This window comes from Chaetodon trifascialis, chromosome 22, assembly GCF_039877785.1.
Source record: "Chaetodon trifascialis isolate fChaTrf1 chromosome 22, fChaTrf1.hap1, whole genome shotgun sequence".
NCBI classification, from domain to species: domain Eukaryota; kingdom Metazoa; phylum Chordata; class Actinopteri; order Chaetodontiformes; family Chaetodontidae; genus Chaetodon; species Chaetodon trifascialis.
In genome coordinates this window covers 17,688,141-17,974,919 of record NC_092077.1, presented here as the reverse complement: position 1 = coordinate 17,974,919, position 286,779 = coordinate 17,688,141, and the positions used below count along the sequence as shown (strand labels likewise).

Here is a 286,779-nt window from a genome sequence, read left to right as displayed (position 1 = left end):
TTGGTTTTGGTGTGATCGATGATTGGTATCTTCAGGTCCAGGACCCTTCCCCGGGCTGCTGGATTTGTGGGGAGACGGCGGAGGGCTGTTGGAGTATCGTTCGTCCCTGATTGCGTCTCACGGTTTTGCTTCTTTGGCGCTGGATTATTCATCCAGTGATGATCAGTATCCACTGTTCAGCAGTATTGAGGTTTGTGTTACTTAGCAGCTGCTCAACGTTCGCTGTCAACTCCCAAATATGTGAGTCCAAACTTGATGTACTCTGTCTTGAGAAAGGCCTCTGAAAAGCGCAGGAAGAGGGATTTTCAAAAAGCTGGTACAATGACAACCCTACAAAGACGGATATTTGGATATTTACAACTTGTAGATTTTTTCCTTGTTTTTGTTCCCTAATTTCCTGTTATCTACTTCTGCGCAGGCAGCCTTTTCCATTCTCAAAGACCACCCTCAAGTGATCCCAGAGAGAGTCGGAATTTATGGCCTTTCCCTTGGCTCGATTTTGACCATATTTTTCACAGCTGAGAGCGCCGTTATCAAGGCAAGTAGCACATGCACAACATCTCGGGGTTGCGTTTTCTCTCGCAGTCAACATGTGCATCTCCTCTTCTTTGCCGGAGAAGGAGCTAATCAGTGAGATGGATTGAAAACCTGCAGAAATTTGAGCCCTGATAGCACATAGTGGAGAACCAAATGCCGACCTGTATTGAGGGTGTGTCACTGTGTTGTGTTTCAGCCTTTTTGTTGCGTTTGCATTAGTGGGAGCCACATTTATCCATCTGGAAAGAGCCGCAAAGGAATGAATCACTTGCTGCTCACGTAGGTATTCTCTTGCGTCAGTAACATTAAGACGTTACTCAGAGTTTCACAGTGTTACTGATGTGTGCGGTTACTTGTGATGGCAGGAAATTGAACAAGGTCCGTCTGGATGAGAACAACCATCATATATGGCGAGATGTGGGTCGAGCAATTTTCCACACTCCCTCAAACCAAGTGGATGTAAGTACAAGCTACACTGATGACACACACGGATGAGACTGCTGGTTTGCTACGAGCCCAGTGATGTGACTGGCTGAGAGGGATGAGTTAAACACGACACCTTTCGATCTATATTCCACCTCTCCCGGCGCTTTTGGACTTAACGTTGCCGCACGTGCGTGAATCAAACATGTTGTTCGTTCTGCTTGTGTGATTCAAATCAGACCTTAAAAGAAGAAATGAAAACACTCGTGTTGTTTCGCTCTAACAAACACAAACTGAAGTCGTGTCTTCTGGTTCGTTCTCGGTGAGGTGGGGAAAGTAAACTGTCCCATGCTGTTGGTCAACGGCCTTGATGATCAAAACTGGCCCACAGTGGAGAGTGCTGAAGACGTGAGTGTACACACAAACACACACACACACACACACACACACACACACACACACACACACACACACCTGAAAGAGAAATCAGATAATCGCACTGTAACATTGTTTTGATCATCTGTTAATTTGCTGATTATTGTCTTGATTATTCGATTGTTTTGTGTATAAGATGTTGGATAAACACCCTGAGCTGAAGGTGACCTATTCAGATTCCATCTACTTCATAAATAACATAGAAAAGCAGCAAATACTCACAATCTGAGCCACATTTTTTTTTTACCTTTGACCCCAGATGGCCGAGAAGATGAATGCAGTGGGGAAGGGCCACCTGCTGACCCGACTGGAGTACCCCGATACTGGGCATCTGATTGAGCCGCCATTCTCACCTCACTTCAGGGCTACAAATTTCATAGTGGAGGCCACAAAAGAGAAAGGTGAGTTCTGCTCGTTCGGGGTCACAAGGGCTTCGTTCTCGTCGGTTCAGGGTTCTGTCATGTTTTCCTTCGCGTCCTACCAGGGAGCCCCGTCTTTACTCGAGTGCTTGAACTGAGCACGTTTCAGCTGACGGTGAAAGCAGACACATTTGGGATGATCGTCTTATCCATTCAGATCCTCCAGCTGTGTTCAGGTTAGATTCTCATAGCTACAGACTATGTCTTCTCTGATGTAAATGTAATTGTGTGTTTCAGTAATAATGCTGTGGGGAGGACAAACCAAACCCCACTCAGACGCTCAGGAAGACTCCTGGAGGAAGATCTTAGCATTTCTACAGCATCACCTGTACTCCAGCCTGACTCCCAAAGTCAAGCTGTGAATGATTACCTGCACAGAAAAATCCCATGAGTCACTGCTGGAGGACAGATTGTTGTCTGATGGTGGTGTGTTATCTGGCATTGGGTCCTCATTGTATTAACCAGGAGTCTCTGCTGTAATGAACAGAAGTGCACAAAATACGTACGTCTGCGTTTGGTTGTTTTATGTCAGTAAAGCCATTGTTCAGTTTTTAAGTATCTGCAAGCCTCGGCCTTTAAGGTGTCACTAAACGTGATGGTAATATTAAAGGAAGACATCAGGGAATGGTGGACAGGAAGCTCAGAAAAATGCCAAAAAACGAGAGATTGTGTTGAAGTTATTAGTAGAAATAGTAATTTAGAGAAAGCTAGCATTGTAATCTGGGTTTATTTTTGTAATTTCAATCAAAAGTTGGCTAATTTTTGACTATTATACTTAGAAAAAGTTCTTTGTATTAGCAGAATTTAACATTCAGAAGTTTGGCTTCTTTTGTTTTCTGAAACAGGGGCTTTTTGTAGAAATATAGTTTTGTTGTAGGAACCAAAATGATCATAAATAGTGCAGTGCAATTTGCAGGCTAACTAGTGTGCAAGCTAAAGGCAGCTAACTTGTTAGCCATTATTGAATGAACACTGTTATAGTTTAAGGATGAATATAGCCGTAGATTTGTTAGCTAACATAGCTAATGCTATCGCTTATCTGAGTCGCTTGCCACATTTGACATGTGGGCACTGATTCTGAGCTCAGGTAATGCTGACAGGTGTTCCTGAAGGAGAGAAAGTGTTGTGAAAGCCGTTTTGTGCCTGATCGGTCGCATTGTTCTGTTGTCAGCATGCAAAGAGCAGATGTGGTAACTTTAACTTGACAAAAGATTCCTCAGACTCTGATCGAATGATGGAGGGAACAAAGTCTGACTGTTTTCTTTACCAACAACTGTGCTGACCATCCAGACTGGTGGGGGTTGTACTTGTGCTATATTGTGCCTTTGTCAAATATTCAGTAAACACAACACCTGGCAACTCAATCGAAAGCTGAGTTACTGTTTGAACTTGAATAAATCTACAGGAATCAGAACATTAACCGAGCTCTCTCCGGTGCTAATCATGCTAGCGGCTCCAGAATGGAAACGTTGGTCCACCGCTTTCATCCAAACTGAAATATCTCAGCAACCATTTGATGGATTGTCATGAATTTTTGTGCAGACATTCATCTTCCCTTCAGGGTGATTTTTGATAACTTGTGACATCAAAATACCAGCAAAACCAATGCCAATCCATCTGCCTTAGCTGTACTCTGTTTACTGCTAGTAAGTGTGCTGATATGCTAAAGTTAGCTGGTGAACACGGGAAACGCCACACGTGTTTAACATCAGCATGTTAGTATTGTCGTGAACATGTTGGCATGCTGATTTTGATCCAGTGTCTCCACTCTGGGGCCAAACAGCACCAACACAAACAAAAACCGCACCGGTTCATTCAGACGAGAGCTGGTTTTATTCACACGCACAGTTCCCTCCTTTATTACAATAACCTGGCAAGCTAACGCTCATGAAGTATGCAGCTCAAAGCACTACAGCACTCAGACCTCACTAAAGGCACAACTCAGTCCTTTTTCCAGGTAGAAGTGCACATGTGCGATCATCTGTGCAGGGTCAGGATCTGCTCCACCAGTCGCACGGTGGGCTGGCTGATCGGGTAGTGAGGCGGCAGCTTCTGCTCAGCACACGACAGCTTCACAAAGTACCTGAAGGGAACACACAACGATCCTTCAAATACTTAACAAGCCTGTTGTCACCGTCCTGAGACTTGCAGCAGCACAAACCTGAACTCCTCCCTGAAGTGGGCCCGGAGGTGCTGTGCCAGCTGGGTGCTGTACTGCAGGCAGGCCAGCAGGAGGCGACAGCGCTGGAACAGCAGAACAGACTGAAGGGGACTCAGGAAGGGCTCCTGCAGGTCTGACAAAACCAGCACCACCTGCTGGGCCTGGTAACCAACAAAGGATGTCTGCAGAGAGACGAGGAGAGCAAAGTGCTGTTTAAACTCAACACACGGCTCTTTTCTTTTGACTTTTTAGACGCTGGAGACTTTAAAGTGCTTTCCCTGCAGCGTAGTACGTTAAAGCGCTGCTCCCTGAATGTTTTGTACAGCAGTTAAATGCTCACACTGTCATAAAGGAGAGTAGAGGTGAACAAAACAGCAGAGGGCAATAAAGAAAGGATTGGAATTCGACCAGGATTATGTCAGCCAATGGCTGGATTGGACCTGCCACTGATCCTGGAGGAGATCTCAACCGAACAGGTGACAGGGAGGAAGTTTACCAGGTGAGGATGAGGCTGCAGGACACGGAGGATCCAGCCAACAGACAGGAAGTTGTCAGCAGGGGAACATCTGCTGGCCTGAAACACAGAAAACGTTCAACAAAGTGTGACGGCACAGGCTTTATCCAAATGTTCACACACCTGCAAACTCAAATTTTCATGCATTTGCAGAACAGAAAACTAAAATAAACATCTAAATGTGCATTTTGTATGTTTTCTTTGCACAGGTCTAAAAGAAGACACGTTATTAAGCAAAACAGCCCAAAACACATGAAATCTCCCCTGAATGTCGACATCAACCATCATCCACAGTTTGAATATTCACACCCTGCTAAGATTCAGCCCCAAAATCCACCTTTATTACGAACACATTTATTAGGAATCATCTCTCAGTTTGCGTTTGTTTTTGTCATAACTCACATTGTGGCCTAAAAGCAGCAGCTCGAAGAGCAGAGAGCAGGCAGCGTCCAGATACTCAGCCAGTAAGGCCTGATCGCAGAGACAGAGAGGGACGAGTGTCACCTTAAGAACAGGTTTGAAAATGATCGTCTTTGTGAGAAGGCAGCGGCTCACCTCGCGGTCAGTCTGGGATCCTTGGTTTTGTGTCTGTAGCTCTGGGTCGCATATCAAGGCGAGCAGCATTCTGGAGGCCAGGGCACCTCTGCAGGGAGACAAATGCAGAAAATCACCTTTAAAAGACAGAAACGAGCTTTTAAAAGACAAAGTATTCAGACAGACAGAGGACAGGCGGGGGGGTTTTACCTTTTGGTAGATAGCAGGTCCAGTCTGGCTGGTTCCACCTCGGTCTCTCTGAACATGACGGCGAGCGTCTGGACGATGATGGTGCTCAGTCTGAACAGAAGGATGGAGCCGCTGTTACAGTCAGAGCCTTCCAGAACAAACTCATCAAATTCTGATTGACAGCCCCTCTGATGTTTGCACTTGGGTTTACTTTTTTTTTTTTTTTTTTTTTAATTGACTTTTTATTGATGAATTTTTAACAATTTATACAGAACAAAGAACAGGAACAGTCAGGGTGGGGTACCTCTAACACACAGCATCATCTTTTTCACATAACATCATTCGCAGCAGTCATCGTTAGTTAACAGTTTTACGTAAAATCAGATCTTATAGGCTTGACATATTCTGTCCATTTTGACCAGGTTTTATAAAATGAGTCCATCTGCAATTTTAGTTGAAAAGTAACTTTTTCCATTGTATAGATTTCTTGTATAATGTTGATCCAGTCACCAGCATGTCAGTTCTTGGTTGCTCAGGCTTGAGCCATCTTCGGGTAATGGCCTTTCCCAGATAGCAAAATACAGTGATTCAAAAGAAGTGACAAAAGAAGACAAACTGGTAAGTCCTAATGAGAACACAATGTATTTTCACCAGCATGTCAACTTTGTGAATTATTACCGTGAGGTTGTAGCTTATTAGCGTCGTTAGCATTAGCTAGTGCTAGCATTCTAGATAACGCTAGCTAATGCTAGTGTGTCCGTGTGCAGAGGCTACGCTGAGGGTTCAGGGTTTCCCCCAGTGTATTATAAGCCTGGCGGGCCACCAGGCTTTACTTGCCCCCTGCCAGGCTAAGGCTACGTTCCCACCAAACGCGATGAAACAAGATCGCGCCGCAAGATTACATACAAAGTCAATGCAAAGACGCGATGTGAAGCGTCATTTTGCTGGGCGACGCGATGGCCGCAATTGCGTGGCGCGATGGACGCGTTGGCCGCGAAAATCGTTCTCATCACGTCGCCCCATCGCGCCATCGCTTCATCGCTGGAGTTGAAATTATTGAACTTTTGCGGCGGATTCGCGTGAAGACGCGCCGCGACAGCCTATCAGCGTTGAGATCGTCATCGACGTGCTGACGTACGGACGTGGTCGATGAGAGAATGAAATGGCGGAAGAAATGTTGTTGTTGGGCGGGCTTGTCGCGCAACGCGATGACGCTGCAAGGGGTTTTTGTACCAGCGTCACAACTGGAGCGTCTGGCGCGACGCAATTTCATTTGAGGCGTTTGGTGGGAACGTAGCCTTAGGCTACGTAGGCCTTAGGCTACGTTCCCACCAAACGCTACGTTCCCACCAAACGCGATGAAAATTATTTAATCGCGCTCCAAATGAAATCGCGTCGCGCCAGACGCTCCAGTTTTGACGCTGGTACAAAAACCCCTTGCGGCGTCATCGCGTCATGCGACAAGCCCGCCCAACAACAACATTTCTTCCACCATTTCATTCTCTCGTCGACCACGTCCGTACGTCAGCACGTCGATGACGATCTCAACGCTGATAGGCTGCGGCGCGTCTTCACGCGAATCCGCCGCAAAAGTTCAATTATTTCAACTCGAGCGATGAAGCGATAACGCGATGAGAGCGATTTTCGCGGCCAACGCGTCCATCGCGCCACACATCGCGTCCATCGCGTCACCCGGCAAAATGACGCTTCAAATCGCGTATGCTTCATGCAATTTGCCTTGCATGAAGCATATTTAAAACCTACAGATGAAGACTGAAAAGTGCTGTAATGGTCCTTTAATTAATAACATTGTTGCAATGTAGAATCAATGTAATTTCAATGCATTTATAAATGAATCAATATTGATTCTATGTTCAGATTAATTGACAATTCTACATTGTTTCAATGTTGAAAATGATGTAGTTGAATAAATATTGAATCAATGTTTAGACTGATTGAAAATTCAACATTATTTCAATGTTGATCATAACGAGCGCTTTCAATGTTACTTTCAATGTCTGACATCAATGTTGATTCAATTTTAAGCCATGACCATATCTCAATGTTGATTCAATGGATTTTTGCTTTCTGGGTTTTGCTTGCTGCTAAAAGAATATAAAGCAGTTTCTTTCTTCATTGCTTAGGCCGTCTAGTATTATGTTACCAAGGTAGACAGTTTCGAATACAAAGGGGAAACCAACTGAAAACACATTTTGTACATGATGATGAATCTCAACCCAATACCCTTGAATATTTTGACAGTTCCAAAAAACATGGAAATGATTAGCTCCTTCTAAACCACATCTCCAGCAGGCATCTCCAATTCCACAGTATCTTTTTTGAGCTGGTGTAATGAAAAAACGCATAATATTTTTCCAACAAAATTCACGCCAGATATTTGACCTTGTTGAGACCCACTGGATTTCACAGATGCACTCCCAGTTTTCCTCAGTTATCATAAAACTTCCTTCTCTTTCCCATTTTTCTTTCACATAATATGTGCCCCCCCCCCCACTCTGCAGCATGTTGTTGTACAACTTAGAGATAATTTTGGAGGGAAATGTTGATTTTGTAAGTGACATAAATGTTTGAATCGGCCCTTGGTCAGTTGAAGGTATTTTACTTTGGTTTACTTTTACCGAATAAAGTAACAACGAGACATTTTCCAACAAATCACTATTGCAGGACATTTTGGAAGCATGCTGCAGTGTTTCAGATCCCAGTATCCTCCTGCCAGCCCATAATAAGGGCCGTGCAGTACACTGCCTGCAGAGATCATTGAAGCTAACTGGCTAAAAGAAAGCACACACACCCAAAGTGTCCTTCTAAACAGCCGTAAGTGTGTTGTGTAAAAACAGCAATCAGCTTACAACCTCAGTGAGTAATCTGCACGAACGCGCACACACACACACACACACACACACACACACACACACACACACACACACACACACACACACACACACACACACACACACACACACACACACACACACACACACACACACACACACACACACACACACACACACACACACACACGCCACACACGCTGTGGAGCTTACAGTAGCTGATCTGCTGTGTGGACTCCACTGAGGCTCTGACAGCCCTGGAGAGATTCCTCCAGAGTCTGAACCAGGAAGACACAAACCTCGCTGGACTGAAACACGCAGAGCAGAGAAAGCAGATTATTAATGTATTTTTGCAGTATTTACAGTAACTTCACTGATAAATATTTTACATACAAAACATGAAGAGCCTCTAAAATTTGACGCGTTACTGTAAATTAAAGTACCAAAACTTCGCTCCACCTCAAGCAGCCACAACATTAAAATGAAGCCGACACCTGAATGCATCACAAGGAGGAAAATCCCAAATGTGCAGAGGTGCAGGGCTGCAACTAACGATTATTTTCCTTATTGATTAATCTGTTGATATTTATCAATTAATCATTGAAATGTCTTGTCTTCTCTGACCAACAGTCAGAGACTGTTGAAGATACCTGAAGATATTCAGTGGATGATCACTGGACTAAGAAAGCCTGAAAATATTCACATTTGAGACGCAGGAACCAGAGAATTTCCTTCAAAAATGACTCAAAATGATGAATTGATTATTAGAATAGATTCCGCTGCACTCTGATTAAACACCAGGAGCTATCAACTGATGATTTAGCTTTTTATTTAGCATTTAATTTATCTGCGCTCACACACAGACATCTGTTTAAAGATTAGCTGAAATGCTGCATGTCCAGTTTGATATAGACAATGACATGAAAGAGGAAGTCTTGGCCCGTTACTCAGATATAACAAAGCCTCCAAACATTGGCTGGTCCTCACAAATACAGCAGCACAAATTGGTCTTTGAACGCCTCACCCTCCAGAAGAGTCTGCGCAGCGCCACATTACGGTGAGCAGCGGTCCTCAGCTCCTGCAGCAGCAGGTACAGACTCTCCACACTGATGCCTTCCTGCAGCAGCTCTGAGCTCAGCTGAGCGAACAGGTGAGCCGTCCGCTCCCAGCTGCACACATGCACGCGCACACACACACACGCAGCAGGTCATCATTAATGAGTCTGCCTCTGTCCTGAACTGTGTTACAATAGAGCTCAGTTACCTGATGGCAGGAAGTCTCTTTCCAGGAGGGGACTCAGACGAAGCTCTGCACCGGCCTCTGTGGAGCGGGTCTAACAGCAGAGTGGACCTCTGGACACATATACGGGAGTGAAATGCTAAATTGGTGCATTAAACAGGCAAGACACATTTTTTCATTCACATCTTCACACAGAACCAATGAGCTTGCAGCTGAGTGCCACAGACAGGAAGTCAGAAAGCGTGGAGAGTCACGTGTTTTCGTGTGTCTCGCCGTCATCACTCACAATAATGAAACTGCTCCATGAGCTCTGCAGGTGGAGGTAAATTCTGGAGGCGTGTGAAACAGCGTAAAGATGCAGCTCAGCCTCCCTCTCCTCTCTCCTGTTCACACAGTCTCTTCTTAGCAGGCGAGACAGAACTGAACCGATCGTCTTCGGCACCTGAACAAAAAAACACCACAACCACACACAGAGGGCCGTCATCCTCGGCGCCATTTATACCCAACTAAAGCAAATACAGAGAGGGCGTCCAGGAGGCGCAACGCTTGAGTTTGGAAAGATAAACATCTTTTAACGCCTCAGTAGATCATGATGTGAGGAAGTCTCAAACAGTCCCAGTGCTGAGATTCACATGACACAAATCTCACATCTAAAACACGAACTTTTACAACTCATTTTGTTAGTTTTTATTCACAGTTTGCCCAAAGCCATTCATCTGGATTACAGAATGACGTAAAACAGACATAATTTAATCATTTACTGTATTAAAGTTGGTAGATGATAATACTGAATCACTGCTCGGCCCGAATGTCTGTCGTTTCCTTAAACGAAAGCATCTTCTGCCTAAAACAAGACAAAGTAACTGACACTGAATGCAACGCAGCTTCTACACTGTGACACACTGTGGTTTTTCTCCAGACTTTCATTAAACACAACAAACATGGACGTCACGTTGAAAATAAAGCTACGTGCTAAAAAATATCCATCCATCCATCCATCCATCCATCCATCCATCCATCCATCCATCCATCCATCCGTACCTGGCCGGGCTCAGGGGAGTTCAGTCTTTGATTGGAGGGTGACAGAGGAGAGGTGGGGGAGCTAATGGTGGAGTAGAGGGAGGGCGGTGTGGTGGGAGGGTGTGGGACCCTCAGGAGGCCCAGAGTCTCTGGGTTTGGACAGGAGGCAGAACGTGGGGGCTCTGACAGGTGGAGCTCCTCTGCCCCCCTTTCACTGTGGGTCCTGGAGAACAAGATGAGTGTTGAACATCATGTTGCTGACAGCGAACCAGCTCAGTCATTTCAACGCAATGATTCAACGGCTGCGAACTGCTTTCACGTCCCTGAAGATCCGTCTTTGAGAGTGTGTGCGTGTGTGTGTGCGTGTGTGCGCGTAATGGCCTCCCAGGGGTGAACTACACTGGAGCAGCAGGACAGATGAGCATGAGACGGCGTTTGCATCGCGCTCATCAGTTTTACAGCAGCGTGGCATGTGCTGTAACCAGGCAACGACTCAGCGTTCAGCGACAGTAAATCTGTCCTCCTCTTCCTGCCGTCTCTTCAGTCAACAAACCGCCTCCTGATAGACGCACAGGGGAATATAATCCCAGCAGACGCGCCCGAATGAAAAGCAGGACGACAGGAATGACGCAGTGACACACACGCGACCTTCAGTCTATCAGTCAGAGCGCAGTCCTTCCCTCTGCGCTGCTGCCGAGACGCATACGAGGCTTTTTGTCCGTCTGCGTCCACTCTGTGCGTCCTCCTCATCGCACGTCTGACTGTGGGGCTGCAAATACATAACGATTATTTTCATTATCGATTAATCGCTTGGTCCTTGAAATGTTAAAACAATGTGAAAAAATGCCATTCACGCTTTCTCAGAGCTGCAGTGACGCTTTAAATTTGCTGTTTTTGTCTCACCAACGGTCCAGAATCTAAACATATTTAACTGACCGCGACAAATGTTGAAATATCCTCATATTTAAGAGGCTGGAGCCAGAGGATATGAGGGGTTTTTGCTTGAAAATGTCCGGTTTATAGATTTTTAAATCCATATTTAGGCGAGTGTAACGCAGCCTGGAGGGATGATTTCCTTTAGAGGGTCACACAGAAAGTTCCTACGAAGTGTATCTGCTCCATTAATACTCACATACTGTATACGGACTGAGCCACGCTGACACTGGTTTGACTCCAAACTTTACGATTAATTGGAGAATAATGATGAATATTTCTTCCTTAATTTACACATATTATGTAAAGTCTTTTTCACACAGAAAATAGAAACATCCTTTTGACAACGAGGGCTCTGGGAATAATAATCTGCAGATTAATCCGTAATGAAAATAGCCATTGATCGCAGCCTTAAATGTGTTTTATGTTCTGTAATGCTCATCTGCTTTTGCACTTTTGAAGTTTTAGGTCAGGACAAATAAATACGTCTGGATCTCAAACATGAAACCTTCTTTAAACCCCCTCAGCGACAAAGAGCAGCAGGTAACATGAGGTGAAACGAGCGTCTCTGTCTTCAATAAGTCATGAGCGAGCGGAGGATCATCACAGAGCGAGGCAGCTTTCACTTCACGCATCAATCAGCTGTTTCCAAACTGAAAGTGGAAAATGAGACTGACCTTTTTGTCCAATATTTGGACTCTCAGTGAGGACTAAAACACATAAAATGCAGGTATGTGAGGTTGAACCCTCCACCGTCTCTCTCTTGCAGCTCTGCAGACAACAACAGCTGTAAAGGCTTTACAGCTCAGAGTTCGTCTGTCTCCCTGACTCCCAGACAGAATGTCCACAGCACGCTTTGGACACACCGCAGGGCAGAAAACGCAGAACCAGACACGTAAAGTCACGCCTGCGGGAGGTTTTTTGGTTTAAGACAGTTAAAAAACAAAAGCAACCAAAGTGTGTGTGTGAGTATGTGTGAGTGTGTGTAATGCTCACCTCTGTGCAGGATATCCTGTTGGGGAAATAAAGACACAGGATGGTTAAAGTTACTGTCCGAGGTCTCAGGGGGAATAAATCAGGACATTTAGGGACACATGAGCTTCAGGAGTCACACTGCAGCTGCTTTTTTCAACTGACATTTCAGCAGCCAAACGAGACTCCAAAACGGATGAGACGCTGGGAAAAACATAAACATAAACATAAACATGTGATAGCTCTGCTCTGAGACGCGCCCAGTCGATTCTCAGGGATAAACCTTAAATGACACAAAATCCTTTCAATGCAGCACGTCGACGGCTTTCGGCACTGACGCGCCGTTTCTAGCCATCGTTTCTTTTTCTGTCTTTACCCTGTGAGGTGTGTGTTATGACTGGCCAGTGGCTGGTTCTGCGAGTGGGCCGGACTGCAGGAGGAAGTCCCGCCCCGCGCTCTCTCCTCAGCCAATCACGCCCCCTCCTGGCAGGCTTTTCGGTGACGTAGGTGATTCGTATGTGCTGGCAGAGCTCCCTGTCCTTCCCGCGGAGGAAGTCTGGGAGATCGTTGACCTGAAACAGAGAAGAAGATAAAAACTCTGATGGATTTTAAGGAGCTGTGACTGATGTACGACAGACTGGCATCAACGTACACTCAACACACAAATGTCGGATGTACAAGTAAATAAATAAATAACATTTTGCTAAAATAAATTCGAACAAATAACTAATTACATTGTTTTTGTTTCTTTAGATTATTTAGATTATCTCTGTATTCATTTAGACTTTGTCTTATTTATTATATTTTCTGTACTTTTTGTCTCATTAAGTTTCTTCATTACCTTTTTCTTTAGATGTATTTTACATTTATTTACATTTTCTCTTTATGACAGTCTACTTTTCTGTATTTCTTTATATATTTATCTACTTCCTCACTTATCTATTTCGATTTTTATCATCTTACCATTTATTCAGATATTTATTCATGATTTTTTTTATTAGATTTTCATATATTTCTCTATTTTCTCTTCATTCATTTCTAAATTTACCTTTCACTGTCTTTATCTTTTTGATTTTTTGACCGTTTCCACTGACTCCTTGTGTCAATATAAAAGCTCAACACCTGCTGATGCAGCGAGGACAACACAGTTCAACACAGGTCATAATCTGACGGGTTAACGCAGACGGGATTAAATCTGTGAGGAAGAAGTTAAACTTCTGACCTCACATCTACGTGACATAACAAGATAACAGAAGGTAATTAAAGGCTTCTGCTGCGACACACAGCTTTCTTTTTTGACACCGCGTGTTATGCAGGGTTACATCATTGAGTTTGAATCTATTTCAAATCCCCGCTGGTCGAGACCAACTCATTCAGTTACAGGTATAATCTGAGGAAAATGGTCTCCCGATTAGTATGTATTAGCCGTAAGCAACGTGTCTTAAAGTCACATCAACTGAGCAACTGTCAGATATTTAGACTTCATGTCACTTTAGGTCTTTAACAGGCAAAATACAAACTTACTGAAAGAAAGGGCGAGTCATCAGAACCATCAGTGATTGTAGTACAGATGAAACTGATTTGCCGATTAATCCATTAGCTGATCTGCAGAACACTGCAAGAGCCGAGTCCAGTCACTCTGGAACTCATGATGGGCATTTTCAACTATCTGCTTATGTTTTATGGACTAAAGTCATGAAAAATAACCAACAGATTAATCGATAATGGAAAGAACCGTGTATGCAGCCCTGAGATTCTGTGTGGTTCGTCAAAGAAGTAAACAGATCGATCATCACTGGAGATAATTATTAAGATAATCACTGCTCTGTGTAAAAAACATGAGAATAAAGCAGAGGAGGCCGTCTGTATGACTGTCTGTGAAGTGAAGCAGTATCAGGCCCGACCATGGAGAGACTCCCTGTGTCAAAATCTAATCTTAATCTCCTCATTGTTTCACTTTTATGGGAAATATTCACATATAATGTGTTGAATCAAATGGGAAAATATGGAGTCAGGTATTCTAACATGAATAAACTGTGCAGAGAAAAGGGTCGATCAACAGGTTAATTCAGTCCGAGATGGAAAATCGAATCATCTGATGCCACCGAGAGCCAGAAAAGGTGTGAAGTGACTCCCGTAAGTCAAAGTGACCGATGTGTCGTCTAAAGAGTTTAACAGGGGATCAAAGCAGCAGGGGACTGTTACTCAGGCAGCTCTAAACAGCAATCAATTCAAGCGATCGTGACTTTCTTGATTAATGGTTTAGTCAATAAAATTGATTCCAGGGTAGCATCATTACACTGTTCACGAAAGAATAAGACAAAGAGAGACAGGATATCTGCAGAGATGAGAAGCTGGACCTGGAGAATGTCTTCAAAAGATAATCAGTGATCAATATAGCTGCTGATAATTACTTTGGCTGATCTCAGAAAGATTAAAGGCAACTGTTTTGATTATTGATTCAACTCATGGCTCGTTTTTTAAACAAATCGTCCATGTTTTTCACCTTGGAAACGGCAGTAAAGACAAAGTAGAATGTCTCTTTGTGACTCCATCTGCTGAAGGCCAATAAGTGGCTGAAAGCTCCGGAAACACCAGCTCAGTGGACCATGAACATGTCCATCAAGAACACATTCAGGCAGATTAACTGACACTGATCAGTCAAAGGATTAATCGCTTTAACGTCTCCGGTAAACTCACCAGCTCGATGTCCCGCACGCGCCTGAAGCTGAAGGCTGCGGTGAGCGTGCGCGGCGGGTACTCGGTCAGGTACACGCGGTCGTCGCTCAGCACCACGTGCATGTACACCTTATTGATGGTCTCCGATATCACCACACAAGGCTCGCACGCGCGGATCCGCTCATACACCGTCCGCTCCGTGTTCCGCTTCAGGAAGGAGTCCAGCTTGATGTCTCGGCGGCTGAGGAGAGAACCAGAGGCGGTCCGAGCCATGCCGGTACCGGCGGAGGAGTTACCGACAAGTTTGGGGCGTTAACCTCCGCTTTGGCGAGAGGCGGGTGATCCGCGGCGGCTCCCCATCCGTCAGGTTTGGACTTCACGTCGAGGGAAAGGCAGCTGGACAGGTGGCGGTGCGCGTCCGGTCCCGCTGCCGTTCACACTGAGCAGGTACAAAGCTCTCTGATTGGTCCGCGCAGGGAGGAGGAACGCTGCTGATGGGCTGTTGTGTCAGAATTTAACAGCAGCTCTGAGATCAGAGTTTCAGAGCCATTCAAAGGATTTCAGGACAGGGTCAGAACCAGGACCTGATCCTGAGACCATGTGCGCAAGTCCACGAAAATGTGCATCAGCCACCAAAAATGTTCCGGATTTTAATTGATTTGTCTTAGTGAGACTTCTTCACACTGTCAGGTATAACATTAAGCATGTAAAGACTATTTTTAAGCTTTCTTTTGTCGGGTTAAACGTACTCTGATTTAAAGAGCAACTTGCAGGGAGAATTCTTGCTGAGTTTACATTTAGGTTAAATCACAGTTTTATTGGTTTCACAAGACATTAAGGTAGAAATTCACAGGATAATCCGTTATGAATCTAAAAACATAGGAATCAACCAGTCCAAAAAAAAAAAAAGTCTGAGGAAATATTTAACTAATTTATTTATTTGATTGGCCAAAAAATGTCAAATATACTGCTGTCACCCTCTCGAGTTGCTCAAACATGACACCAGTGATTAAAAAAAAAAAAGTCATTCAGTTGTGCTTTAAAGAACGACTCAATATCACAACATTACTGACCTAAACTATTTTTAAAATAATCCTGCCATTTTCAATTTAATCCCATCAACAGCACAAAAATGTATTCATGTAAACGGTCTGTGATCAAAGCTCATTGGTGTATTTGCAAGTCCAGGATCTGCAGCCTTAAAGGGAAAGCAAGGAAACTGGCTGAAATGGTTTGGTCAACAAGCTTCCTGAAAGAACAAAGAAAAGTTAGTCTCAGATTTCATCTGAATTCCTACAGATGTGATTTGATTCCATCAGCAATGGTTCTGCATGGACATTCAGTTGACTGGGACGTTTTGAATGGGCCAAACAATTATATTATCTGTCAATAAAATAACAACAGCGTTATGCTCAGTCCTGAAATTCAATGTGGAGTCATGGAAATGTTGAGGAACTTATATTTAAAATGCATGCACATGTGTGAGATCATGTATATTTATATTTCCACCCCCTTTAGATTTAAGAGGCTGGAGGAGAGCTGTTGGGAAATTATGTGAACAGACTTGAATGAATTGATAAGATCAGTGTTGTTGCAGCTTCCAGAGAATATCACTAGAGGGCGGTAGCCTCTTGATTACGAATATGCCCACAGGTGTGCTGGTGAAAAGGCTTCAATTACCTTCAGAGGTTCTCTCATATGTTAGACACGGCAACTTTCATTCAAAAGCTTGTGTTGTTGAAAAAGACTTTTGTATTACTGCTGAATGATTAATTCAATAAATCATGATGAAAATGCGACGTCTCCTTCATCCTCCTACTCTGTCTCATCATCTTCTCTGAGACGCGTCTGACACATACACACACGCACACGCGCGGCCGCACACACACGCCTGACGGAATTAAATAATGAAAAAGCAATGTAAGGACATTTAAGGAAAAAAAACAACGCCCAAACAAACAAAAAAACAAACAAACAAAACATTAATTTTCCTTTCCTTTCTTTTGGTTTCCGGCACTGCGGAGCTATTGACTGCGGATGGTTATTGTATTGATCATTATAATGACAAATGAAATCGCAAACACGTCCACACACGTTCAGAAGAGTGAATTTCATTAGTCAGTCATCGTATAATTGCAGCTTGTCTGTGTCGTTGTGTTCATATTTGAAACTCTGCACATAACAGAGAACGGCACGTTTTCTCAGAGGAAATCTCAAACTGAGGATTTCCACGCTGTCGGTCCGTCACGACGGCGACAGTCCTGTTTTTATACGGGATGAAAGAAGTCGATGTGGTCCTGATTGTCACAGCCTCTAACGCATCCACCCGACGCACGTGGCTGGCTGCGCCGCTGGGTTCACCAAAGCAGGAGCCATCCTGCGCGCACAGAGCAGCGGCTAACCCATTATCAGCACGAGGAGGAAAAGACAAACGAGCTAATGCACTGCACGCAGAAAGATAGATGCTGATTCTGAGGACAGACAGGAAGGACATCTACAGCACGTGAAACACCAGCCATCAGTAATAACACATTCAATAAAACACCGCCACGTAAGCGGCAATGAGCCTACACATGTTCCGCCCGGCTGATTACATTCAAAAGACAACAAACCTAAATCATTTTGGTTTGTTTTCTTTTGAAAGTTCGTAGAAGGTCCCGCTGCCATATGATATCATGACGTCATCGGTCATCAATGGCGTGCCTATTATGCATCAAAGGCACTTGTGACATTACCAGTGCCTTTGATTCAAAGGCACCGGTGCCTTTGAATCAAAGGCTGTATTTTGCTATATATGTAGTCTCACAAGGTGAATAATTTTCATATCAAACACAAACTACAATTTTCGGATCTGAGATAAAGTGCAACATATCTACGAATAATTTCACAAAATGCCAATGACAGACCATAATTTGAACAATCCCCTGGGGGACCCGGAGAGCACGGAGGAAGAGGCGGGGCACAACCCCCGCAACGAGGCCCCCCATGGCGCTGTGCTGCGCCTCCACGAACTTGTCCTGCTGAGCATTGTGCAGAGCCTCATCATCGCCCCCCTCCGGGGGCCCATGGAGGGCGTGGCGCGGCGCATCCTCCTCCTCCTCCCCCCCCACGCCTGGGGGACCCACCAGGGCACCCTGCCGCGCGCCACCCTCTACGTTCTCAGTGAGGCTCTGTTGGCCGCTATGCAGTTCGTCCTCACCAGGGTTCTCCTGGTGGACGTGCCGGGCCTCCTCCATGGGGGCTTCGCTGCTGTCCGTCGGCACGTGACACGCCTCCTCTCTAGGGCCCCGGAGCAGAGCGCGCAGAGAGAGGAGAGCGTCCTGGAGACTCCCGCTGCAGAACCCCAGCCAGAGAGCGACCAGCGCCCCCAGGAGAGCGAGGAGCAGAGTGATGAGAGCCTCCCGCAGAGCGAGGAGCAGAGCGATGAGAGCCTCCCGCAGAGCGAGGAGCAGAGTGAGGAGAGCCTCCCGCAGAGCGAGGAGCAGAGGGATGAGAGCCTCCCGCAGAGCGAGGAGCAGAGTGAGGAGAGCCTCCCGCAGAGCGAGGAGCAGAGCGATGAGAGCCTCCCGCAGAGCGAGGAGCAGAGTGAGGAGAGCCTCCCGCAGAGCGAGGAGCAGAGCGATGAGAGCCTCCCGCAGAGCGAGGAGCAGAGCGAGGAGAGCCTCCCGCAGAGCGAGGAGAGCCTCCCGCAGAGCGAGGAGCAGAGTGAGGAGAGCCTCCCGCAGAGCGAGGAGCAGAGCGATGAGAGTCTCCCTGAGTGCGAGGAGCAGAGTGAGGAGAGCCTCCTGGAGAACGAAGAGCCCACTGCAGAGACCAGTGCTGCCAAAGTCAAGTCCAGAAATTCGTTGCGTCGCCAGGCTGACCGTCTACTGACATTTGGTAAGCGTGTTGGAAGGAGAGCGAGGACCGGCCTCCAGCGTGTTGGAAAGAGAGCGAGGACCGGCCTCCGGCGTGTTGGAAGGAGAGCGAGGACCGGCCTCCGTCGTGCTGGTAGGACAGCGAGGACCGGCCTCCTGCGTGCTGGTAGGACAGCGAGGACCGGCCTCCGTCGTGCTGGTAGGACAGCGAGGACCGGCCTCCTGCGTGCTGGTAGGACAGCGAGGACCGGCCTCCGTCGTGCTGGTAGGACAGCGAGGACCGGCCTCCTGCGTGCTGGTAGGACAGCGAGGACCGGCCTCCTGCGTGCTGGTAGGACAGCGAGGACCGGCCTCCGGCGTGTTGGTAGGACAGCGAGGACCGGCCTCCTGCGTGCTGGTAGGACAGCGAGGACCGGCCTCCGTCGTGCTGGAAGGACAGCGAGGACCGGCCTCCGTCGTGCTGGAAGGACAGCGAGGACCGGCCTCCGGCGTGTTGTAAGGACAGTGAGGACCGGCCTTCGGCGTGTTGTAAGGACAGTGAGGACCGGCCCCCGGCGTGTTGAAAGGACAGCGAGGACAGTAGAGACCCCTGCTGCCAAAGTCAAGTCTAGGAAAGCAAGGACCGGCCACCGGCGTGTTAGAAGGACAGCGAGGACAGCAGAGACCAACGCTGCCAAAGTCAAGTCCAGGACAGCAAGGACCGGCCTCCGGCGTGTTGGAAGAACAACGAGGACCGGCCTCCGGCGTATTGGAAGGACAGCGAGGACAGCAGAGACACCTGCTGCTAAAGTGAAGTCCAGGACAGCGAGGACCGGCCTCCGGCGTGTTAGAAGGACAGCGAGGACAGCAGAGACCCCTGCTGCCAAAGTCAAGTCCAGGACAGCGAGGACCGGCCTCCGGCGTGTTGGAAGGACAGCGAGGACAGCAGAGACACCTGCTGCTAAAGTGAAGTCCAGGACAGCGAGGACCGGCCTCCGGCGTGTTAGAAGGACAGCGAGGACAGCAGAGACCCCTGCTGCCAAAGTCAAGTCCAGGACAGCGAGGACCGGCCTCCGGCGTGTTGGAAGGACAGCGAGGACAGCAGAGACCCCTGCTGCCAAAGTCAAGTCCAGGAAAGTGAGGACCGGCCACCGGCGTGTTGGAAGGAAAGCGAGGACAGCAGAGACCCCTGCTGCCAAGGTCAAGTGCAGGACAGTGAGGACCGGCCTCAGGCGTGTTAGAAGGACAGCAAGGACCGGCCTCCGGCGTGTTGGAAGGACAGCGAGGACAGCAGAGACCCCTGCTGCCAAAGTCAAGTCCAGGAAAGTGAGGACCGGCCACCGGCGTGTTGGAAGGAAAGCAAGGACAGCAGAGACCCCTGCTGCCAAGGTCAAGTGCAGGACAGTGAGGACCGGCCTCCGGCGTGTTAGAAGGACAGCGAGGACCAGCCTCCGGCGTGTTGGAAGGACAGCGAGGACAGCAGAGACCCCTGCTGCCAAAGTCAAGTCCAGAAATCCATTGCGTCGCCAGGCTGACCGTCTACTGATTTTTGGTAGGCGTGTTGGAAGGACAGCGAGGACCGGCCTCCGGCGTGCTGGAAGCACAGCGAGGACCGGCCTCCTGCGTGCTGGTAGGACAGCGAGGACCGGCCTCCTGCGTGCTGGTAGGACAGCGAGGACCGGCCTCCGTCGTGCTGGTAGGACAGCGAGGACCGGCCTCCGTCGTGCTGGTAGGACAGCGAGGACCGGCCTCCGGCGTGTTAGAAGGACAGCGAGGACCGGCCTCCTGCGTGCTGGAAGGACAGCGAGGACCGGCCTCCGTCGTGCTGGAAGGACAGCGAGGACCGGCCTCCGGCGTGTTGTAAGGACAGTGAGGACCGGCCCCCGGCGTGTTGAAAGGACAGCGAGGACAGTAGAGACCCCTGCTGCCAAAGTCAAGTCTAGGAAAGCGAGGACCGGCCACCGGCGTGTTAGAAGGACAGCGAGGACAGCAGAGACCAACGCTGCCAAAGTCAAGTCCAGGACAGCAAGGACCGGCCTCCGGCGTGTTGGAAGAACAACGAGGACCGGCCTCCGGCGTATTGGAAGGACAGCGAGGACAGCAGAGACCCCTGCTGCTAAAGTGAAGTCCAGGACAGCGAGGACCGGCCTCCGGCGTGTTAGAAGGACAGCGAGGACAGCAGAGACCCCTGCTGCCAAAGTCAAGTCCAGGACAGCGAGGACCGGCCTCCGGCGTGTTGGAAGGACAGCGAGGACAGCAGAGACCCCTGCTGCCAAAGTCAAGTCCAGGAAAGTGAGGACCGGCCACCGGCGTGTTGGAAGGAAAGCGAGGACAGCAGAGACCCCTGCTGCCAAGGTCAAGTGCAGGACAGTGAGGACCGGCCACCGGCGTGTTGGAAGGAAAGCGAGGACAGCAGAGACCCCTGCTGCCAAGGTCAAGTGCAGGACAGTGAGGACCGGCCTCCGGCGTGTTAGAAGGACAGCAAGGACCGGCCTCCGGCGTGTTGGAAGGAAAGCGAGGACAGCAGAGACCCCTGCTGCCAAGGTCAAGTGCAGGACAGTGAGGACCGGCCTCCGGCATGTTAGAAGGACAGCGAGGACCAGCCTCCGGCGTGTTGGAAGGACAGCGAGGACAGCAGAGACAACTGCTGCCAAAGTCAAGTCCAGAAATCCATTGCGTCGCCAGGCTGACCGTCTACTGATTTTTGGTAGGCGTGTTGGAAGGACAGTGAGGACCGGCCTCCGGCGTGCTGGAAGCACAGCGAGGACCGGCCTCCGGCGTGTTGGAAGGACAGCGAGGACCGGCCTCCGACGTGTTGGAAGGACCGTGAGGACAGGCCTCCGGCGTGCTGGTAGGACAGCGAGGACCGGCCTCCTGCGTGCTGGTAGGACAGCGAGGACCGGCCTCCGTCGTGCTGGTAGGACAGCGAGGACCGGCCTCCGTCGTGCTGGTACGACAGCGAGGACAGGCCTCCGGCGTGTTGGAATAACAGCAAGTACAGCAGAGACCCCTGCTGCCAAAGTCAAGTCCAGAAATCCGTTGCATCACCAGGCTGACAGTCTACTGACATTTGGTAGGCGTGTTGGAAGGACAGCGAGGACCGGTCTCCGGCGTGTTGTAAGGACAGTGACATCCTTCTTCCGTCCAGAACCTGACCACCAACAGGAATAAAACCCTGTCAGCCTGCACCGACCACCTGATGGAGTACCTCACGTCAGGGCGAGCTGAGCAATTTTCAACTCTAGTTTCAACCCTAAAGACGGATTCTAGAGTCAAAGATCAGCTATTCTTTTTGGAAAAAAAAAATAAAACGACTAAAAATCTGAATTATAAATTTATTGATAACGATTATCATAACTTTATAATTTGTATTTTTAAGCGATTGGGCAGCACGTGGTGCAGTGCTCAGCACTGTCACCTCACAGGAGGCGGGCCTTCCTGTGTGGAGTCTGTATGGTCTCCTCGTGTCTGCGTGGGTTTTCTCCGGGTGCTCCGGTTTCCTCCCACACGTACAAACACACATCTTTTATGCAGCTCAGGAAGAAGACTGAGACGCTTGAGACACACAAACCAGGCCCCAAATCATCTGAGTTTGTGGATTGAGGTTGCTGTTATTGTTAATATACTAAAAGTTTCTCTTCTTAAAGCAGAACAAATAACAGCATTTTCAACAGGGACAGTTAAATATGAAATTCGACAAAAAGGTTCAGCTGAGGATGAAAAAGGAAAAGAATAAAAAAAAACGAGAGGGAATCGGAATCATCATCAATCTTCATCATCCATTTAATTCAGTCACAAAAATATACTGACTGATCTTAAATGTTCTCGAAACAAAACTGTCTGACAAAAAACAGACAGTTGCTGAGTTATGAATAAATAAAAAAAACAAATATAATTACTAAATATCATAATTAATTTGACTGAAATCAAATCAATCTATAAATAAAAAATAATAATTTGGAAATGGAACAGCACCTTGGCTTCTTCAGACTGTCAGGTATAACATTAAGCATGTAAAGACTATTTTTATGCTTTCTTTTGTCGGGTTAAACGTACTCAGATTTAAAGAGCAACTTGCAGGGAGAATTCTTGCTGAGTTTACATTTAGGTTAAATCACAGTTTTACTGGTTTCACAAGACATTAAGGTAGAAATCCACAGGATAATCCGTTATGAGTCTAAAAACATAGGAATCAACCAGTCCAAAATAAAATAAAATAAAAAAAATGTCCGAGGAAATATTTAACTAATTTATTTATTTGATTGGCCAAAAAATGTCAAATATACTGCTGTCACCCTCTCGAGTTGCTCAAACATGACACCAGTGATAAAAAAAAAAAAAATGTCATTCAGTTGTGCTTTAAAGAACGACTCAATATCACAACATTACTGACCTAAACTATTTTTAAAATAATCCTGCCATTTTCAGTTTAATCCCATCAACAGCACAAAAATGTATTCATGTAAACGGTCTGTGATCAAAGCTCATTGGTGTATTTGCAAGTCCAGGATCTGCAGCCTTAAAGGGAAAGCAAGGAAACTGGCTGAAATGGTTTGGTCAACAAGCTTCCTGAAAGAACAAAGAAAAGTTAGTCTCAGATTTCATCTGAATTCCTACAGATGTGATTTGATTCCATCAGCAATGGTTCTGCATGGACATTCAGTTGACTGGGACGTTTTGAATGGGCCAAACAATTATATTATCTGTCAATAAAATAACAACAGCGTTATGCTCAGTCCTGAAATTCAATGTGGAGTCATGGAAATGTTGAGGAACTTATATTTAAAATGCATGCACATGTGTGAGATCATGTATATTTATATTTCCACCCCCTTTAGATTTAAGAGGCTGGAGGAGAGCTGTTGGGAAATTATGTGAACAGACTTGAATGAATTGATAAGATCAGTGTTGTTGCAGCTTCCAGAGAATATCACTAGAGGGCGGTAGCCTCTTGATTACGAATATGCCCACAGGTGTGCTGGTGAAAAGGCTTCAATTACCTTCAGAGGTTCTCTCATATGTTAGACACGGCAACTTTCATTCAAAAGTTTGTGTTGTTGAAAAAGACTTTTGTATTACTGCTGAATGATTAATTCAATAAATCATGATGAAAATGCGACGTCTCCTTCATCCTCCTACTCTGTCTCATCATCTTCTCTGAGACGCGTCTGACACATACACACACGCACACGCGCGGCCGCACACACACGCCTGACGGAATTAAATAATGAAAAAGCAATGTAAGGACATTTAAGGAAAAAAAACAACGCCCAAACAAACAAAAAAACAAACAAACAAACAAAACATTAATTTTCCTTTCCTTTCTTTTGGTTTCCGGCACTGCGGAGCTATTGACTGCGGATGGTTATTGTATTGATCATTATAATGACAAATGAAATCGCAAACACGTCCACACACGTTCAGAAGAGTGAATTTCATTAGTCAGTCATCGTATAATTGCAGCTTGTCTGTGTCGTTGTGTTCATATTTGAAACTCTGCACATAACAGAGAACGGCACGTTTTCTCAGAGGAAATCTCAAACTGAGGATTTCCACGCTGTCGGTCCGTCACGACGGCGACAGTCCTGTTTTTATACGGGATGAAAGTAGTCGATGTGGTCCTGATTGTCACAGCCTCTAACGCATCCACCCGACGCACGTGGCTGGCTGCGCCGCTGGGTTCACCAAAGCAGGAGCCATCCTGCGCGCACAGAGCAGCGGCTAACCCATTATCAGCACGAGGAGGAAAAGACAAACGAGCTAATGCACTGCACGCAGAAAGATAGATGCTGATTCTGAGGACAGACAGGAAGGACATCTACAGCACGTGAAACACCAGCCATCAGTAATAACACATTCAATAAAACACCGCCACGTAAGCGGCAATGAGCCTACACATGTTCCGCCCGGCTGATTGCATTCAAAAGACAACAAACCTAAATCATTTTGGTTTGTTTTCTTTTGAAAGTTCGTAGAAGGTCCCGCTGCCATATGATATCATGACGTCATCGGTCATCAATGGCGTGCCTATTATGCGCATCAAAGGCACTTGTGACATCACCATTGCCTTTGAATCAAAGGCACCGGTGACGTCACCAGTGCCTTTGATTCAAAGGCACCGGTGCCTTTGAATCAAAGGCTGTATTTTGCTATATATGTAGTCTCACAAGGTGAATAATTTTCATATCAAACACAAACTACAATTTTCGGATCTGAGATAAAGTGCAACATATCTACGAATAATTTCACAAAATGCCAATGACAGACCATAATTTGAACAATCCCCTGGGGGACCCGGAGAGCGTGGAGGAAGAGGCGGGGCACAACCCCCGCAACGAGGCCCCCCATGGCGCTGTGCTGCGCCTCCACGAACTTGTCCTGCTGAGCATTGTGCAGAGCCTCATCATCGCCCCCCTCCGGGGGCCCATGGAGGGCGTGGCGCGGCGCATCCTCCTCTTCCTCCCCCCCCACGCCTGGGGGACCCACCAGGGCACCGTGCCGCGCGCCACCCTCTACGTTCTCCGTGAGGCTCTGTTGGCCGCTATGCAGTTCGTCCTCACCAGGGTTCTCCTGGTGGACGTGCCGGGCCTCCTCCATGGGGGCTTCGCTGCTGTCCGTCGGCACGTGACACGCCTCCTCCCTAGGGCCCCGGAGCAGAGCGCGCAGAGAGAGGAGAGCGTCCTGGAGACTCCCGCTGCAGAACCCCAGCCAGAGAGCGACCTGCGCCCCCAGGAGAGCGAGGAGCAGAGAGAGGAGAGCCTCCCGCAGAGCGAGGAGCAGAGTGAGGAGAGCCTCCCGCAGAGCGAGGAGCAGAGTGAGGAGAGCCTCCCGCAGAGCGAGGAGCAGAGTGATGAGAGCCTCCCGCAGAGCGAGGAGAGCCTCCCGCAGAGCGAGGAGCAGAGTGATGAGAGCCTCCCGCAGAGCGAGGAGCAGAGCGATGAGAGCCTCCCGCAGAGCGAGGAGCAGAGCGATGAGAGCCTCCCGCAGAGCGAGGAGCAGAGCGAGGAGAGCCTCCCGCAGAGCGAGGAGAGCCTCCCGCAGAGCGAGGAGCAGAGTGATGAGACCCTCCCTGAGTGCGAGGAGCAGAGTGAGGAGAGCCTCGTGGAGAACGAAGAGCCCACTGCAGAGACCCCTGCTGCCAAAGTCAAGTCCAGAAATTCGTTGCGTCGCCAGGCTGACCGTCTACTGACATTTGGTAAGCGTGTTGGAAGGAGAGCGAGGACCGGCCTCCGGCGTGTTGGAAAGAGAGCGAGGACCGGCCTCCGGCGTGTTGGAAGGAGAGCGAGGACCGGCCTCCGTCGTGCTGGTAGGACAGCGAGGACCGGCCTCCTGCGTGCTGGTAGGACAGCGAGGACCGGCCTCCTGCGTGCTGGTAGGACAGCGAGGACCGGCCTCCGTCGTGCTGGTAGGACAGCGAGGACCGGCCTCCTGCGTGCTGGTAGGACAGCGAGGACCGGCCTCCGGCGTGTTGGTAGGACAGCGAGGACCGGCCTCCTGCGTGCTGGTAGGACAGCGAGGACCGGCCTCCGTCGTGCTGGAAGGACAGCGAGGACCGGCCTCCGTCGTGCTGGAAGCACAGCGAGGACCGGCCTCCGGCGTGTTGTAAGGACAGTGAGGACCGGCCTCCGGCGTGTTGTAAGGACAGTGAGGACCGGCCCCCGGCGTGTTGAAAGGACAGCGAGGACAGTAGAGACCCCTGCTGCCAAAGTCAAGTCTAGGAAAGCAAGGACCGGCCACCGGCGTGTTAGAAGGACAGCGAGGACAGCAGAGACCAACGCTGCCAAAGTGAAGTCCAGGACAGCAAGGACCGGCCTCCGGCGTGTTGGAAGAACAACGAGGACCGGCCTCCGGCGTATTGGAAGGACAGCGAGGACAGCAGAGACACCTGCTGCTAAAGTGAAGTCCAGGACAGCGAGGACCGGCCTCCGGCGTGTTAGAAGGACAGCGAGGACAGCAGAGACCCCTGCTGCCAAAGTCAAGTCCAGGACAGCGAGGACCGGCCTCCGGCGTGTTGGAAGGACAGCGAGGACAGCAGAGACCCCTGCTGCCAAAGTGAAGTCCAGGACAGCGAGGACCGGCCTCCGGCGTGTTAGAAGGACAGCGAGGACAGCAGAGACCCCTGCTGCCAAAGTCAAGTCCAGGACAGCGAGGACCGGCCTCCGGCGTGTTGGAAGGACAGCGAGGACAGCAGAGACCCCTGCTGCCAAAGTCAAGTCCAGGAAAGTGAGGACCGGCCACCGGCGTGTTGGAAGGAAAGTGAGGACAGCAGAGACCCCTGCTGCCAAGGTCAAGTGCAGGACAGTGAGGACCGGCCTCCGGCGTGTTAGAAGGACAGCAAGGACCGGCCTCCAGCGTGTTGGAAGGACAGCGAGGACAGCAGAGACCCCTGCTGCCAAAGTCAAGTCCAGGAAAGTGAGGACCGGCCACCGGCGTGTTGGAAGGAAAGCAAGGACAGCAGAGACCCCTGCTGCCAAGGTCAAGTGCAGGACAGTGAGGACCGGCCTCCGGCGTGTTAGAAGGACAGCGAGGACCAGCCTCCGGCGTGTTGGAAGGACAGCGAGGACAGCAGAGACCCCTGCTGCCAAAGTCAAGTCCAGAAATCCATTGCGTCGCCAGGCTGACCGTCTACTGATTTTTGGTAGGCGTGTTGGAAGGACAGCGAGGACCGGCCTCCGGCGTGCTGGAAGCACAGCGAGGACCGGCCTCCTGCGTGCTGGTAGGACAGCGAGGACCGGCCTCCTGCGTGCTGGTAGGACAGCGAGGACCGGCCTCCTGCGTGCTGGTAGGACAGCGAGGACCGGCCTCCGTCGTGCTGGTAGGACAGCGAGGACCGGCCTCCGGCGTGTTGGAAGGACAGCGAGGACCGGCCTCCGTCGTGCTGGAAGGACAGCGAGGACCGGCCTCCGTCGTGCTGGAAGGACAGCGAGGACCGGCCTCCGTCGTGCTGGTAGGACAGCGAGGACCGGCCTCCGTCGTGCTGGAAGGACAGCAAGGACCGGCCTCCGGCGTGTTGTAAGGACAGTGAGGACCGGCCCCCGGAGTGTTGAAAGGACAGCGAGGACAGTAGAGACCCCTGCTGCCAAAGTCAAGTCTAGGAAAGCGAGGACCGGCCACCGGCGTGTTAGAAGGACAGCGAGGACAGCAGAGACCAACGCTGCCAAAGTCAAGTCCAGGACAGCAAGGACCGGCCTCCGGCGTGTTGGAAGAACAACGAGGACCGGCCTCCGGCGTATTGGAAGGACAGCGAGGACAGCAGAGACCCCTGCTGCTAAAGTGAAGTCCAGGACAGCGAGGACCGGCCTCCGGCGTGTTAGAAGGACAGCGAGGACAGCAGAGACCCCTGCTGCCAAAGTCAAGTCCAGGACAGCGAGGACCGGCCTCCGGCGTGTTGGAAGGACAGCGAGGACAGCAGAGACCCCTGCTGCCAAAGTCAAGTCCAGGAAAGTGAGGACCGGCCACCGGCGTGTTGGAAGGAAAGCGAGGACAGCAGAGACCCCTGCTGCCAAGGTCAAGTGCAGGACAGTGAGGACCGGCCTCCGGCGTGTTAGAAGGACAGCAAGGACCGGCCTCCGGCGTGTTGGAAGGACAGCGAGGACAGCAGAGACCCCTGCTGCCAAAGTCAAGTCCAGGAAAGTGAGGACCGGCCACCGGCGTGTTGGAAGGAAAGCGAGGACAGCAGAGACCCCTGCTGCCAAGGTCAAGTGCAGGACAGTGAGGACCGGCCTCCGGCGTGTTAGAAGGACAGCGAGGACCGGCCTCCGGCGTGTTGGAAGGACAGCGAGGACAGCAGAGACCCCTGCTGCCAAAGTCAAGTCCAGAAATCCATTGCGTCGCCAGGCTGACCGTCTACTGATTTTTGGTAGGCGTGTTGGAAGGACAGTGAGGACCGGCCTCCGGCGTGCTGGAAGCACAGCGAGGACCGGCCTCCGGCGTGTTGGAAGGACAGCGAGGACCGGCCTCCGACGTGTTGGAAGGACCGTGAGGACAGGCCTCCGGCGTGCTGGTAGGACAGCGAGGACCGGCCTCCTGCGTGCTGGTAGGACAGCGAGGACCGGCCTCCGTCGTGTTAGAAGGACAGCGAGGACCAGCCTCCGGCGTGTTGGAATAACAGCAAGTACAGCAGAGACCCCTGCTGCCAAAGTCAAGTCCAGAAATCCGTTGCATCACCAGGCTGACAGTCTACTGACATTTGGTAGGCGTGTTGGAAGGACAGCGAGGACCGGTCTCCGGCGTGTTGTAAGGACAGTGACATCCTTCTTCCGTCCAGAACCTGACCACCAACAGGAATAAAACCCTGTCAGCCTGCACCGACCACCTGATGGAGTACCTCACGTCAGGGCGAGCTGAGCAATTTTCAACTCTAGTTTCAACCCTAAAGACGGATTCTAGAGTCAAAGATCAGCTATTCTTTTTGGAAAAAAAAAATAAAACGACTAAAAATCTGAATTATAAATTTATTGATAACGATTATCATAACTTTATAATTTGTATTTTTAAGCGATTGGGCAGCACGTGGTGCAGTGCTCAGCACTGTCACCTCACAGGAGGCGGGCCTTCCTGTGTGGAGTCTGTATGGTCTCCTCGTGTCTGCGTGGGTTTTCTCCGGGTGCTCCGGTTTCCTCCCACACGTACAAACACACATCTTTTATGCAGCTCAGGAAGAAGACTGAGACGCTTGAGACACACAAACCAGGCCCCAAATCATCTGAGTTTGTGGATTGAGGTTGCTGTTATTGTTAATATACTAAAAGTTTCTCTTCTTAAAGCAGAACAAATAACAGCATTTTCAACAGGGACAGTTAAATATGAAATTCGACACAAAGGTTCAGCTGAGGATGAAAAAGGAAAAGAATTAAAAAAAACGAGGGGGAATCGGAATCATCATCAATCTTCATCATCCATTTAATTCAGTCACAAAAATATACTGACTGATCTTAAATGTTCTCGAAACAAAACTGTCTGACAAAAAACAGACAGTTGCTGAGTTATGAATAAATAAAAAAAATGTGGCCATGAGAGCTCACTGTCCACAACGTAAAGGCAAAGGCAAATTTATTTGTTTTGTACAATTCATACACCAGGCAATTCAAAGTGCTTTACAGAAGCACAGAAATACATTAAAATCATTAGTAGTAAATATATTTCAAAGAAAGAAAGGCAAAGAAAATAGAACAGAGTAGAAAAATAAAAATAAAATAAAATACATTTCAAGGAAAATTAAAAACAGAAGCCAGTCAAAGCATTAAGAATGATTAAAATCATTGAGCAGATATATTTACTTTAAGTAAAAGCTGTAGCAAATAATAATGTTTTCAACCCTGATTTAAATGAGCTGACAGTTGGTGTAAACCTCAGGTGTGCAGGGAGAGTGCTCCACATCCATCACCTGTTGATGATTTATTATTACAAACATGACAAAATCACTCTATTATTAACTAGAGGACAACTTTTCTGTTTACCTCCTTTGTGTACAGTTTCCAAGGCTATTTTATCAATTCTTAAACTTATCCAAACATTCTAATTGTTATTGTCTCTTGTGCTCGACCATTATTGATTTTTTATTGTTTTACTGCTTTTTTTTTTTTTTTTTTTTTAAATAAAATCTGCTTGGTTGATTCATTTCTAAATTTACGATCTAATCAATGAACTGAAGGCAACAACTGATTTTCTCTGCAGTTGCTTATGTTGTAAACTCTTCATACTGTACCTAAACAACATTTGCAATGTTTCCTGTAAATTTAATTGTGTACTATTTGCGGATGATACAAACCTGTTCTGCTCTGGCAAAGATCTTGAACATCTTCTGAATACAGTGGTAACAGAACTCAAAAAAATAAAACGATGGTTTGATGTGAATAAGTTATCTTTAAATGTAAGCAAAACTAAATTTATTGTCTTTGGAAACCGTACAATAAATCAAAGAGTGCAAATTACTACAGATAATGTGGAAGTGGAAAGAGTGTTTGAAAACAAATTTCTCTGAGTTGTTATCAATCACAAACTGTGCTGGAAGCCACATATAAACTTCTTAAAGAACAAAATATAAAAAACCATTGCAATTGCAAGGTATAAATGTAAAAACATCCTTACAATAAATTCTCTAAAAATTCTGTATCAATCTCTAGTCAGACCATATATAACTTATTGTATTGAAGTGTGGGGACACACATTTAAAACAATCATAAAACCAATCCTTTTACTCAAAAAAAAAAGAAAAAAAAAGCAATACGGATCATAAACAAAGCAGATTATAAGCAACCAACCAATTATTTATAAATACATATGAACTTAAATTCAAAGAACTGGTGGACTTTAAAACTGCACAGCTTATGTTCAAAATTAATAACAACATGCTGCAGAAAATATTATTACAGTTATTACAACTTCAGAGGGGTATGTATGTTTACAAAGACTAAAATCAGAACCAACATAAAACAAAGATGTACAACTGTAACAGCAGTCAACGTGTGGAATAATCTTGAAAATGATCTAAAAATGTGTAGGACAATTTATACATTTGAAAAAATACTTAAAAGTAGGATGATCAACTTATATAAATTAGAACTATGAGCTGTGGTGCCTTCTATGTTGAAGAGCTTTTCCTTTCTTTTTTTTTTTGACTTTGTTTCTTTGTTAATGTAAATGAAACAGTAGATTACAATATAGCCTGTTTTGTAAAAGGGTAGGCAAAATAAGCTATGCTTCAGCCTACACCTTTTTGGTCTTGAACATTTATTGAATGCCTTCTTTATTTATTTATTTGTTATTTTGATTTGCTTAATCTTGTTTTGTTTTCCTTTCTTGGACCTTGACCAGCTGCTGTATTTATGCTGTCAAGTCTATTCCGCAATGAGTTGTTGTGTCAAACCAAAGACCAAACTTAACACTGCTCTGAGGTTATTTCCTTGCATTTGACAGGTAATTTACTGCACACCGTTTCTATTCTGACTCATTCTGACAGGGATGTTTTTCGGGCCGGGAGGGAGGGATTTCCCCTCCTATTTTGTCCAATTGACCAGCGCCCCTTTCAACCACGTCATGCTGCTCAGAAAGTTTGGTGCGCTTTAGAAATCACAGTGTGAAAGCAGAACTGAAACTAGTGATAAATGCAACAATGTTGCGACTTTCAGCTCTCCAACTCTCCAACTGTCATGTCAGCCGTGCAGACACCGCAAGGAGGAGGGGCTTGGAGGCGGGGCATGAGCGCATCAGAGAGGGAGGGGGAGTGACCAAGTCTGCTCTCTTCTCCATCTTCCGTCCTGCAGCTTTAACACCGTACAGTTTGCTACATGAAGCAGTGGTTTGTGGATGTTCCTCACTGTTTTCTTATCTTGTGCAGAAACCTGATTAAACACAAAAATGACCAAATGGTAACGAGAGGATGAAGATCATCCTAAGCAGCAGTGTTTGTTCTTAGGCGAGGATCATATTCATCCTTGGAGGCATCGCTGCTGGAATCCTCCTGTTGGGCCTCTGCTGCATCGTGATGAGGAGGAGAGTACGGGCATTTATTAAACCTTTGATTTCTTTAGTTTTGCTTGTCCACCTTTGACAAATTCAAAAATAAAACATCACAGGGGGAAGTTGTCTGTTTCCACTTCCTGCAGGAATCTCCTTCATCCAGTTATGTACTCCTCCCTTTCCTACTTTGTTTTACTTTCAGCATTATTTTTACCATATTGTATACTTTTTATCTATACAGTTAAGTTATTGTTGTTTTTGTCGAGGCTAAGCCAATACTTTAAGCCACTGAGGCATTTTGACTTGAAATTAAATTGATTTTTGATTTTGATTGCTTTTCACTACTGTCATGAATGAAAATCCACCTGAATTTCCGTTGTAATGCACAATCTTGTTATTTTTCTTTTATATGTCCAGAAGTCACATATTTCCATATAGCATAATAGCGTGCAGAGCATACATATAGAACGGTAGACAGACAGCGATATACAGCGGTCAAAACTGTTTCTCTTCCTGGTCGGAAAATGCCTACATAGTCACAGAATTTCCTGGTTTAAATAGTGTCAACCACCAATCACCATGAAGACAAGCAGCCTTTTAAATGTTCTGTGATGTTTGTTAAACCTCCTTTGGTGGCTGAATGCTCACTTTAAGAGAGATCAGCCTAATGCACAGGAGGCTGAGCTATGCTGGAAGTGAGAGGGCTCACTATGTGTGAAGAAGAAAGTTATAAGGAGGTGCACCACAGCTGTTTGAAACAGCTCCAGGAGAAACCGTGGGCTTGGCAGCAGTTTAGACATTAGGTGCTATCTAACTTTACGTCAGCAGATGACAGTGTTGGCTCATAAAGAGCTCTGAAACGCAGCCTGAGCTGGTTTTAGCATGAACGTTTTGGACATGACTTCTCATGTCAGGACCAGGCCTGAACTGTAAAGCTCTTTGAATCAGCCGTGTTGCGTTCAAAGTGCTTTTACAAATCACGTAAAGAAAGACAACAAAATAGAAACTAAAGGAAAACAGATCATCACAGCTGGATACTGACTGCAACTCCGTCACATGCTACCACTAGAGTGAAAACACCGCCAGCATTCAAAAGTGACCAAAACATCAGCCAGAAAGCATAGGAACTGAGAAATGTGCTGTGGTCACCACCTGCAGAATATATATATATATATGTGTGTGTGTGTGTGTGTGTGTGTGTGTGTGTGTGTGTGTGTGTGTGTGTGTGTGTGTGTACACCGCTCTCACAGCGCCGCCTACTCATTGAGAAGAGTGAATTTCATTAGTCAGTCATCGTATAATTGCAGCTTGTCTGTGTCGTTGTGTTCATATTTGAAACTCTGCACATAACAGAGAACAGCACGTTTTCTCAGAGGAAATCTCAAACTGAGGATTTCCACGCTGTCGGTCCGTCACGACGGCGACAGTCCTGTTTTTATACGGGATGAAAGCAGTCGATGTGGCCCTGATTGTCACAGCCTCTAACGCATCCACCCACAGTGTTGGGTCATGTCTTCTTTCCGAGCCGCGCCAGGCCAAAGTGCGTTTGGCACGCTCCCAACGCGCAGGGCGGGGCGCACGTGGCTGGCAGCGCCGCTGGCTTCCCCAAAGCAGGAGCCATCCTGCGCGCGCAGTGCAGCGGCTAACACCGCCATTATCAGCACGAGGAGGAAAAGACAAACAAGCTGATGCACTGCACGCAGAAAGACAGGTGCTGATTCTGAGGACAGACAGGACATCGACAGCACCTGAAACACCAGCCATCAGTAATAACACGTTCAATAAAACGCCGCCACGTAAGCGGCAATGAGCCTACACATGTTCCGCCCGGCTGATTACATTCAAAAGACAACAAACCTAAATCATTTTGGTTTGTTGTCTTTTGAATGTTCATAGGCATCAAAGGCACCGGTGACGTCAAGACCCATGACTTCACCATTGCATTTGATGACGTCAAGATCCTTGCACATCAAAGGCACACATATCTATAAACAGCACAGGTGAATAATTTCCACATCAAACACTAACTACAATTTACAGAGATAGTCGAATAATTTTACAGATTGTGAGGGACTACTAACAAAATGGCAATGACAGACGATCATTTAAAAACTGAAGAAGGCTGAGCAGCTCATCTGCAGTCAAGAAGTGTCGATACAAAAGCTAAAGCAAGAACTTGACTCGAAGCAGAAAATAATGGATGATATTTCCAGCGTCTCAAACAGCATGTTAGAATTCATTCACGAGGAGAGAAGCCGGCTGAATGGGCAGATCGAGAGAAAAGCCAGAGAGAAACGAAGGACTTTGGCTGAAACCACAAGACAACTGCTCTCACCTGAGAAACAGAGAGAGGAGAGCCTCTCTGAGAGCGAGGAGCAGAGGGGGGAGAGCCTCACGGGCATCGAGGGGACCCCCCCGGAGAGCGAGGAGCAGAGGGAGGAGACCCCTGCTGCTCCCCAAGCTGACCGTCCACTGACATTTGGTGGGCGCGTTGTAAGAGCAGTGAGGACCGGTCTCCGGCGTGTTGGGAGGACAGTGTCCAGAGCCCTGTCAGCCTGCGTGGACCACGTGACGGAGACCTGCCCCGACTCTGAAGACTCGCGGTCCATATACGCAGTCATATCACCAGGGCGGGATGGGCAATTTTCAATTCTGGTTCCACTCCCAAAGACGGATCCCAGAGTCAAAGCTCAGAAATCGGCCGAGGCATTTTGGAACAGACTGTCCCAGCACCTTTGAGGACGCGTACCTTTCGGTCTTTTCAGTCTCTTGGATGTGTATACGAACTGTGCACTGTGCCATGCAATGAGTTAACGGGAATCAGTGAGAGTGGACACATTAAATACTTCCAAAAAGTGTAATTTATTAACACTACAAACAGCAGAAGTTTGTGTGCATTTTGCAGCGCTGGCTTGAAGAGACAGCTTCTTTTTCTCTCGCAGTTTCTCTGCACCTCCGTTTCGTTTTCTCTCCATTCTCGCAGATCCTAACACATTACGTCCCTCAGCTCAGCTATTGTTTTAGAAAAACGACTAAAAAATCTGAATTTTCTCCGGGTGCTCGGGTTTCCTCCCACACGTACAAACATACATCTTTTATGCAGCTCAGGAAGAAGACTGAGACGCTTGAGACACACAAACCAGGCCCCAAATCATCTGAGTTTGTGGATTGAGGTTGCTGTTATTGTTAATATACTAAAAGTTTCTCTTCTTAAAGCAGAACAAATAACAGCTTTTTCAACAGGGACAAATATGAAATTCGACACAAAGGTTCAGCTGAGGATGAAAAAGGAAAAGAATAAGAAAAAACGAGAGGGAATCAGAATCATCATCAATCTTCATCATCCATTTAATTCAGTCTTAATTCAGTAGAGTGAGCGGACGGTTTGGAAACAGTCCTGTGGACTTCAATTATAATATAAAAAATAAAATTATAATATAATAAAGTTTGATTTGATAATTGTCTGTGTTGAGATTCTGTAGCAGCATCAGTGAAGAGACCAGGTGATCGATCACAGATACAGTAGGAGTGTCCATTTGACAAACTGATCGATGAACTACTGAAGAAAAATCCATCTGCTAAGCAGTAAGCCTGTGCTGTCATGTTTTGTATTGAATTTTATTTCATGGAAGAAGTTCTATTTTAGCAGGAACAAATAATCTGACTGCCAAATAATGCAAATAAACATGTTCTCCGGTTTTTATAAATGAGGTTTGTCTAATCTTAACAGGTACAAGAGCTCCGCTGGGAGGTCTCTCTAATGCTACACGTGGCTGGAAAAGGCATAAAGTCAAATATTTGAATTGATAAATCCTAATTCATAAAGATTAAAGATGGCAGGTTTCTTGGTTTGCTGGATTGAGCCCAAACAGCCACACTGCAGTGTTTGTGCTGCCGAGACATCTCATTCAACAACAGAAAAATGTCTCCCTGAACTGTAAAGCTCTTTGAATCAGCCGTGTTGCGTTCAAAGTGCTTTTACAAGTCATGTAAAGAAAGACAACAAAATAGAAACTAAAGGAAAACAGATCATCACAGCTGGATACTGACTGCATCTTTGACACTGATATTTAGTTTAATGATGACTTTTAGTCAATTACCACGTGTATATAAAATGTAGCAGATCATTTCTTTAGATTTTGGGACTTTTTTGGATCATGTGATCTTCCAAATGTAGCTGGAGCTGTTTTTCAGTCACCTCGATGTTTGCCTGATGAAAACTTTGATAGCAGAAACGTTACCTAATGAAACTTTGTGTTTCCATAACATGCAGTAAGTTTGAGTACATACTGCTCATCATAACTAGAAGCAGGCACAGGCTGAGGCGACTGAGGTCAGATCATGCAACACCTCCACACCTTTGATGACATGTGCTCAGGTGGCTCCTGCAGTGTTTCTCCCATGGTGGCAGGACTGTATGTATCGAAGAGGGACAGCTCAAGATGTGACCAACAAACATAAATAAAGGAGAGCACAGCACCAAGGCAACCATCCACAGTGCCATCTTGGATTATCCTTTGTGATTAAGTGTAAGTTTAGTTTAATTAAGATCACCAAAAATCTGACCAATATGGTGAGTTGTGTTTTGTGGTTTTTCAACTGTTGTTGACTTGACAAACGACAATGGTGGAAGATGTACTCAGATCTTTTACTGAAGTAGAATTTCTTTATTACTGATGTAAAAAAGCATATTTAGACACGCAGTCTATGAGGCGGACATATGCCTGTATACCTGTCAGATGCTTGCTGCAGCGGTCAATTGTTTTGCTTTCACTTGGTTCAAATCAGCCGGGTCACACTACTCCTTCATCATCACCATCAGCATCATCATCATCATCAGTGTGTATTTGCGGGCAGCTGCAAATGACAGTCGTGGGCTGACTGGTCACACTGTCCTCTTTGTTCTGCAGAAGAAGAAAAACAGTCACATTTCTGCCGGAGAGAGAGAGAATATAGCCCTGTGCCACACACACACACACACACACACACACACACACACACACACACACACACACACACACACACACACAAAGGGGTTATTGCATTTTGAAGGCTGATAATGAGGTTTAAAGTTCAAACTCTAAAAATATGACCATGCGCATTGTGCTAAATTCATCATTTTGGTGTTTTTCCAGAAAAGCCTCGAAACAATCAACTCTTCAAAACTCTTCAACTTCAAAATAAACCGCAAGAAACATTTGTTTTAACTGGACAATGATCTTGTTTTTCCCCGCGTAAGATTTGTTCCCTGGGAGTCTCAGTGGCTGTTTGATTTGAGTTTGTTGTAGCTTCTTTATTTTTGTTATTTTTTATTATGAGTTTGGAGGACAAACCACCACTACGCTGACCTCATCCCACATGGGAAACATGCATCTTCAGTAACATATACATATATTATGTATCTGAACCAAAAACCTAAACATGTTTTAAAAGAAGCTTTTCATCAATGCTCGTGTACATTTTATGCAACTGTTCACTTTTAATCCAGTGCATTTACCAATTACTTTGAAATACATTATAGCCACACAGCCTATACCTATTTTTTATTGTCATAACTTCAGGGTGTAATCTCTACTTCCTTCCTCTTCTGCGTTTCTTTCTTTCACCATAGCCCACAATTTAGACATTTTTCTTAATCAAAGGACGTGTTCTTAGCTGTAAGAAGGACAAAAGAAGCAAAGACGGGAAAGAAAGACAGAAATCTTTCTATCTCTTTGGGTGTTGAGCAGCTGATCTTTGTTTCCTCCCGGCAGTTGAGGCGCGCGGACACACAGAGCAGCATCTGCTGAGCGCGCGCTCTGTCCGTTCGGCTCCATTCAGCCGACAACTGACGGAACTGCTCGAACCGAACCGAACCGAACCGACCGCGGCACGCTCGAGCGAGTAAAAAACTGACAAAGGGCGGGAGACGTACAGGCATTCGACAGTTTAATAACCGACTAACGCCGGTGAAAGACGCAGCAGGGATGACGGCTCTAAGCAGCTGGGAGTTGTGCGTCAAATACGCCCTCTTCATCTTTAATTTTGTCTTCTGGGTAAGTTACAGAATTCTATATTATTGGTTTTAGTTTAACTTAAAAACTTGATCATTTGCCATAAAAATAACCGTTCGTGTCTTACTTTCAACCACACTTTTCTTTATTACTGTAGTCTGACACGATTTGAACAGTTGGCGATTTGTTATTGGTTGTAAAGTTGACATTTTCCTGACGATTTGTGCAATTTCATCTATTTAATCCATGCCGAAATGAAGAGCACCCTCCTTGTTGTTGATGATGAATGTAGGCTACTTTCGGCTGCTGACATTAACACCGCCTTAAGCAAAGACCTGTTAACTGTACAGATTTCCGGATGGAGTTTGGTGTTTGCGACCTATTTAGTATGATTTTCTCCAGATAAACTCAAAATGTGCAGTTTAAGTAAGATAAACTAGACATACTGACACAGCATGTCTATTTATATTATTAGTTTCTTTTTTTATCCAGTTCATATATATATATATATATATACCGATTATGGCCGCTCTGACAGTTTGTAACATCTTACTTGGTTGGTGTTTTCTGGTAATCTGTTCATCCATCTATTGTTGACCCTTGCAGATGAAGGATCCAACAGGAAATAGCAGTTATGATCAAGCTGGGCTGCATGACCCACCGTGACTGACAACATGCACGCTGTACAGTCATTTTCATTAACTGAGTGGTTGAAGGTTAACAATCTTTTTAGTTAGTTGACCAACACCAGCAAGTCATGCTGCCACCTTATTGAGAGGCCCAATTGTACTGCAGCAAAGAAGCTCAACGCGCTGTGACTTAAAGATCCCCCGAGACATGTTTTAATGCATATTAATGAAAAAGAAAGAGTGACGCTCAGACATCTGACTGATGTAACAAAAAGGAAAAATAGACTGGAGGAAAACACATTTCAAACAGACAAAACAAGCCAATGAAAAGAGCTTCACTGCTTTGACCAGTTTGTAGAAAATTAAAGCCAGTTTGTCGACACTTGGACACACAGAAAGCACAAGCAAATGATAGTGTGATTTTGATATTATTGGAGGTAATGGCTATACGGCGTTTGACTGAACAGTCCATCCATTCCACATCAAGATGATAGTTATAACACCAACTGAAAGTGGAAAAAGAGATTCACAGTTTTCTTATTGTTGTTGTTTTACAGGATGAATGGCAAAATTTTAGAAAACGATCTGAAAACTTTAATTTCTTGAACCATTTTTGACATGTAAACATCTTTTTTATAAAAACAAAGACAGAATACTGAAGGGGGGGCGTGATTGAGGCCAATCTGTCATGAAAAGACATAAACTGTGTGATCGGTGCTTCTTTATCCTTATTTCCTTTTCTTGTGTGTTCGTCTCATGTTCTTCGTTATTACTTTGTTCAAACAAATTCGCTTTTCACTGGTGGCAGAGAGAGAGGAAGAGGGGAGGAAGCAAAGAAAGAGTGAGAGATGGGGGTGGCTTCAGCAGCTGGGAAACAAAGCTAGTGTTGTTGGTTTCACTGGGTCTACTGGGAGAGGAGGGCAGCTCGAGTTACCTCAGCCAACACTGAACCCCAGGCCTGGGGGGGGGGGGTTAATATCACCTGAGAAGTTTCTCTGTGTCGTCCTGTTTTCTGCTCCTTGTTTGGTCTGCAATGATTCAAAACAAGGCAGAATGATTATACTAAACCAAGTGGACTAGATTTCTAATCTTATTGATTATTCATTCGGTAATCCATACCCTCTCTGTCTTTGTCTCTGGCTGTCTCTTTCTGTTATCTGTCAGTCTCTTTTTCTCACAGACTTCTCAGACGCTGAGTCATCGTCATCAATTTAGATTACTGAGTCATTGTTAATGTCACTCATTACAGAAAAACTGCCTTCCTGCCTAGCGCTGATTAGCTGTTGAGTTTTGAGATGTTGGCCAGACGGAAGCTGAAGACGTTGAAAGACGGACACTCGATTATACGGCCTATGTCCTGCTTGTTAATTGCATTCACCTGCTCTGATTTGCGCCTCATGGTCTTCTGTTTGAAATGCACTGGAACAGATACTCACCTCCCTCCTCCACCACCTCGTCCCTCCCCCTACAGGTGAGCCACACAAGGGTGTGGTTCACAGAAAAACCCCCCGGTTCCACCTCTCTTCTTTTCACTCTGTCCTCGTCTTCTTCCCACGGGGACAAAGAAACCGTTTGACTCTTGAGCAGAGAACGCTTGCGTTGGATTTTCTCCTAAAAACCATCTACAACGTGAGCTTGGAGCCATGGGGGCACTGCAGTGCATCAAATACCTGGTGTTTGTGTTCAACTTCCTCTTCTGGGTATGTAGCGCTGCAGCACACAGTGCTGGCTGCTGTTTGAGGGATTTGGTTCATCCTTTTTTTAGGTTAAACAGGCGTCAGTGATTGTCAAAGAGATGAGTTCAGTGAAAATCATCTTTAAATCTTTCAGGTTTCATTTGTGGAGTTTGTTGTGTGTTGTTTGATTGGACTTAGAGGCTGGATTGCTGCGTACCTTTTCTTTGGAGGATAGCTTCAGGTAAAGTGGCAGAAAGTTGTTGCCTCAGTCTTACAGAATAGAATAAATGGAATCAATCAATCCCTGATTAATGTTCCCCTTTACATGTATCCTGAGTGAAAACAATAGGGTGATTGAATTCACCTGTGTGTGTGTGTGTGTGTGTGTGTGTGTGTGTGTGTGTGTGTGTGTGTGTGTGTGTGTGTGTGTGTGTGTGTGTGTGTGTGTGTGTGTGTGTGTGTGTGTGTGTGTGTGTGTGTGTGTGTGTGTGTGTGTGTGTGTGTGTGTGTGTGTGTGTGTGTGCATGTGTGCAGTCACATGGTGCCTTAAGCAAATCACTGGCAAAATTAATGTTCCCAGACGAAACGATTCCTGCCATGAAATTAAAACAATGTTCCTGCTGCAGTTCGTCTGCAGCTGCAACACATTTTCCTCCAAAGTATTTATACTGAATGTGGAACCGGCTGCTCATCGATCAATAGATGCGAATATTATAGAGAATATTTCAGAAATACGTAACATTTTGATTTGGTAGTCTCAAGAACAGTTTTTGACCGTAGGGAAAAAACATGATGCACAAGTTGATTGTTGAAAGATTAATGACATCATGATTGACTAAACAACTGATCGTCACATAAATCTTCCAGTTTGTTCATGACAGAAACTGTCAGTTACTTCCTTAATTTGATCAGCTGATACAAAATTCGGCATGTCTGCCTGCTCCTAAGTAAACATGACAACAAGCCGACCTGTACGTCGTAAAACATGACCTGATGATAGGTCTGAACATTCAGGCTTCACAGGTGTTGGGATGATATTATAATGAAACATTGCGTTAGTTTAGCTGCACCGTCATTCATGCTTCACCATCGCTCTCACTCATCAGTGGTTTGGCTACCAGCTGACTATTAACATCCAATCACATTTAAATGTTGAGACACACATGGCGACGCTCCCTCCACCGTCCAGCCTCCTCCTTATGCACTCAGTTTTTGGTATTGTTGATTTAACTTTATTTACATTAACATCAACTCTAATGTTAATGTGTTTTTGTTAAGGGGGCTTTAGTTCTTGCATTAGTTCTTGCAGCAGACTCCTCACTGAAGCTTTGAGAGCTCCCTCAAAGAGCAAGAGCGAGCGTCAGAGAGACAAGCTAGCTAATCTCAGGGGCCCATGTGGTTTGTTGCCTGTTTCAAAGACACACCTAGCTGGCCTGAATATCCAACCCAGTCACACAGGACTAACTGGAGCCACTTTGCTGTTTCCACATTCCAGACTTTTACTTTCCAGTTGGTTATTGACTGAGCATCTCTTCAAAGTCTGTCTTGTAAAAGGTACAAACTTGACATCCACTGCAGGAAATTCTTGTTTGACAGCCCTGAGGAGGCATTTGCCACTAGATGACAGTGTGTTTTGTGTGAAATAACTAAAAGTTATTCAGCTGTTGGTGTATTTTCACAATGATTTACTTCTAAATGTCCACACTGCCTGCTGTGGTATCACTATGATCACCTGTTTAGTGTCAGAAGAGCACACACTGACTGTTAGTCTGAGCTAAATGACTGTTTTGACTATCTGAGTCTGCAGTTTAGGTGTGTAATGGTGGCACAGACAAATGAGATGACAGCAGTCTGAGTTTAGAGAGAGGCCCCACCTCCAAAAACACAAACATCAGATTAGATTGGTTTATTTATTCCGAGTTTTAATGACTGAGCTGCTGGTAAAGGGGCTCACAGCAGACTCGACTAAGACTCGTTACTGTAAGGAAGTTGGGCTCCATTGTGACAAAGTTCCTGTTTCTAGAAATCAAGGCTGCATTTTCCACATTGCGTCCTGTCTTAGGGGTTTTTCCTTTACCTGAAACTATAACGGCTTTCGCTTTATTTGTCTGGTGCAGTTTTGCTATCTTGTGCTTCGGGCAGTGTTTCTGGTTGTCATGCCAATTCCAACGCCGCCTCACACCGTTGTGCAAACAGCGTTGAGGCTTGTAAGAAGCTGCCGTGTCTCTCAGCAGTAATTCATTTCTTTGTTGCAGTTGCCTTTGCTCTGCTAATGGCGCTGCAGAGTGGCTTTGTGCTTAATGAGAGCTAATGCCAGCCTCGAGGGAAAGGGCTGTTTCGTACAGGATACTTAAAACATCTCATTGCTGCCACGACACAAACACCACAACTCCCCTGAGTGCATTTACTGTACATTAACAACAATATCCATCTATCATTCTGGACACTCCAGTTTGGCTGTTATTTTTAATTTAGAGCATCGAAACAAACACATGTCAACCGAACTAAAGAAAGTTTCATCACTGTGTTAAAAATCATCTGTTAACTTCTCACAGGATCTCATATATTACTTCCTCCTTTTCCATTAAACATTCACAAGTCAGCTTTACCCGAATACTGCACCATGTGAAATGTCATTTCTCCAATGTCTTACTGCCAACTGAGTGTACTCTAAATATGCCCTCACATTTATCAGGAAACTAGTAACTCTCACTCTGAAATATGTGACCCTGAGTTGAGCCACAGTGTAAGCCTGAGGCTACATCTGAGGGTTTTGATGGATGATGAGGTGTGTCTGTAACACGACTCACTCTACCCATCACACTGACTAATCAGTCCTGAGGCGACTCATAGTTTATGCCATCATGCCATTAGATGACAGATCGTTAGGTGTGCTGCTTTGTAGCTTTTCTTTAGACTTGGGCAATAAAGATTTTGTTGAGTCTTCTTGCCTGTAAAGCTCAGAGTTCTTCATAATTTCCTGCAGCCTTTCCCCAGAGGCAGTACTTTGTATCTGGATGTTTCATCACACGCAAGCATAGTCGTTGCAAATTGGGTGTGTTTTCTGCCATTCTCTATTCACATCTTAGAGTTTTTGTTAATCAGTATTGTCACTTGGAAACATGTGACGACCACCAGTTTTGATAATGTCAAGTTAGTTTGTGAGAGATCATGATGGCTGTACATACAATAGCCATGATCCTTAGATGCTCTGGAGAAGAAACCAATCAGAAGAGCGTATTGGAGCTCAAAAACGTCAGTAAACAGCCAGTTTTAGCCCTCGTATGTGACTGAACTCAGACACAAAAATCCAGTCACAGACCAGAATTTCAAGTTTTTTTGCCCATGTAGGCTGAGGTGGGCGCACATTGTTGTGTTCATGTGTGTGTGTCCACTGATTCAGAGTCAGCAGACCGAAGCAGAGAGGAGTCTGAGGACGTGTTGGGGCATAATCCTGCCTGTTAGCATGGACGCTTTGTGTCATTCTTATCTCCTGTTGCACAACAACACAGATGTCAGCGTTACGCTGCGAGACATTAGGGAAGTTATTTGGGTGGCAACAAAGAGTTGATGTAAACTTGTGTTGTGTGGTTGCTGAGGAGATATTGAGTCATTGTGGTGGGTTATTACTGTGGTGAACACCATTGGAGACACACACACACACACACACACACAAAATGACTATCTGTTGTCTGCCCTCATGTTTCTCTTGCGAGGTCTAATTTGTTTATGTCAAAGTGTTCATTTGTTCTGCATTAATATCGATTCATCAGGTGAATTGAAGCCTTTATGTCTTGGGCGATGCTGGCACTTTTAGTTGTACTAAAATGTAAATTTTGACTGTTTTCTGTCACAGATTGAATTAAACATGGGAAAAGTCTTAATATTCTGTTTAAGAATTGTTGATCAGGTTTTTCTGAACGGGTATTCACGAGAAGGTCTCTGGGAGCGTTGGGCCGACTTAATTTTTCAGCTGTTAGCTCTCTGTTCATCACATTGTTTTTGTACCTTAACCTGCCTGTTTAAGCCACATGGCTTTCAGGGTTGCTATAAATGTCAGTCAGTCCGTCACTTTGGTGCCAACTGAAATATGTCTATTGGACGCCATGAAACCTGGTTCATACGTTCATGTCCCCCTCAGGATGAGCTGTAATAACTTTGGTGATCCCCTTTCTTCATCGAGCACGGCATCATCAGCCTGCAATATGATTCATCCAATAGTTTTATTTTACAATTAAATATCTGCAAAGTAATGACATTCCCATCAGCCCGCAGTTATTATGTGGACAACGACACAGTGATGTGTGAATCATGTTCACACATCACTGTGTGCTGATCAGCTCGTTTTCTCTGAAAGATTTTCTTTATGCGCGAGGAAACGTCCTCATGAACTCCATGTTCTCAGCACTGGATGTGATTTAAAGGTGACAGCAAAGAGTTTAATCACGCTGACTCTTTCATGTGTGTTTTGTTTCTTCTTCATGTAGCTGGCAGGCACCGCCGTGCTGGCTGTGGGCCTGTGGCTGCGTTTTGACAGCAGGACAGTAGGACTGTTTGAAGGAGAGGAGTCACCGACGGTCTTCTTCACTGGTAAGACCTCTGACGTTACTCTGCTGTCTCTACAGCTGCATCCACAGAACAGGCAAAGTTCTCCTCTGGCTGTTTTTTAAGCAGCTACATCATAACTTAACCTTTGTTGCCACCCAGAATCCAGATTTTCTAAATTTCACACGTTAATGGAAGAAGAATCATTTACTTGCTGATTAATCTGCGCATCATTGTTGGATAAATAGTTGTATAACAGTTGTTTTAAGTGACCAACAAAGATATTCAGTTTGACTTTTAAAAGCCATAAAACACAGACAGGAAGTTCCCCTGAGGGGTCCTTAAAGTTTCATGTCATTCTGTGTTCGTTTGAAGCAGAGTTCAGTGTTAAGTGCCTGTCAGTCCATTAGCACTGATGATGGAGCTGTTGCTGTGTGGGCTCAAAAGAAGTGGGAAATGGCCAGCAAAACATTTTGTGGTTGGGTGCGCTGGACGTTTATGTAATGTGATGCACATTCACGCTGCTCTGGTGTTTTGGAGCGGAGGGAAGCAATCACGTCTGAAGATAAAGATCTGTAAACAGTGAGCCTGTATCACAAGTCAGACTTCATTGCATCCTCTGAGCGTTTGAACGCTCTGCCACCCACCATGAAGTCATCTGTTAGTCACAAGAAGAAGAACCAACTGAGGCCGTTCACTCACCGCAGGGCTCGTGTTGGATTATTGTCACCAATGCGGCTTCACAGAAGCAGCCTTTGGATGTTTCGTGCTTACAGTCCCAGGTGTCATCTCTGAAAAGCAGCCTTTAAAGGTATTTGTCCACTCTCCGGTTAATCAGGAATGAGATTAGCACTCTGAGGCGAATGTGTGACCGGAGCGCTGTTGTTTAATGTGTTTGGCAGATATGACCTGATGGATGTTGCCTCATCATCAGGGGCAGCTGTAGTGACCTGATGTGAGAAACAGGCTGCAGGCTGTGCAGAGGCCAGCTGAGGCCAGAGTGAGTCCACAGCGAGGCGGCTCCTCCAGCCCGGCAGAGCCTCCACACATAGCTTTCATTCTTCGCTGGCTGACAGGGACGTCTTTGTTTCTCCACACAGAAAGACGGACTCGCGCCCTCCCCCCTCTTTGTGTTTCGCTTCCATCAAACTGATGAGTGAAGTGGGCAGTCAGGCGACAGAGGATTGTTTTGAAATGACAAACATCTTAATAACAGCATGGGAGAAAGAATTGCTGGAGGAGGAATATTTGTGTGGCTGCTGTACCCGTGACATCAGTGCTGCGGTTATTGCAGCCCAGTATTCATATGTTGTTTCTGATTATCATTACGGACGCCACATCAAAGGATGATGAAGATGTTGGGTGTTTATTGGCAGCTGTGAAATCACTTTTCTAAGCGTTTTTTACAGTTTGTTTGTTTGGAAATTCACATAGCAGCGTTTCCACAGTCTTATTTATGACTTGTTGTTGAGATGTTTGGCTGAATATGATTCAAATCCACATCCAGAACACAACTTCTGGGCTCTCGTGTAGTGTCTGCCTGGAGTTTCATTAGTTGTAGTAGGGGAGACATGTCAGTACCCTGAATGAGACTAGCTTTGATGCTCATGCAAAGCAGATGAGGACAAACCGTAACGCATCTGTGTTAGTGGTGTCGTGTTGTTCACGATGACATAACAAAAGCCCACATTCACTGAGATCTTTGTAACTCAACTGACAAAAAGATTTTCACAATAAAACCTGAGTTTTTATGAGTTGGGAAAAGTTTGCTTTAATCGGTAGGTCAGGTCGGGGCGCGTGAAGGAAACCCTGATGTGTGCCGTGTTACTCTGCAGGTGTGTACATCCTGATCGCGGCGGGGGCTCTGATGATGGTCGTGGGCTTCCTAGGCTGCTGTGGAGCCATTAAAGAGTCGCCGTGCATGCTGGGATTGGTGAGTCTTAAAGTTCAGCACCAGAAGAGGTTAAATTATGGAATGTCGCAATTGGAGAAAAAAGTAAAAATAAAAGCCAAAACAAACAAAAATGATGACAAAAAGGAACAGCGATCACAAGCTTATGTTTCCAACCACAAACTGACACGATCCTGATGGACGGGAACATGAGCGCCGTGTTCACCTCTCTGCCTGTCACAGGTGGAACCTTCCAGAGGTGCACACTCCTCTGAGTGTTAGAAATGTGTGTGCAGTGTTTTGGCCACTGGTTAACCTTCAAAACATGGATCTGTTGGTCAAACCTGCCGCCCTACATTGAATTTCCAGTTCGGACCTGAAACAACAAACACTGTAAATCCAGAAACCCGTTGAGAAAACTGACTCTTGTTTTCTGGTTTAGTTCTTCTTCTTCCTGCTCCTCATCTTCGCTGTGGAGGTTGCTGCCGGGATCTGGGGCCTCTCCAACAAAGACAGGGTACACACACGCACACACAGGTTTTGTTGTTGGCCGGCAGAGTCGGTATTCAGTCGGTAAGTTTAGCTGTTTTCTCGTTGTGTCTTCAGGTAGTGGAGGACGTCACTGAGTTCTATAAGCAGACCTACACCAACTACAAAGACACCCGACAGGAAGCGCTGAAGGAGACCCTGCGACTCATCCACTTTGGAGTGAGAACACACACACAGACACACACACACACACACACACAGGAATGAACACCTATTTTTATCTTTTTATTCGCTGTCTTTTGCTGCTGCTGCTTCCATTTTGCTGTGATCCTGAACTATAGCTGAAACTGGAGCATCATGTCTGTTAGTCACGTGAGGCGAGAGGCGTCGGTACCTTTAGCGCAGCGCTAATCAGTGCGTTCTGGCTTCCTGAATGTCTCCGTGTCTGTTGGCTCAGATCATTGGACAACTGCTGAGTTGTAGCCATGCTAGTGGCTAATCAGCTATCAGTGGACCACCATGAAATTCTCTACACACGTTCACGCTCCACTCATAATCTGTTTTAGTCTCTTTGGTGCTTCTGTGACCTTAACTGTAGCGCCATCATCGGGTCAAACTTTTAATTTGTCCAATACTTCAGTGTATCTGACCAAATGACTGCAATGCTCATCAGCCTCAGCTGTAATTGTGTTTAGTGGTAATTAGCAAATGTTAGCATGCTAAAACGCTAAACTAGGGCTAAATGAAGATGGTGAACGTAACACAGCATGCCGACATTAGCGTTTAGCTCACAGTGCTGCTGTGCTGTACTCATCTGATGACTATCAAATAAAGAGCTAATTATTTCTTCCTGGAGGAACTAAAGTTGTGGCTTTGTTTCCTCTTGGCAGCTGAACTGCTGTGGACCCACGGGGACGGTGATCGATGCGGCCAAAGACATCTGCCCCAAGAAGGAGGGTCTGGAGAACCTCATCACCACGGTAACCGACAGGGTTTCTACCTGACGCATACAGGGTCTAAGATCAGTGGAGACACACTATTGGCCAGGGAGCCTCACTCACATTGAATTATTCATAATGATCAAAGAAATTTTTTGGTTAATCTGATTTGTACCCGTTTCTTACTCTTCAAAATAAATGCCGGTGTCGTTGTAGTGAGCTGTCAGCGCTCTGTGGTGTAAAATCCCTCTTTCTGCTGTTCCGTCAGAGCTGTCCGACTGCCATCGATGAGATGTTCAACAACAAACTGCACATCATCGGCGGAGTCGGCATCGGCATCGGTATCATCATGGTGAGAGCAGAACTCTGCAGGAGTCCAGACAGTACCTTACACCTACTTTATCTTCCTTAATCCATCGTATAAATGAGACGAGTCGGTCTTGTTTGGTGAGGTTTCTTAAGTTGTCGCTGCAGTGGTTTATAATAATTTGACCTTTTTCCAGAGTAAATGCATTTGTTTCAAGCTCTTGGATGAATGACTCTGCTGCCCTCTGGAGGACCCTGAAGGCTGTGTTTCCTTTTGTCAGTCAGCTGTTGGTTTGTTCAGCGCTCCTTTGAGACTGACGTGGTTTTAACGCTGTTTTCTTGCCTCCTCCTCTCCACAGATCTTCGGGATGATCTTCAGCATGATGCTCTGCTGTGCCATTAAGAGGTCCAGAGACTTTGTCTGAACAAACGCCGCCACAAAAACGCACAAATCCCCTCCCATCTTTAACCTGTCCTCACTTTCACAACCTCTGCTTTAGAGTTTATGTCAGTTTAATAATGGTAACAGCCGTTCCTGAGTTTGGATCCATGCTGGATGGCCACGTCGACCCGTGAGAGCATGGAACCTGGACAATGAGCCTCCTTCATTTTGGGCTCTTTTCCACTCTGGGTACAAATGTTACGTCCAGTCAGATCCTACAAAGTAAAGTGAACAAAGGGACGTTTTTATTCTGGTACCCATGTAATAAATTTCTATTCTACTTTTCATCCCAAAGCAGAACAGGTTGATGACTGGCAGGAGAAAGAGACATTAAAGTCTCTGCTGCCCTCTGGAGGACCTTGAAGGTCCTCTGAACGGTTTCTTTTGTTAGCTCCTCACTGTTGAATAACATCGAGTTCAGTTTATGTAAAAACGTGTTCAAGGTTTGCCTGTGCTCCATTATAATTTAACAGGCTTTTTGCAGCTAACTGAATTTTATTGTGTGACTCACTTTTTTTTAAATTTTGCTTGTTCCTGAAGTTTAATTTTTTATAAAAGCAGAACTTTGGAGTTTTATTTGGGTGTTTTGAAGAATGCGCTTCGAATACACCTTTAAAATGGCAAATAAATGAACTAATGAATCATTATTTGTGTTATGAGCCTTTTTAAAAATGGTCAACTATTTTTTTTTTTTTTTTTTGGCATGTTGAACATGGTTTTCTAAAATGTCTGCAGAGACTTTTCAGCACAAATGAACTGATGTCTTCACTCAAGACGGATTATTTTCACCAACTGTTGACTCATCATCATCATCCAATCAAAAATCACCGGTTATTCTCAGAGGGCTTTGATCTGTGGACACAGTCAGTGTGAAGACTTCAGTTTACATCCACAGTTTATTTTAGCCTTGCTAGCAGAATTAAACAAAAACTAAGCTTCAAACTTCATTTATTGATTGAATCCACAGGTCATGTAGATGAAGGTCAAACTGTTTTTTCTACCATGTCTTATTTTTCTTATTTTACAGCTAACAAGTGTTAAAACGTGTATTTGAGTTTGTGTTTTTTTCCGGTTGTGTACGTCTCGACAGAACAGCAGAACCGTTGACGGTGTCCCTCCCGCCAAAATCACTTAGCGTTTATACACAAAGTATCACTGAATAAATGCTACAAATATATGATTTAGTAAGTGTGTGTGATGATTTTTAAAATCAAATTAACATGATTTAATTATTTAAATGTTTAACGTGAAAGATTTCAGAGCAGGCAGAGTGGTTGCCAGGTTTGACTCTTACATGCAGATTCAATTGTTCTGGATTCAAGACGAATACAATCTTAAAGCAAGGACAATGAAACCACACGCATCATTTGTTCCTCTGATTCCATTTAACATCTGCTGCTGGAGACTTGAGTCACCCAGTGAAGCAGAGAGGCAGTCAGACTTAATGGTTATATCAACTTGTTCAAGAAACATGTTCACAACAGGTTAAATGTAATAAAGGACATGTGATGTAAGCATTAGCATTCTTAAATGGCGTCAATCGTACCTTTAGCAACAAAAAACAAGCTTTTTAAATTGAGCTAGTTCGGTCACGTGTGTTAACCCGGCACACAGACATCTTGGAAATGTTGTTATGGGAACACAAAATCACATGACCTGTCACATGACCAATCAGGATGTTCGGTATGTGTCACTTAGGGACTTCATGAGCTAAAGCCAAGGATAAAGCTGTATGAGGAACTTTCCAGGACATTTAAAGGACTTGTGACACCGCGGCTTCTTTTGGGTTAAAGCACATCAATGAGCCGCACTGAGTGACACGTTCCCTCATTGCTGTCCTGCTGCCACTCACTGGAGCACCAAGTGTGGATTAATCCGCGGCTGAAAATAGTCCCAGACGCCTTGAGGTAATTTCATCAAACTTGGCACAAACATCCACTTGGACACAAAGATGAACTGATTAGAATTTGGTGGTCAAAGGTCACTGTGACCTTACAGAACACATTTTTGACTACATTTTTTTTATTTCACATAAACGTCTCACAGGATAAAATGATGGAGATGATGTTTTCTGTCCAAAAGGTCAAAGGTCAGCTTCACTGTTGCATCATAATGCTGTGCAGAAACACTTTTCTGGCCATTATTCAACACCGTCCCTCAGGAGCAGAAGGTAGACTGTGGCCATGCTTCACATTTGCTCAGATGTTGAACTGGTGGCTCTAATCTTGGGCGTCCATCTTGACTCTGTGCTGCCGGGTTGAACGTGTGTGAAGCGCCCATGCTTTACAGCAGCATCATAGTCCAACACAAGCTAACTGGTTCTGCTGATATTGATGTGGTGACGCTCTCTGTCAGTCCTCTGTGAAGACAGCATGTTTCTCACTGGAAACTTCCATTTCACCAAAACACTTCAGAACTTTTATTGAATTCCTTCAAAGTCTTCACTGCATGTATTACACAGAAGTGGATGTAAAAGAGCCACAGACAGGAAGTGAGAAAGAACTGACAAACACATATGAAAATCTTTGAGAAACTGCGTTGAGTATTATTATTATTTTTTACTATTTTCAAACATTTCTGAACCAAACAATCAAGAAAATAATCATTAGATTCCAGAACAATTCCAGATTAAAAAGCTAAGTTGTCCTGTAGACCCACCCGGCTTTGGTGCGAAGGTGCACGTGGAAAGCAGCTACAGAGACATCAGTCTCAGCACCCAGCAACATCCCGACCAAACCTGTTTTAACACAGCGAGCTGAGCAGACCGGACACACGACGCCTTGTCACCGTCATCACTCTCATTCTCCATGTAAAAACACACTGCAAGCTGCTTCGTGCTGCAGACACGGGACCAGTCCAGCTCAGGTTGTAAATGGCAGATTAGTGCAAAATTCAGATGGCAGACAATGTGATACAGAAAACACGTACAGATCCATGTAAACATCTGCTGTGCTGTGCAGCTTCAGTGGAAAGCCACGTGGATTGTTCCCATTCATGTTCATTGGTGCTACAGCTGGCCTGAGTGTGTGTGTGTGTGTGTGTGTGTGTGTGTGTGTGTGCATGTATGGCTTAGACAAAAGTATAAGTGGAAGTGGAAGAATTGGCAGTCAGTGTCCTTCAACTTTTCAACGAGTTTCACCAAAAAAAACAAAAAGCCTCTTAGTAAGACTTGATTTGGAACATTTATGAAATCAAACCGAGAAGCTGAGAGAGCAGAAAAGAAGCAAAGAACGCAAACTGTTGCATATATTCGTCACAGGACCCTGAAGCTGCTTGTGCTATTGCTGTGTTAGCTAGTTTGTGCTACAGTACTGAAGGGGAGCGGGGGGTCCATCGGCCCCTCCTGCTTCACTCGGTGTGTTTACATGCTCATCATCTCCATCCAGGCTAAAGCAAAAATCTGAGCACCTCGAAACAACAACTGGCTCTGAAGAAAAGGTTTTCATGAGTCTCGCAGCTGCGAATTCACAAAAGCGTTCTCAGAAAACTAAAAAGATTCAGAGGTCCAACGAGAAACCCGTCACAGTCTCAAGAATCCAGCTGTCCATGTGGTTTTTGGGGACTGACGGCTGCAGGGAACCTCCTGCCTGAGTCAGATGGCGTACAGTCACTGCAGCGCCTTCACCATTTCACACAGATCTGATGGTGCATTCAGGGGCCCTCCGTCAACGCAAAGCCTGACAACTTCCAGGTGGTGCATTTAACTTCAGTTTTAGTCAGAATGAGCTGCAGCGATCAGTCAACTGACGGTAGATTCATCTGCACCTGTTCCGATAATTAACTCATCATTTAAGCAAAGACTCCAAATCATTCCCTGGTTCCAGATAATGAAATTTACAGCTTTTGTTTTCATTTGTCTGTGGTCAAAAAAGCAGCTACGACCTCTGATCTCCTGTCACCAGTGTGCCAAGTTATCACACGTGGAGCTTTAACTTCACCGCATGATGGAAAACAGGAAATGTAGCAGCTTAATGCGTCCAAACACGACACATTTCCACCGGCCAGGGTGCAAACAGGAACAAACTGTCAGTGTCCCAGTTCTGTACTATGCTGAGTAAACAAAAACATCTTGGTTTGTGAGTGTGCTGTTGATGTACAATGCTGTCCACAAAGCAACACACAACGGAAGTGAAGGCGAAACTGCAGCGTTCAAAATAAATATTTCATCTCTGGAAAAACACTTTACTTACATGTTGAGAAGTTTGATGTGCTGCATCAAATCCTGCCTTTACAAAACGTTAAATTACACAGTTCTCTTTCCCAACTGACAATTAGAAGTACATACTCTACAGTACTGTAGTAGTACAGAACTGGGACATTATTTTCACCCTGCTGTGGCTTCTTCATCAGTCCACTTCCTATATTTTCTGACCCTGAATGTACCACTAAATGCACACAGAGTAAATCTGTCGATTTACCAGCTGGAGTTTGGTGGAACGTTTGTGAAGTCGTCATCGCAGATTTAAAAAACAAACTCTGCTTGAAACAAGACACAGCAAGACCCTCTCCTGCAGCAACTGAAAGCAACATTTGGCCCCGTTTTTCTGACAGTTGTTTCAAGATATAAATATATCTGCAACCTGAGGGCAAAGAAAAGGACTTAAAAAGACAGAATTCAGACAGAAGACAGACCAGATGAGACCTACGGGAACAGGATTAAAGGCAACTGCTGCATCATCGTATCAGAGCCTCTGCTTTCTGTCGTAAGTGCTTGTTGTTGTGAGGAGTGAGACTGTCCATCACGTTCATGTGCATGTAAACACACCCGATTCAACTCAGAGTTCATCCTCCAGCTGTGTGTCTCCAGGCAGATTTATGGCCTTCTACACTGTGTGTGTGTGTGTGTGCGTGTGTGTGTGTGTGCGTGCGTGCGCAGTGCATTATATTTCAGCACCAACAAGTCTGACAGTTTTCATCCCACTGGAACCATTAAGTTTGACTGGTTTTGGTCCGAGGAGCTTCAGATTGCTGCAGCTCAGCGTGGGACGAGTCTTCTGTTGATTCATGTCAGTCCGTCCGTTTGTCCATGCAGTCCTTCCACATGTGTTCCTGTCCGTCAAGGCCATGTCTTCCCTTCTTCCTCCTCCTCTTCCTCGTCCCTGCCTTTACCTGACATCGTGGAAGTAGAGGTTGGCACATAGACACAGCAGCACGATGGACACCAGCATGTAGTAGATCAGATTCCTGAATTTGGGCTCCAGATCGCCCTGCCGGTACCAGAATATCTGAGGGCGAGAAACATGAAGAAAAGTCCATGTTCTTGTTTTCTTAACATAAATTTCACAGGAAAACAAAAGAAATCTGTAAGGAGAAGTTTGGCTTGAACTGCTTTCACCACCGAGTGATTTATTCCACTGTTTGTTTCAGGAAGTCATCTGTCGGCGAGGAGAGCTCAGAAAAAGCTTCCATCAACAAAATAAACGGCTAAAAGTTCTTATTTTTACAATTAATCATTTAATCTAATACCTGAAAACAGTGAAATGTCTTCAGATTGCTTCTTTCTGCGATTAATTAACATCAGCTCACAGTCTGTCACTCTGAAGCACTCCTGCTTCCTTCCTTACTGTAATTTGTAGGATTTCTGCAGAAAATAAAGAGGCTTAAAGAGGAAAAACAAGTGCAGTATTGTGTCACTGCAGTTACCAGCACGATGGTGGATCCACAGGCGAGCAGGATGCACACGGCGAAGAAGACGTTGAGCGGCCGCGGAGGCAACGAGGGAAACACGAAGGAACTGATGACGGTCACCTGGAAGACATGAGACAGCTGTCACACTGCTGCCTCCTGCTGTCCGTTAGTCCAACTCTGACAAGGGTTTCTGCACCTGAGGAGCAGCTCTGTTTTACAGTTACGAGCAGTCACTGTCTTTAACGTGTCACGACTTTAACGTGAGAGCGAGTCATTCAGCAGGCGTGGTTTATGCGTGGTTTAACCCCGGAAAAAGACAGAAAGCATGAGTGCTGTCACACTTTTCACTTTGGAGAAGTAAAAACAGATGAGTCATTGTTTTTACTGAAAACTCCCTTTTCCTCTTCACTGAGCAGCCAAAGTAAATCGTCCAGATGTTTTACAAACCTCCCCATCGGAGGCTCAGCGCCACAGTTAAACCTCTGTAAGAGCCTTTACTGCTGACTAATCAATGAGTAAGACTCTCAAACATCAGAAAATTAATTAGTTAAAGGGAATTGTTACACAATGAAACTCCAAGCAACGACATGCAGCGTTCGGAGTTCCTGCGCTGAGCCGCACTGAAGCGTAATATCACCGTGTTTGACGTCTAATCGCTCTTCACATCAGATCAATTACGACCATTGTAGACTTAAAAGGAGCCCGACAGCCTGTCTAATGGTGGTAGTAGAAAAAACCTAAATGCATGTTAAAGTCACGTATACATGTTATGTTGAGGAAAAAGTCTGCTCATTCAAGAAAGTTTCAAATATGAAAGAAATACGAATCAGTTGAGGACGCTGCTGTGAGAGCTGATGGTGATTCCCTCGACTTAAAACTGTCACAACATCATGATCACGGACCTCTGACAGGAAAGTGGAGACACAGTGCTTTCATACATACACACAGAAGATTTGTACTTACTAAAACAACCACAGACGTAAATCCCCCCACTGCCAGGTTGATGATTCGATCCTGCCAAAAGACAGTTTAACACATCAGTTCATTCAAATGAACGCCGATATTCTCATCAAATCCCAGAAAAAGACCAAAACCAAAGATGAGTGTATCCTGCGAACAAGTGTCCATCCGAAGCCTGATGCTTATTGTCCCTCTGCACCACAGACAGGTCAGAGAGGTGAGACAGACAGTGCTGACAGACAGACTAACACACTGACGTTTTGGCCTTTCTGTGCGATTTGTCGACAAAAAGAGAAAGACAGAACAGGATAAACTGATAACATCTGTGATAAATGGGAGCCAATGACACCCTGAGGAATTCACATGTGCTGATATGAACAGCTGAATATTTACAAAGGTGTATTATCAACATAAGATTGATCCCACTCTGATGAAATTAAGTTGTTACAGTCAGCAAACTATTAAAGCAAACTACTATTGCACAGTTGATTTCTGGATGCATGAAGCGTCCTGTTACCTTTCTTTGTCTTCATATCAAACACATTTCCATTGATTTTATGTCATAAGCTTCAGATTTTCTCTACTTTTATTATTTGGTTTTACTCTAAAGCAACTTTGTTTTGAAAGCTGCTATTTATTATTTTTCACATTTTTGCTGTGAACTGGTGAAATCTAAACTGGATAAAGGCACAGAAGCCATTCTGGCCAGCAGCAGTCGAGTCACACCACAAAACACACTTCCTCCGGGTTCCTACCCGAGCCGAGGTCTCCCCGAACAGAGGTCTGTTGTCCAGGCCGCTGGTGCCGTACGTCCTGGTGGTGAAGTCGTCCATGGCCGGTTCGACGGACTCGAGCTCAGCACCGACCGCTTGCCTCTCAGCAGCGCCGCCTCCTGGAAGCACCGGGCCAGTGCTGCATGCTAGCTAGCTTCCAGCTGCCTCCCTCTGAAGCTGTCAGTGTCAACAGACTGAGGGGGACATTATGATGGGCGACGCTGACGGCCAGGTGGGTTCGTTAGTTTACCTGTGAGACAAAGAAACACAAGCTGTAAGACAGGAAATGCTCACGAGGGGTCAACCTCACCATCAAAGCACAAAGGCTCCTCCATCATCAGGGTTTCCTGCAACAAAATCCTAAAAAAACAAAACAAAAACCCTAAGTTTATTATTTCTCCAATGAATTTGACTTTATTTAAATGAATCTGAGAGAGACAAGAGTTTTGGTTTAGTTTTTGATGTTTTTAACTCATTTTCTGCTGTTAGTGTTTGGCTTGTTCTGCCCTTCCTAGTTTCATTGATACTGTCTGATTTTTAAATGTTTATTACAGCTGAAACAATCAGTTTTAAAAAAAATCTATTTATCTATTACTTTATAAAGCAAAAATGGCAATCATTTGTTGTTTCTGGCTTCTCAAAATGTGAACGTGCTGTCTTTCTCTGTTTTATATCACTGTAAACTGAATATCTTTATGTTTTGGACTGCTGGCTGGATAAAACTGTGAATTGTGATGGTATTTTTTCTTTTTATTTCGTGTGGACCGCTGGAAGGAAAATTCAGGAACAACAATTCTGGTTTGTGTTTTACTACAACGAGGATAAAACCTTTTTAATTTCAATAAGTCATTCATAATATCAAGCATAAAGACAGTCACTGTGTTCTTACAGTTTCTCTCACAGACGAAGGCGGTGGTTTTATTTCAGTGGAAGTCAACCGCTGCTGATCAAAACACAACAGAGAACAGATTCATATTGTGGCCCGTTAGGCTTCACTTCCTCTATTTTCAGGTGTGATAACAACCACAAGTCAGTTCCATCTCTCAAAGACGAGTAGTGAAGATAACGATAGTCATCTGAAAGAGGAAACTGAGATCAAGTCAAACTGATTCAGCCACACAAAACATTGAAGCTCATCTTCAAATCCTTTCATTTCCTTTAACGGATAGAGACCTTCTATTTTACAATAACGTGCTTACAAAGAGAAGCGTCCTTCACCACCTTATCTTGGATTAATGTTCAATTGAAATGTTTTTTTAGGATAATACTGAATGTGAATAAGAAGAGATGCTTCTGGCCCACACTCACACACTGGGTAAAAACCCTCAGCTCATGCTGCGTACAGCCACAGCCTCCACTGATCAGGTAGGCAAGACCGCATGTGGCCTGACAAGCGAAACTCAGGGCATTTACACCCACGATCACTTTCTGCAGCATTTCACACTGTATGTATAGTTGAGATTTTGTGATTATTTATTTACAAAAACCCAAAAGAGGTCAATCTAGGATGTGCTCCTTAACTTCCCTGGAGAAACCAGACCGCAGCCAGCATTACAGCTGAGGGCATTAGCTCATGTGTTATGCTCAATGAGCATAACACAAACAAAAGCAAAGTTTCAGAATCAAGCTTTTTGCAAAGAGGACTGTGAAGTAAATGACTGCTGGGGCAACGTCACCGGAGATGCGGATGACAACACCTCTCCAAAGGTTAAAATGCACTTCTGTAATATCACAGTTTCACACCACATCTGTTCACGCAAAGATAAACAACCATTTTCACAAAGACGGCAGCTGCGCTCGCTGCTTCCTTTCTGGGTCAGAAGGCGGCAGGAAAGGAAATCAAACCCTCGCCGAGCTTCCTCAGCAGAAAACACACCGTGGAAAACAACAGCTTCATTATAAACTGGCATAAAACTGGCCTTGAGCTACATTCCTCCAGAGCCTTGTGATTCACAAGGCTCCTTGAAGAGAGACCCCACGACTTAACTGAGCTAAGAAGAAAGATATGTGGTTCACGTGCGAGCCGACAGCACAATCCACAGTGTAACGACGCCTCAATAAAACCATGAGACTGGATGTAAGGAAGCAAATGAAGGACACAAAGCTCAGTGAATTCAAGCGTAGCAGGTGAATAGAAAGGAAAACACATGCAGCTCAAGAAATCTAGACTACATCTGCAGCTGTGATGTTGGTTATTAAGGTGGTGATTCTTTTGTCAATTCATCATCATTTAGCCCCAAAGATATGAAATATTACACAACAGTAACAAAACCAATATATCATTGTAAGTTATTAATCAATTACATGTTTCAGCTCAACAACGGCTTGTTAAAAAAGTCAGATCAGATGAAAGATTTGTGCTGAAAGTGAATTAAAATTTTAAACCATTCAATGGCTTTTGTGGCTTGACGGTTGTAAAGACTACAAGTCAGACATTTCAAATCATTTTAAGGACCTGCGGACAGCCTGGTTTAAGGTGGATTTCCCCCACCTGCGTGCTACGTCGGTTGGTAACGAGCACTGCAAATACACCCAGAGGTAAGAAAAGGCGGATCTTCATGTTACAGGTAAACATCGATGAGCAAATTCACATTAAACCTCAGACACCCCCTAACATTAATCTACAGTATCACAGCGCTCCAGTCAAACCATCATCATGTCCTGGTGGGGAAGTTAGGAGATAAAATCCAGTAAAACACCTGAATACCAACAACCAACATGACAAGGAGCCAACCGAGACTACCAACATTTCTGTGACAGCTGACAGGACGTGACATCTCACAACAACCTCACCAATTATCTTGATTAGTAAATAGCTTACCTTGCTAGCAATAGCTAAGCAGGTACCTTTAACTTAACCCAAACAGCTTGTTAGCCGTGTAAGTTACTGCCAGGGCTAAACGCGACCAAACCAACCATATGCTACAGTTAAGTGGAGAAATAAGCCGAAAACACACATCATATATTGTTACCAATACTTCTTGTCGGGTATAAAATGACGACTATAAACAGTAACACTAAAGCTATCTTTCCTGCTGTTAGCTAGCCTGAGCTTTAACCGTTACAAGGCCAACTCTACGGCAGGTTTAACTGCTAACGAAGCTAAGCTAACCGTCCACACAGCTCCTGGACTGTAAGAGAAGAATCAATACATTGATAAGACCTAATAAACAGGCTGATAAGCCAATGTTTCTACCATCTCAACCCCCGAGTTGAGTGGCACACTTGCCTCACAGCCTCTGTGTTGACTCCACCGGACGCATAACTTCAGGAGAGCCGAGCAGCAGTCGCGTATGAATTAAAGGGAATAAGCCCGGTAGCTTCAGTTCAAGCTGTTAAAGGCAAGTTCAATTACTGCTGCGCCGACCACGGTGCGGCCTCACGAGCACGTTCACAGACGTGCACGCAGTCCGCCAAACTTCGTTCAAAAATCAGGCCATTTAACAGTGGACGCTGATCGGTAGCACTGCGTATCATTTGTTTTTTTAAGTCACTCAAGTCCCGTTTTTTGGCCCAAGAATAATATACGATCACCAGGGGGATTTATTCTTTACTTATTGACACAATTGCACTGCAATAGGCGCACGAACTGTTTAAAAGCTTCGATATATTTGCAGAAGGAAGTTTGGTAGTTCATTAAAACCCATGTCCAATCACACAATTGTTCATTCTACTTCTAGTTTTCAGTGTGCTGCTTTTTCCATCAGCAAGTCCAGTACCTTTCTAAATTTGCACGAGTCCATTAAATCGTCAACATTTTGAACGAAGTTTGGTGAAAGGAAATCTGGCAGCGCTTTTCTATGAAAGGCACACTAACATAGACTGTGTGCTTTAGTTACCAAAAGCTGTTTGGTAGATTTTTTTGGTTTTTAAAAAAGGACATTACATACATTAAAATAGACATTTTTTCTTTGACAATTGCAGTAGCTATAAAAACCTGCAGTAGTACATTAAAGCGTCATAATTCTGAATGGAGTTTGGTTTGAGTGTCTGCTGTTGTACATCCTTTGAGAACGGCACAACTAACAGCCTGTGAACCACATTATACATCTGATTTAATTATCAACAGCAATTTCTCAGTCAGAAAAATGGCCTGACGAGTATTAAAAGGGTCTAGTAATAATTATTACCTTATTTAGCGATGAATATAATGTTATAATGTAACTTGGCAACACTCACCTGCCTCGCTGTGTGTGGTGCAGCAGGGTGCAGTCACATCAGCTTGCAAGAGAGGTCAACTTTATTTCTAATTACAAGTTAATAAACCTTAAAAATCTCATTCCCCAGGCAGCTAAAGAAAGCGATAGGTGCTTGATCTGGTGAAAAAGGCTCAGATCTGAGAGGCAGTGGGGTAAATATGTAATCTCACCCCCATCTTACCATCACATGAGGAGAGTGTGACAGCCTCAGTAAGTAATCCCCCCCCCAGAATGCTTCAGGGAGCGGGCTTGAAACCTCTCCTCATTAAACCCTGTAGCTCCACACAGTAGACAAAAAGAAAAAAAAAAGATAAGGTTACTATTGCAATGATGTCATTTAAACTGAATTATTACTTTATTACTTAACTCATGAAAATGAAAATGCATCTCAGTAAAACTTGTTCAGTGCTGCAATGACATTACACACAAGTTCAACTCAGGCAGCATGTTGCTGGACTAAGTCTGGACCTGTTCTTTGATTTATTAAAGTTCATGGTGGAGAATGTGCTTCTTGAAATGCACATGGTCCTCTTGGATATCCTGGAAAGCTCTGGGAAGGACAGCCCTGTCTTTAGCTGTGCAACTTGCTGTGTCTCGGGTACTTTGCATACTGCTCTGCATGTTTAGTTGAACAATGCCGCTTGAGGTTATACTCCTTAAGCTCGGCAAATTTCTCTTTGCAGATGAGACGGGTGGCATTCCCCTTAAACTTGACAAAGAAATACTCATGTGCATCAACCTTCCTTTTGGCCTTTCTTGACTAAACGACGTTTGAGATTAACAGACTGCCGAAGGTTTGCTTATTTAAGAACTAAGCCTATCCTCGTTTTGTTATCATCTGTTCCCCTCCAGTGTAGTTAAGTCGTATCATTTTGAAATTAATGACAGCTGATTTATAAAATGCTATGTTGTTGAACTCATTTCCCATCTCCCCCAAAACTTCCAGCTTGTCGTTCAGAAGGTCACACTGTATCCCCCGCCCTGTCTGATCCTAGTGTTTCCTTGTTCCCTTTTCCCAGTGTTTGGTGCTGCCTGTCTGTTTTCCCCTGTCTGTCTAGCTGGGTGTGTCTCTACACCTGGCCAGCTCCGCCTCCTCAGGTACACACCTGATGTGCATGACCATGATTAGGCACAGGATAAAAGGGGAGAGCTCTCTCCTACCTGTTGCTGGATTGTCCTGGATCCCTTTATAGCAGATCAAAAAGAAATTATCTGTTGTATCAGCGTATATAAATTCAAGCTGGTACTGGTACTTTAAAACACCGCTTTCTTAAAGGTGGTCTCATGCGTGTCGGCCGACAGACAAGTACCATCTGCTTTTCTTGTAAATAAGCACAGTTGAGAACAGCCCACTGTCACATATATTCGCACTTGCAGACATTAATTACATTAATGACAACACTTGACTTACATTAGTTTTGCAAGTATCTGCTTTCCAGTTAGTAATTTGCTTCTCGGCTGCCTGGTTACCGTGAACTTTCTTCTTCTATGTTGGAGGACAGAGGCCAGAAGTTTCCGGAACATGGCGCCAAAGGACATGGCAAAATGTGGGTAGTAACAGACTATTCTGAGGCAGTGCTGCTCTGTTTCTTAAAGAAAGAAAGCCCGTAAACTATGATTTGTTGTTTTTCACACGCTGAAGGACAGGAGTATTTCAAAAACAGAATGCCGAAGCGTAAGTAGACTGTAGATGGCGGCAATATCAACTAAACACGGCTGAACCACCGTAAAAAGAAACACAGAAGAAGAGGAACTGCATTTGGTGGGCGGGATAAACAAACACCGGCGTTCCCGGAGATGCTGTCGGTAGAATAGTCTCTCTCCACCGGAAAAAAAGGCTAATTATTTCAGACAGTACATCCAAAGGGTTCGGTGTAAAGATGAGTTCGTTTGCAGGTCGAATGAAGGAGTATCCCACGATTTCTCTGGACCGGTTCGACCGGGAGAACTTACATGCCCGGGCATATTTCCTCTCCCACTGCCACAAAGGTGAGCCTGGTAGTTAGCCAAGTTAGCATCATCACCCCGTGTATATTAGACTTAAAATGACTATAATAAGTAAAACTGATAACATGTATAACTCACTTGGGCTTGGAACAACAGACACTGGTCATCAACCTTGCCTCTCTAATCGCTTTTTACAGACCACATGAAAGGACTGAAAGGACCAATACTGAAGAGAAAGCTACAGTCCAGGTGAGGACAGTTTGTGTCTGTGAGCAGAGTTTAACTGACAAAGAAGGAAAACCGTTATTCACCGTTCGTGACGTTTGTGCTGCAAAATAACGCAACTAGCCGTTTAAGAAATCAGCCGCAGTTTTTACTCCTGACACGTTTGCATTGAAGTCATTAAAATAGTCTGTAGGTTTTAAATATTTTCTGTCCTGCAGGTGGAATCACCCCCCCCCCCCCCCCCCCGTCTGCACAGTCAAACACATATCTCACAGAACTGCTGACCCAAGCAAAGATTATGAGAGTAAACAGTCAAATGAGTAGCTGTCACTTCTGGTTAAAGCAATGATTTCATGAGAGGCATAAACACACATACACATACTTTAATAAAGGCAGCTCTGTAAGGGCAGTAATACTCATGTACTAAGTGTGTGTGTGTGTGTGTGTGTGTGTGTGTGTGTGTGTGTGTGTGTGTGTGTGTGTGTGTGTGTGTCATCCTCATACCGTTGTTTTCTGTTTCGGTTGCAGTCGTACAGTCCGGCTGTACTGTTCCTTCGTGACCAAAGAGCTCCTGCTGAACAATCCCAAGTACGCTTTCTGGGAGGAGTACATTGTAAGTCCCCGCTCGCGGATCTGGAGACGGCGTTGAATGCTGGCGATAATAAGGGTCAAGAGTAGACATAAAAGAAATATCTGCTTATTTACACAAACCCCTTGCATACTTCAGTTAACTTTCTGTCTTTCTGAGAGCGATTTTTGGCTCTAACACAGAACCTGTCATGTCTTCTGGTTGCTTCGCGTTCTTGTATTTCGAGGCCAGTGAGGTCATGGTTTGTGGAATTGTCTCTTCTTTCATGGATCATATTCTCTTCCTCTCTTGATGAATGATCTGTTGTAGGTTCCCTTAGAGCTGGAGAGCCCAACACAGATTTCTCTGGTTGACGAAGCGTCTGGAGAGGTAAAAACTGAACGTTTCCTAACTGCAGATTTGGCAGTTGCTTAATTGTCCCTCTGGCTGATTTCTTTTAATGACATTTCTGGTGTTTGTTTGACAGAAAGAAGATCTTGTGGTCACGTTGCTTCCTGCGGGCCACTGTCCCGGCTCTGTTATGCAAGTCAAACCATTTGAAAACTCTGAACTCTAAATTTTCCTTATCCTGTCTGAAAAATAATCATTGAGACGTCCTGTCCGCAGGTTCCTGTTTGAAGGTTCCCAGGGAAACGTGTTGTATACAGGAGACTTCAGGCTGGCTGCTGGAGACGCCTCCAGAATAGAACATCTGCACTCCGGCAGCAGGTTGGTCCTGATGAACATCTTCACTGTTTTCTGTCTAATCGAGTCTCAACAGTCGCAGAAGTTTTGGAGAACCAGACAGTGAATGTTTTGTCAGTCACAGATTAACTTAAGCAATACGTTAAACCTGCCAAGAATTGACTCACAAGGCACAAAATAAATCTTTATACAAATCTACCAGGAGCCCGCCGGGTGCTACCAGGCTTTGACCTTTGCAGATCACGTCAAACAAACTGGTTTGTCTTCTTCCTTGAAGTCTTCACTCCTGAAAAACGAAAAATACTGTTTGGAAAAAAAAGTGATCTCTGTGTTGCTTGTCCAAGTATGTTTGGGAGAACAGGGCTCATTACTGCCCCCCTCAGGCCAGAAGGTTGAAACACCCGCTGGTTCTCGTCGGCTGGTGAAAACAGTCGCAGTCGGTGTTTTCCGCCACATTTGGCCGTTCCCTCCAGCAGTTCACACACTCAAAAACAAACTTGGACGTGCGGCACAAACATGTGATTTGAACTTTGTCAGGAGTGTTTTCAAACAGTATTTTTCAGTTTCACAAATAGAGAAGACTTCAAGGATGAAGACTAACACTTTGGTTTGGGAGATATGTGTGTGGTGAACTTGCACACAGCTGCTTCTCTGAACGTCTCTGGAAACCTTTGGAGACCAGGGTCACGTATTACACAGCCCCCCGTAAAGGCTGCTTTTTGCCTTCAGCTGCTTTTCTGCCTTTACGGAGAAATAAACCTCATGGAACGAGTCATCTGCTTGTCACATTGAACGAAGGAACAAAAAGGTCAGACTGAGGTGTTTCCTCTGTGTTTGGCCCTGATGAAGACTTCCATACAAGCCATGTACCTAACAAAGCTTTTTCATTGCACACACAGGTTTATCAAGATGAACTGACAGTTAACACGAACTCCATGTCCTCGGAGGTCCAGTGGAGCTTTCATGTTGCGATGTGCTTCATCTCATTTGCTCCATCTGCTTCATCATCACTCGTGTAGCTGACGCTGTTTTTTTCCTGTTTCACGTACAGAGTGAAGGATATTCAGAGTGTCTATGTGGACTCCACTTTCTACGACCCACGATTCTACCAAATTCCTTCTCGGGTAAGTTTTCAGATGGGAACAGGATTCAGTGGCTGTGGAACTGCAGGAGTGTTTACAGGTGAAGCCCAGACAGGAAGCAGATTCATGTAGCAGCACAGTTCAGACACTCTGTGCTCAAACTGAGAGTGGAAGGCCAGGGAAGTCTTATTGAAAGCAGAGCTGCAACAGTTAATCAGTTAATCAACAGAAGATTATACAGCAGCAATTACGTTAACCGATCGAGTCATTCTCTCAAGAAAAGATGACAAAATTTCTGGTTCCAGCTTTTGGCTACTGCAGTAAAGGGACATCTATATATCGTATAATGTGTGTGTGTGTGTGTGTGTGTGTGTGTGTGTGTGTGTGTGTGTGTGTGTGTGTGTGTGTGTGTGTGTGTGTGTGTGTGTGTGTGTGTGTGTGTGTGTGTGTGTGTGTGTGTAGGAGGTCTGTCTGAATGGTATCTTAGAGCTTATTGGAAACTGGATCAGTCAGAGTTCATATCATGTTGTGTGGCTTAACTGCAAAGCTGCATATGGATATGAATACCTGTTTACCAACCTGGGAGAGGAGTTCAACACACAGGTAACACACACACACACACACACACACACACACACGCACACACGTTTCCTCCTGCTGAAGCACAGATTCATGTTTACATATCCTTCTGTTCGATCGGACTCTCAGATCCACGTCAAGAGTCTGGCGATGTTCAAGAAGATGCCGGAGATTCTGAGCTACGTGACGACTGACCGCAGGACGCAGATCCACGCCTGTAGACACCCTAAGGTACACTCCATGTCACTGCGACACACACACACACACAGTGGGAAGCGTGGATGCGTTTGGATTTTTAACTTGTCAAAGTCTTGCTTCTTCTGGCCCCTCCTCGTTCTTCTAGCGGTAGATTTTAGATTCGTTTCAGCATTAGTTAAAGTCTTCTCTGTTGTAAACTTTGCTGCCTCGGCTACAGAAATACATGTTGTTAGTTTTGCAAACTTTTTGAAAAAACTCTCCCGTCATTGTAGTGCTGATAAATCCTAACTGTACTCATCCCTGTGGGATGTCATGGCGTTCATTTTATTTGGGTCTAAGAAACTTCAGTATGTCTTGGAATTTTTTTTGGAGGTTGAGTTAAATTTATATTAACAAATTCCTAATTATAAACCTAAACTAAGACAGTATTTGTTTATTTTGTTAGTTCTTTTGTTAAGTCTGTCAGTGATTAGAGCAGTCATCGGTTTTGATGGACACGTAACTCTGGCCTTCACTGAGCCGTGGTGTGTGTGTGTGTGTGTGTGTGTGTGTGTGTGTGTGTGTGTGTGTGTGTGTGTGTGTGTGTGTGCGTGCGTGCGTGTGCTCAGGATGAGGAGTTTTTCCAGGGCAGCAGGCTGCCGTGTGGCTGCACGGCCTCTGACGGGACTCCTCTTCGTATCATGAGCATCAAACCGTCCACCATGTGGTTCGGAGAGAGAATGAAGAAAACCAACGTTATAATAAAGTGAGAGCAGGTTCAGATGACTCCGACTCTCATCACATTTATGTGTTGTCGTTTACACGCATGTTTTACAGAGGAAGAAGAATTCTTTATCGATCACATTACATCTGGTTTATCAGAGCTGAACATGCATTTTTATCCGTCTTCCAGAACAGGAGCCAGTTCCTTCAGAGCCTGCTTCAGTTTCCACTCGTCCTACTCAGAGGTGCCTCAATCTCTTTTTTAAACCATTAAACCAGAGTTTAGACTGTGATTAGACATCAACATCACATCAGTTTGTTACCAACACGAGTATAATCAAAGCTTTTATCCAGAGTCACGTCTGCTGCTGTTCTCATTCTCCACCTCTGATTTTATTCATGATAGTCATGTGGCTCAGTCTCAGCTGTTTGCGTTTCTTTCCTTATTTCTATACTTTAATCATGTTTTGGGTTCCTCTATAATTTCAGCTTAAAGACTTCCTCTCCTACCTCCGGCCAGTCAACATCTACCCCAATGTCATCCCCATCGGTCGGACGCTGACTGAGGTCACGCAGATGTGAGTCAAGTTTCATTTATTGGCACTGACCTGTAAAACTGACATTTTCAGTGAGAGATGTTAAAGTTTTCGTTCTGTTTGCTGTATTTAGTCCTTTATCAGAGCATCTTATGATGTTAACCAGGTGACTATTCTGGCATAGTTAAGTGAATATCTTTGGGTTTGGACTGTTGGTTGGACAAAATGAGCGATTTAAGGACATCAGGAAATCAAATTCTGACATTGTATAGACCAAATAATTGACCAACTAACTGAGAAAACAATCAGTGGATTAATCAGTCATTAAATGTAAGATGTGAGAAATTGGATGTTTGAACAGGTTGAAGCTGATGTGCAGGAACCAGACTGAACAAGTGTTCATATACAGACCTCTGGGAGTCCTCAAACGCAGCATGGCGGAGAGGCCTACATATGGTGAGACACGCACACGCACGTGCACATTACCACAACAGGTGTCTGCACTTTAACACATGTGTATCTGCCTCCATAGCGATGGTGCTTGTTTACAGGTCACCATGTGGAGGAGGAAATCTAAAGCGTGCTTCAGACAAAGCAGCCGAATGTTCTGTTTGTTCATCGTTTGGACCAGAAAATGAATCTCAGCAAACACCCAGAGGTTGAGAGGTCGTCCCAGGGGAAAAATGTGATGCTGATCCTCTTTCTTTGAGTGCGCAACAGTCATTGTTTGTCGCCAGTAGTTTGAATAAACACAAGAAGCACTGTGTGCATCGTGTGTAGGGACTGGTGGGCCTGCACTGAAAGAAGGATGAATTAATTCACTTTACAAATGAATTATTAGCTCCAGCAGAGGGCGCACACACAGCAGCTCTCTGGAAGTTGTGCTGTAAAAAGATTATCGGTTATTGATTAAACTGACTAATTTGTGGAAAAGCAAACAGTCCGCAACCTCCTCCTGGTGAGACAGATCTCTAGTTCAGAGACGGACAAACCAGGCTGCTGAGCTGAAGACGCCTCACCAGCGTCCCTCGATGCTCTGAGGCAGGATCCAGCCCCGGCGATGGATATCCTCTCACTCTGCTGTAGGTCAGTAGTCGTAGTCTGGCCCCCGTGTTTGAGGAGTTATTGCACGAGTTGACGCTGCTGCAGAAGGCTTGGCGTTTGCAGTTTTGGTCCATGCTGGTGTTCCTGTTTCTGAGGCTCTTTGTGTAGAACTATCTTTGCCTGCTGCACCGTGTTGTGTTATACATCCCCCGGGCGCCGGTCGGCTGGCAGCCCACCGCTCCCGGTCTGCTGCGGAGGAACGACATTCCAGGATGGGTTAAAGCGGAGCTTGCATGGCGTGTGCAGTCTCCTGTAACTCTGTGTGCTGTGACAATAATGGGATTTCTTCTGCATTTGCCTCCATTATCAGGGTTTTGTTGTAAATGATTAACGGGACGTAGCCTCTGCCAGGCTCATTTCAGATGCTGCAGGTTTGCATGTGCAGCGATAACGAGCACAACCAAACCACGAAACAACAGGCGACATCCTACAACACACATTCCTGATTAACATTGTAAACATACTGTACAAACCTGAGCTGCCATAGCAATAAACTTCCTTTCAGCGCTTTCCAACAAGCTAGGTTGACTCGTCCAGACAATGCAGAGTGAACAGCGAATGACAAGAATACGTTGATGTACAGCCTTAAACGCGCTGGAGGTCTCTCAATCTGAACAATAACAAAAGAGTTTGAGTAGTTTGATGCTGTTGTGAAGTAGCAAGGGATCATGGGAGTTGTTGTCTTCGTTGTTAAACAGTTAGCATTGCTGATGAAACTCTGATGTGATTCGGGCAGAAATGCTCGTGAACAAGATCATTTATTAAAGTGTACTTCACATTACGCTGAGTCACCATCGCTGACGTCCTTCTTCTCTCTCTGACCAATCATCTGGTGTTTCCTGTGTTTCCCACACTGTTGAAACTACAGATTATCTGGTTTCAGCATTGTTAAAAACGTTTGGGATCATGTAAGCTCAGAACTGTGGAATTTCTTCCATATTGTACATTTTGAAACCAGCTGCAAACGAACTCATGAAATGGCAATAAAAGGAAATGCGATTGATTTCAGTTCAAGAATATATTTAAGAATTGACAGAAGATATTTGACTTTTCACCGTCTTGGATTTGCATATTGACAAACTTGATCACTTGTCTGATTAAAGTATTAACTGTCTGTTGTTCTCTGCTCAGACTCGGACAGTGATGACGAGCTGTTTGACGGCCTGGACTTGGCACCAGTGAGGAAGAAGATGGTCCTGAGCAAAGAAATAACAAATGGTGCTTAGATATTTAAATTTCTTATCTATTTATCATCATTATTGTTATTTACTTAATTCTTAATTCGCTTTTTTAATCTGGTGGTGTTAGTGGAGACAACGGCGCCCCCTGTGTGTGTGGAGGAGCTTTTACCTCCGACGGTCACGGACATGCAGCCTGCTGCAAGCAACTATGTGGACTGCACCGAGTCCAATGATGAAGAGGGAGACGATGAGGATCAGGAGGAGGAGGACGAGGGAAAGGAGGATACAAAACTGGCAAAGGAGCTGGTGAACAGAGCACTAAAGGAAAGTGAGAGCAATAAAGAAAGTGAGGTAAAGGAGATGGAGGTAGACGGACGCAGTTCCTCTCATCCTCCAAAATGGGAGGATTTCTTCACAGCAGAGACGCTGACTGACAGCCAGAACAGCCACAACAGCCAATCCTGCTGCTCTGTCCTGAGCCCCTCCCCCTCCAGAATGACTGATTCGCAGACCCCAGAACTGTTCAGTGAAGAAGAAGAAACTCCTGCCATTGATGAAAGCTTCAGTCTGACCCTGTCCGCCTCACTGTCCAACCATTCCTCCCAGAACCAGGACTTGTGTTTACCTGACACCTTGATTCTCCAGCCAGAGCAGCGGGGGTGGGAACAAGGACACTCGAGGACCAATACTTTGCCTCAGGAGACGGAGAGCAACGACCAAAAGGTCCAATCGGAGCTGGAGGAGCTGGAGGAGTCTCAGGTGTCGTCAGACTTTGACATTCCCTGCTCACCAGAGTCTAAAATGCCACGGCCTGATGAACTGTCGCAGTTATACAGGAAGCTGGCGGCAGGAGAGGAAATGGTCATCAGAAAGCGAGACTGAAAGGAATTCACTTCTGTCCTTGTGTGCTCAGACTGTGAGCATGACGGGTTTAGCTTGCAGCTGTCTGCAGCTACAAGGCTAAAAGGTAAAAGATTAAACATGAATGAACTCATTTTTTTGGCCAGTTCGAGGAAGTCTGGCAAGCTTCTCTGGCATTTGATGAGCCTCCATCAGGGTCCAAAGTAAAATCTTGGAGGCGTCACATACTGTTGACGTTTGTCGGCACAGATATCAAAGGGTCACGTCTGTTTTTGTTTGCCGCGTTCATGCACCTCAACAGCTCGTACAGCTCTCCAGCTTCAGTCGAAGCCTCAAACCACACAAACCTCAGCACGCAGAGCAGCACACGAACAGTTCATTCACTGCACTTTAAGCTCACCTGTGGCCTTCATGCATCAGCGCACCTGTGTGCTTCAACGCTCACTTTCCCTTCCTGTTAACAGTTTGTGGTTGGTTCTGTAAACTCATCATGTCTTGATGTAATGTCATGTAGTTTTGTATGAAGGCAAAATTATTGTTTCAAATTAAAAGTGTTAAATTTTTAAGCATTGAAATTTAAGCTCAAACATTAGTTTTGCTTTATTATTATTATTATTATTATTATTTAATATTCAGCCTTGTGAGAATTAACACTTAATCGGGATCTATTCTGTAACATGACTGTGAGAACATTTCATAAAAGCATCGTTGAGGTGAGAAAACTTGAAACATCAAAGCAGCTTTTGGGGGAAGAAGATTTACTTTTAATTCTTGCAAACATTTACAGGCACTATGAATCCACCTGAGCGAGGGCGTTCCTTAAAGACACACGAAGGTCTGTTAACAGGCGCTGGTCCTGCTGCACGTGTGAAAAACAAAGTTATATAAAACCTTTTATGCCTCCAGATGTAGCTGCACGCAATCTTATAAATTGCCTCAAGTGATGTCACACGAGTCAGCGTCAGCTGAAGTGAAGCTGCTGCTCATCTCTGCTGCTGGCTGGAGGCTCCACGCTACATGAGCCCATACTAACATAACACCTGGATCTGTGCAGTTGAGCGAATGCGAGTCAGCTTGCATTGTGGGTAATGTAGGCGCCAGGATTTTTCTTTCTTTTTTTTTTTTAAATCAAGTAAACCTTATTGATTACAATGATCTTCCTTCAGCCTCAGTTAAGATATTGTTCCACTGGCAGTCATGAAGCACTTTGACTGATTTCACAGTTCAGGTTTCCATCTTTCACTTCCACCTTCAATCACTTACAAATGAGCAAAAATACACAGTGTCCAGGTAGTGAAGTCAGGCGCCACTGTTTGTGGAGAAATGTCCTGTGCTGCATCATGAAACATGATTTTTATGTCCAGTGTTTTTCTTACAGCAGAGTGATTGTATGTAAATGGTTGTTGAATCTGTAGAGCAGCAGAGGGTTTGTGTGATGAGTGTAAACCTTTAATGAGCTCTGATCTCTCAGCTTGTTTTGCATTTTGCATCATTTGCAGTGAAGTTTTCGATGCTGAATCAAACGATTGTGTCTTGGCGTTGCTACAACCTCAACACTTTCGAGTTTAATGGAACAACATACGAAACATTAGAGCCTGTGTAAAACCAGCCATGCAACTTGTGCATATGCGTGTGTGCAACATAATTTGGCTGCTTTTCCATGTAAATGCCTTCAGGAGGAGACGATTCACAGACGTCATCTCACAGCAGGAGCCACTTAGTGTCCTGGAGGGCCAAGAGTCTGCAGGTTTTCATTACAACCAACCAAACAGGTGAGTACTGAAACCTGCCGTCATTACTTTTAGACTGTAAAGCACTTTGCAAACCTTCTACATGTTGCAGCTGTTTTATTTGAGTGATCGCTGCAAATACCCTAAAACACAAAGCTGGCTATATTCTATAATTTTCTTACTGTCAACAAATCTGATGAAAATACCAAAACCAACTCCGAAGTGAACATGGCAGCCTGTCTCTCAGTGCTTTTCCTTGTCTGTAGCTCTGCAGCCCGTTGGTTCTGACTGGAGATGTGAGGTGACAAACATATTGTTTATTAAAACAGCTGCTCAGTGTAGTTTTAAGCAAACATTACACGAAAAGGAAGAAGCAATGTGTTTGTTTGGGACTATTTTCAGCGGCGGATTAACCCACATGTGATTCTATAGTGAGTATTTGAGTGGCAGCATGGTGAGATTAGACAAAATCCACTGCAGTGTGTGATGAAGGAACATGTCAGCGCGGCTCGTTGATGTGTTTTCATCACAGTAATCAGATAGATCAAGCTCTGGGTGCACAAACTGAATGTGCTGTTTGATCAATTTATTGATGGTTTTGCTATTTTCGTTGCATATGTTAGCTGAATATCACTAGAGCCTTTAATGTGTTTTAAAGATAGTCCTGCTTGATCCTCCAAGGAGAGCTGCAGCACAGCTTCAGCCTCTGCATCTGCCATTGAGTGCTAATCAGCTGATGGACATTCACTGTAGCACCTGCTGCTGGCACTTCATTAAGCAGCTACACAACACGCAGGAAAACCTGCAGCCTCTTCATGCAACGATGGAAGTCCAGGTCGACACCTGCTGCAGGAGGCTCCACGCTCAGTGAAACCAGGCGGAGCTGATCCTGGTTCAGTCTTCACAGGGGGGGCCGAGAGAGAGGAGCAGATCCGCTGGGTGCTGCCGATTCCCATTTGAGACCTGGTGGGATCCTGATGACAACACTGAGGACCTGAGAGCGCCTGGTGGCTTTCTTCTTCCTCTTCTTCCTCTCTTTCCTGCCGTATCATCCTTCTGCAGCACCTTTCAGTTCACAGAGAGGCATGAATGACAGCAGGAGTTAGACTGTCGTTCAAACGTAAGATAAAACTTTATTGATCTCGCTGGGGAAATGATGAGTGCGTGACAAGTGTTAGAATGACTGTGCAGTGATCAAAAGAGCCAGGGCTTTGGCGCAGCACTGACTTACTCTCTTAGATTATGAGAAGATGCTCTTCTGCTTGAAATCCACAAAAATACAAAATAAGCCGTGAAATTTTTAAACTATTCAGAACTGAAATGATTGATTTTGAGAAACAAACTAAATCACTGGTACGCTCCTTTAAACGCTGACATGACATCATAGCTCTCATTAATGGATGGAAAGGCGGAGAGAAACTGGAGGAGGCTGTCACACACACACACACACACACACACACACACACACACACACACACACACACACACACACACACACACACACACACACAGAAACAAGCACAGACCTGGCTCTTCATTAAAATCAGAGTCCGTTCCCCCACAGCGGCTTCCTGAGGGACAACGAGTTACTTTCAATCTCTGTGGAGGACAGTTTCATTAATTAACACACACACACACACACACACATCATATGTAATAATTAAATGCACTTGTAGCACTTACAAAATCTAAAACACACATGCAGTATTTAGTTCGACACGCACGCGTGGATGTGAGGGTCAGTGAGATTAAAAAAACACACACATGCAGTGATTGTCTGTTTTCTCTCTCTCATGCTCTCATGACCCTGGAGACTCAACAGGAAATTGAGGCTGTGTGTGTGTGTGTGTGTGTGTGTGTGTGTGTGTGTGTGTGTGTGTGTGTGTGTGTGTGTGTGTGTGTGTGTGTCTGCCTCACACCAAATACAAGAGTGAACCAGAACGTTTGTTTGCTGGTTTTCTGTCATTAAAACACCTCGTGATCTATTTGGATGCAGTGCAGCTAATGTGTGTGTTCTACTCGTTAACAGCCAGCAAGTGTTTTTACAGACGATGTCAGAGTCACAATATTGATTAAAATACTAGAAGTTGAATGTTGAGTCCGCCCCCGCCTGTAACAACATGTAATAGCTTCATATAAGCGCCAAAGACCGCGATAAAAGATCAGTATGATCATCACAGAAATACAAACATCTCATCAATAAGCAGTGTTCAGAGTTTTATCTCCATTAAAGACATTTCAGCTGATTGATTGATTGACCTGAGATGGATTAAGATGTCTCACTCTGTCCTCTCTGTGTCACAGTTTTCATCTGCAGAGAATGTGCAGATTCACACACCAACGAAGAAGATGAGGAAGGTGGTTACACAGTCGTACTGGGCCCACGCTGTCTGGGACACACTTGTCTCCTTTTGGCAAAGTGACCTACGTACGTAAGTTTGTGTGTGTGTGTGTGTGTGTGTGTGTGTGTGTGTGTGTGTGTGTGTGTGTGTGTGTGTGTGTGTGTGTGTGTGTGTGTGTGTATGTATTCCTCACATTGTGGGGACATAAATCTGTTTACACAGTCACATTGTGGGGGCCTTATGGGGACAGTGCAGGTCCTCGTAATGTAAATCATTCAATATTAAGATGAAGACTGGGGTTGAGGTTAGGGTAGGTGTGTGTGTGTGTGTGTGTGTGTGTGTGTGTGTGTGTGTGTGTGTGTGTGTGTGTGTGTGTGTGTGTGTTACCTCTAAGTGATCCTATCTGTACTTGAGGAATGTTGCTCAGGTCTGCAGGAAAACCCACATACACACCTCCATAGTTTCTACACACACAAAAACACACACACGTTCAACAAGTTCACATCAGCTGACACACAAATGTTATTCATGTTGTATTAATTTATATGTGAGTGTGTGTGTGCGCACTAACTCACTTCCATTTGTCATCTTCTGGCACAGCCTCCCCTGATCTGTCCACACACACACACACACACACACACATTAAAACCCACGCTGTGTGTATGAAGTCAGTACATTAACAGAAAACATCAGAGAAAGGTCAGACAGCACTGACATGTTTTAACATCAGAATGTGTTTGCACATGCTCTTTTATATATGTGTGTGCGTGTGTGTGTGTGCATGTGTGTGTTGAGTTTTTAATGAAAGAAGTAAACGGTGTAAAATTCACTTACACCTTTGATGAAGAGTCAGCGCGACCTGGAGCCACAAACAGAGGGAGGAGTGAGCTCAATCTCTTTCTCATTGATTCGGTTAATGTTTACATCAACGTCTGGCGACAGCTTTAGTCACTAGTTACTCTACAAAAGAGGATTTTTGTCAACAAAACCTGTGAAAATGTACAAGTACAGCCAATCGATTCATAGATTTACAGAAAATTACTTTAACTACTTTGATCTTTTTGCTATTTTTCATACATAAATGTTATTTTATGTCATTAATTTTGAGGTTTGGACTGTTGGTTGGACTAAACAAACATTGTGAAGGTGATTAATACAGAAAATAATCAGTAGCTGCAGTCCTATAGTTGAATCTGAGCCCCCCTCTCTGCCAACTACAACAGTCAAATCCTGCTTTCACATGAACGCATGAGTCAGAATTATCCAGTGAGATCATCGATAATAGTTTAACAGGTTCATGAATACCCACAGAAGATTTTAGGGAAGCAGGGACTGATTCATTTTCAGGATATCTTGTATTATAAGAATTGTCAGAGAAACCTGATGGTTGTGCCACATGAAAGGTCACAGTGATGATTCAGACCATTAAAACAAGTAACAGCAGGATAACGTAAAATCCTAAAGTACAGTGTCATATCTGGACAAACAGAGAAAAGTCATGAAATCAGTGAAGTGCCTCAATGTCTGCCTACCCAAAGTTTGCTAACATTAGCCACCGTTAGCTGCTGGTCACACCAGACCGAATACAGCTGCAGCAACAAAGGCCCAGAGTGTGTTCAGCTGACGGCATCATTTATTTCTGCCTTCAAATATTGTCCCTTTAATGTACGAACCAAACTTCATCTCAGTCTGACGGGTGGATAATCTCCTGATGTCTCACTGTGGACCTGAGATTTAGGGTTCTGATGTTGGAAACGGTCACAAACGTTTTACCAGCTGCTGCTCCACCTGCACCTCCTGGTCGGAGAAGTGCAGTATGAGCTTACTTATGTGAAAGTATCAGCAAAATGGAAGAAAAGTCTGAAAAGTAAAAGCACTCATCGTGCAGTAATAGTGTTTTTCTCTTCTGTCTGCTGTTTGTGGATTAATATTTCTGCTGCATTCATGTGTTTGCTGCTTTTTGCTGCTGTGGATGTTTGTATCTCTGTATCCTGTTGGCTGCTTTAATCTGCAGCGGTGCATCGTATTCTAAAAAGTTTGACGAGCTCAGAAAAACAGGCTGTTTTCAGCTTTGTGACGATGCTTTTTAAATTATTAGGCTGAAGAATTTTCAGTTTAGCACCAACAGTCAACATCAACACATCTGGAGATACGTGCTTTTCACTGAAGAGGAAGGGTGTGAGCAATAACACTCTGAGTAAGTAACTAGTAACTAAAGCTGCCAGACAAATGTAATGGAGTAAAGTTATTTTAGCCTCTATGAGTCCAAGTATAACGCTGCATAAAATGGAAAGACTCGAGTAAAATAAAACCACTTCAAAATTGTGCTTAGCTAGAGAACTTGAGTTAGAGACACTGGAGCGATGAGAGGCTACATTAACATCAGTATGCAATACATGTATGTGGATGTTTGACTCAAAGTACAAAGTACCACAGAGTACACAACTGAGTACACATAACACCTCCCTGTTTTTCAAGTCGTCTGCCAGGCCGGCAGTCCGACGGACACTTAAATATTTCATGTTGAAAATGTATTTTAAGGGTGTAGCAGTCAAAAATTGTCCTTTTTGTTTTCATTTAGGTGGCCCGTCTCCTAAAAGGTGAACGGCGTGAACGAACGAAACGCTGCACACAAGGTGAAACAACAGGTATGAGTGAAACAGTTCCTAAAATGACTGAGATAAGCCTAAAGGAGAGAAGAGACTTTACATGAGTCATATTATCTGCTGGTTTCTCTTAGAAGCTTCCAGCGACTCACATTAACGAGCATTTCATGCAAAAACATCCTCTCAGCGTTTCTCACCTGCACTGCTGCTGCTTTTGGTGGCGGCTGGTGAGGAATTTCCACATCCCATCGCTCATCTGAGTCTGAAAGCTCCGAGCAAGAGAGAGACCGAACGAACGAAAGAGAGGAAGAAGGAGCGAGGAGTGACGGGTCGGAGGAAACGAGGAGTCTGAAACAGAGATGACAGACGACGTCTTATTTGTCCTCTGTCTGCTGCACCTCAGCACGGAGGAAAGATTAAAATGACGGCAAGAGAAGAGGGGAGGGGAGGGAGGGTGGGGGGGGGGGGGGGGGAGGGGGGGGGAGAGAAAAGTGCAAGAAGGAGAGAGAGGAGCAAAGTGTGTTTCACCCTGCTGTTGATGAAGCAGAGCCTTTTTGGAGTGCGTGTGTGTGTGTGTGTGTGTGTGTGTGTGTGTGTGTGTGTGTGTGTGTGTGTGTGTGTGTGTGTGTGTGTGTGTGTGTGTGTGTGTGTGTGTGTGTGTGTGTGAGAGAGACACTTTGAAATCTCTGCACAATTTGAAGGAAGTAGATCAAAGTCAGCTGGAATCGATTTAATTGTTGCTTTTCCGCCCGGATACAGCAGACGTGGACTTGAATGGGATCAGGACCGAGGGGGCCACAGAGGGACCTTTTTCTTTTGGGGGGGGTTAGATTTTTATTTATTTTTTAAAAGCTGCAGTAGAGCTGAAGAAGAACCAGAATCAGCTTTAAGCGTGTGTGTGTGCACCTAAAAGGAATCTGACTCTCTGAAGAGCTTTCTCTTGTTTCTTGTGTGCGCTGCCTCCACCTCGTAGCTTGATAAGGGCACTCGACGGTCCTTACTCCTCATGTGACAGCCGTGTGTACTGATGTGCTTCAAATGTTCCCTTTTCCAACCTATAATTATCATTTTAATCTAGAGTTTATTGTTTGGCATTTCTAAAATATCACATACTGTCTGCTGACTTTCCAAGAGGAACGTGAATAAGTCTCTGTTTGCTTTAGACAGGACACGTGAAAAAATACTTTATGCTGAAAATGAAGCTTCTTTTCTTACTGGTGTCACGTTCAATAGGAGCCTGAACGCATCAGCAGAATGAGAATCTGAGATGACCACCTCTCACTGATACCTCACACCAGCTATAGGTTGACTACAATTAAAGCTGTGTCACCAGGCAACTTCTCAAACCCTGTGAGAACGCAAATTCCCGTGTGTGACCTCAGCAGAACAGAGACGATATCCAGCAATAAGCAATTATCTCATCCAAGCTGCAGTCTGAGGCGTAAAGAGGAGACACTTCTGGAGGAAACGGTGGACGAGCACAGATGAGCAGTTCCAGTTTGCACTGGATAAATAAATCTGCATGCCGTTTGTGTCAGTACGTTTTTTTAATCAGCACACAACTTAAACACGTGCTGTTAAACATTCTGCATGTGTTTTTGAATATTCTAGTATAATACAGTATTTGCCAGAATGTCCTGAAGCATCTGAGGTGAAACACTGACGCCTCACCTTCCTCTCATCGAGCAGCGCCCGGGTCCGGCCCTCACTGATGTCCGGCCCTCACTGATGTCCGGCCGCTCCACCGAGGAGCCGCTGATATTCAGGGAGTTGCTTCCTGCTGTCAGCTCCTTCGTCTTCAGCAGGTCCGGTCCTGTACTCCCCTCAGGTGGGTCTTCTCACTGTTAACTGGGATCAGTCTCACCACAGTCGTGTGAGTGCAGTGCAAACCAAAAACACTGGACAAGTTCAAATATTGACCTGATGGTGGCGCCAGAGGAAAGGTCAGGGGCTCCACGAAGCTTATTAGGATTCATCGTCTGGTTGCCTTGAATGCCTGAGTGTCCTTTCATCCAGTGGGTGTTGAGTTTAGGGCAGACTGACTGATGTTAGCTTCCACAGAGCCGTACCGCCAAGAACCTGTTTCCTGTGATGAGACGAATTCAATTTAAGTTTAAATGTACGCTTTTGTATTGTGTTGTAGCACCCGTAGTGTTCTGGGTTGCCTGTATCACAATCCAAGAGTTTGTAACGGAAGAACATCTGGTAGTCACTACAGCGCATCAGTTAGAGTAATTAACATTATTTGATTAATATAATTGAATTTTGCAGAAGACCATTATCAGCAGATTGTCGTCATCGGTGAAGTGTTTCCGTCCGACTGCAGAGGAAGAAAAACCAGCGTCAGAGCAGCGAAAGTACTTTTTATTTTTCACAGCCCTCCTTCCTCTGTGCTCCTTTTGTGCTGAACTTACATGAGTCATGCCACCCACACACACACACACACACACACGCTCAAGGCTAACAGAAGCTACCCTCTCTGCTAAATTCACCTCAATTACAGGGTAAAGCAAAGTGGCTTCCAGGATATAATGGATTGTTCTCAGCATGTCCAGCAGGAAGCCAGAATGACTTCCGGCCGCATGCTGAGGGTTTTTCATCAAGCACAGTTTCAGCGTGCTGAGCCGTCGCAGAGCAGCTCTTTGTTCTAGGACTGCAAATCCAAACACCCCAAACCACGTAAATATCTCTAATTCTGTTTATCTAAAGCCTTCTCACTTAAAATCACCAGGTTTGGAGATTCTTGGTTTTCACCGGACAGGCAGAGTGAAAATGTGCAATCTGAGAGGTAACTAGTAACTAAAGCAGATAAAAGTACTCGAGTAAAAAGTACAATATTTGAGTTGTGGCTGTTGAAGCTGTAGTTCCTCATTAAGAGCACAGAGGGGCGCTGTTGTCATGTATTTTTCTCTACATGCTGTTTAATTCACAAGCTGTAAATCAGAGCATAAAAGCTATAGATTAATTAAATATTGTTGAGTCAAGATACACGGGAGTAAAAACTGCAGTTTTAAGTTTTTCCCGGTCGCTTAAAGCACATTTTCACTGAAAGTCACATCATCTGATCACCTGCAGTCAAAAAACTTGATTAATGATTTTATTTTCAGGTCATATTTGGAGCAAACATGTCAAACATTTGTTGGTGCTGCTGAATCAAATGGGAATTTTTGCTGCTTTTGTCTTCTTTATATCCACAATTCAATGTTCTTTTTTATGCAACAGTATTTCTCAAGTGCAGTTCAACATATGGCATTGGCAGCTTTTCATAAGAATAATGGCAGTAGTATTTTTATGGGCAGTATTTTAGAATGTGTACTGTATGTACATATACACCGTTGATTTGATCCTTTATCCTCTTTATCTTGACCCTTCGATGTCACTTTTTTTTGTCCGTCTTTTAATACTTTGCTGGCTGTAACAACTTAATTTCCCTATGGTTAGATCGATAAAGTTTTATCTGATCTGATCTTATCTTATATCATACATAAGTGCTGGACCAATACATCAGTCTGGCCCTCAGTATGAAGTGTGGACAGTGCCACTGACGAGCCAAACAAGGAGCTGGCATGACCCTTCCCTGTTACTTCAGGTTATACAAGTCGCTTTTATAATGTGTGATAGGCCTGAATGCACCGTCACTAAGTATGATGTCTCGGTAGCGTGTGACAATCCAAAAATCTAAATCCACGCAGCCTGTGCCCAGTTAATGCAAAGTACTGTACAGAGAACCAGTATCTGTAATCAGGACATTTTAAAACACGCATCTACTAAAAACTGTTCATCTGAACTCAAAGGAAGCAGAAAGTTGCTGTTTACGTAAACATGTAACTCATTGGTGATGATATTGATCGCATTACTGATTTGATATTCTGTTCCGACTTACCTGACGATATCACCTGTTTCATGTTCTCACACGGTACCATTTGTTTTGACACACAGCTTTTCAGACTTCTCTCTACCTAAACTTTTTCTACATGCGCATTAAAAATCGTCTTACGGCACCTGCTGTAAATAAAAATATACATGTATTCTAACACTTAGAAACAGAATAATGACGTATCATTATGCTCTGTTTTCATTTTTGGTTTTATGCATTGTCTTTATTTTATTTTCATCCTTTATTCCTTTTTATTGTATTCATTTTTAAACATTTTGCAACTGCTGTTTGAAAGGTGCTATACAAATAAAGGTTATTATTATTTTTTTATAGAAACATAATCTTAGCACAGACCACGTGTAATACTTACGTCACATAAACGCCTCAGGTTTCGTCAGTGGCACTATGCACACTCCATACCGGGCCATCCTTCCCTCGGCACTCTCCACCCTCCATACAGAGATCCGTACAGGATCGCTGCTATCTGCCCTCCAGTTTACTCCGCTCACACACTCTCTGAGCTGCTGGACCACTGACACCACCGACTGGACGCGCTGTCAGTGTTCTGCACTTGGACATGTCGCTCATAATCCAGATTATAACAGTTTTGGGTGAGTCTATGTTTTTATCTGATGTTTTCTTTTTTAACCCGAAAGCTCACTGGAGGAACTTCATCGTCTGCAGCTGCCAAACTGTCTCACATCTCCAACTACAGCACATGTAATGAAAGCCACATGCAAACCATCATTCCCTGCCTTCTCAGAGGGTTTAAAAGAGGGGAAAATGTGAGGTCTGACCGCAAAATGCGACTTCAAGCGCTGCTTGAAAATGTGATTTTCATTTGCCTTTCTGGATTTTAGAGATCAGATCAGAAGCTGAGCTGTTTCGGGAGAGGATGGCGTGTTTTTTATCAGATCATGCTCACTGACAGTCTTCCTCCTTGCAGCCGTGTGGCGGTCCGCTGGGGCTCAGCTGCCGGAGTTTGCAGATGTTTGCACGGAGGGCAGCTGCTACCCCGCCACCGGCGACCTGTTGATCGGCCGGGCGCACAAACTCACCGCCTCCTCCACCTGCGGCCTGAAGCAGCCGGAGCGCTTCTGCATCGTCGGACACCTGGAGGTAAGAAATAAACGAGCTGCTGGTCTGAACCTGGAGCGCCAAGCTGAGCAGGGTCCATCTGTGAAGTCACTCAAGTGGGAGCTGCTGATTTTTACCAGATAAATGAGCCAAAGTCTCGATCTTTATTGCCTGACTTCAGAGGTTTTGTCAGCAGCATATAGTTATTAAAATACGTTTTCTGTTTGCACTCCAAACCTTTATTTCAAGCCCAAAATTTAAAGAACGTGAATGAGTTATTTCTGGTGAGAAAGTGCTGATGTTGCACTGAGGAGGTGATTTTCACTATCTGAACATTTCCGTGAGCTGGAAGGATAATCTCATAGTTTGACACAGGAGCTGATTTGAAAGTGAAACTTTCTTCAGGTTCTTTGGTTTTTGCCTCTTTTGTGGCTGCAAACAACCAAACTTTAGTTAAAACAGGAGCTGCGAAGGGAGGAGGAAGATGGAAGAGATAGAAATCAGTTTGTAGCAGAAGAAAGTTGTGTAAAACCCGCGAAGTCAAAGTTAGAAATGGTGGTTAAGCGGACAAATGAGTGCATATATCACTGATAGTAGACCAGCTAACTCCTGTCACTGCAGAGGAAGACTCTAACAGGCCTCAGTGACGAGCAGGGAGCAGCTGATGATGATGATGATGATGAGATGAGAAACAAAAACTTCAACTAACATTAATCAACTGCAGAATTTCAAACTGACATGAAACTTTTGAAAGCTTTCCTTCCACACTCATTGCATTTAAATCCATCATGAGAGGACAAAAACAAGCTAATCATGTGAATTAACTCTGCAGTGTTAAATCATCTTCCTCTGCTGTCTGTTACAGTGCAGCACTCATTGTGCAATAGCATTCACCGTGAGCCCGGCAGACTGCACATAAAGCCGTGTTTGTGTCTGCACCGCAGCCCTGCACACACTGCATCATCGCAGTCTGACCTCACTCAGACACGTCTGCTGTCCTGCTTCGGTTTGCTGACATTCGTTTAGATGTACGTCTGCATCTGCTCCCTCCTGTAAACATGTTCTCTGTACTCTCAGAGACGAATGACGTTTTGAATTAATTCTGTTAAATGTCAACATTATCAGCCAGCCTTGAAGCAGAACAGTGCGCGATCATCACCCAGCAGTTCAGACGTGCTCCTGCCGCCAAGAGCGTTCATGCTGCGGTTATCCTGAACACAACAAAGGCTTTTCATGCCACGATCAGCGCTGCAACTTTGTTTTCAGTAAATAAACATGCTAAACATTAGCTTTGATTAATTTTCTTGTCACTCGGTTGGAGTAATGAGCGCAGAGTGGCTCAGTTCTCTGTTTATTAAAGAATTCATTAAAGTGTAGCAGCACTTTGTACACTGTATGTCATTTTTATGGCAGCAAATTATTGCTTATGAATTCTTGAAAGAGAAAGAGGGCAGTTAATGTCAGCTCTGAATCCTTCATTACATCTGAGAGTTCATCATGTCCATTAGGATGGAAACTGATTTAAAATGTCTGGAAAATTAATGTAACCCCTTCAGTTCTGCTCTTGTAACCTTGTTAACCTTTGGCAGTGCATTATTTTCTCAATGAATTGCTCTTAGTATGTCATAAATCATAAACGACGAAAGACCCATCGTGAGCTCCAAGACCCTTCAAGCAGTTTGTTTGTCTGATTCGCAGCCAGACACTCGAAGATATTTAGTGAACTGTCCAGTAAGATGAAGAGAAGCAGCTCATCATCATCAAAGTAACTGCACATTAATCGTGTCTAAAGCAGCTATTCAGTCAGCTGACTGATAGTTTCAGCTCCACATCAGAACTAGTCAGATAACAGTGTGTGTGTGTGTGTGTGTGTGTGTGTGTGTGTGTGTGTGTGTGTGTGTGTGTGTGTGTGTGTGTGTGTGTGTGTGTGTGTGTGTGTGTCTTGTCGAGTGGGAGTTCAGACATTCCTCTCTACAATAAAAGCGCTGTGTGCTTCACAGCCCCTTTCCTGTGTGCATGTGGTCCGGGGGCGAAGTCGGGGATATTCTCTCTTTATCAAACACCCTTCGGCCAGTTTGTGGCATGAATGCTGCTCTTATGAAATCAGGGACACACTGCGAGGCCTGTCTGAGCTTCCTGAGGATGAGCACAGTCCTGAAGTATGAGCTGCAGATGAGGCGGCGGGGGTGGGGGTGGGGGGGGGGGGTGAGTGAGCCTGAAGTAGCAGACATTTTTTCCCAAACGCTGCTAAGTGGAAGCACTTAGCCAGACTCTGCTCACGTTTCAACGCAGGCAGAGTTGGCAGGAGCTCTGCGAAACTGAGAACCTTTGCGTTGTTTGTTCACACGCTGCAAAAACTGTGAGATTTAAGAGTGTGTTTGTGTGTGTGTGAACCAGAGTTTAGCTTGCATGCACGCCAAGCCATGTGGCATGCAGCCGAGGCCTCTGCTGCAAACATAGTGAGCACATCATTAAACAGACACGGCACAAACTGGCAACGCCATGTACGCTGGACATCGTTAATTTGACGTTTCTCTCTCAGTTGCTGTGTGGACACCTCAAGCTTACACACATACAGCTGCTGATTTAACATTCATCAACTGATCTGCATGTCACATGTTCACATCACATGTTCTGGAACCTGGCTGCAGTCATTCGCTCCCACATTAGTGAGGTTGGACATGGATGTTGGGTGTTAAAGGTCTGACTCACAGATGATATTCCAGTTTCCCAAAGGTGTTGTCTGGGGTTGAGGTCAGTCTCTGTGCAGGCCACTCCGAACTGGCTGCTATTTGTGCACAGTGCATCGCCATGCTGAAACTGGACAAGATCCTCCCCAAGCTGTCGCTAAGCTGCAAGCGCTCTGTTGTCAAAAATAGCTTTGTGCACTGTTGCATTTTTTCCTGAATTGAAGCTAATTGGCCAACTTAAATCAGGAAAACAAACCAACTATTATCACTCAGTTGGTTCTAGACCTGCAAGTATGATTCCATTCGTGGATCAACAGAAAATTCATCATTTAAGTCATTTTTCAAGCACAAATCCGCATTTCCATCATCTCACATGTGACGATTTGCTCCTTCTCTTAAAAACTGACAGAAAAACTGAATGTCTTTAGAAATAACATGCAGTTTGAAGACCTCACCTTGTAATGTGCAATATATAATAATAATAATAATAATAATAATAATAATAATAATAATAATAGAATATTGATATATAATAATATTTAGTTGCAGCCCTAGTTGGTGCTCTGAGGGAGAGGAGAGAAAACTGTATGTTTGATCTGTAACATGAGTGAAGTGACTCTTTAACACTCTCTGTCCATCAGGAGGAGAAGAAATGTTTTGTGTGCGACTCCCGGCAGATGTACGACGAGGACAGCAACCCCGTCAGCCACACCATCGAGAACGTGGTCACCACATTCGCCCCCAACCGCCTCAAGACCTGGTGGCAGTCGGAGAACGGTGAGAAGCAGAAAACGTCCGTTAGGACTGAATGAAAGAGAGCGAACTCCTTTAAAGTGCTGGTTTAAAATGAACGAAGGGCGGCACAGCGTGTGAGCTCTCGCTGAGGCTGTTCTCATGGCAGCTGAGCTCAGTAATGACTAGACAGGAGATCACAGAGCCTCTCACTGCAGCCAATCACAGCAGCCCCAGGAGGCAGGGTTTACAGGTGTGCTGAGGAGAACAGGTGTGCAGATGGGAAACAGATGTGTGTCATCACTTGAACACGTGAGACTTTAAAGTGGAGAAAAGGGAAGAGTGTGATGAGGCAGCAGGGTAAATTCACCTTGAAGCCAGGTGGGTAAATATAAGCATACGAGTCTCAGGTAAGTCAAGAAAAGGACAAATTCTTTCCATACAGGAGCTTCTGCAAAGTTTCTAAGAGGTTAAATTAATGCCATTTTAATGTCATTTGCCACCATTTTCATTTGAATTCTCTGATCCACAAGAAAACATCACATGCATTTGATTGGTGATCAGTTAAAGGACTTTTTTTCAAACAGTTCCTGGACGGAGACATTGTGCATGAAAACACCAACATTTAAGAGATGGTAGTGCAACTTTGAGCTCAGTACGCACATAGACGGAGGACACACATGAAGCTCGTATGCATCCACATACATAAATATGGATGAGTAAGTTGGGTAAGTGTACTCTGTAATAGCTGCTTAAAGACTAGAGAGCTTTGTTGAGACTTCAGAGGCACTAACACCATCGCTGCATCCTCAATCTGAGTCCTGGAAGAAATCACATTCCAGTGAGTTTCCACACCAGCACTCCTGAGCTCTGCGGTCCCACATTCATGCTGCACATGGACTCGCTGTTCCTGGTGCATGGTGGGAAACTCTCAGAGGTGTGAGTCATAGAGGGGGCAGCAGCCAGCAGTGCAGATGGCTTTGAAAGAGCAGGAAGCTGCAGACACACAATGGCTTTGCATGGGATTTCCTAATTCCCTCGCACTAGTCCTCCAGTTACATCTTAGCTTTCCAGCTGTTTGCAGCAGCTGTTGTTCAGTGCAGATTTATCCGTTTTAAGTGTTTCATAAGTGGAGTTTGGGAACCATTTCTTTCAAAGATAGTAGTTAGTTGCTGTCTACACTCAGTTATCAGCAAAGACAGCTCGCTAACGGACGACTTGTTTAGATCAAGAAGTAGCTGTAATGAGATATGACCGACACTGGATGACTTAACACTTGATCAAAATGCTGTTTGATAATCATTAAATCTGTGAAGGCTTTAAATTATGTTTCAAAAAAAATAAACACACGTAAATGATTTTAAAGACCAAACAACGTCGCTTAGAGTAGCTTACTCTCTTAATGACTGACAATCACAGTGCTGATTTTTAGCAGATATAGTGTTTACCATGTTCACCGCCTTACTTTAGATCAACAGTGAGGAGATCACCAAAGTTAGCAACTGTCAGCTGTTAGCTTTGAACTGTCATAAACTGCATGGGATAGCTTAAACCAAAGAATGCACAAATCGTATGCGGGACGTGAACACAACATGGCTAACAATGAATTAAGAGGTTTTATTTGTCTTTGTCATGGCTGACAAAGACCAGCCGATTCACAAAGCGTTAGCGGTTAAGTCTGATATCATGTTCGGCCTTCTGTAGCTGTTATTTCTGAAGTTTTTTCACTAACTCTGCGACAGTGACTTCTTATTTGCAGTTGAATGGACGGCGCTACAAGTATATCCTAGCAGCAATTAACACATCACTGACTGAGACATTTAATGGGTTTTAATTGTGCAAAGTAGCAAGTAGTTAAGACTTCAGCTGGCGCAACACAATCCAGAAGCGGATCTTAGATTAGATTCGTATGCGGGCATGACAGAGAGCCAGCTCACTCACACGTAAACATGCCGAAAGAGTCTGTAAATATTTAAAGGGAAGTGTGTAGCAGTGTGTAGGAAGTCTGTCAGCGGTGTGTTGACGCTGCAACGGTGAGTTTTCATGAATGCAGTCAAGAAAGAGATTTAATTGTTAATTATGTGCAGGTGCGGAGAACGTGACCATCCAGCTGGACCTGGAGGCTGAGTTTCATTTCACACACCTCATCATGACCTTCAAGGTGCCTGTTGTCTCTCTCTCACACACACACACACACACGCAAAAACACACACACATACATCATACAAATACTCCCGAGCTCACGGCACGGAGATAAACACAACGTCGAACAGCTGCGGTGCAGGAATGTGGAAAATGGGTTTGTTCCCTGGAGAACGGTGGGAAGAGAGGAAGGAGAGACGGGAGGACGAGTTCGGAGCTGTGCAGTAAAAATCAGTACCGGCACATGTCGGCCATGACGGCGGCCAGCTGTGTCCGTGCCTTTCATTCACGTCGTGTCTCTACATCATAGTCAAAGCAGTGTGTCCCGTCCCTCTGATACATACATAGAAGAAAAGAGGGATAATTCAAAAGAAGCTGGATGAATAATGAAATAAAAACAGACTTTAAAATCAACTTCAGGAGAATAAAATGAGTTATTTTGACATCTGCAAGCACACAAAGATGCAGATTTTACTGCAGAAAAACAAAATGACTTAAATACAAGCAGTAATAATACACAGGTGTACAGTATATTAAGCACATTAGAGCCATTGTTGCAGGTGATTTAGTGATTTTCTGTCCGTCCACAGACGTTTCGGCCGGCCGCCATGGTGATCGAGCGATCGATGGACTTTGGGAAGACGTGGCAGGTTTATCGCTACTTTGCCTACGACTGCGAGTCGTCCTTCCGCGGCGTGTCCTCCGGGCCGATGGTCAAAGTGGATGAAATCATCTGTGACTCCCACTACTCAGACATCGAACCATCCACAGAGGGAGAGGTGAGCTCGTTCAGCTCTTCTGTTGATAACAGTGCTCAGGGATTTTAGGGAAAATAGCCTATTGTTCCCAAACAGTCGCTTCAGGACAAGCCCGCCTTTCTCTCTTTCTCTTTTAGGTGATATTTCGGGTGCTGGACCCCGCATTCAGGATTGAAGACCCCTACAGCCTGAGGATCCAGAGTGAGCTGCTCCTAAATTCAATTGATAAATAAGAGGTTACCATAAAGAAAGCTGCTCTTTGGCAGCTTTAAAAGCTGTTATTGCTGTGTTGTTGGCATTGTACAGCACTGCATGTTTCTAAGAGGCGTGAACCGATGGCCAAAGATAAAATTCAGAGAAGATTGAGCCAGTAGTGAAAGAATAGAGGCTTTTGTGTTGTGGAAGGATTTGCTTCTGCTGTCTGATCCTGTCAATCCTCGTCCATCGCCCATCTGAGGCAGTCAAGAGGCAATAGAAACGACTTTTAGGATGTTCAAGGCACAGCAGAAGCTCACATTCATACAGCTGGCACGTACAGTATAGTTATGTAGTGCAGAATACTGTTTAACATCCAGTAATTCACCAATAATTAGCAGAGAAACATTTCTAGAATAAAAAAGGTAACACTTTATTTAACAGGTCTGTAATTTACTAATTATATCTAAGTGTCCTGGAAGGAACTATGTGATTTTCTATTAATCATAGAGAAGATATGACTGGACCTGTAGCTCCATTTAAATCTAGTAAATGCTAATTAATTAATCCGTGTTTAATTGTAAGTCTTCCTGATGTCTGTATGTGACCTGCTGTGCAGTGAATTTAAAACTGCCTGTTCAGTTATTATTGGTGCCAGATTACATGGTGATATCCAGTAAATTTACTGGAAATTATTTAGAAATTACAGACCCGTTAATCAAGAGACAGAAGCGAGTAAACAAGAACCGTAGCACCTGATTGACCTGAGCCTGACCTCTGACCTCTCGCCAAAGACAAACAGGTGAACTCGTTACAGCATTTAGATGATTTCTAGTAACTGTTAGTCTGCAGTCCAGCTAACAGCTACCTGCAGCAGACTTTCAGGGGTCAGAGGTCAGACAGGAAGAGCACCGCATGGAATTTCGCATGTGGAAGGGACCCGGCCTTTGAATGCACGCCTGCATCCAGCCTGCGACACACACACACACACACACACACACACACACACACACACACACACACATGCAGAGGCCTCATGTTACGCGTGTGGGGAATGCTGCAGGTGTGTGAGGAACAGCGGCGGCGTCTTTGAGGTCCAAAACTCAGAAGAGAGGTTTGCCTTGTGGAAATGAGCGAGAAAGATTAGCTAAGACGGGTTAAAGGAGGCTGCTCAAAGATGTGCGTGATAAACACTCTGATCTCCTGTGTGTGTGTGTGTGTGTGTGTGTGTGTGTGTGTGTGTGTGTGTGTGTGTGTGTGTGTGTGCAGACATGCTGAAGATCACTAACCTCCGGATGAACTTCATCAAGCTCCACACGCTGGGCGACAACCTGCTCGACTCCCGCGACGAGGTGACGGAGAAGTACTACTACTCCCTCTATGACATGGTCGTCCGCGGCAACTGCTTCTGCTACGGCCACGCCTCCGAGTGCGCCCCCATCGAAGGAGCGCCGACTGGGGTCGAGGGCATGGTAAATCAAACGCACCCACAGTTGGCTAGTGGAAGAAGGAAATACAGAATAGAAAATATGCAAGATTCAGCATGTAGGAGAGGCTGGACTGACTGTTAGATCCCAGTCCTACAGTACGGGACCAGTGCCGCAGCTGGCGCTCATTATTTTGTGTGTGCGTGTGTGTGTGCGTGTGTGTGTAGGTCCATGGCCGCTGTGTTTGTAATCACAACACCGAGGGGCTGAACTGTGAGCGCTGTCGAGACTTTTACCATGACTCCCCTTGGAGACCTGCAGAGGGAAGAAACAGCCATTCCTGCAAGAGTAAGAACAAAAAACTGAACCAGGATGAGACGATTGACACCACTCGCATGCTGCTACAGCTAGCAGGCGGCTATCTTAGCTTAGCATAATACCTGAAAATGGGAACACACAGCCAGCTAGGCTCTGTCCAAAGGTGACAGAATCCACCTTCTCACCAATCAACACAAATCCATCTGATTGTGTAGAAAAGTTAATCAAACTGCCAGCTGTTTGTCCTGCTGTCGGTTTTCATGCTAAGCTAACATAGCTTCATATTTAGCGTACAGACAGGACAGTGTGATCAGACTCAAACTGTCAACCAAACCAGGACACTTCAAGAAAGTGCTTTACAGACATGACACTCGACTGCAACCATTAGCTGATTTATTGATTAGTCGATATGCAACTGTTCTGGTAAATGATTGATCCTTTCAGACATTTATGCAGCATTTTCTAAACTATAAACCATTAATCGGCAACATGATCAGCATGAATTGATAATGAAAATTATACTTTTTTGCAGCCTTGTGTACAGTAACAGATTAAAGTAATGAGATAATCAGGTATGCAAAATACATGAAAAATACATCGTTTACAAGAGGAAAGTCTTTGTACAAATGAAATAAAATGTGGATTTTTAAAAGCGCCAGTGAATCCCGCTCTCTCGCCTCCTTTCCCAGAGTGCGAGTGTAACAACCACTCCACATCGTGTCACTTCGACCTGGCCGTGTACATGACGACCGGCAACGTGAGCGGAGGCGTGTGCGACGACTGCCAGCACAACACGGTGGGCCGGCAGTGCGAGCAGTGCGCACCCTTCTACTACCAGCACCCAAACCGGGACCTGAGGGACCCCAACATCTGTGAACGTCAGTGGCCTCTGCGTAACCTCTGACCCCTGAGTGTTTCCCACCGCGATGCTCCTCTTTATGGCCCGCTGCACTCAAACAGTCTGTTAAAATGCATGTTGTGTCCTCGTCCTTAGACCAGCACCACCTGGAGCTGGACTTTGAAGCGAACAGCAGAAAGTAGCTGTTGTTACATCGTGATTGTAATTGCTGCTAAGTGCTGGGTGCGAGTGGAAATGGTGCTGTGAAATGACAAACAGCCGCCCCCTCTCTTCTCCACTTCACAGCACTCATCTTTTAAATTACACACAGCTTTGGCACGACTCTGCTTTTCGTTCTCTTGTCCACTCCTGCATAGAAATATTTTTTTAGCACCATGTGAGGAAATCCTATCCTCATTCATTCATTCATTCATGTACCAGTTTTTAGCTGCGCTGTGTCTTCTGTTATGAAAGATATTTTTCTGAGCTCATGACCTGAAATGATAAGCTGTCCTCTCTCTGCAGCGTGCAACTGTGACCCGGCGGGGTCTCTGCAGGGCGGACTGTGTGACGCTCGGACCGACGTGGCAGCCGGGCTGATCTCAGGCCAGTGTCGGTGCAAAGCCAACGTGGAGGGCGAGCGCTGCGACACCTGCAGACAGGGACACTTCGCTCTGGGACAGGGGCCTCAAGGCTGCCAGCGTGAGGGCCCCCAAGTTTCTAAATTGTGTTATCTGTTAAATATCTCAGCTCACACAAAATACAGAATTTGTTGTTGTTGTTATTAGTTATTCACATTGTTCATGACTAAAAATAAGGAAAACTAGCCATTGGACGGAGGTTGGACATTGTTCATGAATAGTTTCATTTACCATGAAACATTTGCTGTATTGTAATTTGCTCCTGGAGATATAACAGTGTTTATCATGGTAGTCAGCGCTCCTTTGATTTGTCCCTTAGTTAAAAAAGCAAAACTTTAATCCCTAAAAAGCTGTTCATTAACAATTTAAACATTTCCACTTAAAACTGAACAATGCTTATAATCCATTATAAATACCATAAAATCCCAGTAAAATACCTTTTACGGGATAATTTTAAGGTGGAACATTAAGGGATTTGGTTTGGTAGTGACTTCAAGGAGCAAACACAGGCGCAGTGTCGATGCACTGCAGTGAGACACACTGATGTGTCGCTTCATTGTTTTGCTGTGTGTGTTTTGGCAGCGTGTACCTGTAACCCGCTGGGCACTCTGCCTGGAGGAAGCTGCGATTCGGACACAGGAAGTTGCTTCTGCAAGCGCCTCGTCGATGGACATAACTGCGATGAGTGTCTGGTGTGGATCTAAACTTAACTGTCAGCCTCAGTTTGGATGTTCCACCTCTGTGTGTGTGTGCGCTGTGTATAAACAGTGTGTGTATAAACAGTCTCTTCTCGACTCTTTCCCTCGTAGCCGCAGCACTGGGGACTGTCCAATGACATGGACGGCTGCAGACCATGTGACTGCGACCAGGGCGGGGCTGTCAACAACAAGTACGAGAGCATGCAGTGTGTTTTTACATGAAGTGTGTAACAGCTGGAGTGTGAACGTCCAGGAGTCAGATCAAAGCTCAGTGCAGTTTCAGAGGCGTTCATCTTTTCTTTTCACATCAACAAGGACGGAGAATAAGGAATTATTTGTGTACAGAATGTAAATGTATGTGGACACCGTCTGTCTGTCTGTCCACAGCTGTGACCCTCACTCGGGACAGTGTGTGTGCAGGGAGCACATGTTTGGGCGCCGCTGTGATCAGGTCGAGTCCGGCTTCTACTTCATCGCTCTGGATCACTACACCTACGAGGCCGAGGACGCCAAGCACGGACCTGTGAGTGTGTTTATTTTACCTTCACATCTATTCAGTAGTGCTTTTCCCCACATATGTCCAGCTTCGTTGATCTCTGTCAGGGTGTGACGCTGGTGCCGAGGCCTTATCCTCTGGGTCGCAGTCCTACGTGGACCGGCATGGGCTTTGTTAACGTGCCAGAAGGAGCCTACTTGGAGTTCGCCATCAACAACATCCCCGAGTCCATGGACTATGACATCCTTATCCGCTACGAGCCGCAGGTAACGCACACTCACACGCAGACATAAGGATGATTTGTATTTCTACATTTAGCAAGTGGAAGAGTTTGAGGGTCAGGGGTGAAAGCAGGGTCGAGAACAAACCGGTGAACTGCGGATCTGACGGACACGCAGCTCCATCGTTCACCCGCACAATGATGAACAACGATGTCTTCAAATCTGCGTTTGGTCGGAGCAGACACACGCAGAGGTGATGACCTCGGGTTCGTTTCTCGGAATTTGGAGTTTTTGCTCCGCGAGGAGTTTTTCTTCCACAGTTACACACAAGTGACACATGGTGGGTTTAAAAGGCTGTTTCTGATGCTTTCCAAGAGGCCGTGCTCTTGAATTTGACTGTTTTTAGGCCACAAAAAATAATATGGAGCGCCATTATCACTGGAAAAATCTATGAAATTCTATGAAAAGGCTGAAACATGAGACTGTGCCTTTGAGCATCTCTCATTTCACATCGTTAGCATTGAACAACTGTAGTTCCTTAAGACTGTGAGAGCATGCTAATGGCTCAGAATGCTAACACAATGATTATTGTTTTATGTTGGTGAAAATCTCACAGTTTAAACACTTCATTGTCCAGAATGATAGTTAATAACACATATGTGTGTGTGTCTGCTGGCAGCTGCCGGAGCAGTGGGAGCAGGTAAACATCCGAGTGCAGCGTCCCGTCTTCAACCCTCCAACCTACTCCGATCACTGCAGCAACTCCATCCAGAGCGGAGACGCGCAGTCCGTCTCTCTTCCACCTGGATCCAGGTAAAAAGATGAGTGTAGCTCACCGTGTGTGTGCGGCAACACGCCCGCTGCGCACACTGACTGCGTGTTGTCTTTCAGACACGTGCTGCTGGTGATGCCGGCGTGTTTCGAGAAAGGACTGAACTACACGATCCGCCTCAGTCTGCCTCTCTACTCGTCAGTCAGCGACGTCCAGAGCCCGTACACGCTCATTGACTCCGTACGTTGAAATTTAGTTATGCGTTCTTTTACCCCTGACTTGTCTTCATGGAGCCGTCCCACACAGAGACTGTCCTGTTGGTCTTCTTAACTGTTGAGTGCTGCTCTGTTTCTTCTAATCTGTGTTTGTTTTCCTGCCGTCATAGTTGGTGCTGATACCTCGGGTCAGGGAGATGGACATGTTCCATGGGATCGACGGTGAGGGGGCGTGGGATACGTTCCAACGCTACCGCTGTCTGGAGAGCAGCAAGAGCGTCGTGAAGAGCCCCATGACCGACATCTGCAACGACTACATCTTCAGCGTCTCTGCTCTGCTGCACCAGGGAGCCATGGGTGTGTGGTTTTACATGTGTGTCTGTGTCTAATGTGTGTTTGTGCAGTGGCAGACACGACATCATAAGTTTTAATTATTGTACAAGTGATTTTTCATGACGTTCTAAATAAATCTGCTCTTCTTTCACGTCGTCCTTTCAGCGTGTCAGTGTGACCCTCAGGGTTCGCTCAGCGCTGTGTGTGAGTCCAATGGAGGTCAGTGCCACTGTCGACCCAACGTCGTCGGCAGGAACTGCGACCGCTGTGCCCCGGCGACGTTCCTGTTTAGCCCTGCCGGCTGCAGACGTGAGTGCTGTGTGTATGTTAGTGTGCTTAGTCAGCCCAGGAACAGGAAGTGGAATGATTCAGATCTCGCCCTCAGCTTGCGAGTGCGACCTCGGAGGCTCGATCACCGCCTTCTGCCATGAGGCGACGGGCCAGTGCGAGTGTGTCCCAGGGGCGTCGGGGCGCCGGTGTTCCCACTGCCTGCCGGGCTTCTGGGGCTTCCCTCAGTGCAAACCCTGCCAGTGTAACGGCCACAGCGAGCACTGCCACCCTCAGACTGGAGAGTGTCAGGACTGCAGAGACTTCACCACTGGACACCACTGTGAGAGGTGGGCTGATACGATGTGTGAGGGTGCTGACAAGTCCGTGTCCAGCATCAAGTCTTCATAGACTCAGTCAGTCAGTGTAGCTGAAACTCCCTTCATTGTGTTGCCTTGATAACAACACTCAAGTCTTCAGTGAAGTCAAGTTATGCAGGATTTAAATCCAAGTCCTCATTTTTGTAACTTAAGCCTGAGTGGAGTCTCAGGTCTTCCAGATGTGCTGTGAACCCTCGTTGATTCAAACTCTGAACCCAGTGCGACGGCTCTGCAAGCAGCAAAATCCTCAGTGTGATGTTTGTCCATCCAACGCTGTCAGGGCTTGTAACGCTTACAGTTGTAGGCTGGCGGCCCACAGAATCATGTGACCACACATGACAACACAGAACGTCACTGGGAAATCACTGAGTCCGCCTTTTCGCTCCAGGCAGCCCCAGAGAGCTAAATCAAAGGGATCAGAACTGGTTTCTCTGCTTCACCTTTTCCTTTACCTCCAGGTGTCTGGACGGTTACCACGGTGACCCAGAGCTGGGCTCAGGTGGCCACTGTCGCCCCTGCATGTGTCCCGACGGCCCCCGCAGTGGGCGCCAGTTTTCAGACAGCTGTTACCTTCTGGCTGACACCACCCAGCTGGTGTGTGTGTGCAGCTCTGGCTACAAAGGTACAGAAACACACACGCTGAGCATCGCACACTAAAGCCCCGACTGAGGTTGAAAACTCACTTCCTGTTTCCCCTCCTCGCCCAGGTGCCAGGTGTGATGAGTGTGCTTCCGGTTATTTTGGGAACCCTCTGGTGCCCGGCGGGCGCTGCTTGCCCTGCCAGTGTCACGGCAACATCGACATGCACGACCCGGAGTCATGTGACGCTCGGACAGGCGCCTGCCTCAAGTGCCTGTACCACACTGACGGCTACGGGTGTCAGCACTGCAAACTGGGTTACTACGGCAACGCCGGCACTCAGAGCTGCAGGAGTGAGTACGGCTGTTAATATGACCTCTGACTGACTGTACGCATGTCGATGAATGACCGAGATGCGAACTGAGCAGGATGTTCCAGAGTTAAAAAATGAGCTCGTATGCAGGTGATGCATTATCTATTAAATATGTGATGATCTGCTTACATTTGCACAACAGAAATCTGAACTAAAGCAAACACGTAAATGTGTATTTTGGACATTTTCTTTCCTCTTGTCTGGAAGAAGACTTAAAACGATGTTTTGCATTTATGTTACTTGTCAGGAAACATTTACTAATATATCTGCAAAAGGCTAATTTAGTTTTCTTTATAAATACAAGTTCAACACTTTTATGTCTTTTTACAGAGGAAAAAAGCATCAAACACCGACTCGTATGTGTTTTCTTATAGTTGCTCACAGTAGCTGCTGAGGCGCATGCGTAGCTCCTAATTTTGATGCTGATATGTGAAGTTAGAAGGTCGTATCTTAAAATTCTTTCACACAACTTAAATATTTTCTACTTTAATGGAGTGGTTTCAGCAGACCTACTTACCAAAATGAAGACACTGTGGATGAGTGCATAGCGAAGGCTGTATTTTACTGTTTGTACATAATATGACGTCCAGAAAACAAATTCTCCAATAACTGACGCACATCTTAATGGAATCTGATCACAACGTGTGATAAGAACCAATCTAGGCTTTAAAAGAGATCATCATCAAAGCTGTTTGTGTCTGTTAACCTTCAAATGCAGTCGATGCTAACACGTGCTACTGTCAGCAGTTTTAACACCAGGTGAGCCTTGACTGATCCCCTCTGTGCAGAGTGCATGTGTTCCCCGGTGGGCACGTCACCTGAGGCCTGTTCATCCCCTGACGAGTGCGAGTGCGATCAGCACAGCGGTCAGTGTCCCTGCCAGCCCAACGTGGTCGGTCAGAACTGCGACCGCTGCGCCGTCGACACGTGGAACATCGCCAGCGGGACCGGCTGCCAGCGCTGCGACTGCGACCCCGTCCACTCCTTCGGATCCTCCTGCAACGAGGTGAGACGCGATGATGAACATCAGCATCGTTTCCTGCATTAGCGACGCAGCAGCTGCTCCGGTCCCTCATCGTGATGCGTAGCTGAACCGAATCCCAGCGCTGCACCGCAAAATCTTGTCTGTCATTGCTGCTGCTGCCAGAGTTTTCCTGACACGATTTTCCAAACTGTTCCCATTGAGAGCAAAAGCTGCTGCGCGGCAATAAGTAACCGTGACCGAGCCGTCCAATCACAGAGGCCTGTTTGTGTAGGGCTTTATATGTGGACTCCAGCTGTTTGGGACAAGCTCCTCTCTCTGTTTTACTTCTGCATGTGTATACACAGAAACATGTGTAACCCCCGGTTACCAGAGCACTGTGAAATAGATCATTAATTCAAGAAATACTATGTTAAATAAAGTATGATAATATAGTCCCCACTTAAGTCAAAGGAAAAAGTAGAATAAATGTGATAATATGAGTGTTTTGTGAACGCAGAGCTACCATTAGCAACTAGAGAGGCCCAGTATAGCTAATATTTTTCTTCACACTCAGTTCCTGACTTTTTACACATATTTTACTTACTCGCGCCAACTCTCTGCTCCGACACGTCTGCTTCCGTTGCCGGTCAGTTAAGTCGTGCAGTAGCGCGCTCTCGGCTACGTAAAGAGTGGGTGTGACCCTTTGATGGGTGATGTCAACTTAAGTATTGACTGACAGTCAGGTTGTCCAACCAGATTAAACATAGTTTTAAATTATTATTTCACCCTTTATTCTGTTAATAAGAACTCTATTCATTATTTCCAGCTTAGATTATTTTCCAATAACCTTATTACATTCATAAAACACTCATATTATCACATTTATTCTACTTTTTCCTTTGACTTAGGTGGGGACTATATTGTCATGGTTTATTTAACATAGTATTTCTTGTATGACCTATTTCACAGGGCTGTGGTAACCGGGGGCTACACGTGCACATACAGGACAGAGTAGTGTGCAACCACACACGCACACACACAGTCATTTGGGTTTCTGTGTTTACTGGCTGCTCTCCATCAGAGGAAGGAAGTCTCAGAATACGCTGTGGAATAACTGAATACACGTTTCAGCCTCTTGTATCAGACTATAAAGGTTCATTGTGTCTGCTGCATTAAATCTGTCTGATAATGTTCTGTTGGCCTGACGTTCTGTGTTTGTGCTGCTCCTGCAGGTCACAGGACAGTGCTCGTGCAAACCCGGGTTCAGTGGCAGGACATGTCGGGAGTGCAGAGAGCTCTTCTGGGGGGATCCAGAGGTCAAATGTCACGGTAAGTCATCGCCATCAGGACAGAGTGCAGGGTGGGCTTCCCGTGCCCAGACATCCTTCGTACCTTCTAGTAAAACTGTCTTTATGTCTTTTCTGTCGTGGTGGTGACGAGAGACAATCCTGAGCCTGCTCCGACATGTTTCCACCCCTCAGAGTTTATGTCATTTATTTTATGTCAACACAAAGTAAATGTGTATTGAAATGTATGAAGACATTTGACACCTTTGGAGCCTGTAAGGCATCAAAGAAAGACCATTCCCAAAACAACGTCCTGTCGCCTGTGACAGAAACATCGCCCGACCCTGTGGTTCCCCTCAACTGTTTGGAGCTTTTCAGCATCGTTCAGCTCATTGTTTTGGCTTTCTTGCCCACAGCTTTGTCTTGGTTCACTTTCATTCGCTCGAGTCGGTGGAGAGAAAATCCTAAACTGAAACAGAGTGAATGTGATTGGAGTCGCACAGTGGGCAGAAACATGATTCTTAATCAGTGCTAACGTAGCTCTGTAACTGCTGCATGCTGCTGTAGTGGTGTGTTTACGGCTTGTTTCCACCGAGTGGCCCAAAAAAATCAGTTCAGGAAGGTTTAAATTCTCTTTTTCCCCGACAATGTTCTGCCTGGCCCGCACTGCAGCTTCACTCACTTCCTGCTTTAATGGAGAGCTTTCTGACGTTCCCTCTGGTCCTCAGTATGTGAAGCGTATGAACAGTTTGAGCGAGGCCAGCCGAGCTTGTTTATATGTTTAGGCATGTGGATAAAAAAAGACACGAGTCCTTCAGTGTTCGCCCAATAAGGATGTAACTCTGGAAGAAATGTCAGCGTGCAGAGCCAAACAATGGAAAACATCCTGCCTGTGCCGTGTTTGTTCTCCCTTCTCATGGGATATGATTCCCCCAGTCACCACGTTGGAGGATGTGAGCTTTATATTGTTTTTCCATGGTTTTCTGCTCCTTTTGTGTCTCTGTGTGCACCTCATTATGTATGAGAAAGCATTCCAGTGGCGGCTTTGGAGCGAGTTGGTTTTGTTAGACAGCTCAGTATCCGTCTCTGATCCCGCAAAGTTTTATTGTCTGCTCGACAAACTGCTGGAGAGCCCATCTGCAGAGATGCGCAGCTGACAGTAGCTGGCTCACCCTCTGAGAAACAGAGTGGGAGTCCGAAGGAAAAAGAGGCCAAGAGAGGGAGAGGATCTGGGAATGACCTCTCCTTCCCTGCTCATGAGAACCAGATGTTCTCCAGAACTCCCAGGCATCCCATTTTCGTCATTCGCCAACGCCCACAGGGCGCAGGAATCCTGAATTATTCCCGCTGTATTCCCCAAAGGTCTCTTAAGCTGTTAAACCAGCTGGAGCTTACTTTCGATGTGCACAGATGATAGACTGATGTGCAAATTCATGGGAAATCTGAGCACTGTGGGCAGATGTGTGGGAGAGGAGCGAGTGTTGATAGTAAACCCTTTTAAAGGCCACCACAGCTGAGAGGTTGTTCTCATGGCCAGATTTTGGTGTCAGAGGTTAAAATGTTTGTCTCATCTCCATCTTTGTGTGTGAGTTGCCCAAACCGGGCGACTGTTACGAGTCTGTGGCTGATGTGTGGCACATCGCTATAAACGGCCCATAATCAGCATTTATGACAAAAACAAAGCTTCAAACCAAACTTTCTTCTCCATAAATCACACCAATGGAAACACTGCATTCCTTCATTCTGATTCACAACAAGCCTCCTCTTCGTCCTCTTCTCCTCCTCTGGGGAGGGAGGCTCAGCTCTGCGGAGTGCCTCGACACTTGGGCGGGGGCTGGGGGGGGGTGCTGGAGGTTGAGTAAACTTTCCCTGTGGAGACTATCACACATCTCCTTTAACTGTTTCATGGTTGATTGTTATTGGTCCATTAAGCCTCACAGAACTCTAGATGGAAAACAAGTTTCATTAGAAAGTTATATTTAGTGCATCCGCTAAATATACAGGACAAGTGCTTACGAACTTGACAGAAGTGATAGCCAATAAAATCAGCTGTTTGGATTGCAATTCAAAACGCTCCATTAATGAGCAGATATTTTATTCCCCCTCCATGACAAATTAAACGGAAGGCCAGCAGTAAAATACAGTAAAATAAATTGCATGGTTTTACATTAATTTCCTGAAGATATGCACATGTATTGTTTTGTTTGTTGTGCTTTATTTCACCTTATTTCTTTGTTGGATTTCTGTTTTAAATAGTCATAGCTGGAGCTGGAGTGACCATTGAGCTCACAGTATCTGATAAAGTTTATCAGATATACTGATTAATTTAATTCATGCCCCAGTGTGTAGGATTTAGTGACATCTAGTGGTGCGGCTCGAGATTGCAAGCAACTGAATACACCTCCCCTCAACATCCCCTTCGCTCACGGCTAAAAACATGAGAGATCCTCTCTAGAGTCAGTGTTTGGTTTGTCCATTCTGGGCTACTGTAAAAACATGGCAGTGCAACATGGTGGAAGAGGTGTGGCTCCCTCTGTAGATTTAAAGACTTTATTCTACGCTAACGAAAACACAGCAGTCCTTATTTTCAGGTGATTAAACACTAATGAAAACATAACCCCCGATATCCTACACAGTGGACCTTTCAAGTTATATAATGTGGGTTTTAAAATGGCAAAAACTGCTAAGTTTTAGATGCAGGGTACTGAGATTTTACAAGAGAAATTAAGAAATACATGAATGAATGCGACAAGGTAACACATTTTCCCAGCAGAAGTTAATGCTGACAGACGTACAACTAATTTAACTGTATAAAAATGTTTGTGACTACAATGTAGTAAAACATTTGAATGAATTAAACAAGGAAAATAATTCAAATTTAACCACATTTCACAGTATTTCTCTGCCTCTTCAGAACTTGGGTTATGTGAACACATGTGTAGCACGTAGTCATTCGTCTGTAAGGCTAAAGCCTCTTCCTGGATTATTTTGCGTTCCTGACTTTCCTCTCTGCGTCTCCAGCCTGTGACTGCGACCCTCGGGGCATCTCCAGCGAGCAGTGCCATCGCGCCACAGGTCAGTGCACCTGTGTGGAGGGCGTGTCCGGCCCACGCTGTGACAAGTGCGCCAGGGGCTACCAGGGCGAGTTCCCCGACTGTCAACCCTGCCACCAGTGCTTTGCCGTGTGGGACGCCGTGGTCGGCGAGCTGACCAATCAAACTCGACGTCTGGAGGCCCAAGTTACAGAGCTCCAGAGCACTGGAGTGACGGCGCCGTATAAAGAATTAGTCAGCAGGCTGGAGAGAAACGCCAAGGCGGTCAGAGAAATAGTAGAGAGCAACCCTGCAGCAGTGAAGCTGGAGCAGATTCAGGATCTGACGCATCAGATTGCGTACGTACACAAACAGATTTTTAAAAAGATGCAGCCGACACCTTTTCGCGTGAGTTCATGACTGCCTTGTTTCTTCAGCGGCGTGATGTCATACCTAAACGGAAAGCTGAACACGACAGAGGAGGCCTTGACCCTCCTCCGCAGCGACGCCAATGCCACCGACGCAAACTTGGACGCACTGACTGCGGAGGTCAACGAGCTGGAGCTGAGGGTCCAGGAGCTGAGACAGCAGGTGTACGACGCCAAGAACGCCAACATCCAGGGTGAGAAACCAGAGTGCAGGAGAGAAAGTGTGTGTTTCTTAAACCTTTAAATCTTTCTCCGTGTTGTTTTTCCATATCAAAAGTCATGTTAAACCTGCCAGAAAGCCACCAATAATTGAGTAGAAATTACACACTTCTGTAGCCCAGTTTCACTCAGCGTACTCGTGCTGACGTTCCCTGACTCCCAGAAATAAATCATTTAATTAGCTAATTTTACTGTAATTTTGTCAGCCCATAAAGGAAAACTTCATCCTGCAGTTTATCAGTAACATTACAAATCAGCACATCTGGAGATACGTGGTTTTCACTGGACAGGAAGGGTGTGAAAAATAATCTGAATGGAAATACTCAAGTAAGAATACAAGAACATCAAATGTGTACTACATACTGTACTTGAGTAATAGTACTCAGTTACATTAAACTGCTGCGTGTGTGTTTTCAGGTGCCATGGACACCATTGGAGCTGCACACGTGCAGTCCACGATGGCGGAGCTCCGCGCCAACGCCTCCACCAGTCACCCGAGAAACACAGTGGAGCAGTCAGCCTCAGTACGGAAAGCCACGGAGGACAAACTGAGCAGCGGTCAGAAGGAGTTCAATCGCAAGCACCAGAGAAACTCGCAGAAGCTGGACAAACTGTCCACTGAGCTGGACAGCTTTGACCTGTCACCTCTCAGTGAGCAGGTGAGAAACTGAAGGACTGGATGCTTCTAAAAATCTGTCACGTCTCTATTATAAAGAGGCAACGTCTGAAAATGGTCCATTCAGAATGAGGCCGCATTCGGAAAATCACACGAGCGGCCTGAAATTCAGAATCTTGCCATATTCGGAATAACAGTAGTGTGCATGTAAATGTACTCAGTGTTGACAAAAGAAGACAACAATCCAACCTGACTGACTTATGCTCACTTTGTGTTTGCCGTCGCTCTGCAGATGTGTGGTGGTGCAGCTGAAGGCGACGGCTGCTCCGGCGCCCCCTGCGGCGGTTTGGGTTGTGTCGGTGAAGACGGGGCGCCTCAGTGCGGCGGAGAAGGCTGTGAAGGCATTGTCGTGACTTCCAAAACTGCTCTCAAGTCAGCCAAAGACCTGGACGAGGAGATCCAGGCAGCAATGCAGGAGGTGGACAAGCTGTCCAGGATGGTGAGTGAACATCGGAATTTCTTCAGAATAATTCAAGATGGGTGAGAGCGAGCCGCTGATTTTGTGTGCGGTCAGGTGTGGGAGGCCAACAACCGGGCAAACGACGCCAAGATGAACGCGATGGAGGTGCTGGTGAAATCCAACCGGAGCAAAGAGAGAGTGGAGCAGAGCAACGAGCAGCTTCGCAACCTCATCAAAGAGATCCGAGACCTGCTCAGCAGTGAGTCCACCACAAACACAGTCCCTGCAGAGCAGCTGCATTTGTCCATCGGCTTCTACGGGGCCGTGTTACCTCTCAGAGCCAGTTATAGCTTTAAAATCATGCATTTATGACATATTCACAGCCATAACTATCAGTTTACGTTAGTTTAATTGTTTTATAGGGAATAGGGATTTTTCTGAATATTGATGTTAGTGCTGTGCGATATCACGATATATGTCGTAGTGCGACAGAAAAATGTCTACCGTACGATATAATCCTCTATTGTTTATATCGTGATTTTAACGTGTGGGCCGTGGTTAGCTCGGCTAATGTAACTGCAGCAACACTACTGCTTTGTGGTAGCAGTTTACGTCACCTGCAAGAACTCCGTTATGGCGCTGCTAATGTTTTCAGCCATGCGTGCGAGAGCTAGTGGGAGCATGGACGTAAACAACGTAGCAGAGATGGAGAGCACAGTGGACGCTGAACCAACAGAACCCAAAGAGGAACTGGTGCTGAAAAGAGGGAACAGGAACTCCATCGTTTGGCACTGGTTTGGATTTAAAAAGGCAGACACCGACCAAAAAACAGTAATCTGCAAAACATGCCGCCAACAAATCGTTACTAGCGACTCGAACACGTCTAATCTTTTCTATCACTTAAAGACACGGCATGAAGAACAGTAGAGACAGCGTTAAAATGCGACAAACTACTAAAGTTAAATCATGAAGTGATGAAAAGAAAAACACACACCAAACGAGCCTGAAAGAGTCAATGTCCGAAGACGTCAAAAATATATCTTTTATTTTTAATTGTTTTTTAATTGTCTAGTAACAAAACAGAAAGTAGTAACAAAAAGAGGGACTATGGCACTAAAAAAGACTTTTCATTGTTTTTTGTCTTGTCCCTTTATATATAAAATATGTGTTTTATAAATAAAAGGAGAAAAGATCAGAGGCATTCATTTCATTTGTGTATATATATAATTTTAAGTAAAAATACTATATCGGGATATATATCGTTATCGGGATATAAAATTACCTATATCGGGATATAAATTTTTGTCCATATCGCACAGCACTAATTGATGTAAATGGAGACAAGAAACGGCTGCAGGCAAACCTTTCAAGAAAGGACAATGGACTCCAGCTATCAATGAAATGAACTGTATGGAGAAGTTGACTTTTATCTAAAGGCCACAATACAATCAACATGGAAAAAATACTGGAAGAAATAGTCCACACATATGGGCCGAAATCTATTTTAAGTCATTTTTGGTAAGTTACTCCTAATGGGAGTTTGGTTTAAAAAAAATGGTAAAATATTGAGAACAGGCAAAATTATAGTCCAGGATTTTTATCTAATAATTGATTTTTAGATTTCTAATATTTAGGAAGAGGTCTAAAATAAACAGTCCATTGTTGATTACTCGGCGCCATAAAGGATCAGCTGTGTTTCGTTTGTGGTCATCCAGATGAGAAGGCGGACGTTTCAGTGATTGAGGCGGTGGCCAACGAGGTGCTGGCTCTGGAGATGCCGACCTCGACGGAAAAGCTGCAGGAGCTGACGAAGGAGATCAGGGAGAAGGTCGGCACTCTGACCAGCGTGGAGTCGATCCTCATTCAGAGCGCTGAGGACATCCGGGCTGCAGAGACGCTGCTGAAAGAGGCCAAGGCTGCCAGGTGACACGCACGCTTCAGTCTGGAGCAAAAACACACTGTTCATATCCGAAAGATGGAAACTCTCACTTCTGCCAAATCACAGTATCGTGGGTTTTTTTGTAGCCAGCAGAGGCTTTGTGAGATCTTCAGATGTTCAGTCACACATGCCATACTTATGCACACACACTCACATGCACGATACTCACCAATACTTGAAGTAGGTGTATTTGTAGGTGTAGTACACCACCTCTCTATTTTAAAAGAGCGGCAAGTCAGCCTGCCACTGGAAGACAAACCCCCTTCAGAGCCTTAACATTCACACTGCGTCCCTCAGCGAGCAGGCGTCTACCATGAAGGAGACAGCAGATGTGGTGAAGGCAGCCCTGGATGAGACTGAGCGTGCTCAGAGCATCGCCATGGACGCCATCCAGCTGGCCCAGAACAACACCAAGGGCACCCTGGACCTGCTGATCTCTGTGAGTCTGACCTCTGACCTCCAAGATCACAGTACAGTGAGGTTACAAAAGTGGCTGTCATGGGAATAAAACCACTATCAGTCTGAAAATGGTGGAGTTGTATTAGAAATCAGGCCTGTTTGAGTCTCTGAAGTGATGGATGTCAACTGTGAGAACTGAGAGATGAGTGATTTTTCATGTGTTTGTCTGCGAAATGTCAAAAATCCTGATGTCCAGCACAATGTAGCTGAACTCAAACTGATGTGTTAAAGTCAAAGGAACAATCATAAAGCATGAAGAGACTCAGTTTCCAAGGAAATCTTCAAAGCAGTGGACGAATGAACAGACAATGTGCTGTTTATTTGACCATTAACAATACGTCCATTTACTACAAGTGTTATCAACATTGGACCAAAAACTGGGGCTCCACATGTTAGAGACAAAGTTCAGTCAACTTTTGGCTGAACTGCTGTCAGGTGACTGCTGGTCTGGCCGGCTGTGACGTCCAGAGGGTTATATATATATATATATATGTGTGTGTGTGTGTGTGTGTGTGTGTCAGGTGGAGTCGGAGACGGCCACGTCGGAGCTGAAGCTCAGTAACACCACGGGTCGTCTGGTTCAGCTGGAGAGGGAGGTCGGGCTGCTGAGACAGAACAAGCTGGAGGTGAACCGCATGGCGGAGACGGCCGACTGGATCACCAACCAGGCCAACCAGAACGCAGAGGAGGCCCAGCAGGTCTCACACACTCACACACTCGCACACACACACGCACACACGCACACACACACACACACACACACACACACACACACACACACACACACACACACACACACACATCTTTACCTTTAAATTTGAATTTTCAGGAGTTTGACGTGGAGGTGAGAGATAAATTCGAGGAGGTGGAGGACCTGGTGGAGGATAAAGGGGAGTCGGTGCTGCAGGCGAGGAGGAGAGCCGACGAACTGCAGCAGGAGGCCAAAGAGCTGCTCGCCCACAGCAGCAGCAAGCTGCAGAGACTCGGAGGTGATTGGTCACAGCATTTGTTGTATTTTCACGGCTTCCCTAATAACTGCTGTCATTTCCACGTTTCCATTCATGTATTTCTGATGTATTAGAGGCGTCACGATGAAGATCGTCCACACACTGAATACTGCAGCCACTCAAAAGTTTCATTAGGTAACATTTCTGCCATCAAAGGTTTCATCAGGCAAACATTGATGTGACAGAAAAACAGCTCCACCTACATTTGGGAGATCACATGATCCAAAAAAGTCATCATGAAACTAAATATCAGTCTCAAAGATGCAGTCAGTATCCAGCTGTGATGATCTGTTTTCCTTTAGTTTCTAATTTGTTGTCTTTCTTTACTTGATTTGTAAAAGCACTTTGAATGCAACACGGCTGATTCAAAGAGCTTTACAGTTCAGGGAGACAATAACGAAAGACATGAGAGAAGAAAGCAAAATCAGAAGAATCAGTGTGCTGTAGCTCAGGGCCCAAAATCAGCTACTGGAACTGCAGAAAACCAGCAAATATTCACATTTAAGAAACATCTGGATTGAAAAATGACATTAACTGTCAGTCAGTCATCAAAATTGATGCAGATTACTCTTACGTAAGTGTTTCAAGTCACACTGGAAAGATGTTAAAAACACAATCAGATGAGTTCAAGAAAAATGCAAATAAATAGAGATAAATGTAAAAATACAACAGATAGATGATCGAATCATTTCTCTCTTCTCTCTCTTCTCTGTGTTTTCAGAGTTGGAGAGCTCCTACGAGTCAAACCAGCTCATCCTGGAGGCCAAAGCTGCAGAGCTGGCCGAGCTGGAGCAAACCGTCCGGCGGATCCTGGAGGAGATCAGCCACAAAGTGACGCTGTACAGCACCTGTCTGTGATGATCACCTGGACGCTCCCTGATCGGCCCCTGCATGCGGCGTTTGATAGCTGTTAGGACCAAACACTGTAATATGTTTGACACCGTCAGCGCCCAAAGTCTGGATTGTGTGTGAGCCAAAAACTTAAGGTCCAAATATTTTGGACAGCTGAGCTGAAAATGATTTTAACAAAGGAAACGAGCTTTAAAGCTGCCAAAGATCATGAAAGTGCTGAAATAGTTGCAAAGGAAACCACTAAAAGCCAATGTGACCTCAGCGCTCCACAGCAGGAACGTGTAGAGATAAATTCAGCTGTCAGACACCACAATCTGTCTATTTCAATATATGAGTCAACATTTTTGATAGAAGCATTAAAGCTCTGTATGTACTCAATAAGCCCAAAGCTATGAAAACATTACCTGGACCAAAACAAACTGTTGTGACTGTCTGTGTGACTACAGATAAATATTACATTTTGATTAGAAATGAAGTTACTGAAGCATCTACGTGGTCTTTTTCTTCCTTTTCAGTGAATGACAGAACACCTCCAAGACATGTTTGTTTATTTCTTTTTTAAGAAACACGACTTTCCCCAAGTTATGATTAGAATTTAAAGTTACACCTGCATTAATGAATATTTTTCGCTTTGAATCCAATGACTGGATTGTGACTGATTTCCAGCCAACAGACATTACAACAAAGTTTACTGTATTATAATTATTATTTATGTCACCGTCTTGGCTTAAAGCCTTAAAAAGCTAATAGAGACACTGTGCTTAGGAATGACTCAGGGAAGATGCAGTTATTCACACAAAACTCTTTACTAGTTTTAATTGAACACATTTAAATATGTCATTTTAAGGTGACTCAGCAGCTAACTGATCTTACTTTTCTCTGTGATAAGATTTTACTTAATGCTGCATTTTTGTTGAATAACAAAAGCACCACGAAGACGTTGGAGAGTCCAAACAGATTCTTCAATCACAGTAAAAAAGTAGGAAAAAGTGAGCAAACGAGCTGAATAATTAAATTTAACTTACCGCTTATCATTATTTCTTAACAGTGCAGACATTTTTCTGTTGTTGAATGAGACGTCTCAGCAGCACAAACACTCAATCCAGCAAACCAAGAAACCTTCCATCTTTAATCTTTATGAATTAGGATTTATCAATTCAAATATTTGACTTTATTACTTTTCCAGCCACGTGTAGCATTAGAGAGACCTCCCAGCGGAGCTCTTGTACCTGTTAAGCTTAGACAAAGACGACAAACCTCATTTACAAAAACAGGAGAACATGTTTATTTGCATTATTTGGCAGTCAGATTATTTGTTCCTGCTAAAATAGAACTTCTTCCATGAAATAAAATTCAATACAAAACATGACAGCACAGGCTTCGCAAATGGGCTTCCGGTCTGCACGTGCCTCAGTTTGTGGGTCTAGTCCCGGCTGCGGGGGTTATGTGGTGGAGGAGCTCCCCCCACAGGAGCCGAGCTGGGAACAGAGAGCAGCTGGCCGGCGTGCATGCGCTCATTGACGCGCAGCTGACAGCCGTCCTGCAGCATGCGGATGGCGATCCTGGCGATGTTGCGTGAATCATCCAGGCCAGAGTGAGGACCAGAGTGAGGTGCTCAGCTTCGTCTGCGTGCGGGGGACCTGGCGGGCGCAAACAGCCGGTTGGTGGGTTGCTGGTGTTTCTAAAGGGGCTTACATCCTCAAACAGCAGCTGTGTAGTTAGCTTTAACCACCAGCAGCTCCAAACTGCTAAATGAACTGAGGTATGGGGCTCCCATGATCTTCAACGTTACAAAATATTTTGCAATAACATAAAAAGATAAAAAATAATAAATTAATAAATATTCTGTATGCTCAATTTGTGGAACAATTCAAAGCGTTGTGGCCAAAAAACAAGATATCACATACTGTGTTTACCTTGCTGTTGATGAAACTGTCAGTATGGATGTCTCCCACCAAAAACATCCTTCATGATGATGGTTATCATATTTAAAGCTCAATCGTGGCGACATCTGCACAGAATATTCTACATTTCCAGTAAACCTCAGCCTTAAAATACTGATCATCAGGATTTCTAAGAACAGATTCAAATTAACCTTCAGTGTCACAATGATGTTGCTTAAGACCAGTTTGTTTTGTGTCTTTTTGCTTCGTACAGAACAAATGTGTGTCTGACAGAATGGCTTCTTCATTTAGGTGCTAATCATTTTCTTCTTTATCGTACTTCATTTGAATAACTCCATTTACTTTATTTCAGATCTAGTTTTTTGAGAAATGCAACCATTTCAAAGTCCAAATGTAGGACTTTTAATGTGAAATTTCTCAATAATGATACAGTAAAAATGAATAATTCTCAGTTTGATAGTAGTCAGAGATGTCTTCTACTCAGATACATCAAGCATTGCCAGAAATTATGGGTCAGTCACGTGTATTGTCATAACATGTGGATATCGCAAATTCTTCAATTACTGTTTCTAGCATCTTATTTTGAAAAGCGGAAGTCCTAATGGCGCCCGTTCGCCCCTTCGGGATCGATAGCATCTTATTTTGAAAACCGGAAGTCCTAATGGTGCCTGCTCGCTCGTTCGGGATAGTTTGATTTCGTTACCCTAAAGGTAAGAATACGCGGGTACGCTAATTTTCCGCTGATTTGACCACGGAAAAACGAACGTCCGCTGGCTTGACCGCAGTTTGTTTTTGACCCTGCTCTTATGGCTGCTGGAGAATAAATAAAAGTCTAAAACAGATGTTTTCATTCAGTCTCTCATCTTAAAACTATTCAAAATCCAAACCTTGTAGAAATTTCTGTGTTGTCTTACTTAAACTTATAATAAGCAAACGAGGCGTGATAGCTGGTCTTTACTTATCAGCTTAGCAACATTTAAGCATGGCGACGTACAACTACCAACCGGCGGAGCTCCTGCGCATGCTCCTCACTACTGCGGCATGCTGGGTAATGGAGTTCTTATCTTGCAATACTCGTAACATCAAAGTTTCCGTAGGATTTCCCTATGTTTATCCACTTCTTTGCAAACAGACGACACACAGAAGCAGTGCAACAGTCTGAGGATGTCACTAAACTGACGTAAAGAGACACAAATTCAGTTCAAGCTCGGTAGTGAATTCAAACATAGCCATCGGTGAGAATGGCGTATTTGTACTTTGTCCCGGGCTCCCTCTCCTGCTTCATCCACCATTCATTCATTCATTCATTCATTCATTCATTCACCATTTGCTCAACAAAACAACGTTTTATTCACGTACACAAACACTCCTGATCATTTACACGGCACGTGGCAGCAGCCGTAAATGGTCAGGTAGGCGTGCCTGGATGTGAAGCACCGCCCCTCCGCAGGCCGCAGGCAGTCACGTGCTCCTCATGCGCTTCGGCTCCACCCAGCTGCTCCGCCCATGTTACGAAAGCAGAACTGGAGGTGCCCTCCGACTACAAGGTCTGTAACCGGTAAAATAACCTGATTTATTGTTCATTTTACTTAACCAGGCGATCGCTGTGCGCTTTCTCGATGCTCTTCGTGTGATTTTCATGTGATTTTAACGTGTCGTGCGTCGTCGCTGCTCCTTCACAGCCTGTGTTACACCGAACATACAGCACATGTAACATGACGGTGCGAGCCGTCAGCACACGGTGTTCCTTCTGTTTGATCCAGCTGAGGAAAACAGTGATTCATGGGTTTGACAAAAACATCCCTTTATGACCTGCAGTGCTGGAATGGACCTGAGTGCAGTTAATACTACTCAGAGTCCAAACTTTGTCTTTCTGTGCCACTAAATCACGGGCAAATGTTGTAGTCCTTGCTTTGCTTTTCTCCAGATTTGGTTATTTGATGAACTCTTGAAAAGCCTCTTGCATCAGCTGTAAATTGCATCACCACGAAGCTGAAAACTTTCAGTCAGACAGTGTGGTGACGGCACGCCTGAGGTTCCTGAAGCTGAGCTCAGAGCTTTTCAATATTTCTGAGATTTTATAGACTAAAGTTTGCTAGGTGTACCTAACAAACTGGCAACTGCATGAATAACCTGTGACGAGGGATCATAAGACGTCACTCTTCTGTAGGCTGACACACTCATTCCTTTCATGCTCTTTGCTGTTCATCCAGATCCACCGCAGTTGTCAGCGATGCTCCGCGTCACCTCCGCCTCCCTGTGCACCTACTGCCAGAGGATGAGGCTCCTGCTGCCTTCCTGTGCCTCCACATCCACGGGGACTTCTCCCAGCAAAAGACCGGAGAACCAGCAGACGGTGAACTCCCTCTACGAGCTGTCGGTGGACATCCGAAAGGTACGCAAGTTGAAGGGCTGGGTTCTGTTGGAGAGCACTGCGTACGTGTCTGAAACAGCTGACCTGCTGAGGGACATGGGCGCGGACACGCCGGCGATCGCCCGCATCCTGGAGACTCACCCTGAAGCCGTCCTGTGTCGGCCGGAGGACGTGGCCGCCCAGCGGGACCTCTGGGTGTCTGTGTGCCCCAACAAGCGCGAACTGATGAGCATCGTTGAGAAGTTCCCGAGTTCTTTCTTCACGTTATCTCACCATAGCAACCAGCAGGCCAACATCCTTTACCTCCAGAGCCTTCGCCTGAACAACAGGATCATCGGCAAGCTGATGGCCAGCGCCCCGCAGAGCTTCAGTCGACCTGTGGTGCAGAACCAGGAGGTCATCCACACTCTGAGGGAGACCTACCTGGACCTGGGCGGGGATGAGGGGAACCTGCGCATCTGGCTGCAGAAGCTCCTTACCCAGAACCCCAACATCCTGCTGCGGCCGGCCGGGGCCTGGAGGGACAGCGTGGGCTTCCTGAGGGAGCAGGGCTTCACCACAGAGGAGCTCCTCGTCCTGGTCTCAAGCCTCAGGGCGTCCATCGCAGAGCTGCAGCCCGAGGCCATGCAGCAGACGCTGGCCTACGTCGAGGGCGCTTTCGCCTGCTCCAAAGACGAACTCAAACAAATCGTGATTTGCTGCCCGTCTATTTTGTACTTCTCCTTGCCCACCCTGATGGGCCGGTTCCAAGGACTGATGGATGCCGGAGTGAGCATGGAGCAGGTGAAGGACTCCCCAACTGTCCTGGAGCTCACCACGCAGATCGTGCTCTACCGCATCCAGAAGCTGGCCTCCTACGGATACGACGTGCGCCGCGGCAGCCTGGACGTCATCGTGGGAACGAAGAAGGACTTTGAGATGAGTTACGGGAAGCTGCGCCTCAGGCAGCAGCGGCCGCTCTTCAACCCTGTCGCTCCCCTCAGAACTGCTGAGGACTGAGAGTCAGAATGGAAAAAATGTTTTATGAGTTCACATCTTTCATGGGAGATGCATGATGGGGGCAGTTTGAAATACCTCTAAGAATACACTACTTTATTATGACGCTAATACACTTCTTCCCGTGGCCTTGATTTGATGCTGAGGCACAGCTGAAGGAGCTTTTGAACATACGACGCCATGACTGTTTGAACTCTTACTCAATTTTCCGAAATGCAGACTGTAATGGTGAGGAATGGAAATGAGTCGCCTGTTTGTCTTGAAGTTACAACGTACATAAAACGATTGTGGTACCTGAACATGACACAAGAGACAATTTCTGCATTAACTAATGTCAAAAAGCTGCTTTTCTTCTCAGTGCAAACTGCCATTCCAGGTACATTTAATGTGTTAGAGTAAAACCAGAGCACCAGCCGGGCTCGCTTCACTGGACTGTTTCCAGCGCTTCAGCTTCAAAGAATACACCGAAACATTTGCAATATTTAAGCCAGTTTTAATTAAACAAGCACAATAAGAAGCAAGTGAAGCAGATCTCTCCAGTGATACATTTATTGGGGGATTATACAGGGGGGCAGCATGATATGCAGATTCTGTATTCCTGTTGCCTTTTTGCAATGACTTGACAGCTAACGTCAGAGGATACTGCCTCGACAGTGGTACAGAATGCAACGAGTCAACTAGTACTGAGATAGAAAGGAAATCATAAAAACACTTCTGTCGATAAATACATTGGATGGCTCAAAAGGGAAAACTGGGAATCAGAATAAATGAGAGCACAGGCAGCGGTTTCAGAACAGATACAGGATTTCTCACCTTTTTTTTAATTATTTTTGAATGGACGGTCTATAAATGTTTTCATTTTTATTGAAAAGTTTCCAAAAAGAAAGATCCATCCACGATGATTTCTCATATCAAAAATATATCAATGGGTCTATGGCTACACAAAGAGAGAAAACACACATACAATATCCAAATATGTACAAGTTGTATGTGAGCTGAAATTAGCAAATTCATTATATACACAAGGACGTTCATCCCAGTAATATCGACTCAGACGTAAGCACAGTGTAACAGCTGCTCCAGTGACGTCGCTGGAGCGAGCCGTGCAGTCCACGTGATAATGTACAGTCCCGTTAGGTGAGAACCTTTGAATGTGTCGAGTGGTGGCTTCGCTTGCTCCTCCTGAAGGTGTGCTCATGCAGCAGTGTAGTGCTGTGACTAAAGTCAGTCTTAGCGTCCATTTAGTGTCGGGCCGTGTGTGACTGACAGCAGGTCTGCACACACTCCTGCAAGGACACACACACTGATGATGAGAAACGTGATACTTGATATATGTTGATATTTACAAGCATTTTCACGGGACCTAAACCAACATTTCCTGTCACTATGACGGCAATTACACAAGTTTTACAAGCACAGCACTGTGTTTCTACAAGCCACCAGCTGTAATCTACAACCTCACCACTAGATGTCACCATAGTCTTTAAATCTAGCTAATTTTGCAGCCAGGAGACAAACATGATAATAACAACAAGCCTTACTAGTGGCTGCTCTGGACCCTCTGGAGTTTTGAGCCTTTGCCGTTTCCAGAGTCCTCGCTGTGCCGTTTGCCGCTGGTCTGAGTGGTGCCGTGGTGTTCAGGTCCTATGAAATAAGAGAGAGAACAGGGCCTTAAAATACAGTTTTATCATCTCTATCTCTGTAAAGACAAAGAGGGGCTCAGCTTAGGATAAGTGCGCCGTCAGCTCTCACCTTTCTGCACGGCAGGACCGGGTATCTGCTGTGCGCCCTGGGTGTAACACATCACACTGGAACTGGTGCCTGCGTAACCTGGAATTCAAGGAAGATTCAAGGATTAGCAGAGAGGTAGGACTCCACACGGGTGACAAAAGCGAGGACATAAATGAGACGGATGAATGAAACGTGTCCCCACCCTGCTGGTGAATGCTGGTTTGTGGATCGCCCTGCATGTACATCATGACGCCGCTCTGCCATTCGTCCTGAGAGTGAACCGGCATCTGATAGCCTGTAAAAACACAATGAAACATCACTGCCAGAGACTGAAGAGGAAGTCTTGAAGAAGTCAGAACGGCTGCAGGTTTTCTGGCACTTACCAGATGGAGCAGCAGCATCCTGTGGACCGTCGACGGCGAATCCCGTCTCGCTGTTACCGTTTCTGTTCCCGTGAGAGTTGGACGGGACTGTAGCCAGAAGGCCTAAGACACAGACAGTCAGCGGCTTTAAGGAAAGCAACTTTAATCACACCATCACATCGATGCAAATCACAGGAAATCTGAATATTTACTAGAATCAGCAGTTTATAGTTGAAGACTCTCCTGAGCTTCTGACGAGTCTGGTACTAAATGAAATGAAAGGTCCTCGGGCAGGTCCTTGTTAGACGTTTTCTTGATATTTTTGGCACTTTGCCTTTGTCATAAAGCTGGAAAGCCTCACACTGAACGCTTCCTTAGCTCACTTTTATGTGACAGTCTTTTAAGAACATTAGGAAACGATCACTTCAGGTGCTCATTGGTCAGCGCTGCCTCACGTTAACGTTAAAGACGTCTGTGAGGAATGACTCCCTCTGTGTCTGGTGTCCTTACCGAGGCCTCTGTAACAGGAGAGCTGCTGGTAGATCTGTTTCATTCTCTCGATGTTGAGGCGGCTGGCCTCCGCATGGTGCACCATGGGTTTGGGGTAATGCACTCCAATGATACACTTGGCTGCCTTCTGCACGTTCTCCGGAGCGTTCCAGGGATCATAAATATACTTGGCTGGAAAGCCTCTCAGAATGGGCAGGTAGCGCCTGGGCGAGGAGATGGAGAGGTTTAGTGAGCATGTCAGGTGTAATTATTGCTGAGGCGAGCAAAAACACCTCAAGGTCGTTATCTGCAGAGGAGGATTCAGCCAATAACTTATCAGCAGGTCAGAGGAAATGCTTCAGAGTATTGACTTCGGTTTAACATGCTATCAATCAATATCCATCAGTATCTGAGCCACACTTTCAATTAAAAGGTTCCAACATGGGACCACATGCAGGACTCAGCTGTTACCGTATGTAATCTCCGTTGGGGTCTGTGCGTCGGCCGAAACCCACGGGGCAGTAGCAGTGGAAGAACTGCTGGAAGAAAGAGCTGCAGGAGAGCCACATCCAGCTGCCGGCATTCACGCTCCAGTCTGCATCCAGCAGCAGCTCCTCGAACACCTGAGGACGCACAAACAGGCCTCATTTGTGACGTGCAGTGAAAAGTCGTCTGGAGGCAGAAATGATGGCGTCCTTTGGATGAACAGGGGCTTAAAATCTAGGGCGTGGTACTTCTGAAGTATTAAAGAACTGTATTTTTCAGTGAGGTCTGTTCAGAACCAAACTGATGACTCATGAGACTAAATTAGCTCAAACTTAGTCACCGCTGTGGGAAAAAGGCCACTGCAGTAAACAGGAGCAAGATATAAATAAGTTTTCAAAGCGATGTGAAAGATAAATCTGAGTAAGACATGTTTACCTTCATGCCCTCCTCCCAGCCGATCCACAGGTCTCCTCGGGTCAGGAAACAGGCCACGGCGTGTCTGGCCAGGTGGTGGATCCAGCCCTCCTGCCTCAGCTGGGTCATGATGGCGTCGATCCAGGGGAAGCCGGTGCGGCCCTCCGCCCACTTGGCCAGCGCCTCGGGGTTGCGGTCCCACGGGATCTGGACGCAGATGGGGTTGCTCTCCATCTTGTCGAAGCAGGGGTTGTTGGTGGCTGCCGTGTAGAAGAACTCGCGCCACAGCAGCTGACCGTAGAGCGACAGAGGAGGGGAGCTGTTCTTCTTCACCTGGGGGAGGCAGCGAGATGCACGTTATTGTCCCCAGGAATCATTATTACTTAAAAATAGGACGACATCTTGGCACTTCAGCGTTCAGGTGGTCAAAGTCCTGTTTATTCACGACTTTGTTTTTCAGGATCAAGCATTTGTACAAACATGAGTGAAAAGACTGATTTTAAGAAAGCTGGTCTCCTCGCTGCGAGGCAGGCCAGTTCCTCCCTGCGCTTCACCGTGTCGTCATTTAACTTCCACATGACCACGACATCACAGTAAGAACAATCAGCTTAGCAAGCAAAGACCACAGACATTTCCCTCAACAACACTTCTTGACTGTTGCACTGGAGTGTGAAAATACAACATCTCGCCTGAAGAGGGCGCCAACACAACAAGGCTGCTGTGGCTAACTGACCTCACTGCAGGCAGACACTGCAAACAGGAGCTGTCACACACATGTAGAAGATGCTATCCTGACTGACTGAGCAGAGATACAGAACATAGAACAGAATATCTATTGGTCCTCTTCCTGGAAGCTTTTTCTAAATACTTTCATCACAGTACCAGCTGGGGCTGGGCCATACGACCGACTTACCTTCCTGTAGAGGTCGGTGAGTTTGAAGTAGAAGAGGCGGCAGGAGAGGCAGCCGAAGCGCAGGTACGGGCTGAGGCCTGTCGGGCTGGCGAGCAGCGAGCTGGCGTTCATTCTGGGACGCTCAAAGTTGGCCACCCACGCCTGACGGCGACAGAGACATTTAGGAAACGGTTGTAGTCACTGGTTAAAAATTTGTTGGTTTCTCTGTTTTGACTGACCTTCCTCTCCAAATGCCTCTCAAGTCGTGTGAGAGCTTCGGTTTCTCCCCCCGGCCACACGGCGGAGGACAGACCCTCAGTATCAAAGCCTGCAGGGATCACATGAAGCGAACATGTTAAATTCAGTTTATAGCGCGTGCGCCTGGTCATGTTTCCAGGCTTTGTTTGAAGCTAAAGCGCTCCTCTGTGTCGTTACTGATGTGGACCCTCACCCAGCTCCTCCAAGGACGGGACCCCAAACTTGTCGTCATGGTCTTCGGACAGTGGCGTCGTGCATTTCCCCATGATTTCCGCCGTGATGGACTCCGCAGGCACCTCCACTGCATCCATACGACTGATGAGGGTCTGGAACCGCTTGTAGGTGAGAGGGGACTGACCCCCATTCAGCTCTATGATCCTGCAGGAGCACAGAGAGCGTCAGAGACCTGATGGACATACGTTTCACAGCTGGCCTCACAGCAGATGTGCCGGGTGACGCTGACTCACTTGTCCAGGTCATAGAGTGTGTGGGAGATGCGAACTGTCACCTCCACTCCAGCCTCGAAGGCCAGTTTCTTAATAGCTTCATCTCGCTCTTTCCCAAAAGGCTCAGAATCATACTCGTATGACAAACGAGAGATATTCCACTCCTGGAGGACGGAGGCGAACAAACAGGGTTAGCACAACAAGATCGAAGCAGCCTTCAGCTTTATCTTTCAACGAGAGGACCACGTCACCTTGAAAAGTCTGGGAAAGACATCAGTGGGCTGGCCCCGTATCACGAACAGTCGAGAGTTGAGCTTACGGAGGCTGGAGTCCAAGTCCTCAAGACTCTGCAGTAAGAACCTGGAGGAGGACGGGAATTAAGGCAGAGTGATTAAAACACTGACAGTCACAGTTTACAGTTAAATATCCAAAAACACGCCAGCAACGAATGCTGATGCTGCATTAAGTTTCAGGGAGAGAGAACTCCTCTGGATGCTGAGATTATTTCAGGTTGTTCTGGGTTTGACATGAAGCAGCACTTTCACTACAATTCGCTCTTTGATATGCTAATTTTATGCAGCAAGGTACAGCACAATCTGTTCAGACAACGACCGCGAGAAGCCGTTTTCTAAAATAACACAGTGGTGCGTTCACAGCATGGTGCCGAGACCCAGTTTAACGAATTGTCCTTTTCAGTGGATCTGAAAGAAGGGAAACAGACAGTGACTTTGGATTTAAATGACACTGTTTCATTCAGTTTGGTAAAAACAAACCAAGAAGAGGCTGAAACAGAAAATTAACAGGCAACTGTTTTGATGATCGATTACAGTCCATTAACTGAGAATATAATCGGAAGATGAATTGATATTAGAAATATTGATAATGATGTTGGAATCGTGCAAATGCCACATTACAAAAACCTCTTGACATCAGTTTCACCACCTCATAAGACAATTATTCCTAATGGCTCAAAAGCAAGAGCGCCACAGTGGAACACAAACAAACTGATTATCCGCGTTTCTTCTTCGTAATCCTGGCAGCGAAACGGCCAAATTAAACATCCTTTTTTATTTCCACGCACTCTTCTGACAGAACTGATCCGTTTGAAGGACATACACCTTGAACGCATCATGCAGACAGCAGATGAGTCAAACAACCTGCATCCACATGATTTAATCACCGCCGTGCGTGACGTCAGACCAAACATGCCGACCCCTCAGACACAGATATGACCGTCAGGCACCTTTCTGATTTTACAACACAGGCTTTATCTTCTCAGGAGAATTTGTTTTTCTGTCCTTAAGAAACACCAGCTGTAAACATCAGCGGCGACACACACGTTCGGATCCACACATGCGTGCAGACGGAGCGGCAGTAATGTGCTGCTTCCCGTGCTGTTGCTATAGGTACCAAAGTTCGTAGGTGGAGGCTTCCTGTATGGTCCAGGTCTAATCCTGTCCTTCACTGACATGAAAGCCAAGTGGGTGTTTCGAGCGCGCTGTAAAAACTGATTAAAGATGGTGAAGCTCAAATACCCGACGGACACTCTCCAATGAATAAACAAAAACATGCAGAGGCCATTAGTGTGCAGCTGTGCATTCATTTCAATGGATTCTGCGCTGGACTGTTGTTTGGAGGCTGGATGGCTGCTGCTCCATCATTTATCATGACGAGCCTGTCAGTCACAGCCGAAACAATGGCTGCTGTTACGGAGGCTTTGGCGAATGTGGAGACTGATGAATTATTATTCAAATTCTAATTCAATTATTCATTCGTTGGTCATGGATTTGAGTGTAGGTCCACATTCAAAAGCAAATCAAGAGGATGAATGCATAAAAGCCTTGTAAGTGGATTACAGAGCATGTGGACTGCTGGGTTTGGGATGGAAACAGCCCTGAGCAGCTATATGGATTGAGGTTTTATGCAGTTTAACAGCCCCAAATTGAAGTATGAGGTAACTGTAAATATGTTAACTTCAATACTCGGCAAGCGACATGAGTGACAGCAGTGTTTTCTCTGTGAGCTGCACAGGAGAGCAACGGGGAAAACGTTCAGCACTGCTTTCCCATTTTGAACCTTTGGGAAGTGGTGAAGTGGAGTTTTCTTAAACTCAACATTCACTGAGTAATGTTTTTTTTCCAGGAACAGTCCTCTCCACTTTGTACACTGTGTACATTCACATCTGGAAGCAGTTACGACCACAGTCTTATCTGATGAGCACTGAACAGCCCTCTAGCGCTGCAGTCCAGATTTATCCGTCCAGTCCAGGAATTGAGTCAGGGGTCACACGCTATTCTAGCTGCCTTCCTCTCCTGACCTTTAAAATCAAAGTGATGCTGCAAAGACAGACTCAAAGCATCAGAAGAAAAGCAATGAGCTTAATCCATGTTTGGAAAAAGACAAAAGAAATGCATGCATCTCTCCTACGTATAAACACTTCAATGAAACAACCCACACTAATTGGCACCCAGGCCAGCCAGCATAACCGCTGACTGTCTTCAACAGTTTCAGCACACAGCGGTCACAGTTATCAGATGGATTAGTGCTCAGCGCTGCACTGCTCAGCAGAGATAGCTGGGGTGTCCTGCAGGAGCAGGAACTCAGAAGTAGGTCAGCGAAATGAAAAGGGTGCAAGGTTTACTACTAACACACTGACCTACTTCAGCCACGCGTGGAGACGTTGGGGGTAGGGAGAGGTATCGTGATTATGTCCTCTGGCAGTGACCCCCCCTCTTTCACCCACGTGGGATTACCCCCCTAACGCCAGGGATTTCTGCACAAGCAATGAAAATGATAACCTGAGCTAGCTGCTAGCGTATAAACAAGTGCTAATTACAGAGGCTGCAGGTTATAGCATGTAATTCTGACAATTACTTTTCCTGTGATTAGTAATTCAACAGAAGCTGTGTTTTCTTATTCCAAACAGTCGCATGTTACACGCTTCAGGCAAATATGTCATGCCTCTTCCATTCAATCACACCCTCTGCATTAAGGTTATAAAGCTCAGCTTTTGTGTGCTGATTCCACTTTCTGACACTGTTGAACTGCGCTGACATCTCTGTGTATAACACTGTTTGCTTTCGGATCAAAGCAGCTTGCACTTGCTCTATAAAGCTCAGCGGACCTTTTCTGCAGACTTCCACGTGAAATTAAGCAAATTTTAATTTCATTATGTTGATGTTCAAATTCTGAATCAGCATTCAAAAGGTGCAAAGCTTTTTATTTCTATATTTTTGCATGTCTGTGCACTCTGTGTAAACCCGGTGTTTCAGCTGCAGACGAGGATTAGCCAACGCTAGTATTACTAGGAGTAACTCATTTAATCTGATGAACCACTTTGTTCAAATTGAGGATTTTGTTCGAAGGTGATGTCATAAAATATGACAACAGCTTGATTTGAAGACCTCAACAGAAGCTTTGAATGTAAAAAAAGGACATTCAGTACGGCTCAGAGACCAGCACAGTCAGACTTATCGATGCTCTAAATACTTTTTCTCTGTGCACTGCGACTGCCTCTGCAAACACAGGGTTTTATGTCATGTCCATGTCTTATATGTGCATGAAAGAAGAAATAACAGGATGAAGCGGGACACAGCGAGTGATCTGCATGTGAGCTCTGCGTCACCGCAGGCCGCTGTTGCATAACAGTGGAAGCATAACATGCATGCTTCATAACAGGCGCGCCTTTGCTGCTGCTGCCCTACTCTTCCAGTGACGGCGTGGGACTGCGATACGAACCCGAGCGCACAGCAGGAAACAAGCATCCAGCGAGAGACGCCTACTGTATTGTAAATCTCAGCATCTGCATGTGTAGACTGTTGAATGTACCAGTTTCCATGCAGAGGCTCTTCCCTGACTGCAGCCTTCAGGTTGTGATGAATAAACGTCCGGGTCACAGACCAGGCCGGGTGAAAAAGACGCCGGCTGTTTGTTTGACAGGGGAAACTTCCCATGTGGCACTGCAGGTTAACTCAGACTGCCTCCTGGGTGGGTTATCAGGTCCAGGTTCAGCTGTCAAAGCCAGTGGGTCACAGGTTAGCAAACTCTCCACTCACCCAACCGCTCCTCGCTCTTATCTCTCATCACGTGAGCCTTACTTATACTGATTTGTGTCACCAGACTCAAACAGCTCGTTCCTATCTTGCCTTCACGCGAGCACGCACACACGCTGGCTGACAGCGTCCTCCGGAAATGGCAGTTGTGTAAAACGTCAAACGACGCGTTGCCTCTTCAGCAATTAAACGCCGGGATGCAGGTCAAAGTCATGTGTCATCTGAGAAAAGCTGAGAAACGGGCCAAAGAAGAACAGACATGCCAGTCAAGCGCCAAACATCCAGACCCTCTTTTGGACGTCCTGTCCAAACAGTTGAGACTAAAAGACCCGACAACCCTCCGCTGAATGCAGAGAGATTAAAACAAAGCTTGTCAATTTGCTCTGGAAACTGTGGAGGACTGATGAAGTCTGGAGACGTAGACGTTTCCCTGTTTCTGACTCAGGGCTGCACTTTCAATGGCAGTGGTCGCTTAGGACACCAGAGAGGGACGTCTCAGACATGTCTCTTATCCCTACACTTCTACAATCCAGTAAGACACACCGCAGAGCGTTTTAGGATTACAAACGTTAAATTTACATCTCATGATGTAAATGAGGAATCAGTCATCTGATCGGCAGGAATACCAATAACTGTTCATTATGTGTCCAGATCAATATCACAATGAAACCTTTATCAGTGTAAAACGTCAGTCACGCTCCAGATAAACAGCCAAACTGTTTAATAATGCTGATTTAATTTAGCAGTTCCTCTCCTTTTAGCAACATTTTTAAACCTTTATTATTATTATAACAACCAAAACGATCAAGCTGTCCTTGAGTGACATGACAAACAGTCAAGTGAACGCGAAAATGCGAGAAATGCAAGCTGTGTCAAACGTTTCTGGCAACTTCTTTCTATATTTGACATGAAGTGTGCTCATTTCCTTTAAGTGACTGCAGAAACTTCAAACCAAAGCAGTGTTTTCAGACGAATGGACAGCAGGGAGAGACACCCGCACCAACAAGCAGCCAAAATACGATGCATTAAAGAGTGAAACACGATGGAAAGCAGCCTGAAGGTTTGGGGGAAATAGGTCTGAAAGCAACGCTTTGCACAAAAATGTCCAAGAAATCTTACGAGTTACAATCCCAAACACAAAAACACTGTTTTCCATCATGTAAGAAAAAGAAAGGAAGCTGGAAGCAGCAATTGATTTTGCTGAAAAAGACTCCAACATTCATTGATTATCAATAATTGCACATAACCAACCTGCCGATTGACTAAGCAACGTATAGGCTGAAACACTTCACTGCTCAGTGCACACAAACGAACCGCAGCGACCAGTGAACACATCACATTCATCATCCAGGTCCCCAAAAACTCATGGGGAGGAATTCAAAGCGTCCAGGTGCGCGTGGGTCACAGTGAGCTGCTGTGTGTGTGTGTGAGGTGCCTAGTGGCTCTGTGCTTTCACGTGGTCGCTTTGCTCACCTCCACCTGTTGATCCCAACGTTGGAAGATCCCGCGAACCAGGGGTCGAGGATGTACACGCAGCGGACAGTATCCGCTCCCAGCAGAGATTCCTTGAGCGACGGATTGTCGTGGAGCCGCAAGCCCTTCCTGAACCAGTGGATCGTATTAATGACCATTACTCAACTGGACGAGTCCTTTTAGTTTCCTTTCTGAATGATAAGAAGTCTTTTTGTGCTCGCTCCACTCTTAATCCGACTCACTGGCAGTGTTTTTTTTTTTTTTTTAAAGAAAAATCAGATGACAGACGAAAACCAGGAGAATCGAGACCACTGGAAATCCAAGCGTACGAAAAAAAAAGCGTTTGTATGCTATTTCAGCATACAACTCGTTGTCTTCAATAATCCAATTGTGCGATTAGCCTTGCTCTAACAGCACCTTTTCCATAATGTCGAAGAATTTAGAAACCGTTGGCTGCTGAACCATTTGGGCACGAGACGGCGCGCGCTCTCCGGCAACGTGACAGCCGCTGAGCGGGCGGGCTTTAGGACCTGGACGGACGACTAGCGTGGCTTGTTGTATAACTTGTTTTTCTGAATAGTGAAAAATACGCGTAAAAATATACATGTACTAAACCGCTCTGGTGGGCACGTACTCCAAAGACATTATTTACGTTAAAGTGAATAACAGAGTACTTAACTGGCCTGTAATTTGAAGCAGTTGGAGCCGCTAACGACCCACAAGAGACACGGTGGCAAGACCGGCTGCCGCGAACGCCGAGAAAGCTGGTTATGTAAATATAAATTCTGACAATTACGTCGTATTCGTCGTCCTAATGTCACCTGGGTGAACACTTAGCTGTTTAAAATCCTTCTCGGTTGCGTCTGTCTCGTCTCTCCGACTGCCGAGCGCTTGTTTTGAGTGTTTTTATCAGAAATTTTCCCCCAGCGTCGACGAATAGCCGCTCAACGTCTACACCGCACCTACTCCCCAGCTCCGCCCACATGCGACGCACACAGTTCTGAGCTCTCTGATTGGTCGACGGGGCTGAGCGCGTTTCCCAGCGTGGTCACGTTTCTGCAGCGTGCTTTCTCAGTCGTATAAGAGACTAGCCAGCAAATATATTCAGATAACACACTTATGGTAATATTACTTAACCGTGACCTCTTACAGTGGCCCTCAGCGTGTTACAAGGCTAATTCACGAATTAAGTCAATAAATATGAAAGAGGCGAATTTAAAAGGAGGTGAAATCGAAGGTAAACTAGTATTTTTCCGGTTTACTACAAGTACAGAAGCAAGTTATGACAAATAAATTAACTATCAATTGCTGTAAAAGATGTGCACATGGGCTGAGAAGACAGAACTTTAGCGTGACGATGCAAAACTTTAAACATGATCAAGTAAAACCAAGAGTCCGTTCGCCTACAGTTCCCACAGGCTTGTTTACCAGAGAAGGACCCGGATGAGCACATGAAGTCTGGCATGAGCGCGCGGCCCTCACCCGTCCGCGCGTGTCATTGTAGTACTGTAATACTACTGTCGTAGTACCGCCGCTGACGCACTTGATATTTGAAAACGATATTAGTCGTGCAGTTTGGTAAAAACTCAAACTCAAGTAGTTTCCAATGACGCAGCAGCGCCTTGAGAGCTGACTGCAGATCAGCTGCACTGTGTATTCAGAGGGCTGTGCTGTGATTAAAGTCAACATTACAGCGTTAATTTTGCACTTCAGATCAGCTTCGCCGCATTTCACTCTCACTCCGACGCGTTTAACGCTTCTTTCATCGAGGCTCAAAACTTTTCTGTTTGCCACCGCCTTCTGTTAAATTAATTGTTCATCTTGCAGCGATTGCATAATTGGATTAGCATCTTTGTATTTCGCTGATATCACCTTATGTTTCTTTTACATACTGTCTAAATGCCGTTTTGTGTCTCACGTAAATAATGCAAATTAACTTGCCTTGCTGTAAGAGTCATATTTATACGTATGTGCATGTAAATTTGAAGCACGTATGTCAAATTTATATTATTATCATTATTATTAAAAGTACTTGTAGTACTTGTAGCAGTAGTAGTACGACCATATACCATTTTCTTTACATTTAATAGTCTCCATTGTCTAAGTAGGAAATGCGTCACAATATTCTCTTACATAAAATGGTTTGTAATTATGCAAGACCCAAAATGCAGCCAAGCAGTGGAGCAGTAGTACCACGTTTTGGCCACTGAGCGGCAGTATAACATCACGCCACCTCCATGTGTGATGACAACTTTATGTAATTCATCCCTACATGATAATAAGCAGTTGTCATAGTGGATGCTGAGCCTTTTCTCTTATGTTTTCTGCATTTAATGGGTCAATATTTCAACATAATCATGGTATTATGCTCAGAAAATATTATTCTTATCATAATTGTATATTATAATGATAAATAATACAAATTTGAATTTAAGTCATAGTCTAGAAGTACCAAAAATGTTTTAATCAACTGTCATTTAAGAATTAAATACATATAGTGTATAGAAAGTTAAAACAAGCAAAAGAAAAAGGCTGTACAATATATTGGTAACACACTGTGAAGCAATATACTGCCAACATAACTACACCAAGCACTTCAAACAAAGGAAAATCTCAAAACACAAGATGTAATAAACTGCCAATTAAAAGGCAGCACAGCACGGTTTAGGAAGCATGTTCACTCATTCTGCTGGCAAAACACTTACAATCTACAATCTTTGCCGGGAAAATCATGATCATTTTGCTGTTACCAGGCAACCAACGCTTAATACGTGAGGACAGCTTTGGAGGACCACAGTGCATGTAGAGAAGCAGCTGACAGCTGCCCACCTCCACCGCTCTCACCTTAGTTAGTCAGCAAGATATGCTGCATTGCATCAAGAGCTCACGGCAGACTGCTAGAGATGAGCTCAGTCAGTGTCACAGACTGAGAGATGGGATGTGCTGAGGGTGACATCTGCTTATAGAGACAACTGAAAAGCTCTTTCTGTGTACAAAGAGTTCTTTATGCAACGTGCATTTCATCAAAATTGAAAATTATCATTAACTGTCTCTAAGGAGTTCATGTGAGAACGGTTTCCCGTCATCGTCGGTCAGACTCTTCCTCATGTTGACAGTTAAATAATTCAGCATTCAGTCAACAAAAATCTCCCCAAACTGTTCTGTCCAGTGGCATTCAGAGGCCCAGTGTGTTTCCAGGCGGAGGGTCTTGGAATATATATAACCTGATGCATCATGCAGTACAGTAATGCTTTTGTTTGTAATTTGTCAGCCAAACAATAACACTAACATATTGGCATGATTTGTTTCACACTTTTCCCTGTCAGTCACCGTGCGAGAGTGGGCGCCACATTATTGCTCCACAAATTCCAATGTAGTAAGTTTTTCAGCTCTGGCATGCTCTGCGCAGTGTCATGCAAAGAAAATATGAAAGGGCCTCTGGCATGGCAGGCGGCGCGGACAGATGGTTGGTCCAGCTCAGCCGTACAAGGAGAAGCCCCAGCAGAGTGGGTGAATCACCGTGCCACCAACTGTTCCTCCCAGCATGTCTGCAGCATCCGACTCACTCGCTCTTTGTTTTCATGGCCCTGCAAAAATGTTGTATGATGGCGAATAAGTCGTTCCACGGCATCACGATGCAGTGATGCCAGAGCTCGAAGCAGGACTGCAGGTCCCTATTATGTCTGAAGGAGCTCTGATCTTAAAACGCTTGGACCAATGTGCTTTGGACAGTAAAATATTTATAGGGATCTGGCGTTAAAGCTTATGGCGGTGTTGCTCCGGAAAGCTACTTTTGCTGCAGACTCACTTTCACTCCTCACTTGAAATGAACAGGACAGCATGCCAAAAGCAACACCTCTCCACGGCAGGACCCGGCCTTTCAGGAAAAAGACATTTTTCACAACAGAGGTTCATTCACAAAGGCTGTATTTTATCCAGATTCCAAAGACATTATTATTATTTTTATTATCATTATTAGCTGAGCAGCAGATTTAAGCGGGGAAATTTATTAAAAGAAAGGTAAGCGACAATACTGTGGCTAAAATATCTGTGTTTCATTCAAACTGTGGGTATAAACCGCACAGCAAGCTGCTTCTGAAGGACCTTAACCTTAGCTTTCTATAACAGAGCTGCTATGATTATGTGATAAGTCATGTGGCTATAAATAAAAGGGGAGTAAACAGCCTCCAGCTGACCTGTAGTTGCTGAGAAAAATTAAGTGCATTAAACAAAATTGCACTGTTTATGCGCCTGTGCCCTCTCACACGTTTCTTCTCTCTGACACTGTGCTCTATTTTCTGACTTTCCGGTGATGAAGTTAGAATTAAAGGGTCATTTTTTTCCCTCTCTGTTGTCATAAGTCATTGCTCCATACTTCTTCCACACTATCATGAGTGTTTTTCCACCATGTGTTTTCTCAGTGGGAACTCAGCTACACACACTGCAGCTTCCTGACTACAAACAACAGATTGGTTGGCACAGCGCGGCCTGTGTGTGCGTGCGTGCGCGCGCGCGCGTGTGTGTCTCTCTCTCTCTGATTCTGCAGTTATGTCTCACCAGCATCAGGTATCCTTTGCTGAAAGGTAGCAGGCAGGTTGTCCGTGTCAGTCAAAGCTGGTGGAGACGCGGATTGGCTTGTTTGAGGCCGCGGGGCTCCAGGCTCCACCTCTCCAGCGGAGCCCTGCCTGCGCTGCGCTTGTTGCAGTGAGCGCGGAGGGTTTGTGCGCTCTCAGGTTACGCGTATGAAGTTGTGGAGAGGAGGACATCGGAGACATCCAGCTGCACGGAGAGGGAGGGAAGTAGAGGCTCACTTCTTATCGTTTCACTCTCGAGGCTGGGGAGTACATGTAAGTCCTCGGAATCCGGCGGAGAGAAAGCAAGGGGACGAGTTTGTGGCGTTTAATTGGAGACCAAGCATACCTAACAGTATGCGGTGCAGTTATGGCCGGCAAGGGTAAGACTGTCGTGAGGACGCTGGAGGATTTAACGCTTGATTCTGGTTATGGTGGAGCCGCGGACTCGGTCAGGTCGTCCAGCGTGTCGCTGTGCTGCTCCGACACGCATCAGTCCTTCTCGCATGGGGGCAACTGCTGGCATCTGACCGAATCCATGCACAGCCGACAGAACAGTTTGGACACAGTCAACACCGTCCTGGCGGAGGACACGGAGATACTGGAGTGCTCGGGTCAGTGCGCCAAGCTGCCCGAGCTGGAGGACGTGCCATGGAGCCTCGGCGAGGTGGAGGGCGCACTGAGGAAAGACGAGGAGCTGATGGTGGGCAACCCGCCACCGGAGGTCTTGGCGCGACTGTCGGCTCTCGTCAGCCGCGCTCTGGTGAGAGTGGCCCGGGAGGCACAGCGACTCAGCCTGCGCTACGCCAAGTGCACCAAGCACGAGATCCAGAGCGCCATCAAGGTGGTGCTCTCATGGACCATCTCCGTCAACTGCATCACGGCAGCTCTCAGCGCCCTGTCCCTCTACAACATGAGCACCGGGGACAAGTTCAGCCGTGGCAAGTCGGAGCGCTGCGGGCTGGTGTTCTCCGTGGGGAAGTTCTTCAGGTGGATGGTGGATAGTCGGGTGGCCCTCAGGATCCACGAACACGCTGCCATATACCTCACCGCCTGCATGGAGAGTCTGTTCCGGGAGGTGTTCAGCCGCGTCCTGCGCAGCGCGCTGGTGGAGAGGGACAACGGGATCCCCAAGTTTACGCTGGAGTCACTGGAGCAAGCCATCAGCAACGACTCGGAGGTCTGGGGTCTGCTGCAGCACTACCAGCACCTCATTTGTGGCAAGAATTCAAGTGGTAAGAAACGTGAAAGCAAAAGCAAGATAACTGATGCCAATCTGTGATTATTTGTTGGAATATGATCTGCTGAAACATGATTGGACACTCTGTCACCTTGGTGGTCCTTACCTGGGGCTTATACGCCTTCTGTGTATTCGTCATCCACTGTAAAACCCACCATTTAAGCCAAATATCCAGTCTTCCCCTGAAACAAGTGCCACTCAATTCAAACGGCTGTCCACATGTTCCAAGAAATATCTGGAAACAAGTGGCTGCATCTTTAAACAAAGCAGAGCAGTGATTCAGCAGTAAGTCCTGATCGAAGAAAATTGAATTTACTTTCAAACACAAATACAAATACCCCCCCCCCCAAGTTTTAAGGTTTTTGTGTGAGGACAATATGATCTTAAATCATATTTGATTGAAAAGATACTTTCCTCAGTGCACAAAGTGATAATCTGCTTAGTGTGCTGCAGTTGGAGAAGTAATACGAGCATAAACTGTGTGATTATGGTGGGGAATAACCAGCTCGTCTAACTGCGCTCCAAACAAAAGGATGTGGCAGTTTTGTGAATATTTCCATCAGCTTAGAGCTCAAAGCCCACCTCTGAAACAGGAACTGTCTTGCTTGTCGCCGTTCTGGAGGAACAATAGTCAGAATGGGTATTTATGGTTGAAAAGGATCAAACAAGCTGCTTTCCTTTGGACCCGCCGTGTCCTCAGACTTTCATTAGAGACGAGAATGCTGTCGTTAATGATTGTTTATGACGGAGTGAGACTGTGGGCAGCCTACATGTGAGTCGTGATTTTGCAGGATTTGTGTTTATATTGTGCGCTGGCCTTGTTGGTAATGCTATTACTGTCTCACTCCAGAAGGTGTAAGCTGTCAGTGTGGGCTGGCCCTCTCATCCAAAGCCCTGAATGAGTTGGCTGAAACTACAAAGCAGAAGGGACTCGAAATGCTATTCTTTAACTGAGAGCCAAAGCGAAACAAGAAAATCATATTGCAGCTCTTTTTGCTAATTGTTGCAGCGTGATTGTTTTCCTCCAGCACTTATAAGAGACCTCCATAGAGGTGAAAAACAAAGATGCTCGGGTTGAGAGAGATTTTGTGCAGCCTGTGTTGTGGATGAGCTTGTCCTCTATGCTAGCACCAGGAAGGATTGTTCCAGAAGCAGCGTGAAGAGAAACTGATCTGAAACCGCTCAAAACCCGTGGTTTGAAATTCAGTGTCATGGCTGCAGACACAGAACAGGTTCTTTTCTTTAATCCTGACCTTTTAACCTCTGTCCTGTACGACGATGACCCAATCAGTCCATTCATTAGTCCGTTAATCGATGACTTACAGATGGACAGAAGTCAACATGTCAAACACTTTGATGCCTCAAGCTTCTCAGATGTGATATTTTGCTTACATCATCATAAACTGAAAATCTCTCAGATTGGACTGTACAAAAAAAGATGTCACCTTGAATTAAAGATGTCAACCCCAAAATTATCATTACAAACTGTGAAGGTGGACATTTTTCCACTAAAACTCATCGTTTTAACTGTAATATATTTCAAAAAATTGAGAAAAACGCTGATCACGGTCTCCCAAAGCCCAAGGTGACTTCTTCCTTTGTCTGACCAACATTTTGATATTCAATCTACAGTTATGTGAAACAGTGAAAAGCAGCAAATTGTCACATTTCAGAAGCTGGAACAGAAAATGTTTGTCATTTCTGCCTGGAAAAATACTTGAACTGATTAATTATTTATCAAAATATTTGCTGATTAATTGGAGGTAACTGATTTATGGACTAATTGTTGCAGCTTTAAACTGGATGTGGGCGTTTCTTCTCGCCCCTCAATCCCTTCATCCATCTTCTTAACCTCTTCGTTCGACGCCGGTGTTTGGCCTGGGTGAAGAGGCTGCACACAACGGCTTTGCCTTGAAATTGCAGCAGAGAAACAGGTAGTTTGTCTGGAGACAGGATGCAGAGCCAAGCATGCATCCCCCTCCACTCCCACCCGTGGAACGCATCATTTCCTGCTGGTGCAGAGGAGGCTGCAATTTGCACTCACACAAAACAGCACGATGTCACTCTGTCGCAGTTAGGAAGGCGAAAATATGAGGATTAAAACATGCTGGTTGTACGACAGCCCTGACCACACTGAAAGAATAAGTCTCATGTGTCTCATTTTAAATGAAATTGCGACACCTGGGGCGAAATTATTACCCATCCTTAATCACATATCAGACAGACACTCATGTCTGTAATTTCTGCTTTCGTGTATGTTGTTTTGAGCCTTTGCAAACACAGCTAGGAATAGGAAAGACACCATGGGGGGGGGGGGGGGCAGCCCCCCGGTAAGAGCCGTGGTCTTCACCTGGGGAACAAAAGCACCGCAGCACATAATGACTGAATCCACGGCGAGCTGCACTCCCACTGACCATACGTGACAGCCTCTTTGCTCTGACTAACAAGCTGAGCTAAATGGAGGCTGTTCTTCTCTTCCTTTGTTTTCAGCGGCACACGCTGCTGTCCAGCCTGTGCACTCTGATTATTTTCAGGAGTTCTAACCTTCCCGCGTGTTTCCATTCAAGACGCACATGTGCTGCAGGCAATTCGTGGATTTTTAATGTTTTTTTTTAATATCCTCATTAATAATCTCACCAACACCAATTCTAATACCAGTATGCCCATAATACGGCTAACTGTCTGCAGGTGGAGGCAGTGGCAGTTAAGGATGGGCGGATATGTTTCGATCCCCTGAATGATGTGACTAAACTGTTTGCCTTTCAAAACAACTCACACGAGGGTTTTTTGGTCTGACGCCCATCAGCGGGATGCTGCTGTTTTTCAGCGCCTTCCAAAATCACCTAAATTACAAATACAGAAAAGATTCATGTGAGTGTTTTTTGATTTGCTACCTCAATGGTGAAGGTCTGGTTAGGTGCAGGCACTAAAACAGCTTGTTTAAGTGAACAAATGTGGCCTGTTACAGTCTCCAACAGTCCATGCTGACTTCCTTTATTTGAAGTTTTACGGCAGCAATGCTGCGTTACTTCCGCCTTCGATTCTGTCATTCATTCATGGGAGCAGAATCGCTCACATGTCAGGAAAATGTGGTCATTTTATGAGTTTGAACAAACAGATGGTTTAGTTTTTCTGAGGGGGAATGACCCACTGATCAATTCCCAACTAATGCAGGAGTCTCCTGCTATGACTCTCCATAACTTATTTGATGTGGTGCTCATTCAACAATGACTAAAGCCAACCACATCTCAGATGCATGCGAGACGGACGACTGAAAAACGTGCATGAAGCGTCTGCGCTGCAGACAGGTCTGTAAGAGCAACGCGTGACAGTGGTGCAACATGCTTACCAAAAGCCTTTGTTTTCTTTGCAAGCTCGCACGCCGCGCTCGATTGTCTCCTCATAACAAATTGACGTGCATCAACTCGCCAAAGCGGCAGTTCTGCCGTGTGCTACGGTTGAAGCGTGAGGATCAGCTGATGTATGACGTACATGTGGTCAGTCAGAGCTTAACTTCTGCTGAGATGTTGCACCAAAGCGTCGCAGCTGGATATCTGCTCTCGTCTCAGTCACGTTCGACCGCCTAATGGCGAGTGACGTCAGACACAAACAGCTTGGTCATCAGCTTCCAAACCTGCCCGGCCGGCGTTTAAATTTGGGATCTCGAATGACTTGATTGTATCTGATTATGTCTGTCATTTGCCGTGACCTTCCCCGAGGTACTGATCCAACCTCCGCAGGACAGATGACACAACATAATGGAAGTGCATAGCCAGCTATAGTCAGTTTATTAAATTAGCAGCGGGGTGTGTGTTCTCCCTCCTTCTTCACTCTCTGTCTTTCACACCATATTTTATTGTGTTTTCTGCTAGAGGGCGGGCTCCATGTTTGCATATTTATTTTCCACTGTGGTTTTTAATAAGCTCAACTCATAACCACATGGTTCTGGCAAAGCCTTTTGTTGTCCGTTCTGTTATTATTTTCCGCCTGTCCTTCCCCTCCTTGGGGTGGATTCGCAGATGAGCTGACAGATTGCTGCCATTCTGGTGGAGATACGAGCACCCGGGCGGGCAAGCTGGTTGTGATGGATTTTTATGTCATGGTAATTTCATAAGACCAAAGGCTGCGCCCACACCCCTCCACCACGCTTCATTTTAAGCACCAATCACTGACTGGGAAGTTACATGAAGTTGTTTTCGAGGCCGAGATGTATTTTATGAGCCGCATCCTTTTCCAGTTTTCCTCCATCTTAGCGGCTTGTGAAAATATTGACTTTCATTTCATATGTTTCTCTGTGATTTCACTGGAAGAGATTTTAAAAACACATATAACTCTACTCTGGGCAAGTGGGACCAGCCCAAAATGTTGTGGTTTTATTACTTCCATGTCATTGGAGCGTGGATCCCCTTCCATTTTCAGAAACTAGGTGAAAGCTCTGTGTCAGGATGAGATAATGAGACGAGTGCGAGAGCACTGAATGCCTAATGTTGTGAGGGAGTACAGTACAGGAAGAGAAACGAGGCTGGAGTGTCAGCTGGAGGAGATGCTGGTGAGGGGGCATTGGCGCAGGTCCCTCTGAGATATAATTATGCAGCTCTCTTTAATTAACACTTGTGCTTATCTGGTAGTCATTAAGATTAGGAATTAGCAACGGGAAACACCAGGGAGCTGGAGAGAACAAAGATGATAATTCCTCTCATTCAATTTTAATACCGTTTACGCATGTCTGTGCCGGCATGTTTGATTTGATCGGTCTGGGTGGCTGAGATAAAATGTCGTCTGGACATTCAGACCTGTGGTCTCTCTTTGCCACGGTTCCTTACAGAACAGTGGGAGGGAAAAAACCTGTTGCGTCACTTGTTCTCGGTGTGGACACCCTCATCATAGATGTCTGCATCTGGAAAGTGACATAAAACACTGAACATAGATTCCCATGCTTCTGAATGCAAGTCAGCATTTGCCATATTGGCTGACTTACAGTACATCTGGCTGCTCATCACATCAATAAAGGGCAAAAGTCAGTATGAATTATATCCCGGCTGATGCTGGATTTATGTGTCTAAGAATTTAAGTAGTCTGTTTATAAGTAATCGCCTTTTTGAATATAAAAAAACAACATGAACAAATGTTTTTTGACAAGAATCCCTTAAACTATGAACTAAATATGCACAAATGGAACATTTCAAACATGAAAAGATCTGTGACCTCGCCAGCACAGGTGTGAAAAACTGATTACAGTGTGGTAAAATACTCATATTCAAACTTAAAATACTACAGAGCCAGTGTATCTGTGATAACATCGCTCGATCTGTTAGCCTGGTCAGATCAATAGCAGGGCTCTACTGTGAATGCTGATTCTTTTTATTTAAATAAAATGTGTTAATCATCTGGAGACAAACTATGTCCCTGAAGCCCATCATCAATTTCTGTGGCCGGCCAAAGATAATGAGCTCATAAGAGGAAAAATGTGACCTTTAAGCATCATTAGCATGCAAAAATCTAATTAATGTACATTTTAGATACAAAAATAAGCATATACATAGGTGAAAAAGGAAGTTAAAAAGTAATACTGTATATATATATACAAGACAAAGATAACCACTAATGACTGTATATTTACAGGAAGTCACAGGAAGTTACAGGAAGTCAGTACGAGGATGCAAGGCCCCAAAATTCAGTCAGCTAGCTAGCTAGTTAGCATGATAAATTGACATTAGAAAACAGTTTTCATGTGACTCAGTCTGTTCAACAGGAAGACACGATGTTACGGAAATATTTTGAGTGGAAACAAGTTCAACAAGAGAGGAAATCACCGATGTTCAGAGCCAGCCGGCCTTCAGCAGCAGCCAAGCTAACACCTTAGCGGCTAACGTTAGCGTTCATGGTTCAACAAAGACATCTGCCGCCCTCAGCTAGCTGTTTTAATGGTGAGTCAAGGCATAATGCTTTTTCTTAACCACTGGAATCGTGTGTCGGCTGTGCTGTAATGTGCTGTGTTAATTTGTATGCTGTACACACACACATTCGCTCCAGTTTGTGCCTCTGTATGCATCGTATTAGCATTGCACTTGAAGCACAGAGCTAAGCATCAGTCAGGGATAAGGTGATTTTCCATAATCCTCAAAGACTCTTCTGACCGTTTGGATCAAAGAACATTATTTCCGCTGCACAATAACAAGAAAATTGAACCAATTTTCTCAAAGTGTGACTCTATTTCCTGTGTGTTTGCCAAACTTGGACTTTAAAGACCCCCCCTCATACATAATGATAATAATTTGTGTCTGGTATGGTTTTTGCACAAACAAGTTCTGCTGTTAAAATAATTAAAATGACATCCTGTTTCCTCATTTAAAATTCTCAAATCTGATTCTTTTCCATTGAAACATCCATTCTCTGTATGTATACGGGAGGCTTTCCATATTCCAGCTGTGTCAGTTGAATATCGGACCACGACGCTCGGAGGCCTCCCCAAGGATCGTACGTCGTTGAGCACAGTGAAGCTCAAACATACAACCAGGAAGTGAAATACATGTTTGAATGGAGGGGGGCTTAAACAGGCTCAACAGGAGACATTGTGCTGGCTAATTTTATAGAACAGAAATATAAAAGCATGTAATGGTAAATGGCATTATGGGATATACCTGGAAACAGTGGCTGTTGAATCATGGCTGAGTCAAAGCTGCAGTTAGACCCCATGCACTGTAAACACACAGGCTGCAGTTATGCTGCTCTTAGTCTTCTCTGGTAGGAAAACAGGAGAGTTTCTTTACCCTTTCCTCCATTTTCATCCTTCACACCCCGATCATGGCCATGTTGAAAGACGTTCTGGCGCCTCTGTGAGTGCTCGGCTCTGTCTGCTGACCCTTGACCCCGTGCTTCGGGTGTGGAGTTGGTGCAACAGGTGGCCGTTTGGGATCGGAGTTAGCTGTTTGATGTCACCTCAGCGGGAGAGGGAGGAATCAATGGAAACAATGCTGCAATGTCAAAATGACCTACTTTATGGTCCAAGTTCGGAAAATACATCCAACTGATGCCACGGTGAGATTATATGGCACACTTCCTGGAAGTCTGGAGATTCACTGTGCGTCTTTGATGTCGACACAATTTGTGTGACAGTGGCTGTCAGAAGATACTGCGCTGTTTGATGTTATCTGTCAGCAGTACACAAGCTTAATTCAACAGCTCTGTACCAGAGGGAGTCATGAAGCACCAGCACGTCTGATGCTGCTTCTGCTTTAATTTGAGCTCAGATCGAGTTTCTTTTTTGGACTATATTTCTTAAGAAATGACTTTTTTTCTGTCATGAGAGTCGCAGTAATGCCAGAGGATGATGTGCCTCAAAGGGTCAGTTCACCCAAATTATGAAAAACCCCACATTTTCTGATAGAGGCCAGATGGCGTAGGGCCATTTAGACTGTTCGGTTTCGCTTTTGATTTGAGGCCACAGAGGGTATTTTGTGTGTTTCACTTCTGCTGTGCTTTAAGACTAAATGAGTCACGGTTGAATCTGAAATCAGGTCATTGAATGGTCTGTTCATGGGTCTTTGCTTTATCACTAGATCATTGATTCTTTAGGAAGACCAGATTTAATTTCAAAATGCCTTTAAAATGACAAATTCACCTTCATCTCAGAATCTTGGCACATGAAACCAAAACCATCTGTGATGCCAGTAGACCAACACATAAAAAAATAGGCCTTAGTCATGCAGCTCTGAAACACTTCTGCAGAAGTGAAAACAAAGCGTTTTAAAATCAAAAGGCGAGACTTTATTCAGCTGCTGTGATGTTGTAACGCGTCGTCTGCGATGCTGTGAGCATTTGCGGTGAAAACCACATCGTGTCTCGTCAGCTCCACTGTATGTTTTCCTCCTTGTTAGGCGTCTCCAGCTTTCCGTTATCACAGCGTGCACTGGTGTTGCACCCAGCCTGTGGTTGGTCTTTGAACAACGTGATGATGCTTTTGATCACACTTTAAGGAAAAACAGTTTTGGGGCCGTTTTCACTCACTTTCATGGACTTATTCGTGCTTTACAAAACAACCCTACTGTGATGTTCTGGATGTGATTTCTTAGAAATCAGCAACGCTCGTGTGACTGAAGCTGATGACCGGTTTTGAAACTCACATTATTATGAGTCAAGCTGTTGACCGGTTGTGAAATGTTTGGTTTTCTGTAAAAGTGATGTCATTGTTGGATGAGGAATGAGGATGTTAGCCTACAAAAAACATCCTCTGACACTCAATTACTGAGTCGGGGATTGTTCTCAGCCTCTCTGGGACTTTTCATGATTGCTTTCTGAACTGTTGGCCAACCTATTTGTGTTGCTCTGTGGTTAGTGCTCTCATGCTGTGGAAGAGGGGAATTTCTAGCGAGAATCAACCAAAATAAAAAAAAATGGCATTACAAAAGATTTACAGTACGTGGGCACCCCTCAACACATTTGGTCAGAAGAAGAATAAAACTGACTGATTGCCCTCTCGAGCTTAATGTTTCATTAAATCAATTGTTAGAAAACGAATGTGCGATGTCGGACGCCATCATATCGCTTCAGCAGTATGTTCAAGTTGGGTTTGGTTACTCATTACTTCTCAGCCCTCGTGCCGTTGAATTATGCAATGGGGTGGATGGCTTACATTGTTCCAGCAGCATGCGAGTTGTTTTTAAAAGCAGCAGGCATCAATCAGAACTCCCCCCCGTGCTTATTATCCTCCCCCTGCTATTATTTCATGCCCTTACTACAAACTCCCCGAGTTTAAGTTGTTTATACAAAGAAAAATGCATTTAAATCAGAAACAAGCTATATTGTGTTTCTTTCCTGCAGTTGAAAGCTTGCTCTGAATGCTCCTCACGCTCTGTTTATGGGACTGTTGACGTCTGCTGACTGTACTTCAAAAATGAATGAAAGTGACAGACGCTTATCTCTCCACTGACTTCTTTCCTCCAGACGATTTTTCAGCTTATCCCTCCTCACACTTCCCTTCAAGCTGAGCTGAAATTTGACACTTCCTCTGTGTACTTTGGTGTATATTTCTGAAGACAACATCTAAGTTTCAGGCCTCTGGGTGGGTATTTACTCAAATACGGTACAGTACCAAGGCAAGGTGCTTTATTTTTTAAGTATACTTCGATTCCACATCTCAGAGGCACATATTGTACTTTTTACTCCACTACATTTGCCAACAGCTAAATAAATTATTCAATAGGGCTCTTGGATTAGCTGGAAAATGCATTGACTTTTTAGAGAGATGAGCTTCACATGACAGTGACGCAACAAGCACAGTGATCTTTAGGATATAGCTGTAGAGGAAAGCACCTAATAAAGAAATGAAAATTAGCACAACCGTAAACATCGACAGCAGTAAGATGCCGCATACGCATTCATGCAGCAGTAATATTAATCCACAAACATCACATTTTATAATAAAACACTGACAGGGAACATTTTAAAGTGGAAGGCTAACTAGCCTAGCCTCCTAACTGGCTAGCTCATTAGCCTAGCTTGCTAATGTTAGCGCAGATTCCTGCTTGATGTTACTTTCATGTTATTTTAACAGCTGCTGAGTCACTGGGAGCTCGCACACGCTCAGTTTTGTGTTTTGTCCACCGTTATACGAAGGAAGAGGACGAGCTAACGTCCAGGCAACAGGCAGTCCTGCAGCAGTAGTACTTTGTACTTGTACTCAGTGATTCATGGAGTAAGTAACGTGAGGTGTAACCAACAGGAACAAAAGAGTAATGAATGAAAATATGAATGTTTCATTTCACTTTAACATAATGTTTATTCTCCAGACCGTTTCTGTATAATTACAGATATTACATCCAAACATATGAAGACTTTCATAAGAGAAACATAACCCCCCCACATTTTATCCCCCCCCCCGCCCATCTTCTGCTGCTGCATCTCCGTCCTTTCTGCAAACTGACATTTCTTCTTTGCTCCAGTTTCCTGTAAATTTTAATCGAACTTCCTGCAGACACAGGAAGTCTTTCATGTCTCTCTGCCTCACCCTGTGTGTACAAAGTCTTTTATGTTTTTTGCTGGTGGGGGCTCAGAGCGTCTTCAGTTGACCTCAGCTTGTTTGCAGCTTTGTGGTGACGCCTTCTCGTGCGGCTGCATGTTGGCGGGTCACATTTTTGCTCAATGTGAACACAGATAGTTAGCTAACGTCTCCCAGCAGCCTCGATAAGCACAGATTACTGCAAACTATAACATGATTGCTTGGCTTCCACTCGTCTGTCCCTCGTGTTCTAGCAGGAGCGATTAAAGGCTTTGCAAGAATCAACAAGAAAGGTTTTTCACAGTTCTTTCCATGCTTGTCCATATTTAGACAGGATCCGACTCACAGAAGAAATGTACTTTTCCTGTCATGTGCTTTATTTTTACTCTCACACTGACTTCTGATTGAAAAACAATCCGACCAAAGGCCACTAACTTTCTTCACTCATTCTTATTTGGCTGTAATTTAAGTGTAGAGAAGCTGCAGTAAGTTGGTTTTAAAGGATCAAAAAGAGATTTAGAGCATTTCTGCCCCTTGGATGATTTCATAAAAACACCTCACGTGTGATTTCCTCCAGCTGGTGGCCGGTTGTGGTGCATCTCCGTCAGTTTTATCTGGAAGCTTAGTAAGAACGCATAATTCGTCAGCCTGCGTTGAATTGTGTAATGCTTGTGTAATACTTGTAAGTTATGTACCAAGTAGAGTCTCTAAATACTGCATACAAGCTTGCAGTCTAAAAGCAGCGATTGCAGCTGTTTGGATGGTGCACTGTTACCATTTTCTACTGTTTTACTCTGCCTCTGGTTTGCTGATCCCCTTCAAATCAACTTAAGTGTCTGTTGATGTGACTGAAATCACAACAGTTTATAGGCAGTCATGCTTAGTCATGCTAAAACTGTTATCTGATTACTCCTTCGACGGCGAGTTAAATGGCACTTTTTGATATCTGGTTCATTCAGATATCATTTGATGGGATCCAGCCAGAAATGCTGCGTTCAAGGGCCGTCACTTGTGCTAGAGGTCCAGACCAGGACCTCCAGGACAGGAAGCTGAAATCTGGACACCATTATACTCGATCAGCAATTCGTTTTAATTGTCTTATTGTTTGTTTTTAGTGTGTGTACCCAACACTCTGGAAAGCAGCGTTGATAGTGAGTGGTGCAATAAAGTCAATTAAACTGCACTGAACTGCAACTTTCAACTGCATCTCACTGTCTTCATTCACCAAATGGGAGATTTGCTTGAGTCTGTTGTCTGAATGAAGACTGAGAAGCTGCTGAAGCGTTGAGCGAAATATATTTAGCTAAATATAAAGATCTATGTTTTTAACTGTTGTCAGTGCTGTTTTCCACTGTTTTGGACATTGCTTATCCGACTGGGCTGAATATCTTTGACTTTCTGTGCAATTGTATTAGGACAAAGTGATTGCATTGTGTTATTGTTCTGCAAAATCATGCTGTTTAATTAAGAAAACAAACGTAATTGTAATTAAAAAGTAACAAAATGAGTTTTTATAGGGAAAGGCTAATCTCTTATGTTGAATAGTTTAAATGATGACTGGATTATTAATGAAAACAACAATGGACAGATGAACTGATACTGGAAATAATCATGTTGTGCGTTCCCTGATGGAAAGGGTCTTTTCACGGTCACTCAGCACTGAACACTGGATGTAATTGTGGATTATAAGAGGAAGAGGAGGGCAGGGGGAAACGTTGCACTGGTCAGTACAGTGGACACGGATAAGCAGAGCCTCCACGTCGTCGTGTTCGCCGAGCTGCAGGGCGTCAGTGTTGTGTTACATCCCGACAGGACAGCAGCTTCGACTGCATGCCATTACAGCATTTAATTAACGAGGGCTGAGTGCCGCATCAGTTTCTGGCTGTTCCCAGGTGGCGATGGGAAATTAGGCTCCTCGCTCTGGGGAGAACCATCTGGTGCCACAGTGACACAAATGGGCCAGTGATAGGGATACTGAGCATTCTGGGTAACGGAGTTCAGGGGAATACCCTTTGTGATTAAGATCCTCATTTCTACTAAACTTGGACGTCCTCCCTCCCCTGTTCTCCTTTGTTTGTTGACTCCACCACTTAATCCTGACTTGACAAGTGCAAACGCCAACTCGCAGAGCCCACACCAACAGAAGCAACTCCATTTATTTTCTGCTGTTTTTAAAGCCCACAGTTGCACTTGATGTTTCTCAATGGCTGCCCATTGAGAAGCGCTGACAGCGACATGGTCCCACTAGAGCGTTTCTGACATTCTGAGTTGCTCACAACTTGACTCATATTAAGATGCAGCAATTTTGTTCAGTGGTATTGTGTAGGCAGGAACACGTCCTCCCACTGACATGAAGCATTTCATAACGATTACAAGATAGACATGGAATGGAAAGCTACACGAGAACATGGCGGCTGCTCGGTGGCTCTGCTCCTCAAACCTTTGCCTGTGCCTCATGCTGAGAGCGTTTAATGAGATGTTTGATGCCACCTCAGCCTGAACTCTTGTCCTCTCCACTGATAGCTGTTTTCCTCCCTGAATATCGCAGCTTAAAACAAGAGCATGTAGCAGCCGTATGGAGAAATAATTTTAAAGGTGTGCAGCTAAATTTGTCATTTCTGAGTGGGAGATTGATTTGAACTGTTTTCACATAAAGTGACACTGTGGGTGAGTGGGGGGTCTTCGTACAGCTAAAAATCACTGTGCTTCATATGAATAAGTCACATAGAAGAGCTCCAAAAATATAGCTGGCTGCATTAGCTGCCCTGAGGCAGTGACATTTTTTAATGTATGAATCTACAGGGCATGTCAAGAGAAGCCATAAAGCCAGGCTTTGAATAGAGCTGCTGACCTACTAACACTCAACACACTGTGCTGGCACGCAAGAGGTAATAATATATAACATCGGTGCTTTATGTGCAGGTTATTAACCAGATAAACTGTTGTGTACAAAGGAAGAAGGAGAATTTATGAGGGAAAGAAAGAGGATTACGAAATCAATAAGCGGCAGGATTCTCTGAGAGAAAATGCAAACAAGAAGTGCCACTCCACCCCCACCGAGTCCTCCAAAGCAGCTCCAAGGACACCAAGTGAGCATTTTGTTAGTGAAGCAGAAAGTGAAACCGAACAATTGATTGGATAGAGCAGTAATTCATGTGGAACAAATATTTTCCCAGTGATCCTTCAGTTTGTTTAGACAGAGCCTCCTGCTACATGAGTACACCTGCAGCTTTAACGTGTTATTCCGCACATAGTAAGAAATAACGAGCGCTCTCTGTGGTTTCTATTTATTTTGCTCTGCTCTGCCACCTGTCTGGTTGAACCTGCTTTGCGTCATCCTATGGTTTTTCGGCCAACACGACAGACAAGTAGAGGCACAGCGAGGTGTCGACAGGCTGCCTCACAGCTCCTGTTTACCAAATCCTGATTCATAGCCAATAACCAGCTTACTGTGTGCACGCAGGCCGACACACAAACAGGTGTCTGGACACACACTGGCACTCGTGCATGTTTGTATTGCTGCATCTGTGCAAGTGTTTGGATACAGTGATAAACCTCACGGCTACATGAATATTTTAGCTCTTTTCTGAACCTGAAATCAGTCTTCATCAAATCAAGTCTGAACTCCCTTTAAAGGAGTGATGGTGAGCAGAATTTCTTCATTTTGCAAAAAACATTCCTCCCTCTGAAAGCTTCCAGCACGATGTGGTTCACATTAAAAAACCTGTTTTTCCCCTTCTGCTGACGTTTCTGATGCAACAGCGAGAGACAACGTGAAGCAAATAACATTCTTCTTCTTCTTCTTCTTCTCCCTTCTGCTCACCAGCTCTCTTTGACAGTGAATGAATTACATACGATGAGTATTGCCACTGCATACATTAGCCCTATATCCAGTAATGAAACACGGCAGACCTTTCCACCGCTGCTTGATATCAAAAAAATGAATGAAAAGGTGTGATCACAGTCAATGCAGGCAATCTAATTAAAGCCTGATACAGCCAGATCATGTAGGACACATCAGTCGGAGCAAATGTCAATCTGCACTATTTATATCAACGGCAGGACTCCAGTTAACCCTTTGCATCAACACTAAATCCAGCTGTAACCTGATTCTCACTTTAACCTTAAGGCCAAGAGGCGACCCGTACGCACTCCTTTGAATTACTGAGAACCAAAATTTCTACCAGTGTGGAGATTTAAAGGCCCAGCACAGCCATGCAGGTATGTTCCCTGTGGTCAGGTTGAAGGTGGTGGATGTCCAACAGGTCAATGAAGCACATGGCACAGGCTGCAGAGGCGAGGACGCCTTTGTGGTGGGCTGTGTGTCTGTAGGGCCTTTAATAAATGGATTTAAGGGAGCATTATCAAACACATGGACAACAGAGATTTCTTAAACTTCTCCTCACTTTCCACTTTGAATTTCCATCCATTCATCCTCCTTCCATCTATTTTCTCCCTCGTATCCGCCGCCAGGTCGCGGTGGCAGCAGACTCAGGTGGTCCAGACGTTCCTCTCCACAGCAGCGTTTTTCAGTTAATCCTCGGAGGTCCTGAGGCATTCCTAAAACAGATGTATAATCTCTCCGGCGTGTTCTGGGTCTACCCCTGGGTGTCCTGCCAGTTGGACGTGCCCAGAAAACCTCCAAAGGAAGGCACCCGGGAGGCATCCTGATCCCCTTCCCAAATCACCTCCGTTGGCTGCTTTGAATGCGAAGGAGCAGCGGCTCTATGAGCTCCCTCCAGGTGTCGCAGCCCCTCGCTCTATCTGTAAGGCTGAGCCCAGCCACCCTTAGTGTCCGCGGTCTCACTCTTTTGGTCACTAATCAAAGCACGTGCCCATCAGTGAGGGTTAGAACGCAGATCGACTGGTAAATCGACAGCTCAGCTCCCTCTTCAACAGCGGTCCGGTTACTGCTGATGCCGGTAGATCTCACGCTCCATTTTACCCTGAAACCCCGAGATGCTAGAGCGCCGTCACGTGGAGCAATCCACCATTTTCTGGCAGAGGACTCTTGAAGCTTAAACTGGTCCTCACAAAGACAGAAGTACAAGAGCACACACAGAGGCTATGAGTGCCGGTGAACAATGCTGCATTGTCGCTCACCTGTTGTTGCTGCTGCACCCATGTGGAACAAAGACGGCTTGTGTGACTTACAGTATCTGGTCTGTTTCTGTGGGATGCAGCAGCAGACTTTCACAAAGCAGTCTCACAGCGCTGCCGTCATAAAACTCTTAACGTGTCAGACAGCTTTCATTTCAGAACGCAGCCATTAAGTGCAGAGAAAGGTGTTCATGCATATCATGCAACGGCAAGTTTATTCACCCAGGAACTCATTCACCTATGCTAATGCACACCTACACGAGGCAGCATGATGCCGTTCCTGCGTCCGCACATTCAGAGTAGATAATCCTCAGGCTTCACGGCAGCAGATTTTTCCCACACTCCCAAAACAGGCACTCAATCTCATCAGTACCCACAATCCATCATAATGTCCCAGGGGCTGCCTGGTACAGTCATCAGAATACAGTTCGTTTTTGGCTTGTTTTGCGCCCATGAATGCATCATCGGGGGGGTGGCAGCATCTCTCTCCCTGACCTGCATTTTGCTCTGTGAAAGCTAGGTTTAAATGTATGACTCAGACTGAGTCAATGTGTGCATGCATAAAATCTACACTGAGCTATAAAATATCAAGGACGTTTTTCTGTCTTTAAAAAAAGCAGCAGAAGTTTGTGAAAAATCCTGAGGGCGGTGTCTTCAAATGACTTGTTTTGTCTGACTAATGGGCTGAAGAGCAGAGATATTCCTCTCACGGTGATGTAAAACAGAGAATTTCAGACACATTTGTTGCTCCGTATTTGGTATTTTTGAATCGACTGATGAATCAGTGCAGTAATGGTTTCAGCCATAGAACGGATCCTGATATTGAGTCGAAGCTCCTTTTTCTAATCTCTAATCTCTTCATCCCACAAATCTTTAGAAACGCTTCTCTTGCTTCTTTTTATCTCCATTAGCTCTTCTGTGGTGATTGTCAATGAAATTAAGGAGGCATAATGGCTTATGGTTCAATAGATCAGCGTATTTAATATTTTGTCTGGAGCCTTAATGCATCATACCCGTCGTCCTGCGTCTTTATCAAACCACGCAGCCGAGAAGTGTTCTTTGATTCAACTGAAAATGTGCAAAGTGATGATGTGCAAGATGTAATGTGAGATTATTTACAAAATGAAGGGCTCTAACACTACAACTCAAGCAAGTTTGAGGAGCCTGCTAAGTGGTTTTTACAGCGTACAGAAATGAATGGAAACCAATGGATGCTAGCTAGCCAAGGAGCTAAAACAGACTGGTATCATCCTGTCAAGACAACATTTCACGACCACTGCAAGTCACGTTAAAGCACAAACAATAATAAGAGCAGACAAAAGAATTCAGAGGAGGCCAAACGGTCGAAGTCTCGCGAGACGATTTAAAGGAGGGCGACGTTGGAGTGATGGAGCTGAAACTGGAAATGTTATTCATTAAACCGGTTAGCTCCCACTGTTAGCTGTTCCATCTTATTCTCAGGTAGTCGCTGCAGACTTTCCCATCTTACGGTGACTCATGCTCACTTCCTTTAAGAGTTTCTTCAGTCGGAAAGGTTCACACTCGTCCTCTGTCTTTCTGGCTCTCTCTCGCCGTCTCTGCTGGAAGTCGAGGGCTGTGAAATTGCCCAGGAAACATCAATCATGCCTTCATTTCCCAGGCTACCCCCCCACCCCCACCCCCACCCCACCCGCTACCCGGCCGGCTCTATCATTGCGAGTGCCTTCTCTGTTGCATAAATCCCAGCATCCTCATGGGGGGAGACGAGGCTGATAGAGTGCCCTGATATCAGCTCTCCTCACAATGGATTGGGCTCATCCACGTTTTAGTGCACCACGCTGCTGATGTATTTATGTGTTTAGAGACCTCATCCCAGAGGTTAGTCAGTGTTACAGAGGAGAGAAATGTGGCACATCAGAGAGATTTCTCCTGCTGGATGGATTGGACGTCAGCATTTATTCGTTTATTTATTCCTAAAGTCCGCTTGGGGAAAGCCATTAGAAACTATGTCAGGCTGTGAATATTATAGCGTGTGGTGAATGTCCTGCGCTTAGCCCTGAGAATATAAACATTCAAAATGAACCATTAAAAGCACAATAAATAAACATACAGTAGAACACAAGCAATTCAAATAATAAACAACAGCAGCAAGGAATATGTTGTATGACATTAATGCAAAAAATTCTAAAAATAACCAGAAAAAATAAACATTGCCATGTTTAACAAAATAAGAAATGTCCAAGTGCCAATAAATATTTGACTACATACAGTATATAGTCATATAGTAACATAAAAAAATGATGATAAATTCTAGGATAAATCATGCAATAAATAACACATTTTTGAGTTAAATAAAGGTTTTAAATGATGTAAGAACAATACACAAAATGTAAATTATTTAATAAATAATCAAGACAATTAAAGACAAATAAACAGTTAACATTTGCTGAAAATAAAGAATCGCCTGTTTGCGTTTGATCCTCCTCTGGCAGAACAGATCGAGAGGACGCCATCCGTCTGCCGCCTTCATCGCTGCGGAGACACAACGGCGAGCCGGCCAGCCCCAAATAATTCCTCTGTTTACAGTGAGCTGTCAGAAAGGTGACGCGCGAGACAAATGATGTGACCCGACGGAGTAAATTTCATGCAGAGGAGAGTTCACCGTGTGATCGATGGAGGGAAATGATGCTCCCTGCAGCCTCCACCTGTGTCTGCTCACATCTCTGCTCAGCTTCTAAAACTTTCATGTCTGTCATCGTCTTATTGTGCGCGTGACGCCTCTTTAGCGTGACAATAAGCCTCTGCGACCACATGCACTTCCTGCCTCTGCTGTCAGACCGTCCCAAGTGTCTTTGTTGTTGTTGTTGTTGTGTGTGTTCATCTGTGCGTGAGCCCCTACGCCTTACAGATGCTGCTCTGTCAGACATTTTCTGGCTGACACCATTAATCACTGAAGTATACACGCAGACGCACAAACGGCCTGATGTGCATTCACGCAACGAGGGAAATAAACAAGTTTTCCTCGGTGCGGGAAATGACAAAGACGCTCTGATCACCTTTCTTAGGAAAAACCAAACGTGGAGTTTCTCGTCTTTTTGTCTGCGGAGAAATCTGCAGGATTAATTGAGAGTGTGCCGCTGTCACGTTCAAAGATGGCTCACACGCTGCATTCGAGATGACAGACGAAGGTTTCTGTTGTGAAAATGGAGCCCCCCCCGCCCCGCCCCATCCCCCCCGAAGGCTCATCAGACGCACAAACGCTCCTTTTGATCCCACACAGAAAAGAGTCGTCGTGCTGGTGTGACTGTTTGAGGTGTTGTGTTGGATTAATTTAGGCGTTTAACATTTGTTTGAGAGTGCAGAGGATTAGACTTGATGTGTGTGTTTTTACTGTTTTACTTGTGTTCTGTGACTGCGGGTTTGTGTGTGTGTGCGTGTGCGTGTGAGCCAAACATTTGATGGTTTTGGCTCCTGGGGATTGGCGACTTCCCCGTTTTAAATTTGACTGAGTTTGGCCTGTTTTGACGTCACGCCGGCCGTGGGAGGTTGTGATGGACAGTTTGCACAGTTTTTAAGATCTATAGGGGAGAAGGGAAGGCAGTCTTCATCAGTGGTGGAGGAAGCATTCAGACCAATCAGTGAGGTGCAGTAAAGGCAGAAATACCACACTAAACTTGTTTGAAACCTGTTGCTGCATCAGATCCAGAATAAGCAGATTTTTACAAAAATCACTGAAGCTGATGAGGAAAAACATTAAATACATTGTCTTTGCAAACAGGATTAGCAAGTTATCACATTCTGTCTTATGAAATATCAGCAGCTTGAACAGGAAGTCAGACCTGTCCTCTGTTGTCCTCTTTGATCTCAGAAGCACCTGATTCTGATTTTTAAGACGTTTCTGAGCGTCGTTTCGCTCTGATCTGATCTGATCACCGCTTCACGTGGAAGCACAGAATTGAGCTGCCAGGCTGACACGACGTCCCGTGATTTATTCCCGTGGTGACGCCCGACCACATGGTAGTCACTGGTGTGTCTTGTGGGTGCGGCGACGGATGTTTGCTGAGCTGTTTCAGATGGCTGCAGTTTTGTTATCATGCCGGGAATCTCCGAGTATCACTGAACACTCGTGGAGAGGTCAGCGAGCGTTATGTGACGTCATACACGGAGCCTGATCAGAAAACTTTTCAGTGTTACATTATTGGGTTTGTGCTCTCCCTGTGGTTGAACCTGATCATGCAACAGATTTGTGAGACATAACCGCAGGCTTACAGCGTCATTTGCAGGGATGCAACCATCCAACTTCTTGATATTGATTGACCACCAGGGCTCCTTTCCCTTTTTAAAATATTTATAATATGTGCAGCTTTTCACTCTGATCTTCTTGAAGCTTCAGTAGTTTTAGTTGTAATGTCCCTGTTTTATAACACATTCTGTGTTTCTAAATTGGTTAATAGGTTCATGTTCAGGTGAAGAAAGGAAGCTGGTCCAGACTGAAATATCTTCACATCCACTGAATGCATTGACGTTCAGAGTCCCCAGAGCATCTTTTAGTATCCTAATGACCCCCGACGTCCCCTCACAGGACAAATTGTAATAAATTTGGTGATCAAGTTGATTGAGTGGACAGCGTGCACAGTGTTGTATAGCGCCGCCGTGCTGTCTTCTCCTGTTTTCCTGGGTTTATGTGGGTTTTCTCTTGGTGCTCCAGTTTCCTCCCACAGTTGAACGACACGCTGCCGAACTAAAAGCTTGAAGCTGTTTTTCATGAGAGTGTGTTTGTGTTTGTCCTGTAGTAGACTGGCAACCTGTCCACTTTCCCTTTGCCCAGTGCATAGTGGGATAAAGCTCCCCTGTGGTCCAGTTAAGCACTGGCAGAGGAATAGATGGGTTCAGATCACACTAAATTAGATATCCAGTATATTTCTTCTTATAATGGTGAAGCAATTCTTTGAAATAGCCTCCAGATTGTACTGACAGAAGATCTGCTCTGGAGGACAGAAACACCACATCTCGAATTTACTTTTTCACATCACTCGTTTCCTCAGAGTCCCTCTTTGAAAATCTTAAGTCTTCAATATAATTACGCCCAATGGCGGAAAACGTCAACCAAATGCACAAATTGACGGGCTCAGAAGTAATCACCTCGCTGTCAAGTGAGGTAATTTGTCATGGTGTGTGTGATGATCTGCAACCGTTAGCCGGCGTTCATGAGTCAGCGTCGTGGAGAACGGTAATTGGGACCGGGCTAATGGGGAAGGACTATTCTGAGGTCTAGTTAAGCAGTTTGTGGGACGGCGAGGACATGAGCATGTCAGTGTGTTCCTGTGTCAGTTCAGGGAGCTCACGACCCAGCTGCTTATAATTGGAATAACTTAAAAGCCAGAAAGAGGTGCATCGAGGCACATTGTTTTCCCACTCATTTGGGGCATGTCAAAACATTCCCTGTCTGGTCAACATCACCATGTGCAGGTTTCATCGTTTGTGAGTGTTATGTTGACATTGGAGCGCATGCTGTCAAAGCAAGTGGCACATGGTGCTGTATGGCAAACAGAAGCATTGATTTGGAATAATGTGGCAGAATATCAATGTCTTTCTAGCTCTGTTTTTGGTCTCCACCACCTCCTGAGGGAAATATCTGCCTCTTTAGCGGCTAAATGCGCCGCTGTCTGCTGTCTGAGGCTGAGCAGGTAGTGCACAGTCGGGTTTTTATAGTTTCTTTTGCTCAAAACTGTGACTGAAAACAGATGAGAGCGGTGAGAGTCAACCAAGTCGAGCTGGCAGGAAATACAGAGTCTGGTGAAGATTCTGTCTCTGAAGCAGTCAGTTGTTTTTAGGATTACTAAAAACAGGAAAAAGATTACGCAAACCAGTGAATGCTGCATTTCTTGAGTGGCGCAGCAGGTAGTGCGTGTGCCTCACAGCAAGAAGGTCGCAGGTTCGATTCCCGGGTCGGGCCTTTCTGTGTGAAGTTTGCATGTTCTTCCCGTGCATGGATGGGTTCTCTCCGGGCACTCCGGCTTCTTCCCACAGACCAAAAACATGCTCATTAGGTTGATTGGTGACTCTAAATTGCCCCTAGGTGTGAGTGTGAATGGTTGTGTGTATGTGCCCTGCGATCGGCTGGCGACCGGTCCAGGGTGTACCCCGTGTACCCTGATGGATGTTTTCGGCTGCGGATTAATACACGTTTGGTGCTCTCATCAGTATTTAGACTCCAAATTAACCTGCAGTGTGTCATCCAGGGCAACAGCGTGTTGTTGATAGGTTTTTGGACAACAATGGGACTCTGTGGCGCAGAGGAATAAGACATATCAGCTGCTTCAGCTGCACAGGCAGTGCTTGTTAGGAGGAGTCATTGTTCATTGTTGGTTTTGGTGTGTTGACAAAAGGAAAATATAGAGTATCACCAGACTGTTTGCAGCTAACAGTCAGTTCCTGATCTGCAGCCTCTCTGTTATGATTTGTATGCTCAACCTTTGGGTTTTATAGATTCAGGGCGATTATGTCAGACCTTCAGTTGAGATAGATAATCATCACGCAGCCGTTACCTCCTGTTCTTGCTCCACCACACTCAAACGCTTTCACTTTATTTGTTTTCTTTAACGTCATTCATTTTTCATTCACCTTTTGTCGACCAGAGACAATCTGCCCCTTGCAGCACAGCTGCAGATATAACATTTCATAAAACAAATATCAATTTAATTTCCTCCTCGTAGCAGCTGGACCCTGACAAGAAGGAGCACATTTCAGCATTTTCTGATTGTGCCACGGGCCTACACAGGAGGCTTTGGAAACAATAACAGTGCTGAGGAGCACCGACTTTGCTGTCATACGCCCACATAGTCACCCTCATCAAACCCACATGTCGTAGCTGCAGATGAACAAGCTTGCTGCAGTTGCTATGCTCCTGAAGTTTTGTTGCATTGTGTCTCGTCTTGAGCGAGACAGCGCTTGTCAAAGGTTCATAAGCAACCTTGGCTTTGTGAACATTTCTTTAATATCTACTCTTATGTGTCTGTGAGTCCATTAGAGCCCATCCATCCATTCTGCCACTCTGGTGACAGCAAACTAAGCACCTGAAAGTCCAACTCTTCCACCTTTTACTGAGGTATCTTGAGACAGCCCTGATGCCTGATGGGAAAAATAATGTCAGCAGTGTGTTTTGGGTCTGGCCCAGCATGTCCTCTCAGCTGGAGGTGCCCAAAAACCCTCCGACAGGCAGGCATCGAGAGGCATAGTAATGAGATACCCGGACCACCTCAGCTGGCTTCTGTTGATGTGGAAGAAGCAGCAGCTTTAGACCCTGAGAGGGAAACTCCACTCGTAAAACTTTTCTTTTGATTTTATACTCAGTCTTTGTTGGTGAGAGTTGGATAATAGATCATAAAATAAAAAGCATTGCCTCTCCCCGTGCAAGAAGTCTGGGTATTGTTTGAAGTTTATTGATTCTGGAGTTTCTGCGCTGACGCCAAAACTTTTATTTTTTGATAAAACTGTGAGGAATATTTCAGAGAAAATGCTTTAATGTGCAATTAGCAAAATAAGATGTGCTTGCCAAATATATCAGTGTGTCCTGTTGTTTTAATACAAGCATCCATGCAAGTGATGTGTCCTCTGCATTCATCTACATTCACCTAGTTGGTTGCTTTTTCCACATAATGTGGTTTTTCTATATTTTCTGTAGCTGTTTGGGTTGGATGATGGAGGACGTGTGGTCAGACTGGCAACGCTCTGAAAAATGTTGTGTTCAAACAAGACAAAGAGTAAAAATACAAGACGTAAACTGCAGATATAACTTGAGGTTTGAGCTCTCTTTTAGCCTTTCGCAAATAATTTTTCCTGCGTGATATGAGGTCGGGTAATTTACTGGATGTCTGTTTTACAGCTGAAAATCTGTCTGCAGACAGTAATTTAATGCACTGATGCGTGTTTCCCCTCAATGCCTATTTGGGCCACAGACAAGCTACCGCCATCCAAGTGCCCCAAATGACCACTGTCGCCTGCTGTGCCCATGTGCGCGTTTGGAAGGCTGCGATTCGGAGACAGATGGGGTCATGACTTCAGCTGAGTGGAAATGCACCAGCAGACCGCGAGGAAATGCTTTAGATGACGCAGCCCCTCAGTGGATCTTCCCAACCTCGTCTGGGGGCTCAAGATATGGTGGCCAGCAGGACGGGGAGGTGAAGGAAGGCCAGACTAGTTCAGCCTGTTGGTTGTGCAGACTGGGCTTTAAAGTAGGCCAGCTCATGCCTGCGAGCAGCCGTGCCAAATGAACTTCCTTGGTTGCTGTGTGAGGCGGCGTTTTGGAGGAGCCTCCGGGGAGCCGGGGCTGTCAAGGCGATGTGAAGCACTCGAAGTGCAGCAAAAAGGAAGCTCGCTCGGATTGCTTCACCAGAGGTCCTGTTTGCAGAGCAGAAAGCTTCACATTTCTGTCTGGGCCTGCAAATGATTTTTATTTTGCACTTTGATCAACTGTACAGCCGATAAAACCGTGCGTCGGTTCAATCAGGAGAGACAAAGCATGTGCAGACCAGTATTTATTAATGGAAGCAACAGAGACAGACAAGTAAACCCAGCAGATAGATAGACAAATCCCTGGAGTCTAGATGCTGCTGCTGCTGCTGGTGGTGGTGCTGGTGGAGTAAAGCTGGCAGGTGATTGATGGAAACTCTCGCTTGTCATGGTGTTGACAGAGACGTGTTATTGCAGTGATGTTTTTGAAGAGCAGCGTCCAAGAGCTGATTGGCTGGAGGAACCAGGGCAGAAAGATCATTGGTCAGATACGGCGACGTGAGGATTGTGATTGTAGAGACGTGTGGGAAAGTGGATGTGACAGCAAAGATTAAAACTGGAAGAAATAGCAGAAACTCACCCGTAGAGGAATAAAGGCAAAACGTAAGAGAGAAGATCTTCATTTGACTTTGACTAGAGCTTCATAAAATAAGAGAAAGAGCTTATTAGAAGTTCCCAGAGCTCAAGTTGTCTTCTTCCATTTTGTCCGGTTATAAAACCTAAAGGAATTTAGTTTGAAAGAAGCTGAAACCTACACATTTTTATATATTAAATTCTAATAATTGTTGCCCTTTCATTATATATCAGTCAACTGATGACCTGCAACAACTCATTTTTTGGCCACTTTGGGGCAACGGAAAGCTTGCTAGCTTGAACTTGGTCCAGTCCAGCATTCACTCTCCTTGTAGCTCAGGTTTGGTCACCACCAGCTCCTCAGAGGATTATGTGGCTCTTTGCTTTGCTTTGCTGCCTGCAGGGAAGTTGCTGGCTGGAGGAGATCTGCAGAATAACAATCATCTGTGGGTTCACTCCTATAATCGACCCCTTTCATGCACAAGCTCTTGTGTGACCTGTTGTTCATCTAGAAATATTGATCATAGCTGTGTTAATAAACAAACTCAGTAACAGCTCTTCTCATAAACATCGGCTGTAGACCTGTGTGCTGGGAATAGAAAGAAACTGTAATGCACAAGTGGATGGTTTAGGTAATTTTACATGAGTGTTCACCAAACCAGCCATTCTTTGCCTGACCTCTGCAACTAGGTCTAAAAAAACTGTTCCAAGCCAGCTGATGGTGAAATACTTCCACAATAAGAGCCGCCACACCTTTAATCTTACGTTTGTAAAGTAAAGCAGAAAGTATCAAACACTATTTCCATCTCCCCTTTCGCATAAATAAGGGATTGGCGCACGTTTTTCTCTGCCGCTCGCAGCAGGACCTGGCCACCACACTTATTTAACTGTCAAAATCCACCAGGAGAGTCTTTTAACAGTTTCCATGATGAAATGGCAATAGCTGTTAAACAGTCAGGGAATCCCGTTCTGCCAGACAAAGCTCCTCTAATGAATGTTCTTCTCAGCTCCTGTGAAACCCCGGCTTTCCTGAAGCCTGGGGGGACACTCGGAGAGGCTGAGCGTTCATGCATTCACGCATCGGCAAACTGCGGACGTCACACGTGCTGATCCATACGCTGTGTAGGAGAACAGGAAGTGGAAAGGTGATGAGATCGGTAGGAAATGGGGGTGTGCGATAATTTGTCTGACTGAAGGGGGAACGAATAGAGGAAGACAGAGAAGAAGCGAGAAGATGAGGAAGGTGAAGAGGAGGAGGTGGAAGAGGGGGCTCGTTCCCGCTGAGCAGGCCGGGATAATCAGAGCAGGGAAATGAGCCGAGTCCCACGCAGTCCTCGCCAGCCGCCCCGGAGCGACCGATGACAAGCCTGATGGATGGCAGCGCACAGTGAGCACACTCCTCCGGGAGCGAGGGAGGAGAAGGGAGGCGAGGGAGGACTGTGGAGAGGAAGAGGAGGGAGCCGCAGGTGGTTAGAGAGGTAGACGAGGGTACACTGAAGCAAAAGAGAGGAGGTGAACAGAGCGGAAGTATGTTAATGACCACTGAGAGCGCAGGAACACGAGAGACACGTCTGAGATGAAGTTATACAAATATGTCTTCGAGGCAGAGCTGCTCTCCAGGTAGAAACACTCTTATTGGCTGAGCTAAGCTTCTGTAGCCTGGCTACAGACCTCTGAATCACCGCCCACGTATCTGTGTCTGGTGTTCTGCTTTTCAGCAGTCGTTTACCTGGTTGGAAAAACATCCAAACCAATCAAGTGAGATTAAGAATAGGGACATCGTATTCCTGTACCAGAGCCAGGACGGCAGACAGAAGAAGCTTGGATGGGACTGACGCAGCGTTGTTGGTCATTTTACAGAAATGATGATGTTTGATCAACACGACAAGTTATTTCAGCTTCCCTGAACAACTACCACTGCTGCCTCTGAGCTGATGAGGCGGCATCACCGGGGCTGGATGTGTCAGTATGCATGAAGGCAAAATAACAACAAAAAAAGGTCTTTAAGAGTAGAATTTGGCCCATTATGTAGTGACTTATTATCATATTATCATAATCAGGACCATGAAATTGCAAGGTCAGCGCAGTAATTAAAAGGGCTCAGGTACAGCACGTAGCCACGGCTAGTATGGCTAACGTGAATGCGAATGGCCAGTAGGGCAGCTAGCTTACTGTACGTGTATAACTTGGACTACCAGGCTGTATTTTGAGCTTGACTTCCTATTTTGACTGTAGTTCTTTGGTCCATCCATGAAAGGATAGTCCACCGAGCGTCAGTGCTTTGAATATCAAACGCTCGCCCCTTCAGAAGTGACTTGAAAGGTAGCTCGCAAAAGTTTGAAGTTTGGTCAGCGTTGGCTCAGAATAGCAGATTCACTGCAACAAGTGCTTTTGAACTTACATCTAATACCCGTTTCTAAACTGAACGTGTTACCTGCACATTATTTTTGTCAATATGTTTTGAAATATGGCTGAATTCATAGCATGCTAGCAAACATAGTGCACACAGCTGACCATGCTAGCCACAAACTAGTGAGTGTAAAGCCTGTCTTATAATATTATATGTGGGTGAAAATATGAGTATTCTTTTTGAAACTTACTGTATGTACAAGTGGGAGCAGGAACGAAGAACATTTGGACGTTTTAACACTTTTTCCCCAATGACTCGCGGTCGTCACTGCATGCATTGTAACTGCCGCGAATCCAAGTCAACTAGAGCCGCCGTCCTCGGAGGAAAAGTAAGATACAAACTTTTCTGAGACGTCTTTCAAGCCAACACAAGTTTTTGATATTCAATACATGGCTTTTCAATGAAGTATTACTTTAAGATTTACATCAACCAGGACTGGGGCTGCCTCCAGGGCAGCTCTGCCTCAAAGACATGTATGGTCTTGGGACTGTCGCAGGGTTTCCAACTAAATGAATATTGGCCTATAATACAGTTGACTAGAAATCATCCTTATTATAAAATGTGGATTGTTTCTTTCTCGACTCTTCTCTGTACATGCGAGTGTTTCTGCTGATGCTCTTAACTTAAACCACCGTTGATCTATCGTACTGCGCCTCTATAACCTGAACTCTGTCCGGCTGCCAAAAAGTTTGTTCAACTGTCTGGAAAATAGTCACAGTATACCTCCTTGTCTTTTTGGCTCTTACACATGTTCCCATGCAGCACCGCTGGGTCACACTCTGTGAAACACCATGTAAGAGAAGACAGGCCGGGCTATCAGGGAGTCTGAGCTCGAGTTTCCAATTGGCTGGACTGTGTCCCGGCCTGAAGTGCACCTTGTGGGCCCATTGCTGGGAGATCAGCAGCCAAGAGAAATAAACAAGGCAGTAAACACTAACTGCCAGGGGGACGACCACAAGGGAGAGCTTATTTTTCACTCTCCATGAGAGGTCTGCCCAATCAAAATGAGTCCAATCAGTTCGCTTGAGAGCTTAAAGGGATGGGTGAGAGTTATAGCTACTCACAATGACATAAATGTCACCAACATAACAGGGCAGTAAGGAGGGTTTTTATGTAAATATACTGCAATCTCATCACCTAAATCAATAAACCGGGGCTCATAGAGTCCCAGCGCTCTAACTTATTCATCACAGTTATGTTGTTTTTTCAGAAAGACAGCTCTGATGGTGCAAGCAACTGGGGGCCGCTGTCAAACAGCGGAAAATGAATGAGTATTAATTATTGTTCCTCCAGCAATAGCGAGAAATAGTCATTGTAGCATCTTTCAAAAGTGCAAAATTACCATTTTTAAGATGTCACCATGGGCTGTTGGGGCTTGTGATGGACATGTTGAGGCTTGAACGTGGCTGCAGTTGGTATTTTTATATTCATGGCGCATCAAATGAGTGTGGAAAGAGATCGTTTGTGGTGATGAACCCAGAGAGAATCATCATCTGACCCTGCTTTAGCATCTTTCAGTGTTTTGATTTTCTGGACCAAAGCTTCATTGTTTTTCTTCACTCTCTCTGGTCCCATCAGAGTTGCTTTTTGCAGCTGTTTTGCAATCAATTCAGGCTGGGTGATTTCTTTTTTTTTTTTTTTACATTACATTTTATTTTACTGAAAAGAAATATAACAGAAACAGGGAGAGTGAATGTTAATGCTGCTCTGTATCTGTTGGATGTGGCAGTAGTTTGCTCGATGTTTGCTTTGACATTTAAAGCTCAATCAATTACTTTGAAACATAATCAATAGACTAGCCAATAATGAAAACAATAATTAGCTGCAGCTCAGCACTGAACTCCTCAATGTGACACAGCAGCTGTAAGATGTCCCATTATTTAGACTCGTATGTATGTTTTCATGCTCGAATGTGCATGAGGTTTGAAATCAGACAGCAGCACGTGTGTGTGTGTGCGTGTGTGTGTGTGTGTGTGTGTGTGTGTGTGTGTGTGTGTGTGTGTGTGTGTGTGTGTGTGTGTGTTAGCATGTGTGTGGGAGGCTGGAGTCGTTAAATGCAGCTCATATTGGGTGTGAAGTGTGTTGACTCATTAGAGAGTGTGATGCAGATTGCAGATGGAGAGACGACGCCACCGGTGAGCGTAGAGGAGTGTGTGTCACACTGTAGTCAGGACCACGGGGCTGCACCTCATCTGAAATGCATGGCGGACGCGCATCGACGGGCGCCGCTCTGCCATGTCAAAGACGACATGTCAGGGCTGATGGAAGGTGACTGATGAGCATATCAGCGTCCAATTTAAATCCAGCGTATAATAGACGCTGATGAATAAAGCCATCAAAAGTTTGAGCAGGAGCCGGCACACAGGGAGAGGAACATTAGCTCATGTCACATATCTGATAAATAAAATAGTATCTGACAAAGGAAACTCGAAGAGACGCTTTGTCTCCAGGCAGATTGACAATGAGGTGAAGCTCTGTCTCCTGATGAAATAAGACTCTCTGCTTCAGTTATTTTATTATTACTGGCACAGATTGATAGCTTTAATTGTTACTTCACTGGCTAAATCTCCATCTTGTCGAGTCACATTTGTTAATTACTGAGTGCTAAAAGCTTTAATTTGAGGGAGAGTTAACCTGCTTCAATAATTGCTTCAAGAATTTCCAAGCTGCCACTTTCTGTCTTCTTTCAGGACACACTAATGTCCTGGAAATATCTTGAAACTTGAAAAATTCTTGACTTGTACCAATAACAGGTTGAAAATCTCCAATATGAATTGGACCAGTCTATGTCACCTACTGTGTCCCACAATGCAATGCGCTGGAGCATCACAACAGCCAGCCAGGCCAACAGCAGGAAGTTTTTTACAGTTTACATGTGCTGTGTCATGCTCTTTGAAAGGTAACACTGACACACAGACTGTTATTGGCTGCTCTGGTTGCTAGGGTTCATGTGGCAGATTGTGATTGGTCACATGAGTAACTACGTTTCCAGAAGTTGTAACGGGTAAAACACAGGAGACAAGCAGAGGAAGAGCACCTCCCTGCTAATTTAAAAGGTGAAAACCTCTAAATATTTGACTGCAGTGGATCGTCTGGACCTTTGTCGATGTTAGCAGACAATTTTCATTCAGCGGTGAATTTCCTCAGTCTTGCGTCAATTTTAAAAACAGTTATTTGTCTGCTGTTGGCGTTTTTTGGGCCTCTTGCTGTGATTGTATCTTGAAATGATTTGCATAAATCAATTCATGTAAATCAGCCAACAGACAATGATAAATTCTACGGCCCGCAGGCGGACCGTTGGAATGTTGTGGGTTTCTAGCTTTAAAGTTAGTTAAAGCAGGCTAATTTAAATAACTTTATCTGCATGTATTCCGTTGAATATGTCTATGATAGGACTATGCCATTACAACTGAGAGGGAAAAGTGCTCAACTTACCTTCATTGTGTTGCTTTGAGACGTTGGCTGACTGGAGATAATTTGTCAGTTATTACATTTACTGTGCGACTGGATGTGGAGCGCTGTGGCTGAGTGACAGGTTACATGGACTTTCCAAATGAGAATACCATTGTTTTGCTGTGTGTGTGTGTGTGTGTGTGTGTGTGTGTGTGTGTGTGTGTGTGTGTGTGTGCGCGCGTGTGTGTGTGAGATGCATGGCTGGTGAGTGGTTGCATGTGTCGTTGCCATTGTCATTGTCCCTGTGACATTGCCTCAGAGCTCCTTGTTCTGCACTACAAACACATGTCACGCATGTACGTTCAGTTGGCAACCCCCTTATTCAAAACATCTTCCTTTGTGCCTGCCAGAGTCAGTATAATTAATTTCTTTTGCAATCCATTCAATAATAGCTGAGATGTTTCCGTCTGGACAAACGCTGTCGACCAACCAACAGAACGACTGGCACCTCCGTTACTAGAGCCATGAAGCTAGAGTTGTTAAAATCAGTGTACTCTTACACGTCTTATTAAATTTGTCAGACGGGCATTGCAGCCAGTTCACGCTGCTCACATTACTGTATTCGATAAGATGTCATATGTTAGTTCAGACACATGAAGCACATGAAAGGAGCCATATGAGAGTTCTCCCTTGTGTATTTTCTTTCCCCCGTCGCTGCATCTTTGTCGTCTGTTCTGAAGCTGCTGCGACAATCACAGAAAGTGTGTGTGAGTGTGTTTGTGCATCCCTGTGTGCCACTTCTTAAAGTGAGGTCTTGAATTATGGAGAGATGAGGCTGCTTTCCTTTAGGGAATGCACCAGAAATAGTTTGTGGAGATGCTAAAACTCCAGGGTACCTTATCTTTTTCAAGTTAAAACAAAGACTGTTTTAAGTTGCCTATCAGAGAAAGTCAAGGATTGCATGCAAGGCTGTTTTAGGCCAGACATCCACTAAGGGGTTCATTTTTTATCTCTAAATTACTGTACTTTCTTTCAACTGTGTTCACCTGAACTCAACATTTGTGACATTTCCCAACATGAACACAAGTGCACCGTTATTATTCTGATTTGGTTATTAATATTCCTGTATTTCTGATTTGACTGCAGCTTTGAGTTAAAGAGTCAGAGATATGCCAGAAGTATCAGAGTCCAGTGTGGGAAGTGTAGTAAAATGTTATCTTGAAAACAAAATAATAACTGAATGCAACAATAAATTATATTCTTAGTTAGATAGCTAACCTTGTTAGCGTGAACATGTCAGCTAAAACGCTTTAAACACGAGACATAGTATACAGTGATGCTACAGGAGTACTAGATAAAAAATAAAATAGAATGAAAAATGGATTAGAGGTCAGATATCATAGAGCTCTCACAGCGTGAATTAAAGTTCAATGTGCAAAGTCCTTCAGAGGATAAATCTCCTGGCCTTGCACAGCATTATTACAGCCGATAGGAATGACTTTCTGTAGTGGTCCTTACTGCAGCGGAGTTGAAGAAGCCCCCGTCTGAAAACACTCAGTTCAGTAGGTCATGCAGGGGATGTGAAGTGTTGTCCATTATGTTGAGCAGTTTGAGCTCGAGGGGCTCCAGAGCCAGTTTATTCAGTTTCTTCTCATGGCTATTATCATCTGTTACATACTTTTTACAGTTCATTTTATTATTTGAGTAGCAGTCTTAGCTTTGATGTATTCAGATATTTTGGACTTGATGATGAGGATGTAGTGAAGGTGAAGAGGTGGGCTCACTGGTGTGAGGGTATTTTCAAAGCCGAGCGTGGTGGTCATTGTGTCCTCAGAGTACAACCAGATCAAGATGACTGCCTTTCTGCAGGATAAATGAGCGAAGGAGATATAAAATTCAACAACAGCCATCGCCAACGGCCTCATCGTCCGGGCCCATGGGCTCCAGAGAGCTTTATGAATAAATGAGCGGAGCAAAACGACCCTGCCTGACACTTCCAATTCTCTAATTGACCAGAACATGGGCCCCAAGGCCAGTTCTTGAGATGATGTTGCCTTTGTTCGGTGATACTCACACCTGATTAAGCATGCATGTGATCTTTACCGTGAATGGCAAGCGCAGCCCTTAGCGGGGTCACTGCGAGCCGATCTTGACATTTTCGTTTGTTAAACAAAATCACCAAGTGGTTTTGAAATAACATGGATGACATATTTACTTGGGTAGGTCACAGGGACGGGATCATTTTTACGCTTGTTCCGGTTTGTCTGACATAAATGGAGATGATCACGGAGGTAGAAAGCAAATGCAGGCAGAGAGGCTGAAACTGCACAAAACACATGAACATGGATTGCATACATTATGAAAATAGTACCAAGTCACCAGTGGCACCCATGCATATTATTACCCTGTACCTGGCGAGTAGCTCCAGTACATGATGACCCTAAAGGTGTGTGAAGAGTACAGATGGTATTTTGTATGCTGCGTGCAGGAAACTCTGCTTCCAGCTGCTTCTACCCTCTATCAAACATGAGACCAACCCTGTCTGTACGTACTATACGATGCCCTTGTGTGTGTCTGTCTAAAATGTGCTGCTTTTTATTCCTTCCTCTTACCACCAAATCCAGCTTTCACTTTTACTTTGTCTGTCACCACGTGAAAGTTCCACCACACTGACATAAATCAGGACCTAATGAGGCTATCTGTATGCTGGACATGTCATCTGTGAGATTTACTGCAGAGGGCATTGACACTGTGGCATCTTCAGCATTGCTTGGTGCAACAGTTAAACTCTTCCAGACATAACAAGCGGATGAAAGGTCATTTGCATGGCTGTTTTTTCCTGTCTGGGAGTTGTTCCTCAAGCATGTGATTAGACCACTCAACCACGTTCCTTTAGAAGCTCCACTGACTGATTTGCCGCCTCCAGGTGGGTTAGATTTATGTTAATGTTACTAAAATCAGCCAACCATCGCATTCACTCACCCTTCAGCAGGTACAGTGGTGTCAGGCTGAGGACTCAGAGAAGATGAAAGCAACAACTTGTTGAAGTGGATTAGTTAAGGTTTGAACTCTTTGGTTTTGGAGTCTCTTTGCGTTTTTGTCTGTGAAGTTCTCTTTGAAAAGTTGGCCTGAAGAGGAGCAAATGTAGAGGCTGCAGCAAGCCTCAAACCAGAAAACAGGCCTGGTTATGAGAGTTATTTGAGCACTGTGCATTGAATATATTTTGTATATTTCTCAGGTACACTGGAAAATGTTTGTACCTCTGACATAATCTGAAAGTATTGTACGTCAAGTGGCCACGATGAAGCTGCCATCGAGCACGGGCAGAAAACATTTGCTTTAGCTTCTCAAATGTAAGGATTTGAAATCATTAGTTAATTAACTGATTAATCAGCTGACACAAACTTGATAGAAAATCAACTGCCAATCGGTTAATTGTTTGTTCACCAAGCAGCAAGACCAGAACCAGGAATTAGCCATGGACGTGGCTGTGTGAGACTGTTTGACACGGTGGTGTTTTTGGCTAAATGCTAATGCTAGCATGGCAGCATGTTCACAGTGACCATGCTACATTGTTTGTGTACCATGTTCACCGTATTTTTATGGAGAGTTAGCATGCTAACATTTGCTAATTAGCTAAATATACAAAGTACAGTACAGGCTGATGGGAATGCCATTGGTATTGCATGTATTTGGTTGTAAACCAAACGACCAAAGTCATGAAAGTTGCTGCTACTCATTCTCAATGTGTGCACCAGGTTTTATGGCATCCAGGGACCATGAACGTCTGCACTAAATTCAATGGCAATCCATCTGATAGTTGCATGGACCAAAGTGGTAGACCGATCGCCCAACCGCCAGAAATTAGACCATAAAGTTTCTCCACTAGCATGCCTGGAAATGAATAAAAAAGAAGAAATGATCATGAAAATAATCACTAGCTGCGGTCCTGATCTGAACGCTGTCTCTCACAGTGCATCATATATGAAATTCATTTTATTTTCACTCTGGGACATGAAGATATTTTTCTTCTCGCTCACAGAAACAGAACTTGGAAAGAAAATATGATAATTCTGCAGCCTCTGTACGTTCCTTCTCATTTCCAGATCCACAGGCCTTAAACAGGAGCCGTGTGCCAGATTATCCTCCATCCTCCCCCTGCGCTTCCAGATCCCTCTTGCTTTCTCCACACAAACTAAGCCACGCAGAGGCTTTTGTACCTTGGGGACTGACATCGGCGTGTAGGCACGCTGCCAAGCTGGTACAGTAAGATAGGCACGCAACGCTGTGCTACTCCCAGTAGATAAGCCCACTGAAAGAAAGCAGAGAGGAAGCAGGCAAGTGGTTGAGTCTAACATACTACAGGGGTCAGTGGCTCGATTATCTACCCTCTCTGAGGCCCTCCATTGTTGCCGAGGGCCAATCTTATCTCCAGGCACTAGATCTCTGACACAAATGAATAATCACACCCCTTATCGCCACGTGGGCTCAATCCATCCCAGGGATGCGGCGCTTCATGGGAACGCAGAGAGCAGCTTTTTATCTGTAGTGGTGGAGTATGAAAGTGTGCATCAGCGTGTGAATGTGTGTAGAAAAGCATACAGAGGAGGAAAAGGGCTTTCAGTGGGTTAGAGAGAAAGATGAGCAAGCGCTGGACATTTGTTAAGGTAATGGTAATGGACCTCGGTGCCCTGAGCAGTACCCCGCTGTAATTTCACTGCTGGTCTGTTATTGACTGACTGCCATTGTGCTCTGCAGCCCTAAAGGACCCCATCTGTCATAAATCTAGTTGTACAGGACTTGCCATAGCAAACCCCGGCCAATTGAGTCATCTGCACTCACTTAAGCAGCCTTAGATGTTTGCCGGCTGTGCAGGAGCTAAACTGTTACATAAATATCGCTCACACTTTTACTTCCATGGCGTTCTCTGTATTTCTGATTGCTGCTGTTGTACAGCAGCACGCATCATATTGTTTGAGAGTGAAAATGCACTGGAGGCCATGCTGGGACACCAGCACCTAATTATTCCAGCACAAACGTTCGGTCCAACAGCTGTTTTGAACGCCGCGCACGACGCCGCCTATTAACTGGACTGCTTAGACGAGGAGCATGGAAAAAAAGGGAAGTAATTGTGTTTACTCCCGCAATTGTTCCTCTTCAAGGATGCAAAAAAACACAGCAAACAGGAAAAAGATTAATGTGACGATGGAGAGTCCCAATCACTCCAAACAGCAAAGCAATCAGCAGCTTCTGATTAGGTGAGTCGTTTCAAAAAGGGAAATCACAGCTTTTACCAAATAGAAAACTTGATGCTGAAGTGTCAACAAGATCCGTTTCTCGGCTCGTTTGCAAGCAGGCTTTCTGCAGACTTTGCATGTCCTCCTCATGTTGCATCGGTTCCTGCGGGAGCTCCAGTTTCCTCCCGCGTGAGGAGACGTCCCTGCTCGGGCGGCCCAGGAGTTCTCCTCCCATCGCCCTTGACCAGAGCACCGGATGCTGCTCTGCGGCTGCCCACCGAGCTTAAAGCTGAAAACTGATCTCCCCATGAGGATTATTGAAGCATAACCTGATCGTGAACACAGCAAAGCATCCAATGTCGATTTGGGTACAAAACTAATGATATACTTTTAATCTTAGGAGTGAGAAAAAGATCACGAGAAAAAGCCTGAACCTGCCTTTGTTCGAATCATATCTCTTGTCTCTTGAGAAGAAAGGTGGAAGTAGCTTGAAGTTGAATAACAATACCTCAAAACCTGACAGTGAGTTTGGACTCAAACTATTAGCGAGGACTTCAGGTCAAACACAGAGAAAAAGAGGTTTTACTTATAAAGGTCTGCGTGTTCCTCAATGACGCCTGCTTCACAATAAACCATCATTCACCAACAAAATTGAATCCAAATGTATGACCAGTCCATGTTTCTCTGTCTCATACTGGCAAAGCTGCCAAAGACGCTGAAACAATTACAAGAAACGCACGACAAGAGTCTCAGAAAAAGCTCTGGCTTGACGTTTCTGCTCAGCATCTTTTTTTTTCCTTCATATTTTTATAATAGTTTGGCCTTTGTAGACTGAAAGAGGAACCAACCATCCCTGAAAAGAAAGTCCTGCCGGCACACAGATCTACGTCAAACGTATTCTGCAAGTTATGTAACTGGCTCATTTATGTCAAACTTAATTAGTTATAAATTTAAGCATTTAGAAAAAAATCTTCATACTCTGTTTTTAAAGACTAAATTACCAAGTCTACCAAAACAAGCAAAGTAAAGGTCAGTGGGCCCCTTCAAGGGGTACCTGACAGACGGCACTGGAGGGCAGAACACAGCAGATGCATGAATTATTATTATTTCTGATATTTTTTGGCTTGGAGAGTACAATAATAAGTATTTTATTTCTCTTAAAATCAAACAAACAGATGAAAGTCTTTAGCCCCTCTGCAATCACTGCCAGGGACAAAGAACTTTTCTCTTGATGGAAACAAGGACAACACCTCAGAAGACGAGAGCGGAGAGAGGAGGCGAGGAGGCATCGAAAGCGAGGCCGAGGGAGAGGCAGGTAGCCCGATCGACGAATCGAGCAACATGAGGGCAAAGCGCCTCGTCGATGAGCCCGCTGAGGTGCACGATGGATTCTGCCATAATGAAACTATTACCCTCACGGAGGACCCGGTGTGATGAAGAAGCAAAACAATTATGCTGAGAGAGAAAGGTCATTGTTAACACACATCTGCAGTGAACCCAGCGACCTGCTAACAGGAGCGCGGTTGATGCTTTGAAGAGGCTGACGTGACTGTCGAAAGCTCGGCCTCTCCGTCTGAATGTCGCCATTTGATGAGTTTGTTGTTCAGAAGATAAATCAGCGTCATGCCGACACGCTGACCGTCTGCGAAACAGATTTTAGCCGCTCTTTTCCCGTCCCGATGGCTTTTTAATTAAAGCTGAGCTTATTAAGCCGCGGTGTTTTTAATTTGATCATAGTGAGTACAAGTGAAACAACATTTGAAGAGACTGACACTTCTGTTAGCTCCTCCATTAACACCGTTGAGTGGCTTGGCAGTAAAACAGCAAGAGATGTGGAATTGAAATGGTGATGATGCGTCAGACAGTTCAGTTTTTATTCATATTTTTAGACGAACACTGTAAAAATAACCCAGATTAGTGGGTGTAAGCTCAGGTGTTTAATGAAAACCTTGAAGGCTGTCTTTACTTTAAATTTGATGAACTGCATCACGTGTGACAAAGGTCACGCCCGCTGTCGCTCTGTGTTGCATCTTGAGCTGCAGCCTCTGTCATCAAAACTCAGACATTAAGTCGGAGCTGATCTAATTGTGCTCTTAAAGATCAATAGGCTGTGACCTTAAATGTGCAGGATGGATGCAAACCTTCAGTCCCTGCTCCACCGTGACGTGTTCGCTGACCGAGCAAACCGTAACGCATGAACAGCGCGCCCTGCGGACACACTTCCCCGTTACTTTCCCACACGAGCTGCTCTCAGATGCTGTTTTGTCACATGCTTTCACTGCGCTGAGGGATCACATGCAGCTACAATCACTCAAAGCCCTCGTGCTCCAGCTTCCAAGTTGCCCTTAATGGTGTCTGGAAACAGTGTTTGTAATTGGCAGGCTCTGCTCACACAGTGACCAACGCCGTAACCTGAGGGGCATCCACTGCAGGGGCTTGCTGTTTGCCCACTTTACAGCATGTTTGGTCAAGGTTTTCGGGCAAGTCAATGGCAACCGTGGTGGAAAAATCAAACTAATGTTGAGCAGCTGTGATCGCTTGTGCTTCTAAAATACACAGTTTCTGTCAGGCAGAGTGCTATTCAGGCTGATTGGAGGGAACGTTCAATGTGTGTAACACATTAACACCTCTTTACACCTGCTATTACAATGGGAGCTGCATACATTACCCTGATGATAAACAATCCCACCTCGCCTTGTGTTTACACCTTCACTGAATCCTCATTATCTTCCCTGAGATCGGATCGCTGCCCTCCAGAGCAAAACCTACGCGAGTAATTTGAGGTGGCAGGAAATCAGGCCCAGACTCCCTTAAAAAATCATAGAGTTTTGTGAGTTGTTGAGTTATGGGAAACTTTATTAACTCTGTGAGACTCTGTGTTTGACAAATCCTTAATCATTTGCCCTCTCTTGTGAGTGATAAAACATGGCGTCAGCTGTCCTGGGGTGTGCAAGCCTAGTGGAAATGCTAATGCAAAATGCTGCAACTTCACATTAAAAGCTCTAAACTGACGAAACACATGCAGGCTTTAATTGTGAAGTCGTCACAGGAAGTGCAGTGTGTTTGTCAGCGGGTTTAACAGTTAAAGTCAGAAGAGAGAGACGGATTACTGCGTGACGTCTTTATTAATACAACAAGTTTGTTTTGCTGAACCTGTAACGTCAAACCTCGTTTACCACAGGTGTCGCCAAATCAACCACGACTGAGATCTTTGAGACTTAAAACTGCACTAATCCTAAATGATGAAGGAAGGAGGTCAGAGTTCTTTCTGCAGTCGGTATTTCAGCTGGGAAGAAACCAGTGTTTAATACATTTTTTAAAAGTTGTACATTTGTAAAGGCGTCTCTTTGCTCAGTCTTTCGCTCCGAGTTTGTCTTGTTCTGCGGCGCATTTGATCGGGTTGCCATGGTGACCAAAACCAGTGCTAAGATTCAGGGCAATTATGGGAACATTACCTTCATTACTGAGTGTGGGAGTAGAGCCATAGTTGGTCGGGGTTGTGAGGATATGAAACCGCCATTTATTTAATTTAAAAAGGGGGACTGGGGGACGTTGGTGAGTTTCCTCAGTGATAGATTACTCGACGCTGTTCGCTGCTGTTTTTTAAGCTGCGTTTTAATCAGATTGTGGTTTATGGAGAACACAGCAGTGTCCTGACCTTCCACAGTGCCTCAGAAAACACATCTGTGACTCCAAGAGGACCAAACATAGCTGCTGCTCTTTGTCTCTCTGTCCCCTTTTCATACCATTCGCAGCAGATTCCCTTCAGATTTATGGGCCTGTTATGGCTCCTTAATTTGAGTCGCAGCCAGTCCTCCTGGCCACGGCGCTGTGACTGTGGAGGAGGCCATTACGGCTCAGCTCTGGGTTTAGAAATGACCCGGGTCACGGATGACATCAGAGAGTCTCGTTCCCCTCGCCAGAGTCCTCCAAACTTCGGCACCGCAACGAGGTGGCAGAGCTGGCAGAGCGTCGTCTTCTGCTGCCGTCATTTTCATCTTGGCTGAATTACCGCTTTCAGAGGGAAATTTCTGGGCTGGAACTTTACAGATAAAAACTTTCCAGCAGCAATTAGAGATGCGGAAAAAAAAGAAAATGCTACTGAGGAAAATAATGATTGTAAGATTGTTCTGAACAGACTCACATGCACTTTAAAACTGATTGCAAAGAAGCTTTTAATAATAAGTTTCCTCAGTGCTGCTGTGTGTTATCTTTAGTCATCATCTGCCAAGACTGTCACGAGACACACTGGGACAGGTTTAATCCCTGTGGTCAAATTGGGGATTTAAGATGACCAGAACATTATAATACCCCCCGTGTGTTTCACTGTACACACACATCCCTGTAATACTGTTCTTATGAGGACTGGCGTCTGAAAGCCGTCCACAAACAGATTCCTAACACCAGCTCATTCTGAGCTTTAAGGTTTGACCTTTTGGGAAATACACAGGGGTTAGATGAGGGCATGGATACCATTTTCAGGCCTGTATGGTAAATAGGCTCTAGATTAGCTTAGCATGAACACTGGAAATAAGGGCAAACAGCTCACCTGGCTGGAAATACGACATGTTATGTCTTGTTTGTTTAATTCATATAAAAACCAAAGCATGAATATGACACGTTGTGGTTTTAAGGTGGATTATGGGACTATTTCTTGGCCCGGTGCCGTCACGTCCTGCTGGCTGTGGCTTCATGTTTACCTTACAGCTGATGAGTGGTATCAGTCTTCTCATCAAAGGTCCAGTCTTTGGAGGATGGAGGGCTCGTGGTCATCCAGTCTGTTTTCACATGCTTTGTGAACTGAGGCGGTGTAACAACAAATTCCTTTAACCCTTCAGCTGAACAACTGAAACAGCTGCTGGAGGAAGAGAAACGTCCTCGCGCTCTCAAACTCTCCTGGAAAAAATAGTCCTCACAAAGACAGAAGCACCTCACGCACGCACACACTCGTGCACTAACCCGCCCTGTCCTCTGCACACAGCTCCACTCATCACTCACCATTACATCATGCAATTAAACTCGGACATAGGAACTTTGTCCGGGCTTATTTCCAAACACAGTGTAACTCAGAATTGATTTCCCCTCAACACAAACCCACACTGGCATAAAAACAACCCTGTGGATTCTGCGATTAACGCGGCAGAACGGACGCCGCCGATGCCACACGGCGCTGTGGCATCAGACACCGGTGTTACAGACACCGACAGAGTGCACGAGACCAGCCGTCCCAATCGAACGAGGCGCCGGAGTGACGAATTATGGTTAATTATGAGGCCGAGAACACTTGGTATCAAGTCTCTATTTATGAACACTTCATGAATATGAATTGTTTTGTGCATGAATCAGAGGTATCTAGGTCTCATTGGTCTCAAGGACTCATTAAGTGAAACCAATTCCTGCGAGGCACAGCTGCTCCTCATCGGTTCAGTTAAATAGGTTAAAGCTTAACGGGCAGAGCCAAAGAGCCAAAGATTGACTGGCTCCATTCATTCCAGGCTTTCAATGCTTTTTAGTCTCAGACCAGTAATTTGTCCCATGTAGACACAGCAACACACAATCAGCCAATCAGAGTGAAGATCCAGGATGCTTAAAAATAACTCCCCATTTTGAATCACTGCAAAAAAAAGACGACAAAAATGAATCTAATCTTTGAAGCAGTGGTCTGAAACTGCACCGTATCAACAGGTGTTACTATCACTCTGTATTAATATCACTGACGATCAGCTGATCAAGTCGCCTCTCAGCCTGGACTTCTTCCCCCCTCTTGACATGTTCAAAAAGATTTTAAAATCAGCATATCTGTCCCCGTTTGTACATTTTTATGAAGTTTTTGTGTTTTATTTTGCTGCCCATCTTGACCGGGACTCCCTGGCAGAAGAGATATTGTATCTCAGTGGGACCTTTCTGGCTAAATGAAGGATAAATAAAGTGAATAAAACCCCAAATGGAAAACTTAACAGAGCTGCTGTGCTTGGAGGTGGCTTCTTTCATCCTCTGCCATTTGTTATCCCAACGCCCCGTGAGCTCGACAGATAGACGTCTACTCAAGACTCCTGCTGCAAGCCGAGGAAACACTGTGGAGCCATTATTTGGTTTTCGTGGTTACGAGAAAGCCAAGGCAAGGCCGCTTTGTGTGGTGCAGCACTTTTGAAGATGCTGGAACAGGTTTTTGGTGATTGGATCTGCGATTTGTTTTGTATTTTGTGTTTCTGCGAGCTCAAGGATGCACATGGGTGACACATCCCTGACAGCTTCGCACGCTTTCACATACTGACAGTTGGTGGCGGTAACACACCAAGACCCACAGCGATGCACCAATAAAAGGCAAAGAAGAAGACTGCTTGTCAGGGAAAACAAAAACTGGCGTATACACACAGGCAGCGTGTTAGCTTAGCAGCACTGCTGTCAGGATGCCAAGGACAAGATGTGTTACCATAGCTGTGTGTGGGCCAGCAGCAAACTTGTGTGATTGTCAGAAATAATATGAAACCGCCTCATTTACATTTCATCATTTTTTCTGTCTCTCCTTCTGAAATTTGCTTCTGCTCCATCGTAGTGCCTTCAACCACATTATTCTCTTCCCGACGCTCAGCCCCTTTCATAGCCCTACGAGCAGCAGCTCAGATACATACAGCTGCTCTGTAATGAAGTGAGACAGCACTCACTGATACAAACAGTACAAGGACAAAGGATCTCACAGCCCATATAATGCAGGAGCAGACAGCCCAAGACGCCCACTGGGGATGGCTCTTTGGCCAGTTCTCACTTATTAGGATGGCTGGCTGAGCATGCAGACACCCTGAGGGAAGAGGATGCTGAGCTGGTGGGTGGTGCCGGGTGGAACGAGCCACTTCAGTATTCCTGAGGATAGTTTTTACGGAGGTGAGCGGGGTCGGGGATGATGTGCTGTGTGCGCTTCCTTGCTTCCGCCTCGTAAGGCCTCGTCGGAGGCTGGCTGGCGACTGACCTTTATTTTTGGAAGAAGGGGGAAAAACTCAGCGTTGGACGAGGGATCGTGTGGAGATCTTAGCTTCTTTAGCTGCTGCTTCCTTCTTAGCATCTCGGTGTTGTAGAGGCTTTTTTCAGCTGTTTTCCTCCTCTTTGGTGGAGCTCTCCAGTAACAGCTGAAAGGATGCAGCCTTTGTCGGTTTACGCCCCAGAAGCTCTGGAAGACACCACCTGTAGATATCAGGGAGGCAGCTCGCTGAACAGAAACGTGTCCCTTCACTTTAGCCTTTAACGAGCTACGAGCTAACGAGAGTTTTATACACTCTGTACTCTGTCAAGATAATTCTGGGAATGTTTGGATCCACTGAGAGAGCAGAGAAAGTCAGCTAACAGCTCGGTTAGCATGAAAACCTGCAGGTAAAGTAGTGCCCGACGGCAGCACTGATGGAGTGTGTTACATTTTGGTGCAAACACGGCGATGCTGAGGCTAAATTGTAATGGAGTCGATAAACAGATAATGGCATGTCTGGATGAAATAATGACAGCCGTGCTGGTCATCACCCCCTCCCTGCAGACTCTGTGTGGACTGTATCATTGACCCAACAAGCGTCGGTGATCAATGTCTCATGTGAGTGAGTGTGACATGACTTCCTCTGGGCGACTGGCAGCGTGGCTGCACGTGTCCACTGCAGCAACACACAGCCGACGGGCTTCTGTGCCCAACAGAGTCACCACAACCAGGGTCTTACATCGTATTCGTATGTCCAGGGTGAACCTGGAGGCGGTGGTGTGAAGAGAAAATGCCATGAGGTGCGACTGGTGTGGTTCATGTGCAGATGGAGGAGTGACCTTTTGTGGTAGTTAGCAAGAAAAGGGCCAGGTACAAATCAGGAGTCCCATCGTGGAGTGACTGGGCGGTTTGAGTGTCTGAGGAACAGCTGATCTCCTGGGATTTTCACGCACAGTAGACCAGAGCAGCATTCCTGTGGGCGGAAACAGCTCAGAGGAGGGTGGACGGTGTTATGCTCCACCCTGAGGCGGCCCTGTGGAGCAGACACTGCGCCACTGACCCAATTCAAACACCAAAATCATGGGATTTATTAGCATACAGACAACCAAGACAGCAAATCAAAGCTTATGAAACACACAGAAACACAATCTGAGACTGAGAGGCAGCCAGCCCTGCAGGCCTCACACCACAAGCCTCCTCTGATGCTGCCACAAGAGCTCTCAAGCAGTCAGGTGCAGCTTATTCAGCGATCAGATGTAGCACACCTGAGCTGCAGAGGGGAAGAGGGACAGACAGGGAACACACAGAGCCGCTCAGGCTGACAGGAAGTCGGCAGTAACTCAAATAACCAGGCGTTACAAGAGCACCAGCATATCACGAGAGTGACAAAATAATGTAAGTCTGGAGTTTCTGCCACTGAAGCTTCAACTTTTGTACTTTTTTGGGCTCTCCGTCGTCTCTGTTGTCTAACTTGGCGGTCGACCGGCTCAGTCTCAGTCAGGGCTCAGTGGAGCGCAAGACCAGTTCAAAAGACAGGGCTGCTCAGGATCCTGCATCCATGATGTCACAGCCGGCCTCACACTGAGGAAGCAGCCCTTTATCTCTGGTGCACTCCAGATAACAAGCTCGGTTACAGAAGGCACAGCTACAGTGGCGTGGCCTCGGGTTGGATGTGCCTGGCGTGTTCGCGGTAGTTGGCTGCAGTGGGGATGTGTTCACCTCGCAGGGCTTTGTATTTTTACCACAGTGGAGGTAAGTGGGTGGTGGCCCAAGCTGGGATTTAGTTGCTGTTGTTGATACTTTCCAGTAATAGCAGCCATTCTTTCAAAACCACATATATGCAGCTGCACAAGAGGCGCATAAAGAAATTCACAGTATACATACAAATCATGTACCTCCTTATAAGTACTCCATAAAGGACTAGAGGTAAATAGATGTTATATATCCTACCTATTAGAGGCGCCTGTGTATATTTTATCTTTTAAGAGCCTCCTGCTCTAAATGTCACAACATTACGGCATTAAAATCCTTCAGCTTGCTTGATATTTCTTTGATCCACCCTGTTGAGCGCTGGGAGAAGTCATTCCAAAGTTCAACTCATTTACATAAAAATATGAAAAAGATTTTGTCATTCATCAGGCAAAAGTAGAGGTAGGTGATGAAGTGTATAATTTTCTTCTCCCATTTCCCCGCTGTCACTGTTAAACCTAAGGGGCTGCAAATTGATTAACAGGATTGGACAGCAGAAAAAAAACATCCTGAAATGTCCAAACCTCCAACCTGTGACGAGACGCTGCGAGTAGACATTACTTCAGGTTTGATTTTTTCTAAATGGTTTTCTGTTTTTGATTATTTAGGCTATAAAATGTGATGATGCTGCACGATCGTAGCAAAAGTGGCAGCAATGTCCCACATTGGACGAGTTAGAAGCAGGAAGTGTTTTAACTCAGTCGATTAATCAAACTAATTACTTCAGCCCAAAAGAGGTCAAAAGCCCAAATCCTAATGGCATCCAGTGCAGCTGTGCAGAGAGTGTTAAATGTGTTTTTCCATTTGGGATGTCCATCTCTGAGGTTTCTGCAGCCATTCCAGGATCACAGTCGGGCTCAGTGGGTGGTTTTTGCTATTTGTGTGAACTGAGCCTTTAAAGGCTTTCGTATGGAGAGAACATGGAAAGCCACAGTGAGAGAGAGAAACCTGCAGAGTAAACAGCACCTCTCTCTATCGCTGCTGATCAGCATAAATCTGATGTATTGTGAACTGTGGACTCTCTGTGGATACGTCCTCGTCAGATCAATGCCCTGATTCAAACAGAAAGCTGTTGGCTTTGTTGCTTTTCCAGACAGTGCTCGACTCCAGAGTGGAGGTTGTCTGAAGGTATTTATACAGTTGGGGGAAAATCTGCCAAATTCACTCATCAGCAGCTCGGAGAAATCATTTTGTCAGCTTGTAGGCTTTGGTAAGGTCGGGCTGTCATTCTTTTGGCCTTAAAAAAAGACACAACTGCACAGAGAAAGCCACGGGGGATCCACAGACACAGCACCTACAGTACAGAGGAGGTTTCTCTGGCAGCCATGCTGCTGCTTATCTCACTGTACCGAGCCCTGGGTTTTAACCGAGAGGATGGCAAATTCAGCTTTGTATGTGGTTTCACAGCAGCAGCTTATCACAAATTACAGTCGTGTTGTGATTATTTTTGCATTTTTGGTCACAGCAGAGAGAGGAGGGAAATATTTGGAGATGGATAAAGCCTCCCAGGTTAGATTCATGCTCTGGAGGTTGCACTGACATGATAAGCATCCAACAACACGTCTGCAGCCAAACAAACATCAGGTTCATATGTCAGAATATATATCATGTTTTGACAAAACATGCTCACCTCAAAGTCAGTTTAGAAGCTCTACTTAAGAATTCCTTTAAAAACGCTGGTTCTAAGGTCAGGAATGAACCGAATGGAGAAACACAGACGTCGTTTTTATTGATTAGTTTATCCATTTTGTTACCCAAAGACTGAGAGCCTGCAGCCATGCTAGCAGCTCTGCAACGCTGTAATATGGCACAGCGATGCTTGGAGCTAAATGCTAATGTCGGGATGCTAACATGCTCACAATCATGAAACATGCTGCTGTTTGGCAGGCAGCATGCCGAGTTCAGCTTTTGCAGCTGTTTACTCATAAATAAGTTGAAATCTAGACGTGCACGGCATTTATTTGGGTCTCTTACACGATGCTATAGAAGAAAAGTCGACACTAACGCAGTTCTGACAGAGCCGAAGATGCTATGAGTCCAATTGTAGATGACAGAATGACTGTTTTCACCTCCTGAGCTAGTTTTGTAGGAAATAATGAGAAGAATTCAAACCTCCAAAGAGGCACTTTTAACTTCTAATTAGTGCTTTCGTTAACAACGAGCACTAACAGCCGACGCCAAATGTGCAATACTGTTGATAGTCTGAAGGATAACTGTTAACAGAGTCAGAATTTAACTCTGTTTCTTGGCTCTTTGCCTTTTATTCTCTGTTTGTGTCAAACTTTCTCCGGTTTTGCTGACTCAGCACAGAGTACCTTGATGTCGAAGTCTTGCATCATTCAGCAAAACTTTCCACACTTACTCAAATCTCACTTTTGGATCCGCTCAAGCAAAACTGACCCAAGACCTGTGCAGCAGCGTTCTGTTCTGGTTATTCGAAGGAATTCTCTACCTCAAATCGTTGTGCTTCAGTTTCTCTTCTACAGGAAGAAGAGCAGAATATTTCACAGCTCATTTGCTCAGTGTAGAGATGGGAGAAGCTCTATGAACAGATCGAACCTCTGAACTCCACATGTGGCGACAGGTTTCTACAAGTTAAGCTCCATCCCCGGCCGCGTCCGGGTTCACCTGACCTTCCAAAACACACTTTCACCCGGCGAATCTTTGACCTTCGGCTGATTTATTAAGGTGCTTCCTCCATTTGTACTTAGTATTCAAGTCTGCTCTCAGGCCTGTCTCCTTGGGTACTTTCTGCATCTGCGGGAAGTCAAGTAAATGTCATTTTTTCTGGGAGATAATTGGACGCAGAAACATAGCAGGAGGGATTTTCTACGTGCTTCACTCTGACAGCCTGACATCCAGGTTAACGTCTGTTCACGTCGGCGCTGCTGCACCAAGAAATTGTGGGCCTGACACGAAGGATCTGACAATCTGGCAGTGTGCTCTCCGTACCCTTTTCAGTCAAATTACTCATTAAAATTCAGGGCTGATGAATATTACAGAAGCGAACGGATAAACATCTCTTTGGGACTTTCGTCTGAGGTGAGAGTTCCTCTGGCGGTCAGACTTTTGACAGTACTGTAGCTCTTAAAGACAGACACAGCTAAAACACATCCTTGTTTAGCCCTGGTAGCAGAGTTTATCTGCTCATCCCGACATACTGGGTAGTGCTAAAAGCTTTGTGGTGTAGTGACTACTCCCAGTGCTAGTTGGTGATTTTCTATAGCTACTGAGATACCTGCTACAGTATCATGCTAGCCCTCTTGGGGCGTGCTACTGCTAGTCAGTCATAAATTCTCCAGCCTAGCTGATGTGCTAACCGTCAGTTACAAACTAAGTGGCAGTTAGCACAGTCAAGCTAGCTAGCCTGGTTAGCATAACAAGACATCCACATTTATTTTGGAGGTGTATCTGTATTTAATTCTGTCGTAGCTGTTAGCAGACCGTGCTAACATGCTGGCTCTATGTTCAGCTCTGTTGAAGCACTTTGCTTTTGGTCAAAGGCTCAAAACGTGGATATACTTTCCCTCCTCTGAGCATTAACTGACTTTTACTGAATTACTGACATGCAACAATAACAGCAGTGTGTTTTTGTTTTGTTTTTGTAGTGCTTGTCATGTTTTTCAGCCTGTATAAGCAATTTTTAAGGACGAACGATTAATATGATGAGTAATTGTGTTTTTTTGGGTGAAAAAAGTTACAGCGGCCTTTTTACAGCGCTAGTGCTGATGTTGTGTCCTAAAAATGACATTTAGATGAAACTAATTTGCACGAGCTTGTGCATCTCACAGCAAGGACTGAATGTACATGCAAACTATTTACGGCCAACGCAGTGTATCTGCATAAAGTGCACGCTTCATTAACATAGCTGATGTAAATTGTTTTTTGTGAAATATCTGCTCCAGGCAACAGAAGAACCAGCATTCGAAAGGCATCAGTCACATCTGCAAACACATTCAGAACCAGTGATAGACACTGTGAAAAAGAGTTGCCCAGCAGTGAAACTCATAAACATGCACATCCAACAAACGTGATGGAGAGCATCTTAGGAATCTGATTCAAGGTCAGCTGTGACCATAAGACACTGTGGATGCTGTTTATCTGTGTCGATGAGTTCAGATGCGAGAACTCGGCTGCTCCTCGTGTTGCTCGTGTTTTAGTGTTTTTTCAGGGATCTGTCTCAACCACATGAAATAATGTGCCTCCATTCGCCCCTTTTTTAAACTCACTTCCTTCACGTTGCTCTGAAAGCACTAAACTGGTGATTGTCAGACCCGTTTAAATGCCAGCGCACGCTGCAAATTGGCATACCACCGGAGCAGCCACGTTGTGATGCCGTTACTTCAAAGTTGAAGTCGTTTTTTTTCTCCGGTGTCGTTTCATCCTTTACTTTTAGTCCTCAGAATAATGATTTTACTCCAAAGGTGTCAGTATGAGGAGTGTTAATGAACCTCGACAGTGCTTCTGTCTCTAGCACATTTCTCCTCTACTCCCCCACATCATCTGACCGTTTGATTGACAGGGAGGCTTTCTTTTATTTCAGTGGGTGGTGAGTTACATAAGGCAGAGAGTTGATGGAGGGATGATTGCCCTCTGTGCTGCTTCTCCCCATACAGCCCTCCATGTAGCCTTGGACATCTCAGAGCTGCCAGTAATCCATTTTAGCCACAGGCTAACGCACTACATAGTAAAACATGCCCAAGGTTTGTATTAAATACTTCAGATATGTCAAGGTCAGTATAGATCTGTGAGGCCACACTTGTTATTAAATCAAGCGTATTGTGCTTGACAGTTGGTTTAATGACTGTGTAAAAATTCTCAGGTTTGGTTCTAGTAATTTCCTAAACAAGTTGAATTTCTTTGCAGGATATGAACCAAAATTAATTGTCACAGTTTTACTTCTGGCAGCGTGGAGACAGGCTGGATTAATCCACGAGCGAGGCCCGGGGCAAAGAGTGAGCCAGCATGTTTCCCAACGTCATTTAATTATAAGATGATCAGCTGGAACATTAAAGGTGTTCAAACTAGATTATGATGCAGGCAGTAATACAGTCCTCTTAAAAGTGAAAGGATGAATTCATCAGCAATAAAACGCACCTATAGTCCTTCTTGATCTGGTACGATGCCGTCTTATCCTTTCTGATGTTAGCTAATGTTAGCAGTTAGCATTGTAACTGCTAACTGTGCGTGCCTCATTTTGCATGCGTGCACACATGGCCAGGCGTGGTTGAAAGCTCCAGAAAAAAGCTGATAAGTGGACTTTGATTCAATGTAAAAACAATAAAACACAATCTCTGAGGTCAAGAATGTATTTTCACACTTAAGAAGGTTGTCATTCAAGCCACTGACTGCCGAGAATCTTGGGAAATGTAGTTGAGTCTTAGATAGTCTCACTTTAAGGTTTAAGTCTTTTACTTAATCACATTGAAACACATGGATTATGACTGTTTAAAGGGAATCTGGGGCCCCAGAGGCAGCCGGCACTGTGGCTTTGAGTTTCCCAGATGACACCTGTATTCCTGGGTCCGTCCATTATGTCCCCACAGCAGCTGAAGAGAAAACTCAGCGTGCACAGTCCTGAAAATGGACTGTCTGAAATGTCATCGGAAACTTCTGGAGTTCTCCTCCACGCGTCCCAGCCTTTACAAATCATTACCACTGAAATTAGGAAAGTGGAATAATTCATTGACATGGCTCGGGCATTTCTTTGTTCCGATTATGAACAGTAATAGCTTCCTCAGGGGGCCTTAAATAGAAAACCGAGGCATCCATCAACCCCTAATGCTTATGGTATCATTGAACAGATAATTACCTCCAGGACGTTTATGTGCCAGAGCAAATTCAGCTGAACACTTTAAAGAAAACATGAGTAAACATCTTCTGCTGTCAGCGATCCTATTGATCACCACAAATGCAGCCGTGATATGAGCTGCAGTCATCCCTCTGTGTGGATTTAAGGTGGTAATCCTCACTAACGTAATTGTCTCTCTGCTTCCTTCCATGCTGCTGGACCTGATCTCCCCGTCGTCCACTGCAGGTAAGCATCTTTGTGTTGCGCTCGCATTAAGCTGCATGTATTCTCTCACTTTACTTGCAGGGTAACGGTTCAGGCCGTTTGCCAAGCATGAAAACAATTTACCGCAGACTAACAAGTTGTGAAATTGGAATCTGTACATTTTCCAACTGTATTACAGCCAGTGGATGTGCTGGCTTTATTTCATTGCTCTGAAGTTGGCAGCGTAGAAAGCAAACGTTATTTGGTTGGTATGTTGTGTAACAGATTAGAGGAAGCAGAGAGAAAATCCTCCTCTCCTGTCTCCCCTTAACAATTCGATATGTGTGACATCTCATTACAGGCCGTAGCTGATTATTCCTTTTATCATGTTTTGTTCTTATAACAGTTTACAAAGTGTGATATCTCATTACCAGGCTGCTTTTTTTGCCACTAGTTGGCCGTTGTTTTTCTTAACTCTCAGGTGGTTTGTTATTTCTAATTCATGCTTCAGTGAAGCGCTGCACATTCCCGCTTCAAAAAGAGCAGCTGCATCCTTTCAGACCTCACTCTGTACATCTCCTCTTCCTCATCTGTGTCTAAACGTGTGCCATAGTTTCTCGGTGTTATGTGAGAGCAGTGCGTCAGGTGAATGACCTGCTCTTATCATAAGCTGGACCACCTGCGATCTCCGGATCAGAGAGTTCAAACTGCCCTACAATCATGAGAGCATATTTCAAGAAAATGATGGTGGTCGGCGTTAGTTGAGAACAGCTGGTTGTGCATTTTAGCTCGGACTTATCAAACCATTAAGCGCTCCGGGTGCTGTGCAGGTCAGCTTTGATGCAAACCTTTCTCTTTCTGCATGACTGTTTCTGCGTCCGAGCGTCCAGCTGCTGATGCTCTTTGGTGTTTTTTGGCATGTGTTTTCCCTGTATTCATATAGTCTGATATTTAGAATTTTCCTTATATTAATTTGCATATAATCAAACTGCAATACAAAAGCAGTGCTGTTATTTCCATATTTTCTGCGTTGGCCATGGTGGTTAGCTTTAGCCTTTAGCCTCACTCCTTCAGCACAGTATCCTGTATGTATGCAGCTATGAAGTTCATATTTCAGACCCTCTCACAGGGGTCTTGTCAGTTGGAAACATTGCAAAGTCAGCTCAGGAAGCTAACATTAGCTTGATTAGCATGACCTTGACATCAGTGCGCAGTATGTCAGCTAAACTGCCTGCAGGTAAGGATGCAATCCAGCCTCTATACGCAAATAGACTCAACACAACTAACTGTGAAAACCTTTGTCTCGTCTTCCCGATAATGAGAACCAAGTTACTCCGTTATCTACAGGAAACTTCGTAGGACAATAGTGGGGATTACAAATCTGTAAAATAATGCTTATATTGAGCAAACTGGAGCATAAACACTCCTGCATGTTGATTACGTCTGTTTCAAACAGTCCTTCCTCAGCTTTATCGGTTGCGTGTCCCCAATTAGGATTCCCATTAGCCGCTTTGAATGCTGCTGTTATCGAGTTTTTCATGGATTTGCTTTAATGTTTCTTCCAGGAGGGATTTGGGGCTTTGATGCGGCTGCAACACTGTGCTCTGGCCACCACTGGAAATTACTGCCCACTGCCCAAAAATTGGCTTTGGTGAGGAAATAAAATGGGGTCACCGGCGAGTTGGGTGGTTATTTATTTCCGAATTACTGCCAGACAGAAGTCGCTGTGTTTCCTGTTCCAGCTGAGATTATGTTGGAAGAATGATTTGACCTTTGTATGAACCGCTAAGAGATTGTGATGTAAGGATGTAAGGAGATAAAACCAAAATAGAAAAAAAGCTGTTGTCCAAGTGTGAAGGCAGGAGCAGCTGTGTTGTGACAGCTCAAAAGTTTTCAGCACAGCAAACAACATACTGCGGCTTCCTGTGTCTCCGTCATCATGGCACCATGCGCTTTAACGGCCAGTCACAAATATGTTTGGATGGGAAATTTCTCAGTTTACCTGCCACTGGCAGATGGGTCAGGAAGTGAATTTTGGTTCCTGGCTGCGGCTGTCGGGCATCACGCCCTGCAACAGGCGTCGAAGCATCAGATGGCTGAAATTAGCATGATGAATGCAGCAGAGCTATTCATCACAGCGAGAGGCTCTCCATCACGGCGTAATTACCGCTCTGCCGATGTTTGCTCTTCTCACGGATCAAAAGGAAAAAGGCGCAGATTCCCAACCTTGAACTTCCCCTTCATGTTGTAAAACATTTGCTGTCACGTTAGAATTTCTGTTTTGTGTTGTGCGGCTTGTTGGAGGGTGAGGAAACTTTTGCATGATGTCTGAGCTGGTGGCAAAATGTACGTGTGAAAGGAAAATGTTTAATCTTCTGTAATTCAATGCAGGACATCCACCTACTGTAAGTCAAGTGCTGCAGGAGACACCTGCTCTGCAGGATGAGTTAATAATACATCGCTCTCCTCGTGCTGCAGGTTGTTTGAGGCCTACAGCTCAAGCAAAATGAAACAGTGCTTTCTCTTTGTGAATGGATGAAACTGAAAACCCTGATTGGATTATAAATGACGTGTAAGTTCAGAACAGCCAGCTAAGGTGAAATTAATGCCTAAGAGTGTAAATAATAGAACAAGCTTCCAGGTAATCCCCAGCTAACATTAACAACTATTTACATACATCCACAAGTTGTTCCAGGTTCTTTCGGTGTGCAGCTCAGAGTGTAATTGGACATATATAAGGAGAAGCAGAGGAAGTCTGTCCTCCATGCTCTGACGTATGCAGGAGCCGGAGGAGGTGATAAATCATACTTCTGCTCGCTGTAACGGCGATGTAGCTTATGCCACCATAAATAAACCAACAATTGCACACTGTTCGACTCCTCGCACCAGCTCGGTTTTCATTAGAATGGACTGAGGACACCTGAAGAATTCGCCTTCAGTTCATATTGGTGCCTGATGAAAGCTAAAGAAATTATTGCTCCGGTGGAATATCCGTCCAGTGCACTTCTTCAAGAAACTCCAACTTTTCTTTTTTTGAAGAAACACCCTGTGGCATTTGTTAGATGCAAAGAAAAGCTCCAGTAAGAATGATGTGTTTGGCTTGCATAGTGCACAAGGTGTTGCTGCTCACACCTCTCTCCCAGGTGTGCTGGTGTTCCGCCCGGTGACGTCGGCTGCAGCGCGTTCCAGTGGAGGTGATTTATGGTTCCGCGCCGGAGGAGCAGGAAACGGGTTAAGATTTCCCCTGATGTGAAACGACGTCAGGGGAGTGGATTTTCCTCCCACTTCCCTCCACTCGTTATTTTCATTTATTCTGAATTCTCGCAGCTTAATCACATGGAAATAGCACAGCTAGGTCTTGATTTCGGTGCAGCCTTTCCTCTCTCCGTCCTGCTATAGGTTCTTTAAGTAAATCCCTGTTAGTATTCATGCTGCGGCTGCCCTCTGACTTCTGCATTTGTCATTTAAAGGGACATAATTAGCTAATGGAGTGAGTCCGCCTCAGGTCAGTCAGTCTGAGGCAGAGTTCTAGTCAAAAGAATCAAGCAGCCCCTCAATTCCATTTAGCCTGCATATGATTTAACTGGCTGGATGTTGGCTGCTGCTGCTGCTGCTGCTGCTTTTGCTTTTAAAGAGCTCCTTGAATAAGTGAATGCCAGCACACACAGAGCAGCAACTGCTATAAATGATACAATGAAGATGTTGAGACTAAATATACTTTATTCAGCCGAATGTTCAATGCTCTTTATGTAATATTTATGCACCTTTTTTAGACAAAACTAAATCCTCGCGGACATCCAGTGTGCCGTGTTAATTGCTGCAGAGCTGGGTTTATTATCGTCTTATCCCCCACCTGTTGACCTAAATTTCATCTCAACGCGTACCTGTGTTCGCTTGCGGTGCAGCTCCGCTCGCCGTAATGCCCTGCACTCGTAAACAAAGTTACATAAGATGTCAGGGTGCGACAGAGGAAGCCAAAATCCAGCAGAGTATTTTCGAAGCGGCTCTGAAGCTTGCTCCGGTGAATAATTCAGCGCTGCTACCATGAAGATGCAAAAGCCGCTGCCCTCGTCTTACGTGTTTGCTGTCATGTTTCTCGGTGAAGGACAAGAGTACGCGTGCCGCTGGGGGTTCAGGGAGAGCTCCCCCATGCCAGGGCTGCGCAGGCTTTTTGGCTGTAAAGCAAGCAGACTTAATCAGATGGATATTGTTGGATGGCTGCCTTTTGAGGGTCAGTGGTCAAAGTCACGAAGGCAGCCGTCGCAGGTCTCTCAGCTGAAATGTGTTTCCTGGGCCTGTCATGCATCATTTAATCCATTCCTTTCTTGTGGAATAACACGCCTTACGGGGTGTGTTTTGTATTCAGGTGGCTGGTGTGAGTGAATTTATGAGATAGATGTCCAGGGTTTAAAGTTATAATCCTTAAAACTTGAGTCCTGCTTGATGCGGCGACGCCAGTGTGAATTAATGCTGCAGCAAAGCCTCACAGAAGAGCGACTGATGCGTCCGTGTACAGTGAAGACGTCGGTCAATAATTAGCCTTTTTATCATCGTGCATTGATCAAATCGTGGCGTCAGGTAGGGGCTAGCCTTCTGCAGCTCAGTGCAAGCTGTCATCCAGCATTCATTTTTAAATTCCTCTTCTTATTTCCACCGTTGCAGATCTCAGTGGGATTGGAAAGAGGTTTTCTCCAGTTTCGCTTTCTCTTGAGCTCTGCAGATGACGCTGTAATCAATGAGAGTGATTACTGCTATAGAAACACAGTAAATGCATTGAATGGCTATCCCTGAAAATAAGCCCACCATAAATAACACCAGAATCAGCTTTGATGGGCTGAATTCAGCGTGATGAGCTGCTCTGCTCAGAATCTCAGCACGCCGGTTGACGGGAAGCACTCTGGAAGAAGCCGGTCTCTTCCCAGAATGCCCCTGTGGCCTCCCTTTCCCCTGCTCTGGGCCAGCCTGTCAGCCCTCCTCACATCAGCGGGGTGAGGCGGGCCGAGCTGAGAGGTCACGGCTGGACAATCTACTGTCTGCGTGTCTCGCCGGGACGCTGGCTCCCTCTCATAACTGTCAGGGAAGGAGATTAACGTGTGTGTTATTGCATAAGTGCACGTGCTGAGGGAACAGGCTGATATCAAAACCAGCCCCAACCTGAGACGTCTCCATTTCAGCCGGAGTTTTCCTTAAAATCAGTTTTTCAGATGACAAGAAGTCCCCGTCTTGTTTATGGACGTGCAGCTCGCCGCCGTGTCTCCAGAGCCTTCCTCAGTGAAGTGTCATCTTCTCAGTAGTGCTGCAGTGATGTGTCTCCGGGCCGTAACTACCAGTGAGGACGCAGAGGTTGTGTCCCCTGCAATTTTTTTGTCACGTCCACTGCCATTTTTCACACATAGCTGAGATTTAGAGATTTTGATTTCAGGAGGGCAGCCTCACACCGAGAGCCTGCACTGCCCGGCGCTCCATCAGCCAGTTCGCAGTCGTGGTGGTGGAAGATCCCATTTGAAATTGCCGTTTCTCATACTAGGATGCAATCTAAATATAATTTGGATATTTTTATTCATACCTAGCTACATACACGCGTCTCTATTAGCATCCAGACACACAACAGAGGTGCTGGAAGCTCGGTGGCAGTGAACTCGTGCAGGTTGAGCAGTGGGAGTTTAAACTGCAGCGGAAACCTCTGGTGCTGTTTGCTGCGTCGTTTGTGAGACTACGGTCTTGTGAAATTAGGCCGGATTAGCCCTTTGGATTAGCGTATTGCAGGACGCTCCGCACACACAGATATTGCACAGATGATGACGACTGAATTATTTCTGGTTGTCTCTGTTCCCTCAAAGGGCAACACCGTCAGGAAGATTTGCATTTAGGCAGTCGCCAAATTCACGTGTCAAATTTACTGCAGAGTTTCGCTGAAATGAACTGAGTTTGATGCTAAATAAAAGTTCTGGTGAGACTGAAATGAAGCTGAAATGAGAATACATCTTTTTTTTAGGATGCAAATCTGGTCTGTTTGAACAAGCTCCAGTCTGTTTGCCAAGCACCAAAACTGCAAAGAGAAAAGCAGCGAGTGCGTTCGGAGCTGTTCCATGTGCTGGAAAAGACCTTCAGGAGCGTCTCAGTGCAGCCTCACAGAGCCCCCCCGGTCACGCGTCTTCATGTTCGTAGTGGAAGTGTAAGACAGAAAACCATCTCTTCCCTGCTGTACGACTCGAACCATGACCCCAAATACTGCAGAGTTGAGCGATGAATTTTAAATTTGACTTCAACTCCCACGTACTCCCATTTCACCAGTGAGCCTCTGGTCCTCGGCCCTGCTCATCCCAGTTGTTTTTAACGGCCCTTTAAATCGTAGTTTTCGTGACATGCAGCGACTCTTGTCTTTATGATGTGGCGGTCTTTAAGCATCTTGCTTTCAGAGCTGTGCTAACAGTGGTTGTGCTCTGTTTCTTTAATTCCTTTTAATGAACGGGCTCAATATTGAAATATTCATTTCAGACTGGAATGTTTTTGCTGTAGTTTCAGGTCAGGTCAAGTCTCGAGGGAGTCGAGTATGAAGTGAGTCAAATCTCACAGCAGCAGTCTGTCGGAATCGCAACGAGGCAGAAAGTCGGCGTTTTGGGGACTTAAGTGAAGCCTCTCATCTCACGTCAGTCGCTCTGATGCTTACGTTCCCGTCCTGACGTGGAAATGAGCAGTTAGTGCATCTGGTTATATTTTTCATCGTGTCAGTTGAACCTTTTAAAGGCAGTTCTGAGGCTGAACGTCAGCAGATGAATAAACAAATACAGATTAGACACTTTTGTTGTTCCGCTCTGATGGACGAATGCATCCTGCAGATTTAAGCACACATCCACACTTTTTTCTGCCCTCCTCCTCTTCCTCCGATGATGCAAACCTTCCTCTTTTATCTCTTTGCTCGTCCAATCTCTTAATTATCTTCTGTTGCCAAGGCAGCTTTTTTTCACTCCTCAGACAAGTGATCCAACAGATAAGGCAGCTGAGGGATAAAAGATCGATTGGAGTGAAGCGCTGCTGCAGGGGCTGAATTAGAATTTGTCGCAGCCCCCCCCCCCCGCCCCCCCGCGCTTTCCCTTCACGGCAGATCATCTGACACACGCAGGCGGAGAGGCAGACACTCACACCGAGAGGGAAATAAAAGACAAACTGGAGAAACAATCAAGTTTAAGAGCAGAGAAAGGAGCTCGTTTCCTCTGCTGGCTCTCGGTGTGAGCGTGCTTCACAGTGCTGATGTGTCTCTTCAGAGGGGATCATTCTGTGTTTCTGTGGCAGTAAATTAGGCAGCTGCAGCGCGTCCAGCCTTAATCAGGAATGGCCGCCCTTGTTGGCTTCACTGAGTCAGGATTGACTCTCCTGGAGGGGATCAATTGAATCAGCCGTGACTCACGAGGTCTCACACTGCAGTGATCAGGCGGCCGTCGTAGCTTGACTCGTGGATTTAGAGCCGCTCGGAGGGGAGCCGCGGGGGTGGCCAGGAGAATTGGGGCTTTGCAGAGAGATTTGAATTTGCTCTGAAGATTTTCATTTGGCGGGGTTTTGAAATGTGCTCCGCTAAGCTCTCGTATTGATCCGCAAAGGAGAGGAGAAGGACGGCGACAATGACGGCGAACAATGGCCTTTTTAAGAGGACGCCTCAGCGTGCTCCTTGTCGTACGGATCGTCTGGAATGTGCTCCGTAACCTCGTGCACGGCGCGCCGCGGGTCGCTGAGGCCAACGCATCACCGCCACACCTCTCACAACAGAAGCCCGCGCACAGCGTCGCAGAGGAAGGTCGTTATTGTCATCGCAGTGGATCCAGCACATTTAGGCCGACAATTAAGCTAGATTCAACTTTTACCCTCAAACACGCTGACCTCTAAAATATATGGCCGGTTTCACTCTGGCAGACAGGAAGTGGAATATAATTGGCGAATAACAAGAAAATAAAAGTTTGTGTTACTTTGAGTTCTTCTGTGTCGTTGTGAACATCAGATGTACACATCCACACGTCACGCAGGCTGCAGGCAGCGTTTGAAAACAGCTGGACGACGCCTTCTGAGGGTTCGCCATCATCTTCAGCAGAAAGCCGTCGTTACAAACTGGAGATGGGACAGATGTGGATGTTTATCGCACAGGCGCAGGAGGTGTAATGGAAGATGCCAAACAGATGCAGCACGCAGCAGATCGTAAAAGAATCCCAAATTTTGTGAACGAGCAAACAATTTACGATCAAATTTACAAGCAAACAGGATGTGGGCAGCAGGTTAGAGTCGGCCGTGGGTTTCATCTCATTTTAGATTAAATATTTATGGGGATTTGGACTGCTGGTCAAACAAAACAACCAATTTGAAGACGTGAACTTTATTTCTGGGGAACTGCGAGCGGCAGTTTTCACAGGAAGCTCAGATCAGTCTGCAGCTGTAGATACCAGCCTGCTGTGTTTCCATTTTAAGAGCAAATGTAATACCTAACCACGTTTTTCACGCCGTGAGTGAATGCATCTTGACTATTTCCACACGGGGAACGCTTCAAACCAGATATAGAACATCACTTATGGCCTGAGTTTGTGTCACAGCAGCACAGACGTCAGAGTCCCATAAAGGAGGTTTTTCTATATGTTGCTTTAGTAGATACACAGTGTGTGGAAGGTAATTAAGTTTACTCAAATACTGCATTTAAGTACAAACTCGAGATACTTTTACTTTCACTCCACTGTAGTTTCGAGGGAATTTTTCTTTTTACTCCACAACATTTGCTTGAAATCAAGATTTTTGCCCAGAAGAAAAATGAAGCGTTTGGTTCCACCTTAAAAAATGTGAGATTTACTCGGATTTTAATTCATTCTAATAACTTTGAGTTAATAGTTAAAAAACGAGCTCGACCTCAGCAAACTACAGCAGTAAAATCCTGCTTTTATGTGAATGCATGAGGAATTGAAACAGTCACAGCAAACATGTTTCTGCATTGAGTACTTCTGATACTTTTTAGTACACACTCCTACTACATTCCTATACTTATTGTACATTTCCTGAGGTAATTTCCTGACCTCCACACCCTCCCTGGTCTCTGTGTTTCCAACACTGTCGCTGGACTGAATTAGTGTTTCGTAAATACGTTTAAACGTGATTATTCATTATCACCTTGCCTTCCAGTGTGCAATTAACCTAAGCTCGACCCAGCAGCGGTGACTCGCCGGATAATCAGGAGTGAAACATAATCTCCGCGGCCGCGGCGGTGATGAGCGAGGCAGGAGGAGTGATTATTGATCTTGCGCGGGTCGTGATGGCAGAAATCATTCAGGCCATCCAGGCAGAGTGGACGCTGCCTGGAGGGAAACATGCATCGATCTCGCTGTGCCAACACAGCTCTCTTTTCAGAAATATTATCTCTAAATCACAGCTTCTGACACAGAAACCCTCTGGTTTTCTGCGTTTACATGTCCATAGTTTAGAGAGTTATCTGACTTTTTAATACAATAAACAGATACTTGAAGTTTGAGCGAGAGATGAGTCAGCGGGACATTTTCAGAGGTGCAGTTTTGCAGAGACGCCGCTCTTAAATGAGCATTAGTCTAATTCAGTTGCTCCATCAAAGCTGCCGTTTCCTCCGTGAGCCCTGGCGTAGGCTGTAATTTGAATCAAACTGTGCAGCGCTCCGACAAAAACACTTCTTACAGTTTTTGATCAGTTGTGCAATTAGAGCACAAAATAAAGAGCCGGACTGAAAAGAGGACGACTCCCCGCTTTCAGGCTTTCACCGCTCAGACAGTTCGGGACCGTTTTGATCGGCGTCTCTGCCAAACGTGCACGCCTGAATGTAGCTCATCATGCACACTGGAGGTTACTGCAGTATGTGGAGCGCTCAAAGCTGCAGATCCTCTTGAAATAATTGAATTAGTTTGGCTCTCATTTGCGAGTTTTAGTGTCTTCTGAAGCTTTTCTACTATTTTATTTGCTAACACTTGGGGAAATGTGCTGCACTCAGCATTTAGCATGCAAATGTACTGAATTCTGTCTTAAAGTCATTTCAGTCCGCAGCTCATTCAAGTCGTGCTTATAACAAGCGAAACATCTGCCATCTGCAAATCAGCTTGTTTTATTCGAAGTATTTTCTAAGATCTTAATTCTAGAGCATCCTCGTACCTCCATGTTTCAAGACACAGACCCTTAAAATTCCTAATTCACAATCATCGGGTTTTTACGGGAAACAGGCAGAGCAGGTTTCCACCTTTTGGCCTTTTCCATTTGCGCTTCTGGCCGCATTGATTTGAGTTTACATTACCAGTTTAAATACAGAATCAAAGTCGGTTCAAATCGCGACCAAGCGGGTGTACGGGGTGCGTGGTTGGACTATGTCCTGGGTCTAGAATGGGCTTGAGCCACACGCAGCGCGGTAGGCAAGTGAAGGGTCTTGAATTGGATTGGAGCAGCCTCAGGTGGCCAGTGCAGAGGAGCTGTGCATTATGGGAGAATCTGGGTGAGACTGCTGCATCCTGCATGAACTGCAGGGGTCTGATGGCACATACAGGCGAGCAGAGCCTGCACCAGAACCTGTTCTGCCCTCTGATGTGGTGAATCTGCAGTCTGAGCTGGAAACACCGGAGTCCTCGGGACACGACGCACTTCCTTGTTTCACACTACAGACACTCCGGTTGAATTTAGAGGTGAACATCTGGATATATGCTGCAAAACAATACGTGATTGAGTTGATTTTAGTGGTGCAGTTGTCTGCAGTCTGAGACCGTATTGTCTTGTAACAAAGCTTTAATGCGTCCGTTATATGCAGAAATGACCTGATAAGACGGAGATTTTGTCCTGGAAGCGTCACCTCGGCACATGATCACCTAATGGGGCGGTTGATGTATCTTCTGAGCAGTGCAGAGGTACAAACATGATCTTTATAATCCTGAGCCCCTCTGGCAGCAGCGGCTCCTGTCAGCCGGAGTTATGGTCCAGGTTTATGGGGGTATCCCTGCGCCTCGGCTGGGCCCCCGGCTCCGGTCCCCTCCTCCCGCCTGTATGCCTTAGATCAGCCTGCGTCTTTATGAGCTGTCTCTGTCCTGTCTACCTTCCTTAATCTCACAGCAGCTATTAACAGGGGCAGCTCTGGCTCCAGCCTTGCATGGCAGCACTGCTGTCTAATCCCGCCGCTGCTGTTCGGAGGGATGAGGCTGACTGCTGACGCACCGCTCAGGGAGAGAGAGGGACAGCATGTCTGCTGGAAAGGAAGAAGTTTCACTCGTTATTTAATGAAAAACATTTGGATGTGCTGTAAATGTTACTGTGCTCTGTACTGTAACAAGCTAAACCTCATACCTCAAACTGCTGCGTCTGAGTGCTTGAATTATAGAGTATAAAACGACAGCAGAACGCTGATTTCTGTTGATTGAAATGTTCATCTTTAAGCCCCCTAAATGCAGCACAGGTGATCGGCCGTCTCCTCTGCATTGTTGTCGCCTCTCGCTGCAAGTTTCTGCAGAGGAAACTTAAAACTAAACCCTGAAATATCAGAACAAACGAGTCACATTTTGACTGGATTCAGAGCTCTCTGTGCATCTGGTCAATGTGTGTGTGTGCATGCATTGCATAGTGGGATGAGAAAAAGCCCCCCTAATCGGATTATTATACAAAAGCACGCTGGTGGAAACAGAGCTCAGTAATTAGCAGGATTTTTGTAGAATTCAATGGTCTATTAAATATCCTTGTCAGCCTGTCTGTTGCATCTCTGCGTGGCATCCAGAGATAGCTGAATGCAAGAGGCACAAGACGGTCGGCAAGCCAGGGAGTGCATTTCATTAGTTTAGGGATGCAGCTGGCAGTTGCCCTCTTTGTTGATTTATTTGTTTTTGATTGACGTGTGTTGTTGCCGTGGCCTCAGTGTGCAAAACCTCTCCGACCAAACTGAGGAAAAGGACAGAAACGCGTGGAAAAGCGGTAACTGCAGCACTTCTGTGGTCCATGAACGTATGCAGGATGAGCCAGAACAGCGGGGTGGGGGTCGGGAGGGTGTTCGAGCCGTTTTTCATTTGAGTGACGGCCCTGAAGAAGAAGCTGCTCTTCAATCCAGATGTGTGAGCAAAGACGTTTCTTATATCTCCTGCCAGAAGGTGAAGGAGACGATTACCGGCTGAGTCAGGAGCTTGATGATGATTTGTGGATGTCCTCAGCGTCGGACACGTGCTCCTCAGTGACGAGCAGTCCCGATAACCTCCCACACTTCTTTCAGCTCAGCAAAATGATGGAAAACAGTCAAAGAAAGTCCTTCATAAGCTGCCAGGAATCAAGGTGACCTCTTCTTCTAAAACTCCAAAATGCTCAATTTAAATAAACGTAAGATAAAACATTTCATCACTCAATAAATCAATTTAGAGAAAAATGTTTTTTTCAGTCACAGTGTTTATGAAGTCATTTTGGCTTATCAGTGAATTAACTAGCTGTTTGGCCGCTAACCGAGCGAAGACGTTTAATTGCAGCTTCCTAATGAACACATCTGACCCGCTGTTTATGATTTTGGACGAGATTTTAAATTCGTCCCTTTGCTGTTTGTCTCTTGATGCCAGCAAGTGGCCACTGGATGAAACACGGAGCCAATTTCAATCAGCCGGCTTCCAACAACAAGAGCCGATGTGAAAAATGAAAAGCCAGCAGGGCGTCAATGCGAGGCAGCGACGTACACGAGTGCAACACACACGCCGCTCTCACTCCTACGGTTTGTTAGCGCGCTCTGTTATTCTGTCACCCCAACTCTTAATTATTCATGCTTAATAAGCACCTGCATAGGCTTAATTTTGGGCCCTGACATTTCATTAGCTAATATCAGGCGCCTTCATTAGTTCTCTGCAATCGCAATCCAGGATATTAAGTTGGGTGACACTACCTGTCACGCTGAAATTTATCTGATGAACCTTGTAAATTGTGAATCGTGCAGTGTTTCACCCGCAGGTTTTATTGCCTCATACGTGTTTCGTCTCTGTGGTGTGATTTTCTGTTTTGATGGCATGAATGATGAAGTCTGGGGTGGTTTTGTGTGTCTGCTGAGGGCCCCTCATGCCCATGGACCGCTCCTCATCTGGAGCCCAGATGATACCGTTCAGCCCTGAGGAAAAAGAGACGCTGACGGACACATGAAGCTGCATCGCTCGGCTGATCTTTGCACTAAGTTCAGCTCCGACTTTTTGAGGGTTTTGGCCTTTTTTTCCACTTATCCACCATATGACAAGAGGTCTGGCATCTGTGTGTCAAGAAAACCTTCAGCGTCTTGTTGCATAACTAAAAGTCTTCGTTATTAGCGGCTGCAGCTGTGATTCATCAGTATGAGAGATATAATTGATTTCTTGTGTAAATAAGAGAAGAAATCCTTTTCTTACTCTGTTTGACTTTGCCCTTTTTCACCTAAACTTGATTTTTTTAGCCCACTTACATGCAGAGCAACAAGCTGTAAACACATCGTTATGCTGTCATCATCTTCTGAGCTGATCTGGTTAGCAGACAGTCGAGTGGATCAGTCATTCTGAGTCGAGTTTCTGGCCACGTGACAAATTTGGGTCAAATAATTTCAGCTCTTTTTTGGGAATCGTGAGGTGAGGAATCGTCCAACGTCGACGTGCTGTGATTCCTTGGACAGGAGACTGCTAACTACATCACAAGACATCTGCTCTGGAGTCTGCAGGGTCCTTCCTCCTCGTCCTCCCTCCTGATAATGACACTGAAATTAGCCGTCGTTCTCACCATCGCATTAAAGCAGCGGGAAGACGTTCCAGCTCTGGCTGCCACACAGAAACATGCTGCTGTAGTGTTTGTCTTGATCAGTGCAAATGCTGAATGGTCTGCGTGGGTGAGAGGTCACATGACCGGAGCAGAGCCAACCCAGATTTGCATTTAACAAGGGGAAAGCAAGACAGATGCAAACACATGTGTGATGCGGCAAATGCGGCTAAAAATAAATGAAGGCATTTTCAGATCATATTGAATGAGTCCGTTTCCAGAGATGGAAGCTCTTCATGGAGTGAGGCAGGAAGTCGGTGTAGCGTTGATCTAACAGGTTGCCAAACTTAAGCACACCTGAACCGTAGTTGTTGTTTTTTTTTTTAACATAACCTGATGTTCCCCTCATCTTAACCAACATTTCCATGTACAGCTGTTGTATAAACTTTGGTAAAAAATGCCACGTTACATAAAGAACTGAACGTAATCCAGGTCTTTGCAGAATCGTCCCCTATCAGCGCTCTGGCCTGGCAGCACTGCTGTGATATTACAGCTTTAAATGGGGCCTTTGATAGCGATGAACACCTTTGACGACTTCAGATCTAATTGTGTTAAGATCTTTTGCCAAATGGGCCAAAAAGGAGGCGCAGTGCTCCGAGTGAGTGGAGTCTAAGCGAGGAGGATGGACAGCCTTTCTTCCTGTCCTCTGCAGCGAGTCGCAGTCAATATCAACCATTCCAGCTGAGCAAACATCGTCATCGGTGCGGGTATCAAATCAATCTTCTCTTTCTGCGTTGCGCGAGTCCCGCTGAGCGTCTGCTACACGGAGTGTGTTTCCTTTCATGCACCCAACAATCCACTCTGAGAGGAGGTGGGGAAGGAAGCGTGCCTCTGATTAAAGCCTGCTCCCTCTGAGTTGTGACCCGGCCCGACCGTGGCAGCACTCCAGATCTGCTGATGAGGACGCTTCAGCGAGGCAGGCAATCTCTCTCTCTCCAGCTCCCTCCGGGGGCCGACATGGGGGTTTTCTGTTGGAGGCGTAGCTCTTCTGTCTATAAACATTTGCCCCATCAAGTGCCGGCCTCTAATTCACCTGGCAGCTCACTCAGCATTATATAAGACATCCCAGTGTTTTTACTGTAAAGCTGAAAGCTGTAACCCGGCGAGCTGGGGGCTCTTATGAGTCAAGCAGCAAAAAGCATCAGCAGAACTTGTAAGTGATTTAAAGATTAATGTTGAGGAGAATCCAAAAATCAATCCTTCGCTGTGTGAATTCAAAAATCCGTGGCTGCACAGGACGCCGGACTTCATTTGACTTTGCTTGAATGAGAATAAAACATCAAATATTTCCTTTAATTAGCAAATGAATTAATACATGATTCCTGATTGTCCTTGTCCTGCAGTGTAATAACACGCATCAGTACCTGCCAAATAATTTGCGCAGCCTAATTTAGATTTGGCATTGGGGGACCGCACTCAATTTTGAGATGAAAAGTTTAAAAATTCCCAGGTGCAGTTTAAAAACTTTAATCAAGCCTCAAGGTTAAAATCCTGCTGCGCTTTTATTTTCTGCAGCGCCGGGAGCCGTTCATGGTCTCCGTGGCCTCTAACCTGTAACTTGAGCTGATATTTAGGAAAGTATAGTACGTTACAGGATGTGGATCTGTCACTTAGCATTAGCTCGTAGGCAGAAGGAAAACAATCAGAGCTGATTGGAGGGAGGAATAGTGAAGCTATTGTTGGAGGAAACCCAGAAACAGATGGAGGTCTGCAGCAGCTTATGATGGAGCAAAACTATTTCGGTGTTTTCGTTACCCCCGCGCACTTGGTACAGACTAATAAAGTTATAATAAGGTGATCATTGGCCAGGTGAATGTAAAGGATGCCCGGAGAAGCAGTTCATGCTGTTGCTATGGTTACCTTTGGCTCAGTATATAAAGCACATACATTAGCAGCGCACTGCTGCATAACAGTAGTTAAACTATTAGCTATTTTCAAGTGACTTCAGTTTTTAAATTCTCCTTATTCTTGTAAATGATGTGCAGATCTACTTCAAGGTGTGTCACTTCACCTAGATATTATAATATGCAAACAAGTAAACTTTATTTGTGTAGCACTTTTCTGAACAAGGGTACAAAGTGTAAAAAAACACTGCAGATAAAAACCAAAAACAAGGATGAAGGAGCATGAAATTGTATCACGGCAAGAGTGGAAAATCTAGCAACCTATCAAATATTCATAAATGCTTTCCTGTGAAGGGAAGCTTTAAGAGGGGATTTACACGATGCTAACGATGTAGCCTGAACAGGCAGCCTTCCACAGGCTCGGTGCTCGGTAAGGGCCTGGTTGTGTTGAGTCACAAACTGGGATCTGGGAACAACCAGCAGAGCAGCTTCCACTGATCTAAGAGAGCGCCTGGGTGCAGAGGGAGTCAATAAATCCTTTATATAATTTGGAGCAAGGCCATTTAACGCTTTAAAAGTGGTCAATAGAATTTTAAAATGGGCAGCCAGCATAAGTCGGCCAACTCAGGAGTCATGCGTTCATATTTCTGTGTGCCTGTTAAGTGTTCTACACCATTTGGAGTCATTGAAGAGAGCTCTGACTGATGCCAGGATGAAGCGTGACAGTTGTCCTGCCGAGAAAAAATAAAAGCATCTATAACCGTATGTAAATCAGACAGACAGAATTTTTTTGAGCTGAAAGAGGCGTTGAACAACGTTCTTCACTTGAACATCAAAACAGAGATCTGCATCAAATATCATGCCAAGATTTCGAGCATCTCTCTCAAGCTTGCTGTGAAGAGGTTTTTGGATCAGTTGCTATGATTTGACATCCTTGAGGTCCTTGATATAATCTAAAGTGCTAGAATTACTGGACTGGAGAGGGACGAATAACTGTATTGTAGGCATAACAATGGGGGGGCACTGTGGTTTTGAATTATGTTTACTGAGAATAATAGAGGTCCAAGAATGGACCCTTGAGGAACACCACAGCCAAACTGCTGGGTGTGGCCAGTCAAACCCAGCTTTTCAGCTTGGTGTTAAGTTACTGTTTCATGAAGTAAAGTCAAAGTCAGATACATGATATTGTCTGCACAGTACAGTGCTACAGCTTTCCATCATATTAAGCATTTTAAGTGAAATAAATAATGTTGTTTCTTGTTTTTTAATTCAGCTACTAATCCACTTTCGTTCATTACACTGTATCAAACCTGAGCTGAATCACTTTTAAAATGCAGCTGAATTGTGTCAAATTGAATCAGCTTTCAATCATAGTTTGTCATGTTTTTATCAAATATATCTTTAAATAATGTTTGTACCAAAGTGTGGGTCATGGATCTAAACTAAGGACATTTTCTGAAGTAAGGATCGTCATTGTCATAAGGATCGTTTTTCTGAAGCGTCTCAGAGTAAATCCCATTTCCAAGCTCTCGACCTGCATTTGACCTCAGTGCCTTTCTTACCTTCCTTGATACATTGTGTACACACATGTCTGCCGTGTGTTGTCCGTGTACTGTATAGGCACTGCAGCACTTGTAACACCACATTGGATCTGCCATGTCAGTGCACTGTTGGTGTGTGGATATGATATTGGTATTTTGGTCCGCTCTTATCGGTTTGGACGGGAAGGCATTCAGATCAGAGGTGGCAGATAACAAAGAGGTTCAGAGGAAGACATCCAGTCTGTGATCAGACACCTTTTTGGCAAGCTGAACACACTGTGATGGAGCAGTGGGAGTGGCAACAGGCCGCTCCAGCTGCTTCTCACTTGGGCCAATTTTCATCATTTGGCTGTTTAAAGGTGTAGTGCAGAGCCGGCAGACATAGATCAAAATCTCTGCAGGTCATTATGAAACATTTTTATACTTGGAGAGACACTTGATTGGCTGTTTTTGCTCTGTAGAGAAGTTTTTTTTCTGGTCTCAGTGTTAAGTTTGAAGGAAACAAAGCTGTTTTTGCTCTGTATACAGCTCTCGGTACTTTCAGCTTCAGTCTGAATCTCTGTGATTTGAAGTTTCACTCTTGTCTTCCTGTTTGTACTTTCACAGATCAGCCTTATTTTACTCTCCGCTACAGGAAATGCTGGTACAAGGGAATTAATCCTGCTGCTGGTGCTTCACATGAAAGCATTGCACTGGGAACTTTTGGGATGCTTTTATTATGAAGAAATGATAGGAAGTGCAATGTGTTTGTTTGTCGTTTTCTTCCTTTTCAGCTGGGAAGTCAGAATATCTGAGCAAAGAAATATGTCAGTATGGAAGTATTACATGTTCACAGTCTCAGGGACGACGGTTGTAAATCCTACAATGAAGCCTTCACTCACTCACTCTCTCTGCCTAAAGCAGCTGCCAGTTCACTTAAATTAATTTTATTTAAATTGGTTTCAATACTGAATAAATGCTGTTTGAGGGGCTTTTCCACTTTCTCTTAACTTCAGTTCAGTGGGAAACACTGAGTGCTTGAGTCCTGCAGGAGGTGGCAGCCGTCAGTCATGAACAGATGTGGATGGATTTGCATTAACTTTAGCACAGACATTCATGGTCCTGGAAAGATTAATTCTAATGATTTTAACAATTCATCTAGTGCCATCTGCTGGTTAATGATAGAATACCCATAAAAACTGAATGAATGCTTGTTAGATAACTTCTAAGATAGCATGCTAACATTAGCGTGTTGTACTTAGAACATAAACCTGAGTAAGCATGTTAGCATGCTAGGATGTTACTGTAGCAACTGGTTGCCAACAAGTGTTACATGGGAAACACTGACATGCATGCTAAGTTTAACTAGCATGCTAACGAGTTAGCAAGGCATTTAACTCAAAGTACAGATTAACGGGTTAGTAAAGTTAAGAAAACCGATCTCAGACTGTAAAGCTGTAAAGTCCACCTTCCAGTGGACAAAGAAGTCCTCTACTGACCATCATAGCCTGTCAGTGCTGGTAGCTTAGCTGAAGATGTTAGCCTCAGATTTTTGTTGGCATTAAAACAAACAGACATAAAGATAATGATAATAAATACATAGAAAATAATCTTTATTTTTAAAGAACTCTGGTCCGTCTCTTACATGAGAAACACACAAATACAAGCTCTGTCTGGACATATGCTCATATTTACACATTCATGCACCTACGCACTGCATATCCTCCCATATACTTCCATACACGAGGTGACATGCCGACGTACACTCATATCTACACATGGTGTTATTTTGGGCTGCTGACAGAAGGGACGTCTGTATGTGCAGCCAGAAGGCAGTAATGTGAGGAGTGGATTGAGTGCCTGATGCAAATCATTTCCTCTCTGTGAATCTTCAAGTTAATAAAAAGTCAAAAATCCCTACAACACAACTTTTCTGTCCCTCAGACGAGGAAAGAATCAGGTCACGCCATTAGTGAATTTACAGCAAAAAACAAAGCGTGTTGTGTTTCGTTTGCCTTGACAGGTTCGCTCTTCGTTTGAACGTAGATAGAAGAACATCTGTTTCTGTCGGAGGTGCTCTTCTGATGTGTTCATTGTTGCTCTGGAAGGGATCTGCAGCGGTGAGGCCAGAATTATTATATTTCACATCAGCTGCGCTTAATGATACACCTCAGAAAGTCTTTTTCACTTATTCACTGTGTGATTTTCATACATAGTCATAAAGTGTGTGTGTGGTCGGTGGGTGGGTGGGGGGGTCCAAAATCACTGGAGCGGCAACAAAAAGTGCAGAAGGGATCCCACTTGTCATTCTTCGTATCATACCGGGGAAGAATCAGTCTTCTTCACTTTGCAGGGAGGCGGTTCGGCGGGCTGGATGTCGAGCAGCATGAAGATTTTTCTCACTTTACTCGCGTCCTCCTCTGACTGAGGAGAGAAGCTATTTAATTACTCTGGACAATTTAATCAAGGACATGCTAATCTGGATTGATTTTGACTTTAACCTTAATTAATCTGGCTGCTTGTATGACTGCTCACCAGAATCTGTTTGTTCAGCTGAGGTTTGTCTGGAGATCACATGACGTGTATGATGCATCTTTATGTCTGAATGTTTGTCCACCATAAATTATTAACGTCTCAAATGCAGATGAATGATGCAGCTCACTCCTGCACTCAGCTTTTTATTCTTTAGCTTCATAGGGCATGTTTTCCTGTATTTCTGGATTCAAACTGTAGCTGAAAAAACTGTTTTTATGATCAATGAATCGTCAAACATTCGTCTTCTGGGGGAGTGATTTGATTATCTTTGGATTCTGGACTGTTGGTCGGACAAATCGAGCAGTTAGATGACATCGCTTTGAGATTCAGGAGACCGTCATGTCCATTTTTCACTGTTTTCTGACATATTAATGACCAAACGTCCCAAAACCTAATTCTAAATTGGAACAAGTTGGCGTTTCTCCTCAGCGTTGGTGGACGGCACCTTTGTTCTTTGCTGTCCTCAGATCTGATCAGCTGGGACTGCTCTCTAAAAGACTGACGGGCAGGAAGAATCCGACAGTCAGACAGGTTTTAACCAAACCCCAGAGACAAAACAAAGGTGAACAGCCAAATTATCCCTCAAACCGCCCTCACTAAACATGGAGGACTTTCTGGTTCAACTTTGACCGACTGTGCGCACACACAGCTTTCATTTTACACTTCAGCTGCACTCACTTCTGGTTTAACTCCATCCTCCAACCATCATCTGCCACCACCTTTACAGATTTTAGTGCATTGCTTTCATAATCTTAAAAATAAACGTTTGAGCCTTGTATCATTTATTGCTGTAATAAAAATGATCCCTTTTTGACATAAACTCAGCCAAACACCTGTTTGGAACATTCCCCAGGTAAACAGGCTCATTGGTAACAGGTGATAGTATCATGATTGGCCATCCTGGAAAGGCTCAGTCGCTCACAAGCGAGGTTCACCTCTTTGTGAACACATGATTGGATAAAGGAGATTACGGCATGAGCTGTAGTCGGAGTAAATTCTTCCAGGTGCTGCTCTTGCTATAAGCGATCATATCTGGCTCGATAGCAGAAGGCACAGGCAGAATTAAGCAAGGAAATTACTGTTTGGATCCATTAGGCAGATTGCAGGTATGTGGTCCTGAAAGCAGCGAGGAGGCACTTGAGAAAATGTCTTTGTGAGCGTCACAGTGAATAAACAATGGGTCACTTTTTGCCTCTTAGAGGAACGCACGCAGTCGTACAGCAAACCTCCAGGGTCTTTTATTCATTAGGGCTTAGGCTGCCGTAAACCAGCATGCCAACAAATTGGATTAGCACAGCATTTAGAGAATTAAAACACATTCTGTGGAAAATTGATCAGGATGAAATGAGATACTTGAAAGGGCCCAAACTGCACACCAAACCCTGCTGCTGCTCCTCTTTCATCTCGCTAATTCACAGCCTGGAGGGAAAGATCTCTATCTGCAAAACGATATCTTTCCTGACTGTTTGATGCGTCTAATGTGGACAGATTCACCAGACGCACCGTGGTTCGCCCTCGTGGATGGGTTTACATGAAAACACCTCTGTCTCTGTAAATGCTGTGGAGAGGAGCCCGAGCACAGCCGGGGGCTTCTTCTGCTCCTCCAGACTGATTAATGGCCGCCTCTGAAAACACAGACCCCCTTGTTTTTTTACACCAAAAACACAATGACCGGGGTTATTTGAGGGATTCGCTCTATTTGGGCCGGCTGTGGTACATTTCTAGCTGCTCTCTGGCTCCAGAGTGTGTGTTTTTTGCAGAGAGAGTGGGTGTTATGTAAAGCCTCCACCCATTAAGGGTATGTAGGGGCAGATCAGTAATAGCAGTGGATTTAGGACAGGAGTGTAAGATGCAGGCTCAGATCCTTCTGGAGCAAAGATGTAAAACCTTCAAAGTGAAATATTTATTCTCCACACTCCACAAAGAAGATAATGTTGCCACAACATTTGTTTTCATTTCCCGCTCGCAGTCTCCAGCCAAGTTGCAGCGTGTGAACAGCGCCATTTAAAACAGCTCCGAATGGACGATTTGCTCCGCAGACGTCTGCAATATAGATGAGCGGCCTGTGCTTCAACTTCAGGGAAGTTAGTGTCACATCTGAGGCTGCTGGGCCGCGTCGCACGGCGGGAGGCGCTGACATGCAAATGAACAGGTGCAGTACAGAAGAGGCTTGCATGGTCACGTTGGAGAGATTTACTCTGCGTTCAGGGTTTGGGAGAGTTGGTGCCTCATTAAAGGAGGTACCTGTCTGCAGCTTTCCCCGGAAATTCTGGGGAATTGACTGTGTGTTTTTGTGAATAATGAGGTGAGACACTGGCAGTAAATTCATCTCGCGAGCAGCCCACAGCAACTTTAATGGAGCTCTTTGTTTCCTCGCGGAGGCTCTCTGACCTCAATAAGAAAAACAAGCCGAAGACGTTCGACGGGTCTGCGCTCCTGTGAGAGAGTGACTGAGGAAGAGTTGATTTTATGCTGTGATCCGTCATATTTTTGGGCCTAAAACATATCATTTCTGTATTTCTGAATGGAGCTACCCTTCCATTGTGTCCATTTAGAACTACAATGATTTTTTCATCATCATTAACCGACTAGTTGCCACCTCTGATGAATCCTTTGGTCTATAAAACATCAGAAAGTCATGAAAAATACGAAATGACATCCTCAGACTTCTTCATTGTCTGGCCAACAGTCCAAACACATTCAATTTAGAATGAAATCCAGCAAATTTTCACATTTGAGAAGCTGCAACCAGATATTTTTTTGGCACTTTTGCTTTATAAACTACTTAAAAGATTAAAGAAACAGCCCAGCACTCAAAGATTGAACTCACTTCAGTATAATCCAAACACAGGCATCACATTCTTACATTTTGGAAACTGGAACTTGAAAATTGGTGTCACAGTGACTCAAATTGGATCAGTTTTGACCCAAATTGGATTAGGTTTGACCCAGTGCAGTGTGTGCAGTGTTCACAGGACACACACGACATCTTTAGCAAGAGCTGCACCTTTACAGACAGAATCAGGAAAATAAACATCCACCGGGCTGCTGCACATTTCTTCTCCAGTCTGTCCCTCTCCAGAAGCCACATCCTTGGCCTCTAGTCTGTATATTTACAGATCATCTATGTATATCTTATGCTAACCCAGTGGGTGAGGTCATGCGTGAGACGCCAGAGCGGCCCTCCTGTCCGCCGCTGTGGCTGGAAGCTCGACTCGTGCCACTCGCATTCGGCCGCCAAAGTGCTGCGAGTGGAAAAAAGAAGTGCCGCGCCCTGAGAGGAGAGCTGCTGTGTATGAACGGCTGGTCCTCCAGCTGACCAAGCTCCCTAATTGGACGGCGTTACATAAGCCGGGTTCCCCCAGTGCACTTGAAGAAAAAAAGTGTATACAAGGATGAGTGTATGGAGTGCAGTACAGTGCAAGTTCAAGGCTTAAATGGTGGTTTTAGGCAAATATTGAAGAAGAAAAACTGGAAATGTGCAGTTTTCCACACAAAGCTTTATTGTTGTTTTCAAGCGTCAAGCCTGATTGCATCTCGCTTCTAATTGGTAGCAGCGATTCCCGCTGTGGGCCGGGGTTGTTGTCCTCGCCAGCAGCTTTGTGCTGCACTCTTGTTTTCAGGATTTCAGAGGATTTTGCAGATACGATAAATTGTTAAGTAGCGCTGCTGTACAGTCTTAATGTTGTGTTTGAATTCAGTTCATTAGTCTCACAAGCCTCGCAGCTACAGTGTGCTCCGAGCGCAGCGCCTCCCCTCCTTCCTGCTTCATCTCATAAGAAGCTATCAGGAGAGTCATCACAGGGATAATTTTAGGAGAAGGTGGTGTGTTTTGTGTGCCTGGTGTTCAGCATAAACCAGTTATGTCTGTTCCAATTAAACATGTTGCTTTTGTTTAATATTTCAAGAATATTTTATGAATTTTTTTTTTTGCCATATTTTATTAACAGACAAGCAAAACAAGTATTGAATCTTAGACTTGGAGCAGCATTAAAAATCACATGGAGTCATTTTTCTGGCCAGCTGATGAATGTAAGCCCACTGTCAACTCACTTTTTAGCTCTGTTTTGGTCTCCACCAGCTCCTATCCTGGTCTTTAGCCTCTAAATGCTGCACTGTGTTCACTAGCTAGTCGCTAACTGTGTCTGTCTGCAGTATTTTGCACTGTGCAACTTTCAAAGCTTTTTCAAGTGAAAATGATGCTGTTAGAGGAGGAACAGTAAACCAAAACGCTGATGTTGGAGGGAGAAAAACCAAGACAACAAGCTGAAGGATGCTAAAACGCAACACAGACACACACTACCATTTTTCTCTCTTTGTGAGGTTCAACGTGGACATCATGCATCACACATTGTTTCGCTTCGTGACCTCAGTCGGTCAGTGACGAGGCCACGCAGCCAATCAAAATACAGCTCGTGCTGTTGTCAACCATCTGTTTTTTAACCCTATTTCTCCTCCATCTGCAACTCAAACAATGACGACTGAGCTGGAATTGACAGTATAGTGTTTTCTTCAAATATCCCCAGCTGTTATTTACTTGTATTATTTACCCTTGAACTGGCACTTTGAAAATGAAAAAGCCTTAAAAAGTTTTGGCAAAGCTGCTGCCACAGTGCAGGTGTTGGGGGGGAATAAGAGGCTTTTTAGGCTTTATGCCTTTGTGGCTAAATACTCTTTTTGACGGGCTCTGAGGGACGCTGATAGAGCCTCATAAGTGTTCAATTACTCCCTCAGCTTGTTACTTGAGGATGCTCGAGTTTGCAGCACCACCCGTGCTACATCTTAATCCGCTGCACAACTTTGAAGTCGTCTCCGCTCGCTGTAAAATCAGCTGTGATGATAAAAGAATGCAGAGGCTGTTGGTTTCATGAATAAATAACAATAAGGGAAAGAAGCCTGGAGGATTATAAAGTATAGATAGACGGAGGGATTAAAAAGGTAACCGATTGCTTTGATATGTGGATTATTATTGCAGCAGGCGGCATGTGTTTCCCACTCCTGGCTCTGCTCCAACATTTGGAGAGCAGGCAGCGAGGGAAACTACCAGATTTCCTGGACCACTTCACTTAGTCATGACTCTGCAGACAGAATGAAAAAAAATGCAATTTTCCCGGTCACAAAGGAAGCAGTGAATATCACGAAAATTTCCAGACTTTACCTTTCCAAATGAGGCATGGATTTTAAGGCCGAACAGAACCGCTCAGTAAATGACAACAAAGGCGAGGCGGCTGCTCAAGCACTGCAGTAACATCCTGTTAGAGTCGAACAGAAAGCAAGGCCCTCAAAATGAAGGATATTCTGGCACTGCAGAGAAAGGGAGATTACCCACAATTGTTCCTTTCGGCTCGCCTAAGCTGTCCTGATTTACTTTCACATCAAATCATTCATTCTTCAGCCTCATCGGCGCACACCTATAGCATGAAGGCAGCGCGGGTTTGTCAAGTCGCAGCATTAGAGGCAGACTCGGGCCCTGCCTTTTGGCCCCCAGTGTTCAGTAACAGAATGCACAAAGTGCTGCCAGGCTCATTTGTTAGAGCTCTACTTCTTGTGAAATTATAGCGAATGAAATAGGTCATCAGTTTTCATGCTTGGTAAAGTCTTTTCATCTCGCGGCCACCAAGAGAGGGAAAAATACAATAATGGAGGGCTGTACAGGTGACTGCCAAAGGGCGCCTTTATTAATGACACAGAAGAAATAAACCATTACCTTGATGAGCTTGAATGATGGACGGAGGCGTCCCCAGAACCTCAAATCTCAGGGCTCGGAGGGACAAACTGAACAAATCAATCCACAGAGATTAAAGAGGCGGCATCAAAAACCTTCGTCTGTTAACCCGTCCTGACGTTAAACATGTGCAGCTGTGTTTAAACATATGAGAGAAATGCAAACACAGCATAAAAAATACATCATATTGACTTTCCTCACGGCCCAGCACAGAAATGAATAAATAAATAAATAAATAAATAAATAAATAAATAAATAATTGATAAGACCACAAGAGAGCTGTGGTACGTTGAACTTTAAACTCACTGCACGATGAGGTGTCAGCGAATTATTTTCCAAAAAACAGAACACAACATGTTAATAAGAGGCCAAGCAAAAGGACAGAGCCGCCTACATATCAAACACACAGAGCTACGTAATCATGGGTCGAATGAGAAGAGCGATGCTAGCGTGTCTGTACGTCAGCAGGGTGTGAATGTAGTGCAGCCAGTTAGCTTAGCACGACAGCTAGCGTAATTCAGGTACCCGCACCAGGCTGACCGCATGATGGCCCAAACTGTTTCTCAGCCATTGGACAGAGTCAGGCTAGCTGTTTCCCCCTTTGTGCTAAGCTAACGAGCTGCTAGCTCCAGCCTCACAATTAGCATAGAGACATAGAGCCAATAAAGTTCTTTGTAAAGTGTCAAACTATTCCTTTCACACATTCATCTTAATTGATAAGACTGATCAAATCTGGAGCAGCAGTTTTTGACTCTTAGTGAGGAGAAACAAACATATTCAGGATTAATTTTGAGAAGAAGAAGTGTTAGCGCCAGTTGTTGTTTGGCTGTTAATGTTGAACCTGATCCTGCTGAAAAATAACTATTAATGACACTCATTACCTTCAAATTTAGTGATTGAGTGCAGCCATTATTTTCCAATCTTGACAGTCAGGGGCAGGCTGGGTAATTAATGAGAATTCGCTGTCGATCACATGCGCTCACACCTGAAATGTGAATCTAATGGAGACAAGACATGTTATTGTAACAGCTACCTTTTCATGCACATGCAAATGAAGCCGGGTAAATCCGGAGGTGTGACGGTCTTCTGAATTATCTGAAGGGAAGTGTGAAATCCATCTCTGGGCTCGTCGGCTGGCTGCACGTCATGTTTGAAAATCTTTGCTCAAAGCAATTGAAACCTATTTCGTGTTGATAAAGTCAACAGAGACGGTGGGGGATGCATTTTCCTGTGAACATTATCACGGCAAGGGGTTCTGTTTAAACATGAGTGAGCCTCCGACAGCAGGGAAGATAATACAGGAGGACTAATAATCACAGCAGAATACAATAACGGTGTTGTGGGACTGAAATCTCCCTCCAGAGGTGTCATATTAGATCTAATAAAATGCTGCATGTATCGTTTGCCAGGACCGTTATTAATAGCGATTCCATTCTCCGAGGTGTTTGCCGGATAGGCTGCTCGGTGATTCCCCGCTGAGATCCTGAATGACTTCAGGTCGTTCTGTTAACTGTGTCAGTTACACAATAACAGCTAACTGTGAAACTGCACTTTAAAGAATTTACCTCTTTGTTTCCGTCTTGTGTTTTCTCTCAGAGTGTTTGAAGCTGAGTGTAGTTGTTGGCTTATCAGCGATGTGCTGATGTCACTGCATCTGTTGGCCAATGGAAAACAAAAACACTGCAGTACAGCAGTGATGCAGTTTTGCACATTTTTACTACACTTATTTGACAACTTCTACTTTGAGCTGCAGATTATTTATACAAGATATAAATAAATTAGCCCTACTTTAGCAGCTTCCAGTAGTCTAGTGATGTATTATTATAGGATTCTGAAAAGGCCATTCTACTTTAAGTATATATTGATGCTAATACTTACTAATATTAATACTAAGATCTGAATACATGAGTGTTTTATATTACAATTTTTAGTTAAGTAAAAGATTGGAGCGTACACTGCGTTTATTAAAGCTTTATCCCTAAAAACAGCTGCCTGCCTGATGAGATCCGTGAGAGTGAACCAAAAGAAGTAAATTCATGTGCCAGAAAAACAAAACAGTGAGCTGAAAGATGCTAAAATGCTACATGAGGAGAGGGTTTGTCACCACAGGCAATATCCGTGGTGGGAAAGTGGCTGTTACACTCTTTTTTTCTGTTTTAAGCACAGAAAGCGCAGAAATTTGAGCTTATCACCAAAAACTTTTTACACTTGGCTGAGATGCAATAAAAGTCTGACAAGCAGATTTGTGAACAGACCTCGACAATGTGGGACCGGCTTTTGACGTCCTGTCGTGCTGCCACTCACATCCCTCGGCTCAAACTGAAAGAGCCACAAAATAAGGAGTAGAAATGGCAGAGATGTTGGGGTTGGACATCACCACAAGTTGTCTGGTTTGAGCTCAGACTGGGGCGTTTGCTGCATGTCAGCCGCCTGTCTGTCACTGTAGCCTCTGATAAAACACTGCAATGTATGAGAGGAACCTCTCTGAGTAACACAGTACAGCTCAGCAGCACCACAAATACATCCTTCAAAATGACTTGAATCAGCACCTCTCTCATACAAGAAATAACCTTCCTGGCGGGAGGATTTCCATCAGCACTGTTGTGTTAGACTGCGTTAGCCTTAGCTAGGTGTACCTAATAATCTGGCAACCGTTTGTATATTGGAAACATCTTAATGTTAAGATCCTAATTATTGATTTCAGCCCTGCAGAACCGTGAGTTTGTGCCTCTGCGTGGTTCATTTATATTTCCAGCAAGAAGAAAACAACTTGACACACTTCTTCTGTGCCTCTCGGTAGCTCAGGAGGTGTGGGTAGTGAAGTGGTCCCCGCGTTGGCCCGCGATGCTTCACTGCACTTCTGCAGAGCCAGGTAACTAGGCAACAGCCCTGCCGGCCGGCGGAGGCGGGTTTGCAGAGGATGCTGCGGGGAGACTGTGACTTTTGAGATCCTCCTCTTGCGTCACGCTCGTACTACGAGACGCTCGGCCGGCGGAGGACGAGGGGGTTTTAGCTCGCGGCGGGGTCGAGAAGCTCCTTTTGAAGAAGGAATATCCTCTCCCAGCATCTGAACTCTACCGGCAGACCGAGGCTTGTCGTTTTCTTGGCTGTCCCAAACTCCCACCTCGACTCCCACGGAGTCGGGCCGCCTGCCATATGGTGCGGGACACAGTTGAAAAGGAAGTGTGCTGAGGGAGCTTCTGCCTAGATCTGGGTCACAAAGATTGCTAACCGTCAGGGAGGAGAAACCCACCTAAAACTCCCTCTCACCTTTCTGTATTCCACTTTTTTAGGCTGTTTGATAAGAAACATTAAAGTTATGTTATTGAATATGCAGATGGCGTCTTCAAACGGCATACATCAACGCTTTTCTGCATAAATTATTGGATTGTTTACCGTAGGATGATTGCAGAGTGGGCGCCGTGTCTCACCTTTATATTTACCTCCGCTGTTCCATACAGTGCGAGCTCGTGTTGTTTTCCCTCACTGCTGCTGTCGAGGTGGGTCCGTCCATCTGTTTTGTTTATCTGTGTGTTGGTTAGTTTTTAATGAAACTTGAGGGAATGATTCACATCACCACGACGTCGTAGCGTTTGCTGATTAGCTTGGGGGGGGGGGGGGGGGCGGAAACTACAGGTCAGAGTTATGAATTTTAATTAGCATGCCTGTCGCCCCCACACTGGATGTGTTCAGCTGTCCTTACTCTGCAGATTTGCCTCATCATCAGCGAGTTTTTCACCGTTTCAAAAGGAGCTTTTTCTGTTTCTGCTCGGGCTGACCCAGAGTGGGGCGGCATCGTGCGTTGGTGTGTTGGCAGGTTTAGTTTATGTTTTTGCTTCGTGTTTGTGTATCAGAAGGTGCGCGCTCGGAGTTCCTGGAGTTGCCTGCATGTTTAATTCATGCAGGACTTCATGTATAAACCAGCCCGTCTTTGTCAGGTCGGCTCTTCCTCACCTTCTGGCCGCCCGGAGCTGAAGCCGCAACAGGAAGTGCGACCAGGCAACCCAGTTTGATCCGAGACCCGCCTCCAACCAAACAAGCTTGTGAGGATGTAAATCAGGCGCGGCTGTCAGTCACGGCTGTCAGTCATGAAGGTCGACCTGCTGAAAAATAGACGGTTCATGATATTTATCCAGATTCTGCCTCAAAGTTGCACCAACAAACTAACTTTGGTGGCCTGAAGTGGAGCTGAGAGGGAGCTGTTTGAAGTTTGACGAGTCCAGGATTTACTCCAAAGTGCTGCTTGAGATTTTACAGCAGTGATTACACCAGATGCCAGAAATAGATTTGGACAAATTGTAACAAATTTATGGCATTTGAAGTGAAGCAGATTGTAACTTGGGCTGATTGGATGAGTGTGTATGTGAAAAAAGTAAATCTTCCCAACAGAAATGCTTTATTTTCAAACTTAAATCCTTTTATGCTCGTGTCAGAAACGTTTTTTTGTCTGCATCTCGAGGTCTCTTCAGATACAAATGCATTGAGCCTATTATTTAGAGAACACAGCAACAGCTCGCACAAATGGTCCCATTCAACATTTGTTATGGATTATGTTTTGTCTGTTTGGAGACATGCTGTCTGCGACGAGGTAAAGACTTCAGAGTTCAATAGAAGTCCACTCACTGAGGCTTTTCGACCATTTAATAACGAAACATTGTCGCTTTAAGGTACATTTTAGATCCATGCCTCCTCGCCGGCAACAGTCATTCTGGAGGCTTTATCCTGTCACGATATTGAGCGACGTCATGAGGGAACCTCTTCAAATTTGGCACAAACGTCCACTTGACTCAAGGATGAACTGATTAGATTTTGGTGGTTAAAGGTCAAAGGTGACACTGATCTTGGTCGTTTGGATCTTCTGTGCTGCCGGGTTGAACGTGTGTGTGAAGCGTCTACGTACGGTTTGCAGCAGCATCCGTATTTGAAGCGTTGTAGTCCAACACAAGCTGATTGGTTCTGCTGATGTTGATCTTCAGGTGACTGTCGTTGATCGTGTGATGAAGCTCTCTCAGTCCTGCCTTTGATAACGTTTGTTCATCTCAATTACAGGCCTATAAAAGCATCACAGCCAACACATAGCAGGCGAAGATTTATGAAGCGTAACAACTTTCACTCAAAATTGACTGTGGTTGAACAAAGACACTAACCTCTCTGACTGCACAGGGGTCAAAGGTCATCAACCCTTTCACCACACAGCTGAAAATGATGCACACAGGCAGGACAAATACTTTCAGCTTTGAGTGATCCAACAAATTTCTGCATGTTCTCCATTAAGGCACCGTTAGTTTGGTCGACAGAGAGACAGGAAACATTGAAAAATGTCACGTTCATCAAGTTCCCAGAGGAGACGGCGGCTTATTCAGGTTGCCTGTGCAAGACATTAAACTGAGAATGAAAAGCAGCCAATGCTCTCGAGCTGATGAATGTTTGACATTTCAGACTGAAAAGTGGCATTTATGTGACTAATTAAAATAGTTGCTCATGAACTTTGTTTACGGGTTGCTCGACTCGTTGTTTACACGTTGCTTTGATGGCTGCAGCAGCAGCAGGTTACGGCCAAGTGCAAACGCCGGTTTTGTTCATAAGGAACTGGACCGTTGATTCGTTTATGCATGAGCCTCACGGAAACTGTAGACCTGATTTCAGCATTTCTTACAGACTAAATAAATGCAAATATTACACTGAAATCATATTAGCACCTGTTTTGTCCATCTGTCTTTGTTCACGCAGCGATGCTCCTTCATAGGAAATGAACAGGAACATTATCTGAACCCACAGACAGATGAAGACAAATGAAGTCACGGTGCCCTTTTCTGATTGTTTTCTCTTCGTCAATTTAGAGATTCCACGGTTGACAGCTGACGCACCTGCTTCTGTGCAGTCACGATCTGCCATTTCTGCACAGTAATTGTCTCATTTTGCAGTAATGCCAGCGGGCTAATCGGGCTGATAACAGCAGGATGCGGAGAGGAGCTTCTGCAGGAGCGAGATGGAGAATCTGAGTGAGATTCGAACCTGTCTCCGCTTTTATTCGTTTAACTCGTAGCCTCATTTCCTGCTCGCATGTCAGATATGGGTTGCAGCAGAGCTTTCTAACCTGACACCTCCATTAAAAGGTGACAGCGGAGGTCAAAGGTGACACATTCAGGCTGTAAAGGTGCAGCTGACAGCGTGCCCTGTCACCCAGAATCCCCCTGGGCGGCACAGGGGTGACAGGAAGAGGCAGTCGGAGATGGCGCCCTGATGTGACACCCGCTGGAGCTCTGACCCAGGTTCCTGGGTGGCCCTGGCCTCTCCACGAGTCAGCACCACCCGTCACCATCTGCTGTCAGCAGAGCGCCTGACAGGCGAGTTGGCTCGTCGTTGGGGTTGTGATGCTGCCATGTGGACTGCACATAACTGAAGAGCATCTTCATAAAGGTGCACTGATCTCCAGCCTTTTCAGACGTAGATCCCTTAAAACAAAGCAGTATTTATTCGTAGCTCCTCATCACAGGCTGAATATGTTGCAAGAGTATATTTGTCTTTTCAGTTTGATTTATTTGTATCATACTAAGACTGAAAGAAAAGCAAAGGTTAGAGCAAAGACTGGAGGGAAAACATAATTTAGCATAGCAGAAACATATTAATTCTGCTTTCCTGTCCTATTTATTCAGTCTTTTATTTTGGAAACCGTTGCCTTTTGTTGACTTATAAATAGAGATGGTCTCGTATTTGTACTGAAGCTGGATTTTACAACTTTGGAGATCATCTGACGAGTGACAGAAAATGCACAATAATCACTGAACCTTGTAGGACTGAGCGATGTGGTTGATATCAATATCACAAGATTGTTTTTATCGATATACATGAATATTGTGACAGGGCAAATATGCAAAAATTTATTTAAAACAACTCTTCTTTTTGTATGGTTTTGATTAGCCTTATTGGTTCATTAATCAGCATATATATTTGCGATACAAGCTTTAAACTCAAAATTAGCAAATAGTTGCCTGTTAATACGTCAAGCAGACATGCGAGCGATGCTAGCATTAGCATTAGCAGTGTCGCTCTTCTGCTAGGGGGTCTCTGAAGGAGAATCTGGCTGTTTAGCTTCTAAACACTTGTCGCTGTTGGGCCGAAAACGAGGTTGATGAGAAGGGCTCGAAAATCAAAACAAAATGCTCCACTGAGCTGAGGGGGCAGCAGGGTTGGGGTACAAGCGATTTGCTGTTACGTGTAGCCATTAGAGTTTTTGGATTAGTGCAGCTTTCAAGTTGATGAACGCTAATATCGAGTTATTGCAGAAGCTTTATTTTGTAGAAGCACTGAACCCTGGAGCTAGACTCTGCAGAATAATGATGTATTTTAAAGTAAAAGAATGGCCGTGGTGCTTTTTTTTAATTTAAGATTGTTATCTTGAATAGCAACCTGATAGTCTCTCTAACAACAGCTCGGCTGGGAGTCGGGAGGCTCGGTTATTAGCCCTCAGGTGGGAGCAGACAGGCAGCGAGCCGGTGACCATGTAACTCCACTCCTCCCGTCATGTTCATGAAGAGCCGATCCCCGGCTTCAAGGCAGACGCTAAGCTCCTCATCTCTCCTTCTTCTGCCACACATCAAGGATTTATCTCCTTTCTAACAGACCGCGAGCGGCATGTCAGCACTGCAAAGTCACGCAAGGGCAGCTGTCAGAGAGTAACGGGGAGCCGGTACAGTCTGATTTCAGATTTCAAAGCACAATATTCATGCCAAATCATCTTCCTCTCTGCCTACTATGCTAATCTGACATGTGATACATGCGGGGGTGGGGGGGTGGGGGTGTTTTTCTTCTTTTACTTAATTCCCAAACCTTCCTGGATGCCCCCCCCCCCACCCCCACCCCCAGGCCCTCTCTCTCCTCTGGTGCTCAGCTAATTCATCTCCAAGGAGAGGTTGCAAGGTGATGGAGCAGACACACTCAGCCTTCCTGAGGTATAATTAAACCACCGAAGCTTAACCTCTGTGGCGGCCAGTTGCTCCGTGTGTCTCGTCTCACTTGGCTCTCGGTTCTCACTCTTAAAGGGTGTTAAGGGGGCTTGTAGGAGAAGGTTACTACCTGATCACTCAATGATAGGCTGCGAAAAACAGGTGCACTCACAGTTTCTGCTTTGCTTCAGTGGGTTTCAGCCAGCTTTCGCTCATAGCCAGCTGGTCAAAACCCTAACTGAGGTCAGAAAAGTAAAACGCAGAATGTTTTCCTGTATCTGCACCAGGACGCTAAAGCTAAAGCTAAAACCTGATTAACATTTTTAGACTGATTAAAGCAAAGCACTTGGCTCAGGTTGAGAACAGAGAGTGATGGTGGACCAAGCCTTTGACTGTAGAGACAACTGAAGGCGTCCTTCATCCCATGTTATATTAGCTTTAGACCTGAATTGTAAACGGATTCAGACTTTGGATAAAAACAGGTCTGGTTTAGTCAGCTGATGCTGATTCAGATGGTCACTGTGTCAGATTAGCTGATTATAGAGTCAGAAGAGAGACGTGACAGACTGTACGTTGATTCCTCAGCCAATCACAGCGTGCCGTCTTTCACTGCCTGTGTGGTGTCATTGCAAAGGAGGTGCCATGTCCGTCAGACATGTGGACTTTGTTAGTACTTAAAAATCGTTTTTGCCTCATTTTGCAGGAGAATATGACATGCAGCAAGCGCCCGTGGCTGGAATCAAACAGTGCTGCAGTTATATGATCTGCATCTCACCCACTTTCCACCAGAACACCCCCTCTTATATTTAACCCACACCACAATCTGTACCTAACCTGATCCAAGTGTCCAAGTCGCCTACACATAATAACATCTGGGACAGAGGGTGCAAACCCCGGGCTGCCTGCAGCCTCCCACAGCGTCCTCCATGTGACCTCCATGCTCTCTGAAGTCTCGGATTGGAAAGAATGAGGCTGCTGAAGCAAATACATTTCCTCCAAAACGTATCAGGCAAATAGAAAGCTTTTTTGGAGGAGACAGACTTGAATAAGTGGCTGAATTGGTTCGCTGTCATGAGCTGTGCGTGAAAGTCACTGAAAACATGAACAGAAAGTTCTGCTGCGATACAAAACACAACTGGTGCAGCATCTGGGGGCTCCGGATGAGAATAATTGAACATAATTTAATCAGGAAAATGGAGCACAGAGACTGTCTAAAACTTTTAGCAGTATCATTGTGTTCCTCACCGAGGGAAGCGAGGCGTAATAATGCGACCACACCTGAGTCCCTGAAGACACATCAGCACTAACAGCGTAATGGGGTGGAGGGCGCTTCTGTGGTTTTGATGATTTGTTGTTGGAGACTCGCACGAAACCTGAAGACAAGGGCGCCTCCCTTCCTTCAGAGCGCACATGCAGCGCAGAAACATCCGCTTTGCACGTCATTTTGGCAAGAATTGAAAGGTATCCTCGAAAATGTGGCAGGTGGAATAATTTCAGTCTTCCCTCTGACTTGCCTTTAATCTGATGACTTCATGTTGATCTGATCCTGATGTCACGCTGAATCGATTGCGGTGAAATATCGCAGAGACGTAGATGTATTGTCCCCAGAAATTGAATCCGAATCACTTCGGTGGTCATGTGACTTCCAAACTGTGACTTCATTCAGTTCTTTGGTTTGTAAAACAAATGCACTTTTTAAGTTCTAATTAGCAAGTGTTAGCATGCTAACTAGCTATACCAAATGGTGAATATGGTAAGCATTATACCTGCTAAACATCAGCATGTTTGCATTAGCAATTGTTAGCATGCTGACATTAGCATTTAGCCCATCAGTGCACCTTAACCCAACTTAATACTAACTGTACTGAACCCTACAGTAAAAAAACACTCTATACTCATGTCTGTTTTGTTGGTGTATTGTGTACAAATGCTACTGAATGATCATCAGAGTATTGTAGGAATACTACAGGCAGCAGTGTGTCTCTGTGATCCTTTTCTCTTCAGAGCTTCTTGTCGCTTCGATCTTGAAGGTGACTCGACTTTATGGAGCATATAGGCTGCAGTACAGTGTAGAATTGAGTGTTTATAGTATGTAGTTTAGTGAATATTATAGATTATTGGCTTTTTATTTAATACTCACTCATCAATTCAGACTTGTCTTTCTTTGAGAAGGTTTTTTGGATGGAAACCCAGTAAGTGCATGATGGTGGAGGACATACTGGAGCAGCCTTTTTAACTGCTTGGTAACAACAATTTGAAGTGATTCATTAACCTTCTCAAGGTCTCGCTTCCCTTCGTGGCATTTGTCGCCTTCCTCTGACCTAAAAGCGTTCAGAGCATAATCTGTCCCATTGGATGGCATTAAGTTCCGGTTTTGCGCTCATCAGATATGAATGAGTTTGTGGTGTCGCCCTAAATGGTCACATCAATGCATAAATTTGCTTTGTTGCCTTCTGTTGCAGCCACAGTTGTGTTGTCACAAACACACACACACACACACACACACACACACACACACACACACACACACACACACACACACACACACTCACACTCATATATATCCGCACACACTCATTTTAAATTTAGATGAAAAAATGCATGAAATGTTAATGAGTTTGCTTTTATGTCGCTCTGTGATAAATGAATCCGTCCACTCTGACTTGTTTGTCGCGCAGACACAGAGGGGCCGCGAACAGTAACCTAAATGGAATTAATAAAAGCTGAATTAAGTTATTTCTCAGATGGAGGAGGCTGATTGTCTTCCAGATAAGTCATGAAAAACATGAAAAGTTTTCATTTTCTGCCTGCTTGTGCATTAGTCGAGGGGCATATTTCATTCATCGGTCTCTGCGCCCCTCGTCAACACAGACACTTTGTGCTGGTGAGCTCCGGTGAACCCGTGGACTCGTCCATGTGTGCACACCTGAGACATGACCAGACCTGCTGTCAGCTGTGACTCCTCCTCGGGTGTCGGTGTCTCTTCGTGGTTTACAGCTGTTTGAGGCAGAGTCGCTGAGACAGTAATTGCAGTAAATGCAGCCGGCTCGTGTTCGTGCGCTGAGACATGCTTTGTCTCGTCCCTCTGACGTCCCCAACCCCCCAAACAAATGCAGCGCATCCAAACACCACGTGAAGTAAAGTCGTTTTCCTGTCTCTGCAGTCCACGCTGAGTATTTGAACTTGTTTACTGCCTTGTTAAAATCATTTTAAAATGGTTTTCAAGGCTCAGCAATTGTTTTTTCTATTTTACATTAGACATTTTAGTCTAGTACAGATAAACGAAGGCTTGTTAATCGTTAATATTAGTAGTAACACCTGAGCTTTTCATACTATCAGTCAAAATGCTTTGAAATACGACCGTTGTTTAATTGAATGTCCAATGTCCCATCACAATTTCCATTTCAAATTGTTTGTTTTGTACAGTCAGGTAACTTAAAAATATTAAATTTGCAATGACAAAAACAGAGAAATAATGCATTTATGCAGGATGAAGTCTGAAGTTTTAGGGGTGTAAAGAGAGCATGAAAGATAATAATAGAAGCTTTTTATTTGCAGTAATGATCCTAACACTGTTTTGGTTATTCACATGTTATTTGCACATAATATCAGACACAAAACAAACAGCAGAGAGGCTCGTGGGTAAACAAACCTCGGCGCTCAGAAAGTGCACATTCCTCGTCCCCGTCGCTCTGGTGTGTTCGCGACTCGCTCGACGTGGTGTGTGGACATATGGTGACCATCTGGGCCGGCCCAGGGATGTCAGAACATTGTGGTTGGGTGATATTCGGGGGCCCGCAGGTCACGTCGGCCCCCTCAGCGGCGAGCGAGGGAAGAGAGGACAGACGGACGACTGTTAATGCGAGCTAATACCAGAGCAGTCGGCCTGGGAATGGCAGCGTGAGAAGAGCCGCAGCCTGGCTGATGCACAGAAACCCTCCTCTGTCCATCTCATCTCACACACACACACACACACACACACACACACACACACACACACACACACACACACACACACACACACACACACACAGATGCATCCTCGCAAACACACACTTTCCTCAAAAGTAACTGATTGTCCAGCAGTGGAATGTAATGTAGAATTTGACCAGTCGTTTCTATTAGTTATTGATTCACTCACTGACTCTGAACCTGAAGTAAAAACCACAAGTTAGACAGCGAATGAAGTAATGCTACTGTAGGTACGGAGCTAGTTAGCCATGCTAACGTTAGCAACCTGCGTGAGACCTCACAGACTCTAGAGACGTGGACAGTGTTGTTTGTCAGGTTGTTAACGACAACAATAATGGTGAAAGGAAGTTCAGCACTGTCATTGGCTGCTTTTTCTGTCATCGTCCCACCATGAACAGAATGCTAATATTAGCACTTGTTAGCAAGATTTTTCGGTAGCTGCTAGCGATGGTTCAGTCCTGATCTGCCCTCAGTTGGTTGCACTTCTGGAGCCCTCAGGTATAAACTGAATGCGAAGAGATGTAAACAAACATGCTTTTATTGCTCTACACATAGAGCTTGTTAAAAGCAGACATATTACCTTTAGCCTTTAGCCTTTAGCAATGAAAACAGCGCTACATTATGCTGATGAAGCCGCGTCGCTCCCCTTGAGATGACGAGTTTGATCCAGGACGTCTGGAGTGAGTTTTCAGGTTTATCAAACACCTGAACACCGCAGAGCGAGTTATAATGCAGTGAGACGGGATTTCAAACCTCTGGAAATGATTTCGTTCTCCTTCGTGACAACCTTTAGATAAACACTTGAATTATCCCGTTGACTTTGTGGAATTAATCTGCTGTCACAGCGTGCTGCTGAATGACCTGGAATCACGTTGCAGGCAAAGTTGAGCCACGCGCCAACGTTTTCGGGTTTTTTGGCCGGGGCTGGTCACTTTCCCTCAGGCCGGCTACAGAGGATAAGTCCACAAAAAGGCCATCGCTGTGAAGCCCAGAGATAAAAACATGACTTCCTGGCTTTCTGTCTCTCTCCTGTGCTCACAGCTTCCCTTTACAGTCTCCACACATCAATCACTTTTATTCTTTTCTGCTGCCGCTCCTCCAGGTTCATCATAGTCCGTCGCCATTGTTATTTCACACTCATCCCGTCGTGCTCGTCTCTTTCATTGTGGGATCAGAGCTGCGCGGCGCTGCCCGGACGTGTGAAATCATTGGAGGCCAGCCGCTGGGCTTCGGCCAGTCACAGCTGCGTAACCTCAGCCGCTTCCCAACCTTCCTCGACTGGCCGCGATGCCCCGCAGCCCGGTGACCTGTGAGCTCGCCGCGTGGTCACATCAGCCATGTCGGCAACCTTAACATCAAGACTAAGTCACATCGCCCCCAAATATAGAGCTGCCAGTACAAATATGCATGTTTTTTTTATGGACTTGCGTCACAGCTTTTGCGTTTCTTCAAAGTGGATTTTCATCTTTTGCTTTTTAAAATATCACCGGAGGTGAAGGGACTGCTGTAGTTAACAGATAAATAAGTGTGTTTTATTGCTCTGCAGCACACGACCATGACACGACCATCTGTGGCAGCGATGATAAGGCTGATCATCAGCAGTAATCACGACAACCTTTACTGTCCGGAGCTGCTTTCACAATTCAGCTGCTTTTCTATTCTAGAAGCTTCTTTTTGGTGTGAAGTTGAAAATAAAGGCCTCGTTTCTGGATCCTGTTCATAAAATACTTGAAATAACGTAAGTGGAAATTATATTTGACACATTACTAGTTTTTTATTTAAGATGGGTTCGCTCCAAGGGGTGATGTCTTATTATCTTGGCCTCAAAATAATGACATGACAAGATTATTATGGCTGTTTTTAACCCTCAGAGTGCAACATAACATTAAAAATGTAGAACAAAGAAGGCAGAAATAGTCAGAGAAGTTGCTCTTTTGAAGCTTTTGTAAAAACGATTAAGATTTCGACAGTCTCAGCAGTCCAGGTAGGACCGGAGTGATGATTTCTACATTAAGGGAAATGAATTAACGGCCTGCACGTCCACGCAGGTGTTTTCAATCCTCTGGTTGATTAGGCCTCCTGTCAGGTTGAAGTAAGGTGGAATTATGCTGGAAATTACATCAGGAGAAGAGCTCTAATCAGGCGTAAGTGAAAACATCTGTGTGGGTGGACCGATGCCGCGTTCATGTATGTGAGTCACTGTACGGTTCTTACTTGGAAATAACATTCACGTCAACATCTGAGCCGTGATTACAAACAACAGCGAGATATTTACGAAAGCTCTGATATTTCTGACTTGGCCCTTGGTGATTCCCAAGAGTGTGAAAACCAAACAAACATGGACACGACAGCCAAAGTCTGTCATTCAAGGTAATTCCACCCACATTTCATCGATGTATGACCAACTCTGCAATCACACAAACATTTTTGTGTTGAGTTTTCTGACGATGTGGAACCTTCCAGGTTGTGACGCTCCAATGCAACCACATGTGAGCTCAGCTCTAAGTCAGCCTGTGGGGCTCTGGGTGAGTCTGATGACTTTAATTAAATATCTTTATCGTGTTGTTGCACCAACTGAAGGTAATAGCTGGCAGAATAATCTCCCGTCTGTAAAGTGATACAGTCATATAGTCGTAACCTTTTATCAGCTCGCCGCTTGTTTCGTTTCACCTGGTTAGCGCACAAAAGCTTCGTCTGGGATGTGTTTTTTCCTCTTTCTGCAGCACAAACGTTGCTTTGTGTTCGTTCTTCCTTCTCTGAACAGCGTTCGCCTTCCACTGGATGTGACAGTGAGCGAGCCAGCCGCCCTCTGAAAGTTCTCTTCTTCACGGCTACGAACCAATTAAGAAAACATCATGTGATCGCATTGAATCGGTCTCAGATAAAAGTGCACTCACGAGCTTCTCTGGAGCTTTAAATCACATCTCACACTCTTTGTTTCCAAAGTCAAGAATTAAGTTCAACAGTTTACGTGATAGAATTACCTCTAATGAGCCGGGTGCCTCCTTCCTGATGTGACTTTATTGCGTATGTCATTTCCAGGCTCCTGCAGCTTCAGGGGGTGTGAGAGGTGGGCTGAAACACTCCCTGAGGCTTTTGTGGGAGGGGGTACAACTTTGACAGATGTTTTCCTTATTCCTACAGATTTCACACAAGTAATTGATTGCTTCACATCCTCTGAGAGCTTCCGTCCTTTTGTCAGGCTCTCTGGAGCTGGAGCGGGTTTAGGATCTTACTGCAGGGTAGGCCTGCTTTAACATGGTTGCAGGGGGGGTCAAGCCTTCTGTTTGGGGACGACCTCAGCAGCCGATCGTCCGGTCCGTCTCTCTCTGCTGCCTGGCAGTGCTTCAGTGCGTTTTGGGTGAATTACCCAATCGATTATGCTCCATTTTGAGGGGATTTTTGTTTGCGTTACACTGAGCGATGCAGTGTGGGAACATCCTGCTGAATACAGAGAACAGATCAGGTGTCGCACGGTTGCAGCATCCTGATGCGAGGTCGTCACCCTTCCCACGGGGCAGACGATCCAAATGTCAACATCGCCCTTTGCCAAATTAGAGACGTGTTCCATTCGGGGGGGGGGCTGAACGACACCGATCCGCCTCTCTCCACCTGGTACACTGTGGAGTGTAAAAACGCCAAACTAGGTGAAAAAAGGGCGGATTCCTGTGGGGAAAACCCAGCAGAGAGAGTCGCCTCGACGCTATTAAAAAAGCTGTAAATGTGTGATCACTCGCTGCCTTCAAGCTGACTATTAAATCAACTTATGTGCTATATGGAGCTGAGATGTAATATGCTTCTTTTGGGACTCGGAGCAGGTGAGATGTTGAGCACACGGCTTTATTAAATCAGTGATCACAGCACATGAAACCCCAACAGTCGTCATCTTTTTTTGGGATGTTTTCCACATGAAACTGTCTGATTTGATAACATGCGGCCTCCTTCGCGCCGCCTGTACGAAGACGCCGCACCTGAACCGTTCTCTGTGTTCAGCAGGATGTTCCCACACTGCATCAGCCCGTAGAATTTGAATAAAAATCCCCTCAAAAGACGACGCTATCGATCAGGTAATTCCTCTAAAAGGCTGTTTGATTGAGTGCGGGTGCACTGCGAGGAAGACTTCATGCAGAGGCAGCAGAGTGAGACGGACAGCCTGAACAAAAGGTGGTGTTTGTCCTCCGTAACACCATCTCTTCAGCAAGAACCCATGTAGAGCTGGAGCATATTTCATACTGTACAGACTTTTTGACCCAACGAGCGCAAATGTTAAAATGCCTAAAATTCCTCTTAAACCTTCAGTTTTCTCCTTTAAAATCACTTATAGATGTTTTCCATTGAGGTTGCATGAAGTTTACAGCAGAGCTAAACCAATTAATCACTCAGGCGGAAATATTAGCTTATTTTAAAGACATGAGTACCTCTGTTTGTCCACCAGAGAGCGCTGACGAGGTTCTTTCTCAGCGATAAAATGTTTGCTTTAAAAACGAAGTAGACTGACGTGGATCCATATCAGGGTTGTTTTTCGTGTTATGTTTACTGTTCAGTATATTTTAAGATAGATTTTTTTCTCTACTGTATTATGAAAATAACAGCCTGATATGTTTTGGTATCTTAACGTCCTGTGGGTTTAAACAAAGTTTGGCTGCGCAGCGAATATTTCTGGAAAACATGAAATATTCACTAAAAACAAGTCACATTGAAAAAAAAATCTTGGTTATTATTTATTATTAATAGTTTTGCCTTGGTGGATGTGATTTGATCAATAATGCTGCAGAACGATCAGAGAACATCAGATTTTATAATTCAGCTTTTGCTCAATCCAAATTGATGCATGTCCCGTGAGAAGATGGAGGATCTCTCATGTGAAATAACCGCTTCAGCCCGTCCTCCGCTTTGGTTGTCCGGCCTTCAAAGCGCACATGGAGCGCGTCCTGTAGGCGACTGTGTGATCCAGACCAGCTCCTTTTGTTTCCTTTTCATCCTCGCAGATGTTGTTTGTCTCCCTCGGGCAAACGGTACAAGCTTGAATAAATGTAGCATATTGTAGCTCGTAGCGTACGCGCTAACGCAGAGCGACTGCTGTCTGAGTGAGTGTGCAACGATAAACACAAAGCTCAGTCTGAGAAGCGTGTTAATGCACCGACTCGAAAGCCTCGTGGATCAGCTGAAAATGCGTCGTCACAAAGCTGAAAAACTGTTTTTCTGAGCTCGTCAAACCTTTTGGAGATACGTGGTTCCCACAGGACGGCCACGCTGCAAACACATGATGATCTTATAGAATAAGATGCATGGCTGCAGATTAAAGCAGCCAACAGGATGTGAAGTAGATCAAATGAGCTCAAGCTTAAGCGTCTACAGCAAGAAAATACTGTAAGTTTACACATGAATACAGCTGACAGGGAGCATTTCACTGCAACATGAGTACTTTTACTGTCGTCACGTTCTCACCTCGATACTCAGTCTGACGTCATGTTCGTGAGCGCTGTCTTTCAGTTTGGGAGAGGAGACATGGAGAGCGGTGGTGGCTGTTCCTAGAAGAGGTTAAATTTGTCATTTTGATGCAAGAATAATGATGATTTACGAGGTTTGATTTCTGTTAGTCGACTTACAAGCCGCACGGCTGCGTTTGCTGTTTTTTATGTTGTCGGCGCACCAAAGGTGGACTGGAATATTCCTCTGAAGGGTTTATTCAAACCGTGAAGGTGAATTAATTGTGGGATATTAAAGTTAACGGCCGGGCGAACGTGCTGCTCCATCATGGGCTTTTCACAGGATGAGCTGAAAATGATTTCTGATGGAGATGGACGCTCAGAAGATGTTTGTTGGAGAGGCCTTTTGTCCGCTTAATTTATTTTAACCACTCACTTCAGTGTTTGTGAGTCACGGCGGTACATTAACGCGTCAAGCTTTATGCATGCGTGTGTGTTTGCTTTATCGTTTTCAGACCACTTAATGCCGACCCTCTTTGACTCCCTCCTCCCCGCTCGTTACACACGGCCTGATATTTGTGTTGCGTCTGATTGCATTACTCTGCCTCCCTGTCTCTTCGCCCCCGGTGATTGCGATGAGTCAGGCGCCTCCATTGAGAACGCAGACTCAACCTCGCACGGCATCTCCACCGGCGAAGGCATACCGCTCATTTTAAATATGTGCATACAACAGACCGCCTGACAAGACAGCGGCGTCGCTCCGGGCACCGAGGAGGCTGTGTGCTGACTTTATTCCTGCCACGATGTGACCCCCTCGGTCTTGATGGAGATTGTAAATATAGTAAGGCATCTGGCGTGCCACCTGCAATCCATCTGGCTTGGCATGATAAAGGTGCCCAAACGATGAAGGATTAGGCTCCTCATAATGCTGAGGGCTCTGCACAACCTGCAAGGACCACACCAGCCTTCGTGTTGTTTTTCTGCAGTGTAGATGATGATACAAAGCGTATAGATTCATCACATTAAACTCTGAGGCTCAGTTTGCTTAAAGAGGCTTCCGATGCCTGTTTGCTGGCTCTGGATTCGGCACAGAAGCAGGAAGTTTTCTTGGAAGGCCATCTGGATCGACGCCTTTCACCCTGAACGCAGACACATCTCTTGTGATCGGTAACTGCTGTGGCAAATTGCGTGAGGCTTCAAGTGAGGCACGTTAACATACTGGGTTTGGGTTTTTAGAGATCAAAGTTATCAAGGGAACTTCAGCACCGTATGTAATTATGTCAGTTGGCTTTAGAGTTCATTCATTTGCAAATTTCATCATTTTTGCAGTGGCGAGGGAGTCAGATTTCATGTTACCTTCCTGTAATCACGGCCAGCGCTGCACAAGTACTGCACTTAATCACAGTTTTCAGGCTCTGATGCTTCCATTAAGACGCCATGTTAAACATACATAAAGCAGAATGTGATAACCTGCTGATCCTTTTTGACATAAACTCAACTGAAAACAGCACAAAGGCAGAATATTTAATGTTTCACCTCATCAGCAATGCGCCTCAAACACGTCGGGGCAGGAGCAACCGAAGGCTGGGAAAGATGTGAAAAGCTCCAAACACACCTGTTTGGATCGTTCCACAGAAAGGGATGGAGCGAGGTTCACCGCTTTGTGAACACGTGATTGGATAAATCCAGCTCCAGCTAAACACAGCTCATTTGAAAATGATTGCATTCTGGTTTTATTTATGTTTTACGCCAACGTTTTTTGGAATCGGTGCTGTGCATCTACGCCGCTCAGTGCATTGACTCTACATGTAGTTTAGTGAGTTCCAGCCTTTCCTCCTCGCGAGCCCTGACAGTCTACCTGGGACCTCACGTCTGCGAGTCGTTAGCAGCTCCACCGAACAGACGTTTCCCCTCTGAACCTCTCACATGGTTTCATTTAAGTAAGTGTTTGAGAAAAATTCGAGAAAAAATGAAAACAAATTTGAGTGTCAGAACTTTGTTTTTCCGTCTTTCCTGCACCATTAATCATCTCATGATCCTCTGACAGGCTGCTCGACCAGCTACAGTATACGCTGCTTACATACCGACGCGTCAGTATCTTAATGATAAATCAGACTCAGGGGCCGTTTTTCTATGATATGAGTACTTCTGCTTGTGATACTTTAATTGTAGTTGGCTGGTGGTGTGCTGGAGTATTTATACGCGATTATGTCCGTACTTTTAATCTGATCTGAGCTCTTATTCCTGCTCGTGTGTACATTTTCGACAAAGTCGCGCTTTTCAGAGAACAGAAACATGAGAGTCTTGTATAAAAAGCTCAGACCTTGAACATTATCAGGCCACAGGAGGTGAAAACAGGGTTGCAGAATATTGCAGCATCACATGTGCTGTGTGTATTATGTCCCATGTGCAGTTCATTTCATAACATTTCAGTTGGAGAATTCACACTGAAACTTTCATTCAGTTAAAGTTGTCGTGCTTGCTTTGCTTGACACAGTAGTCCAAGGGCACACACACACACACACACACACACACACACTCACGCGCACGCACACACAGAAAGACCGCAGTGATGCACCTCAGAATATGCAAATATGGTGGGAAGAGGAAGTCTGCAAACACGCAGAGAAGATCAGAGCGAGGAAAACAAAGTTTTAATGTTAGCGAGAAGCAGCCGGTTTGCAGTGGATGAGCATACGCTGCAGAATCAGTCCAAGTAAACACATCTGCATGTGTTTCCATTACATGGCCGGATACATTTATTTGTTGTGATGTATTTATGAGGATGTGAGGGCCCATCTTGTTGGAAGATATTACACTGAAGGAGAGGGAGAGGGGTGATGAAAAGCGTTCGAATGCTCATGAACGGTTGGAGAGATGTTCTGGTCAGCGAGCGGCAACAGAAGATTAAACAAGGCTACGATTATAAAGCCACATTAGCTTCCCGGTGAGACTCAAAGGCTGCTCGCACAAAAGGAAATGAAACTGTTTTGATGGTAAATGAAGGGGCAGCTTACTTTGTGCTCATGTCATATCATACAGACCATAAATACAAGTTGTATATTGTTGGATATTAGGTAGATCCCTCAGTACGGGATTATTCCCGGAATGCTAAACACACACAGCTTCCTGGGCGTCTGAACTCTGACCTTGTCACTCCCCACAAGGGAACACCCGCTCGGCAGGGAGTGACGATAGTAACATCCCCCCAAGGTGACTGGGAGCCAGCAGGTGGATGCTGGGGTTGGATTTCAGGTGTTTGAAATGCGACACCAGCAGCAGCAGTCGTGGAGAAGCGTCAGCAGGTGAGCAGCGTGGCCACGGGCTCGACAGCCGGGCGCTGAAGCCTTCAGGGTGGAGCTGTGGAGCCGCCACGCAGACAGTAATCTTTGCATGTTTCATGAATATGGAAATGCATTGATTACAGAACGACTCCACATGTGGGCTAACCATTTGGAATAATGTGTGAATGATCCGAAGCCAGAATAAGAAGAGGTCAACAGTCTCTTGTCTTAATTTGAGGTGCTGGACAAGTGAATTGTTCATGAGTCAATGAAGCCTTTCAACAATTCCAGTCTCTCTCTCTGCGGTGGCTTTTTGGGAATCGAGACAGTGAAACTTCATGCGCTTCATTCACTGGTAAAGTTGACCATCAGCGTCCGCCTCCTGCATTTGGCTGAATAAATGGGACCCGTCCGTTCCCTGATCTGTGACGTGCAGCAGTCCAATGTCAAACCACGTGCTGCTGAAATGTTTGAAATGTGAGGCAGCAGATTTTTGTCCAGCTTTGATCTTCAATGAGCTCTGTTGTCGAAGAACTCGGGACCTTCTCGCCACCCCTTTTAGGTGCGAGAATGCAGGGGCTTCCATTAGGAGCTGCGTTCACACTGTGTGAGAAACATAATAGTAGTACTCTGTCAGACCTTTTGTGTGCCGTCTGTCTGCACAGCGAACAGGCAGACACTCAGCTCTGAAAGCCACTGAAGTAAACCTTTATAAGGGCAGTGTCAGAGTATGGCACCCACACCAAACTGAGCTATTAACCATGATGTGGGTGCTCGGCAGTGATTGCTGGAGGGCTGTCACCATGTGCACACTGGAGTTTTACATAAACAGACATGAAGGCAGAGCTGGTGACGACTGACGTAATGACTGGCAAAGAACAACCTTCACTTATAATACAGTCTTTATCTCATATGTCGTGTGAGCGGGACATTCGGGATCCTGGAAGGTTGGAGACCTTCGGTAGCTTTAGCCTGTTTTTATGGGTTTCATGATTTGAGCTCTATAAGTGGTTTATTTATCATTGATTTTACCCAACAAATGAAATTATGTCTGGCTCCAGTTTGGTTCTGTTTAAGCCCCGGAGGTCCCCAAAGAGTGGAAATAAAATGTCGTAGGCACAAATTGTCCACACAAGTTATGTCTATAAAGGCAGTTATTTATAAGTTGGACACAGCTTCCGAGCACATCCAAAGCTGCTATAAAACAGCATCAATAACCTTTGTTGGCTTCCAGCCGAGTCGGTTTCAAAGGGAGACGACGTAGCGTTTACGCAACGTTTACAGGATAATGAGACGTTGAATTGGTCTTGATTTCCCAAGATTCTCATTAGTCAGCTGCTTTGAAAACATCATCATCAACATCATCATCAGGAGGACAGAAGAGCCATACAGTCAGCAGATTTACTCATCGGCTTCACCAGCAAGTTCGCTAACATTAGCCGCCATGAGCTACTGGTCAGACCAGACCATGTGACCTTTCATCAGAGGAAGGTTGTGTTTTATGTATAAGTTGGTGCAGAGCTGTTAATATACAGAGCAGATGATTCCTGCTGAGGACAGACTGATGCTTTGTGCATCATGAGGTGGCTGTGTGCATCTGCAAGGCAGAGGAGCTCATGAATTTATGGTGAATTACTGTATCTTGTGCCCACGAGATAAAAACAGGGAATAAATAACTATTTTCTTAAAACATTATTTAACTCTGTGAATGTAAAGTATGCGTCTAGACCCTGACCTTGTCACTCCCCGCAAGGAAACACCAAGTTCAACACAGCAGGGGGGGTGATGAAAGTAATTTCCCCCCAAGGTGAGCGTGGACTAAGAGCCAGCGTGCAGCCACCAGATGTCATTTAGTTTGTGACAGATGAAACATTTCTTTGCTCTTTGTTTGCATGCATCAAACTTCACCTGGTTCGTTCTTCCCTCCTGAGCATCCCATTAAGAAAAGAATCCAAAAACATGGCTGCACTCATCCATTTCCTTTAATCTGCAAACAGGTTTTCATGCACTTAATGAGTAGGAGCGTATGGGGGAGCTGTATATATGACTGCATGCAGCTGCTTCAGCTGCTGACGTCAACAAGCCACACGCTTCATTATTCTTTATGGAAGAGATGAAAGCCGCTGATCATCTCGGGAGCCTCAAAGCCTCGACCACATTTAAAAAATTTATAACTAATTAGGCCGTCACGCCACCGCCTTGAATGCACAATGGGGGCGTATTGAATGCAGTTCAGTTCGGTGTCCTCTCACAGTAGTTTCCCTGCTCTTTCCTTCGCCGCTGTGGGCTTCGACCAGCAGCTGGGTCATGGATCTACAGCTTGACATTTGCAGTTAGCCAGTTGGGTCTGCCGTTTAATCATTTTGGCCATTCCACTGCTAATGTGGTCTGAGTCCCAAGTACATTCATTCATTATTGATGAGAGAATAAATGTCTCCCTGGTATACTCGATGCAGCAATTACCCAACTGAATCATCCCCCGATGATGACATGCTTTTTGTTCCATGGCTGGTCATCCGTGTGGATGTGGCTCCGGGGCTCCTCAGCTTTCTTGTGTATGTGCTTTCCTTACAGTAAAAAAAAAGCTTTTTGCAGCTCGAGCAATCACTGCGCTGTTAGGCAGCAGTCGCCTGTTGCCATGGCAACTACCTGTTAATATTCCGGCAGAGTTTTTCTCGCTGACAAGGGGAGAGCGCCACTTTCTCGCCACAGCAAATCGATTGGACATTCCTGCAGAAAAATAAGGGAGCTGAGCCACGCGGCCGGGGCGAGAGCGGCGCGGCGATACCCCCGCGTGCCGCCGCCGGTGGATCGTAGCCTCAGAGTGGCCTGATTGACCTTGACGTGTCATTCAGAGGCGAGTAGGCTCAGCACACGGGCGGCTTATTGCATGTCGACGTGTCATCCAGGCGTCATTGTGACACTTCAGCTCTTGTTGGTCATTTTCTTAAAAGTGCTTTTTTTTCTATAGTAGAGATTTCTCTGGAGGAGGCCGTTCAAAGGTCGGGCATTAAGGAATTGAGTTTTCTTTGCTCTTGAGTGGTGGAGCCATTCAGAAGAGATTGGCTGTCTATCATGTAAAGAGATGGCATTGATCACGAATCCCATTATACCCCGGGCTTGATCTCGAACAGTCCAGACAATCCCGTCCCCCGTGTCTCCTCTGAAAGGACCTTTTTTTTAAAATGGTGCTTTTTATGCAAAGAGAGAGGAGAGTGTGTATAATGAGCCGTTAATTACACACACGCGTGCTTGTGTTGCATTTGTCCGTGCATGTGGTTCATATCGAGTAGGACCATTTGGAGAGCTGAAATTATTCATCAATTAGTTAAAAAAAGTGGCAAAACATTCACTGGTTCCTGAGGATTTGCTTCTGTTCTTTGTCTTATGTGTCAGAAAAATCCAGTATCCTCACATTTTAGGTCATTTGTCAGACAATGAGCAGTTCTGAAGACGTCACCTTGGCTTTTAGGACATTTATGATCGCCCTGTTCCACTATTTCCTCACAGTTTGGAGACCAAACGATTAGCAGAGAAAATAATCAGCAGCCCTGCCATAAAAGTTTCACAATGTGAGCTAATTCTTTGCATTTTGGCCTCAAACTTCAATAAATTCAGCAGCAGAGGACTGTTTTTTAGAGTAATGCACAAATATAGAAATGTTTTTCACCCGTTCTCTCTGGCAACAAGTCTGGTGAAGAAAAATAGCTCGAATTCAAAATGTCAAGGTGTGCCATTAAACCCGCAATGTTTCCCTCAAAGGCTTGTTCAAAAACACATCGTGCTGTCACCTGTGATGGTGCACTGCTTCTGGAGCTGGAATAAAAGTCTCTTTGGTGCCTCCTGGACTTCAGATTCATCTCCCTCTGTGGACGTGGTGGATCTGGAAAACACTTGAAGCCGACTTTAAGTGCTGTCAGCTGTTTGAGGAGTGTGAAGCTGATTGTCTTGTTTTAATTTCAGTTGAAGTCTGGATGGTTTTAAAGCTTTTCCCTCGTGAGGCTGAAATCATGGCTGGTTTTATTGAGATCCTGCAAAGCTGACGCTCTGTAGATTCAAGGTAGTCGGCCTGCATATTGATAGAAAGGACAGGTCATGCTTACATTCACCTCCATTGAGGTCCAGTAAACACTGGGTTATGATTTGTTGGAAGGTTTGCAGCCTCCGGTCCACTAAACTCATCTCACAGACCATCTCATGGTTGGAGTTTGCTCTTGGAAAGGGCAACAAAATCCAACTAAAGAGTGCATTTTTACAGAGCTGTGTTTGATTTTATCTATAAATCTCATTTTGCTAAATGCTAATTGGCTTCTATTTGCTGTTTAGCATCTATTAGAATAATATTTCAACATCCTGCAAAGTATGCTTCATCACTTTTACGCAGAGTTAGATGACAGGATTGATACCAGTCTCATATCCGTCCCTTAAATGCGAAGCATCAACCAGGAGACGGTTAGCTTATCTTAGCATCAAGACTGAAGGCAGAGGGGAACAGCTAGCTTGACTGTGTCCAAAACTCTAGCTCTAGTGCTTGGATTAAACAAACAAGATATTATGTGTTTAGTAGTGAGCTTTAGATGTGTTAGCAGGGAAATTGTTTTAGCTCTATATAGCCAGGCTAGCTGTTTTCTTCTAGTCTTTATGCTAAGCTAAGCTAACTGCCTGCTGCTTAGCTCTGTTTAATGGATAGGCATGATAGTGGTATTGCTTTTCTGATGTAACTTTAGCTTTTCCTATAAAGGTGTTGTAGCACAATATTTTGCCAACTGGCTCCCAGTGTCCCAGTAAGAGGGACGAAGTGGGAGCAGGACAGCGGTACACAGCCTTTTCTCAGTCAGACCATTAATCTGCACGTCTTTGCAAACTATTTGCTTTGAAGTTTGGTGACATATTTTGAACAGAGCTAGTTTGTGAACTACTGTTACTGGTGTGCCAATCACTGGGATGCTAACCAGGCTAGTAGCTCACTTTAGCTCCTTAGCTTCTTCTTATTTTCTTTGACTGGGCTCTTTACTCTCACTGGGCATTTTATTCTCAGGATTTTACATGATTTAATTCACTAAAGGGGCTAAATAAAGCTGTCAGTGTGCTAATGATCAGTTAGCAAGCTTGTTAGCTTAACTCTGTTGCTACTGGGACAGTGAGTGCGAACAGTTTATTCATAAGACACGTTTGTATTGTCATCTCGTGTCTCATAACTGCTAATAATCCATCTTTTTTGTAGAAGTTGAGACACAAACGGAGGAAGATAAAAGTGTATCATTCAGCACAGCTAATAAGCTGTGATAGTGTCCTCCATTTTGGTTCTCCAGCTCTCTGTTCTGTGTAACGTCGGCCCGTCAAGACGCCTTTCGTACCGTTCAACCAGCCGACTCTGTGTGCGACAGCTAAGACAGACTTTTTTACATAACTCTGAGACAATACCAGAAAAAAGGAGGCCATGTTTGTGTTGCTTCCGGAAACATCCTCAGCTCATCATGCTCATGTAAACACAGAAACCTGGCTGAGAGTCGCCTCATTTATACGGCAGCAGCTGTAGGTTTTAAAGCTGGATGATATCAAAGAGTTGCATCTTTGTTCCACAGTTTCAAGCTGTGAAGGAGTTTTATTAATTGCTTTGTTCTCGGCCGTGTGATTTTTTTTTTTGTTTTGCTGTGCATTTGTTCCTCTGCCTCTCTGCAATATTAATTTTCCAAACCTTTTTCCGGAGTGATCTATTCCCATACAGACAGCTGTTGCGTGCTGATGCCTGCACAGCTCGATATTCTCCGCTTTATTTATGACGACGGGCATGAGCAGCAGTATTTCTGCACAGATGACTCAGGGGACCGCTTGGAGCTTTGGTCTTGTCCCCGTGACCCAGTCTCTGTCTTCATCTGCCCGACAGCAACAGATATGAAGGGAGGAAATAAAAAATGCAGGTCATATCTGTTTATCTGGGATTAGACTGTTTCTCAAGTATACATCTGCACCCGTGAGCTCATCCAGTTGCCTCGGAGGTCACAGAAAGATGTGGTTGAAGTGACGCTGAAATATGAGCTTATAAAACACGCCTGAAACACCTCAGTCTCATGTTGCTTGTCATTTTTTAATCAGCCGTCGATGTCAGCATCCCCTCTTCCCTCCATCTCCAACTCCTCTTTCTTCCTCGTCTCGACGGGGCCAGACTGACTTCTTTCTCACCTCTGATGTTTATTACACAGACAGCACCTAGGATCAAATATTTTTTTCCATCCGGAGAAGCCAAGTGTGAGAGAGAGATAACATGTAGAGGAAGTGGGAGGTGGGGAAAGAGAGAGAGCTGCAGACTTGTTTATACGTCTTCATCTGACGGGATGAATAATGCAGCAAAGGCCTGCCTGGCACCCCGGGATGATATTAAAAGAATAGTTAGGATAGTGGAAAGAAAAATAAAAGAGTTGGTTTGGGCGCCGTTGAAGATGGGAGGGCTTGATTGCACAAAGTGCTGTGAATTATTCAAACCTGCCCCCCCTCAAACAAGAACAGTGCAAAAATCTCCTGCAGAGGAGGCCGTGAATGGCAATATGGTTTTGGTGATTAGAGATTTCTGTGCATCACTCTGGGACGGCGATGGAGAGAGACTGGCAGCCTCCCTTTTACCCGAGGTTTGAGGAATTCCTGCTCGCCATCAACCGTCTTCTCTCAGAATATTAACTTCACTTTTTCTTGGCTTTGCTTTCTCTCGACATTTGCAGCACTGACGTTGTTTACTTTGCAGAATTTTTTGCCTCAAGAGTCTCTCTCGATCTCCAACCTTTTCTGTAGAAGAACATGCATTAGTCCCTATTTAGCTGTACAAACTCATTGAAGCACGTCTTTATTCGCACTCATGGAATCGATTTGGTCGAGCTCATCGCTGCTGGAGATGTAATTAGAAACTTAAAGCGGCTATAATTGATATTTTTGTCATTTACATTAGCAGTGACTGGGATGGGTGTGAAAGGTGTTGCTTAGAGAATAATTGCTCCGCAGCTCCTCACAGTCTATTAGCGTCTCCTGGTTTTACAGCCCACAGTTTTAGCTCTTCACACCAGCGTCATTTCCAGACTCAGCAGGCGGCTTTATTCAGCAGAAAGGGCTCTAAAAACTCCACCGGATGCTACCTGCACCGCACCAAAAGGCAGGCGGACGAATTAGAAACGGCGGAGCGTTCAGCAGCCAGATGTTTCCTTCAGGAGTTGTTGGAGGACAGCTTGCATTCATCAGAGGGCGTGTGCGACAAAGTGAAGGTTAGCGAGGTGTGTTGAGCCTGAAGCCAGAGTTGATTCACTTTAACCTGGCTAGATCGCCATGGTAACTCACGCTGCACACCTGACCTGCTCTGGAGGAGGTTGAGCTCAGAGTTCAGCGAGGCGCCGACCTTTCGCTGATGAAACTCTCTGCAGCATCTCAGCTGAGGGAATAAGTTCAACTTTAGCGCAAACATTATGCAGCACGGTGTGTGCGTGCCACAGGGAGCTGCATGCATTTACGTGGTGATAAAATAATGAAAAGCAAGTAATGCGAACACTTTCACTCAGCGATTTGATGATTTAGATGTGTCGAAGTCCAGATTAACTGCACGTGGATGACTGGTCTTGTTTTAGATGTCTTGGCTTCATATATGTCAGCAGCATTTAAATAACTATGTTGAGAGAGAAGTAGCTCCAAACTGCACCTTGAGATGCAGCCATTCAAACAGCAGTCAGATGTCAGTTTTCACCTTCCTGCAAACCATTAAATCACTGCTTGCGAAGGAATCTTCCTCCTCTGTGCTGTAAAATAGAAATTCTGCAGAACTGCAGAGCAAAGCGCCCATTTTTGTTTGAGCATTGCAGATTTCGCTTGAGGAATCTGTCGGAGACACACCCGAATACCAGCTGTTGCATCAGTACTGGTCGGCGGTTTAGCAATAATGGAGAAAAGGCTGTTATAATCATTATTTGGAGCTCTAAATAAAGCTGACCTCCCCGGAAAGGCTGTGGGAAGACCAGGGATGGGGGAATTCTGGAATTCTTGGGCTGGACACTGTGGGAAGAGGACATGGTGGGAGGAATCTGGAGCCCTGCTCTCCATGGAGGGAAACCTCCTACAGAAGGAGACTCCTGCTCTCCATCCGCTGTGTGGGCCTTTAGTCTTGTGTGTCGGCATCACACACAGACAAATCAACCAAGTTCCTCCATGTTTGTAATTACAGTTTGTTGAGAAACGGCGTATTCCCCTGCGCCGTGTCATTAGGATTAGCGCTCGGCAGGGTGTTGCTTTCCATTCTCCTGCAGCGAAAAACTCAATATCCCATCTGTCACAGGCCATTCTCTGCAGCTAAACAAAGCCTGGCTGCAGGAACGGCACCTAAATGCATTAATCCTCTCGAGCCAACGTTATCTGCCGCACCTTGTTTGTAAAGCACACACAACACACCTGCGATCCCAACGAGATGCAACAGGAAAATACACACTGTTTATATTCCACGCCGTGTTTCCAATTCACAGCTTTGAAGTCACAAATGTGGCTCGCAGCCTAATTGGCTCCATTAGAGTTTAAGCCATGAGCGAAAAGCCGGGCGCAAAAAGCCAAACGGAGACTAAGATCAAACCAGAAGAGGGCTCAGAAGTCACCGCAGAGACCATTTTCTGAGCGATCCTGCACCTCGAGTCGTCTAATTTTCATTTTAAAAGGAAGCCTTTGTGTGAGAGAAGTGCCACACATCACCAGAGACTAAAAAGCCAGCATCGGTTCGCCCAAACGTTCACTCGGAGTTCACACCCAAAAAAATAAGATGTGCAGTGGAGTCTGCTGTTAACCTGCGACTTTGTCTCCGTGTTTAATCGCAGCAACAAATGTTTACTCTCCAGCTGCTGCGTGTGAAATGAATGTCGGCCTTCTTCCTGTCAGCTTACCAACTGATTTCCATATTTTTACTGAAAGTGCTGTTGCTTCCATGCTTTTCCAGACTCGTTTGCTTTCCCCTGTTCTGTTCTGCTGCATCGGCAGAACGTCAGAAGCTGAAATGTGCTGCAATCTCTTGGTCGTACGTCCTGGTTTTAACCTGCTGCCTCTCTGTGCTGTCTGCAGGTGTTCTGAGCCTGCCGGAGAGTCTGAACCTGCACCGGGACCAGCAGCGCTCGGGGAGGGGCAGCGAGGGTCAGGGATACACCCAGGCCGAGCTCCGCACGCTGGAACAGTCGCTGCTCGCGACGAGGGTGGGCAGCATCGCAGAACTGAGTGAGTACGCTTCAGCTTAACAAGTGAACACTGGTCATCTGCTGCTACATGGTATTAGTACACGTCCTTAGAGGTTCATCATCATCATTATCACACAGCTTCACTGTTAGATTCGACATCTGGAGCAGAGAAACGTGGAGGAGTATTTTCAAGTTGCTGTTGAGACCTTTGACACTCACAGAGTCTCTGAATGACTCTTAATCTCTCCCTCTGAATTTTTAAGTGTGCAAACAAAGAACTGATTCAGTTAATATTGAGCTCTGTTTCTCAGCTGCATCACACTCCTGCGTGCACATAAGGAGATCATAGACTTGCTCGCATTAAAAAAACACTATTTGATCACCTGGAAGCAGCTTTAAAGTCATATTTTTGTTTGTCGAGCTGTTTGCTTTTTCTAAAGATCAAATACCAGCAGCTGTCATTACCTGTAGCCCAAGTCCTGAGATAAAACCTCCCTCCTTCAGGACAGGGGCTGCTAGCAGCTGTTAGCTTAGCACAGTTTTATTAATAATCTGCACTTAGACTGCAGAGTTTAGGTGAGCCATCTGTTTCAATGCTGTTTTTGAACTGTTCCTACTCTGCTGAAGATTGGACAGCATTAAAATAGTCAAATTTAAATCTATTAAATATTAAAATAAAGCATTGGCAACTTAAGGCTACAGTTATTAGCTCTCAGACACTAATGTTTGATGAACGCCACGCCGCTATGCTTATTATAAATGCAGCAGTAATTGTTATGCAAATTAAAACTGATCTGCTGGAGGACTTATTTCCATAACTATTTGCCAAATAGTCCCATTAGTGTGAAGGAATGCACACTCCCCGTCCCTGAGGGCTGTCACGGTGGTCTGAGGCCGTCCAACCGCCTCCCCTCTGCTCATCCATCTCTCCCCCTCCCTTCACCCTCTGACACACTGCAGCCAGGAAGCGTTCCATACAGCTGTTCTAACACCTGTTTATGAGGCCCGCCCGGGGACATTTAAATCCAAGGTCACCGCCTCGCAGGCTTTTAACCTCCGCTTGAAAGGGAGGGCTCCACCTTTAGCTCCGATACCCCTCTCCCTCCACCCCTGTCCTCGTCCTCTGCTCCTCGTCACATATTAGATCATCCTGTCCCCCCCGGGCAGCTGCTTTATGTGTGGCTACGTGTTTGCGTCCGTGCACGTTTGTCCTGGATGAATGTTTGTTGTGACTCCTTAGAGCAGCACGGCGGCTCAGTGGTCAGCACGGCGGCACAGGGTTCGAATCCCGGCCGGTGCAGAACCTTTATGTCTGGGCTTTGCATGCTCTTTCTGTGCCCGCGTGGGTTTCAATCAAGAAATTCACCATGTTTCTTCCGTTTAAGCACCAGTTGCTGCGTCACAGTTGTGATTCATTTGTGAGACACTGTCCTTACGTCTCACAGTCTGTACTCGGGAAAATATCAGCCAGACCTCACCAGGAGGTCGACTGTGCAAGTTGACTGTTACGACCCATTTTTTGAATGTTACATCTTGTATGCAACCTAAACCATGACCTTTTCCTAAATTTAACCAAGCAGCTTTGATGCCTAAACCAGCGTTAGCCTCACGAGGATGACATATGTAGTCCATTTATTTGTAGCATTTAGCATTACAGTGTGTTTGGAGTAAATGCAATAAGAGCTGGATAGTTAGCATCAGAAGTGGAAGTGGAAACTTGACTGACTTTGTGTCCACTGGGTTCGTTCTGCTGTAACTCCTGAGGGAAGTATCTGACTCTTAAGCAGCGAAATGCTCCGCTATGTGCACCAGCTAGCTGCAGACTTCATCTGTGTGCTGCTTGGTGTGGTAAAGGACACGTATACTGGGATTGTGCTGGTAGGCGCTGTGCTAACCGCTCACTCTTTGAAGCATCATTAGCATGCGTGAACAGAACGCCGCTCGCTCGGATCAGAAGGCAGAAAAAGCAGCACAGGCTGCCGCTTGATTCCTGTTTAATGCACCGTGTGTTTGACTCCCCGCGCCGCCGCTGCCTCAGCTGGGCTTCCTCACCTCCAGGGTCGGCCACTCGAACGCTGCCAGAGGTTGACATGTGGCTCGTAACACGTTTGATGCCAAATGCTCGCAGTCACTTTGTGGATTTCAGCGGATTCTGTGGCCTGATTTCCGCCTCATGCTGCGTCGTGTGAACAGATTGATCTACAGTGTACAAATCACTCTGTGTGTTCACTGTGAATCTGCTTGTCGAGTGTATGATGATTGCATTAAGGGTGCTGCTTTTAGCATGTTCTGCCATCTGCCTTCGCTGGAAACTCAAAGGAGCAGATCTGACAGAACTTCTTCATCTCATTTCAGACAGACTTTAGCTTGTTTATCAGAAACAGGTGAATCAGCCTGAAGTGTGTGATGAGCCTCTCACATGTATGCATGCATTTTAAGGATAAGCCCGATGATTGTCTATATTTTCCTTAATGCCAATAAATCCCATCAAAAGACCAAAACAATGACAAATCGTCTTCCTCTGAATCACAGAGCTTGACTGTTGTCCAAAAACTATTAAAAACACATCAGTGAGCCTCACTGTAGCACAGACTGACATGGTCTTTCCTTCCCATGAACACAGAAACAGCAGTTTCTTTTTAAATCGATCCCATGTACACCGGAAATCCTCATTCGAGCAGCAGATGTGTACTAATCTCCCAACAACTGCACTGTTTACTCCTGTTTGTGTGATATGTGTTGCTGTTTTAGGACATTATTAACTCTTTTTTTAAAGGTGAAACTCGAAGATAGAAGATAAGTCTGGCTGTGCAGTTGGTTGGATTTAATGAAGTTAATGTTCAGCCTTTATTCAGCGCAGCATGCATTTGCTGAGCATGCATGCTCTTTCGCAGCATTAACAGCGACATGGAGCAACAAATAAAACAAGTCATTAACAGAACAGATAATTAACAAAGTGCAGGCCAAACTGAAGCATCCACATGCAGGAAGTGGACGATTCAAAAAGTTTCCTGTGTAGGCGACTTTGCAGATTATTCCTTGGGACTGCTGCAGGAGTTTCGTCCTCCATCAGCTCTGGCACCTCTGAGTCACAGCAGCACAGATGAGATACAAGACGACAATTTCTCAACAAGGACGCAGTGGAGGAATAAATTCCAGTGCTTATCGCAGACAGATGTAGTGCGGTTGTCTCTTTTTATGTAGAAATTCGTCCTTGCCTTAGCACCCATAGTGGCAATAGACGGCGAGGTCTGAGAGAAAATCCAATGTTTTCAAAATAAATTTCAGCGACTCTCGACAAAGAAAACAGCACAGAAAGCACCAGAGGAAGAAAATGTATGTCGTCGCTGTAAATATAACAACACAATCTGACCGTTTTCTGGCTCCAAAGAACGAGAGGACTTCCATTGATCCGCTGATGCGCCGTGATGACAAGTGCGCATTCGGCTGCAATTACCCCGAGATTTCAGGAGGACGTCGGCCTTATCGATGACATGCGCATCCGCCGGCGGCTTCCCTCGTCTCGGCTTTTCTTTTCAGCCCAAAGACGAGCTCAGTTTGGAGTTTCCCTCGGAAAATATTTTACCGCTGAAAAGTTGCTGAATTTTACCTCATTTGGACTGAAAATGTTTTGCTGCTTCAGTTGTCAGAAAAGTGTGTGTGTGTGTGTGTGTGTGTGCGTGCGTGCGTGCGTGCGTGCTTTGCACATCAATGGTAGTGTTATAAGTGTTTATACGTAGATTATGTGTAAATTGCTCTTTTTATTAACGCACTAACTCCGCTACAATCACGTTTACTTTGCATTGACAGAAAACCTGATTCTTGCAGTATTTATGGATGAATGTGGTATTTGCATTGTATTCTTTATTGCTGATGTTCAAGCGTCCTTTCACTGGAATATTTACTGTAAATAAAACACAGATTAGACTTTTTGGAGGACGTGCAGAGGAGATTGCAGCTTATTTCCAGGCTTGCACTCCACCAATCAGAGGGAAGGACAGAAAGCTGTAGGTGTCCTGGGAGGCGAAACCTGGGACAAAAATGTCCATGAGCACTCTGTGCTGCTTGTTAAGCTTAAAGCTAAAAGTGTTTTGCAGTAATTGAGAATTTAATTAGATGAGCATTATGAAACTTTTATCAGCTGCTCTCTTTGCTCATCTGGATTTTGGCAGCTGGACCGTCGGAGGACGTTGTTCCGAGAGACATTAGTTTCAAACTGAAATGGAAATTACGGCCTTGCTCTCAAAGCTGAGGTGCTACCAAATTAAATCTGACTTGAAGTGATGTCACTTTTTCCCGCGCTGGAGTCAAACCACCTTCACACACACTCTACAGATTGCAGTTTTTAATTTTGTCTCATTAACATCAGCGATCAGACCGTTTACGCTTCACTCTCTTTTCACGCGGTGTCACAGTTATTTAGCTGCTCATGCGCTCTGAGCATTTCCTGTAAACATGTTAAAAGCACACATGTCAATCTGACACCAGCCTGTCACAAAGGCCAGAAGCTGTGGCTCGTCTTAGTGCCGATAGTAAGACCAGAACAGACTCCAGGTTTCCTGTTTTCATGTCTTCCAGAAATCTGCCAACATTTGAGAATAAATAGATGTCAGTGTATGTGAACGTGGCGCCTCTGCATTCAGTGCATGATGCAGAGAGGAGGCTGATAGAGGCTGTCAGTCATCTCCACGGCAGCCTGCTTACAGTAATTATGCTGATGTTCATAATGAGAAATAATGTGGTAATGATATAGGCTAATAAAAGAGACGCCACACGCACCACCTCTGATGTCACAGCAGCGATCCGCATCGAACAGGTGACAGGAAGCAGGTGTGTGACGCCCATAACGCATTAAAACCTGCTCGGGATCAACATGTTTAGAGTGTTTAAATTGGAATCCATTTTAAGCTGTTAGCTCAATATCTGAACGATAAACAAGATCACTTAAAAAGTGAAGTGGCCACACGGCTGTGAGGGCAATTTCACACCCGACTTGTTTGGTAATTAATGGATAATAGAAGAGGCTGCTAAAGAGCAACATTCATCACTATATCCATAATTTCATTCTCTTGAAGTGGAAAAATAAGTCTTTTATTTCTGAGGTCGCCATGATCTCGCCGCTCATCCGATGCGCTCGTGTTTCACGTCTTTGTCTGAGCCGGGAGAGAAAACGCCGGTGGCAGGTTTGGGCAGTTTTCTTCTGTTATCCCTCACGTGTGGCGTGTAGGATCCATAGGCGCCGAGCTGACATATTGTGACCAGGTGTGATGGAGAAAGGCCGTCCGTCTGTCGGCGCAGCGGCTGCCCCGTGGGTCCGGGAGCAGCCACTGGGCAAATAAACGCTGTAATGTAATACAGTGCAGGCCTCTAACAATGGGGCCCTCCATTCCTGAAGCTGGGCGTGCCGCCACCACGGAGGATGGCAACCATTCAGAGCACTTTTTAAGGCTGTAATCCTTCAGATTTTCATGAAATCAAACCCCACATTTGATGCTGTTTGTGATCTGATCCAGTATCAGAGTGACGACACAGATCCCGTCTGCTGAAAGTTGACTTTTTGGATTATTTCTCTTTTATTTCGCTTTGGAAACTTTAGCCGTCAGTCTGCCGCTGCGCTCTTTGAAATTCTCTTATTTCCTTTTAACTCACGCCCTGAAATCTTCTAACTCGCAGTTGATGATGCTTTGCTGCGCACCGGATTTGTTTTTCAAAACATTAAAGGGGTTGCCATGGCGATTAGCACTCCTACACCTGTTTTAATGTGAAGCCCACTCAACCTCCAGTTCAGATAAACTGCTTTGGAATACAGTTAAATTTAATGCATTTTTCTATAGATTTTCTGTCCTTTAATAAAGGTGCTGTGTGGTTTATTCCAGCCTCATGTAACCTTGGACATAACAAGAACAATAATAATAATAATAATAAATAATAACAATAAAGATTAAAGAGCTGCTATCGTATCAGCAGATATCCAAATTCGGGTGTTTGATTGGAGCTGAAATAAACTGGATCGATGGCGTTTTCTACTGTTTAAAGTAGTTGTCATTGTCCGTGGCGGGGTCCGCCATTCCTGCCCTGCATTCAGCTTTCCTTCAGGCTCCTGAGGGATTCACAGGAAATGATGCAGCATGTAAATGACAGCGAGCGAGGAAGCTAACCAGCTGCTGCGTGCAGAGTGAAGCCTGATTGTGTTTGCGAGTTTGTTTGGCTGCAAACAGATACAGCAGATCTGCAGCAGACCCTCAGCTGTATTTCTGGAGCGTTTGCTGCCGTGTTAAACTGCTGCACCAATTCAACCAGGACGGAAACCGAAAGCATCGCAGCTTTTAGCCACGCGGACCAAATCGTCAGTTTGTCCGCTTCCCCTTCGACAGCATGAAGCGTAATTATTGTCGGGCTGAGTCGTACGTCGGCGATGTGTTGGTGTTTATCTCGGCTGTGTGCTTCAGACATGCAGGCCTCGCTCGCTCTGTGCTTTCCTGTGCTGACAATAACCAGCTTGAAAAATGAGTCATCGTGCATTCTACTGTGCATAGGCAGAGAGGAAGAGTGCTTCTTCTTCAGGGTTGAGTGGGTTCCACAAATTGAGGAATCCCTCTCTGGATGCAGAGCTGCAGGAGCTGTGCACCGCTTTGAAAGGGTACAGAAGATTGCACAGCGAAGGGATGTCGACTGAATACCTGTCGAGCTGTGATTTCGGTTGGTGTGCGATCGAGCTCCTGCTTTCTGTGACCACAAACAAGCATTATTCTCATGATAGGTTGTTATTAAAAAGCATATCTTTCACGTTCATTCTGAACAACCTACATTTCAACGAGACTTCAATCACGTCACCCGTTTTTAAAGCTGTGACTCACACCACCTTCCCATCGTCCCTGCTCCATTATCCCACACTCGCCATGTGAATATGAGATAATGGGTTAGCTTCGCACTCGCGGGCCGAGGAGATTCACAGGGAGGTGTTACATTTCATCTCGAGACCGTCCGCGCTATTCTCATTTTTCATTATATTAGAGTTGAAATGCTCCTCCTGCTTCGCCGTGCATCATCTTTCCTAATCTCACGCAGTCTGACCCACTTCTCAGCGCGGTGATAGAAGAGGAAGAGAGGAGCAGAATTAGTCACTCAGAATTATTTCCTCCTAAGTTGATAAAAGCCCAAGAAAAACAGCATCCAGTCAGTAAACAGGGTGATGCATTTTAACCATAAGGTTGCATTACAGCACGCCCTCGTGTCCTTTTCAGTGTCCACTAATGGACACGTCAAAGCAGACCAGTTGCTGGAAAAGGTTGCTGCTGTCATTCTGTCCTCTTCGCCTCTCTCGCCGCCTGTGTGTCCATCTCGCGGGCGCCCGCGGCCTCGAAAATAAAAAAGAAATTGTTGACTTGGCTTTAAAGATGAGGCTGGCTCATTCAGTCGCTGGAACGGGGTGCAGCCATTTTCCTTATCTGTCTCGCAGCACCTTTCGGAGGACAGCGGGGGCATGCTGACACAAACAGCCCCCCCTCACAATCCTCCAGACACACACCACACACACTTCATCTCCAACAAAAGACACATGCTGGAAAATGTTGTAGGCTGTTGCTGCATGCTGCAGTAATTATGCGGGGCTGGATTCATTATTGTATAATGGTTTAATGTCCCTCAGTACCTGCCACAGGATCCCACTCGCTCATAGCAGCACAGTGTCGCAAAGATTAAAGAGCTGCTTGACGAATAACTTCAGTATTTTTCAAAAGGCCTATTGAGTATTGAGTAGTTTTCAAAAGGAAGATGTAAAAGCACATTTTCTGGGCTAAATCACTCAGACACTGGGGGTCTTTCTCCGTTTGCAGGCCTGGAGTCGCTGACGTCTCACTCGGTCATTTCAGGCTCAATTGACGGTTTTAAACTGTAGGATGTGCGAAACTGTAGTTTCAAATGACTGTATGCTGTGTGTTTATTGCTGCGTGGGCCTTCTGCTGCGTGATATCCACTCCCTCTTTCCACCATCAGCACCAAACAAATCAGAAACGAGAAAAGACGGCGAACGTCATAAACATTGTGAAGCTGTGCAGGTGTGTTCAGCCTGAGCAGAAAGCACATTTTCACCTTGATTTATTTGTCTGAATCTGACAGCTGGAGTGTTTTTACCCTCCCCAAACAAAAGCTACATCTGACAGACATTAGCCGAAGCTAACGTAGCCGCTAGCTCAGCTGAGTCGCCATTAGCTGTTATTTTCCTGCACTTTCGTCCCTTTTCCTCTTGTCCCTGTGAATTCATGAAGCCCTCCAATGAGTTTAAGGTGAAACATCTTCTGTTTGCGTCCACTTGTGTCTTTGCATTGAATTTATTTGTCATCACTCTGAACGCACTCTGAACCCCACGGCCGGCCGGAAACTGAAAAAATTTAGAAACTTCTGAGGAAAACGAACCAAGTATATCCTTAAAATAGTGACATTTCATCAGGATCACCTTAGTCTGCATGTCTCATCCCAAAAATAAGCATTTGCATGAACCAGATCCTGTAAAAAACCCAGAAAATACTGCACTCCTCAGCATCCATTGTTCAGAAGGTTAAGATAGAAATGTGACATCACTGCATCGTATGTGCGTTAAAGTTCCTGCTGCGCGTCGCTCATCGTTCCTCAGCACAAAGCGTCAAAGAGTCCATCTCCAGCTGTAAACATGTTTGCTTCCTCCGTGACTCAGGACGAAGCATCGACGCTGCATTCCTGGACTTGTTATTCACCTTGATTTTCCAGAGCATTGCTTTGTATTCTCTCATAATCCATTGACATAATTTGTAAAGGCTGATGCACAAAACGCAGAGGAAGAGAAAGGACGGACGGCGGAGGAAGATCTCAGCGGTTTGCTTGCCAGCTGTGAATGCATGAAGCCAAAGACTCACTTAAAGAACGACCCAAACAAACTGCTTTCAAGAGGTTTTCTCCACATGGACGCAAACGTTGGCTGAGGACTCTCGACCTTAACGGGCGCCGACTTGCTGTTGTTGGAGAATGAGCAGGAGTTGCTTTGTTTTCTCCTCATGCGTGAGGTCAGCGGCCTCCGTTCGTGTCTCCTGTCCATGTGGACGCTCGATCATGCCGTTGCCATGTTGACGCGCAGCCGAGTGCTGGATTCTAATTAAAGTCTATTGGATGTATTGCATTTCCAATGAGGCGGACGCGAGCGCCGGCTGGTGTCAGCGTTGGAGCGTGCGACACCCCTCGGAGAGGCTCAGCCCCCACAGGCAGATGTTCTTCATTAATAATTATTACCCATCAGCCTGACATGTGAGAGGCGAGGATACTCGAGCCTCTCTCAGCTCCTCGAATGCCAGAGAGGCCGAGGGACGAGCTGAAGTTATCCGTGTTCGACATCCACTTTACACTGAAGTCCTCCTGCAGTAAGACGGACATTACACCACACACTCTGCCTTTACAGCGGCGCCGCCGAGAGATAATGCACACTCACTAATTGAGTGTTTTGGACGGGGCCCAGAAGGCTAATGGAAGTTTTGGGGTAATAAGGCGGTGAATTGAACAGGCTGCTCGTGGTTTTCACCTCAGTGTTCCCAGAAAAAGGACTCTTTGGAGACAAATGTTTCAAAAAACGGCTCAATAGCTGTTGTATTTTACTGAACTTCTGTCATCAAGACGCTTCACGCAGCCAGTTTATCATCGACTCATCAATCACTGAATGTAAGAAGGCACTTCCACACTCGAGCGTCAGGGCCATTCTGCTTCTTTTGGCGGTAACTACAAATGAATCCACTCACTTTTTCAAATGAAACAACACAGTTAAAACTGCTTAACATTTAAATGGGCTTTTGTCTTTTGGGAAAACAGCGGACGACTGCAGATTATAGTAGACAAGCGCAGTCTGTTTCCTGGATTTTCCAGTTCGTGATCTAACGTCGACCTCACCGCAGCAGGAAACAGTTCAGGCAGTGTGAGCGGTAACTCTAATGTTTGTTATATAAAGGGAAGAAATTTGGGTTCATCAAATACAAGTATGTATTAACTACTGTAGTAAAACTTGCTTAACATGTACATCTCAGCATTGTTCTGATCTTCTTCTACCAAATCCTGCTGTCTAACCAAGACAAAACAGGTGTAGGAACACTAGTTGTTGCTGCCCTCTGGTGGTTTGGAGTGTTAATACCTCGTATCACTACAATGATCATGGGTAAAATGATATAATCATTGTGCCACAACAACACCGAAATAATACAGCTTTGTGTGCATTAATAAGACAATTGAAGCAGACATTTACAAGTAGCACAGTAGTTACTTTGCCCAGAAACTAATAACTTTTATATGCAGTAATTAGTGAAGTAATCCACTTGCGATCGGTTGAAGTAGCTGGTAAGTGTCATTAAACTTTCAGTAAGGTGGTTGTAAGAGTTAAATGAGGTGTGATAAAGCTTGGTGGAGGTTTTTGAGCGAGCAGGCAGCTTGACAGCGTGTGTAGGAGGAGAAAGTTCAGGTATTATTTTATTTTGGAGTGAAAAAGCGGCCTCTAATTCCTCAAATGCAGCGGCTTCAAAAGATGTTTTCTGAAGATCCTTTCTACTGGGTGTTATTTTGAGTCTGTTGACCGGCCATGACTACGCTGCCACTTCTCTCTGATTTAGAAAAAGGCACACAGGGTGGCCAAGGATGAGAGTGGGTGAAGGAATTGGCTCTAGTTTGGCAGATTTTCAAAGGGTAATAAAGAATAATAAGTGTCCCTGAGAAATGCTGTAGTTGAGCCTGGAATTTCTAAATATGACTTTTCTTGTCCTTCCTGAGCTTCAGCTGCAAACTCACAGCTTTCTTTAGGCATGACGCTGCAGATATTTCACCTTCACCGTTAATTATTTTACCCAGAAAGTTTCCGTCCTGTAGGTTACAAAAGTGGTGCTTTCAGTCTTTTCAATCCATGTTAGCGCTTCTGCTTTAGGAAAGTCTGTATCTGTCTGTTGGTCCACCAGTTTGACGTATCTCGACAACCACTGTTGGATGGACTGCCATAAAATTTGGAACAGATCTCTCTGGTTCCCAAACAATAAACACTAATGACTTGAATGATCCCTGGTTTTGACTTCATGAGGTTCACTTTGTTGGTGGCATGATAAATCATACCTGCTGAACATCAGCTTGTTAGCACTGAGAACATGTCAGCATGGTGGCATGCTTGTTGTTTGCATGACTCTTCATGTTATTAGTTGTATATACTGTTCTGTACATATTGTCCTATCTTGTTGTTATCGTTATAATTTGTTCTTGTCTCTCCAGTCTGCGCTGCGGCTGCCATGCAGTGTACCAGCTAGTTGAGATTTTAACAAAATGTGCTTTTGATTTGTTGCTGTGTTTTAGCGAACAGCAGGACTAGTAACTCCTGGCCGTCGTGTAATTGTGAATCATAAGTAAGATAAGGCCACAAAAATAAGTAACATGGCTGCAGCTCTATTTAAGCACATTTGATACAGTGGATAATCAAGACCACACATAGGAAGGTTATTTATTATACTCTGCAGCAGTCTGCAGCAGTGCTTCCCAAGATCTTCATAGAAGAGCCATTAAAGTCCCTAAAAGAGCCATTAGACTGAATAAAGTGGCATCCATTTAGAAGTTCCCTCCTGTGAGTCGCAGGAAAGATGATGACAATAGAACGAGAGAGAGAGAGAGTTTGTCTCCATCTCCACAAACTGGAAATATGTGAAGAAACTAAGGCAAAAACTAAGCTATGGTTCAGAAGCCTCTTTAGACCGAGAGAACTCATTATCAAGAAGGGTCTCGTATTATTTTCCCCACTTTCATAGCAGTCGTTAATGAACAGACTTATGCTCGGGATCCCTGGGACTTTTACAAATGAGCCATCGCAGCTTTTTCGGGTTGGTGCGCTGGGCTTTCCTGGTGTTGTTTCATTACTTTTTCTCACAGTCATCAGTGCAGACAGCTGCGGCAGGGGCTTCTGCAGGAGGCCGTAACGCCCAGAACGAAGGACTCATGACGGTTTGTGCAGCAGCACTGCTATCAGAAACAAAGCAGTGACGAGTGCTCGATTTCACTAAACATGGTTTCATAACATTTGCAGCATCTTGCATCACTGGACCTTCATTCCACATCTTTAGTCTGAATGTCCTGGTGGGAGGACTGGAGGTAAATGAACGACCGCGAACGTTTGACCCTCCACAAATAGACACATGAAGAAGAAAATGAAGATCAGTCGCGCTTTTTAAAAAATGAACTGAAGTCCTTTAGACATGGGGTGATCATTTGTAATTCAGAACTAGACATTTCAATGAATTATTCTGTACCCCGGCGGCACCGTGGAGCAGCAGGTAGTGCGCGTGCCTCACAGCAAGAAGGTCGTTGGTTTGATCCCCGGGTTGGGCAGGGAAGTTTGCATGTTCTTCCCGTGCATGCGTGGGTTCTCTCCGGGCGCTCCAGCTTCCTCCCACAGACCAAAAACATGCTCATTAGGTTAATTGGTGACTAAAATTGTCCTTAGGTGTGAGTGTGAGCGTGAATGGTTGGATGTCTTTGTATGTTGCCCTGCGATCGACTGGCGACCGGTTCAGGGTGTACCCGCCTCTCGCTCCAGCCCCCCCGCAACCCCGAAAATGGATAGTCGGGTATAGACAATGGATGGATGGATTGATGGATTCTGTACCCCACTGCTGCTGTACTTGTTGTACAGTGTCGGCACAACACCTAAACTTTAAACATTTAAAGCTGCATTGATTGATTTTTGGCCACTAGGGGGCAGAAGAACTACGAAGCCATCACCACTTTCACTGCACATGTTTAGGAATACATGTGGCAAATAAACCTTGCATGTAGGTGGCAACTTAGGTGGCGAACAAGTTAGCAAACAGTTGCTGTTTACGGACATGAAGGAGCAACATTAGCATTAATCTGAGGTCGCGTTTGTGGCCGCATGATGAAAGTTCTGTTCTCCACCAGCTCCTAAGAAGAGCATCAGGGTCTTTACCTGCCAGATGCTCCACTCAACTCAGAAAAGCTCAAAAAGCTGTGCAGAGCTACAGAGATTCATGCATTCAGTTTTAAAATAAAAATATCTCTGAATGGAGCTTTTTTATGAGTTATTTGTGCGTTGATGTCAAATTGTAGCAGGATTTGAAGATGGTGGGTGATATTTTCAGCATGTTCTCGTGGGCTGTTTTCATCACTCATGTGAGCATACATGTGAGCGTTACATGATATTTTCATCAGAGGCTCATGGCTGCATCATCTCCAGTGCTTCACTCATGTCTGGTGCTTCAAAATGAATGAATCACTGTGTTGCATTGTATCAAGGCATTTACTTGTTCTCTGGTAGGTTTTTGTTAGCCCCACCTTTGCAGATGGTCCCCTGCTGCTTTTCCATGTTGCTGGGATTTATTCAGCACGCAAACAGAGTCTTTCATTACTACGAGTGTATAAAAAGAGAGAATAGAAGATGGATCAGTGGCCCCCTCGGTACCGGCCCTCCCTCTCCTCCCTCTATGGAGCCTGTTTGCTGGTACAAAGGGCTAGAAAAAATGCATTGGATGTATTTTTACCCTTTTGTTCCTTTCCTGTTTGGCTCATCGCTGTCTAACGGCTTGACCGGCCCAGCGGGTAAACTCCCAGTGCTGCAGATGGTCACCCAGCCTCTGATTGCATCCTCGCCAGGTTACTGTAAAAGTGTGACTGTGCATTATAAAACCACCGAGCTGATCTGAATCTCGATCTGTCAGCAGATCGCCTGTCTGTTCAAACACAGATGGTGATCATTGGCCTTCTTCTTCTGTCCCATATTAAATGTGTCCACTGGTGATTAATTTCCACTTGAGCAGAGCTGGTAAAAGAATCTGCTAGTTCTATGTTGATGATGACATGTCCTGTAATTGACTGTGATTAATAGTTGCCATGGAATTGCTAATGTGGCCCAGAGGCAGAGCTCTGAGTCGGTCGTATTACCAAGTGATGATTAAGTGTCCTCAGCTGGGTCCCCGGGGAGCTTTGGGCCATGACAGTTTGTCATAGGACAATGGAGGAATCTTCCATCTCAGTCCTCCATCAGGGGACACAACGGTTGTCTTGCCGTGATAATCTAAGGTCATACTTTGCAAGAAGTTGGCTAACCTCACTTTGTCTGCTCGAATTACAGCTCGTCTGCTGGCTATTATTTTAGCTAGGGGCAGTTTGCTCTAAAAACACTTTGCATGTTCAAGTGTGCCTTCAGTTAGTTTTAATACAGTCTTAATTAATCCTAAAACATGCCTGATCGAATACCCTGAAGTGATCCGGCATTTGAATTTGATCTTTACACACGCAAAGGTTTCCTATGCAAAATTCAGCAGTTACTTTACAGACAGTGCAGGAAAATGTAGATTTGAATGAGTTACACTGGATTTGCTAACTTCGTTTTCCTTAGACAGAAGACAAACTAATCCAGAGTCAAAGTGAGGTTACATCCCGATTAATTTTAAAGCAGCTGCTTTCAGTGAAAAGGCTCTAAAAACTGACTGTACACGAAAGCAGCAGACAGACACAGTTAGCAAAGAGCTGGTGAACAGTGAAGCATTTAGCAACTGAAAAGTCGGATATTTCCCTCAGGAGACCAAAGCTAGAGCTAAAAGAGAGTGAATATTGGACTTACATTCATCAGGTGGACACAAACACAGCTCTAAATTAGTGATGATGTTGTTCCGTGACTGCTGGATGCGTAAATAAGCAACTGTTTGCTAACAAGTTCACAACATCAACTCACGTTTCGTCGATGTCGTTTTCATATTTTGCTCTTGCTGCCCCCAAATGGCTGATTGCTTCTACGTTTCCCATTTGAAGAGAATAATTGAAGTATTTCTCTGAAAGTTAGTGACCACAGTTAAACGTCAGTTTACTGTTCCCAAGTCGTGTGCTTTGATCCCGTCGAACGATGAGATGATACCAAATGCTGCCGTGTATCTCCTCCATCTCACGCCATTAAAACTGTTGCTCCTTTGATGGATTCAGGCTTTCCCGTTCCCAGAGGGGCTTCCATGCCGAGTAGCTGCAGGAGACGAGTCTTCTGAATTTGCACCCAAATACTATCAGAAATCCCATTAATAATTTCCACTGCTTCTTCCCTCGCTCTGCTCCACATCAGTGAGGACAAAAGCTGGTGAAAACCAACAAATCTTTGCAATAACACACAATGAGAAACAGCCCCAAATCAGTCGAGATAAATATTACAAATCAGGGTAAAACTATTACGCATGAGGAGCTTAACAGTCGGTTTGAAGAGTCTAGACTTAATAAAAATGGCTGAAACGTTACAGCACCTCCACATCTATCATGCAATGACAAGAAAATATGTGCTGTAGACTGACAGAGATGCATCCAGGCAGTGATTTGTTCATTTTTACAGGCAGCAGTGCGTCTCTATGATCCTCTCGCTCTTCAGCGACAACATGTTGCTACTTGTCACTTTGATCTTGCTACTATAGTATAGTATATATAGCTATAGTTTAGCAAATATTATGGGTCGAGAAAGGTGGGGCAAATCCGTCATTACACCAGCACGGACAGCACCTTTGGTTTATCGATACACAACACTGTCAGATTAAGGATCAGTTCACACATTCACCTCGACACCCGCTCTGCTCTCTGCTATTATCGCACGGCCTGTCATTTACTGATGCTGCAGTACATGACTTGGGGGTATTAAAGTCAAGGGAGGGATTCAAACTTTGTAATATTAATGCAAATGATCTCCTCGTGCAGCGAAGCAGGGCCCATTAAACTCTGCCGATGTTCACATTAACATAGAATATGGCAACTCGCTTATTAGCAGAAACCAGGCACAATCACAACAGTTGTAGCAACCACATTTAAAATATATTATAGAAGAAATAAAACCTTATGTTATGTGTAATATTAGCATTGTCGCGTGCCTCATATAGTAAAAATATAATCACATGTTTAACTACTTTAGTGTATTATAGGACTCAATTATTTAGAAAAATCCTTTCGGGTTTTGTGCAATAAAAACTTGCCGCAGTTAAATTACTCTTCGTCAAACACAGGTACAATAAATCAAAACACATTCCCTGCGGCTCCGCATTATGAGAACATAATTACATTGTGCTTTATTATACCTGCTGCAGAGGAGTGAATGTATCGATTAAAAAGTACATACTGTGCAGTGAATTATATCGTAACGCAGTGTTGACGTAACACGCTGCCGTCGGCAGGAGAAGAACAACCACTGAAGCTTCGGTCGTCCAGCTGCTGACATGTGAAGTGCTGTCATGTCAGGTGAGTCACAGGTGAAAGAGTTTTTATCTGTGATGACTCACTAGGTGTAAATTATTGGCAACGCCAAAACATCAAACCACAGAACTTACTTTCATTCCTGCGTATTCCTGACACTATATTTTCACTCTCAGTCATTTTACAGATGTGTAAATTACATCTGCCCGCCGTGACGGGAAATGAAAATATGTCTGAAATCTCAGTTACTGTGGAAACGACTGAGCGTCTGTTGTGCATGGAAACGTGAATGAAGGCTGGGATTTCTGCCACAGGTTTTGTAGCTGCTATGTGTTGACATTACTTTGTGGTTTTTGCTGTTTTTAGCTGTGCTAGCTTTTAGCATAGCTCAGAGGACGGAAATGTAGCTCTGCGGGTCCACCACTGTCCCCCTGACAGCAGTAAAATGTTTCCGGAGCTACTGGGTCGATTGCTATGAAATTTTTATGCAGACGTTCACGTCCTCGTCACGAGGCGCCCAGGTAGCTCACCTGGTGAAGTGTACACCCCATATGCTAAGGCTGTGTCCTTATCCCCTTTGGTGCATGCTGTCCACTGACCTTTTTCCACTCTGTCAACATCTATAAAACCAAAAAACAAGCTTAATAATCTTGATATGTCAGTGAAATCACCTGTAAAACATTAACTTCATCTCAGTTCAGTGTTAATTAGCAGATCCTTGCATGCTAACACACTAAACTAAGGGTGAACGTGGTGCTTATTGTACCTACTAAACACTGCCCTTTGAGCATGGTGTCATGTTAGCATTAGCATTTAGCTGCTATCTTATCTATGGTAGTCTAAGATGTGGAAAGACTTCTTTTGCCTTTCATGAGTGTTTACATGAAAATCGTTTGCTCCATGAAAACATTCGACCCAAAGCTTACATCATAGGCTCTCATGCTTTGGGTGTAATGCAGTCGAGAAAGACGAGGTAATTACAGGCTTTGTAGCTGCTGTATGACAGCATTTAAAGTGTTGACATCTCATTACAGCGGGGAGTTTCTGCTCTGTGCTGTTTCACTGTTTTTTCTCTGGGAATAGGGAACAAAGTTTTGCTCTGTAATGAGTCCTTCCAAGAGGGAAGGACTTGGCTGGGAGAAAGGAAGACACTAAGCTGTCCCCTGTGATTAATTCAAATGAGATGAAGCATGAACCCCATAGGAGTGTTGCCTGGATAATTACAGCAAAGGAGACGGGAGTGAATGTTGTCCTGCTGACAAAACCAAAGTCACAAGAACAATTAGAAACATTAGAACAACAAGAAAGCTGGGTGATGAGCCCCGGCGCTGGCCTGAGCTCAGAGGGACGGCCGCGCTTTAACCACGTGCTCGGTGGCTGCTTCTAATGTTTGTTGTGGTACAAACTACATGTGGTCTATTATTTATGGACGTGGGGTGGTCATGGAGTTCTGCTTTTGCTCAGCGAGCTCAGAGGGAGCGTTGTCAGTTGTTGGAGTTAGTGGTTCTCTGTTTTATGGCTTGTTTGTATTGTTTCCACTGGGCGTCATTTTTTTTCTCATGGAAATGCATATTTCAGTCCTCTTTGCTTTATCTCCTTACTCTTTATTAACGTCTTTATGTTCAAGCAAACAGCACACTGCATAAACTCACACTGAGCAGCATGGGGACTTCCTGAGTACCTGGAGTAGAGAGGCTTTCTATGCTGGATGAATCTACTTGAGCAAGGTTTCAAAATGCTGCCGAGCACCAGACGTGCACAGCAAACAGGCTGCAAGCTGCACACAGTCCCCACAGTGTACCTGTAAACCCTGCAGAGCTGCGTTTAATTATTAATGCACTGATTCTTTGAGTGAAATGACACCTTCAGTCGCTGCTCTCCTCTGGTCAGCAGCCAACAGGGAAAATCAGTGAGTCATTCAGTTTTCACATTGAGAGGCTTCGTTTTTCTTCGCTTAAAAAACAATTAATCAATTCACAAAACTGTAAGTTAAGCGCTGCTGTACCTGCAGCTATGAAGAGTAGCACATCTCAAAATGAGTAAATCACAGTTGCGGACGTAAAATATTTTTTTTATCTGATGCTTTTAAGGTGAAGGTTAGGAACTATTTCTGACGTAACGATAAGAATTTTTTAATCCGTTTGACTCATTTAAAGCCCCTAAAAACTTGGCTTCAAATCACAAGTTCTCCTGTGTAAGATTAAGATGAGACAAACATCCTTAGGTATCATTTGTTAAGTATTTGTCACTCATGAGCTCAGCTAATCTGCCTCACCATGACCCTGTGGATGCGGTTTGATTGACGCTGACCGCACAACCCTCCAACGAGTCAGGAGAGCTCAGGAAAAACAGGAAATACATTCGTCTTTAATGTGAAATAACCAGAACTCTTGTAGCTTTTGCAGAAAATAGAGTGTGCAGGACCTTAAGGCTGACTGACACGTCACCCTAACCTCAACCTAATTCTGTTTTTTCTCCAAAGTCAGCGGCAGTAGTGCTGTCTGTAGGCCTCTTCCTCCTCAGTCTGGGCGTCAGTCTTGTAATGATGTCTTTGTTGTGCACCGGGCTTCGTCAGGAGCTGCTCCTGCTGCACTAAGTGACCACATCTAATCACATTTATCTAACATGTCATACCCGGAGACTGGAGCCTCATCCCGCCGCACATCTTCAATCATGGATGTGAGCCCTTGTTTTCAATTATTTCTTGATGCATTTAATTCTGTCTCGATAACTGAGTGCAAACTGTGCTGTGAGCAGCGCTCTCTGTTTACGTCTGACTGCCTGTGAACTCTGTCAGGGGCCTTTAGTCTGACAGATGGAGAACCTTGGGCGCAGACTCACCGTGTCATTCTGTCTAAGGAATGAGGTTTCAAGACAGGCCAACGTTCCTCAGACGGGGTATTTTTGGAACAAACAATCAAACGAGATCAGAGAGGATGTGTGTGTGTGTGTGTGTTGAGCTGCGATGTGTTTACCGTTGCACTGCAGCTCAGAGCTTCAGACTTTCCACACATAATGTTTTATTCACATATTACTGGTGTATGCAGTGAGGGAATGCATGAACTCACAGCACTCAGGCGGCGGCGTCTTCAGTCTAAACCCAGAGATCAGGTTCAACTATCGGCCCGAAACCTCCAGCGTTCCAAGAAAGCAGGTAAATAATTAGATCAATGGGGGTTTTAACTCTTCAGAGGCCCTGCAGGCTCACGCTGCAGTATTTTCCCTCCCAGAGCAACATTGTTAGCTTTAAACGCATCAATAACGACCGCGTCAATAAGCTGAAGCTGTCAAAATCCTAAATCAGGGAATTATAACTCGGCGCTGACTATCTGCCTGTGTGGTGCTGAATTTCAGAAACTTAAATTCAAACCTCCTCTGGCGCTCAGAAGTATTAGAATTGTAAAATTTCTCATGACTTTCATTTTGTTCCCGGCTCCCGCTGCGTACAGACACAGCTTGAAACAGGTTCGTACTTCAAGCAACATTCATCACGGAAGATCCCAGAAAATGAGCTCTTTGTTGCTTAGAATAAAAGTTACTGAATCTGTTTGGCTGCAGTACTTTTTACTGGAAACTTGTCCGCTGAAGGTTTTTTATTTCGGTCCTCAGAATCTCTGGATAAATGTTTGATTCATGAATAAACTGAACTCAAATACACACACGTGGCCTTCATTCTCTGGAGACTCACCCTTAACTGTCAGCACTACACGTCTAATCCCAACCTCCACTCAAGTCCTAATCAAGTCTGTGTGAAAAGATTTTTGGATGTTGTATTTGGCCATCATTCTTATCAGTTATAACATCTGGGAACGTGGCAGTCTGGTCCCAGACCTCTGAATCATCATTTCAAACAGATGGTGTTGTGCCCACTGACAGTCGGCAAAACCCACTGAGCTCTGTGGGCAGGATGAAGAATGGGAACATCATCCTCCTACATGAGTGGCCAACAACATGCATGAATAAACGTGACCACACAGCATGGATGACACTGTTGTATAAGTCTCTGTGAGTCAACATATAGAAATAACTATCTTTAAAGCTACGACATCTGGGAAGTCACTTTTTGGTGGAGAGTTAAAATTTGAATCATTCTCATATCTGTGCATTAAATATGAAACCAGAGCCAGGAGGTGGTTAGCGTAGCTTAGCATAAAGACTGGAAACGGGGTAAACAGCTAGCCTGGCTTTGTCCAAAGACAGCAGAATCCTCCTGCCGTGCTAGCTGTATGTTTCCAGCCCTTGCGCTAAGCTAAGCTAAGCTAAGCTAACCACACCTTGCTGCCACTTCATATTTAACTGACAGGTATGAGAGCGGTATTGATCTTCTCATTGAGTATTTCTTCGATCGGTGGGAAAAATGCTTTAAACTTATTGTCACTCCTGCTTTAGCTTCCGTTTCTGCTGAACCTGACGTCTGAGACGGAGACAGCGTCCGGCTGAATGAATGAGGTGTAACTGGTAACGGCGACATCGTCATAAAGAAATCTGATGGGGCAAGAAGCCAAAACCCTAAAAACAATCGAATTATTGCCCAGACTGTCTGCAGCAAACATCCCTCAGTTTACAGACTGACTTCCTGGTTCAACTTTGACAGTTGTGAAGAGCAGTGAGAGGCTCTTACAGCTTTTTGTTTGGCCTCCGATAAAAGCAGTTATGGCTAAACGTCTTGCGTTGTGCGTTTAGGATTCACTGGGACAGACTTGCAGAGCATCACAGACTTTTTAACCAAACAGCAGCGTGGAGAACTACTTCCTGTGTGCCCCAAACACATCACTCCATCTGAATAATCCTTTCATAGACTGACAATCACAATGCCAATGGCAGGAAGTTTTCAAGGTTTAAAACTTGCTCTCCAGCCTCATTTGCTTCACCCACACATCCACACACTGACACAGATATTTCATTTTTCCATTGATTCTGTCGACGGTCGCGTCAGAAAACTGGGTGAAAAAAACAAGAGCTAAAGATAAAATGAGGAAAGAATAAGAGCTCAGTCTCCTAAGTGATGAGAGAGGCACGATGTGCGTAAGATTTAATTTCAAGGCAGCAATTTCCCACTCGGCAAGGATTGTGTGGGCATGTGTGCATGACTAAATGTGCGGTGAATCAGAGGGTGTGCGAAGGAAGGAGTGCGCCTCTGCTTCATCACAGGAGCGCAGCGAGTACTCACATGTCAAAGGAGCGGTGCACAAGATGAATTTGTGCTCAGAGAGTAAAGCGTAGGACTTTGTTATAATGATATGATGATAATAGATCTTTCCTCGGTGTAGTACACGTTGTATATTATTACAACCCTGAATGTGATAATCGTAACACTCTTTGACATATCCTCTATGAAAGCAGTGCAAAGACAATATATTTAGTGTTTAACCTCATTAACTTCATTGATTTTTGTGCACATATGCATGCACTGTTCTCATGTGTCAATGTACCCTCCAGGTGATTTGGTATCCCGGGCCATGCACCACCTCCAGCCGCTGCACATCAAGAACCCCAGCAACGGGACTCCAGTCCACCAGAAGACCAACACCACAGTGCACTGGGAGCCCGAGGCCCTCTATACGCTGTGTTACTTCATGCACTGCCCACAGATGGAGTGGGAGAACCCCAACGTCGAGCCCTCCAAAGTCACCTTACAGACTGAGAGGTGAGTCCAACAGGGAGCGTGGAAATAAAGCTGCGCTCACGCTGATGGTTCAGTCCGAAGCCAGGAGCAGTTTGTGTCACTTCAGTCTCTCCTCTCTTGCCCCTCTCCTCTCTGTACTTTCTTGAGGTAAAGTGCATTTGCCCTCCAATCAGCTGTCAGCACGGACAAAGAGACTAAGTAGGGTTGATTAGAGGAATTTTACATCAACTCAAAAGCAAGTCAATTATGTCCAATTTCAGCACCAGAAAGTTGCCGTCAAACTGCCAAATGTGTTCTATGACAGCCAGCTTTAGAGTACGAATGTTGATATTTCACTTCTGTACTTTTATTTATTTTATTTTATTTTATTTATTTATTTTATTTATTAGTTATTTTTTTTCAGCACGCCCTATGATTGACCCCCAGAACCCCGCAACCTGCTGATGGGTTTTAAAGCCATGTTTTATTTTTAAAAAATCACCAAAATTACACCATTTCTAAGAGACTGTGAAAACAGAAATTATTGTCAGATTTACAAATTCCCAGCGGTCCTTGAATGAATCATTTGCTGCCATTGCTTCCATCAGGAAAAATAACCGAATCTATTCTTAAAAATCGCTTCATACGTGAAGAATTTCTTCTTCACGGTTCAATTTTGTCAGTTTGCTAACTTGTACACATGATATTTGGTCCACTCATCAAGCTTTAAATCAAGCGCTGAGATGATTTCTATTTCTGAGAAATGTTTGCACAAGTTGAAATCCTTTTCTGGCACGCTGTGGTCCAGCAGCTCTCCATCTTGATGGGCAGACGTCAGTCCTTTCAGACATATTGCCTCTGTCAGTTAGTGGCACGCCACAGCTACAATAATTCCAACTGCTGTAAAGGTTAATACGGACATTCCTACTTTGTTGCACAAGTTTTTCGCCCCACAAGCGATCCTGTAAGATGCTGCGTGGGCTGGTCAGCGCTGACACCTCCCTAGGCATTGAGCAGATTGATGGGAACCACAGGGACTTCACTTGGATGGACGGATGGACAGATATTCCAGCGTCTTTCCTCCGCTCCGAGGGGATAAAACTCCATCCTGACGACCCCGGGGAGCACGAGGAACGTCAGGCGGAGTGACATGTCAGCAGGCTCTCTGGTCCCCGGAGAGGAAATTCTCTATTTAGCATTCTGCTGAAAGGTTGAAGACAAGCAAAAGGGCCTGAATAACACCACAGAATGAGAGGGAGGCAGAATATGATTAAATTAGATAAACTTATCTTTTAGGGTCGTGTAGTGAAGCGTCAGATGAGCCTTCTGTAAGGTGAGAAATTACTGAAGGGAAATAAACTCTTTTACACTTGAGCTTTAAATATCCACCTAACGTTCAGCCTTAGAAGTGGAAAATTGGTTTATTGCTCCAAATGTAGAAGTTTTTAAGGAAGATGAGGAATACAGAGGAATTTAAAATAGTAACCGCACTGCTGTAGATAACGCCATGTGATATTTTCAGTACTTTGGCCCAGAAATTTGCCTCGAAAGAGGAATTTTTGCACATGCAGCTCAAGGTGTTGGTTGTCACAGCAGGACAGCTGTCTGCATCGATTGATCACGTCACCCTGAGTGTTTCCGTTCCACAGTGGGCTTCCCTCTTTTTCAAACCCAGATATATGTCTTTTCAAGAGGCAGCCGTCAGTGAGAGCACAAGCTCTGAGCAAAGAGAGGAGGCCTGAATTGTCACATTAGTCAGCCAAGCACTAAGCGGCGGTGGAAACCTTGCTTTATTTTAAAACCCTCGCCAGAGTTCAAATTCCTGGCAGACTGTAGGTGTAAAGACGAGGATAGCTTTGGCTGTGGGAAGAGAAACTGATGCACACGAAATGTAGACTAGTCAAAGACAAGTGTGTCAGTATCTAAAAGCGGCAGCCTTGATTAAACATGTGCTTACAGCAAATTTACAGAAGGAGCGGGCAGCTGCGTACATGGTAAACATAACAGTCCCAAATGGTTTCTCTCAGTTGGGTCCGTGGTTCTGTTTAAAATCATTTTTTCAGGAAACTATCGTTGCCGGAGGGTCAAGAGGGATAAAAGCTCTACAGAGACCTTTACTGATGGATTCATTATATGATTTAACTGACTATAACATGAAATTAGCCTCTTTAATTTAGTGTTTTAAGGACTTTTAATGAGAATCTGAGACTGCTTCATTGTTGTAAAAGCCTTAAAGGGCTTTTATTATCATCTAAACTGAGATCTGGTGACTCAGAATTATCCCCAACTCTACCATAATTAATGTTCTTTGTAAATTAAGTACATTTGTTACTAAAAGTATCCTGAATAGGGTCCTTAAAAAGGGCATAGTCATGATGGCCAAGTATAATAAATGAAAAAAAAAAAAGAGTCAAGCTTAATATCTGCTTAATGAGAACCTTGTGAAAAGAAATTTCTCAAGTGTGACTATCTACCGATGACCTGCTTTAAGGGCCAGACGCTGCCAAAAGCACACATACCGTAAGCCATATCCCAAGGCTGTTCAGTTCAGAGAGAAGGACCGTTTTATGAGCCTGAGAGGATAATTGCTATGAATGAGTAGGATTTACTGGAGGCACAGCGCCAGAGGATGGACTCACAGATAGAAAGACCTATGAATCGAGTTTTGTGATACAGAATATCCTCCAGCGGCCAAATGAAAAATGAATACAAGTGATGAGACACTTATTCTACCATTTATTATGATCACCTGTAAAATATACAGCAGGTAAATGGAAGGGGCCTCAATTAACTAGTATCTAGCATGTTAGCATCTGTTTGGTGCTTAGTGTTTGCTAGTGGTCAGTTAGCTAGTAGGCTTGTTAGCTCAGCTTAATGAGATGTCTGTATGTACTGAGCAGCGCAACATATAATGTTAAATAACAGGGGATTGTGCTACAATCTGTCTTAAAACAAACAAACAAAAAAAAAACCCACACACTCCTGTTATCACACAGTAGCTTTATATTGATATCATGGCTCCTGCTCCTTACGTAACATTGATGCTAAAGGAAACATTGAAGCAAGTAAGAGGCAAAGTAAAGAAATTGTTTCTAAATAAAACAGAAACAAATGAAGTATGTGATAAAATATACAGCATTCTTCATTTATTCATGTTGTATCATAAAAGTACGACTCCAGGATGTGATTTAGGGGGACACTAGCTAACATAAAATCATGACCACATTGTGTTAGCTGTTTGAAAGTGACTTCAAATTGAAATAATATTTAATTTTAAATCTCTTTACAATAAGGGATCCTTGTCAGGGAGTTTTAGAATTAATACCTTTGTTCAGTCCCATTTTCTTCCACAAAAAAGACAAAATGAAGTATGCCTTTAGTGAAAGAATAAGCCCGGTCGGACATAAAGAAATCATTTCACAATTCTTTTGAGTGCTGTTATACTTGTTAAGAGACAGCTGAAAAGGATAAAAGCCTTATTTCTAGTTTTTCTGTCAGGGTTTTCTTTCTAGGTTTCTTTTCCTGGCTTGTGAGTGCCCACATTCTGCTGCGACATGACTGTAACTGAATGAATATTCAAGAGTACCAAGAACTTAAGCACCTCACTCTGAAAGATTTCTCAGAAATGAACTTCTTGAAATAGAAAATAGAATAGATCATACCTGACTGAAGTTTACTGCAACCCCAGGCAGTGTTACCTGAGTTTGTCTTCATCCTGAAGCAGCCAAACAGAGTTATGTTTCAGTTAAATAAAAGTCTGATCCTACAACAGCAAAATCAGGACATTATTTCAGTGTCTTCTACGTGGATCGTCCACCAACTTTCTTCCCAGGACATGCAGCTGTAGCCTCATTCTTTTAGCATCAATTATATTTAAGACCCCTTAAAGTTAACATTAGCTTAATTAGCTAAGTGACCTACCCCCATTATCACTGTGAACCACATTAGCACGCGTGCTGTGCGACAATGCTTGACGGTTTTAGCAACAGTATAAGGAGTAACTGAATAGTCAGTTATTACAGCTGTCTATATTAAAGGAATAGATGGACATTTTGGGAAATATGTTTATTCTTTTATAACTGAGAGGTGAAACAATTGACCCCATAGCTGTGCTAATAGCTGAAGCTAGGAGGGAATTATCTTACAATTTTTATATTATTTTTATATTTCTGTTTGTGTATGGATGAAATAAACAAGAAAGAAATGTTTGACAGTAAATAGTATGTTTTTAGAGTGTTAATATGTGTGTTTTTTAGCTTTGGACAGGCTAGCTACTTCCAGTCTAAGATAAGCTAATCACCTCATAGCGCCACATCTAACATGCAGCTATGGGAGTGATAGCGCTCAGCAAGAGAGCAAATGAATGTATTTAATGCGTGAGTCAAAAAGTCACCTGTTTAATTTTGATCTTATTCATGTTTAATTCACACACAGTTCACCTGATAAAATGAGGAAAACCTTTTTGTAAAGCGCAGCCGCTCATTCTGCTTGTGAACTGATGTAAAGGGGTTAAATGTCTGATGAATGACTGACCTGAATTTTGCTGCTGTTGCACTGCGGGGGGAAAGATAAATAGGAGACAGAACAACATAACAGCGTGTGTGAGAGACAGATTAGGTGATTTACGGGTTATGTGATTAGAGACTATCCACACACACACACACACACACACACACACACACACTAGTCATGGAAATAAATGATGAAATATGAACGTGTCAGCCAGGCAAGACCCATTACTGATTTTGATTAAAGAAGGTAATAACAGCATTTAGGGAGGTTGCAGCATCTAGATCTCTTTCTCTGGACAGTTGGAGTTGTAAATTATGAATATTGATTTGGTGGAGCTGCCTTTCCAGCTATCTGTAAGGGCATCTTTAATTAGAAAGTTTGTGGCTATCAGTGTTGGAGCAGATTCTTTATTAAGTGATTTTATGTGAAAAGTCAATAGAGCACGCGGAGCTTTATGAATCCCAGCGGTGTGTTTTAAAGGATCATGTGCTATTATCAGTCTGAAAATTCATTTTGACACACAAAGGTCACATGATTCATGATACTGTATATTGATATGGATTGTAAATCCTGTGTATGTGCTGGCTGTGTTTGTAGATGTGTGTTTTTGTGCATATGATACGCATTTAGTCCCTGAAAACTTGGCCTCACGTCATAAATATCTAAATAAAAACATCTCAGTTAAGCGCTCAAAAACTCAGCTAGTCTTCGTCATTGGGACTGTGTGGGTGTGGTTTGATCAGGTTTGATTGACAGTGACCAAACAACCCACCAACTGTCATCTGATTCAGATGCTGCTAAATCCTGACTGGTGCTCAGAGGTATGTCACCTGTTTCCCAGCGGAGCCTCACCCACTTCAAACCAGCGAGAACAGAGAAAACCTGAAATCTCTCATGTGAAATAACCAGAAATGATCTAAGTTTGGTAGACGATGTGTGTTCATGTGGGACCCCGCCAGTCAGAGTGAGAAAGCGATAAAGAAAATATGTTTTTATGGTCTTTAAGTTCCAACTACTCTGATTTAATTTGCACTTTTGATGTGAGCAAACAAACCTTTGTGGTCCCCTGCAGGCCGTTCCTGGTACTGCCTCCGCTGATGGAGTGGATTCGAGTGGCAGTCGCCCACACTGAGCATCGACGAAGCTTCTCCGTGGACAGCGATGACGTGAGGCAGGCTGCCAGGCTGCTGCTCCCCGGTGTGGACTGCGAACCGCGACAGATAAAGTAAGAATATGATGCTTCCAACAAAGGCTCACTGAGGCAGAGATAATCTCACTGGTTTAGTTAAACCTCAGTGAGTGAAAGGGATCCACTGTTGTTCCTTCTTGCTTCTGGAAGTGTTTAATCATCATAACCTTTGCCCAAAAGCAGCTTAACTCAGAAATCTCTGAGGCCAAACACCAAATTTAAGAAATTCTTCCAATCACAAACAAACTATAACATGCATGTTATAAAAGGCTTTTTGCGGGTTATGGTTGGTGTGGATGTTTGATGCGTTCATGTGTCGTTGGTAAATTGCCCCTTCATGGCACTCATTGAGACCAGCCTCTATATCCGTGCGATTTCAGGACATATTGTAATTGGTGTGTCTCATTAAGGACACTCTGACATCAGCAGAACAGAAGTGTGACTAATAACAGCCAGTCACGCCCGAGTTCAGATGTTAATCAGTGTTATTGGTTCCACCTGAGCTTTTCTGCTGCGACAGGTTCAAGCTTTAAGAAGTGATGCTACCATTCAGCCTGAAGTTTCCGATGTAGAAAGACTGGTGATCATTTTATGAAAATGTTTAGGCAAATCAACCAAGATTCATTCAGCCAGGCTAGCAGCATTTAGCGGCGATGCTGGAGGTCAGTTGGTCTAGTCTGAAGTTCACATTTGTGGTTTTGAGTGAAATCTCCCGATAACTATTCCTGTTCCCCTCACGATGAACATTCAATGTAGTGCCATAATCAAGTCAAAATTTCAATTTGTCTAATATTTTGTTAAATACCTGCTAAATTAACTTTGCGTTTAATGCTAATTAGCAAGTTTTAGCATGCAAACATGCTAAATTAAGGCGGCAAACGTTATATCTGCTAAATAGCAGCGTGTTTGCGTTGTCATTTTGAGGTGACATCAGCTAGCAAAATTTGGTTCCCATAACATTCTGGGAATGTTTTTGCAATGTTTTATGTTAGCTGGGATGTTAGCATGCTGATGTTAGCATTAGCTGAACCGCCACTGCGCCTAAGTCGGCCTGCGGTCTGACAGAGCTGCAAGCATGTCTGTAGCCTCCTAAAAGTCAGTTCATGAGGTTGGGCTGAATGAAGTGTGTTTGTCCCGGACAGCAGAGAGCAATCTGCTGACCTTGTGAGTCTGAACAGTGTGTTTCCGTCTCACTTTCAGCCGCTGCAGCTTCCCTCTCTCTCCTTCGTCCTCTCATTCTCCAGCACAGCACAGCAGTCACGTAGCCATGCACGATATTTGTCACGCGGCAGCTCAGTCAGTGATTTTGTGTCGGTGTCAGTGGGTTAAGGGTCTTATCACATTTCAAATACTTGCAGAGAAATAGTAAATGAAGCACTGAGAGCTGTGAATTGCCAATTAACATCTCCTTACATGTGTCAGATATAATTGTCACGTAACGTTGGACAAACATCATGAAAAAGTTCCTCTGTGACCCTTTGGAGACGTCAGCTGTGACAGCTGCTCGCAGCTTGGATTAAGAGGCTTTACGGGAGACGTGAATGAGTAATAATGAGTCATAGGAGAAGTCTTACCTGGAGACAAGCTACTTTAGGAAATGAAGACAGTAGAGAGCCTGAAGTAAGCGAAGAAAAATGTGTTGACAAAATGCAAACATCAGAGAAGTGATGCAAACAGCTTAATACTTGATATAAACTCAGAATGCTGTAGTTAATTTTATAATACCAAGAGTCTAAGTTAAGAGTCATTTTCTGTTTCTGTCACCGTGCGGTCGAGATGCATGTCCACACATCTCAAAATCCATTTCTGAGATAAGCTCCCACTCAATCACACTAATGGATCTGCCGTTTCATCTGCAGGGCGGAGGATTGTTTCTGTGCCACCAGGAAGCTGGACGCAGCCTCCACGGAGGCCAAGTTCCTGCAGGATCTGGGCTTCAGGATGCTCAACTGCGGACGGACGGACCTGGTCAAGCAGGCCGTGAACCTGCTGGGGCCTGATGGCATTAACAGCATGAGCGAACAGGTCCGGCACTTAACACACACTCCTACATGTACGCGCCACGTTAACATTGCACACCTACACAGGAACATTGGAGAGTTAAACACAATGAATTTCTCAGTCTTACCTGGCAGTCCGTCCTAGTTCACACGCATGCTGGGCACAGGCTGCTGCCTGTGAGTCATGCAATGTGCTGATTAACTGTGCCGTGATATGACTATTCAGAGTTATTTACACAAAAATGCTGTTTTCTTTGTGTCTGTGCGTAAGGCGGTTTATAGGAATACTAATGCATTATATGAATATGCACAGATATGGGCAGCATCTGAACAAACGCAGGCATCACACACTCCCTCCAATGATGGCTTCACAGTAGTGTCAGTGTCTCTGATGTCTGTCAAGCGTAAATATCTGTAAATCCATTTAGCATAAGGCTGAGTGAAATGAAATTACCTGACATTGCTCGTGAGTCCAAGGTGGTGTCATCACTCCAAAACCCAAAGATAGCCCGTTCATTATCACATAAGACAACAACAACATCAAATCCTCATTATAAGAAGCTAACATTAAGCATCGTTTGGCAATATTGTATGAAAAATGGCTCACGATTAATCAATTATCACACTAGCTGCTGATTATATTTCTGTAAATTGTCTGTAAACGTTCGTTGATTGTTTCAGCTCTAGTTTATAATCATCATTTGACAGTGAAGACCTTTTCTTCGGCATCAAAGACAATCCAGGTGATTGCCGCCTGCAAACAGGAAGTGCTTGTAACAACCTTTTAATGCAGATTTGCCAAAATGTAAACAAATATGTTAAAAATGTGGAGCTCCAGTTTTTAAAAACATTCTTGCCAGATTGTGCGGGGCAGGATTATGGTGTATTGGTGTTGCGCAGATTTTCGAGTGGAACGAGGTGAAGTTAGGGACCGTCTCAAAAGTGCAAAGATTTCCATCTGGACCGTCTCTGCACTGCATGCACAAAATCTATGAATACTTAGCCAAACTTGCACACATACAGTGTGTGTGAGGAGCGTAAAAGGCAGGAGAAAACAACAAAACACAAAAAATTACGCAGTCTTGACGATATAAATCCAAATACAGACGTGAATAGAGACTGATAGCGTCTTTGTGTTACGCCCCCACTCTTTATCCAAAAAAGGGGGAAGAAAGTGCTGATTATTGTTCCATTTGTGTCTGACACTGCAACACTTTTCCAGAGCTGAGCTTCGAAGGGTGTGCTTTGACCATCGGGTCGATATCTCAGCCTTACTGCTTCAAAGTGTTACTGTAATTTGGTGTTTTCTACCTTCCCCAGTCAATGGGAGTATTGGTTATTCCTTGCACTGCAATGGAAGCTAATGGTGCAATCAGTGCTCGTGGTCAGAGAGCTGTGCCTGGTTAAGTTCAGTGAAGAAACTTGGCAGGTTTCCACTCTGAAAACCTCTTGATATGGAGGATTTCTGCTTGTACAAATCCCCCTTTTCCCATATTTTAGCTTCTAACATACATGTTAGGGGACATACGGGTTTCATGTTTCCACGGCTGCTACAGGTTGACTCATAGCTCATTCAGTCAGACTGTTTGACTGGAGCACACCCGAGTTAGTATTTACAGGTCTTTATGAGTAACCAATCGTCTTAATCAACACTGTTCCTCCTCATTCTTCCCGTAAATAACAAGCCGAGGTGACATTATTCACGTGTAAAACCAGTTAAATGATGTAAGGGACCAGACAGCGTTACAGGAGCCATAAAGTTGAAGCTGCAGCCCGTCATCACGGCTGAGAGGCATTTGAACTCATCACGATGATCATCAGGGTCCGCCGTCTCTCGCTCTTTAGCTGTCCGCTGATTAAGTAGATCGTTGTCCGGGAAATATTTAAGAATGAATCACCACAATGGGATATCAGCCTTCAACATAAAGTGCTTTGGTGTGTTATGAGCGAGTCGTAAAAGGCCTCTGTTGAACATAATGGCCCAGATCAGACATATGATTGAAGTCTGTTTTATGGATTCTCGTCCAAAACGCTTTGAAAATATTCTTGGTTTTAGTCCAGATCGTCTGATAAATGGGAAGAACTTGCGATAAACTTCTTTTGTTGTTCTTCTGTGACGCGCCTTTGATGCAGCTTCGCCCTGCAGCTCGGAGCATACTGTGTGTGGGCGTGTCGGGCTCCAGAGAGGCCTCTGTGCATATGGTGGCATGTGGCGATATAAGACGTTATATAAGGAGCGCCACAGCCCACCTTTGTTGTCACGCTCGTTGAAAATACACGTTTATGTTGAGGCCGTTTTGATCATGTCTGGAAAATTAGAGCCTGCGAGCGACTGTGGGAGATATCTCTGACTGATGAGGATGAAATGGGCCCCGAGTCGCATGTTAAGTGTGAATGTACTCAGTGCACCTTTGGGCATGGAGCTGAATAGTCTGGCACTTAAGAGGTTCCTGGTTGTAAAATGGTGATTTGAGGGAAATTACATAAAAAAAAAGACTTCCTATAGGTTCCTGTAGAACTAACGAGCACAGCTGCTGTTAGCTCCTTATAGACCTGCTAATAGTCTCTTTAGGGCTTTGCTGATCGCACTGAAAGCCACATTTGTATGGTACAGTTTAGAGAAATGACCCAAGAATCTGCCCTCACAATAGTTTTATGTCTGTTTGTTGGCTCTAATAATGAATCAGCGTGCTCAAGTACGCTCGAGGACACTTAATTAGGTGGTCTGAAAAACAGCTCAACAAGGAATGCTAAACAGGACGGCGCTTCGGTCAGGTAATTTATCAATGAACATACAAACGCTCACTGAGGAAACATTGTTTGAAGTCTTGTCCAAAAATGCAAATAAAACCATCTCTATGTGTCGCCAGGTGTGCGATAATTAAAGAATGGTTTCACAGTATTTCAAGCTTGTCTTAAAACCACAGTCAGGCGCTCGTGTGAGCACTGAAGCAGGTTTTGTTTGCTGTATTTATTCCTCATGTTCATACCGGCCATAAAGAGATCGTTTCCTAATGCGCTTTCGGTGGAAGTGACAGGGGACGAAATCCACAGTTCTCGCATTGAATGTGAGATAATGAGGCTTCAGCAGCCGGAGTTGGTCGAATACAGCGGGTATTTTCTTGTACGAAATTCCCTCTTTGTGTTATTATCCCTCCACTGCGGCTCAGCGAGTAAACACTGTCTGGAGAAACACAAAGAGGGAAGTCATAGAAAGAAAAGACTTTGGCTTTTTGTCCCTCATCTCTTCCAGTGGAAGCATGTCAGGAAATCTCATGATGGCTGATGTGGACAGGAGGATTGATTATAGCCTTTAAGGGAAACTTAGGTATTTTCAACCCTATTTCCCCATGTTTTTGAGCCTAAGTGACTAATGGGGACAACAATTTCTAAAATTGATCCAGTATTGAGCGAGAATGCTGCAGCCAGCAGCCGCGAAATGGGCTGCAATGTGATCCTTCTGTGCAATTGCATCGTGTCAATGTGCATCATACTGAAAGTGCTTCTTCTTGCCATTGACAGGCTCAGATTGTGTCAAAAACCACGTCTGGTTCAGTCTCTGCAGAGCTGACTTCTTGCTTACCTGTTTCTTGAAATCAGCTAAATATTCAGCCATGATGAGGAGAATCTTTTAAACAACACTAAACTATGTTTTGTGCACTCCAACACACCGAACTCCTCCAGGCACTCTCATCTCGTCTCACCCACATTTCCGCCGATGTCTTCCTGCTTGAGTGAGACTTGCTCAGACAACAGAGCGGATCGAGCGAAAGGCAAAGAAAAGTGTTGTATTTCGCCGTAGGGATCATTTCCATAATGCTGTCAGGCACCATGACAACCTGAGCCCGTCAGGGCCAAAAACAGGCTTTGACGACGCACAGTTGCCTGGAAGGATTACGCTGCAGCCCGTTTCGCTCAAATCTGGACCAGTTTCATCATTGTTGTCCCCATTAGTCACTTGGACACAAAAGCGTGGGGAAAACAGGCTGGAAAAGTGTTTTGGCAGAACGTTATGATGTCACAGCGAAGTTGACCTTTGACCTTTTGGATCATCTTAATCATCTTATCCTGGGAGAAATTTGCGGGTCGTAATTAGCACATGGATTCTTGAGTGAGGTCAGAAATGTGTTTGTGAACTCGCAGTGACCTTTGACCTTTGTCCACCAAATTCTAATCGGGTCTACTTTGAGCCAAAGCGGACGTTTGTGCCAAATTTGGAGAAATTCCCCCGAGGCGTTCTTGAGATATTGCATTCAGGAGAATGTCAGGGACGTATGGACGGACAGGAGAACACAACGCCTCCAGAAACACCGACCTCTGCACAACACAGTGAACTCACAGATTCATCCGCTCTGCACACTCAGACGCAGCAACACTTGAGTCTTTGTGTGATTATTTGGCAGCACTGATTCCAGGGCAAGGTTGAGGAGCTGGAGCCGATCCCAGCATGCACATTAGGCAGGGAGGGAGAACACACCCTGGACAGAGCTGGTACCCGTCGCCAGACACTCACCCTCATATTCACACACCTAACCTGTCGGATTCCAGTGCACCTCATGTGGGAGGACAGAGGAGCCTCTGGATAACATGCAGCCTGGAGGGCTAAAGGTGTCTCACGTTGGCCAAAGAATCCCAACCCGGTGGAAGCAGCAAATACCCCCACTTAAAAATGAATTACAAGCAATAGTCAGGTTTATTCATGCATGCAGATTGTCATATCTGTACTTGCAGCTGCTCGAGCATGTTTGATGTTTGTTATTTTCATCGATAACAATGCATCATAGTTCATAGGACCATCACACTGTAGCTTTCAAATGAATCCAGTGGAGTAAAAAGTCGAATATCTGCCTCTGAGGTGTAGTGGAGTAGTTCAAAGAAGCATAAAATACAAGCAAGCAAGCAAAGTACAAGAAGGGGAATGAGCAGTTTAAGTTTAGAGGCCAGTTCTCTGGTAATTTTATGGCACGACTGCGCTGCTAAAACTGCCAAACAGCTGCTGAATAAAAGGTTTTGTGCACCATTTTAAAATAAAAATTTGCGATGGAGGAGCCACAGTTCATCACCTTCCATCGCAGCACAGGCGCTTTGCAGAAATGAACAATCCAGGCTGAACCCTGTGAACCTCCTCCTCCTCCCTCCCGCAGGGGATGACCCCTCTCATGTACGCCTGCGTCCGCGGCGACGAGGCCATGGTCCAGATGCTGCTCGACGCCGGAGCCGACATCAACAGCGAGGTCAGTGTCCACGCCGCGCTGTCGGCCTGTCGCGCTGATTCCACATCTTTCGTTCTTGTCCAAAATGTTCATTTGTTGTGTGAAAACGATGAACCCACTCCGTGTTGCTCTTTCCCCCCTCTCTGTCTTCATTGTCTCACCTGCTGTCGGCATGCTCTCTGTTCTCCCGGCAGCTTATTACACGAAGTGCACTGATAAGCAATAAGCGAGGATCATTTGCACCGTAAAATGATAGTTTGCCTCTCCTCTGATATAGAATAATAATCCGGTGATAGTCCCTCAGTGCGGGTGGTTATGTCATCACATTTTGCACTGCAGTTTGCTTTAAAGCGCATCAATAATGCATTACTGTTGTACAAGTGTGTGCACTCAGTGTAACATGCTACCGTCAGCCGTGCATGAAGCATGAACTTCATTGCACTTATCTGTTAACTATTATTAAAGGTAACAGTGAAGCCTTATTGTTTGACTTTGTCTCTGCAGCGTGGCCTCTGTGTGTGTGTGTGTGTGTGTGTGTGTGTGTGTGTGTGTAGCTGCTTCATTCTCAGTTGGCAGTAATAACAGTGAAGAGCAGAAATGCCTCATGGACTCTCCTCCACCTCAGTGACCTCATTGTTGCCCCTTGTTGTGGTTGCTCCATTGGTTTAGTGCCTGTATTTAGTGCAGGTGTGTTGACTCTGAAGCAAAGCGCCACCTGTAGAAATCATCAGCGAGTTAAATCTGGGTGATAAATATTTAAAGGATTACTTCGTATCTTCTCATTTATTTTTAATGGAGTGTGACCATGCAGATGGTTTTATGAGCTTTATATACGCTGCCCGCTGTCAGCTGTCACACAGTACAGTGGAGGTAAATGGGATGACTTTTTTTCCAAAAGTTTGTTCTCCTCCATCACTCTTTCTAAAAACAATATCAGGATCAGTTGTTCCCAACTCAGGGCCTCTAAATATCTCTCTTTGGTTTAACTCATATCTGCTGGATTTATACTTCAGTCTGCTGTGTAGTACATCATCGGGCCAGATGGCGCTTTAATTACACCCCCCACACTAATTGTGTTTACATTCTTTTGTTTACCTTTTGTTTGAGAGTGGGCTGCGCTCGTACTAATATAACTCAAGTTTTACATCCAGATAACGTCTATTTCGCCTTCTCTCATCGCTGAGCAGCAGACGACGGCTGAACAATCACAGTGTTTACATTCTTTCATTTACTGTGACAGAGGGTGGGGGCGGCGGTGGAGACGTCTGAGTCTTTTCTTGGGCAAATATGATCCAGAAACGTCTCGCTTTTGTCATAACATGAAGACTTTTGGATGTTGGCAACCGGCTTCTTCAGTACAGTATTAATGAGAAGAGCCTGAATGCCCATCAGCGCTCCACCCACATGAGGAGACACCACCAGCTCGAGCCGACCACTCGCACCTCTCGTGTTGTCCGTGTGGTTTCCCCGCGGTGCCGATGTGCAGGCTCATGTCAGCGACACTCTGAACCCTCTTGGCTGGATTCAGAGCAGGTTTCAGCTTTGACAAGGAGTCAGGAGAAGGAATGTCTGCATCTTCAGACTCCACTGTCTGCAGGTCGTAGGAGGGCTGCTCCTGTGGGAGAAAACACTTTAAACTGTCAAAAGCCGGGTCAGGGGGTTACACCATAAATGAATTCACCTCCACTATGTTGAGGAGGCGACAGAAATCCCCAAACCTCAGCATATAAAGCCAAAACTATCTGCATGGATAAACACAAAAATGTCTTTTTGACTGTGATTTAAGTAAAGCAAAAGCAGATGCTGCAGCGTACCACTGATCGAACATTGCGCTAATTAAAGCGTGTTGTTAAAACCACTCTGGAGTCGTGGTATTTTAAGACGAAGCAGTCAGCGCTGCCCTCCGTTTCTGCTGAAACTGCCTCATATTACAAAGCGATTAATAATTCATCAGTGTGAACACAGACGCGCTAACGGCCCCACAGTTGTTTAGCATCAGAGCTCAGATGAAATGTGGCATTACGTTAAACGTGTGCCGGGAAGAGGCCTCCTCCAGGCGACATTCAGAAGTCATTTCTGTAATTTACTCTGCGATAAAGCCACTTTAGAACAGCATCAGGCCGTGCGGCTGTTTAATTTCCCTCCGACGCTGCTTCGCTCATGAGTCAGCACCACCCGTCTTGACGCTGTTTGTAGTCTTCGCCAATGCTATGTTTTCTCTCTGGTTTCATTCCCCTTTGAAATGAAACACTGTTTAAAGATGGAGCGAGGCAGATAGTACAGAGTGTGGTCAGAGAGCCATGCCCAGGCAGACAGACTCTGAAGTCTGGAGAGAGGGTTTGAGATGAGAGGCAGGAGTCAAGCTGCTCAAGATTTTCTGTGAAACTCAAGAGGAAAATCTCCCTCTGCCATCCTGTCCTCCTTTGCTTACACTCCTCCTGCATACTGCTTCTCGCTCCTCCCTCCCCCATCTCCCCCCGCCCTGAGCTGTGAATGTTAATGGCTGTATATCTCTCTCCCTGAACCTCACCTATGACTTCCCAGGTGCCAAGCACAGTAAACAAGCACCCCTCAGTTTATCCTGAAACGCGCCAGGGGACACCACTCACTTTCGCCGTGTTACACGGACACGTCCCTGTCGTGCAGGTAGTGACGTTTATGACCTGTAACCATTAACCTGTGGCCCTGACCTTTGCACCAAAATGAGGATATAATGATGATGATGATGATGATTATGGTGCACAATAATAAGAATAACAATGCCAAATGTGGTTTTTTATTTCTCCTTCTTGGTCCTTCTGTGCAGTAATTATCTCAGCTAATGCGGAGAGGCCTGGCCAAGGCAAACTCTCCAGATTAAGTTTGTTTTTAATAATGTATGCTCTAAAGATGTGTAGCTGAGTCACCCAGCCCCCTGCTTTTCACCATAACTGAATCTAAGGATCCTCCAGCAGCAGGGAGAAACTTCCGGAGGCAAGCTAAACAGAGCAGGGCTCAGCCAGCCTGACAGCCAGCCTCCAGGATGCCAAATTTCACTGTTTTGCTCAGTTTTGTTCTTTCTTAATATATAATGCTTTCTACTGCAGTGGTTATTGTATGAGCTGACACTGGCTGAAAGCCTGATGAACAGCGTCGCCCGCAGGATTTTTTCAATTATTAATCTGCACCACCGCATCAGATTTTTTTTTGGTGGTGGGGGGGTTAGAAGAAGAGACCATTTTGATTCTTCCTTTCTCAGCTCAGGCAAGTCAACACCACCAATAATCCCACCAGACAGAAGCGAATGAGGGAGCGTAGCAGGGAGTGTGTTTAGAGTCCGGAGCTCGGACAGCCTCCACATGAGGTGCTTTAGGTCTCCAGCAGTTGAGGTTTTTCCTCTTGCCAAGCCTGAGCGTAACACATCGTCTCTCCCTCGCCTGTTTTCTTCCTCCCTGCTCTCCCTCCTGGTTTGTTTGTTTCCTCCCTCCCTCCCTCCCTCCCTCTCCACCTCCCTCCCTCCCCGCCACAGTTGCTGCTGGATAATAGAGCGAATGTGGAGGGCGCCCTGCAGGATGGGGCGGAGAACTACACCGAGACCCCGCTCCAGCTGGCCGCTGCTGCAGGTAATCACATCCGAGCAACTAAGATGTGGATTCTTCACTCTCAGATTCCAGAAGTGCATATTTGACCCAAGTCTTCCTCCGTTTGACACAGCGTTTGAGCGATTAGTCATGACATGCTTGATTGTGAGCTCACCAGAAGGCATTCTCACTCTGGAAAGCATCGTCTAATTAATTTATCACTTTCAATTACGATCTGAGAGTCTGGAATGCAGTGAGTTTCACATGCTGCATCTATGTTTGTGCAGCCATGGATGAAAGAACCTGCAGCAGATATTGTTATTCCATCAAAATGGGCTCAGTGGGAATTTTCAGTGAAGGCAGAATCAAACGTGCGTTAAAAGGAAAAGTTAAATATTTTGAGTGCTCCCTTTCTTGCTGAGACTGGGATAAAAAGATTGAGGTTACCCTTGTATCTGTACAGCCAATAGCTGGTTAGCTTAGCTTAGCTTAGCATAAAGAGTGGAAACAGCTCGGCTAGCTTTGAATCTAAATACCAGCAGCTCTGAAGCTCAATAAAGCCACGTTTCAGTCAACTTCATTACACATTAGAACAAATGTTTTCACGTTTCCATCTGCAAAAGTTGTGGATGGTTTTGGATTTTTCATTCCAGGTGAGCTGAGTTGATGCTAAAAGGTGCAGTTCGAACACTGCAAATCACTGATTGGTCAGAGAGAATCGGTCATTCGCCCTCCAATGTAGGATTTCCCAACTCTCCTGTTTTCTCCAGCAGTCTTTTGTTTGTTGCCTGCAGCCTTTTTCTCAGACAAAGCTCATCACCTCGTTGTAATAAAGAACCGCACAGCGAGAAGAAAGAGCACGAAACATTAAACGCCCTCCATCAGAGAATCAGAGAGAAGTGACGGTGAATCAAACAGAGCGGAGGAAAAGGTCAGCAGCAAGTCGTCAGTCTGGCAGTAAATATGCAGCGTAGGTTACAGCGTGTCAGCTAATAAACGCTGCAGCTTCTCAAGACCAAGAGAAGTCTCGTCTGTTGTTTTGCAACTGCTGGAAAAGTGAAGGGGGTGAGCCCGGAAGCAAGCCTGATCAAAGCTTAGTGTCTGCAGCGGAAACACAGAGCAGATCTAGAGTTTAGATACATGAAGGTACTGCTTTCAAGGGTACTGCACCCAAAGTACTAATTAACACTTTTTAAACACTGTCACTGCGCCCAGACAGGAAATAGGCCTGCACAAAAACATAAATAAGATATATCGTCTGAATTGGGGTTACATTTGGACAGAGCCCATTTATTTTCTCCCATTTCCATTCTTTATGCTAAGCTAAGCTAACTGGCTGCTACCTCCAACATGTCAATCAGTTGAACTGTCCCCCGAAATGCGTCACATGTATGTTTGATCTCCACGTTTCTGCTTTTCAATGAACGTTTTTTAAAGACGAACAATCAAAGTTAATTGCAACACAACAAGCTGACGTACAGTTGTGACGCCTTGCGTTACAGTCAGGGACCTCAGGAAGGTGTAGGCCGCCACGTTGCCATGGTAACGGGTGATTAAAACACGCAGTCACGGATAATGAGCACTATTAACATCCCACTCATTAAATAATAAATAATGTAGATGAAATAAAGACCACAATCCCAGAGCTAATTTTGCTAATGAATAGCGCCGAGCGAGAGACTTTCTAAGCAGCTTCTCTGACTCACATTAACTTTACCAGGACATAAAAGCTGAAGTCAGCAATGCAGCAATCCAGAAATTCAGGTTACGTTCCAGCAGATTTTAAATGAGCTGTGTCTTGACTGTGTCAGTTAAGATCAGTACTGAAGTGTTGAAGTCACCCAAAGTATTCATTCTGCAGAAAGAAAAGTGTTGTTTATATTTTGTTATAGGAATCTGGTTCCCGATGCGTTCATGTGACTGTAACCAGGTGTCAGTTTATTATAGAACAAACACACAGAACATGAAGTTTTAGCAGCTCAGAAGAATTTATTCAGCTTGTTTACTTTATGAATGACTGAACTGGTTCACATCTTTTCTCATGGAGCTTAAGATGTTTCAGCTCGTGGTGTTTCCTGTACCCTGTGTGCAATTACTCTAACTAAAGGAGACTTACACGAGAAACACAGATGTTACTCTGATCTAAAATCTTACGTCAAATGGCAAATGAGTGGAAAAATGTTACTGAAGTGAAAGTACAGAAGTATTATCAGCAGAATGTATTTAAAGTAATCAAAAGTAAAAAATACTCATTGCACAGAATGGCTCCTTCAAATCAAATGTAGAAAGTAAAAAGTCCAATATGTCCCTCTGAACTGCAGTACAGTTGAGGTATAAAGTAAGATTAAATGCAAATACTCATCGTCGTTCTTCAGTGTGATGTTGAGTAAATGTGTCTGATTAACACAGACGTTTGCAGTCATTAAAAGTCAGCTGTGTTTTGGTGTGCTCACCCTTTATTCTTCGTTCCTTGTGTCCTCCCGCTCAGGTAACTTCGAGTTGGTGAGTTTGCTTTTGGAGAGAGGGGCCGACCCCATGATCGGGACCATGTGTCGAAACGGCATCTCGTCTGCCCCGCTGGGGGACATGAACTCATACAGCCTGGCAGCGGCACATGGCCACAGGTAATACCTGCCATCACACACACGCCAATACGCTAGTGCCAGGCAGCCAGAGACATATCCATTACCACAGTATTGATCCATTTACACACTCTGCCCTGGTCCAGCTGCCTCTCACAAAATCCTGCAGCGCATGAGAGGCAGATACCTCGGTGTCGCTGTCGGACGATAAGCGCTGCAGACTGTTCAGCAGCACTTATGGCTTCAGTTTGACATCATTTCCCTGCAGCTGAGTAAGATAAAGCCCATTAACATTCAGGGCAGTGAGAGCTGTCAGGAAGTGGAGTGCAGTGGCAAGCCAACAACACAATGCAGCATTATTAAGACAATCAGTTACAGTGTGCTGATGGCGCTGCAGAGTGTTGTGAGCGGGCTCACGCTGCGTTCGGATTGGCTGTGAGATGGAGAGCTTGTAAAAGACCAAAAACCACATGAACACTGAATGCACAATACTCTTGTTTGTGCTCTTGCTGAACTAGATGAGAACATTAATATCTGTTTTATTCTGTGCTGTCAGTAGGGACGTGACGGGTTTAGCCAGGGCTAGCATGAGTCTGGAAGCAGGAAAGAGCTAACGTCAACACAGAATTAAATAATATTTTTTAAAAGGCAGCTCCAGGGTTGTTTTTCTTACATGTTGCATCTTGTTAGCTCGTTCGTTAGCCGCCAATGTGTCCAAAAATAACGTTAGCTCTGTTTAGAGTCAGCGGGAAACCAGTAACAGAGCCTCTGTGCAGTCAGAGCTGTTACTGCTAAGCTAACTGCTAATTAACCCAACAAGATGCACAAAAACAAATGCAGGTAGAAGTCTGTGTGCTAAGCTAGGCTAAATATGTCACAGAGCCATTTCTGACATCATCTAACTATCAGGAAGACAGCAAATAAGAGTATTTCTTTAAACTAAGTCCCATCCAGCATCTTTGAGATGGACTCAGGCGCCAACAGTAGCATTGCTGCTGTGACTGAGTGGGAGCAAATCCCTGCAGCCAGGCCAAAGCTGACGAAAAGCCCTCCAGGCTTCAGGAGGGGAGGCTGTTTTAGCATCTGATATTAATGCGAATGGATCAGGAATGAGCTGTTCAGCTGTCACATAAAGGTGTAACACTCAGGTGTCAGCGCACTTTTTGCCATGCAGCGTAGAAAATACTGCACTGTGGTAATCTGCTCACTCACTGATACACACTTAAACCCAAGAGACTTTAAGTGGTGATCAAACAACATCTTCTAAACGGCTTCAAAGTGAGCCTCCCACTGACTTGTCATCAGTGATCAAACAATCTCAGAAACAGGAAATGATGTTGTGTTTGTCTAAACGAGCCCCTCCTCACTGAAGCAGATGGAGCAGTGATGCATCCTCGGGCTGCGATCGCACTGCAAGCATTACGCCTTGAAAGCCACCAAGGGGGGCATCTGCTACTGCTGCATCACTCTGTTGCAGAAACTGTGAGCTGCAATGTTGTACGCTTTGCTAATGAATGTGCAGACTGAAACACGTGTTATTTTGCAGCATCTTTGACCGTCAGAGGAGATGATCGGCTCCAGTTTAATATATGTTAACTCTGCAGACCAATTATAGAGGTTCAGAGTACGCAGTCGTGTTTAATTAAGTACATGAGAATATTGTGAGTGCCAGCAGGGCTGGAGAGCTGGATTAGTTTGATGTGGAGTTAACGCAGCATGTTTATGCCTAATTTAGAAGCATTTTCCGGTGTGTGATCATCCACTTCACAGCTCCTCTTCCAATGATTTAACCCCAGGCCATGTTAGGTGTTTTTGAATCTTCTCACCCCCCTCCTTTTGTACCTCTTGCCCTAACCCTAAAACAATCTGTCACTGTATCTCACAGCTCTCCTTTACTCCGTCTGGGTTTTGTCTTCTACCTCCTTCCCTCCAGGAATGTATTTCGGAAGCTCCTGGCCCAGTCAGACAAGGAAAAGGGGGACGTGCTGTCCCTGGAGGAGATCCTGGCTGAGGGTTCGGAACCCGGGGAGAAGAGGTTGGCGCCGCAGGCCAACGGCGGAGGGACCCTGCGAACAGGAAAGGCCAAACTGAGGGCCCTGAGAGAGGCCATGTACCATAGCGCAGAGCACGGCCATGTGGACATCACCATAGACATCCGCAGCTTAGGTCAGATTTACTAATACATGCTTCACTGGCACACATGCCTCGCTGTCTGGTGCCTCCAGCTGTCCTGGAGATGTGCTCATGCTGTGCCTGTCCTGTCCCGTCCTGTGCTGTCCTATACTCTCTCTCAGCAATCACTGCTTCTCATCCAACCATGAAACAGTCGCACATGTAGGACTTTTTATATCCCAGGCGATAATGGCTCGGGTCAAAGGTGTGAACGTGATGATGAAATGGGTCCTCGAGCAGAGACGTGGCAGTCATCAGCTTCCACCCCGACATCTTCCAGTTCAGAGGACATAAGACTAACGCGGCTGTTGATTAGGATTTGATTAAGGGGGCATTTCATAGCTGGTTCTGGGCCACATGGTCATATCACACACCTGTCAACAGATGGAGCTGTCCCGGAGTTATAGATGTTCAATGTAGTTTGACATTTTGAGAAATACTCTTACTGGCTTTTCTGACTCTATATCGAGCTACAGCCAGCTGCTGGTTAGCTTAGCTCAGCATAAAGACTGGAAACAGTGGGAAACAGCCTGCCTGGCTCCGTCCAAAGGTAACAAATCCACCTAACAGTATCTCTAAAGATTAACATGTTACATCTGCTTTACTCACCCATACAATAACCAAAATGTGAAGTTGCGATTATAAAGAGGGTTATAACGACATGTAGCATGCTAATTAGCAAGCTTTAGAAGTGCTGGATTTTGTCACCTTTGGATCTTCTTATCCGCACAATTAAGCATGTTTCCCAAAATGTTGACCATGTTGGCTTAAAAGCTGAGGTTTACAGTTCACTCAAAGACTCCAGACTGATCTCACCGACAGGAAGATGATGTGAAACAGTCTGGACCTCGTGGGGAGATTATTTTGTCAGCTACTGTTTCCAAGACCAACAATGGACTTCATTTTAAGATAAATGTGAGAAAATAGTGAAAAAATCCCTAGTACCTAAAGCCCAAGGTGACATCTTTGAATAGTTTGTTTTGTCTCTAAAACCCAAAATTAGCATTTTTGCTATTTGATTTTCTAATCCATGAATCGACTAATCATTTCAGCAGGGCTGTTAATGCACAAACCTCCGCTGTCATGTCATAATTTATATTAATTTCATTCATTGCATCATTCAGTGCTCATCGCATTGTTGCACAACACTGCCGCCATTTTTTTTAACAGGACGGTTTTTAATGATGTGCTGCCTTTATATTCCCGCCGGAGCCTCTGACTTTCCACTAATCCAACAGTCACCGTGCAATCGCCCTTCAACTCACGTTAACACCATAAAGTGATGGAAACATGGTCGGTTCTGTCGCCCTTGAACCTGCTCTGACTCAGACGGGCTTTGCTGCGTGTATTCACGGCTCGTGTGGTGTTTCTCCCAGGCGTTCCCTGGACGCTGCACACCTGGCTGGAGTCCCTGCGCACCTGCTTCATCCAACACCGCCGGCCGCTGATCCAAGGCCTGCTCAAAGACTTCAGCTGCATCCAGGAAGAGGAGTACACGGAGGAGCTGATCACACACGGCCTGCCGCTCATGTTCCAGATCCTCCGAGCCAGCAAGGTCACCGAGGCTTTCTTTCATGTGCATGTAAACAAAGTGCTTGTTAGAGAAACATCAGACGAACTGAGGCTGCTTTGCTGGGAATACAAACTGTCCTGTGCTCGTATATACTGGGGTGACATTAACGCTCACATTTGCATATATTTAGCTGCACTCCAAACCTTATTATCATACATTTGCATAAAGTTTTGCTGCAGATAGCTGGTTGAAAACAGAGGCCAGAGAAGTGTAATCCGTGCAAAGTTTGCGTCCTCACTGTGTCGCTGTGTGTTTGCAGAATGAGGTGATAAGCCAGCAGCTGTCAGTCATCTTCACCCAGTGCTACGGGCCCTTCCCCATCCCTAAGCTGACAGAGATCAAGAAGAAGCAGACCTCGCGCTTAGGTAAGAGAGCGAATTAAACATAGTGAGTGTTTCGCTGCACTTTGTGCGCGAAATGAAGCCGAGTGACGAGTGAGTGACAGCAGGGTGAGCGTCAGAGCCCGGAGATCCTTGTTTCTGTGGAGGCTTAATATTAAGCATGAGCTCCTTTTTTCATCAGATTTTCAGGTCATGATGTTTCTGTCGATGCTGCTCTGGTCTGTAAATGAAGTACATCTACTCAAGTACTGTACTTAAGTATAGTTTGACATACTTTACTTGAGTATTTCCATTTTATGCAGCCTCATCTTTAACTTTAGAGGTAAATATCGTCGTTTTTTTAGCATCTAAAATTGGCTCCATATTGACGAACGACGACATTGAAATGCTCCTAAATGTATTTGTTAATAATAAAAACATTCATTCAGCCAACCTGCACTTTTACTTTTGACACTTTAAGTATATTTTGCTGATAATACCTTTTTGATTTCGGGACTTTTACTTGTCGCAAAGTATTTTTAGACTGTGTTATTTCTGTTTTTACTTAAGTGAAAGTATTTCTTCCGACACTGCAAGTATTAAAGCGTTTATGAGAGGATGGCAGTTTGAATTCCTTTTGTAAAACATCATTTGGAGTCTCAGGATGGCAAAAAGGCAAATAAATACTGATCGAAGTATTATGTAACATTTGCTAACGAATACCACAATTTCTGTTTGACATTTGAGAAACATGACAAAGTGCATTTTAATGACAAAGCGCTGCTGTGGGATAAGATACAGCAGACTCGTCAAATCAAGCTGCTAAGAGGCTGTATGACAGCGATTAATGAGGGAAGGGGGTCAGAAAACGGGTAAAGTTGGGTTTTTTTCTGCTGGAAAAAACTTATCCGCATGTGTCGACAATTTTTAAAAGGCACTGAATTCAATTTCCTCAATAAAAGGTCTTAAATTTCATGTCTCAAAGTGTTTTTGTGATAGCGGGCTGTCGGCAGACGTTACAGATGCATGAAGTCAGAGTGGGATTGTCAAGGCTGTGGATTGTGCTGCAGGAAGCTGTTTAATCCTTTTTAGAGGAGTTTCAGTCAGAACCATCAGACCTGCAGCAAACAGTCACGACTGTTAGCTACAGGAGCTGAGAAGCTCATCGTGGCATAATGGACGGTTTAAGCAAAGACTTAAAGGTGCAGGTGGCATGTAATATGCAGCGTTTCCACATTAAATGGCTGAAAACGACCAGGCGTACTGTGTGCTGTATATTTTATTGAGCTGTGTGCTTGTGTAGAGAAATCTCTGACGGTCTGGTCGTCTGTCAGTGGCGGCAGATTTGTCTCTAGCTGGTAGAACTTCCTGGAAAACACAGGAAGCGCCAGATGATACGATAAAGAGTGAAGAGGGAGGTCGGCAAACTTGACTAACACGTTACATCGTCCATCAGACAGATTTTCATTAGCAGTGCTGCTTAGTGATGAAGACAACAACTCCCATGATCCCACGCTTCTTCATGACATCATCAGATTGCGTCTTTTGTCATTGTTTTGACTGAGAGACCCCCTAGTGGCAGAAAATACATACTGTGCCTTTAAATGAATTGTGAGTAAATCACTTTTAATTGGTTAATCCATCCATTCATCAATTTATTGATTATTTCAGTAGAAATTATTAATAAAGCTGCTGGGAAGTCGTGAAAAATTGTGATGTGATAGTAAATAATTCTCGGCCATATTGTCGCGACAGGTTTGCATCGTACTTTGACATTTTTAATCGGTATGATCGTGAAACGGGTATTAAATTGTGTTTTTCATTGTGCATTATTGTGTGTGTTAGTTTATTAATTGGTGTGTGTTGGCTAATTACCTCTTCATGTTTTAATTAATCTTTAAGGGAAAGCGAAAATACAATAATTAATTATTAATCCATCAACACATAAGGATTAAATGATAAGTTAGGATACACCATTTTAAAGTTCATGCTTTGCTTCTTTAGTTATTAATGGTGAATTGGTTTGTACCAGTACTGTTCAGATGTTGGGTGCAGCAGAAACCCTCCACCCAAATTATTCTTAGAATCTCTAAAGCAGTGAGACCCCAAACAAAAACTCATCTCTGACACAGAAATCAGACTTTGAATGTTTATCATGATGATGTTTTGTAAGCAGCTAATTGCATCGACACGTCTGTAATGATGTGATTTATCAGTCTGATCTGGTATTTAACGCCTCTCTGAAGTTTTCTTCCATATGTTTCCTGTAATTAAAGTGTGACTGAAGCACAGAGTGAGTGTGCTGCAGCACCACCTAGTGTTTAATCAGAGAGAAATGACAAATGCTTTGTTATTTTGAGAGTGAAAAGAATTGATGCTTTAAAAACTTTGACTAATTAAATGACCGAGCTGCTCAGCTCAGAGGACCAGAGATCAGATTCAGCCGGCTGCCTTTAAGAATACTAATGAAATGGGAGTCGTCGTGTTTTGATCATGCTGCACTGATAGCTGAGTGATGAACGACCCTCTGAGTAATTAATGACCACATTATCTTAATCTTTTGCTTTTTGCTGTTCTGCAGTCATAGTTTAGGAAACTTGAGTAATGAGGCAACATTTGGATGTTTTTACTGGATCTCACTGTGATCTTCTTCTTTTCAGACCCTCACTTCCTGAACAACAAGGACATGTCTGACGTGACTTTCCTGGTGGAGGGGAAACCCTTTTATGCACATAAAGTTCTGCTGTTTACAGCTTCACCCAGGTAAAGAATTAAGCTGTTCATGGTCACATATTTTTATTTCCTTTCTGCCTGTTCAGCGTTAAAACACCCATGATTCCTCCTGTTGCGTCCAGGTTCAAGTCGCTGCTGCAGAACCGACCTGCAGCAGAAAACACCTGCATTGAGATCAGCCACGTCAAGTACAACATTTTCCACGTAAGATTTTTTATTGTATCATCCTCTGCTGTCCAATAATAAAACAGATTATAGGTTATCAAAATTACTGCTGATCACTTAACTATTAGTGTCAGCACTGGAGTCAGTATTTAAACATGAGGAGGATCCTATGAGACTTTTACCTTCTTATGCACTGATACTACAGGTTACTACAGTTTAGGTTTATAGTTTTTTTTTAATTTTCAATACAGCCTACATGTTCCTTAGAATGTACTTTAAATTGAAATTATTATCCCAAATTGGCTTCAAAGGGGTTTTATGATCTATCATTAGTCTCTAGACTAAGAGGAAAAACCTTTAAACAGGCATAAAAAGTAAGAAACCTCAATAAAAGCGTCAGATGTCGTACATACAGAGACAGAAATAAAACTAATAAAGTGACTCTGGGAAAGTGTGGGCGAACGATGGAAACGATGCCGTTGCCTGAACCCTGTGCTGCTCTGTTTCAGCTGGTCATGCAGTATCTGTACTGTGGAGGCACTGAGTCATTGCACATACGCAACACTGAAGTTATGGAGGTAAGAGAGACTTAACCAAAGTCTGCTGAGCGACAACACGGGTATTAGCATTTCTAATCCCGAGTCCTGTGCCTCATTCTGTTTGGCTGTACTGTTCCCTGCAGCTCCTCTCTGCAGCCAAATTCTTCCAGCTAGAGGCCCTTCAGAGACACTGTGAGATCATCTGCTCCAAGAACATCACCACGGAAACCTGCGTGGACCTCTACAAACACGCCAAGGTGATAAAAGACTGCCGGAGAACATTTAATCAACTGACACTGATTATGCAGTATATATGTGTGTACAGGTATACACAATCATACTGTCTATTAGAGGTGTTTAACATCTTTTAACTCACTGTTTTGGTCTTACGAACCACGACTTCACTGTTCTGCTTCACTCTCTGGGCTCTCATCGTCATTTTCAGCCACAGCAGCGACAACAAAACAGCAAAGTTAGCGACTAGCTGGTGAACAAAGCCATAGCTGCCAAAGTAAAGCATGTCAAGTATCAGCATGCTAACTTGCTAAACTAAGGTAACATGGTAAACATTGTACTTGCTAAACATTAGCATGTTAGCATTGTCATTGCAAGCACGTTAGCATGGCGCTGTTAGCATTTAGCGCAAAGCACACCTGCGCTTAAGTTTAGCCTCGCAGAGCTGCTAGCGTGACCAGGGATTTCTAAATTTTCTCCAATCAAAAACTTCCGTCAAAATCATTTTAGAGCTGCTTCAGTGACATGAAAGCTGTGCCGAAGCTCTGATGTTTTCACCCTTCAGAACAGTTAAACACCGTTTCCTCCATCTTTTCTTTCCACGTAGTTCCTTGGTGCCTCAGAGCTTACGGCTTTCATCGAGGGCTATTTCCTGAAGAACATGGTGCTGCTGATTGAACTCGACGGCTTCAAGCAACTGCTGTATGAACCTCCTCCGCCCGAGAGCCCCGTGTCCAGCCCCGGCATCTACTCAGACATCCTCCTCGACCTGGAGAAAACTCTGGCCATACGCATCCGCTCCATCCACCTCTCCACCTCCAAGGGCTCCGTGGTGTGACGTCGTCCTCTCCGAAGCCCTCCAATCCAGGCACAGCATCCATGTAACACCACTTTTAACGCCCTGCTACGCAGCCCCGTCCACGTGTCCTGGCCCCCCGCTGGAGAGGGGCTGTCGGAGGTTTTTATGTCAGGGATTCCCTTTAAATCTGCCTGTCGAAGCCCCCTTGAGAGTTGGCGTATGTGACAAAAATCAGAGAGAACTTCCTCGTCTTGAACTCTGTTGTCCTGATAGCTCCCATTGATCACTTCACACCCCCACAATAAAAAAAACTGTTAAAAAAAAAAAAGAAAAACTGACTTGACCCACGTGAGCAGTATCACTTAGAAGTAATCGTGATTACGAAACTTATTGTATTTCATATAAGATATGTGCATGAAATACATCCTGTACACCTTTTTTCGCTTAAAAAGGTAGAGTAGAATTTTAACTCAATAAAAGCAGCTTTCTCATCATCTCTGATATGAGACTTTGGTTTACAAACATCACTTTACGGAAGTGGATGCCATTGCAGTATAAAGTTTAACACATGCCAAAATATAATCCTACTATACAACCAATAAAAGTGACTCGTAGCAACGCCAGGCGGGCTTTAGGTGGACCTTTTTCAACTTCTCGACATTTCACTCGTATGTTGGATACGTTTCACTGTGTTATATCTACTGTGTGCAGAGGCCAAACTGATCACAGGAACTTCCACCGTGGCCGACACTGCAGCGCTGATTAAACTAAAGACGGCCCACTCAGTGAAATCCATGCTGACGTATGCTTGAACCACGGACGGCCAGCTGGGAAATTAACTCCACGAACGCTGTCGACTTTTTTTTTTGCATGACACCTGCTCAACTGAGCTGCCCTGATATTGCTTTTTATGCAGAGCTTACTTCACGGACCACTTTCTCAAGGGGAAGTAAGGGAAAACGCTGCTTATTAACTTTCTATCCACTGCAAAACTGGCTGAGCGGGATTTGGAGATGGATTTCGATTGGCAGGGACTTTCTCTTCAAAGATATTTAAAGCAAAATGTAAATACATCCTAAAAGTCATCGTGCTGGTCGTTCTCTTTTGTAAACTGATGTACAGTATTCTCCTACACTCGCTTGGCTGACGACACCGGTCTCATTGAATGTGCTCCCAGTTTGTTCCTGCTGTATGTGTCCGTTGATGCAAAGTTGCATGTTTACTCTGTTTGTTTGAATCCTCCGTTTCGCTTTCGGTGTGCTTTCTGTGTAGATCGGTAGGGCTGAGTAAGGTGCTGATTGTTCCAGATGATGTTCGGACAAAGGACGCTCCCTTCACTTATTTTGCTATTCCTGATACATTCCAAGTGATGTGGGTTTGTCACGAGATGCATCTTAAAGTTACTTTTTGTTTTAGGCTTCACCTCGGCTGAATTTCTCAATTGCATCAATCCTGTGAAAGAAAAGTTGAATTTCCGCACTGAGTTTACGAGACATTGTTCATTAGAAGTGCTTCTGTTCCACCTGTTTTCACGCACATTTTCAGTTTGTGCATAAAAACACCCGAGCAGACACGCAGGAAATCCGACAATCAAATCAAAAGTATTGCACAAACGTTTTTACAGTTGGTTGAGATGGAAAAGCACTTAGTAAAAACACACTTAGTAGACTAGTTGAAGAATTGTGTTAGAACATATCTGTTCTGTCTGATTATAAGTTGAAGGTACAAGGCTGTCAGCATGTAAACTGCAAGGTAGGCGTTAAAGGTTTGATATACGACATTAGCATCATTAGATGACGCACAGGTGCGCCAGCATCTCACATCAGAGTGTCAACAGCTGAACCAGATGCAGTCGTTATATCGCTCTCCTCAAAACCACCAGACTTCATTGAGAAAAACATAAATTTTACCTTGCAGTAAAACACGCTTCCTTCAAACTTGACAGAAACAAAATAAAACTCACCAAAACTTTCTTGATTAGTCCTTCCACTGTTCAGACAATCACCAGCTCTGGTTTGGTCGAAATAAAAGCTTAATTCATCGACTGAAGTGATTTCTCCATGCTGGACATCAGCTTGGCAGGGAGATATTTCTTTGACTGGGCCTAAATCTGTATCTAAATCTGCTTTAGGTCACTAAAGTTTGATGGTTTCAATTGAATGTGAATGATTTCAGCTGAGTGGGGGGGGGGGTCACTCTATAAATGAAGAGAAGGATTCACATGCAGTAACATGCACATGTGGCCGGACCAGCAAACAAAACCAAGAACAAAGAAGCTCGGAGGGAGTGTGACTTCACTGTAATGTTTAAAATGGCAAATATAGAACCTTTAACTACGACTAGGATTTCATATGAAGGTACATTTGAAATGGCAGAAATGGCAGTAATTGCACCAGACTCCATTGAATAAAACATCAATTTTACCTCACAGCTCATCATACAACTCCAAACTTGACAAACAAAGTAAAACTCACCAAAACCATCCTGGTTTGTCTTTCTGCTGTTCAACCAGCTCTGGTCTGGTCGAAATAAAACCTTAATTCACCAACTAATATGTGAAAATATTCTGTTTTGTCTGTTTACCACATCAATAATTGATCAGAAATCTTAAAATGAGACAAATAATAGAAACAGAAATTAAAAGGGGAAATAAAAGATTCAAGCTGCAATAAAACTAAGTGATTTTTACTTTAAAAAGAGGTTAGAGGAGGAAAGTTTCTGAGAGTTCTGGTGTTTAGATCAATTATTGAAGTGGTGATTGTCTCAGGTCTCAGGTGTTTGAGATTCGGCTCAGGTGTTTGAGATTTGGTTCCCCTTTCTCATTGGTTGTCACGGCCTGCGGCTTTAGTATAAAAGGAGAGTTGTTTCATGAAAGTCCCTGACCAAAAACGTTGTGTCTCTAATTAACTCAAACCCTGCGGAAATTCAACCTTTTGTTCCACATGATTGCGTTTCCCTTCCCACCTGCTCACCAGGTGTGCGTTGGATATTACTGACCAATTCTAGAAGGACCAAATGCTAAAGCGGAAACCCATTATTCAGCAGCAGCCCTGGGTTATCTGCCCTGTTGTTTCAATGATGCACACTCGATCAAAAGGAGTAAAAACTTAATGCAGTTCAACAGTATTTGCATGAAACCCAGCTGACTTGACCCTTCTTACTCGATTTAGGAGGAAATCGTAGGACCTACAGAATATTTTATGAATGTAACAGAGCAACGAAAGTTGAATATTCACAAGATGTGCAATGTTGTCCAGCGAGAAACCAAACAAAAGATGCTTCCCTCTGTTTCTAATGGCTGCAAATGTCTCTGAAGTGTCCTCATACTTTGTGATGTTGTTTCTACATAAATCCGACTTCACCTTCAGATAAGAGACAAATCTTATGACTTCAAATATTGTAGCACACTCAAAATTATTTAAAGATTTGTTTTGGGCCAAAATAAAACATTTTAAGAGAAACATAT

General features: G+C 44.9%; 10 protein-coding genes across 15 annotated transcripts in view; 6 read left to right on the top strand and 4 right to left on the bottom strand.

Annotated features, from left to right (window-relative positions):
* LOC139350692 (peroxisomal succinyl-coenzyme A thioesterase-like) overlaps positions 1-2,315 on the top strand; it is a 3,222-nt gene extending 907 nt beyond the window's left edge. Inside the window, exons 4-10 of the mRNA XM_070992227.1 lie at positions 36-190; positions 419-538; positions 734-816; positions 903-996; positions 1,288-1,368; positions 1,655-1,796; positions 2,052-2,315. Coding sequence (XP_070848328.1) covers positions 36-190; positions 419-538; positions 734-816; positions 903-996; positions 1,288-1,368; positions 1,655-1,796; positions 2,052-2,176 — 800 coding nt within the window. The 3' untranslated portion in view covers positions 2,177-2,315. The remainder of the gene's footprint in view (positions 1-35; positions 191-418; positions 539-733; positions 817-902; positions 997-1,287; positions 1,369-1,654; positions 1,797-2,051) is intronic.
* A 1,331-nt stretch (positions 2,316-3,646) lies between these two features.
* LOC139350294 (uncharacterized protein C12orf56-like) lies at positions 3,647-15,345 on the bottom strand. 4 transcript variants are annotated; one of them, XM_070991523.1, is made up of 14 exons: positions 14,929-15,345; positions 12,605-12,800; positions 12,253-12,268; positions 10,345-10,546; positions 9,590-9,745; positions 9,328-9,416; positions 9,089-9,233; positions 8,278-8,372; positions 5,234-5,323; positions 5,045-5,132; positions 4,892-4,960; positions 4,472-4,549; positions 3,976-4,157; positions 3,647-3,897 (listed from the first exon to the last, which is right to left on the bottom strand). In XM_070991523.1, exons 1-14 carry the CDS (start codon positions 15,178-15,180, stop codon positions 3,792-3,794), a joined length of 1,764 nt encoding a protein of 587 aa, XP_070847624.1. In that variant the 5' UTR covers positions 15,181-15,345; the 3' UTR covers positions 3,647-3,791. The 4 variants fall into 4 exon arrangements, with proteins under 4 accessions (XP_070847624.1, XP_070847625.1, XP_070847623.1 ...); XM_070991524.1 differs by having other exon boundaries at positions 8,278-8,342; XM_070991522.1 differs by having other exon boundaries at positions 4,892-5,132.
* Positions 15,346-37,939: 22,594 nt separating this feature from the next.
* On the top strand, positions 37,940-50,296 carry cd9b (CD9 molecule b). 2 transcript variants are annotated; one of them, XM_070991941.1, is made up of 8 exons: positions 37,940-38,239; positions 44,990-45,092; positions 46,883-46,980; positions 47,381-47,455; positions 47,545-47,646; positions 48,318-48,407; positions 48,634-48,717; positions 49,031-50,296. In XM_070991941.1, exons 1-8 carry the CDS (start codon positions 38,171-38,173, stop codon positions 49,094-49,096), a joined length of 687 nt encoding a protein of 228 aa, XP_070848042.1. In that variant the 5' UTR covers positions 37,940-38,170; the 3' UTR covers positions 49,097-50,296. The 2 variants fall into 2 exon arrangements, with proteins under 2 accessions (XP_070848042.1, XP_070848043.1); XM_070991942.1 differs by lacking the exon at positions 37,940-38,239 and adding an exon at positions 40,432-40,526.
* An 826-nt stretch (positions 50,297-51,122) lies between these two features.
* Positions 51,123-59,783, bottom strand: tmem243b (transmembrane protein 243, mitochondrial b). The gene is made up of 5 exons (XM_070991531.1): positions 59,704-59,783; positions 56,457-56,724; positions 55,705-55,755; positions 54,757-54,861; positions 51,123-54,338 (listed from the first exon to the last, which is right to left on the bottom strand). The coding sequence occupies exons 2-5, from the start codon at positions 56,532-56,534 to the stop codon at positions 54,219-54,221; spliced, it is 354 nt and encodes a 117-aa protein (XP_070847632.1). The 5' UTR covers positions 56,535-56,724; positions 59,704-59,783; the 3' UTR covers positions 51,123-54,218.
* A 2,647-nt stretch (positions 59,784-62,430) lies between these two features.
* On the top strand, positions 62,431-70,927 carry dclre1c (DNA cross-link repair 1C, PSO2 homolog (S. cerevisiae)). Its single transcript, XM_070991519.1, has 15 exons — positions 62,431-62,662; positions 62,818-62,869; positions 63,374-63,458; positions 63,744-63,803; positions 63,901-63,956; positions 64,041-64,142; positions 65,170-65,242; positions 65,663-65,803; positions 65,909-66,010; positions 66,586-66,722; positions 66,870-66,924; positions 67,169-67,257; positions 67,577-67,671; positions 69,451-69,537; positions 69,628-70,927. The coding sequence occupies exons 1-15, from the start codon at positions 62,554-62,556 to the stop codon at positions 70,380-70,382; spliced, it is 1,998 nt and encodes a 665-aa protein (XP_070847620.1). The 5' UTR covers positions 62,431-62,553; the 3' UTR covers positions 70,383-70,927.
* A 2,059-nt stretch (positions 70,928-72,986) lies between these two features.
* LOC139350974 (overexpressed in colon carcinoma 1 protein-like) lies at positions 72,987-77,288 on the bottom strand. Its single transcript, XM_070992654.1, has 6 exons — positions 77,237-77,288; positions 75,268-75,292; positions 75,009-75,044; positions 74,821-74,897; positions 73,618-73,690; positions 72,987-73,156 (listed from the first exon to the last, which is right to left on the bottom strand). Exons 1-5 carry the CDS (start codon positions 77,286-77,288, stop codon positions 73,635-73,637), a joined length of 246 nt encoding a protein of 81 aa, XP_070848755.1. The 3' UTR covers positions 72,987-73,156; positions 73,618-73,634.
* A 4,146-nt stretch (positions 77,289-81,434) lies between these two features.
* Positions 81,435-107,889, top strand: LOC139350565 (laminin subunit beta-1-like). The gene is made up of 33 exons (XM_070992039.1): positions 81,435-81,527; positions 81,863-82,035; positions 85,325-85,460; positions 87,503-87,576; positions 88,148-88,336; positions 88,453-88,516; positions 89,780-89,982; positions 90,165-90,285; positions 90,945-91,133; positions 91,619-91,795; positions 92,317-92,426; positions 92,544-92,623; positions 92,820-92,955; positions 93,036-93,194; positions 93,829-93,962; positions 94,041-94,161; positions 94,307-94,493; positions 94,635-94,778; positions 94,855-95,086; positions 95,575-95,738; positions 95,824-96,048; positions 96,857-97,074; positions 98,265-98,361; positions 101,340-101,709; positions 101,788-101,972; positions 102,415-102,656; positions 102,906-103,112; positions 103,188-103,332; positions 104,789-104,996; positions 105,310-105,451; positions 105,993-106,169; positions 106,301-106,460; positions 107,200-107,889. Exons 1-33 carry the CDS (start codon positions 81,494-81,496, stop codon positions 107,334-107,336), a joined length of 5,340 nt encoding a protein of 1,779 aa, XP_070848140.1. The 5' UTR covers positions 81,435-81,493; the 3' UTR covers positions 107,337-107,889.
* A 2,770-nt stretch (positions 107,890-110,659) lies between these two features.
* Positions 110,660-113,401, top strand: mterf2 (mitochondrial transcription termination factor 2). The gene is made up of 2 exons (XM_070991528.1): positions 110,660-110,781; positions 111,448-113,401. Exons 1-2 carry the CDS (start codon positions 110,709-110,711, stop codon positions 112,605-112,607), a joined length of 1,233 nt encoding a protein of 410 aa, XP_070847629.1. The 5' UTR covers positions 110,660-110,708; the 3' UTR covers positions 112,608-113,401.
* Positions 113,138-124,187, bottom strand: LOC139350293 (cryptochrome-1-like). Its single transcript, XM_070991520.1, has 14 exons — positions 123,208-124,187; positions 117,934-118,042; positions 117,704-117,846; positions 117,430-117,614; positions 117,218-117,306; positions 117,000-117,140; positions 116,108-116,419; positions 115,658-115,809; positions 115,208-115,410; positions 114,719-114,820; positions 114,538-114,630; positions 114,357-114,434; positions 114,146-114,248; positions 113,138-113,890 (listed from the first exon to the last, which is right to left on the bottom strand). Coding segments are annotated over exons 1-14 (1,869 nt in total). The 5' UTR covers positions 123,366-124,187; the 3' UTR covers positions 113,138-113,889.
* Positions 124,188-127,762: 3,575 nt separating this feature from the next.
* Positions 127,763-283,645, top strand: LOC139350290 (ankyrin repeat and BTB/POZ domain-containing protein 3-A). 2 transcript variants are annotated; one of them, XM_070991517.1, is made up of 17 exons: positions 127,763-129,013; positions 233,796-233,945; positions 255,557-255,764; positions 261,307-261,459; positions 263,283-263,448; positions 268,568-268,657; positions 271,181-271,282; positions 272,145-272,238; positions 274,685-274,820; positions 276,712-276,944; positions 278,327-278,505; positions 278,783-278,888; positions 281,504-281,606; positions 281,699-281,780; positions 282,251-282,319; positions 282,424-282,537; positions 283,122-283,645. In XM_070991517.1, exons 1-17 carry the CDS (start codon positions 128,149-128,151, stop codon positions 283,350-283,352), a joined length of 3,081 nt encoding a protein of 1,026 aa, XP_070847618.1. In that variant the 5' UTR covers positions 127,763-128,148; the 3' UTR covers positions 283,353-283,645. The 2 variants fall into 2 exon arrangements, with proteins under 2 accessions (XP_070847618.1, XP_070847619.1); XM_070991518.1 differs by lacking the exon at positions 271,181-271,282 and having other exon boundaries at positions 127,766-129,013.
* Positions 283,646-286,779: the final 3,134 nt, after the last annotated feature.

Excerpts from the sequence above, each read along its gene's own strand:
- LOC139350294 (XM_070991522.1), bottom strand. The coding sequence starts at position 15,180 with ATGGCTCGGACCGCCTCTGGTTCTCTCCTCAGCCGCCGAGACATCAAG. Across the intron at positions 12,801-14,928 it reads GCGTGCGGGACATCGAGCTG|GTCAACGATCTCCCAGACTT; the intron begins GTGAGTTTACCG and ends TCTCTGTTTCAG. Across the intron at positions 8,373-9,088 it reads TGCGCAGACTCTTCTGGAGG|TCCAGCGAGGTTTGTGTCTT; the intron begins GTGAGGCGTTCA and ends TGCGTGTTTCAG.
- cd9b (XM_070991941.1), top strand. The coding sequence starts at position 38,171 with ATGACGGCTCTAAGCAGCTGGGAGTTGTGCGTCAAATACGCCCTCTTC. Across the intron at positions 47,456-47,544 it reads GCCTCTCCAACAAAGACAGG|GTAGTGGAGGACGTCACTGA; the intron begins GTACACACACGC and ends TTGTGTCTTCAG. Across the intron at positions 48,408-48,633 it reads TGGAGAACCTCATCACCACG|AGCTGTCCGACTGCCATCGA; the intron begins GTAACCGACAGG and ends CTGTTCCGTCAG.
- tmem243b (XM_070991531.1), bottom strand. The coding sequence starts at position 56,534 with ATGGACGACTTCACCACCAGGACGTACGGCACCAGCGGCCTGGACAAC. Across the intron at positions 54,862-55,704 it reads TTACGTCTGTGGTTGTTTTA|GTGACCGTCATCAGTTCCTT; the intron begins GTAAGTACAAAT and ends CATGTCTTCCAG. Across the intron at positions 54,339-54,756 it reads GTGGATCCACCATCGTGCTG|ATATTCTGGTACCGGCAGGG; the intron begins GTAACTGCAGTG and ends TCTCGCCCTCAG.
- dclre1c (XM_070991519.1), top strand. The coding sequence starts at position 62,554 with ATGAGTTCGTTTGCAGGTCGAATGAAGGAGTATCCCACGATTTCTCTG. Across the intron at positions 65,243-65,662 it reads TCTACCAAATTCCTTCTCGG|GAGGTCTGTCTGAATGGTAT; the intron begins GTAAGTTTTCAG and ends GTGTGTGTGTAG. Across the intron at positions 67,258-67,576 it reads CTGACTGAGGTCACGCAGAT|GTTGAAGCTGATGTGCAGGA; the intron begins GTGAGTCAAGTT and ends ATGTTTGAACAG.
- LOC139350974 (XM_070992654.1), bottom strand. The coding sequence starts at position 77,288 with ATGGGATGTGGAAATTCCTCACCAGCCGCCACCAAAAGCAGCAGCAGT. Across the intron at positions 75,293-77,236 it reads CAAAAGCAGCAGCAGTGCAG|GTCGCGCTGACTCTTCATCA; the intron begins GTGAGAAACGCT and ends TTGTGGCTCCAG. Across the intron at positions 74,898-75,008 it reads CCAGAAGATGACAAATGGAA|AAACTATGGAGGTGTGTATG; the intron begins GTGAGTTAGTGC and ends TTGTGTGTGTAG.
- LOC139350565 (XM_070992039.1), top strand. The coding sequence starts at position 81,494 with ATGTCGCTCATAATCCAGATTATAACAGTTTTGG. Across the intron at positions 88,337-88,452 it reads AACCATCCACAGAGGGAGAG|GTGATATTTCGGGTGCTGGA; the intron begins GTGAGCTCGTTC and ends TTTCTCTTTTAG. Across the intron at positions 94,779-94,854 it reads TAGCCCTGCCGGCTGCAGAC|CTTGCGAGTGCGACCTCGGA; the intron begins GTGAGTGCTGTG and ends TCTCGCCCTCAG.
- mterf2 (XM_070991528.1), top strand. The coding sequence starts at position 110,709 with ATGCGCTTCGGCTCCACCCAGCTGCTCCGCCCATGTTACGAAAGCAGA. Across the intron at positions 110,782-111,447 it reads AGGTGCCCTCCGACTACAAG|ATCCACCGCAGTTGTCAGCG; the intron begins GTCTGTAACCGG and ends CTGTTCATCCAG.
- LOC139350293 (XM_070991520.1), bottom strand. The coding sequence starts at position 123,365 with ATGGTCATTAATACGATCCACTGGTTCAGGAAGGGCTTGCGGCTCCAC. Across the intron at positions 116,420-116,999 it reads TCACCGACCTCTACAGGAAG|GTGAAGAAGAACAGCTCCCC; the intron begins GTAAGTCGGTCG and ends TGCCTCCCCCAG. Across the intron at positions 115,810-116,107 it reads GCTGGGAGGAGGGCATGAAG|GTGTTCGAGGAGCTGCTGCT; the intron begins GTAAACATGTCT and ends GTGCGTCCTCAG.
- LOC139350290 (XM_070991517.1), top strand. The coding sequence starts at position 128,149 with ATGGCCGGCAAGGGTAAGACTGTCGTGAGGACGCTGGAGGATTTAACG. Across the intron at positions 233,946-255,556 it reads GGGCAGCATCGCAGAACTGA|GTGATTTGGTATCCCGGGCC; the intron begins GTGAGTACGCTT and ends TGTACCCTCCAG. Across the intron at positions 282,538-283,121 it reads ACCTCTACAAACACGCCAAG|TTCCTTGGTGCCTCAGAGCT; the intron begins GTGATAAAAGAC and ends CTTTCCACGTAG.